Source organism: Tenrec ecaudatus, chromosome 1, assembly GCF_050624435.1.
Source record: "Tenrec ecaudatus isolate mTenEca1 chromosome 1, mTenEca1.hap1, whole genome shotgun sequence".
Lineage (NCBI taxonomy): Eukaryota > Metazoa > Chordata > Mammalia > Afrosoricida > Tenrecidae > Tenrec > Tenrec ecaudatus.
The window spans coordinates 61,894,861-62,176,794 of NC_134530.1; the positions used below are offsets into that span (position 1 = coordinate 61,894,861).

Below are 281,934 nucleotides of genomic sequence, written 5' to 3' on the forward strand. Positions count from 1 at the left end.
AAGCAAACCCTGGTATTTTTAATCACTCATATGCATGTGAAAGTTGGGCATTGAATAAGGGAAAACTGAAAAAGAATCGATCCTTTGAGTTGTGGTGCTGGAGAAGAACACCGAAAGTGCCATAGGCTGCTGCTAAAAGGACAAGCTGATCTGTATTGGAAGAAGTACGGCCAGAGAGCTCCTTTGAGACAAGGATGGCGAGACTTTGTCTTACATATGGTACTTTGGACATATTGATGAGACAGTCCCTGGAGAAGGACGTCGTGTTTGGTAGCGTGGAGGGCCAGCGACAAAGAGGAAGGCCCTCACGAGATGAAGGACACAGTGGCTGCACCCATGGGCTCAGGCACAGGGACCACGGTGAGGGTGCCACAGGACCGGGCAGGGCTTCCTACTGTTGAGCACAGGGTTGCTAAGGGCTCAATGGCTCCTAACAACAACAAGCCTTGAGTGTTGTGCTTTTTAGAAAAGCTCTCTAGGAACTCAAAGTGACCACAGAAACATGAAAGACTAGATGGGACCCTGACGGGGCCATGAGCTCGGCGGTAAGAGGAGCATCTCCGGAGTGGAAGACGAGAAAGGTTGTCCTTCGCCAGGAATGCAGCCCAGCGCTAAACCACACACAAAAAGATGATTTCCTACCTGCATGTTTTGCCGTCAAGTCTCAACAGTGAAACAAACAAACAAAACAATAAAACGTATCCTTTTAAAATGCAGAATTCCAATAAGTAAAATGTAGTAGTCCATGTTTTTAGATATATTCTGAGTTGTGCACACATCCTGCCCCACCACGGAAGCTGTTCTGAGCGGGACTGCAAGAGGTTTGCAGTTCCGGGGCAGAAGGATTGGAGGAAGACTCATTAAAAACCCAGATGACATGGGTTCCTTGCTGAACGTGAGCGCTCCTGCAGCAACTAGAGATAAGGGCCCATGACTGCAGCCCAGGGGAGGGATTACACCTCAATGGAGCGGCATCATGATCAACCGAGAAAAGATGGAAGGCGTCAAGGAGCTCACTTTGCTTGGACCTATGATTAATATCCACGGAAGGCAGTCAAGAAATCATACGTATTTGCAGTGGGCAAACCTGCTGCAAACGACCCCTTTAAAAGTGTCACAGACGAAGGCGTCACTTTGAGAACCCGGCGACCGGCGCCAAGCGGTGATCCTTTCAATCACTCCAGCTGTGTGTGGAAGCTGGCCGGCAAGGCAGACAGAGGGCAGATGGAGGCACTTGAATCTCAGTGTGGAAGAACACTGAATACATCAGGGGCTGCCGGGAGAGAGAAGATTTCTGTCTCGGGAGGAAGTACGGGCAGAATGCTCCTTAGATGCAAGACTGGAGAAACTGTATCACAGACTGCAGACCTATCAAGTGGGAGCAGTCCCTGGAGCCCATGCTTACTAGAGAGCGAGTGAAACAAGAAGACCCTCGACCTTGGGTCGGCACAGGGGCTGTGCCGATGGGCCCAAACATAGCAACAATTGGGAGGATGGCTCTGGACTGGGCAGCATCTGTTGGACCAGGATCACTATGAGCCAGACCTGACATGATGGCACCGGTCACACAGACCATTCTGCCTGCAATTTGCCTGAGCCTCGGTTTCTGCGTTTGTAAAGTGGGGTGAAATGAAGTTACACCACAGAGGTGTTAAAAAGATTTTCTAAAACCCTTTGGCCAACATCCACAGATTTTCCGATACAGCTAGCTGCTAGCAGCCCTTTGCCATCTGGAGCCCTGCCAGGACCGGGGATTAGCTTCTGGCAAATAGTCCCATAAAGATAAAGTTCTAGAAAACCCTGTTGGGCAATCCTGCTCTGCCCTGTGTGTCACTGAGTCAAAATCTGCGGTGAAAACTATCAAATTTTTTACCAAACAAAGAGAGAGGGAGAGAGTGGGGTAGGGTGGGCAAGAAAAAGAAACCATAGAGCACTAATGAGCTTCCTCAACTCCACAGCTAAACTCACCGCCTGCGTCCTGGCCTCTGCAGACTACGACCAGCAAGAGACTGTCTGACAGAATTCCCAGGGAAACAGAGGGAAAGGGGCGACGGTTGAGGCGCCAAGTGGCACGCTCTCAGGCACAGAAAAGCAGCCATCTGCCAGCCGCCCAGGTTTGCCCTCTCTGGGGAGCCAGCGCACCATGGGCCCTTACAGTCTCTCCCAGAGCTGGTCCAGGGCGGTGTCCCCAGCAGCCAGCTGCTTGTCCCTCAGCCGCTCCGCTAAGTCTGGGAAGGCCCGAAGCGCCGGCACTTCGCCCAACCGCACGTTCTGGGCGGCCTGCAGCTGCTCGGCCAGGTTGCCCAGGGACGCCAGGAAGGGCTGGCAGTCCCGCAGGGTGCTCCGCCACAGGCCCTGCTGCGCCGCCACCTCCGGGAAGCACCTCCTCAGCGCCGCCTGCACGGCTTGCAAAAGCCGGTCTGGAGTCATCGTCTGCGGAAAGAAACAGAAACCGACCAACAAAACCTGTCTTGGGACGCCCCAAGTCGGTGGGGGGCTCACTGACTGCCATCGAGTGAATGCCTATTCATAGCGACCCAAAGGACCGGGTGGTACTGCCCCTGTGGGTCTGGGGCTCTTTGCTGGAGTCGGAAACCCTGTCTTGCCCCCAGAGAGCACCAGGTGGTTTCCAAGTGCGACCACTAAGCCACCAGGGCTCCGGAACCCACGATCGTCGCGGGGATTCCGACTCAGCGCAGCCCTACACCAGGGCTTCCGGGGCTGCCAATCTTCCCGGGAGCGGACCACTAATCTTCCTCCGGCTGGTGCGGCTGATGCGCCTGGTGGGTTTGAACCCACGACCTGGAGGTTCAGCAGCGCAACGCACAGCCCACAGCGCCACCGGGGCTCCGGGGACGCGGGCGGGAGTTTGCTGTGTTCGGCGTGAGAGCCAGCTCTCGGGACCCCCTCCCACCCGGGCTACCTTTTGTCAGGCTGTCTTTCCCCAAAAGAGGCTTTCTCAGAGGGCAGGCTCCTGGGCTCTCAGGAGTGTCCTATCGCAGAGTGCGCCTTCCTGGGTCCAAGGCTGTTTCCCCCTCAGACTCCTGTTCCAGGAACCGGAACCTTGCCAACCCTTCTTAAGGATGCCCACAGCTTTCCCTACACCAGGTAGGAAACTCACGGTTCACGGTAGGAAAGGTCGGGGCCACGCAGGTCTCCTTGCGCATGCCCAGAAGGACAACCTCAGCCCCCCGAGGTTTTTGCGCCGCGGAAAGACGTCACTGTCCGCAGTGCCTTCTGGGAGTTGTAGTTCTTCCTGTGGACCGGCGGCTGGATTGCGGTGCTTCCTAGTGATTGGATGTTGCGGGGCTTTTCTAAGACGGCGACTTCTCATTCGTCAGCCGGTAGCGGTTGAGTTTGAATTTGGTGGCGGCGGTCTCCTGTCCGGTTCGCCACCGAGCTGGTTCTTTCTCTGTGGGACGGCGAGCTTTTTCTCAGGCCTTGTCCTTGGGACCCGCGGGTACCAGACCCAGGCCTTCCGTAGCCCAGGCCCCGAGGGAGGAGGGCCCTCCGCTGGCCACGGTAGGTGCCCACTGTGCCCTACCCCTTCCCCTGGCGGTTCCTCCGACGCCGTGTCGTCCGGCCCTCCGGCTCTCCACAGCCTCCGCAGAAGCGCCATGGCTCCGGCTAGGAAAGGCGGCAGTCGCGGCAGTCGAGCGACCAAGAACAATTCGTTGCGGAGCCGGAAGCTCTCCTCCTTTCTGAAAGACTTCGACCGTGAAGGTGCGGGGTGGGGCCGAGCCGAGGTGCCCCCTGGGCGATCGCTGGGGCCGGTGGGTTGGGACGCCTTGGGCACGGATTGTGGGCCCCAGGCATCGCCGGGTGACCCGGGTCCCTTCGGCTCTGCCCTTTCGCAGTGCAGATCCGGTCCAAGCAAATTCAGTCAGACCGGCAGAACCTCCTCAAGGAGATGGACAACCTGTACAACATCGAGATCCTGCGGCTCCCGAAGGCGCTGCGCGAGATGAACTGGCTCGAGTATTTCGGTAAGATCTGCTGAAGAGGCCCCAGGCCCCGGCCCTCCCCGCGGTTACGGAGAGGCCGCCAGAATTCGCTGCTGAGGCCATCAGCGTAATGCGGTCCTTCCTTGGCCACTGTTGGAGGTTGCGCCCCTCCCTGCTTGCTTTTCTTCCCCTGCGCTTCCCCAGGACCGGCTTAGAAAGTAGATCGCTTTAATTCCACGGGTCAGGGACTCTGTTGTCAACACTGAGCTGCTGCGTGGACCCAACACAACTATAACAAACGGTCATGGCCCTACCGTACTCCCTTGAAGTTTGAATTAGAGACACGGAGACTTGAATTTCACACGTTATGAGATCTGCTCCTTCTGCCATTGTCCCCATCCATTTAGGAAATTCTAGAAGCCATTCTGAGCGCACAGGCCGTGAGGCAGGGGGTGGGGTGTTGACCTTTGCATGGGTTTTCTACTCAGAAACTCAAAAGGGCAGTCCTCCCCTCCGCCACAGGGTCTCTGCGAGAGTCAGCATTGAGTGAGATCTAATACCTTTCTTACCTGTTTATTTACCTAGTAACATCTCATTCCATCCTATAAGTGCCACAAGGGCAGGGCTAGAAAAGAACCTGACAGGCAGTAAGGACTCAGTACAACATTGCTAGCTGGATGAATGAACAGCTTGACTTGGTTGCAGAGCTCAGGGAGGAGGGTGGGCCCTAGGGTGCTCTTTTTGCAGCTTCCAGATGTTGCCAATGTAATCATGAGCAAAGCCCAGTGTGAAGTGTAAAGACTCAAAGGTTACCAGAGGACCATTCCAGCCTGTGCTTTCCCTTTCCCCTCCCCATGCTCCACGCCCAGGGAAATGCAGGAAGCTGCTCTTTCTAATGGGGTCGCTCTAGTGTTTCCTCTCTAATAGGGATTGCCCAGGGTCCAGCCTCGAACCCCTGTTCTGTTCACTCGCACCTGCGGCCTTCCAATGGGTTCTGACCCAGGCCAGCCTTATGTGTCAGAGTGGAGCCTTGCTTCCTAGAGTTTTTAATTGGTTGAGTTGTAGGAGATAGCTTTTCTGTCAAGGCACCTTGGGGTGGACTTGAACCGCTAACCATTTAGTTAGCAGGCGAACGCAATAACTGATTGCACCGTCCAGAGATTCCGATGCTCACAGCAGAGATGTTCAGTGAGCCTTCCACTCGCCCCCCTTTTAGTAGTTAATTCATTTCCTTGTGTCTACAAATACTGTCACAATGCTAGGTGCTGAAGATGCTCTGGGGTTAAAACAGACCTTGTGCCCTGGGATGTTACAGGTTATGGGAGAAGGGTGATCTAAAACATCACAAGATTTTTGTAATTAAAATTATAATGCTACAAGAACAGAATGAGCACCTACTATGTGCCAGCTTTTTACCAGAAGCTGGATATTATTGCTGTCCTCCAGGAGTTCACAGTCAAGGCAAAGATGGTCACTTACACAGCTTGCCAGTAGTGGTTGGGTAGCAAGAGAGTGAGCAACTAACTTAGCACTTACCTGCAATTAACTGGCAGAGAAAAATGAAGGTTTGGAAGGGTAGGGTGCCTAGGCCCACCTGAGCTCAAACTTTAGCCCTGTCACACGTCAACTCTGATTTCTGAGTTCCTTATTCTGGGTTTAATTGGTGCAAAGAAATATTCCAGGCGGAAAAGTTGAGTACCAGGACACAGTCATGAGAGATGGGGGCACATTTGGGAGATGGTGAGCCGTTGGGGCAGGTGGGTGGAACATGAATGACTTAGAGATCTAATACTGCCATAACAAGTACCACCAGTGGGTGACTTTCACAAGCAGAAATTTATTTTCTCACCACTTGGGGGGCTACAAGTTTGCATGTGGGGTGTTGGGAGGCTAACTAGGGGAGGCTTTCCGTCTCTGGCAGCGCTGGAGAAAGGCCCTTATCTCTGGGCCTCTGCCCCTTGGAGATCATTATGTGACTGGCCTCTTCCTCCCACTCTGCTTCTGCTTGCTGCTCGAGTCCCTTGTAACTCAGCAGAGTAAGCAGAGACTGGCGCAAGATGCATACCCTCTACCATTCCTTCCTCATTAACAACTAAGACAGCCGGTTCTCAAATGAGATTGACAGCATACATCTAGAGGTGAGGATTTGGAGCAGAATCGGTGGGGGCAGGAGTTCACCGGGCCATGAGGAAGAGTCCAGGGTGGAGAAGGACAAGATGGTGCCAGGTCTGGAATGCTGGGCAGAGGGTCCAGTTGGAGGAAGCCGCCAGGCTGTGTGAGGGAAGATGCGTGCTACCCTGAAAATCAGTGCTAACGAAATACCATGTTCTTTTCAAAGCCCTCGGAGGGAACAAGCAGGCCCTGGAGGAGGCAGCAACAGTGAGTGCCCTGCTCTTTTTTCTAAGTGCTGTTTATTTCCTTAGTCCAGTCAGAGTCCAACCAGTGGGGACTTACTGGGGAAGAGGTTCCTTGGGGGCATAATCTGTTCCTGTCAGCTGGAAAGCTGTCATTGTATCAAATACGAAGTAAGAGAGGCCACATTCTTAAGGTCTAAGGCTGCATGCAGATTCCTGGCCATCCCTTGCCCTGGCTTTGCAAGGGGAAACAGCTATAAGCCTGTGTTCACTCTAAACCAGTGATTCTCAACCTTCCTCATGCCGCGACCCTTTCAGACAGTCCCTCATGTTGTGGTGACCCCCAACCACAACATTATTTTCATCACTGCTTCATAACTGTCATTTTGCTACTGTTATGAATCGGGTTACCCCTGTGAAAGGGTCTTTCAACATCGAAAGGGGTTGCAACCCATAGGTTGAGAACCACTGCTTTAAACTCTTGACCATGTGGGCACACTCTGCCTTCCCATTGAATGCTCTGCCAGTGAGCTGATTCCAACTCAGAATGACCCTCTAGGACCCGCCCCGCAGGGTTTCCAAGACTGCCAAGCCTTTCTCCCACAGAACAGCCAGTGAGTTCCAGCCCTCAGCCTTCCCGTTAGTAGCAGGGAGCCTTACTGTCTGCCTAGTGCGTACCCAAATCTAGACACCCCGAAGGGAAGTAGGTGTTCCTCGTCAGCCATATTTTGCTGTCTAGGCATAACGAGCCATTAATGACCAGGGAATGATGAGGGTCCTCCCCAAATTCCCAAGTAGACCTCCCAGCATGGCAGGCTCAGTGTGCTATCTTAACTTTCACACACGGGGTGATCAGTGACTTGCCGCCAGGGTGACCTTCAGACCCTGCCACGTGTTTATAGAGACAGGAGAAATCACTGCTCTGCCCCAGCACGGTTTCCTCCAAGCTCAGAATCCTCTTCAGCATTCTGTGCTACCCTGACCAATGCAGAGATGAGGTTGTGCCATTCCCGGTCTCACAACTGTGCTTGCTCAGCTGGACTGGGGCAGCAATGAGGGGCAGTGCGCCATGCTTGCTTCTGGTGATGCCAACCAGAGGTGGCTTCACCATGGTCAGCAAATTGAGCAAGAATAACTACAGAACCTGGCCAAACGTGAGGCGTTGACATGGCCCAAGTGTGTTACGGGGTGTGTGGATCATGCAGACACGTATTGGATCCTGGTGAGACGGTAGCAAGCACGGTCACTTTGGGAAACAATTTGAGGTAACATCAAGGCGGCATACATGCCTGCCCTATAGCCCTGTGGTGGTGCCCTCTCCCTAAGGAGACAGCACAGAGAAGGCTTGTGCTTGTGCTTCAGAGACAGGTATAACATGGCCCAAAATAGCAGTGTTTACTGGCAAGAAAGCTGTAGGCAAAGGCATGGAAAAATGAATTGGGGTATAGCCACCCAGTGGAATACTACACAGCAGTGCAAACAAATTACAACCAGAAAGAGCAGTAAAATTATGTATTCTATGTATGCATGCAATAGCATGCATGTATGTATCATAATTTAGATAGCCAAAACTCACTGCTGGTGAGTCAGTCCAACTCTGGCCTTTTATAGGATCTCTGAGACTAAACCTCCGTGCAGACAGCCTCCTCTTTCTCTCACAGAACTACTAGAGGATTTGAGCCGCTGGCATTGTGGTTGAGATGTTTTTCCCAGGATAGTGGGCCCCCTGTAGGGGAGAGACATGGACCAGAGAGCAGGGAGGGATGCATAGCTGGAAGCAAGTGTTGGGACAATGTCCCAGGTCTCGGATTGAGTGGTGGGTTTATGGGAGTCATATTTTGTTAAAACTAACATGTAACAAACACTATGTGTCAAACCCTGTTTTGTGAAAGTAAGGGTTGTTGTTTTCTTTCCCATCTGAAAATACCGTTCCTTTCTTGACGGACCTGGTGTTTTCTGGTGGTCCTTGTCACAGGCTGACCTTGACATCACAGAAATAAACAAGCTCACAGCAGAAGCTATCCAGACACCCCTGAAAGCGGCCAGAAGTGAGTACTCTTCAAAGCCCGTGCCGAGGCCCTGCTCAGACTCGGCCTTGTTGGTGGGCGTCTTCGCTGATGTCCTCCTCAGGCTTGTGAGCCCAGACTTGGCATTTAAGTCATTCCATTCATTTCATTGTGCTCTCTCCAGAGGCTGGTGCGGGAGCCAGACTGCTGTGTAAGCCCATGTGAGACCAGTCTGAGCACTGAGATCATCCGCCTCAGGTGCCAAATGTGCGGTGGGAAGAAATTGCCCTTCACACGCCAACCATGTCCTGGGGAAACCTCAGTTTCCCCTCCTGGGTCAGTCCAGACTCCAGGGGGTACAGCACAGCCCTCTCCCATCTCCCTTTACCTAGGGCTCTGTGCTGGCTCCACTGCTTATTTCTTCGTCCCATAATTCATTGAAATGACTCAGACCCCAGGGAAAGGACTGTCAACCTAGCAGAAAAAGAGATGCAAACAAAAAATGCATGGTACAGAATTTCCATGTCCACCGAGTCCCCTTCTTCTGAGCCTCCGCACAAGGCCGTGACGGGTTACAGCATGCCTTCTTAGGGATCGAGCCCCCAGGTGGGCCTTTTCAGTCCCGTCGGCCTCCACTCATTGGCTTCAGGTGTGCAACAGCTCAGGCATGGCCCGAAGGCCAAGTTAGTGCTGACTCAGCCAGATGGAGCAAAGGGAGTCCACATCTTGCAGCTGGAAACCACTCCTTGTTTGGAGAGAGAATGAGAGGTGTTATAGACTCAGTAATACCCACCGAGCCTCTCCCTGATGAAAGGGGAAGGGAGGGGAAAGGAAAAAGATCCTCTTTCTCAGTATGTCCTTCCATGCCAGCCAGCCCAGGGGTCAACATAAATAAACTGTCCTCCCTCTCAGCTCCCGAGCGCCGAGAACCTCTGTCTTAGGCAAGTTCCGTGGGAAGCCAGGTTTAGTCCGTGAACCTGGACTGGGCCCCACTGAGCTGTGATGTGGAGTTCATGTCTGCTCATGACACTGAATGGAGCTTTTGAGAGGACAGCCCTGACCCAGGACCTGTGTTTCCTGGATGCCCCCCAAACCACCTTCTCGATGCCAGCCCAGAAACACTGCTCCTGTTCTGGCCTGCCTTCTGCATGATGTGTCTGCTCCCTGACTGCCACGCCCCCACCAGCCTCCCCGAGATGGGTGACATCATTGGACCTGGGTGTTCCCAGAGTTCCTCGGCCCTGTATTTATAATCTCTTAGGTCATCTTGGGTCCGTCCTAGACTTTCCCGTACGCTCATCAGTTCTGGAGGGCATACGGGTGTGTTTGGGGTGGAAAGGGGAATGTGCAGGATTGCTCTCAGTTCACCACTGCAAACTGAATGAACCAGAGCCAATATCAGCAGCAGTTAAAATGTTTGTGCCCTTATTGAATGTGTCAGGGTTGCAGCTGATTTTTTTTTAAGATACAAGTAGTTGAGTCTGGTTTCTCTCCCCACGATTCAGTGCATGAATTTCATCTGCCTCTCTGAATCCCTAGGCTCTGCACATCGTTAGCCCTGAGAGGCACTGCTTTTCATTCTGTAGGCAGCTGAGACTGCTGGCAAACTCCCTGTGGTGTCTGCACGTTGACACCAGTCGTGCTCTTTGCTGCCCCGTCGGACTGTCTAGTTCCTTCCACGTCAGGAGTCCTTAACACGGTCTCGTAAACAGCCCTCGCTCCCCGCCCAAGAAGATCGTCGTGCTGCCTGTCTCCACGATCGTGGCACGTGCAGAATATTTCCTCCGAGCTCGGTACCCAAAGGGATTTTACGTTCTTTGACGCCACAAAAATGCCATGCCAGGTCACGTACAGACAGCACCGGCCTCGCGGCGCTCACACTCTCCCTTGACAGTCGCTGCTCCCTTTTTAGAAATGCGGGTGCTTGCAAGTGTCCTCCCGTCAGAACCGTCACACTGCCAACCTGTTTGTTACAGCACGGAAGGCAATCCAAGTGGATGAAATGATCGTGGAAGAAGAAGAGGAAGAAAATAAGAACCCTCAAGCTGCAAGAGTAAGTAGGCGCTCAGGCTGCAGGGGAAGGACTGAGGTCAGAGTCGCTCTCGGCGCTCACAGTGTCGTCAGACGAGCCCTTGACACAGGAATAACCAAGTGTGAGTCAAGGGGAGGAGTAAGTGCTCCAGTTAGGCCGTAGCTCTCCCAGGCAGGGAGGCTTCCCTAGCGGGAGGAGCAAGGAGGGAGCGTGGGTGTGCATCTGAGGGCAGGAAACAAGCTCTGAGTGGTGTGGGCAGAGGAAACTGGCTGCTGGGAGGCCCACCTCGGAAGTGAGTTTTATTAAGCCAGATGAGTATTTCAGAAAACAGGCTGTAAGATAGATGGGAGGGGCGGGGCCAGAAACGAAATTACCTGCGAGGTTCTCGTCCTTTTTGAATTGTGGTCAAGTGCATCATCGCCAAACAGGCTGCAGTTTGAGCACGACTGTACACGTCAGCAACAGTCACTGCACAGTGCCGTGTGACTGTCCCCACTCCGTTTCTTCTCTCCCTCCTTGCCCTCCCACCCATATAGCAGCCAGCTGTTGTGCTTTCTAAGCGGAGGCACTGGCCCTCAGAAAGAAGGGGCTTGAGGGTGGTTTGGAGATACAATCTGAACAGGAGAATGGGCAGGACGACTGCTGGAGGCACCCGAGATGACTGATTGGCTCCTGGCTTGGGCGAGTGCCCTCTAGGGAGCTGCGGGGCTCGGGGAGGAAGGGCATTTGCTACCCTGCTTATAATACTTGTCCGGGACAGCTGGACTTCAGGCAGGTGTCCCATCGCCGCCGCAGATGCACTGCGCAGAGCCTTTGGGGGGCCCAGGAGAGGCTGCACGAAGGAGAGAGTGAGGCATAGGGCAGCCGAGAAGCAGGGAAGGGGCGAGACTCGCTGGGATTTGAGGAGGGTTTGGTGAGCCGAGTCAGGAAGGGTGACATCTGTAGAGGGTCCCTGGGGTTGAGCACCCTGGCTGTCCTCAGTAACTGTCATGGCAGCACTTGGGGGTGGGGTGTGCGGTCAGGAGAGATTCACCTTGAGTCTTGGGCAGCATCCTGTATTCTGAGAACGCAGCCAGCAGCCAGTGGTGTGAAACACCCCGTTTCATGAGGAAGGCCTGCTGATGGGTGTTTGCTGGAGCTGATGGCCCCACCCTGCCTTTCTTCTCGCCTGAGCTTGCTGACCCTGCCATCTCCCCGGTTGTGATTTCAGGTCAAAAGGTGCCCTCCATCCAAGAGAGCCCAGTCTGTGCAAGGGAAAGGCAAACAGCAAAGGTAAGGGTTCTCCCAGTGGGGACGTGGTGCCTCGGTTCACTACTTTGTGGCAGAGCTGGGGTTCAACTAAGTTTGAAGTCATCGACTCCTTCTTCCAGAAGTGCCCTAGCCCCGCCCCTTCTGCACTCTTCCGCCCACGGTCCCCATCTTCCCCCACTTCCTTTTGAAGGCAGGCAGCCAGGGAGAGTTGGGCCCTGAAACCCATGGTAAGCAGTGCTGCCTCCTGGTGGGCAAGTGAAGTGCCTGCCCAGTAGAGCCCCCCCACCCCCCCGTGGGCTGAGCTGGTGGTCCTGGGCTCCACCAGAACACGGGGCAGGGGGAGCGCTGCATCACAGACAGACTTAGAGCAGCAGCCCCTGATTGAGTGACTGGTCTCCCTGAGCCCTGGCTGCCTAGTGTAACTAGCCACCCAGCAGGAGGGAACGTGCAGGTCGTTCCGGGGCGGGCGCTGAGGTTGCCTCCACCTTAATTAGCTTTGTCATCCTGGGCAGATCAAACGGGATCCCTTCATCTCTGAAATGAGGATGATTGGCTGGCCACCGCCTCCCATCCACCCCCACCCCGAGTTGCTAGGAGGGCCACATGGTCACCCACTGCGGTGCTCAGAGTGCTCGCCAGGGGCTAGCTGCCTCTGCCGCCACTGGGCCTAAATTAAAGAGCAGCACAGCAAATGTCTGATTCTCGCCTCCAGGTCAAGCCGCTGTAACCTCGTCACCCCCGCCATGAGCCGACTGGAGATGTCGATGGTAAAACCCACCCCACGCCTGACACCCAGGTTTGATTCCAGGTGAGAGGGGCGCGAATTAACACCTATCAGAGCAGGCCTGGTCCCTCAGCCCGGCAGCCAGAGGCGGCCTTCCCTCGCTTGGCCTCTCCCCTGAGGGTGAGTCTCCGCTTTTTCTCACCAAAACAAGAGCAACGGTTAAGAGCGCTCACCCGGTGGGGGCGTCTGGGTGATTGGCTCTCTTTAGCCTTTTTTGATGCCGTGAGCAGGCATCTGGCGTGCCCTCGGTAACAAGGGCTGAGATGTGGTGGCAGCAACATAAACGTTCACCCCCAAACCAGTTGCCGCCCAGGTGGTCTTGACTCAGCTCAGCTCTAGGGTGTTCAGCAGCGGGGCTGTTGGAACTAGGTCGGGCCTTTCTTCCCGGGCACCTCTGGGTCACTCGGAACCCCCAGCCTCTGGTTCAGCAGCAGAGCCCAAGGGAGGGGAGCTCGCTCTGCAGCCAGTGTAAAGGCCAAAGAAGGCAGCGTGTGAGGAGCGTGCACTTGCTCCTCACTGTAGAGAGTTGCCGAGTGAGAGGGGCAGCCTCGGCCTCGAGTCGGGGGAAAGCTGGTATCTTGGGGGCGGGGGGCAAGGAACCCAGCTTTCTCCCTGCATTCCATTACCGGCTGTTACCCCATTTCCGGGAGAATGGGGCACAGCATCTTAACCACCTTGAAGAAGTGAGTTTGACCCTGGAAAATCCCTCGTGCTGGCAGCACATGCGTCCAAGTTTATTTCTGGCTTTGTGGCTGGCTGCCACCCCTGCGGGGCTGGGATGTACATGGATACAGACTTGTTTCTGCTCGGGGCCTGTTTGGTAATTAGAGCCTCCTTTCTCCAGCTGTGTTTAGTCACTCGTGCTTCAAAACAGCCTCCCCAAATGCAGCACTCGCCTTCCAAGGGGCGACTGGAGGCTAGATGGGGGTGGAAGCCCCTGGCGTCATTCCAGACGCCATCTTCACAGAGATTTCCCCATTTCACAGGGTCTTCAAGACCCCAGGCCTGCGCACCCCCGCAGCCAGAGAGCGGATCTACAACATCTCGGTCAATGGCAGCCCTCTCGCCGACAGCAAGGAGATCTTCCTCACCGTGCCAGTGGGCGATGGAGAGGTGACGTACCCAAGGGAAGCCCGCCTGTAGCGGGCTGCGGGCCTCCAGTTTCTCCCTGGTCTGGAGCCCACCTCTCCCCCTCACACTCCTTTCCGTTGCCAGAGTCCTGATAACCACCCGCCACGGGGCCTAGAACCCAGGGTCCGCTCCCAGACTCAAGGCGCAGACTGGAAATTTCCCGGCCCCACTCAGGGCTCCCTTTGCTCACCTGCCTGGTAGCAGGCCCAAGTTGAACGGGGCAAATTTCCTGCCCACTAGTTAGCAGCAGGCTCCTGTGATGGAGAGACCTTCGGGGGAAAGAACGGGGGGTGTGTGTGTGTGTGCACGTAGTTGCAAATGGGGAGACTGGTGTGCCACCCACTTTGTGTAACTCAAGTGGGTTCTGGAGCGGGCAGAGGGAGCAGGTCGCACTCTCAGCTGCTGAGCGGGAAAGATGGCTTCTCTTCAGTGCAGCCGCCCAGCATTCCTGCAATAATGCACTTGGGTGATACAGCCTCTGACGCGTGTCACTGTCACCTTAAAATCACACCCCCTCCTGCCTGCCCCATTGTTTCTCCATCCCAGCCATTCCCCTCCACCACATGTGGAGTATCAAGGGGCTGCTGGGTGGGGGCCTGCCACAAAGAGCATGCCAGTTGAGCCCACCCTGCCTCCCACACAGAGCATGAGGCTGCTGGCCAGTGACTTACAGAAGATGGACATCACGCAGCTGGCCCCGGAGGCCTTGGGGAACATAAAGAAGCTCTCGGTAAGTTGGTCTCCAACCACGGGTACCCCCGTCGCAGCTCCCTTGAGGCTTACTTAAGGACTAAGGTCCCCTCCCGGGCCGGCTGTTGGCGAGCTTTCATGGCAGCAGTCGAGTCCCAGGTGGCTGGCCATAGAGGCTCCGCAGTGGAAGAAAAGTTCTGCCTCCCACGGGCAGTTAGTGGCAGGGCATCAGGACACGGTTGGCTGGCAGGAGCTGAAACGCCCTCACAATTGACTGTGTGGGGATGGGGGGGCGTTTGACAGCTGTGCTGCCAGGCTCCTGGGAGGTGGGTGGTGGGGATCGCCGTCCCCGCGCAGATAGCTCCAGACTCAGTAGCTAATCTCCAGGAGATGCGTTGTGCTGACCTCCCTTGGTGCTGGCTTGAATGTGGCTCTGGTGCCCACACCTCCAACCCTTAACTGCATTGCTCCATGTAAGGCACTGCCTTCAGGTGGCTCATCTGTGGTCAGACGGCCACCCCTGGGCGAGGACAAGGGCAGAGCTGGCTGTCCAAGCATATCCTCCTGCTAAGATCCATGCAGAACCAGCCACCCAGATCCTGTGCCAGTCATCACCTTGCTGGACAACAGCATGGCTGGTCCCAAATTCTCTGTCTCATGCACAGTACTACTTGTTTGCTTGCTCAGATTGCGGCAGTGATTAGGAAGGTCTGTGGTGTGAATAGGCAGCCATCAGAGGGCCTGCTTTCCCTGGGCAGGCATGCCAGGTGCCATCTTCTCAGTTCCCTCTCTCCCTCCCTCTTCTTCCCAGAGCCGTCTGGCCCAGATCTGCAGCAGTATACATTCCCGCAAGTGAGGATGCTGTTCCTCAAGGCACCTGCAACGGGCACTTCCCGGACTGCCCACCTGGGAGAGGCCGCTTTCCTTCAAGCTTGTTTGTTTGCATGTTGATCCTCTGAGGGACTCCGGGGAGAGGGAGCGAGCGAGCGAGAGAGACAGACGCGGCTTCCCCTCCATTAGAGAAAGCTTTGCTTCTGCTTCTAGCCTCACACCTCCCAACCCAGGGGACCCTTGGCGTGACCTGCTGCCTCCAGGACATCAAGCTCCCTGTCATCCTCCCAGCCCGGCTCTCCTTCCTTGGCAGCAGCACGCCCCAGACAGTGGCTGGAGGAACTCCGCACCCCAGGAAGGCTGCCTGCCTCTCCTCAGTGGAGAGCACTGCCTGTGCCCCCTCTCTGTGCACTTGTGATGGTCTCAGGCGCAGAGAAGTGAGTGCTGGAGGCCACTGGAGGGCACTTCACCCCTCGCACACCTAGCCCTTCCTCCTCGGCCCAGCCGTGCCCAGTGGCTCTGACTCCCTCTGGGACAGTTCGCCTGGATCCCTGTTGACCAAAGACCAAAAGTTGGTTTGTGGGCAGCTTCCTCACCTTGCTCCTCTCCCTCCTGAGTGCTGGGAATTGGGGTGGGGGGATGGGGGGCCTTCAGCTCATCCTGGGCCTTTGTGTGGCCGGCCATCCACAGTGCAGTGAACCCAGCGGGGGTGTAGCCTCGGCAGGGAACACCTTTCCTGCGGGGTCTGCCGGGCAGCAGGGAGAGGTGTGTGTGGCCTTGCTCTGTGTGTCACCTGGGCCCCGGGTGTGAGCTGGCTCTCTGGCACGTGGCAATGCGACCCTGCACTCCAGCCAGCACCTGCCACCAAGAATCACGGGGCTTGTTCAAGAATATGGGGACCGAGTCCTCCACCCGCAGACAGACCTAAGAGTGCACCAGTTTCCTCGTGGCTGCTGGCTCCCCCGTGTATCGTTCTACTTGACCGTCCCCAGTGGGCTCGGCCTGTTCAGCTTGTATCTTTGGAGGTGTCTTCGTCCCTTTCCTGAGAATTGTGTGTAGCGTTTCCTGAACGTCTCAGCGTATCTCTGAATGGATTTGTCATCGGAGCTACTAAAAGTTACCTGTCTTCAATAAATGTGGGGTTGATTTTTAATACTAGCCTGTCTGTCATATGTCTAATCTGTGCTGGGGTGGGGGGTGGGGTCCTCTCCCAGCTGCTTTCCTGACATGAGACTGGAGCTCTGTAGGCGCAGCCTTCCCCATGCACCCTTGTCCCGTGAGCTAGAGATGTACGTCTGGGAAGACAGGTTTTATTATTTAATTGAAAATTGGATTTCACGCCAGCACAAAAATAAGTCCAGATTGCTCACCTCAGACATTTAAGATCTGGCCTCAGCCTCACCAAGAGTGAGCCAAGCAGCCGCCTTCCAGACCCCTACCCACCCCCCAAATGTTACCCACACGACCCCTGTGGGCAGTCCCCACAGTTCTCCACTGCCTGTGGAGCAAGCACAGGCAGGGCTGCTCTGGGTTGAAGGTAGGGTGGGCACTGGCAGCTTCACCCCCACCAAGACCAGGGGAGGCCCTATCATGGACCCCTGAACCAAGCCTGAGGCCATGCCTGAGGCTGGGTGAGCCCAGCCATGTGGGGGGCAGAGGGAGCCCTAGCGGGTAGGCTGGAGCTTTAGTGCGGGAGCGTTCGTGCCCTGTACATGTACAGTCTGCGCTTTCCGAGCCCAGCGGCACTCTGGATTCAAACGCATTGCTTTCGGGAGAGTTCGAATAAAGGGCTCAGTTCTGGGTGGGTGCAAAGGTGCGTGTACATTTGCATGTGCACGAACACCACCTCGCTTAAGCCTCTCCACAGCATATGAGACTGACTCTTCTGCGTGAAGTAACCACACGTGTACCCAGTGCAGGTCTGGAAAGAGCCATCTCTGCACGTCCTTGGATTTGTTCAGAGGGACAATTGTTGACCCCACATGGCTGCGCTCACCCACGATGTTAATGTCCCGTAGCTCATGTGGCTTCAGTTGGAAGGGAGGCGGCTTGATCAGGATGCTCAGGTGGTCTCCCATCTCGCTCCAGGATTCCGAATTTCCCCACCTCCAGAATACCTAAAGGAGCCCTGGCGGCGGCATGGTCACAGGTTAGGCTGCAATCTGCAAGGTCAGCAGGTTAAAACTACCAGCCGCTTCGAGGAAGATGGGCTTTCTACTCCGCAAACAGTGACAGGCTCGGAAACTCACAGGGGCAGTTCTTCCCTGTGCTGTAGGATCCCTATGGGTCGGCGGCAACTTGGTGGCAGAGTTTAGCATCCCTAAGACCCCACGTGGTTCAGAGGTCAAAGCGATCCGCTGCTAGCCAAAGGTGAGTGGTTCAAACCCCAGCCGCCCTGCCGGAGAAAGATGCGGCCGTCTGCTTCTGTCAGGCTGGCCACCTTGAAGCCCCGTGGATCATGACTTCCCTGCAGGGCTGCCGCAAATTGGAAAGCAGTGTGTCTTTATCATCCTTGCCTGCATCCCCCTGTCAGGTGAACCCCCTGCCCCATCGGTGCCCCAGGCCCCCATGTTGGGTGGTATGCATCCATGTGTTGGATGTGGTGAAGATGGCCCGGCCTCCATCTGAGTGCCAGTGCCCACAACCCATTGCCGTGTCACAGTATGCCAGGCGCCGTGGGGATGGAGGCAGATGACCAGCTCCAAGAAGTCAGCTGGCAAATATACTGCACTCCTTTGCGCCCCAGCTGGAACAAGGAGCGTGAGGAGGCACAAAGATGAAGCCCGGGTTTGGAGGGGGCTAACGTGCTTGCAATGGGGAGCAAAGGCGGTGAGGTAAAGATTATTGTGCCAACCTCACCGATAAACACATGTGGAGTTAATTGAAGGGTGGAGAGATAAATGGCTCAGTGAGCCTCGCCTTTCTGGTTCTCGGGTCTCTTGCTTTCTGATGGCCGGACCAGGGTGCAGCTGCCTTAGCCAGTTCCCTGCTTCAGCTGGCAAGGCTCACTTCCTGCAAGCCATTACTGAGGAGAAGCCATATGGACCAACCCGATGCAGCCCTGGGTGCTGGAGCAGCCGTGTGGAGACCCCTGCCAGTGCTGAGATGCTTACACATTCACTGATTCAGCTTTCCTCCTGTAGTCAGCATAATTGTGTATGTTTTGTGAGATGGAGGAGGACTTTGTGGATTGGTGCCGGACATATGGGCTAATGTTGGACTTATATATTGGGCTTGGGCAGCACTAGGTTGGGATGTTTTCTTGATGTGTACTTACCCTCTATATAACACTCTGTATTATACATATAAGTTTCTGTGGATTTGTTTCTTTAATGTACCCACAGTAACACAGGTGGTTACTTTGTAATTCTTTTCAATGTTAACTAAGCAGTCTTGGTCAAAGCATAGTCCCTGGGGTGAAACTCCTGATTGCCCACAGTCTGCCCCAAGATGGGCATCGTGGGCTCTCCACGAACCAGGAGACTTTCTGACACCCCTCCATTGTCCCGGTCCGGGAGGTGCAGCTACTCAAACAGCAGGGGCAGCCCGAGGAGGAGGAGGAGGGGGACAAGCAGTGCATGGTGCTTCAAGGGGAGTGGCCAACCCTTCCGTGTAAATGGCCAACGGGTACGGAGAGACTTAGGGAGATTGCTGGATAGTAGGAGTCCCTGGCCTGGCTTAGCATCCAGCCAGAGGCACTTCGAAAGAAAGGCCTGCCATTCTACTTCCCAGTTTTCAGTCTCTGAAAACTGGGGAGCTTAGTTGACCTGGACACAGCAGAGGTTGCCGTGAAGTGTCAGGAGGCATTCACGTCCCAGCAGCGTGAGGAGGGGCATTAGCTGAGAGTCCTTTTTCTGCTGCTTTGAACTTGGCCTCCAGTAACTGTACCTTCCTGGGCTGGGTTCTTACACCTCCTGGGGAACTGGCCGAGCAGCTCTCCTCAGGATGTTTAAAGGCTTGTGTCCCCATAGCCGGTCTTTACAGGACTCTGCTGTCACCTGGCCAATGAGGTGTGGTCTTACCTGCCTGGTGCTTGGTGAGGTGGACATACTACTGGTCAGGGGGCTGAGTCAGGAATCTGTGTCCATTTCTGTCCACCTGGCTCCTACCTTGCTCAAACCCAGCAAGCACTGACCACGTTCCTGGCTGCACACCTAACCAGTAGGGCAGGCTCTTCCTTCTCCCAGAAACCCCCCTTCCCAGTGGCTGGGGGATCTGGTTGGGTGGAAAGAGCTCAGTCTCATGCTCTGGAAACCCCAGCCCCCTTTCCCCAGGTGGGAGCAGAGGCACAGAAACGCTCCCACACGAGCTGTTCAGCACGCATCCTGCGAGCGGGTTTTATTACTGTGTCCTGCACACAGAACCCAGGAAACAGAAAAACATTTCCAGAATGAGCCACGGGCACCACCTCCCCAGCCAGCCCCCTCCCTCCCTGGGTGGGTTCAGATGGGTGGAGCCAGGGCTGCAGGCACCCCCTCCCCCACTGTCCAATGAACAAGGTCCATAGAAAAATAGATGTGTGGGGTTCCTGGGAGCCATGGCTGCCTGTGCCGGCCTGGCACCTCCGCAGTGTAGGCCTGGCACCATCAGGAATCTGGGACCTCGCTCCTCGGGGAGGGGAGATCTACCCTGGACACCGAAGTCTTGTCTACACAGCAGGGCCCCTCTGCAGGACAGTGCGGGGTGCTGGTGCCACTGAAGATGAGGCTCCCTCACCCCAAATGGGGATATGCAGAAGGCAGAGCCTTAGAGAGCACCTAGGAGACCCCTAACCCTGTCGACGATGGGTGCTCCTCAGTCTCCCCAGCACCCCCAGACTCAAATGAGCTGGAGCAGGGCTCAGGAGATGGGGGTGCAGAGTGGGTGGGAGGGACCCCAAGGAGAGAGAAGCTGCTGCTGGCAGGCTGAGGCCAAGGCACTGCTGTGAGCTCCCCAAGGGCAGACTGCCCTCCCAGACTCCACTCCTCCCGCGCCCCAGGTCCTCCTGGTCTGCTGAAAAGACCACCACCCTCCAAGGGCCTGTTCAACTGACGCCTCAGCCATGAGCCCCTCTAGTACCTCTCCACCCCCACACAGCACCGTCCACCCTGCAGCCAGCTCGCCACAGCCCCTCTCCCCCTTGGGACCGGCGTTCCATCTGAAGACCCCTTCTTACTTTGCGGGGCTTGAGCCCTTCTCTGGCCTAGTCTACACTCTCCGGAGGCAGCCTCTTTCTCACCCCTCCTTCTACCCACCCCTGGTCTCTTGCTCAGCCCAGCCCAACCACACACAGTCAAACCCAGGATGGGCACCTCACGGAGGTGGCCAGGCCCAGGGTCCTGAAAGCCCACTGGCTCCATGCTGGCACTCTGGCAGAAGCCGAAGGGCCACTGCCCTGCGGAAGGAATTAGTAAGAGAGGGGTCCTCGGGGAGCCTTAGGGAAGACCGTCAGTGCACTAGGCGAGGCTGAGCCAGCCTTTTATCCCTGGATTCCGAATGGGGGCGACCCGAGTTCTGAGCCCAGCTCTGGTGCTTGATGCCTCGCTGGGACTCAGGTTGTCCATCTGTGCAATGGGGAGCTGGACCACCCCGTTAGCGAGAGAGGATCCAGTTCTGAAGGTCTCCCCGGCACCATCCCCCAAGGCTGGAAAGCAAGGCTCAGAGGCCCCCAAGGAGGCAGCACCTCTGGTCATGCACCTCCCAGGGTGCCCCTCAGCAAGTCTGTCATAGGAATGTATCGGGAGGCCTGGTGGGGCCCAGGCAAGCACCAGCACCTCCACCCTCACCCTGAGCTGCCAGCCAAGAGAGGAGGAAGCAGAACTCAGCTCCTGTCTCAGGGCCCTCAGGGTCCAGCCCTGAGCGCAGCACCCCTCTGCCAGCCTAGAGGGTCCAGGTAGGCCCCAGCCCAGGCCCAGGCCACCTAGGACCCAATCCCTCAGTCCCGCTTCTCAGACCTGGACCTCCAGGTAGCTACGGCCACTGCCTCAGTGGGTCTGCTGAGAGAGGGGCATCCGTGGGGGCCGGTGCAGTAGGGTTAGAAGACGGAGGCCCGTGAGCAGGCTGATGCACATCTATGTGCCCCTCTCAGCCCTGCCCCATCTCCTCTCAGGGCTTGGGTTTCCTCATGCTGTCTTCTCAGGGGGCCTCCCCAGGAATCAGCTTTTTTCCAGGTGGGAAGAGAAGGTGGGCATGCTGGTACCAAACCAGCTGAGGCATCCAGGTGGGGAAGTGGGGATCAGACAGTAAAATGGGGGGAAACTGTGGCCCCCAACAAGCTCTGGGCCCCAGTGAAGAAGAGAGCCCACACTCTCAAGTGGGCGGGGCCAGGGGTCAGAGGGGTACCCCCTGCCAGGTCCTGGCCACTCACACCTGTACCCCCTGGCCCTGCAGCTGCAGAACTTGTGCCCGCAGGGTGCTGATCCCACTGAGGAGAGCCTCCTGATGGTCAGCCGACGTGATGCCCAGGCTCACCAGGTCCCTGCAAACAAGGGCTGCTCAGCCCAGCCCCAGCCATGGGCAATGCCCACCCCCCCAGGAAGCCCCCTCCTCCTCCAGACCGGGAAGGGCCTCAAATCAGGGCAGACGGGGTTTCCCATGTGGGCTGCAAACACCAGTGGGTCCCTGGTCCTCGACCCCAGACCTGGGGTCCTTAGACTCACTGAGCAGTCATCGCGGCCACCGCCTCCAGGCTCCCGTAGCCAGCTGCAGCAAAGCTGTCCTTGTAGCGGCCAAGGTCCAGGGCCTCCAGCCATGCACCCACGGAGACGAAGGTGGGGAAGGTGGAGAAGGCACGGTCCGCCAGGGGGGTAGGAGGCCTGGGGTCAGAGGAGCTGGGGTGGCAGGAGTATGGCCCTTAGGCCTGGGGCCCCTCCGGAGCTGAAGAACAGGAGGAGGGGAGGGCAAGCAAGGCCCAGGACTATGCCCAGCTTACACGGGGCGGGCAGCCCCAAACAGGTGAGGGTCACGAGGCACTCAGGGCAGTGGTAAGTGGCAGCTGGAGGGAGCACGACTGCTGGGACGAGGCTGGCACATGGCTAGGCTAGGCAGGGAGGTGGCCAATGTTCAAGACGACGGACATGAATTTCACTTATTTTTATTTACTGGCACTGCCGGTTGTCTCAGGGTTCTTACCATACATGGTGACTGAGGCAGTGTGCCCGTGTCCCTGGGGCACGAGGGACAAAAGCTGGTGAAGTGGACGGGGCGGGGAGGGGGCTGTTTCCACCTATGTGGGGGCAGGGAGGCCGGCCGTGGACAGTGAGAGGTTGGCTATCACAGGCAGGTAGCTGGGAAAGTGGGGGGCTAGGCGTACCTGGGACAGGTGGTCGTGGCATACTTGGGGGGCTCGGGGTCCTGCACCATCTTGCTGAGGATGTTGTGGACCTGGGAGAACCTGGGCCGCTCACCCGGGTCCTTCTGCCAGCAGTCCAGCATCAGGCGGTGCAGCGGGGAGGGGCAGCTCCTGGGGGGCGGCAGCCGGAAGCCATCCTCCACCGCCTTGATCACCTGGGACAGGGGCGGGGAGCGGGGAGAGGGTTCAGCTCCCCACACCACACGAACACACACACACACACACACACACACACACACACACACACACACACACGACCCAACCCAAGGAGGCTCTGAGGGGGGCGGGCGGGCAGGAGGGGTGACTAGTGCAGAGACAGGAACGGGGCCGAGAAGAGGGGTCCGGGGTTAGGTGGTCAGCGTGCAGAGATCAGAGGATCAGCAGGCAGAAGGCTGGCAGCACGGGCCACTCACGTCCTGCCCGGACATGTCCCAGTAGGGCCTCTCCCCGAAGGCCATCACCTCCCACATGACCACGCCGAAGCTCCACACGTCGCTGGCGGAGCTGAAGTGGCCGAACTGGAGCGTCTCTGGAGCAGCCCAGAGAGCCGGGCTCCGGCCACTCTGCGGGCAGCAGCAGGTAGGGTGTAGGAGGAAGAAATGGCTTCCCCTTCCGCCGCCACCATCCACCGAGCCCCATATCAGCCCCGGCTGCCCTTCTCCCTGGGCAACCCACCCCCCTTCAAGCTGGCTCCCTGTGTGAGAGGCAGCAGGTGGCGAGGGCAGGGCAGTCTGGAGCGGGCAGCTGGGCCGGGCAGGGTCCTTACCATGGTGGTGTAGACAGCCTCAGCCCGGTCCCGGGGGCCACGGCCAAAGCCCGAGAGCTTGCAGAGCAGGCCGCTGCTGAGCAGCACGCGGCGGGCTGCCAGGCCTCGGTGCACGTAGCCCATCTCCGACAGGTACTTCATGGCCGACGCCAGCCCTGGCAGCAGCCCCATCAGCTGCCCGGCTGCCAGCTGTCCCTCATGCCGCTGTCAAGGGGGACACGGAGGCTGTGGCTGTGCACTCTGCCATCAGCCCTCTCTGGGCTCCAGCTGACCCCCAGGACCCCCCAGACCAGCCTGCCCAGTGGACACCATTTAAGGACTGCTGCTAAGTACCACCATAGAGAAACGCGGGGCAGGATGCGAGGGGGCATACGGGGCAAAACCAGCATAGGCATCAGGAGCCCCACTTGCCAGGACCGAGGGCACTCACCCTGAGGAAGCCGTCCAGGGCCCCGTGGCTCATGTACTCGGTGACAATCATCAAGGTGTTTCCTGTGCTCAGGGAAGGGGGCACATGCATGCTAAGGGGTCTGCTCCACCCTGCCCACCACACACACGCACATGTGCAAGCTCCCTCACCCAGGTCCCAGGCTGGGCCAACACAGCCAGAACCCAGACCAAGCCTCGGTCCTCTGTCCACCCCCACCCCCTGCCCGGTACTGTACACAGCCCAGAAGTGGAACTGTCCACAGGGAGAGAGAGGTTGAGGTCAGCAACTGTAAGAAGTTTGCTAAGAAATGTCACCCCAGGTCCGAGTAACTTTCCTCCCCCATCAGGGTGTTCCCACAAGTCAGACAGGCCGAGGTCAGAGAGGCCAGTCCCCCAGGCCAGTAAAGAGGAACTGATATCCCCACGGGGACCCACACTGGGCAGTTTCCCATGAAGAAAGGGTGCAGATGAGCAGAGGGACTCCTCCCACCCCCTCATGCCCACTCCTTGCACCTGGGGCTGGGCAGCGGGAAAAAAACTTGGGCCCACCTCGAGTGACGACACCCTCCAGCCGCACGATGTGGCTGTGGTCCAACTGGCCCAGGGTGAGGGCCTCGGCCAGGAAGCTGAGCCTCTGCGAGTCCGAGCAGCCGTCTCTCAGCATGTGTACGGCCACAGGCAGCTCCTGGCGGCCAGGCAGCTGCAGGCAGCCGCAGTACAGCTCCCCGAACCGGCCTGTGGGGAGACGGCACCTCAGGACACCCCAGGTCCTGCCCTATGGCCAGGCTAGGCATAATGACCTTGGGCCTCGCTCACCTTGGTCCCCTTCGCTGTGAAGTGGGGGGAGCAGCCCCCCCCCTGTTCCTCCACTACCTGAGTGGTGCCCACGCCTCAGAGAGGACGCTGCTAAGATGGCCATGCCCCTAAATCTGTCCACAGTCCTGGGGCTCAGGCGACTATGGCAGGGGCTGGGGCCGGGCCCCTGGAGAAAGCAGCCAGCCTCTCTGAGCACTGGAGCTGAGGTTTGGGAGCTAGGAAGGCAGCAGGCAAGGACGGGGCCCAAGGGAGCACAGGCCTGACAGAGGGCCTGGATCTATCCATGCAGGGGTCGGCTGCCCTCTGCAGTGTGGCATGAAGCCCATTCCACGGCCCAGAGCTGAGGAGAGATATGCCCCTGTCCCGCAGCTAGTCAGTGGCAGGGTCAGGGCAAGAACCCAGGGGTGCCTGGGGCCCGGTCTGGCAAAGGCCCCTGCTCACTGTCCCCAGAAGGCCTGGGCTGCTGACAGTCAGCACAAACCAACCCCGCAGTGGCCCAAGTAAGGAAGTCTCATAATGACTTGAGACTGGAAGGCTGGCAACGAGGCAGGCCTCCTCCCCTGGAATCTAGGGGGGAGGGGCTTCCGAGGGGAGGTGGGGCTTGGTGTGGAGGTAGGGCCACCTGGGGAGGCGCAGAAGGTGGAGGCTGGAGGCAGGGTAGGGCTGGGATGGAAATCGGTGAGAGCAGGGTGGGAGGAAGGGAGGCTGGGGCAGGGGCAGGGGTCGGGGTGGGGTCGGGCAGCGCAGGGGTGGAACTGGGCGGAGCTTAAGCTTCCTGGCTGGTTCGCTTCCCATCTTGCCTGCTCCCAGGCTCCTCTCCAGCGTGACGCTTTTCGCATCCAGCTCCTTGGCGAACAGATGCACAGCTTGCAGTGGGTCCCCACAGCTCTGCGGGTCCACGAAGGTGCGGCGTGTTGGCACCTTGACTGGGGGCACAAGGAGGGAAAGTGGGGGGGGGCTGAGGGGAGGTACCTGCTGGAGCATGGGGAGCCACGAGGAGGCAGTGGGCTACGGGTGCGTGAGGCAGGCAAGGCGCAGGCACAGCCACGGGCAGACTCACAGTGGAAATAGAGCTCCTCTTCGTCATGGGCGTCCCGGCCTCCTTTGCCGTAGTTGCAGGGCCTGCGGGGAGCAGAGTTGCTCTGAGCCTGGCCGCCCCCCACCTCCCCTCCCCTCCCCGAGGCCCAGCACTGGGCACCTGTCTGCCCCTCGGACAGGGCCTGTGTCCCAGCAGAGGGAGCCTTTTTGTCCTGCCGGTCCCTAGCTTCCCAGTGTTTGACAACCTCCGTCACAAACACGTGGCAGCCTCGCCCAAGACCTGGCCCCAAGGGGACACCAGCAAAGTCTTGCCAACACAGAGGCTTCCGGATCCACAGCCTCAGCTAAGCGTCCCCTGCCTCTGTGTTGGTGAAAGAGGGGGCAAAAGGCAGGCTGACCCTGCACCTGCAGCCTCGGACGATGTGAGAAGACGCACAGCGAGCAGAGACTGCACGCTGACTCTGGGGAGACCAGCAGGGGACCATGGAAACATAAGATGGACATGGTGACCTGGTCCAGGTGTTCAGGGAAGGCTTGGGGCAGAGACAGGGCCAAAGGATTGTTCCAGAACCAACAAAGCCTCAGACGGGCATGCGGAGTGGGGGGGTGGGGGCAGTGTCTCCAGAGGCAGAGCTTTGCTGGCCTGAGATAAAGACTTGGCTTTCATTCTGGGAGCAGAGGCAGGTCCCTGGGGGGCTTTAAGCTGGGGAGTGCTGAGATCCCATTTGCATTTTAGAAAGACCTTCCTCCCTGCAGTGGAGCCTGCTGCTGCTGTCCCCGCAGGGGTTGGCAGCCCAGAGCAGGCTTGGGTGTAGCTTTGGACATGAGAAGGCAGAAGAATCGTGAGATTTAGGGGACAAGAGGCAGAGGACATAGGGACAGCTGGCACGCGGAAAGGAGAGGGGACGTTAGGAATGACCGGCAGACTAGCGGGCATTGCTTAGGGCGGTGCGATCCACCAGCATGGGAGACACCAGCCTAGAGGGAGATGGACGCTCACATTTATGCCGCCCAGCCTGCAGGGCCAGTGGTGGCAGTGGTCCTTAGCTGTAGTGGCATTGGCTAGCCCCCTGGCTCATGCCGACGGAAACGATGCCCGGTCCTGTGCCACCCGGTGATGGTTTGCAGATCAGACCATTGGGATCCAGAGTGTTTTCACTGGCTGATTTTCCACAAGTAGAGCACCAGACCTTTCTTCCTACTCTTAGTCTGCATGCTCTGCCCAACTCTGCTCAGCCTCACAGCAGCAGGCAAGCCTCCACTGAAGGATGAGTGGGGAAAAATCAAACCCAATCGGCCTCTGGCCGCCTCACTGCTGTCGAGTTGATGCCAACCCAGGAACTCGATAGGACGGGGCAGGACTGCTCGTGAGCTTCTGAGACTGTAACTGTGTCTTTCTACAGCGGGGGGTTCAAACTGCTGGCCTTGCAGACTGTAGCCCTACGTGTAACCACTGTGCCACCAGGGCTCCAGCATCTGGTCTTGGTGAGAACTCTACCACTGCCGGCAGGGGGCGAGGGGGCAGGTGAATGAGGGGGGAGATATGTGTGTCTGGCGATTGGGAATCTGTTCTAGAACGACATTCATCTTGGGAGCCCTAAGCATCGTCCCGGGAGAGGGCGGAGCCTGAGAAGAGAGCCTGGGAACACGTCCAAGAGGTTGGGTAACGGAGGAGGAAGCCAGGGAGAAGGTTGGGAAATAATGGCCAAGGAAGCAGAGGGGACACTGGGTGGCAAGGCCCCAGGAACCAAGGAAAGAGAAAGGTGCAGCAGGCAGGAGAGCCTGTGAGCAGTGGAGATGCCAACAGGGCCGGTCGGGCAGCTGCTTGGGGGACACCGTGGCCACGGGAGTGTGGCTCTGGCCTGGACTCATCTCCCTCTGCCTCCACACTGGCCTGGAAGGGCCCCATCTACCCTCCAATAAAACGAGGGGACAGAGAACCCCTGCTGATAGCAGTGTGGCAAATGTGAGCGCTTCTGTGGGAAAAGGAAGGGTTGGGGGCACCAACAGTCAAGTCCAAAAGCCGGCAGTTCAAGCCTTCGCGCTTCCAGAAGGTCACAGCCTTGACACCTGTGGCAGCAGTTCTCAACCTATGGGTCGCGACCCCTTTGGGGGTCAAATGCCCCTTTCACAGGGGTCGCCCGATTCATGACAGTAGCAAAATTACACTGATAAAGTAGCAATGAAACAGTTTTATGGTTGGGGGTCCCCTCCACATGAGGAACTGTATGAAAGGGTCATGGCATTAGGAAGGTGGAGAACCCCTGACCTCTGGAGCAGTGCCCCTCCTCTGCACACAGGGCGACGGCGATCACCACTGGGCGGGAGCAAGGGGGCATGATCACTAATAATGGCTCCCACCATGGTAAGAAGGGGGTTCTGATAGAGAACCCTGGACTTGGTGGAAAGGCTCCGCCTCTAGAGCCAAAGTGGGCGGGCTTGCTGCTGCAGGGGTGAGGGGTTTGGGGCCCAATGGAAGATGAGGGTGTGAAGAGCTATGATGGGCACAGCTGAGATAGTTGGGAGGTCAGGGGGGTTCAGGCCCGGGGTGGATGAGGTGTGTGGGTGAAGGCAGGTCATGTCACCATAAGGGAGAGGGAAGCCCTGATGGAACAGAAAGAAGGTCCCTGAGAATGAGGGCGGCGGAGAGTCTAGGGACACTTGTCCAGTGGCTACGCAGATCAGGTGGAGGTGGGGGGAGGAGCGTGCCAAGGGAGGGTTGGGTAGAAGGAGGAGTGAGAGGAGAGATGGGGTGGGGACAGAAGATGAAATGTTTCAGAGGGACACCCCCTGCTAGTGAGACTGGGGTGAACGAGGGTAGACTGGGGAGAGGGACCAGAGGGGAGCAGGGACTTCAAGGAGCTGGAGGGGCGGCAGCACGTCTGCAAAAGCAGAGCCCAAGGCAGGCAGCATCTGTATTGGCTGATCCACCTCACTTCAGTGCCATTTGGTTTGAAATGGGTTTGGTCATACCCCACTCCCGCCTTGCTCTGCTCTGCCTACCTGCTTCGGAGCCTTCCTGGGCAGCAACTTCTGGCCAGCAGCCTCTGTATTTGCCCACCCCGCAAGAAGGAGCTGCCCCGGGACTCACCGATCTCCCCTCCCAGCCCTGAGCTCAAAGCCCGACAAGTCCTCTCTGACCCTATCTGGTCTTTCCTTTCCGACTGAATCAGCACGGGTTTGGGGTCCTGAAGGGCCAGGAAGAGGAGCTGCTCCTCCCTTCCTGCTTCCCTGGCTCACCTGCAACAGGTAGTGCTGGCTCCAAGCTGGAGGGGGGGTGGTGGACAGTGTCCTCTCTTCTGTCTCTTTCAGGGTATCACTAGGCGGAGCAGCCAGCCATGGGGACTCACTGGCCCTCTATTCCCTGGGTAGTCCCCAGCAGCCCACGGCTTCCTTCTGCTCTCGCTGCGCCCCCCGAACCCTCCCCCGCCCTCCCCGTCAGTTACAGCCCGGAGGGTCAGCCTCCCCACTCTGCTGGTCTCAGCTCCCACTGGGGCTGCCTCCACATGGAGTGGAAGGTGCCCCTAAGAAGAGGGTGGAGGAGACATTCCATGAATTTGCCCCCTGAAGTGCCGCCCCCCCATCACCAGGCCAAGGGGATCCACTTCCCCACCCCTCCTCCCTTCTCAGCCTACATTCCCACAAGCTCTTTCTGCTATTAATTCTCCTCCTTGTCCCCCCCCCCCCGCCCCCACGCACACAGCCAATTCGTGCCTTCCTCCCCTGGTCTGTGTTCAGGGGCCTCCAGGTCCCCTGGGGCAGGGGCTGGGGCCTTTGGGCTCCTGGGAGACCGGTAATCACACCGGAGCAGCAGGCACTTGATTCCATCCTCAGTGATGCCTTCTGACATTTAATGAGTTAAGGAGCTAAATCCTCTTCATCCCTGAGCAGAGCAGCGAGTGAGCGAGCAAGCAAGCGGCTGAGCTAGCAGCAGCAGGGCCGGCTGCCTGCCTGCCGCAGGAGCCTGGGGGAGGGGCCGGCGCCCCGCTTGGGTCAGCACCGCAGTGTGCTTGGGCTGGCATGTGCCAGTCGACACGTGTGCAACCAGCAAACGCATGCCCAGAGCTGGGGCCTGTGAGCACACTCTGTGGTGCACAGGGACACGGCGCACCTACCTCCTCCACACAGCCAGCACGCTCAGCACCGAGCCCAGGACCAGGAGGGCCGAGATGCTCACCACGGTGACGACCACTGCCGGGCTCTGGTCCCTGGACCCCGGGGCAGCTGCAGGAAAAGCAGGGGCTGAGGCAGGCTGGGGAAGGCCCTGGGCACTCTCTTGTCTTCCCTGTGGCAGGATGTCCAGCACCTATGGATGTGGCCCGCCCACCAGACCAGCCCCGCAGTCTCAGGACTGAGTCCTCTGCCACAGCCGGATGGCCAGCCCAAGCAAAGAGGGGCAAGGGTTCAGCATGCAGGGCGCTCCTCCCCTTGTGCCTCTTAGCAGGTCAGCAGGGGACTGGAGGACTCTGCAGGGGGCAGGGTCTCCGGCTGAGCGTCCCCAGGCTGCTTACCAGCAAGAAGAGTAAGGCTCCTCTCAGATGTCCACTAGCTTCCTTCACAGCACGGGCGGTGCTGTGTACCTGAGCTGCGTGGTCTCATTTCAGCTTTATAGCAACCCACTAAGGGACTGCGGTCTCCATTTCACAGGCCAGGAGAGTGAGGTTCAGCAAAGCGACATCACTGTCCACCGTCACATGGCTCATAAACGGTCAGCCTGAGATTTGGACTTGACTCCCAAAGCCCCCACCTGACTCTAGAGTCTGTGTTGGTCGTTAGGGGAGCCTGCGTTCCTGGGCTCACAGCACCTTCACCTCCACTTACAGTCATGGGTGCCCACCTTGTTCTGGCAGGGTGGGGTGCGGGGTGCGGGGGAACGGGAGCTCCTGGCCTGGAGGAGGCAGGGGCGGGCAGAGGGGCTGAGATAGAATCAAAGCTGGGAACTGCTGAGTCGAAGAAGACTCAGGGAGGCGGGCAGAGCTGAGCTGGACCATTGCTCCCTGGCGCTGGACTGGGTGGGGCAGCCGAGCAGCTTTCCAGGCTGCTTCAGTGCACATGCTAGGTCTGGAGAAAGGCAGGCCATGCAGGCTGGCTGGAGCGCAGGCTGCGTGGGAGCTGAGTGTGGAGATGTGGGGCCGCAGGGGAGGAGGGCAAGGGGGCCTGGGGTCAGAGATAGAATCTGGAAGGCCTTGACGGCTGGGCTAAGGAACACACGCTCTGTCCGGAGGACAGCAGGGACCAGGGGTGCAGTGGACAGAGTCCCTGCCGAGGGGGCGGCAAGGAAGCAAGGGGCCCTGCTGGGCTGAGGGTGGGGATGCAGGGAGGTGCTTGAAAGAGGTCGAGATGGAGAACTCCCAGACCAGGACACAGACGTCGCCCGGCACCAGGCGGCCTCAGCACGGGCCAGGAGAAGGCCAGGGGCCCATATCTTGGCATGGGCAGGGGCCCTAACAAGGTCTCCCGGGAATGCGGGCAAGCCGGGAAGAGCTGACGGGTGTTCTTGAAGCAATCGTCTGCAGTGTCCAGGGACAGACGGACGTGGGACTAGGAGGGGGCTTAAACCTGGAAGCTGTAGTAGGACTGTGTGGGATGCCACAGAGCTGGGGGGTGGGTGGGGACTAGAGGCCAACAAGCCTAGGGTCAGAGAGGGGCCTTCAGAGCTCGAGGGGCCAGAGCAGAGAACAGGGGCCAGGGTGCAGTCAGTGGCAGATGGGGAGGGCAGCTTCCAGGACCGTTTGGAAAGGTGGACACAGAAGTAGAGTGGGTGTGGTCAGCAGCCCTCTAGCCCCCTGGCCCTGGTCTTCACCCCCCTTGGCTTCCAGCGGAGAGAACCAGCGACCTCGATGGGGTGTTAGTTCCAAGAGAAGGCTACAAAAGGGCCGTGGCATCTCTTGGGCCCCCTCTTGCACTCTCGCTGGCTCACAGTCTCGCCAAGAACCCAGTCACTGCATTATAAGCATCCCTACGGAGAGGCCCATGGGGGAGGAGCCGTGAGCCTCCAGCGAACAGTCTGTGTAGGCCTGAGCAGGGTAGCAGGCTGTCCCCCGGGTAAGCCTGGGACACTGTCGCCCCCGTGAATGCAGCCTGTCAGAGACCCTGAGCTGGGGCATCGGGCTGAGCAGCCCGGCATGGCATCCTAACCCCAGAAAGGAGGAAGTGAGCAATGCCTTATTGCTGTAAACCACCATGCTTCGGATGAGTGATTCCGCACTCAGAGATGGGGTATTTCCAGTCAGGGTCGGAACACACTGGTGCATCAGGAGCCCCATCTGCCCACAGCCAGGGCCTCAGCGGAGGAGGCTGGGGACCTGGGCAGCCTCGGATGGAGGAGCAGCTCTGAACGAATGGTTTCTACAGCGAGCAGTCCCCCGCTGCTGCCCACTGCACCCTGGCACCTGCCAACCCCAGGCTTCTTCTCAACACGCTTGCCTGGCCCATCTTCACATACTCGAATGCTCCCCAGCCTTCAGGATGGGGCCTCTAATCTCCTCTTTCCAGCACCTGGCCAAGGTCTGGCTGGAGACAGGCATTCGAGCAAGAAGTGCTGTCTTCCTCCCCAGAACTCTAGCCCCCTCGGTATTTATCTTCACTTCCCTTTGGGCTCGGAGTGCTTCCTATCTTGGATTAAAGTCATGTAGCAGGTTGGGAAGAATTATTATCTTGACAGCTGGTGCCAGAATGCCTCTTAGGGGGAACTGCCTTTGTTCAGGAGAAGGCTTGCATGAGCTGTGCAGGGGAGATAGAGGTGGGATCCCGAGGGCTGGGTTAGCAGCAGACAGAACCGCAAGGCAGAGACTGTTCTGCTCACGTCAGGGAAGGGGGTTGGGGGCAGGCAGAGGAGGAGTGGGACCCTGGAAGGCAAGGGAAGGGGACAGTAGGGGATGATGGGGAGGCCAAGGGTGTGTGTGTGTGTGTGTGTGTGTGTGTGTGTGTGTGTGTTTGTGTGTGTGCAGGCTTCAGGTCAGGAGAGGTCAAGTTCAGCTTCTGTTCAGTATGGTTGGATAAGGGGTTTAACTGATAGCATTCACACACTAACCCAGGCCCCTGTTTCAAGCATACAATTCCCATTTTGTTTTGCTTGGTTGTGTTGACTGCTGTGTGCTCCCTGACCTTCAGTGACATCTGCTCCAAATGGACCGTGTCCCATGTTTGGGTCCATATCATGGCAGAGAGAAAGCAGGAGACGGAGCACAAGATCCTGCGCTCAGAGCCAGCGGTGACCTGGAGACCACAGACAGCCCCTACCGGGAGAATAGCGGGACTTCCGGGGGCCCACAGGAGGCTTCCACAAGACACGGAGAGGTCAGAGGAAACAGAGCTGAGCGGCACAGCCAGGTGTCAGCCCCTCACCAGCAAGCTCCTCCACACAGGTCCCCATCTAGTGCATGCTGGTAAACAGTCCTTCATCAGCAAATTCCACGTTAGTTAATTAATTGATGGGATTGCAATTAAAGTGTTCTGCAGCTTCCTTAACTGGAGCAGGCACAGATAACTCCCCGACCTACATGCCGCCCTGCCCTGCCCTGCCAGACAGCTCTGCCCAGACCCCTCTCCACTTACCCTCCCCTGGAGTCTGCACCTCGATACTGGGGTTGAAGCCCTGAGCCTCCCAGGGGGGCCCCAGGGATGCTGCCCGGATCTGAAAGACGTAACGGGTGGCTGGCTTCAGGTTAGTGACGGTGACGGCAGGCGCCCCGGTCTTCACGGTGGAGTAGGTCTGCTCACTCTGGCCCTGGGGAGGGGTGGGGAGATGAAGGCCAGCTCAGGGAAGGCCACCGCTGGCAGGGGGGTGGGGCATGGGGAGGTGGAAGGGGGCCTGCCTGTCTTTAGGTGAACACAGATGGACGCTGAGGTGGCGTTTCCCGCAATGAGGGATACCGGCCCCTCGGGGGCGCTGGATCGACGCAGGGGGGCTGCACAACAGGTGCCTGCTTTTTACACGGGATCATGGGCTATGGTACAAACGTCTTTTCATTGCCAGGAGGGTCCTGAGTAGTTGTTTTGTTTTCTGAAAAGGGAGTGGTAGGCCAAACCGTTTGGGGAGCTTATAATGCAGGGAAAATGCTACCGATCTCTTCTGTGGGACCGCCAAGGCCTCCTCCCACCACAAATGCCACCCCCAGACCCCACCCCCCGAACAGTCACACCTCAACTAAGAGACTCTAAGCAGATGCTAGCTAGTGCTTCTTATTGGGGTGAGAGACTGGCGAGCAGCAGGGCATGGAGCCCTGGGTGAGCTGGCCCAAGGCCCCGGTAGGCCTGATGCCTCAGAAAACATAAGCCTGACAACTGCCCAGCCTACGCTGGCACACAAAGCTTTTCCACCTGATTGTAGTCCGATGTCCACGAATGTCCTGCCAGACATGGAGGACACAGGGTGGTATGGTTCAAGAGCAGAGGAGACGGGGGGGTGTGTGTGTGCTGGTTTAGGTAGAGGAGACTGGGGGGTACTGGTTTAGGGTGGAGGAGACTGGGGGGGTACTGGTTTAGGTAGAGGAGACTGGGGGTGCTGGTTTAGGTAGAGGAGACTGGGGGGTACTGGTTTAGGTAGAGGAGACTGGGGGGTACTGGTTTAGGGTGGAGGAGACTGGGAGGGTACTGGTTTAGGTAGAGGAGACTGGGGGTGCTGGTTTAGGTAGAGGAGACTGGGGGGTACTGGTTTAGGTAGAGGAGACTGGGGGTACTGGTTTAGGTAGAGGAGACTGGGGGTGCTGGTTTAGGTAGAGGAGACTGGGGGGTACTGGTTTAGGTAGAGGAGACTGGGGGGTACTGGTTTAGGTAGAGGAGACTGGGGGGTACTGGTTTAGGTAGAGGAGACTGGGGGTGCTGGTTTAGGTAGAGGAGACTGGGGGGTACTGGTTTAGGTAGAGGAGACTGGGGGGTACTGGTTTAGGTAGAGGAGACTGGGGGTGCTGGTTTAGGTAGAGGAGACTGGGGGGTACTGGTTTAGGTAGAGGAGACTGGGGGGTACTGGTTTAGGTAGAGGAGACTGGGGGGTACTGGTTTAGGTAGAGGAGACTGGGGGGTGCTGGTTTAGGTAGAGGAGACTGGGGGGTGCTGGCGTAGGTAGAGGAGACTGGGGGGTACTGGTTTAGGTAGAGGAGACTGGGGGGGTACTGGTTTAGGGTGGAGGAGACTGGGGGGTACTGGTTTAGGGTGGAGGAGACTGGGGGGTACTGGTTTAGGTAGAGGAGACTGGGGGGTACTGGTTTAGGGTGGAGGAGACTGGGGGTACTGGCTTAGGTAGAGGAGACTGGGGGGGTACTGGTTTAGGGTGGAGGAGACTGGGGGGTACTGGTTTAGGGTGGAGGAGACTGGGGGTACTGGTTTAGGTAGAGGAGACTGGGGGTGCTGGTTTAGGTAGAGGAGACTGGGGGGTACTGGTTTAGGGTGGAGGAGACTAGGGGGTACTGGTTTAGGGTGGAGGAGACTGGGGGTACTGGTTTAGGTAGAGGAGACTGGGGGTGCTGGTTTAGGTAGAGGAGACTGGGGGGTACTGGTTTAGGGTGGAGGAGACTGGGGGGTACTGGTCAGCCTTTCTGAGGAAGGATCTGGTGGTCTAAGCCTGGGAAAGGCGTCCGTATCTGGGTGACAGTGAGCAGGGACTCTGGTACACCACCAGGCTCAGCCTTGAGTGGAGGTCTATTGATGCTCTAAGCCCAAGTATCAGTTCAATAGGCCCATGCTGAGCACGCACTGCTCCAATGTCCCTCGCTGTCCTCAGGGTTCCTCCTCGGTCATCCACCCCACGTCTCCTGGCTCCAGCTGCCTCCGTAGGCCAACAGCCCCCAACTCAACTCACTCTGGGTCTTTCTTTCTCTGGCTGAGCACTCTTCCTTAAGCTTCAGGCCCCAGAGTCCATCCGGATGCCCATGGGCCCCTGCAATACTACACGAACAAGGCTAAGCCCACCGGCTCGCCTCAAGCATGCGCCTCCTCCCTGGTCCTCCATCTCAGCCAGAGGCACCAGCATCTCTAGGGTCCCCAGACCACACTCCAGAGTGTTCCCTCCTCCTGCCTGTCCACCCACCCTCGCCCAGCTCTCAAAGGCTGCCGGGTCGCCAAATCCACGATGCGATCCAGCCAAGAAATGAATGAGGCCTCACCAGGAGCGGCTCCCTTCTTGCCACTGAGGCACGAGTTCAGTGCTGACAAGTGTGAAGCTCACGCTGAGGTTTCACCTTGACGGCTGTAATTAGCACTGAGCGCGAGAGATAGTTTAATAGTAGATTACGTATCAGATGCAATCAGTTCCACAATAAATTTACAGGGAAAAGAGCTCCCAACTGGAACATAGCTCCATTTGTCAAATCGTAGTTGGATGGCATAGATTGACTACGGATCTGAGGGGCTGGCAACAATCAATGAAAAGTGCCTACGAGAATCCATTTGGCTGTGTGGCGTTTACAATCAAGAGCCGGGCATGTTTTAGGGCAATTTGTGGGGCTGTGTGTTACACATCCTTTATATGAGTTCAATTTCTAACAATAATCCAGGCCTCTACCTTTCCAGAGAGAGGGTGATTCGCATTTGCCAGACGCCACGGACCTAGCGATGCCCTCACGTGATCATTCATGTTTGCAAAATTAGAAAATAATCTAGTTATAGGGTTTAATTTGGTTTTCGTAAAAAGGGCCCTGCAAAGCCCACAAAGCTTGGGTCTGCCCCCAGAGAATGTTCTGGATCACCTGCAAACACTAGGCAAACGTGGTCTCAGGAAGAGGGCGTGGGGGTGGGGACAGCGAGGATTTTGCTGAAGGGACCAGAGAAAGGGGAAACTCCACCGAGGAGGAGGGTGTGAAGGAGGGGAGGCGGCCCTGAGAGGAGGGAGCCCACCCAGCAGTACAGCAAGCGGCCCGCCCGCTGTCCAGGGACCCCACTCACCTTCTCGTAGTAGCGGATCTCATACTCCGTGCCGTTGGCCCCCAGGGCTCCTGCGGGGACGGGCTCCCGCCACGACAGGGACACACTCTGGGGCTCCACCCGGTCCCTGCGGATCTCATCCTCCTCCCAGGGCGCTGAAAGTGAGGAACGTAGGGTTCTAATCCCCGGATTGCCAGGGAGTGAAGGCACTGCGGAGCGGGGGTACGGGGCGGAGCTAGGGAAACCTGGGGGTGGGGCCTAATTGAATGTGGGCGGGGCAAGACATCCCCGAGGGGCTGAGAGGAGCATAAGTGGATTGAGTAGCTGCGTCTTTGCGAGGCTCCTAAGGGGTGAGTGCTGGACTTGCTGCTGTTCACTGCCTTCTGAGTCAATTCCAACTCATATAATGACCCTAACCGACAGGGGAGGACCATCTCTGCGCGTTTCTGAGCTGTGAGTCTTCATGGGAGCAGAAAGCCTCATCTTTCTCCCTTGGAGTGACTAGTGGGTTCGAACTGCTGACCTTAGGTTAGCAGCCCCATGCATCGCAATGCACTACACCTCTAGGGCTCATTTCAGGGGGTTGAAGGGAGGTAGAAATCCAATGACTGTACATCAAGGAAGTGGGGACAAAGTGTACATAGCTCACTGAAAAATGCAGGAGTGCATGAGTCCCAGTTTAAATGGTATCCCTCCAGCAGCCCCCACCTCCAGTCCCTTCCAAATTCCAATGGAAAAATGAAGATGCAGAAACAGTTAAAAATGTACAACCTCACCCGAAACCAGTCCTGACAGCTGATAGGCACAATAGGATGCAGGGGGGGGGGGTGCACTGGCCTGCTCTGCTAGTGATCAAGCCGGTTGAACTCGACTAAAAACTTGCAGCGGATGAGCCCCAGAGGCCACGCTGCCCACAGAGTGACCTGGCCTGTCATCCTAGAAATAACTTGAAAGCCCCGTCGTCACTTCCCTCCCGTCTGGCCCTGGAAAAACGGCAGGCTCACTGTCAACTGCCACCTCTCAACGGCCATGCTGGTTCTGAAGGCAAGCTCCTCCTGGTCCCTGGGCGGAGTGTCTCTCAGCCTGCCTCCACGTGCAGCCAGCAGTCCCAAGAAAGACCTGGGCACAAAGGGGAGGTGACATGGTCTCTGCAGACAGAGACGGGACAAAGGGAGGGAGAAGCCTGGAATGGCCCTTTTCATTTTTTGTGAACTTCATTTGTTTCAACACACCCAGTGGCCAGGCTGTAGAGGGAGGAGACCGCTCCATTTAAGCACATTACAAAGGAGCCTAATAGAGGCTGAGAAGAATGGATTCGAAACATTGAGCTCTTTCATACATATATCGAGTCCCCAGAGACACCGCTGGAAGCCTCCTCGACACTCACGGCTCCCTTTCCTGCCTGCTTGCTGCGTCCACTTTGATTCACAGTCCGTCTGCTCTTCCTACACCACCCCCACCCAGAAAAGAATTCAGGGAAACGCCGACTGCTCTGAGGCGTTCCCGTGCACACATTTCCTTTTGCTGCAGATCGGTTTGGGAGTGTGTTTGTAATCATCCAGTTTGGGCCCACAAATGGAGACATTTGCTGAAGGGAGGGCAGGTTGTGGTCAAGGTCCACTGCTCCCAAAAAGACACCTACAGAGAAGAAATTGTTCTTTTCCTGGCCCTGGACAGTAGGAAAAGTGAGGTCCGGAGCTGTGGCAGCCTCCATGCCATCATGAGATCCAGCCTCCCCGGCAGGCTGGAAAGACAGAAAAGATCTGGTGCTTAAGGACACCCTTGAGCTGCCAAACTCACCATGTGCCCCCTCTGGTTCCCTCATGTGGGCTGAAGTCAGCTGGGCTGTGACTTTACCACTACATTCTGACAGCCTCACAGGCAAGCCAAAGAGGGATTTATACAGCTGGGCTTTGTTGTTTTGTTTCGCAACCACCTCTTTGTTCAAGAACAAGTCCACAGAAAATGCCCTTGCACTTGGCAGATGGAAAGGTATTGCTGAAAAAGACAGGAACCGTGTTTGGAAGACTTAGGAAGAGGAGCCCCTTGAGGGCGGTTTAGCATGATAGCTAGTGGAACACTGAGCAGACCTGATCTGGCACCTTCAATAAACGCATGTCACCACCACATAGGAGCAGAAGACCAGGGAGAGGAGCAGGTGGAGAAGAAAGAGCCAGGAGATCCTTAGAAATTGAGAGGATGAGCAAGACCCTGGAGATACTAAAAATGCATGAGGAAAATGGATATCTTTCCAAGGAAATGCATCACAACACCCAGGGATGTTGAACAGCACCATGAATGGAAGGGGTGCTCACACCATGCTCGGTCTTTGGAACACCCAGTGGACAACATGAAACAGAAGCATTGAGTCCGAGACTTTGGGCAGCTAGACAGCTCCACCACAGGAATGGGACACGTGGTTCTAAAGCAGCTGTGGGCCAGCGAAAGGGTCTGTACCTCACTTCGGACCACAAAGAGAGCCTCGGTCTTTACCAAGAATGTACAGATGGCGGTGGGCTCCTGGGCACGAAACCCAAAACTAAAGCAGCCAAAGAAGAACTACACACACTGAGCTTTATCAAAATTAAAACGTTTTGTACTTTTATCAAAAAGGTAGACGACCTGGTAGTGTGGTGCTTACGCATTGTGCTGCCATTTGCCTGGTCGGCAGTTCAAGCCCATCAGCCGTGCTGAGGGAGAAAGGCAGGGCATTCTACTCCCGTCAACAGTTACAGTCTCAGAGACCCAGCACTGACTCCGTGTCAGAGAGTTTGGAGGGTTTTTCTGGGGTCTTTGGGTGATCAAAAAAGTAAAAAGAGAACGTACAGAATGGGAGAACATATTTATAAAACATACATCTGATAAGGGTCTATTATAGAGAAGACATAATGAACACTTACAATTCAATAACAAAAATTCAAATAACTCAATTTTTAAAACCTACATTCCTGCTACGAAAATGTCCGCATCAGACGCACACTATTGAGTCTGCTCCCACTCACAGCGATCCCAGAGGACAGGGAGGCCCCTGGGGATTTCCAAGGGGGAGCAGAAGACCCCCTCCTTCTCCTGCGGAGCAGGTGACGGATTTGAACCGGGTTGGCAGCCCAACTCCTAGGCCACTACACCGCCAGGGCTGCTTGCGAAGATGACATGCAGAGGATCCACACGCCAATGGCCATCAGTCCATAAAGACACTCAACATCGTGAGTCACTAGAGTAATGGACGGAAGACAAATCCACACTGACAAGCCAGGGATTGCTCTCCTGTGAGTGCTTCCTTCTTCCTAGGAGGAAGTGTGTGTGTGTGTGTGTGTGTGTGTGTGTGTGTGTGTGTGTGTGTGTGTGTGTGTGTGTGTGTGGTGTCTCTAGAGGCCAGGCGAAGACAAGTATTGAAAAACGGTAGGGACCAGTATTCCAACGAGCCAAACACAGCCCTCACACTGAAAGAAACATCCTTTGACGGTTTCCAAGGGCGGGAGGGGAGGGCGGGTGGGGGACTAGCTAGAAAGCAGACACATTCTAACCTAGCTAAAGACAGGCTTCGGGATGCTTTCAAGAGCTGCTTGGTGGCAGCCTGGCCAGGTGCAAGCACACAATAAGAGGGAGGAAGTGAGGAGACCGTAGGAGTCGGCGAGCGTTAAAGGAGATGCAGGTGACTGCTACTCTGTCCCCACTCTGGAGTCACGGGGATCCCTGAGTGGATGCGTGGACAGACATGCAGGCTGAAGACCAGGGAGAGGAGGGAGAGTGAAATTATACCCACAAATACACGTAGGCTTGACAGAGGCTATTTCTACCTGCGCTGCAAATATCACGGTGCACGTGGTGGAGCATACATGGAACAGTGATGAAAACTTCTAAGACATAACCAGGCACCCTGGGGGAATGAGTTGCTGGCCCTGGGGGCTCAGGACCCAGGGTCTCCGAGGACACCAAAGTCAATTGGCATAGCCTAGCCCACAAAACGATGTCCTCCGTCCTGCTTAGGTATGTAGTAACTGGGTCTCAAACACTGGTGAGCAGCTAAAATGCAACTATTGGGCCCTCCCTGTTCCGGAGAAAGAAGAGTGAAAAATATAAAAAACACACGGAGACAATCAGTCCAGGGGATTAATGGTCCACCAGCCTCAAGATGACACTGAGACCAGAAGAGCTAGATGGTTCCCAGCTACCACCGCCAACCTCTCTGAAAGATCATATTGGAAGGTCCTGGATAGAGCCGAGGGGCAAGGGGGAATAAAACTCAAAATCACCAGCTAATAAAAATGACACTAATTGTGTGTCAGGGGCCTTGGTGGCTTCGTGGTTATGAGTTAGGCTGCTAACTGCATGGTCAGCAGCTTGACATGATCGGCTGCTCCAATGGAGCGAGATGGGGCTTTCTGCTGTCATAAAGTGACAGTCTCAGAAACCCACAGGGCAGGCCACCCTGTTCGATCGGGGTCTCATAGGTCACCATCGACTCGACGGCAGTGAGTAAGAATTATGTGGCACTGTTTTTTTTTAATCATTTAAAAAAATTAAGGCCAGGCTTTTGGGTTGGATATAGACTGGTGGGTACCCCAAGGCAATGACACTTAGCAACTCTTCATGTCTGGAGCTAAACTGTCCCCCAGGGTTCAAATTTCAGCCAAGCAACAGACAGGTCTATCAGGGAACAGCGACACTAGGCACACATGTGATCCTTATAATTATCAAGCGTTTGGAATCAAAAGGGAACCATATACCCAAGGACAACTTTTAGCAAAGCTGGGAGAGGAAGAGGAATGTGAATGAGAAGCACAGGGAGGAAAGGATGGTGCATCGTGAAGACTGCAGTCAGTGAGAGGAAACAAAATGTGTACGGATTGTTGAATGGAAAACCTATTTGCCCTGTAAACTGTCACTCTACCCACAGTTAAAACGTTGGTTGTTTTTTTTTAAGTGTTCAAAAGCAAAGATGCCATTTTGAGGACTAAGGTGCACTCCATCCAAGCCACGTGACTGCTGGACAATGAATAAGGAAGATCACAGAGGCTCGGTGCTATTGAACAGAGTACGGGCAAAAGAAGGTTCGGTATAGCGCAGGCTTCCAGAAGAATGAACGGATCTGTCTTGGAAGAAGTGCCAACATAATGCTCCTTAGAAGCGAGAGTGGCGAGACTTCCTTTCACAAACTGTGGACTTGTTATCAAGAGAATTGCTTCTTCTCTTTATACCTAGGGGAGGGTATCACGAGGGACAGAGAGTCCGTGGAAAAGAAGATCCTCAACAAGATGGAATGGCATAGCAACCATGGGCCCCTACAAAGCGGCCGCTGTGAGGGTGGGGCAGGGCCAGGCAGTGTTTCCTTCTGTTGCCCAGCACAGGGTCACAATGAGTCGGAACGGATTCTACAGCGTCTACCACCAACAGGAGGCTGTGCTAAAGAAGACAGGCGATACCAAGTGTCGAAAGGATGTGGATCAATTGGCGCCCTCATACACTGCTGGTGAGAATATATAATGTTGCACTAGATTTTTAAAATTAGTTTGGCAGTTCTTCAAAAAACAAAAAAGTGTAAATCCTCACTGAATTCACAAGAAAAAAAATTCAGAAATTTAAAATTGCTACTGCATTACTCAGAAACTTCACTCCCGGGCGCATTCCTCAGGAGGCCTAGTGGTAGCATGCTTATGCATTGGGCTGCTAGCCACACGGTCACGGTTTGAAGCCGCCTGTGCTCCATGGAAGAAAGACAAGGCTTTCTACTCCGGGAAAGAGTTGCAGTCTCTGAAAGCCACAGAGAACCGAAAATAAACTTACACAAGGACTTGTACATGCATGTGCACAGCAGCCTTGTTCACAATTGCCAGGAAGTGGGAACAACACACCCACATACCCATCATTGGATGAGCGAATAAACAAAGTAAAGGGCGGGCATCCCCCACTTGTCGAAAACTTGCTTTACTCCATCTCACTTTTACCAAAGACCTGCATGCAGTAGTGCCCGCTTTCCCTGATGGAAAGGACCCAGAGGGGTTTCATCCTCTTTCTTAAAGGCGAGAAAACTAGCGTTTTGCATTTATTTTGCAGCCACACACTCACGAGGCAGCGCACACCCTGCGCAATGATAGTGACCGGGCCGCCCTGAGCAGTGAGGGTGGCTTCATCGTGCGCTGCCCCAGAAATGACACTCAGCACGCAGCATGAAGCTACGAGAGCTTTGAACTCTGTCTGTGAGCGTCCTGTGCTAGTGCTACCGCAGTGTTGCGTGTTATCCGGAATCTGTTAGGGAATACCCCGAAACATTCCCCCTATCAATTAATGCTAACTGCCTCTTTGCTCTACACCATTTCAACTTGCCAAAAGATTTTTAGGACTGCTCTTTGTTTAGATAGCAGGGGGAAATCTGTACATCTCCCCAGTGTAGTATTCCTCATCCGAAAGAGGAACGCTACCAGTGGACTTACGCAGCGGATGAGTCTGGACTATTCATTAATCAGCTGTGCCATTTGACGCACTGATATCATTCCACATAAGTGCATTAATATAGAAAATCATATTGTGCAGTGCCCAACAAAGAGCAGCACTCAACCGGTGGGAGCTTAGTGCTTTTATTACTGTAATGCCAGTAGAAGGCTATTTCCATAAAATTATTTTTAAATACAGCAATACCAAAAATAGGTTATGATTAATGCAAGATACCAGCTAAGAATCTGAGTTACACATTTTTAAAAGAGATCTTGTAGTAGACATAGATTTGAAAATAGAAACAAGAGCATGTCTAGAAGGATATTTTCCAAAGTGATTAATAGGTGTTATCGGATTATGGGCACTATTTCCTTTATCTCTACTGAATGTTAAAAAATACAAATACAATAACAAATGCAAAACCACAGGATAGTATTGTTGCACCCAAAAAATAGACAAATTGAGAAATCCCTCCCAAAGGCAGAGAATTAAGTGCTAAAAAGTACAAAGGAGGTGACAAAGAGTTTGAATCAGGAAAAAGGTTTATCTAAGGTGCAATTAACCTCTGGCTTAGAGATATTTTTAAGGAGGATAATAGAATAATCAGAAGTTGTCATCAATACCGTAACTAAAGGAAACTTTCATGGAATGAAAATAAAGTTGCTGACACATGGTGATGTGAAATTACTCGGTATGGCTCTTCCCCAGTCTTTGTAACTTCCACCACATGACAAGGTGGGAGCGTGTGAATAGGATTATGAACTAATGTGAGGGCATTGGTCAGTTTTTCCATTCAGCTGGGTATAAAGGGAGCCATCTCAGAAGCAGAGACGGAGAACCCAATGGCGATCAAAAGAACCCCCAGTAAAGCAGGACTGGGTTCCCCTGCACAGAAAAGTGATTGTGGGTGAGGCAGTGGCACCCAGAACTTAGCAGAGTTTTCCCTGCCCACAGAGTGTGTCAACCTGAGTGCCGTTGGTCAGGAGCTGACAAAGAGAGTGAGATGCCCTTTGGCCTTTCATCAGCGCCAAAGGAACTTTGTAATACTTGTCCAAGCAGGGTAGAGGCCACAGGGCTGTGAATGAAGCTGAGCATCACACAGAGAGATGAGCCTGCTGGCATAGGTGAGAAGCGCAGTGGAGAAAAGAGCTGTATCCTTAATGTGTCTGATTCTGACTTGTAATCTACTACCATCCCTAATAATCCCTGCTCCCCATGATTGTGAGTATTGTCAATGGGTAGTCAGAATAGGGTAAACACTGGACCTCTGCCCCATAGAAAGCATCCTTGAGCATAGGTGGACTTGGATTACCCTTCCCCCTACTGAAGCTGGAAGAGATGGGGCATGCTTCCACCATTTCAGCAGTTAAGCACAAAAGACTTACTGTGTTCCAACCAAATTCAATGAAAAGAGGTCCATATTGATGGAAAACTGGACTTTCCTCAGTAGGTTAAGAAATGTTATCCCAGCATTCCTTCATCCTGTAAGGGGGTTAAAATAGCTACAAAGATGGAGACCCAACGCCCATCTGTAGGCCACTGGACATCCCCTTACAGAAGCATCACGGGGAGGAGACGAGCCAGTCAGGGTGCGATGTAGCAACGATGAAACATACAACTTTCCTCTAGTTCCTAAATGCTTCCTCCTCCCCCACTACCATGATCCCAATTCTACTTTACAAATCTGGCTAGATCAGAGGATGGACACTGGTACAGATAGCAACTGGAAACACAGAGAATCCAGGGCAAATGATCCCTTCAGGACCAGTGGTGTAAGTGGCGATACTGGGGGGGTGGGGGTGGAAGGAGGGTGGGTTGGAAAGGGGTAACGGATTACAAGGATCTACATGTTACCTCCTCCCTGGGGGATGGACAACAGAAAAGTGGGTGATGGGAGAGGTCGGGCAAGGCAAGATATGACAAAATAATAATTTATAAATTATCAAGGGTTCATGAGGGAGGGGATGCGGGGAGAGAGGGGAAAAATGAGGAGCTGATGCCAGGGGCTTAAGTGGAGAGCAAATGTTTTGAGAATGATGATGGCAACAAATGTACAAATGTGCTTTACACAATTGATGTATGTATGGATTGCGATAAGAGTTGTATGAGCCCCTAATAAAACGATTCCAAAAATAGCTACAAAGGAATTAAAATTACCCTAACCTCAGACTTCTCCTCGTCAGTACACTTTGTAAGAAGACAAGGGAAGAAGGCCCCGCCGAAACAGTTTATCTTTTGTGTATGTTAGCAAGAGAAAGCTCAGAAACCACACCACTCGCATCCTCTTTTGCAAATAGGATCTGAAGGCGTCTCGGAGCCCACTCAGAGACCAAGGAAAAGGGCTCAACAAGGAGACAGGTACAATAAAAGGATAGTCTTATAAGGTGCCCAGCAGATTCTTACCGGTCCTGTAGCGGGACAGTGTTTGCTTCCTAAGTACACCAAGAAAGATAATAGCAGCCTAAACGGCAGACTCCTGGTGGAGACTGAGGGAAGGAGTCCTCCAGGACAGACAGACAACAAGAGCTCCTTGAGCTAGAAGTGAAGGAGGTATGATTCTGTTTCTCGCGGAAATGTTTGAAAAGGAAGGACAACAGATGAGAGCCCATTCCAACACGTCGTGTTCCCTGGGAAAGCAGCCTGTGGAGTTGGGTGGAGGCACGGGGTTCTGCTAGAGGTCAGGAGAAGGAGTAGCCACTGGCTCCCACGGGTCCTCTCTGCCCTAGGGGCCAGGTGTCACCTCCTCAATCGCTCTCAACCGAGGCTGACTCCCCGCGGGCAACACCTGGCCAGGGATTCTGTGGCCACTGAGTCACGCCGTCCGTTTGCAGTGGCAGGTGTACTGGGGGAGGCTGCTGGCGGGACCGTTCGTGTGGAGGACGGCTGGAGGTGGCCACGGGCTCGCGCGGGGTTGGAGGGAAGCGGGTGTCGCTCTGGGGGGGCGGAGGCGTCCCTGCGCGCCTAGCGGCCTTACCCCCTGGCCCCGTGGAGACGGTGACCTGCGCGTAGGTGGCTCCCGCGGCGGCGGCCGGGCCCGAGACGCCGTTGAGCGCGGCCACGCGCACGGTGTAGCGCGCCCCGGGCCGCAGGTGGAGCAGGGTGGCGGCGCGCTCGCGCAGCCCGGCCTGGCGCGGCACGAAGGCCACGCGCGGTCCGCACGGCTCGCACGCGCCCGCCGGGCCCTCGCGGCCGCAGCGCAGGCACAGCAGCGAGTAGGTGACGTCCGAGCGGCCTCCCGAGTCGGCGGGCGGCAGCCAGCGCAGCCGCAGCGCCAGCGGCGAGCGGCTCAGGCTGTACTGCAGGTCCCGCGGCGCCGACGGCGGCCCTGGGGCGGCCCGGGGGGCGCGGGCGGGGCGGAGAAAGGCAAAGGGGCGGGGCTCCGTCAAGGGTGGCAGGTAGACCGGAGGGCGGGGCGGGGCAGGGGTGTTGGCGCCATCAGTGCGCGGTAGGTGACAAGCGATGCGGGGCGGCAGTGTGGGTCAGTGGGAGGGCGAGATTAAGGGGGCCAGTGGGCGGGGCGTGGGGAGGAGTTCGAAAGGGGACCAGGGTGAGGTGTGGTCAGTAAGGGACTGGTTCAGGGGGCTTCCAGGAGTCTCAAGCCCTCTCCCTGGCTAGGGGATGGGGTGAGGTGAGGGCAGGCGCCCCACTTCCTGATCCATCAACAATCCCAACCTCAACCTTCCTTCTGGACACCGCCTGCTTTTTCTGTACAGGCCCCAGGGTCGCATGCTTGCCCTCATGCTCCCCTGTGCGGCACCCCCCTGCCCTCACCGACCCCACGCCCACCCCCTTGAACTGGGCCTGGCTTGAGACTCACGGGTGCAGGAAGCGGAGGGTGGGTCGCTGGGCGAGCGCGCATAGCTCTCTTGGCACACGCAGAACGTGGAGGCGTTTTCCAATGCGCGACTGTGCTCAGGACAAGGCGAGCAGAGGGGCCGCCTTGGGGACACCTTGTAAAACCCTGGAGGACAGGCTGTGGGAGGGGATCATGTGAGGGGAAGGCGAGCATCCCCAGCTACACGACAATCCCCCCGCCCAACTTTCCTGCCCACTCTCCTTAGGTGAGATTTATCCTCTGGAATTTCCAGCCTGGACAGTTCCAGGGAATGGCAGCCTGCGGCATAAGACCTAACCCTTAAAACCAAAACCAAACACAGAACACCAAACCTATGGCCATGGAGGCCATTGGGATGGCTAGTGACGTGGTAGACAGAGTAGAACTGTCCCCATGGGGTTTCCAGAGCTGTAATCTATATAGAAGCGGACTGCCACATCTTTTTCCAGTGGTCAAGGTGATGGGTTTGGAACCACCAGTTAGCTGTCAGATGCTTAACCTACGGTGCCACCAGGACACTGACCCTGTAAACCAGACACTGTCCAGTCCAACTCACGCCCTGTCGGTTTCTAAGTCCTTACTGGGTATCAGGAACATGGGTGCGTTTGCCGTCATTCATTTACCTTCCCAGCAACCTGTGAAATATGCACTTTATCTGCATTTTTCAAACGAGGACACAAAGGCTCAGGGAGGTCAAGTAACTTGCCCAACACCCCACAGCTAGTACACGATGGGATTTGAACCCAAGCAGACAATGCACATCCCACAGTCTTTACCACACCATACTGCCCTAATGCCCATTGGAACCAAAGGAGCTCAGTTAGCCCTCTTCCCTGAAGCCAACCTTTCTAGTTTCTGGAGACATTTTCTGAGGGAGGTCCTCGCAAGGACAATTCCACAGTTCCACAGAGACACACATTCCCAGGTGCACAAAGATATGCACTCTGAGATGCAGCGTGTGTGTGTGTGCGCGCGCACACACACACACACACTGCTTTCAAAGTTCACCCTCCCACCATCGCCACCATTTGGGGGTAAATGTGCCTAAGCCTCCCACCAGAGGAGGAGGAGGATGAGTGTTCCCGGGCCGTGAGTCAGACCGGGTTGTCGTTCTGCCATCTCTGGGTCCCACCTGGAACAGTTGTGAGAGCACGGGCTTTTTATATCTGAGCGACCTGACTGTAGCTGAGTTGCTTATTTATTTGCTGAGTGGCCTTGGGCAAGTGGACTGACCTCTCTGAATCTCAGCTGCCTCTAGTACAAAGCACCCACCCTTAGCTAAAGGGTTTTGCAGAACGAACTTCGATGAAACATGCCAGTTGCTTAGCCCGGTGCCTACCACATTTACACAATAATGGTAGTAATTATTGTTCCTCCCTCACAGGCCTGAAGTAGAAACTGCCAAACACCCACTTTAAACACCCAGCTGGGCCAGGAACGAAGGCAATGGCTCACGGCCCCTCCCCTCAAAGTTAGGGTTGTTCCCACCTTGCAGGACTTCTCTGTTCCTCCCCTCTAGTTCAGCTGCTGAAGGCAGAGTGGCTGCTCTCCAGCTCTGGGAAGACAGCGCCACATGAGGGATGGAGATCAGGAGGCTGAGGACTTCCTTTTGTCTGGAAGGATTAGGTTTGGCAACTTTGGGAAGGGCCTCCGCAGCCAGGAGCCTTTAGCTGTGTCTGCCTTTGGAACAAAGTAGGAGGCCAGGCTGACAGCATGGTTTTGCGGGGGACTCAGAAGACCTGGGGGCCAGTGGGGGCTCTGACACTCCTATGCCTTCTGGCCTAGGGGACCCCTCCGTCAGATGGGAGAAACAGCAGTTAGAAATCGCTCCTTGTCGCGCCCACATCCACATCCATGTTTGAAGCGCTCCTTCTCCCCCTCCATCGCAGGCTCTCGCTGTGCATTCTGGAGCCTCGGAGAACAGATCAGCTTGGCTCCCTCTGTTCTAGGGCAGCTCAGCAGATTTGTCCTCATCCCCACCCCACCCCCAAAGAAACAGCCTTCATTCTTTCAATAATTCCTCCAGTTTGGGGGAGGGAAGCAATGGGAATCATGTCCACACGCGTGCGCGGGCACACACACGCACACACACACACACACACACACAACCGTCACTGCTACTGGGTCAATTCTAACTCACAGGAATCCTATATTGGGTTGCTGAGGCTATAAATCTCTATGGGAGCAGACAGCCTCATCTTTCTCCTGCAGAGTCACTGGTGGATTTGAACTGTCAACTTTGTGATTAGCAGTCCGACGCTTATGCAACAGCACCACCAAGGCTCTTTATGTTCACGAAAGAGAAGAGCAGACACGGGAAAAGAAGGTCTTAGCTTTATCCTCTCCACCATACCCACCTACCTTGGAAGAGGACGGAGTCTGTATGTCACTGGAGAAAGCACTGGGAAGCCTTCATTTTGTCAGTACAAATGTGGACACCTCACTTTCCTTCTGAAGGCCCTCCCCACTGCTTCCCCTGCCACGCTGAGCAATCCTTTCGGCGCCTCTGGGTCCTGTCCTATACGGCCTTCTATCCTTTCTCTCCTGGCAAATTCCGATGCTTCTTTCAAACCCAAGTTAATCACACTCTTCTGTGACGCACTTCCTGGCATTCGCCTCAGCTCCCAACTCCTCAGGGCAAAGTGGAGGCCCCTCCTCCAAATAGTGTGGTGCGGGTTACCCAACCCCAAGGTCAGACCTGCCCCCTGGGCACCAGACCCACCTGGATGTACCCTGAACACCAGGTTCAGCATGCCCACTCGCCTCTTGTGTTCTCTACCCAAGGCTTTTGTCCCGCCTCAGCCTGGGGAAGGGAGCTCAGCGCAAGTTAGTTAGAAGTGGCACTGGGCTCCTGAGCAACTCCTGGTCACATCACAGACTAAAGACCGAATTCTCCTCCTGCCCCTGATCCAGTCATCCAGCAAATCTAGTTTTAGCATCTACTAAGAGCCTTTGTTCTAGGCTCTAGAGATCCACCATGGACTACAATACAGTCAGACAGACTCTCCAATGGTGTAGATGCCTTCCCTCCTACCTCACAGGAAGAAGAGAGGCCATCTGATGGTAATCTCTTCTGCAGCTGCCCATCGACACCACCTCTATTCCACTCTTACCCATCTTCCCTCTCCTACCCTCTAGCTCTAAAGTAGGGGATGAGCCATCTCTGGGTGAAGGGTATAGCCCTTCCATTTCCACACTAGAGCCTTTTTGCTTCTGGAAAGTGTGCCTTGCATTAACTGTCTCCCCTCTTGTATCTTATACCTCCTCTCCTCTACCGACTGTTCTGTTGATATGCCAAGGGAGTGGAGTAGCGGAAGAGGATCCATTTTAGATGTAAGCTATGAGTTTTTATTATTATTATTATTATTATCATTGGCAACATGTTCCAGCAATGCTAAATGACATCAGTGATGAAATACTCCCCCGTCCCACTGGGGCGGACCTCCCGCCACCCCCACTTGGTATTCATGCCACTGGCTCTTTCCCTTCACCATATAAGCAAGCCTCTCCCATCTGCAGCAGCAATCTTCTCTCAACCCAACATCCTTCTCAGGAGACTATCCTGTCTCCCTTTTCAAACACAGGCTTCTAGAGAGTTGTTTATATTCCCTGATCCTGCACTTCAATTCCCCACATCCCTTAACCCCCGGCAACCAAGCCTCTCTCCCCACCACTCAACTGAAGCTGCTCTTGCCAAAGCCAACAAGTGGACATGTTCTAATCTGAGTCTTAGCTGACAACTCACTGACCTGGTCAGTCGTTCCCTCCTCTCCCTGGGCGGCCATGCTGTCCCACTCTTTGGAGCTCTTCCAACCTCAGACCGCTCATTCCCTGTCTTTCTAACAGACTCTGTGTCTCCTGACTTCCCACGAGGCACTGCTTTTCTGTGAGATTTCATCATTGGCCCTCCCTCTCCACACATTCTCCCCGGGCTGTCCCAACCACACCCACAGTGTCAAGTAGTATCTGTGTTGCTGGCTGCCTGACCACAAGGCCAGACCTCTTCCCAAGTTCCAGGTCCCCTTTCTCGCTCAATCCGCTTGATCATACCCTGAACACCATGTGTTCAGCATGTCCCTCTTGTGTTCCCCACCCTAGGGAATGTCCTCTCTGGTCCACTCCATCCCCTAAAAGCAGAGCAAGCAAAGAGAACTTCGTTCTCCTCCTGCATGTCAGGGTCACCAGGTGCTGTGGATTTCATCTTATTCCAGATTGGGAGGAGCCCTGCTGCTGCCTTAGCTCAGCTCTGGGCTCGCCACTCCGCGCTATAGCACCAGCTTCCTTCCTAGTCTGCTAACTGCTCATTCTTCCCCTACAATTCTTCTTCTTCTTTTTTTTGTTTTTGCAATTTCATATAATGCGATCTTATGAAAACACAAATATTAGTAGGTTGGATCTCTGCTTCGGTTCTTCTCCATCAGGCGGAGGCATAAAGATGAAGCTCTTTATTCCAGCACTCCCGCCCTTCATTATTTGCTCCTGCCTCTCTTCAGCCCGCTTACTCCTCACCCCTGCACTTGCCCCCTGCTCCAGCCAAGTTGGCTCCCTCACCTGCAACCACAGTGTGTTCTCCCCTGCTGCCAGGCTTACACACATCCCTGAGCTCAGGAGGCTCCCAGGTGCCCAGAAGCCGTAGAAGAAGCCTTCTCGCCAACTCTGGAAAGTCCTCTCTGCCCTTAAAATTGGCTTCTCCCTTCTCTATGAGTCCAGTCTGTTCTTACTTGTCACACCCTACGGTGACCTTGTCCGTCTTCATGGAGAGCCTACTAAACATCAGCTCTTGTGATGGGCACTGGGGCTGCAGAAATGAATATGACCCAGTGGGCAAACCACTGCAATGCCACGGGGCACGTGCAATATTAGTGAGAGCAACCAGTGTTGCAGGGCCCCGGGAAGGCTCATGTCTGAGTCCCCAGAGGAAAGATAGGGACATCCATCTCTTTAACTACAATGAATCACCAGGAGGTGCAGATGGTAGGTCTTCCATTCATGTTGAATGAATGATTGAAAAAAGGGGGTGTGTGAGATCCAGTTTTGTCACCTCCTCCTCTGTCTTCCCACCGCTCTGTCATTCTCTCTACCTCAAGCGGATATCACCCTTCTGTGACTGAAACTTTCACATCTCTGCAGCTACTGTGAGCTTCTCAGGAGCTGGAACTGGGGCTGATTCATTTCTGTTGCCCTGGCACCCGGAGAGGGCTCCGGTTTAGGGAACAGATCATTTGATCATCCTACACGAAGTGAACTCATCATAATCCCAGGCTCCAGAGCCATGGGTCCTCAGGCTCCCCACAGCCCCAACAGAACAGTCACCATGAAGGTCTCCCTCCACCCCCCCACCCCGCCCCGCCCCAGGGCACAGAGATTCTAGTTTAAGGGGAGTTGGGTGGGATGTTATCCGTCAAGTATGTGCCACCTCCCCATCTCCCTTGAGCTAAAGAATTCCTTCTTCCGGTGGCAGATGAGGATATTTTTTAATAGTGGGGTGCTCCCTGCCTATGATGCAGCCAATCCCACTAGTCCACCACCTGTGCTGTCGAAGAGTTCTTCCTTGTGGTTAGGGGAGGCAGTATGGTGTAGGGGAGAGACTCGAGACTTGGGCAAACCTGGATTCAAATCCTGATTCCCCACTTCCTAACTTTGTCAGCGAGGGGCTGAGCTCTCTGGTCCTCTGTTTTCTCATCTGTGGAAAGGGGAAAGCGATCACTCACTATATTACTGTGAAAACAAAGAAGTCTTGTAGCAGATGCTTATCTGAAGAACGGGTCGCCATTGCCCCTTATATTAAGCTAAATTCACCTCCTAGTAACCAGATATATTGGTCTTGGCTGAACCTCCTGGAAGCTTCAGGCAAGACCTTTAGAGTCCAAAGGCGTCTCCTTGGCCCCGTCCAGCCTCGTGGCTCTACAGCACACTCTCTCCCAACTGGCACCTGCCCGCTACACACCCAGCCCACGCGCGCCCCAGGGGGCTGGTACCTTCGCAGATGTCGCCACGCTCCTGGAATCCCGCACTGCAGCTGCAGCGGCCCACAGGCACCAGCCACTCACCGTCCGCACCGCAGTGCATACGCGGGGGGCTGCCGGGCTCCCCTTCCGAATGTGCCACGCACGTTCCGGTCACCTCCACCAGAGTGGAGAAGGCGCCCTCGGCTGCGGTGGCTGGAAAGGCGGCCAGGCCTCGCACGGTGGCTCGGCATTGCTTATAGTAGACCCGCACAGAGACCAGCGCTACGCAGGCGCCCACGTCCTGGAAGGCCAGGTGGAAGCCCCGCCGGCTGAGCGGGCCAATCTCGCGCACTTCAGTGTTCAGCTTCATCTTGCGCTCGCCCAGGTCGCCCTGCGTGAAGCTCTCGTCCGCTGCGATTGTGTCGATTTTGCGGGCTCGGCTGCCACCTGGGCGAGGACGCCCACGGCCTAGATCGGTCTCGGTCTCCAGGTAGTAGACGTTGAAGGTTTCCTTGCAGGTGCCCGCGGCGCCAGGGATGCTGCCGCAGTCGCGCAGCGTGAACTGCAGTTCCACGAAGATGCGCTGCCCACGGCCGCGGCTGATCCAACCCGTCTGCAGCCAATTGTCCTGGTTGGGCTCCAGCACGTTGCACACTTGGTACGTGCGGATTGGCCGGTCGTGCTCGTCCACACCGCTAATCTCTTCCCACTAGGACAAGAGCAAACACGGGGCAGCTCACACCCACTGCTCCCCAGGAGATGAGGCTGTGACTCCGGGCCCTAAACCCTCCTGCCACATCACTTCCACGTCTCCTGCGCCAGCGCCCAATTGCAAACACATCCCTCCGCTGATAATACAGAGCAGAGAGAAACGTTGAAAACCACTGGGTCAAGCCTTGGCTTTCACCGATGGGGAGACTAAGACTCCAGAGGAGAGTGATCGAAGAGGTATGCCATCAATTAAAATCAGAACTAGGAGCGGTACCCAGGGTCCCTTGTCTTCACCCAGTGTCATTTGCACCGCACCGACCTACTCTCACCAGCCCATGTTGGCCTATCCTCGCCCCAAGTTCCCAAGCCTCTTGTAGGACTCCAAGCTTTGCTGATGTCCGTCCAATAATCTACAACACGACTTGAAGCATCTACAGGTTACAAGGGCCCGGCCAACACCAGTCCCATTTAGCTGTCATGTTTCTGTTCCTACATACTGGAAGAAGGCTGGCGTGCTCTTTAGAGGCAAGCTTAGTAAGACTTTGTCTTACCTATTTTGGACATATGGTCAGGAGAGACCAGTCCCCGGAGAAGGACATCATGCGTGGTAAAGTGGATGAGGAAGGCCCTTGACAAGAAGGATTAACACAGTGGCTGCACCAATGGGCTCAGGCAGAGGAACAAGTGTGAGGCTGGTGCACAGCTGGGCAGTGTTTTGTTGTGTTGTGCACAGGGTCGCTATGGGTCAGAGCTGACTTGATGCCTCCTAACAACAACAGACACAGCCAGTTCTCACTTTTTAAAAAAAGCTTTATTGGCTGAAGATCTAATATTTTCTAATAGATGACTCTGGCTTGCAGCCAGGCTGCTGGAGAACCACACATTCCATGGAGAGCCCCCACCTCAAGACTGAGGCTTCAACAGCCAAGGGGTTCCTGGGACAGAGAGAGACAGCTTTACACTTACCCCATTACTGGGCAGTGCACTCCAGCCCAGCTCAGCCTGGGATGCTTTAGAATCCAGGAGGATGACTAGAGAGAGAGAAGGGAGAGGTCAGACGAGACAGAGGGTCAGTTTAGCAGGACAGAGAGAAAGACCCTTTGGTGAGCTCCTGGCAAAGCTGCTAACCGAGGAGATGGAGGATATGGTGAAGAACACACTCAAGTTTGACCCACTCCATAAATCCCAGGGTGGAGGTGGGGCAAGAGTGAGTTGCTAAAGTCCAGTGAGAGGTAGTCCCAATAACGAAATCAAGAGCCTACATTTGTTTCCGGTGACACTGTCAGAAACGACTACAAACTTTGTGGCTTAAAACAATACCAAGGGAACCACTGCCCTTGAATCAATTTAGACTTAAGGTGTCCCCATATAGGGTTCCGGGAACTTTGTAAACCATCACGAGAAGTGACAGCAGAGGAGTCAGTGGGTTTGAACCACCAACCTTGCAGTTATCAGTCCAGAGCTTACCCAGCACACCACCAAGGCTCCTTATCAGGAAGTAAAAACCTCTTATCTTACAGTTCTGGATACAGAAAGCCTGAAACCACTTCACAATAGACTAAAAGCCAATGTGTCAGAACACTGGTTCTCTTGGCGGCCTCTGGGGAGGAAATAAATATCCTAGTCTATTTCAGCTTCCGGCCTTCCCTCCATCTTCAGACATCATTCTGATCTCTGCTTCTGTCACCCCATCATCTCCTCCAGTTTACCTCATAGAAACACCATTGTGTTTGCGTTGGGCTCACCCAGATATAGCAGAGAGGCCTTCCCATCACAAGATCCTTAATCACTTCTGCAAAGACCTTTGCCCCACTAAAGGTAAGGTTTACAGGTTCCTGAGGTTAGGGACCTATTTGGGAGAAGGGGTGCATCATTCCGCCAACCATAGAGCACGCTAAGGATGCTTCTAAAATCGGTCAGTGATCTCCTGCCTTCCCAGTTTCCCTAAATGATGCCCGAGGGTCAACAAGAGAAAGCAAAATGCATGAGGGGATTCCTTGCAGACACCCCCAAATGCACTCAGACTCAGAAGATATTCTGGGATCTGGGATCACCAGGCATGGAGGAGGCTTGAACCATTTTTTTTCCATTTCACTCCTGGGGTCTCTGGTAGAAAGCAAAGTGAGAGACCCTTCTAGTAACGGTAGAGACAGAAAATCTCTCATCTCCTCACCCGACACTTTCCCAGGGGCTGTCACCTTAGGCAAATGCCAGCGATCATTTTGTGTGGGCATGAAACCATGGTGCCTCCTATACCAAAACGTCTTCAAGTCACTTCATTTCCTCAGGATGCACTCGATGGGCAATCAACACGCTTCTCTCCGTGCTGGCCACAGAGAAGCACTGGTTGGGGTAGCACAACTGGCAACCCAGGGCCATCCCGTATCAAGGAAGGCTACTCATCTGGAGCCTAAGCAAGGCGATGGGCTGCCAAGCCGAGGGCCCCTCCGAGGCGGCTGGCCCCAGAAACGTCAACCCCAGCAGCCAAGACCGCAGTCCTGTCGGATTTCAACACAACCAAGCGCACATCGAATTGCCTGATGGAAGGCATCAGAGATCTAGCGGCCCGACCAACCCTGTGGTCAACGCCTCCGATTCCAGCGTCTCGGAATTCAGCTCCGAGAAATGCGCCTGTTACGGGATTCATTTGAACGCGTAGATTCCCCCGGATTCGGCATCTGTGGAAAGACGCGGGCTCCGCTGTGGCGGGCAGCCCAGCCCCGGCCGGGCTGCTCCGCGCTCCGGATTCAGCACTGCGGACAGCTCCCTGGGCAGCACCGCGGGCAGCTCCCGGCCCCAGCCCCCTAGACCAGGGCTCCACCTCCTGTTGGCTATACAGTGGTCCTCTCTCGTCCGCTACTCCATCTCCATCTCGTTCCCCCACATTCCAATCTCACCTCCGCATCTCCCCGTCTCTGCTCCCTTCATCTCCCTGCCCCCACACCTCCCACTTGCCATCGCTCAGCCTGTCCGTCTCACCGGCCCCAGAACCGCAGCCTCGGGCTCCCGCAGCCCCTGGTCTCTTTCTTGCCAGCCTGTCTCCAAACCCACGGCTTTCAGAGCTCCTCGCTATCTCCCTGCTTAGCCACCCTCTGTCTCCCTAGTTCTTCGCCTCTCGATGCCCTCTGGTTCCAAATCTCACATATAGACTCCAGTTCTTCCAGCGACTCCTCCCAGCACCCCCGCACCCCGGGGTCCTCCGGCTCCCACTAGATTGGCACCCCAGGCTCCGGGAACAGCCGCCGGTCTTCTCACCTTCCTCGGCGGTCCCGGGCCGCCCAGGCCCTACAAGCAGCGCGAGACAGAGTGGCATCAGGCAGGCGAAGAGGCGCAGCGGGTGGGGGCCGGCGCCGGTCTCCATGGTCCGCAGACGGAGCTGTCAGTGCGGCGGCGGCTCCAGCCGCGCCAGCCCCAGCGCCGCGGAGCTGAGCTCCCAGACCCCAGCTCCTGCTAGGGGCGGGGTCTCCCCGGTCACCATCATCCACGGGGACCAATCACAAGGCACCTCCGCGGGAGGTCCACCAATCCCTGGCAGCAGAGGCTAGGGAGGTGGAGTTTCACACGCCAAAGGCGGAACGGCGACCTAGAGGGCTGGGAGGAAGGGGTCCCACCAAGCTCCAAATGGTGGGGGTGGGGCCGCGCTGGCGGGGTTCCTGCGAATGGGGGGTTGAGCTAGCGCTGATGGCCCAGGGCTCCAGACCTTAGCCCCCCATTTTTGGGAAGTGAGCAATGTGGGCGTGACATGAGGAGGGGCGAACCTCGGGATAGCGACGACCCTTGGAGCCTCCGAGCTAGCTGAGAACTGGCTCCCTGGTCCCCAGGTATGAGTCGCTGGACTTGCAGGGGGGTTCAAAGCCTAAGGCCCGGGCCTCAGGCTCTGGCAAGCTCCTACAGCTTGACTAGCCTTGGCCGCTTGCTGTGTCTGCGTCTTCGGGTGCCTTACGGCTCCATCCCACCTCCCCGCCCTTCACACACACACACACACACACACACACACACACACACGCACACGCACACACACGCACATGCACACGCACACACCGACGGGAGGGCGAGGCCAGCCTGACTCTGGGTGGGCTGCTTGGGAAAGGAGAGAAAAGTGGGAGACTGGGTCCCGCCCTCGGATCTGTTCCCGCGAGGCTGGGAGACCATGTGGCTGGCTGGGTGGAAAGGGTGGTAGATTTCACGTGAATAGGCGGGCGGTTCCTCCGGCTCCTGCTCCTCCTGCCTGGACGCAGGTGGCACTCCCCACGGCCGCACAGGGTCTGGGGTTCCCCTTTGGTGACCCTATTCCACCCATTCCAGAGAGCTGGTGAGGAGAGCAGGAAGGGGAACTCGGGCATCTCCGGGGGGCGGGGCTAGGGTGTGCAGAAGAATTCTCGCAGAGTTCAGCAGGGCAGAGCCAAAAGGAAACACGGAACACGACCTCTATCTAGTGAAGGTCATTTATGTGCAAGCGGAGGGTTTAAGACGTTGGAGGGGGGAGGGGGCTGGGGCCCTCCAGGGCGAGGAGGGGGCTGTTGAGCGCCACCATCTGGGCTGAACTTGAGGGGAGAAAGCTCCACCCACCTTGTGGCATTTCTGGGCTCTTTCCGTTGGGGACTCAGCCCTTCCTAGTCGGACGCTAATCGCAGCAGAAGCCCTGAGAATGGGTGTGAGCCCTGTGTCTACACGGCCCGTGGGGTGGCTGTCTGTGCGCTTTGCATCTGCATATCTCTCCCTCTTCCAACCAACCCTTACTGAGTGTGGTGGCGACACCTGGGTGAATGTGTCCACCGGCACAATCCATTCCTGTTTGAGCACGGCGCATACGGAGAACCCTTAGCTCCTGGTGTTGAAGAGCTGCTTCCACGAGTCGTTTCTGCTGTGTGCGCGCGTGTGTGCCTGCGTGCATGCGCGTGTGTTACGTGTAGATGCACACTTGCTTGCTCACAGACACACTTGCAGGAAAGTAGCAGTGGGGGGTGGAGGGTATCAGTCCCCGCCCCCCTACCCCGTAGGAAAAAAGGTGGTCGGAGCGGTGGGGCTCAGCCACTGCAGGGAAGCGGAGCCCGCTGAGAAAGCAGGAGGGGGTGTGGCGTCTGGCTGCAGGCGGGGCCTCTGAAATCAGACCTACCTGAAGGAAGGCTTTCAAGCCCCCCACCTCTCCTTCCCATCTTCATTCTCCTCACGCTAGATCCACCCCTCCCCCGTCCCCTGCCGCCCTCCCCCCAGCGCTGGGAGATATTTTTAGAAGCTGCTTAGAGACCCAGGACTCTTTCATTCCAGAACGAGTCTTCACTTCCCCACCCCTCTCCCCCTCTTCAACACCGAGTCCCATCCGCTTGGCGATCTCGAAGGCGCCAGCCATAGCTTCTCATCCGGGCACCAGGGACTTCGGTCAAAGATTCTGACCCTAGATGCTAAAGCAAAATGCAGATTCCCTCGGAGGGTCGCCAGGGTCATTCCGGAGCCAGCCAGATGGAGACAATTAACTGGGGAGAGCGGCGAAGATTGCCCAAGACAACCCTGGCTGTCCGCTCTCTGGCTCCAAACCCTCTCTCGCCACACACGCCTGCAGGCACCTCGGGGACTCACCAGACCGGGGCCCTAGAGAGGGGTGGAGAAAAAGGGTAAAATAACCCCGCGGGATAATTCACTTATAATAAGACGAAAACTGGAGAAGCCCCAGCGTATGCAGATGTATGCAAATCAGCCTGATCTTAATAAGAGTTGCTCTAAGGCAGATTGCACTGTACCAGGAGGCTGCAGAACAGACAGCTCAGTGGAGAGCTTGGGAGGGTCTTAGAAGCTAACCAAGCTAGCGTCCATCACAACCTTGAAGAGTTGGGGGGCGTTGGGGCCGGCCGTTTTCAGCCTAGGGCCGCCAGGTTAGGTGTCACCCAGAAGAGCAGTCAGGTCCCTGGCCGTGGTGCTGAACTCTCCACTGGCAAGTCAGCTCGAACTTCTTCCTGTCCGTGGTGCTCCACCTGCAGGGGTCTGGACAAGGCATCTTCAGCACCCGGGACTTCTCTGCTGCCGCGGTCTGATCCTAGGACTAGGGCTTGCTTGTAGCTCAGAGACAGTGATTGGAGTCTATAGGGGCTAAGCAACCTCATTCGCTGGAGTAAGAGTGGAGAGACCTGAACCCCACTTGAAAACTGTTTTCAGCCTCTCCCAGATCTCCACTGAGGAGGGCAGAAGGGGTGTTTTCCTCTACTTCTACCCCACTATCTCCTAGGATGGTGGAGGAAAATCTTTTTTGGTGCCGAGAAGTTTGATTCAACCCCCAAATAATGAGGCAGCGTCTTCCAGAAAGCAGATTCCACGTTGTAGCACAACCTCCATCTCCGACTCATTGCAAATTGCAAATCTAGAGGCTAAAAATCTGACCTCTTGTTGAACAGATGTAGAAAGTAATTTCAGCTTGGCTGAGCAGAGAAGGTCAACTCTTCCAAGGAGAAAACTAAGATTGTGCTACAGAAATCAAAGCCAACCCAAGTTCTTAGGAAAGAGGAATGGGCTGGGGGGCGGGGGGGGGGATGACAAGGAGCAGTTGGGAAGGGGCATTAGTGCTTAAAGGAGCACCAACAATTTGCCTTTTTCTCTTCCATGATACTTCCATTCCCTGACCCCCCAAAAGAAATAAGCAAACCAGAAACGGATTCAGAGCTAGGACAACAGACTCACAGGCAAAAATAAGATGTGTTAGTAACCAAAAATGTTTAGTAATTTTTCTTATAAAGGAAATGTGAAGTATTTTATTTAATACCCCTAAAATTCAGCAGTGAGCGGCTTTACAATCATCAAACAAAACTCCTCAGCTATCACTGTCCTCTCTTTCCTTCCGTGATGAGCCTCCTCTTCCTGTGGATAAAGACACTATTGGGTTATATAATTAGAGCACATGATTTACAAATGTGACCCAGCACTGTGCCTAGTACATCATTTTGGTATGTACTAGGGTGAGTCAAAAGAATGCATGGAAAAATGGAGTGAAAAGATAATGAGATTTTCCATGAACTCGTTGAAGCCCCCTTATATTAATCACTGTTCACTCCCATGGTTAATCAAGGTGAAAATAAGAAGGAAAAACGAAAGAAAGGATAAAGGAAGGTTAAATGGTGAGATAGGAAGAGAGGGAGAGGAAGAATTAGGGAGACAGTCATAGAGGAAAAGACAGAGTGAGGGGTAAAGAAATAGCTGCTGGAGAGGAAGGTGGTTCGGAAGCACATGAGCCTGAGGAAACTGTGCTTCAAGAGACAGGAATGTCATTAGGGCAGGCTGCCTGGCCAGCTGCCAACTGGCCTCAGAGGTGACATTTACCTTGGTGAATTTAGCATGGTCCAGGCCCATAAACTTGACTTTAACAGCTCTAAAGGTGAGCCTACATATTGGGGGTTGGGAGGAGAATCATATTAACTCGGCCTCAATCCTGATATCTCAGTCAAAGACTGCGTGTATTTACCTATGCTATGAAAAGGCCTTGGGGAGCCGACTGCTGACAGTACCTTATCCCAGACAGCCTTCCCCTATGGGAAAATGTGCACAGGACATGAGTGTGCGATGTGAAGGTTGCTTTGAGAATTTGAGGGGAGGGAATTGGGTGACTTTAATATTTTATAGCATCAGACTCTGATAGCCTTCTGCCTGCAAGTCTCCAATAGGGATAAACCGACCACTGGCAGCTCGGTGATTATGCGAGGGCCCAAGGCTATGCATGGGATCTGCCAACAGATGCTCAGTGGCTCTGGTTTACTGTTAGGTCTCTGTGCTTGTTCTTACAGTTCCATTTCTGAGCATCTCATTTTTAGGTTGGAGCACTCCCTGTAAATCTAAACTACCAATGTCATCCACAGGATAAACATTTTATAAGTAAAAAGTGAACCTATCGAATCCTCACCCCGAAAGTTCAAATCCGAGAGTAAACTATTTCTAACAGATTGGCATGAACCCTTGCAGATATCATCTATGCACACACATTTCTTTATAAATATATATTTATTGCTCTCTCTCTCTCTTCTGGCCCTTGGCACTCTGGGAGCTGTAGGTGTCAGTGCAGACATGGCCAAGTCCAAGAACCACACCATGCACAACCAATCTCGGAAATGGCACAGAAATGGCACCAAAACCCCCTGATCACAACGATACGAATCTCTTAAAGGGGTTGACCCCAAGTTCCTGAGGAACACGCACTTTGCCAAGAAGCACAACAAGAAGGGCCAAGCCAACAACGCCAAGGCTGTGGCTGTTCGCTCTGAGGCCATCAAGGATCTTGTGAAGCCCACAGAGGTCAAGGCCAAGATCCCAATGGGCGTCAACTGCAAGTCCAGCCGACTGGCCTACATTGCTCACCCCAAGCAAGCGGGCACGGGCACGTATTGCCAAGGATCCGAGGCTCTACCAGCCCAACGCTAAGGCACAAAGCAAGGCTGACATTCCAGCCAAGGGCTCGACTCCAGCTCAAGCTCCCAAAGGTGCCCAGGCTCCCACAGAGTTCTCCATGTGAGGGCAAGAGGGACTGGTGTGAGCCCTGGGCTGCCGCCTGCATGGCGCTGATGTCTTGTGCTGTTTGTTGTACAAATAAACCCAGGCAGCACTGTTAAAAAAAAGAAAAAGAAAAGAAATATATTTATTAAAGGGTAAAAACTGGAGAATACTAGCTCTCTTCTATTTTTCTTCTAATTTTTTCTTTCTGAAAGAACCCCAATTTGAGTTGAATGCTTACTATCTGTGGTACTTACATAATCTGTGTCAATTTGAGAATTAAGAGTGAAGAGGTGCAGTCTAGTCAATCAGGTCGTAGCCTGATGACCTCATTTGAAGGTGCTACAGACACAAATAGCTCGCTGGAGGTAGGACACACGCTCACTCCCTGCGAGACATTCCTGTTGAGAAGACACATGGAGCTACACTAGAGCCCTGGAGCTGGAGGAGCCATGTGGAGACCCACACCAGCACTGACATGCTTCCAACACCACTGGATCCACAAGACTTTCCACCCACTGGCCTGTGATCTTCCTGCATTCTGCATCATTGCATGTGTTGCATGAGTCTGAAGAGGAATTTATAGACTGGTATTGGACTTACGGGCTAATATCAGACTTAACGACTTGATCTGGGCTGGGCTGTTTTCTCAATCTACAATTACTCTTTGATATAACACTCTTTCTTATGCACATATGAGTATCTATGAGTATCTGGGTTTCTCCAGTCAAAATCTGAAACATGGAAAATTTAACTTAGCACAATATGTGAAGTCATAATTAGCACAGCTAATTCTAAGACTAGTAAGTGGAAAGACAAGCCCCCCCCCAAAAAATAAGGACCAAATCCACTGCCACAGAGTCCACTCCAACTCACAGCAACACTATTACACTGCGTAGAACTGCCCCGTGTGTTTCTGAGGCAGTATGTCTTTACAGAAGCAGAAAGCCTCCTCTTCCTCCCATTGAGCAGCTGGTGGATTTGAACAAACAACTTTGTGGTTAGGCCCCTGTGTTGGACAGGGTTCTCTAGAGAGACAAGACCAGATTGCTAGTAATTATATATAAATATAATATATATAAAATTAAAAAAATTTTAATAAATATTTATAAAGATAGATATATAATACAAGAAATGAACCATTAAATTATATACAGATAGATAATACAAGAAATTAACAGTTAAATTATAAAGCAGTGAGACACTAGCAGTCCTTTAAGGCTTGAGAGCCGCCAATTGCCAGACCCTTTCTGTAGAGAGAGCTGGGCTATATATACCCAGGCAGCAAACAGCAAGGCAGGTCACCAACTGTCATCAACTGTCGGTCCCCACCTCCAGAGATGAACATTCCAATCGTGTGGGCTTAAAGAGACCTCAACTTACAGCGACACAGTCCACAGGCTAGGCATCCCACAGGTAGTGTACCCTTTTAAATTGAGGCACAGAACAAGCAAGGCGAGGCTCACCGAGCCATTTATCCCTCTGCCCTTCAGTTAATCCTACTTGTGTTTATCGACCAGGCTGGCACAATAAACTATCGCACCCCCAATGCAGCATATCCCACTATGCACCTGATTCCTTGCCAGCGAAAATAGATCAATGTAAATATGCAGACAGAGCATGAAGAAAGGGAGAATATGGACACAGTGTCCGAGTCCCAGGGGACCTGGGGAGACAGCCTCCCACACATGGAATTAGAGACCGAGCGAGAAGAGAGCAAATGGAAAGGAGCAATAGCCCAAGCTAGCATGGTAGAGAGCTTCATGAACTGTTGGAACTGCATATACAGAGGAAGATTCAAGAAGCACTATTAATCACACGCAAACTAAATAAAAAGAAAAACACACCTAACCACTTCATAATACACTGCTGAAAAACCAAGACAAAAAATCATTAAAAGCAACTAGAGAGAGAGCGGGACAACGATATATTACACGGAGAGAAATAACATTCTTTGTTGACAATATTCTCTGGACTCCTCAACATAAAATATTAAACCCTGTGGACAATGGAATAGCGTCTTCAAGGTGCTGAAAGAAAATAATGGTCTGGAATACTACACTCAATGAAAATAAATTTTAAAAGTGAGAAATGAAATTTTCTCATCTCTCAAGCAGAATCAAAACAAAGCCAAAAGGAAGCACGGGCACACAGAGAGAAATAAAGAACGCTGGAAAGAGAAACCCGTCCAAAAAGATGGACAGACACTGTTCACCAGTAATATCCTATGGAGCTCAGAACACACGCACAAGCAATGGTACACGATAAAAGCTTGTATGGTGGCTGATGAGGCAAAAGAAATGAACGTGTTTTAAATCTTTGCACTGTCTAGGAACTGGTAAAAGAGCCCATTTATAATGCATTCTCACAAGTTTAGCAAGTAAATGACTATTACCAACATGTAAGAGTGTGTAGAATATGATCAAAGACATTTCAAAGAAGAAAGACATATTGTATGGGGTGGGGCGGGGTGAGGAAGTATGATGTGTCGGAACTCACATGTACAAACATTAAGTTCCTGTTTTAAATATAAATAGACTTAATATTCCAGTGAAAAAGCAAAGACAGTAGTTTAAACTGTTGAATATAACGTTGGTTACCAGAAATGTAAATCTCCACCTAATTTACAATAAAAAAAATTGCGGGAAAACCAAAACACAAAGACTGTCATGTTGATTCCTTAAAGCAACTATTTTTGCTTACAAGAAACAACCCACAAATGGAAGAATGTTGTTGTTGAGTGAATTCTGACACGTGGAAGCCTTGTTTGTGCAGAGCGGAACTTTGCTCCACCAGGTCTGCAAGCCTGAGTCCTTTCGAAAGCATATCACCAGGCCTTACTTCTGAGACGCCTCCCGAGTGGGTTTGAACTGCCATCCTATGATCCAGATATGTTTAACTAAACTGTTGGAGAAAATTCTATACAAACACTAACCAAAATAGATCCAGGGTACCTAAACTTATATCATACAATCTAGACCTCTATGTTCTCTACACAAGCATCGCTCTTGTCATTGCTGTGTTCCTGAGTCCGCTTTGGTTCATCACAATATAGAATTTCCCCACAGAGAATTTTTCAGGTTCTAATTTTGTGTGTGTGTGTGTGTGTGTGTGTGCCCACCTTAAAACCTATTTGTACAAAGAGCACAGGAGGACACCAGCTCCCTGCAGGTGGCAGCCCAGGGCTCACACCAGTCCCTCTCATCTCCAGATGGAGAGCTCTGCTTTGTAGGAGCCTGAACACCTTAGGGAGCTTGAGCAGGAGTTGAGACCTTGTCTGGAACGTCAGTTTTGCCTTGTGCTTTGGCCTTGGCCTTCAGCCAGTAGAGCCTCAGACCTTGGCAATACCTGCCCCAGTCTATTTTCCAAGCTTGGGGTGAGCAATGTAGGTCGGTCAACTGCGCTTGCGGTTGACACCCATTGGAATCTTAGCCTTGACCTCCTTGGGTGTCATAAGAACCTTGATAAACTCGGTATGAGCATCCATGAGCTTGGTGCTGTTGGCCTGCATTGTCTTCAGGCCCTTCCTGTGCTTTTTGGTGAAGCGCATGTGCCTCAGGAACGCAGGGTCCACCCCCTTAAGAGATTCATGTCATTGTGATCGGGGTTTCTGGATGCCATTTCTGTGCTGTTTTTCAAGATTGGTTGTGTGGTGTGGTTCTTGAACTTGGCCATGAGTGCACCGACACCTGATCTAATCTCTACCGGAGCTGATTTTCAGGTCTTTCCCCCGCAGTTCAATGAGTGTCTTTGAACTGCCAACCTTTGGGTTAGTGGTTAGGCACTTAACTGTTGTGACACTACAGTCCCTTAGAAACAGTACTAAAAAAAATTAAAAATCCAACTACAGCCATCGAGTTGATTACTACCTCTAGTCCCCCTACAGGACAGACAAGAACTGCATCTGAGGTTTTCCAAGACTGTAAATCTTTATGAGGACAGCTTCATCTCAGAGCAGCTGGTGGGTTTGAACTGACCCCCTTGAGGTTAGCAGCCAGTGCTTAACTCACTACGCCGCCAGATGCTTCCTAAAGAATAAAGCAGCAACACACCAGGAAGTTACAACAACTTTACATCTGTGTGTACCTAATAGCACAGCCTGAAAGTACATAAAAACATATGCTGTGTCTCTAGTTGTCCTATCCTTGCCCCATTTAAAATTTAATAAATGTTCTCTTTAAATATGATGAATTAATTGAAACACATATGCATACTACACTTCAATGTGTGCAGGGAAAAGCACAATGAACTAAGACTCTTGGCCCGACGGGGAAAGAAAATTTATGCAAAGTAATAAACACAGACTGGATCCTACATCAGTTGATGGCAGTTGTCAGGCGTCATCAGATCGGATCAGACTTGCAGCAGCACCATGGCCACCAGAACAAACGCACCCTCCTCAGTCCTGCCTCCAACTTACAGTTGTTTGCCTTGAGCTCATGGCGACAGCCATTAGGTCAGTCCATCTCATCCAAGGTCTTCCTTTTCCTCACTGACCCTCTACTCTAGCAAACCTGTGTCCTTTTCCAGGACCGGCCACCCTGAAAGCAGGTCCTGGGGAAGTGAGATGAAGTCACGCTGTCCTCACGTCTAAGGAGTGTTCTGGCTGGGCATCTTCCAAGGCAACGCTGTCCTTCTGGCAGCCCGTCTCACCTTCGATGTTCTTGGACAACAGCAGGTTGAAATGCACACGTTCTTTGGTCTTTCAGCTCTCACAGACATGGGAGGCCCTGGAGAACCACAGTTTGGGTCAGGCACGTGTTAGTCTTCGAAGAGACTTCAGCAATTCAAAGAGGTCTTGTTCAGCAGATGTGCCCAATGCAAAACATCATTTGATTTTTTTGGATTGCTAGTTACATGAGCATCGACTGTGGAGCCAAGCAAATTGAAATCTTTGACGACTTCAGTATTTACTCTGTTTATCGTGTTTATTGGTCCAGATGTGAGGCTTTTTTGTTCTATATATTGAGCTGTGGACCATACTGAAGGCTACAGCCTTTGATTTCCTCAGCATGTGCTTCAAGCCCTCTTGTGTTCAGCACGCTAGGCTGCTGCATATTCTAGGTTCTAATGAGCATGCCTCCGATCTTAATGCTCTGTTCTTCTAAATATGCTCCAGCTTCTTCGATTATTTGTTCACCATGCGGATTGAATAAGTATGGTGCAAGGCTACATCACCTTTCCTGATTTTAAACCATGCAGGATCCTCTTGTTCCGCTTGTAAGACTGCCCCTTATGTACAGGTCCCTCTTGAGCACAATAAAGTGTTCTAGAATTCCCATTCTTCTCATCGTTATCCATAATCCATTATGATGCAGTCAGTCTAGCACCTTTGCATGGTCAGTAAACACACGTACATTCTTCCTGATGTTCTCTGCTTTAACTAAGGTCCATCGAATGCCGGCAATGCCATCTCTCGTGCTTCTTCCTCTTCTGAATCCAGCACGAATTTCTGGCTGCTTCCTGTCGCCTACTGCTGCAACTGCTTTATAATGATCCTCAGCATAATCTCACTTGGATACAGTATGTGTTAGACAGGGTCCTCTAGAGAAACGAAACCAGAATGCTAATAATTATATATATATATTTATGCAAATAGATAACATAAGAAATAAACAGTCAATTAAATTATATAAAGCAGGACAAATGGCTCAGTGCACTCACTCCCATGAGAAAGTTGTGAGACACTGGCAGTCCTTCAAGTCTTGAGGGCTGTCACGTAGTCCTCTGTAGAGCAATTCAGGCTATCTGGGCACAGGCAGCAAATCAGGTCACCAACAGTCAGCCAGATGACAGGGTCTGACAGTCCCCAGCTCAAGCCAATGGTGTGGCGAAGCAAGTCTTGAAGGAACCTCAGATTACAGTGACACAGTCCATGGGTTAGGTGTCCCACAGGTAGTGTAGCTTGCAAATTGATGCAAAGAACAAGCAAGGCAGCAGCACACTGGTCCAATGATCAAAGAGCAAGAGACGGAAAAGGCAAGGCTCTCCAAGCCATTTATCTCTCCTCCCTTCAATTAATCCCACTTGTGTTTATCAGCCAGGCTGGCACAATAAACTAACTACCTCACAGTATTAATGATACTTTGAATAATTCCTGCATTCTGTTTGGTCACCTTCCTTTGTAATGGGCACCAGTAGGAGTCTCTTCCAGTTAGTTGACTAGGTAGCTATCTTCCGATTTTCTTGGCATAGACCAGTGCTTCCTTAGCTGTTGAAACATTTCGATTGGTATTCTGTCGACTCCTGAAGCCTTTGTTTCTTTGGCAATCTCTTCAGTGTAGCTTGGACTTCTTCCTTTAAGACCCTTGGTTCTTGATCCTACACTGCCTCTTGAGATGGTTAACACCAACCACTTCTTTTCGGTACTGCGATTCTGTTTCTTTTGACGACTCCTGCATCGTTCAATTTTTTTGCCCAGGGAATTCTTCAACTTTGAGACTCTAGGGTTGGATTTTTTTTCCTTCAGGTTTTTCAGCTTGAAAGATGCTGAGCATGGTCTTCATTTTCAGCTTTTCAACTCCAGGTCTTTGCACAATTCAATATGAAGCCCTGCTCTGACTTCCCAAGCTGCCCTTGGAAATGTCTTGTTCAGCTCTGCTGCTTCACCATCTCTTTCATTTGCTTTCCCTACGTGGCATTCAAGAGCACGTCTCAGGGTTTCTTCTTCCACTTTTTAAAAAATTTCTTTCCTGTCTTTTTTGTTACCTTTCTTTCTTTGTCATTTTCAGATTGGCTAATAAAACTTTATTGTGTTCCATAGTTCAGGGAGCTCACCACACAGACACGGAGACGCACAGCACATGAGGCTAATATTGCTCAAGGCACAGGCTTCTGGGCCCGGAGTGGCACTTTGTTCTGGGCCCTCCTCCCTGCTATGGAGGCAAAGGTGCAGGCTCATACATGTCTCCTCCAGGCAGTGCCTTCACATCTCCAAGCCAGTCCCCAGCCTGTACCAGGTCACTGTGTGATGCTCCTCGATGCATCAAATCTGTTGGGAGACTCTCTAAATTCAGGTGGGACGTGCTCAAGGTTTTATTTTGGCTCTTGCGAACTTGTTGCAATTTTCTTCAGCTTGACCTAACCTTCCATGTGAGCAATTGATGGCCTATTCCATAGCTGGCCCCTGACATTCTTTTGGCTGCTAACACTGAGTTTCTCCCTCATCTTCCCCCCCCCCAGAAGACACCCAAAGTCACTGCAATTGAGTTGATTACAACGCATGGTGACCCTGTGGGCTTCTGGGGCTGTTCCCACAGATGTGGTCATTCTGGTCCGTGTGTATTACATCTAGTGAAATTCATGTTGTTCATGTTGTTGGGAGGCAGGAAAAAGGTACATGCAATGAAGAAGCCATTGGTCTTGCAAAATTCTATTATACAATGGCTAGTTTCATTGCTATCACCAATGCTGTATTTCTGACTACCGTCCCTTTTCTTTGTCTCCAACTTTCACATTTTGATTGCCAATGATGATCAATGCAAACAACAATTAAGAATCAGAACTTGGAATGTGTGCCATATGAATCAAGGAAAATTGAAAGTTGTCAAAAATGAAATTGAACACATCAAGACTGATATTCCAGGTGTTAGTGAGATGAAATGGACTGGCATTGGCTACTTTGAATCAGAAAATCATATGGTTTACTACGCTGGGACAGACACAATAAAGAGGATCGGTATTGTATTCATCACCAGAAATGACATTTCAAGACATAGCTTGAAGTAAAATGCGATCTGTGGTAGGATTGCATCTGTGCACATACAAAGAAATCTAATCAAAGAAACTATTATTCAAGTGTATGCACCAACAACGAAAGCTAGTGATAAGGGAATGGAAGAATTCTACCAATGATTTCAGTCATAAGTTGATCAAACATGCAATCAAGATGCATTGATAGCTTAAAAAAAAGTTGGAAACAAAGAGGCAGGGACAGTAGTTGGAAAATATAATCTTGGTGCTAGAAATGAAGCTGGATATTGTGTGATAAAATTTTATAAGAACGACAACTTCTTCATTGCATATACCTTTTTAAAACAACACAAATAGCAACTATACATGTGGATTTCTCCAGATGAAATACAGAGAAATCAAATTGATTGTCTGTGCGAAGAGACGATGGAGAAGCTCAATATTAGCAGCTAAAAGCAGGCCAAGTGCTGACTGTGGAACAGACCATCAATTGCGCCTAGGTAAGTTCAGGTTGAAGCTGAAGAAAATTAAAAACAAGTCCATTAAAGCTAAAATACAATTTTGAACATATCCCACCAAAAACTGGAGAACACATTTTTAAAATCGTTTTATTAGGGGCACATACAACTCTTACCACAATCCATGCATACATCAACTGTGTAAAGCACATTTGTACATTCATTGCTCTCATCATTGGAGAACACCTTAAGAACCAATTTGACTCATTGAACATAAATGACTGAGTTGTGGAAGGACATCAAGAACATCATACATGTTGAAAAAAGCCAAAGGTCATAAAAAGACAGAGACAAAAGAAAAGGTCAAGGTGGGCATCAGAAGAGACTCTGAAACATACCCTAACCTAACTTGTAGATTAGCTAAGGCAAATGCAAGAAAGGATGAAGTCAAAGAACTGGACAGAAAGGGTGAAGTCAAAGAGCAGCTACGGAAGACAAAGTAAAACATACAATGAAATGTGCAAAGGCTTAGAGTTAGAAAAATAACAACAACAACAACAAGTTTAGCATATCTTAAGTTGAGATAACTGAAAAATAAATCAAGCCTCAAGTCACAACATGGGAAGTTTCTGTGGGCAAACCATTGAATGATGCAGCAAGCTGCAAAAGAGGATGGAGAGAATGGGCAGTACTGTCCCATAGAACTCATTCCACCATTTCAGCCATCTGACACTGTTCTGCTTCCTGGGCCAGGCTTTCAGCATCTGACAATGCTTCGAAGCTCTGCACACGCTTTCCGGAGGCTTCTTCCTCCGACGTGGGGAACCGAGTCCTCCTCCGTTGTCCGTTCTTAGTCTGGAAGCTCCACTGTCTGTCACTTTGTCGCACTGTGTTGGGAACGATGTCACTGTGTTTCCAATGCCGGCAGGTCTCCCAACAGGAAGGTGATTTTGCCCATAGAATCTTCCAGTATTTCAACTTGAGGCTTGAATTTTTTCTTTAGTTCTCTCTGTTTAAGATTCTGAGAGTGCTCTTCATGTCTGGGTTTCTAAGTCCTTGACTATTTCATTATGATACTTTATTTCATCTTCTCTAGCTGCCCTTTGGAATGTTCTGGTCAGCTCTTTGACTTCATCCTTTCTGCCATTTGCCTTACCCGCTGTTTGACTGAGAGCCATTTGCAGTCTTCAGACATCCACTTGGATCTTTTCTTTCTTTCCTGTCTTTTAATGACCTTTGGATTTCTTCATGTAGGATGTGCTTGCTGTCCTCCCACAGCTCATCAGGTCTCTTATTGCCATAGCTGTCCTACGATGACGCTCCCAGGTAGGATAAGTTAATCAGGGACCCAGCAGAAGGCATGTGGGGAGTCTTTCAGCGATGTGCCCTCAACTATATGTCCCTTCATGTCTTTGGTACTGTGCTAAGTCTTAGCCTTTCTACCTGACATATCACCACCATCAGTACCCCTTCCATCACGCACACACACACACACACACACACACACACACACACACACTTCTTTGGGAACCTGCTCTCTCAAGTGATCCCCTGTACCTCTACTTACTCTACAAATATTCTAGAATTTCTCACACAAATCCTTGATCCTATACCCTTCCTCAATTTATAATAATTCTTGATGCTGGTTCTATGTCAAACACTCTGTTAAATGTCTTTTATTGAATCCATACCACAAACATCCAAAACACTTACTGTCTTATATTGTCTTCTTCCTTCCACCGCCAGGATTCTGAAAGGGTAGTTTACAGTCATGTCTCCATTACATTTTTAAAAAACTCACTTCCATTTTTAAAAATCATTCACTCTTACCATAATCCATACATACATCAATTGTGTCAAGCACATTTGTACATTTGTTACCTTCATCATTCTCAAAACATTTGCTCTCCACTTAAGCCCCTGGCATCAGCTCCTTGTTTTTTCCCCTCTCTCCTCATTCCCCCCTCCCTCATGAACCCTTGATAACTTATACATTATTGTTTTGTCATATCTTGCCCTATCTGATGTCTCCTTTTCTGTTGTCTGTCCCCCAGGGAGGAGGTCACATGTAGATCCTTGGAATCGGTTCCCCTTTTCCAAACCACTCTCCCTCTACGTTCCCAGTAATCGCCACTTACACCACTGGTCCTGAAAGGGTCATTCTCCCTGGATTCCCAGTGTTTCCAGTTCCTATCTGTACCAGTGTACATCCTCTGGTCTAGCCAGACTTGCAAGATAGAATTGGGACCATGATAGTGGTTGGGAAGGGGGCGGGGGAGGAAGCATTTAAGAACTAGAGGAAAGTTGTATGTTTCATCATCGCTACATCACACCCTGACTGGCTCATCTCCTCCCCAAGACCCTTCTGTATGGGGGTATCCAGTTGATTACAAATGGGCTTTGGGTCTCCACTCCGCACTCCCCCCTCATTCACTGTGGTAAGGTTTTTGTTCTGATGATGCCTGACACCTGATCCCTTCAACACCTCCGGCTTGGCATTGTTTTAGCTGATGATTTTTGAGCACCTCAATAGTCCCTTCCCACAGATGTCACAGTTTGATTCCTGTGTATTCCATCCAGTGAGTTCTACATGTAGAGTTACTATTTATGTTGTTTAAAAGGGTATTCCCCCTTCCTGACACGATTGCTGAAGACAAATGTGAGCATAAGCAAATGTGGTGAAGAAAGCTGATGGTGCCCAGCTATCAAAAGATATAGCATCTGGGGTCTTAACAGCTTGAAGGTAAACAAGCAGCCATCTAGTTTAGAAGCAATAAAGCCCCCATGGAAGAAGCACACCAACCTATGTGATCACGAGGTGTTGAAGGAACCAGGTATCAGACATCAAAGAACACAAAATCATATTATTGTGTGCTCACCTTCCCCATTTGGTCGCTGAAGACAAATGGGTGCATAAGCAAATGTTGTGAAGAAAGCTGATGGTGCCTGGTTATCGAGAGATATAGCATCTGGTGTCTTAAAGGCTTGAAGGCAAACAAGTAGCCATCTAGTTCAGAAGCAACAAAACTCACATGGAAGAAGCACACCAGCCTGTGTGATCACTAGGTGTCAAAGGGATCAGTTATCAGGCATCAAAGAACAAAAAATTATATCATTGTGAATGAAGGGGAGTGCGGAGTCGGGAATGAAGGCCCATCTGAAGGCAAGTGGACATCCCCTCATGGAGGGGTCATGGGGAGGAGATGAGCCAGTTAGGGTTCAGTGTAGCAATGTAGAAAGGGGGAACCGATTACAAGGATATACATATAACCTCCTCCCTGGGGGATGGACAACAGAAAAGTGGATAAAGGGAGACATTGGACAGTGTAATATATGAGAAAATAATAATAATTTATAAAATATCAATGGTTCATGTAGGAGGGGGGAAGGGGGAAGGAGAGAAAAATGAGGAGCTGATACCAAGGGCTCAAGTAGAAAGCAAATGTTTTGAGACTGGTAAGGGCAACAAATGTACAAATGTGCTTGACACACAATGGATGTATGTATAGATTGTGATAACAGCTGTAAAAGGCCCTAATAAGATGATTCAAATATATAAAATTAAAAGGGTATTCCCAATGAAGAAGTCATTGGTCTTACAAAATTCTACCAAATGACCCCCAGCTTCATTTCTCTCACCAAGGCCATATTTCCCAACTACTGATCCTTACTTTGTTGTTTCCAATGTTCACATTCCAATCATCAATAATTATCAATGCATGCTGATTACATATTTGATCAATTTCATACTGAAGATGCTAGTAGAATTCTTCAATTTCCTCATCACTGGCGTTAGTAGTTAGTGCGTACGTGTGAATAGTAGTTGTATTAACTGGACTTCTTGTAGGTGTGTAGATATTGTTCTATCACAGACAACACTGCACTTTAAGCTCGATCTTGAAATATCCTTTCTGATGTTGAATGTGACCCCATTGTTCTTGAATCTGTGTTCAAGCATAGTCAATAAAGTAATTACCCAGCTCAAAATGGTCAATATCAATTCATCTCAGCTCACTAAGGCCTATGATATTGCTCCATTTCTTGGCTGACAACTTCTAATTTTCCTAGACCAGCAGTTCTCAACCTGGGGATCGCAGCCACTGTGGTGTGTGTGGGGGGGGGGAACGACCCTTTCACAGGGGTCACTCGACTCATAACAGTCGCAAAACAACAGCGATGAAGAAGCAACGAAAATAATTTTGTGGTTGGGGGGTCACCACAACCTGAGGAACTGTATTCAAGGGTCGCGGCATTATTAAGGTTGAGAACCCCTGTCCTGGACTCATGCTTTGTACATGCACTGTTATGATTATTAACGGATGTTTACAGCTATTGTTTTCTTACTTGGGATCATGCCCCATCAGCAAATGAAGGTCCCCAAAGCTTTGCTCCACCCACAGCATTAAGGGTGACTCTGCTTTGAAGAGGCAGCTTGTCCCCAAATTGTGAGCACCTTCCGATCTGAGATGCTCATCTTCTGGTGACGCATGAGACAATGTTCTGCGTCTACTCATTGGGTTCTCTGTGGCTAAATTTTCAGATGTGAACCACATTTTCCTTCTTCCCAGCCTGTGCTGGAAACGTTGATGAGACCTGTTCACCTTCTTCCCAGCCTGTGCTGGAAACGTTGATGAGACCTGTTCACCATGTCTCAGATGCAGAATGCAGACCCAGCAGACAACAAGCGAGCTTTCCCACACCATCCATTTATATTGAATGCAGGCCACATGGATAGTGAACATGACAAAACACGCAAGCAAAATTCCAATAGATGTACAAACTGCCCAGTGTCTCTTGCCTGCAGGTCTTTGAACTTGCAGTTCCTTCTACCTGGAGCTCCCTTCCTCCAAATGTCTTCATGGTTTCCTTCCTCTCTCCCTTCAGGTCACCTTTGAGCTGAGGTCTTCCCTGAGCAACTTGAGCACGTCCCTAAACTTCCTGTGTTAGGTTGGATTTTCTAACGAGGCAAAACCAGTGTCGCTTGTCTGTATTTGTATATTGAGAAGTGGTTTATGCGGTTGTAGAAGTAGGTAAGTGGGGTCCACTTCAAGTCACATTTCTCCTGACTCTTGCTGCAGACACTGACCATCAGGAAGCAGGAGGACAAAGCAGGGGGCCTCCGGCTGGTAGATACAGAGGTAAATGAACGCAAAGTGGGCCAATTGAATTCACTGTTGGCAGTCCGCTAATGGTTCCTGGGATTCACAGGCTCCATGACCAGGGGCTGACAGCAGGTTCAGAGTCTGGTGGCTCCCGCAGGAGGTGAAGGGCCAGAGAGAACTTGGCCCTGCATGGTCTTTCTCCTGTACAAAAGGCCATGCCTCCAAGGAGGTGTCATCAGGCTGTCCACTGACTGATGTGCTGGGCTATACCCTTATCCTCATCCGGAATGTCTAGTGGACAAAACTCTGACCATCACACCTCCCCACCCTGGTCCTTCCTCTCCCCAACTCCTGCTTGGCTTTTGCTGGAGCACACAGTTGTTTATTTATAGACATCCTGATATGAGGAGTGTGTAACAAATGGTATCTATTGTAGGTTTGTAATTATATTAGATAATTTAGGAAGAACAACTGTGGAGACACAGAAGACAAATCCCATGGGGAAAATCATTCTAGAAGGAAGAGTGTACAAGAAAGGAAGTGTAAAGTGTATTTTACTACTTGTTTCAGTGGTAAAAAAATTATGGAGTGTTTCAGGTATCAGCTAGCGATGTAGCCTGAAATGATGATATGTCAGTGTTGTTCGCGGACATTGAGTTGGGCCAGGCTTTGGTGACCTGTGCACTGAAGATCCAACCATGGAGATCCATAGTGCATCCATTGGCTGATTTTTCAGAAGCCGACCCTCAGGTCTTTCTTCCTAGTGCATTTTAGTCTGGAAGCTTTTCTAACACCTGCAATAAATAATACATAATAGCAAAACATGACACTGACAGCAGGGGCTGTCCTTGAGAAGCACTGGTCAGGAAACCTGCGTCCTGGAGGCAGAGGGACTAGAGGGTTCCGCTGCTCATCAAAAATGCTGGCGGTTCAAACTCAGCTGCCGCTCATCCGGAGAAAGAGGCGGCCATCCGACTGCCAGCCCCCACTTTCTCCCTTCTTCTTGACTGTGTTCACTCTGCTCTATACGGTCTTGGATGGCGCGTGGGTATGTGACACAATTCTGTCATAATCTCATGGCACAGAGTCTAAGCTAAGAACTAGTCCTTATGACGTGGCCCTCCTGAGTGTGCACCTTCACGAGGAGATCACTTAAGATACAGGCATGATAGCCAAGTGTGGTCAAGAAGCCAGATGGTGCTCAGCTATCAGAAAGAATAGCATTGGGGTTCTTAATGATCTGTCTTAAGATAAGGAGCCATGTAAGTGAGGCATCAAGTAAGTCCACATGGAGGAAGCACATCGGCCTGTGTGATCCAGGGATGGTAAATAAAAAAAAACCCAGGTCAAAAGGAGGGAACGGAGCTTCAATTGTAACAATCAGTTTTCAGAAGGTGATGGATGACAATAGAAACCCCGAATCTATTTCCAGGGTCCCCGCACGGATTAAACCTCTAGAGAACCCCCTTTGAGCACCATCCAGGGAGTGATTAGTCTTGATCTCAGGCAGAGAACATTGTAAAATGGATTATGGATGATATAGTTAGTCTAAAGCAGGGGTCCTCAAATTTTTTAAAATGCAGACTCTCATGCCCATCCAAGGCTGGGTTCTCCATAGAAGCAAAACCAGTAAAGTTTAAATATATTATCTAGACCAAAACTTACTGCCATTGACTCAATTTCCATTCATAGTGAGCTCAGTGCTCCTCTTCTGTGTACATATACAGAAACTTATATCATGGAAATGGGTCACACGGTTGTAAAAGCAGACAAGTTCAAAACCTGTGGATGAGAAGTCAGGGTGTAGGGTTCTAATGCACTTAGCTGTAGAGGCTGATGAATACAAGATCGGTAGGTCAAGTGACAGGCTTGGGTCAGAGGTCTAGTCCTGGGCGAAACCATTGTGGCTAAGGTGGCAGAAGTCATGTAGTTCAGGCATGAGCCATTGCCCCATTGCATTTCAGGGCATTCTTGGGACTAATGGTATTGTTGAGAGCCGGAGAAACCTTTCCACTAGTTATCCCAAATCGTGGCCACCTACTGAGCTTTAATATCCTCTGTATTAGCTCTTTCTGGTTTTCTTCTGTGGTAGTCACATAATCTGGTGTCATTTTAAGGATTGAGAGTGTAGGGGTGGAGCCTAGCCAATGAGACTTCTGTGGGCATGGCCTTCTCCTGAGACTTCTGGGAAATCTGGTACTTCCTCCTTGGAGGCAGAAGACATCTCTCTCTCTCTGCTACTTCCTGGGAGACATTGCAGCAGACAAAGCCACATGGACGCAACCAGACCTTGGAAGCCGGAGAAGCCACAGAGAGACCCCTGCCAGCACTGAGATGTTTACAACATCACTGGACCCAAAGAATTTCTCCCCACTGGCTTGTGATTGTCCTGAATTTGGCTTCACTGCATGTGTTTCGTGAGTCTGAAGAGGACTTTATAGATTGGTATCAGACAGATGGGCTAATATCAGACTTATGGACCTTATCTGAACTGGGCTGGGTATTTTCTCAATGTTCAATTGCTCTTGTATATAAATCTCTTTCTTGACATGAAAAACTATAAGAACCACATGATAATATTGACAGATGCAGAAAAAGCATTCAACAACATCCAACACCAATTCCTGTTTAAGACACTTGAGAAGATAGGAATGGAAGGAAAATTCCTCAAGACAATACAAGCTATATATGAAAAACCAACAGCCAACACAGTAGTCAATGGAGAAAAGACTAACACAATCCCACTGAAAAAGGGAACCAGGCAAGGATGCCCCTTGTCCCCACTCTTATTTTTTTGACACTATGAAAACGCTTTAATGGAGATGTCTGTACAGAGTGTGATGTGAGACAGAAGGACAGCAAGTGCAGGACAGTGAGACGTGTACACCGACAGGCTGTGAGTGAATAAAGAGTTCACACCGCCGATGCTTCTGCTTCCCTGCCAGCCTCCCTACACCACTTCCTCCTGGGCCTCCTCCTCACACTCGGCCTCCTCCTCTGCCGTGGCGTCCTGGTACTGCTGGTACTCGGACGCCAGGTCATTCATGTTGCTCTCAGCCTCGGTGAACTCCATCTCGTCCATGCCCTCGCCCGGGTACCAGTGCAGGAAGGCCTTGCGTCGGAACACGGCGGTGAACTGCTCGGAGATGCGCTTTAACAGCTCCTGGATGGCAGTGCTGTTACCGATGAAGGTGGCCCACATCTTCAGGCTGCGGGGTGGGATGTCACACAAGGCCGTCTTAACGTTGTTGGGGATCCACTCCCCGAAGTAGCTGCTGTTCTTGTTCTGCACGTTGAGCATCTGCTCATCCACCTCCTTCATGGACATGCGGTCCCGGAGACCGCAGCCACCGTAAGGTAGCGGCCGTGGCGAGGGTCGCAGGCGGCCATCACGTTCTTGGCGTCAAACATCTACTGGGTGAGCTCGGGCACGGTCAGGGCACGGGACTGCTGGCTGCCCCTGCAGGTCAGCGGCGCGAAGCCTGGCATGAAGAAGTGCAGGCGCTGGAAAGGCACCATGTTGACAGCCAGCTTGCGCAGGTCAGCACTGAGTTGCCCGGGGAAGCGCAGGCAGGTGGTGACACCGCTCATGGTGGCCGACACCAGGTGGTTGAGGTCCCCGAAGGTGGGCTTGGTCAGCTTGAGGGTGCGGAAGCAGATGTCGTGGAGGGCCTCGTCTCGTCCGTGTTCTCCACCAGCTGGTGCACGGACAGCGTGGCGTTTAGGCTCCACCACCGTGTTCGAGACCTTGGGCGAGGGCACCACGCGGAAGGTGTTCGTGATGCGGTCGGGGTACTCCTCTCGGATCTTGCTGATGAGCAGCGTGCCCATGCCAGAGCCGGTGCCACCGCCCAGCGAGCAGGTCAGCTGGAAGCCCTGCAGGCAGTCACAGCTCTCCGCCTCCTTCCCACCACATCCAGCACGGAGTCGCCCAGCTCTGCGCCGTCCGTGTAGTGCCCCTTGGCCCAGTGGGTGCCAGCACTGCTCTGACCGAAGACGAAGTTGTCCAGACGGAAGATCTGTCCGAAAGGCCCCGAGCGCACGGAGTCCATGGTGCCGGGCTCCAAGTCCACCAGCACGGCCCGTGGCACGTACTTACCACCGGTGGCCTCATTATAATAGACATTGATCCGCTCCAACTGCAGGTCGCTGTCGCCGTGGTAGGTCCCGGTGGGGTCGGTGCCGTGCTCGTCGCTGATCACCTCCCAGAACTTGGCGCCGATCTGATTTCCGCACTGCCTGGCCTGCAGGTGCACAATTTCTCTCATGGCGATGGCGGTGGTGGCGGCGCGGGCAGCAGGACTAAAACAGGAGCGAGAGAGGAGGCGCAGACTGCCGTCCCCACTCTTATTTAATATTGTGCTGGAGGTTTTAGCTAACAGCATATGGCAAAGAAAAGACATCAAAGGTATTTGTCTGGAGAAGGAAGAGGTGGAACTATGGCTATTTGCAGATGATATGACTTTATATATGGAAAATCCCAAAAGCTCCACAAGGGGAGTACTGGAAGTAATAGAGGAGTTTGGCAAAGTGGCAGGATACAAGATCAACAACAGAAGTCCATCGGACTGCTTATACACATTGCATAAGACCACAGAAGAGATAAAAAGGTGGTACCCTTCACAATAGCCAAGCACAAATTGAAATATCTAGGGCTATACCTGACTAAAAGAACAAAAGATCTATATGGGGAAAACTACAGACCACTATTACAAGAAGTCAAGAGCGACCTCAACAAATGAAAGGATATCCCATGCTCGTGGATTATAAGACTCAATATAGTCAAGATGTCAGTTATGCCAAAGCACTATATAAATTTAATGTAATCCCTATAATTTACCCTCATCTTTCTTCAAAGAAATGGAAAAACTGATTACCAACTTCATATGGAGAGGGAAGAAGCCCAGAATTAGCAGAGAACTCCTCAAGAAGAAGGACACAGTGGGAGGGCTTACTTTACCTGACTTTAGCACCTACTATGCAGCCACAGTTCTCAAAACTGCATGGTATTGGTACAATGACAGGTACTCAAACCAGTGGAAAAGAACTGAAAACCCAGAAATAAAATCATCAGCATACAGACAACTGATCTTTGATAAGGGCCAAAAAATACTTGATGGGAAGCAGATGCCCTCTTTAACAAGTGGTGCTGGAAAAAATGGATATCTACCTGCAGAAAAATGAAGCAAGACCCTTATCTCCATGCACAAGAATAAACTCAAGGTGGATCACAGACCTTGAAGTTAAACCCCAAACTATTAGGGCCATCAATGAGGGAATTGGGACCAACTTGAGAACTTTGGCACAGGGAATACACAGGCTATCAGAAATAGGGAAGGACACACACACACAGAGGAGGCACAAATTGACAAATGGGATATACTGAAGATAAAACACTTGTGTACATCGAAAGAATTCACCAAGAGTGTAATAAGAGAGTCCAGGGACTTGGAAAACATCTTTAGCAATGACACATCAGACAAAGACCTTATTACTAAAATCTACAATATTCTGCGAGCTTCCAAAAAGAGGCAGTGAGCAAAGGACCTGAACAGAAGTTTCACAGGGGCAGAAATCTGAACGGCCAACAAACATATGAGAAAATGTTCCCGATCTTCAGCCATAAGAGAAATGCAAATTAAAACAACAATGAGGTACTACCTAACACCCTCAAAGGTAGCCCAATTCAAAAATCAGAAAGCAACAAGTGCTGGAGGGGCTGTGGGGAGACAAGAACTCTCATCCATTGCTGGTGGGACTGTAAGTATGTACAGCCACTATGGAAATTGATCTGGCGATATCTAAAACAGATGGAAATCAAGTTACCATACGACCCAGCAATCCCCCTACTGGGCATATACCCAGAAGAAGCAAGAAACAAACCAAGGCCAGACATCTGTGCTCCAATGTTCACTGCGGCACAGTTCACAATTGCAAGGAGCTGGAAACAACCCAAATTTCCATCAACTGACAAGTGGATAAAAAGCTGCGGTACATACATACAATGGAGTACTACGCATCGCTAAAAAGCAGTGATGAACGCATGAAGCACATCACTACATGGGAAGAACTGGAGGAAATCATGCTAAGCAAAGTAAGCCAAGCACAAAAGGACAAGTACAACATTAGTCTACTGAGGTAAGCCTTAAAAAAAAATGCAAAAGGGGCATAGGGAAAAAGCTACTGTATACGAACACTCCTGGGATGAGGACCAGGTAATATGGCAGGGACAAGACCAAATGTAGGGATACACATGGTAGACAACTAAAAAGGAGGTGGGGAAAGGAAAAAATAATAATAAAGAAATGGGTAGCGGGGGCACAGGGCACTAACCCACCCAAGGGGAGGTATTGTTTGTGTCTCCACAGGGAAAGAGGGACCAGGCTTCAACCCAGTGCTCCAAGATGTGAACGCAACATGCCGGTGTGGAGTAGGGAACCAATGGAGAGGTCTGAGGAGCCAGCCCAAATCTAAACTACTACGTGGACACCTGCCCCTCCCTGCAGAAGAATTTATTTCAGAGGACAGCACTGAATCTGCAGCTCTGGGAGAGGGACATATCTGATCAGAGCACACGGGAGCAGATAAAGGGGGAGGAGGAGAGACTAGTGGGCACATTCTGGCCCACCAGACCTTGAGGAAAATGTTCCTGATTAGAGAAGCCAGTTGACAGAGAGGACCACATGACCGGCACGATTATGAGACATGGTGTCCCTCACTGACCCATAGCTCTACATGGGACAACACCGGAGACACAGCATGGGAATTGCGCCCCATATGGTCCTGGTACACTGAGGCAAAAACTAAGGGTGTGCAACAGAACAGCAAGGGAACGGAGCAGTGAGGTCCCCAGGTAAAGCTGAATGTGGACTTTAGGGCCAGGGCGTGGTGCCCCAACAGACTGTACTGGAAAACACTTCTAAAGGCCAACAAACAGTCCTTGAAATAACTACAAGCTTTTCTTTCTTGTATTTTGTGGGGGTTTTTGTCATTGGTTTGTTTGTTGTTGTTTTCTTTTCTGTTGTTGCTTGGTTTTGCTCTGTATTGTTTTTGTGCACGTTATTATCTCTGCAGGTCTGTCTAAATAAGATAGGCTGGATGAACAAACTGGAGGAGAAAACAACAGACCAACAGTTCCCAGGGGACATGGGAGAGGGGGAGGTGGGGGGAAAGGAAGTGTTGTTAAAAAACTCAGGAGAAGGGAACAACAAGTGATCCAAATCGGTGGTGAGGAGGGTGTAGGAGGCGTGCTAGGGTGTGATCAAGGGTAATGTAACCAAGAGGAATTACTGTAACCCAAATGAAGGCTGAGCATGATAGTGGGACAAGAGGAAAGTCAAAGGAAATAGAGGAAAGAGCTAGGAGGCAAAGGGCATTTATAGAGGTCTAAATAAAGGCATGTACATATGCAAATATATTTATATTTGAGGATGGGGAAATAGATCTATGTGCATATATTTATAGGTTTAGTATTAAGGTAGCAGAAGGACATTGTGACACTTAAGTACTCCCTCAATGCAAGAAAACTTCCTTCGATTAAATTGTCATTCTGCGATGCTCACCTTCCCAACACAACCGCTGAAGACAAAGCAGATGAATAAGCAAATGTGGTGAAAAAAAAACTGATGGTGCCCGGCTATCAAAAGATATAGCATCTGGGGTCTTAAAGGCTTGAAGGTAAACAAGCGGCCATCTAGTTCAGAAGCAACGAAGTCCACATGGAAGAAGCACATCAGCCTGTGCAATCACGAGGTGTCGAAGGGATCAGGTATTAGGCATCATCAGAACAAAAAATCTTAGCATTGTGAATGAAGCTGGGAGTGCAGAGTGGAGACCCAAAGCCCATTTGTAGGCCACTGGACATCCCCTTACAGAAGGTTCTTGGGGAGCAGAGGAGCCAGTCAGGGTGTGATGTAGCAATGATGAAACAAACAACTTTCCTCTGGTTCCTAAATGCTTCCTCCTCTCCCACTATCATAATCCCAATTCTACCTTAAAAATTTTGCTGGACCAGAGGATGGACACTGGTACATATAGGAACTGGAAATGCAGGGAATCCAGGGTGGATGATCCCTTCAGGACCAGTGGTGTGAGTGGCGATACTGGGAGGGTAGAGGGAGGGTAGGGGGAAAGGTGGAACTGATTACAAGGATCTACATGTGACCTCCTCCCTGGGGGATGGACAACAGAAAAGTGGGTGATGGGAGACATCCGACAGGGCAAGATATGACAAAATAATAATTTACAAATTATCAAGGGTTCATGAAGGAGGTGGGCACGGGGAGGGAGGGGAAAAATGAGTAGCTGATGCCAGGGGCTTAAGTGGAGAGCAAATGTTTTTAGAATGATGAGGGCAATGAATGTACAAATATGTTTTACACAATTGATGTATGTATGGATTGTGATAAGAGTTGTATGAGCCCCTAATAAAATGATAAAAAAATCTCTTTCTTATACACATATGTGTGTGTGTGTGTCCATGAATTTGTTTCTCTAGTCTACCCAGACTAACACACCTTCCTAGGCTTGCCCTCCTCTTCCCAACTCCAAATGCCGGTGCTCCTGAGAATTCTCTTCTCACTCTCATGGACCCCAGAGTCATCTCAGTCCATGGGACTCATTAGGGCATTCTCCCCAACATTTGACCTAAGTTAATCTAATGTCATTTTGGTAATTCCACTTCCCTTGGCAACAAATGATTTGAGATGAATGGGCCTAAGCCCAATTAGGCCAATGAGATTCAAGAGGATACTCGAACTCTGGGAAAGGAAACTCCGCCTTGCTGTTGCTTGTTGAATGAGAAAGAAGGCAGGTTGCTCTGGGTGTGTCATGTGAGGCTGAAGCCAATGATCGCGTGAGCAGAGCAGTGACATGGGACTGTTGACCTAGGGAACCCAGCCCCTCTGCCTGCCATGGGCTGTCGTGCTTTGTGAGACAATGCATTTGCTGCCGCTGAAGTCAGTTTGAATCGTCAGGTGTGTACTACTTGGGACTGAAAGTGTCCTCCTTCATTCATACTTAGTACCACACTCACCGCCATTGATTCTGACTCACAGCACCCCTACAGGACAGGGTAGAATTGCCCCCTGTGGGCTTCTGAGACTGTAACTTTTTAAAGACAACTTCATTTATTTTGATTTATAACAGTATTATTGGCACTTCTTCCACGTATCATAAAATTCAATAGTTCAATCACATCAAGAAGAGTTGTACCATCATTACCACAATCAGTTTTTGAAAATGATCTTCTTCCTTGTACTCATTGCCATTTGTAAATACATTTTTCAATTGTGGGGGAAATAGACGCACGCACAGCGTTCTCTCCTTCAACAACGTGCACAGGTGTAGCTCAGTGCCACTGCTTACGCGCCTCGTGTTGTGCGGCGACCTTAGTGACATCCCCCTCCAAACTTCCACCACCATTAACACGCACTCAACGCCCCCGAGCAACCACTCCTCCTCCTTCACCCCAGAACCGCAGGCCAAGTTGGGATTCTCTTCTTTAAAAAAAAATCCTTTTCTTGATAAAATATTCGCCTATCATACTTCCATTCTAAGTTACTTTTAAAAGAGTTGGATATACATCGTCATAATCAGTTCTAATGTTCCCGCATTCATTGATTGCTTCCCAATTCCCCTCCGCCCCCGTTCCTGATAAACTATTGCATCAGTTATCACCTCAATGTACCCACTCCTTCTGTGCTTCCTAAACTGGGAAACCCAACAGAAACAGTAAAAAACAAAAACAAAAGGAAACATACGGAAGAAAATTAACACTGTAAAGGCTAAGAGAAAAATAACAAGTAAGAAAGGAAAGAAGACCACGATCAATACTTAGAAAGCCAGAGAAGAAACTCCTGCTATGGAACAAGAGAGAAATATTTGAGCCTAGAGCAAATTCAGACCGGGTCCAGAGGGAGGTCAGTTAATCAAGAATCATATTAGACCATGCTTCCATCCACCATCATCAGGTTTACAAACATCTGTCTGGTAGTTGAGCTGTTCGAGTCTCTCACTTGTGGTCAGAGGGGATCTGCCAGAGGCTTCATTTAACTGGGTACTCTGCAGATGGATTTGGGGGCTCCCACTGTCCGCCATAGCCTCCTACAAATCGAATGTTCACAATTTAAGCTCTGATACTTTTTCCTTCATATTTTGATTTTGTTAACATCATCTTTGGATCACACAGGCTGGTGTGTTTCCTGTGTGTGGACTTGTTTGACACCACACTGAGATGGTTCCTTGTTTGAATACAAGCCTTTAAGACCCTAGACCAGTGGTTCTCAACCTTCCTCATGCTGTGACCCTTTAATACAGTTCCTCATGTTCTGGTGACCCCCAACCATAAAATTATTTTCATTGCTACTTCATCACTATAATTTTACTGTTATGAATCATCATATAAATATCTGATAGACATGTATTTTTTATATATTGAACATATGTAAACATAATTAAAGCATAGTGATTAATCACAAAACAATATGTAATTATATATTGTGAAATATTTATGTGTTTTCCGATGGTCTTGGTCATTGGACCCCAAAGGGGTCGCGACCCACAGGTTGAGCCTAGACATAATTCCAATGGATACCTTGGCACATCAGCTTTCTTCATCACATGTTGCTGTAACACCCTTATCTTCAGTGATCTCTTCACGAAGGCAAGTATAGAGCAGGGCCAAGTTATACGAACTAACTGTTTCTGGATTGGGGCTAGAATTAAGTGAGAGCCCAGATTGCTTGAACTTGTTCCTGGGGTTATGAAGGACGCTGGTTTACTTTGGTGGTCATATTATGACCAAAACAATAACCAACAAGAGCAACAACAAAAGCACACACAAACAAAACCCAAGGAAAACAATGTCAATCATCCCCCTAGGGGATAAAGCAATTGCATTGGTGACATCATATTTAAGGTATTGCTAATCAGAGGAGTTTATGTGAGTATAGTCCAACGTCCAGCTGAAATCCGTGAGTTGCTGCTTTGCACAGGTCGATTTCTTAATTGATTGAGCTCAATTTCACAATGAGCATGGGGGTTGGTGCTAAGGGAACATTTTCTTTTTAAAATCATTTTATTAGGGGTTCATAGAACTCTTATCACAATCCATCCATCGTGTCAAGCACATTTGTACATTCGTTGTCCTCATCATTCTCAAAACACTTGCTCTCCACTTAAGCCCCCGGCATCAGCTCCTTTTTTTGGGAATAACTCTTGTATCATTTCTGACAAGTGCAGATCCTCGCCTCTCAGATTAAACCCTGTCATAATCGTGCAAGGGGAGAATTGAGGGACTAACCACCTGGTGATTCTGGGCTCCTTTCATTGGATGCCCACTAAGCCAAGGTTCCCCCCCAAGGCCCAGTGACCGCCATTTCCAGAGACTGAATCTTTGTGGGACTGGATAGCCTTGTCTTTCTCCCGAGGAGCGGCTGGTGGTTACACATTGTTAACCGGGTAGCCACCCAAGTGGTAACCACTACGTCGGGCAACCAATGAACTATGAATTCTCGATTTCCCAACTTTGTTCCTCCCATTTCTGGGTTCCTAGTAATTCATTTATCTTTTTAAAAACCTGGGTGCTTACTCATTTATACAAAGCTCTGCTTTACACACTGCATCTCGTTGAAGAAACAAGGAAACCATCATCACAGACCAGAGAAGACGCAGAAGGCCACACTATGTCCTGAATGAACGAAATCGTGAACAATGCAGAGCTGCCACTCAATACATTTCCGTGGAAAACTGCGCGTGAGGCACCACCCCAGGCAGTGTTCGCACAAGTGCGGATGTCGGAAAAGGCCAGTCCTGGGGCTGCCGCTGGGCTCGCAGTCCAGACAGAACGACGGCGACGACGAGGGGCGCGCAGCCGAGCGCCGGGCGGGCGCTTCACACAACTGGGTCCTTTTCTCCCACGCCGGCCCGGCCCCGGCCCGGCCCGGGAGTTTGTCCACAGAGGGAAGGCCCGCCGGCCACCGGGCGAGAAGAGCCCAGCGTTGTCCAGGTCACGGCCTCGCGACAGTGGCGTCGGACCGCGAGGATTCCCCTTTCCACGGGCTGCGTACGGGCGGGGACGAGCGGGGGCGGCGGGAGCCCGGCCAGGGCCCCGCGGGTGGTCCAGGGATGCGTGGACCGGCGGTTCGAACCGTCAGTCAGGGGGTGGGGCGGAAATCAAAGGGAAGGAGCCCATTGGACGGGGCAAGCAGAGACACGCCCCCTCCTCCCGGCCGGCCTCTGTCCCCTCCCTCTCCCGCACGGCCGCCCGGACCTTCTCATCTGCTCCCTTTGTCCCCACTGGCCCCGCCCCGTGCCCGCGCCCGAAACGGGACATCCCTCGGCGCGCGACGAAATGTGATTTAGGCACAAGCGCCTCTGGCCCCGAGACGTGCAGCCCAGCTTGGCACAGAGTCTCCACTTCTTTCGCGCCCCCCTGCGCTCGCGGCCGCTTGGTCTGCGCCGCCCGCCTCCTCTGTGTGCCGGGCCCGCCCGCACTGCGGGGGAGAGGCCCGCCCCCGCCCCGCCCCCGCCCCGCCGCGCGGCCGCCCCGCCCGCCCCGCCGCGCCGTCTCCCTGGGCCACGCGCGGGCTCCGCGGCGCGCTCGAGCCGGGCGGGCGGGCGACCATGGCGCGGCGCGTGCGGAGGTAGCCGGGCGGGCCGCGGAGACCGCCGGGGTCGCCATGGCCCGGCGGCGGCGCCGCGCCTGCATCGCGCTCTTCCTGGTGCTGCTTTTCGCCTTCGGCACCCTCATGGGCTTGCGCACGCTCAAGGCTCCAGACGGACTCCCGGCGCAGGGCCCCGGCCTGGAGCTGGCGCCCTTTGAGCGGCGCCCGGAGGGGCCTCCCGCGCCCGCCGCCCGCGCCCCGGCCGCCCCCGCCGCGCCGCCGCCCCCGCCGCCCGCGCCCCGCACCGCGGGCCCCGGCAGCCCCCCGGAGCCGGCCCCTGCGGAGGCCGAGCCCGCCCCGGGGCCGAGTCTGCGGGTCTACTCGGACCTGCACGCCTTTTACTACTCGTGGTACGGGAGCCCGGGGCGCGAGGGCCACTACATTCACTGGGACCACGTCATGGTTCCGCACTGGGACCCCAAGATCTCAGCCAGCTACCCGCGGGGCCGCCACATCCCTCCCGACGATTTGGGCTCCAGCTTCTACCCGCAGCTGGGGCCCTACAGCTCCCGGGACCCCGAAGTGCTGCGGGAGCACATGACCCAGCTCAAGGAAGCCGCCATAGGTGAGTTCCCGGTCCCGACGACCCAGCCCCCTCGCCGGTCGACATTCCCACGCCCCAGCTCGCATCAGTCCTTTGACCCGACTCCCTTCGTAACCAGGTGGCTTATGCCTTCCTTTCCACCCTCGTTGTAAGCCACCCACTGGGCACCATCCCCACTCTCCCGCCTTCAGACCCTGCCCACCTCGGTCCTTCTGACGCCCCCACAACTCCAGGTCCTTCCATCGGCAGAGCGGCGCCGGGAGGACCAGTACAGTTTGCCCCAGAGCTGTCTGCGCACTGAAGGCAGCCTTCCTGTAGGGTGGGCTTGTAGGTTTGGAAGGGCCAGTGAGGCCTGGGGCGGTCTCTGCCCTCATGCCAGGTAAGGCCAGGGCAGCAGCCCTTCCTACGTTTGCTGGCCACACGTAGCGCATGACGGGCCCTGCTCTGTTTGCAGTGCATGGGCCCAGGAGCTTTTCAAGTGCCCTGCTGGTAAACGGGGCCCTGGGAACCTCCGTTGCTAGCTTTGGGAGGCTCACTTGTTTCAAAATTTGCCAGATTCCTGCAGCATTTGGTAGTACCTTACTGTTTTCTGGAGGTTTGTAACCAACCAACCAACCAGACTGCAAGAGGCAGGGTTGAAAATGCCTCCGGGCTTTACAGCCTAGAGCGGCAGCCTTCAAACGTGTTAGTCCTAGGAGAGACAGAAAGAATGACTTCTATTCAGCCTCTCTCCCCCACGGAACCTCAGGGGTGCCCACTCTCCTCAGGGCTAGGTCTGTGCCTTCTAGGTGGGTGTGCCAGTCCACCTGCTTCCCTTTGTTCTTCGAACACACTCGAGAGCCGGCTCCTTCGCGGCCTGTGCTGCCCTTGCAGCAGCTGCGCTTCAGCACCTTGGTGTGGACAGCTCCAAGCACGTGGCTCTGCAATCTGCCCCTGGTCTTTCAGAAACATGCGTTTGGGTGTGTGCTAGAGGGGAGAATGATCTGTTAAGGGGCACCTCTGGGGTCTCTGTGTTGTGCACAGGCGTCCTGGTCCTGTCTTGGTACCCACCTGGCATGGCCGATGATAACGGGGAACCCTCAGATGACCTGGTGCCTGCCATTCTGGACTCTGCCCATGAGTACAACATCCAGGTGAGTCTCCAGGCCCCTGCTCTGGATGGCCACCCCTCTGCACACGGTTAGCGCTTCTGCACTAGTTTTTGGCTGGTGCCCAGAAGTGGCAAGTACCTAGCAAGGGTGGCATTGGCAAGGGTCCGAATCAAGGGTACCTGTGGCACTTAGGTTGAGCACCAACAAAACAGGGAAACCAAGTGTAGGCCAATGAGAGAGCAAACATCATCTCTACTAATGAATGACAGATGGCAGGTTGGAGATTGGTGCCGGAGTCAAAGAGGCGTGCAAGCCGAACTCCAGCTTGTACACACAGCTGGGAGGCAGTGCGGCCTCAAGGAATAGGGCATATGTGCTCTTGGCAGGTGAACTCTTTCAAGAGGACGGTGTGAGGTATGTCTCCCGAAAAACCAATCAGGTAAGCCACCATGCTCTCTAGCAAAGAGATGCCCACGCCTTCTCCTGAGCTTGTCACCGGCATGCTTAGTTAGCCCAGCACATGTCCCTCTGGGCACCCTTCTGAGGCTGCTCTAGTGCTCATCTCCTGGAGTTGGCACCCTGTCTGCCATCTTGCAACAGCCCATTGGTGTGATTTCCAGATGTTCTGCTGTGGGAGGTGTGCAAACATCTTAAAGGCCAGGGCTGCTTTCTCCACTGGCTCCCATCTGATTGCCGGTTCTTAACCAAGTCATGGCCAGAGCCTCATAAACTGGTGGTTTCAGCCCATCAAGAATGTGGGCCCCGGGAAAGGTTTAACTCCTGACTGGTAACCCTTCTGTTTGTGACAGGTTGCCTTCCACATCCAGCCCTACAAGGGCCGGGATGACATCACGCTACACGACAACATCAAGTACATCATTGACACGTAAGATGGCTTCAGGGGGCTGGGATCTCGGTAGGAATCAAAGTTGAGGGTGGAGATAGGTTTGGAGGGGTGGGTCAAGAGTCAGGAGAGAGCAGCTGTTTGTTCCTTAGCAGCTGTCTTCCAATGGGAGTGCTGGGCTGGGCACCAAGCAGCTGGGTTTAAATTCCAGTTCTGCAGCTTCCAACCTGTGTCCAGAGGGAAGGCTCTTAACCTTTGAGTCTTGTTACATGAGTTAACCTAGGTGGAAAGTGGTTTGCCCAGTACCTGGCACATATCACCCACTCAAAAACAAACACTTGAGACTCTTCCAGAGACTGACATAAGCTCCAGTTACACAGAAGCTGGTAACAAAGTTTCTGATTAGGCAGAGTTGACATTCTAGTGTGTGTTGAGAGTATAGCAGTGTTCACAGTAACTAAATAGGGAAAATGTAATGTTTGAGATGAAGAGCCATCTCTGCAGAAATGCGGGGGGGGGGGGGGGGGGCGCAGGCAGGAAAGAGGTAGAAAGAGGTTGGTGTGACCATGGAGTAGATAGGCCAACGTAGCTCCAGGGCCAGACCAGGTAGGCCAGACTTTCTAGGTCACAGTAAGGAGCAGTCTGCTTTGATTCACATTCATAAGAGAATTTGGTGTGGGGAGGCAGGAGACCAGTGAAGCAGCCATTGCAGCAACCCAGGTATAAGATGGGGCTAGCTTCGCCTAAGGTAAGTGGCATGTGGATGAAGGACAAGTCTGGGAGATGAGGAGAGGAAACAAGTTCTTGATGAGAGACAGAGAGTCTGACTCCAGAGGCGCATCAGTAGTAGTGAGCTCACTTGCAGCTGGTGCTCTGCTACAGCCAACTCAGGCTCTTCTTCCTCCTGCTCTGCAGGTATGGTTCCCATGGCGCATTTTATCGCTATAAGAACAGCATGGGCAAAAGTCTTCCCCTCTTTTATATCTACGACTCGTATTTGACGTCCCCTGAGGCCTGGGCCCATCTCCTGACACCAAGTGGGTCCCACTCAATACGCAACACCCCCTACGATGGGGTCTTCATAGCGCTGCTGGTGGAGGAGGGGCACACCCACGACATCCTGGCCGCTGGCTTTGATGGCATGTACACCTACTTTGCCTCCAACGGCTTCTCCTTTGGCTCCTCCCATCAGAACTGGAAAGCTGTGAAGAACTTTTGTGATTCCAACAACCTCATGTTCATTCCCAGTGTGGGGCCCGGCTACATCGATACTAGCATCCGGCCCTGGAACAACCACAATACTCGGAACAGGGTCAACGGCAAGTACTATGAGACGGCCCTGCAGGCGGCCCTGACGGTCAGGCCCGAGATTGTGTCCATCACCTCTTTCAACGAGTGGCACGAAGGCACGCAGATCGAGAAGGCTGTTCCCAAGAAGACACCAACTCGCCTCTATCTGGACTACCTGCCGCACCAGCCCAGCCTCTACCTGGAGCTGACCCGCCGCTGGGCAGAGCACTTCATCGAGGAGAAGGAGCAATGGTTGATGTGAAAGGCCTGGTAGGGCTGGAGGCCACAGGGTAGGGCTCAGTGGAGAAGGGACAGGCACTCGCTCGCCTGTCCCTCAGGCAAGTTGCCTGCAGTTCTGCAGTGACAGGAGGGAGAAACAGCAGTGGTCTGGAAGGGCAATGGCAGCAGAGGCTACGAGGTAACTGAACTTATGAGCCCAGGACCCGGCTCTGAGTCAGGGAAGGCCTTTCAACAGAATGCTTCTAGCTCTGAACTCTGCAGAGGCAGGTGCTGTAAAGGGTAACCATGCCACCAGTGGGCCCGCCTGCAAGGCTGTCAGGGCTCTGGGCTAGCAGGCATCCTGTTCTCCTCTGCCACCCTGATCCCTTCAGACCTCCTTCCTAAGTTAGGGAACCATATTAAAGGGGCTTCAAAGAGTTCATGGAAAGATCCCATCATTTTTTCATTGCCCCAAGAATGTTTTGAAGCCCCACAGTACTTGAGAGTTCCTGAGAGGGAAGTTCTAGGTGTAGGACCCTCCCCGTAGGTCCCTGAACCCATTGGTCAGAAAAGGAAAACACAGGGCCTCGCACATTCAACACCTGACCAAGGTCCTTGCTGTGTGCTAGGTGCTGGGGGCAAGCGGGAGTGGGGAGGAATTTGGCCACGGGGCAGTTCCTGGGCTCAAGCTCACAGCAGTCAGCTTTGCCCCATTAGATGTGGTCTTGTAGCCATGCCTGAGTATAGCTGGAGGCTTCTCAGTTTTACCTAGTGCTCTGAGAAAACGCCTCCATGCTCTGGAGGCTCCACTCCCCGGAAGACAGCTGTCCTCTTCCTCTGGCCACCACTCCCTTGAGTCATTTCCTGCTACTGTGGTCTGGTATTAATGTGACGCTGAAGCACCTGTCGTGTCTCCCAGGAACTGAGGTGTAGGATGGGCTATGAAGAATGGGTTTGCTTAATTACTAGTTCAAACAAGACTACTAGAGGGAATATATAACAACCAGTATTTAACTACAAATAAACTAATAGGCTACTGTAATGGAGCCCCTCCGATAGCCTGGCCACATTCTTAGACCTACCTGAATATATATGTGCATTGCACTCAGAAGTCTGTGGACTCAAAATGGAATTCCAATTCTGGTAACTGGGCACAGAGGAATGGGGAGCAGACCCTGGTGGTTGTGGGGCAGCAGGTCCCGCTGGGTCACTCACAATGACCTGGATGGAGGGCAGGCTTGGCTGGGCGGCATGTAGATGAGCTGAAGACATGGAGGAGTGAAAGGGCTGGATGCTGACCCGAGTAAGTTGCTGAGGTCTCCACACTGAGGCTTCATTTTACACACATACACACACACACAAATTTGAAATATAAAAATTATGGAGACAGGGCGGTGGAGCAACAATGTAACCTGACTCAGTAGATCTGAAGTCTGATCTGTATATCCAGAGCCATAAAGCCTTTCATACACCTTGACCCAGTCATTCCACTCTAAGGGGAAAATTTGAAAGAAAAAAATAAATTTACAATGTTTAACAGCAGTGTTGTTTTATATTAAATGCCCAACAATGTTTGACACATAGTATACGTGTGTAGGTAAACAGCTGTTGAGTAAAATGCTGGATTGATAAATTAATAAAGCGTAACAGGTACAAACCCCTATCAAACTTGCTGCCACAAGGGTTGATCCGGACGTGGTGACCCTTGAAAGACTCAAGCCTGGCCAGTGCATTACCAGTGGACCTACATTCTTCCTGACTGCATCTTGGTCAGCACTGCACCACCAGGGCTCCATTTACAAGGCACAATAAACCATGGATAAGAAGGAAAAACAAACAAAAAAATCTTCATTGGCTGAAAATGGCAGAAATTTGATTTTCAATATTCTTTCATTTGAATTCCACTATCCCCGCCCCAACTGAGCAGACCACTGGACTAAAAGTGTGACCCTGTGGTGGGCAACCCGGGAAGTTGGAGTGCTACTTCCTTCCCCCTTTCCAAGGAACCAGGTTTGACCTGGTGCTCCAACTTCATCTTAGCCTGGTTTCCAGTTTCAGGAGCCCAACTCCATGGCTTTGGTCCCTGGGACTTGTAAACAGCACCAACACCTCCTAGCTGGCTTGGTCCTTCAGAAACTACCGCCCACCAAGGAGGCAGCGCTCACTACATTTCAAATTCTATTTAAATCTTTTTTTTTTAAAAGAAAAAACCAGGACAAAAAATGTCTCCCTATATACGTTTTAAATCTTTATTTTCCAGTTTTGACTGAAATATGTGACTGAAGATAATAAATATATTCATCTCTTCTTTCGTAAAGCTAATCCAGTAACTTCCGGAGTCTGGTTGATAGTGTTCAACACAAATCCCGCTTGAAGCGGTGAGGCTAGTGCTGTAGTTCTAGTGGCCTCTGCAAACGAGGCCTTGCCAGCCACCAGTGGACAGACACACAGTGTCCACAGCTACCCTTGGGCCTCCCTCTTCCCAAGTCTCACGAGCAGGGTTCAGCGGAGGGGAGCAGCCCGTACTTCTGTTGGAGGAGAGCCGTGGTACTTTCCAAGGCACTGAAGAGGAAACGGAGAAAAGTTAGGATCTGCCTTCTCAAACTCACTGGTCTTAACAGGCTCTGTTCATCCAACCCTTGGGGAAGGCCTTTTAGATCACGAAAAAGCCAGCAGAACCCAGCAGATTTAGTCCCCTGGCACCCACTTGGTGGCCCCCCGTGACGACCCCCACCGAATCCAGGCTTGTTCTCTACTCACCAGCCTGGACGGATGATACCAAACTTCCCAGGCACAGACAAGTCGACCACCGTGGAGCCGAGGCGGTATTCTGGGCTCTGGCCATCTCCAAGTGGTCCCCCGTCAATGACCAGGGACAACTGCGGCCAAAGATCTTGGAACTCCTGAGGAGAGGAGAAGCCAGAGATAGGACCCCTGAGATCTGTAATGACATTATACTACACGCAGGGTTGCTAAGACGGAGGCCCTGGAGGTATGAGAGGCCACATTGTTCTCTGAACAGAAGACATTCCCTGCTGTCACCCCCCCCCCCCACTACCACCTTCCTAGAGCCTGAAGGAGCTCTGGGGGGGTGCAATGGGGGAGAGGACATTTGCTCCCACAAAGCTGATGACCTAGGGGAAAAAAAGCCTGTGGGAGTCCTTGCTCCACAGTGTCACTGTGAGTCAGACTGCTTCAGTGGGGGAGGACATGGCTGCAATCAGTGAAGGGGAACGCTAGCCCTGAGCTTTCCTCAGATCTGTGTGACCTTGGGAAAGTTACTTCAGCTGCATCTCTCAAACAATGGAGGTGGGCTCCCTATCATGCTGGGTCCTCCTGGCCACAGCCCTCTGACCCTGCACCTCCGTGGAACTCTGGGGCGGCAAGCAAGCCTTGTGGGTGTGGGAAGGACACTTCCAACCAGACTGGATGGTACTGGAGTTCTCAGTTGGCGCGTGCACACCCCCCTGGCGCCTCCCTCCCAAATGAAGATACAGCAGTGCCAGTTCTGGGCCTGACAATTTGGCATGGGAGAATAATAAAAACTAGCTACTGTGCTCTGAAAAGCTGAGAACCCATACCCTTGGGCACAGCCACCGGGGCCAAGGAAAACCTGCTGCATATGAAAGTGGATCACTGAGCGCTCATCTTCCAAGGCCTCTGGGATCACCTCCTAGGTCTGGGCTTGAGAACCCTCATCTTCTTTTTGTGTCCCACCCTTAAGTTAAAAAAAAAAAAAGTAATTCAACTCTCTAGTGTCCTCAATTATTTTGAGCCAGGTACCTGGAAAAAAATCCTTTCTTCAACCTGGCTTGTGGCAGAGATGATAGCAGTCATAAATTCGGAGGGGAAAATCTGGGCTTACTTCTTAGGGGCTACATCACATGGAATAAGTGATTTAAACTCGAGGAGCCCTACCGTACTCAATTGTCACAACTTTCTATTCAGTAACTGTTGACACCTGCCACCCCCACCCCCCAAATGTGGCAAGGAATGAAACAAATTATATGATAATCCCCCCGCCCTTCATGAAGACTTAAATGCAACAGACAGTTGCCATCCAGACTACCTGGAGACCCGAGGTGTGTGAGAGCAGACCTGCGCTCCGCACGTATGTATGTGGGGTTTTCGACAGCTGTTTTTCAAGGGACTGCCAGACCTTTCTTCTGAGGAGCCTGAGTGAATTCACATCTCCACTCTTTTGGTTTACACCACCCAGGAACAGTATAAAAACAGAGAACGTACAGATACAGATCCACTCCCACCCCCCACTCTCAAACTGTACACAACCTTGGTGAGAATCTTTAATTTTGGGTTTCCCTAACCTCTACCCGACTGCCAACTGGGAAGATTTCTACCCTGGGACCAAAATTGCTAACAGTGCGTTGGTTCAGAGGAGATGGGGTTTGGCTAACTCTCACCTCGACATTCAGAGAACTGGGCTGGGAACTGAGGTTGGCACTGGTGAGTGCAAGAGGGCCCCCAAAGACCTGGGCCAAGTCCTTCATGAAGGCGTGGTCAGGGATCCTGATGCCCACAAGCTGTGAGGGAAGAGAGGAAAGGGGCCGTCAGAAAAGCTGGGAAGGGTGGAGGTCCCCATGGGTGTGAAGTGGCCCCGAGTCTGAGCACACCCACAGTAAACTTGACTCACAGGAGTGAAGGGGTTCAGGTCCTTGTTGAGCCCCTCCGAGCGTTCCATCACGAGGGTGACTGGTCCTGGCAAAAGGTCTTTTAGTAGCCCCTCAGGGACCCTCACGTGGCAGTACCTAGACACGAACAAAGGGTAAGCGCCTGAGGAAGGGGCTTTGGCTTGTTTCCCAGTATCACCTGACCAACTGAGCAAAAGCTAGGGACCTCTTGAGGGGCACCCCACAATTTGGAAATCCCCTGCCTCCTATCTCCGGGGCTGCCCCAGTTGCACATCATGTTCCCTGCCTTAATCTCTCCCAAGGCGTTCCCTGTTAAAGTTACCAGGCCAGCGTCTTTTCTTATCATGAGATTCTCCTCCTCGGCCGAGAGCACAGGGCCCCAGCCTCCAGTTCTGGGCCTGGCATACGCTGAAATATTCGATACATATTTCCAGTTCCGGATTCCTGGGTGAGCTTGGACAAGCCCCTCCCGCTCTCTCCGCCTCAGTCTCCCAAGCCTGTCACCGGAAGCCCCTCCCGCGGTGCCGCCCTCAGAGGGGCCGGGGCCGGGCGGCCTCACCTGTAGACGTCGGCCACGCGGCTCAGGCAGACGGCCAGCGGCTTCACCTCGCTGCGGCCCTTGAGGCGGTACACATCTTGCAGGGCCGCCGAGCAACTCGCCGAGCAGGCCAGGCCGTACAGCGTGTCGGTGGGGACGGCCACCACGGCGCCGGCGCGCAGCTCGGCCACGGCGGCCCGCAGCGCCTCGGTCCAGCCGGCGCGCTCGGGGCTCGCAGCCCGCACGGCCCCGCTCCCTGGGAGTCGCAGCAGCCGCGCCCCCGGCGCCACGGGACCGGCGCTCGGGGGACGAAGGAGACGGCCGCTCCGGGCGGAGCCCGCCGGCCCCTCACTCAACCCCAAACTGGCAGCCACAGCGGCCATCAACCCCCTGCACGGACCAGCCAAAGACATCCGCCCAGGCCTGCTTCCGGGAGGAAGTGACGCGTCCAGTGAACTTCCGGCCCTGGAGACTCGGCCCCGCCTCCGCGCCGGGCACCTTAAAGGGACCGCGACCCCCAAGAGGATTGAAGGAGACCGGTGGGGACGGGGCGGGGCGCAGCTTGGCGGAGCACTAGCTCAACGCTGGGGAGGGGGTCGGCCGAAAGGGGGGCGGTGGTCGGGCCGCGCAGGCGGAGATGGAATGGGGTCCCGGCTCGGAGTGGTCAAGGGGGTGAGAGGGGGCCCGACGGGGAAGGGGCGGGGGAGGGGTCGGACCCCGCGCAAGCGCGGGCCCTGACTGTCTTCGTCTCTCCGGGGCAGGGAGGCTGCCGGCGTGGACCGTGGGAAGGCGGGGCTGGGGCTCGGCGGGAGGCCACCCCCGCAGCCGCCCCGGGACGAGCGCGCCCAGCAGCTGCTGGACGCGGTGGAGCAGCGGCAGCGGCAGCTCCTGGACACCATCGCCGCCTGTGAGGAGATGCTGCGGCAGCTGGGCCGCCGGCGCCCGGAGCCGCCTGGTGGCGGGGTCAGTGCCCACTTCGGGCTGGGTGAGGGGTGGGGGTGGGGGTGTCGGCCGACGGGCTGAACTTGCTGAGCTCTGGCCCTCCCTGGAGGGTGGAAGAACGTCTCCGCCGCCCTACCCCCAGCCTTTTACAGGCCAGAGAGGATGTGAAAAAGTTCAGCGCTATCCAAGTGCAAAATGCAGGGCGTTATCCAAGGCTCTAGCTCCCAGCCTTACTCTCTCCCTTTCTTTCCAACCAGAATGCCGCAGCCAAACCGGGAGCACAGCCCCAGCCGGCTTTCTCCGCCAGAGCTGGCTTTCCCAAGGATGCTGGCGATGGAGCTGCGGAGCACTGACCGTGCCCGAGGCGGGCACCCAGACTTCTCTCCCTCTCCGCGGCTGGAGGTGGACTCTGAAAAAGGCCCATCAATAAAAGGGCCCAGCTTCCCTGGCGTGGCTGGTACTTGGCTGGCAGCTTGGGGTGGCAGAGCTCTGCTTGCAGCTCTGTTCACTCCCACTTCATCCTGGCTGAAAGCGGTTTTGTGCTTTGAAAGGTCGCCAACAACACCCAGTGTGATTGCCTGACTTTGGGCAGGCCAGCAGTGCTCGCTGGCATGATCTGGTCTGCTTTGGGGGACTTGGTGGTGTTACATGTCCATTTCATGCTTTGGGGGCACCTAGCCCCACAACACACCTTCAGCAGAGCCTTTATTAAAAGGAATCCTACAGACAGACTCTTGGTGGCCGATTTTTTTCCTTCCTACCCGCTCTTCCAAGACTGATGGCTGGGGCGGGGAAAAGGCTGAAAATTGCCAACCTTGGGCCGGGCTGGGAAGGAATGCCACAGATAACGACCAGATTTAAATAAGCATTTAATTACGATCTCATTAGTATTTAATATTGCTTTTTTTCAATTCCAAAAAGTTAAATTTTCAATTCTTAGCAGATATTTTAAAGTACAATATTAAGTTTTTACAAAAGGAGCAATTAAGCAAACACCATTATTTCACATTCTTCAAAAATACAAATTCATATTGACTTTTTGGGGGTGGGGAGGGTTGAAGGTTTCTTCCTTTGGAAGTACTGAACCTGGAACGTTTTCATATCGCTCAGTGGAAGTCTCTTGTTCCCATGTTTCACACTTAAATTAATTTGATAAGCTATTATTACATAATCCAAATGAACATAGTTGGGATTTAAAAAAACTGTAACCTAGACCATCGCCCAATGGGCTAGTGAGTGTCCCAAAAGAAGGCTCTTGCCTTTCCTGGCCAGAAGACCTCTGCCAATATCTCTTGTCTAGCCAGCTTCCCCAAACGGGCGAGTAAGAGTTCAGAGGGAAAGGGAACAGCCATCTTGGAGCCCCTACATTCTCAAACACAACAAAGGATGAGGACTCTTGAGCCAACCAGAACCTTCCAATGAGGCCTGAGAACACAGAAGGGCAAAAGCAGCCTCCGGCTTGGCACCACTAAAGGATACTGCAAAATACACCCCTGGGTTTTGGTGAAAAAAGGTTTTATGAAAAATTGTTTTCCCATAAGAAAAAGAGTAGAAACTGCATTGAGCTGAGAAAGTGACACAACATTATCACCCGATTTTTGGCCCAGCAGCACACTGCCAAAGGGGCAGTGTGGTTTTTTAAACCACGCTTCCAGTAGAAAATCTTGTACTATGTACACGTTAACACAAAGATCCAGTTTAATTTGCATTTTCAGTGCAAGACTGAGAAGCCCTCAAACAGAAGAAAATGCCCAGACTGATCTATCCACTTCCCCAAAGGGCATGAGAACACAGGACCCCGTCCTTCTTGCCCCCACCCCCTTCCCCTGCAAAAAACACACCAAGAGGAAGCAGGCTACTGGACCAATCAGAAATATGGATGATTCCATTGTGCTGCCTCCCCTGCTCCAATTATTCAAGAATGGAAATTTTCCTGTGTTACAAGACTTATTTGCATAATATTGGCTGAAGTGTATTTTTAAACTTCTCTATTAGCGCGAGAATGTGAGATAAAATCTGGGGAGGCGTGGGAGGGGGTGGGCAAGAAGGGAGAAAGGTGAAAAACGGATTACTAACAGCTTTTGTTTTCTGGATTTAATGAAGGTCGGAGGCTTTTTGCTGAAGGAGCCAACAGGCAGTTTGGGAACAGTCATGGAAATGGCTCATGATGCACCCCCCCAAAAAAAGAACAAACATATTTCTGATTGGTGGTATGGAAAAATTGTAAACTCTTCAGCAATATGGTTGCAGTTGCAGAAATGGATGGTTTCAGACACTCTGGAGCTGTCTCTAAGAATAAGGGCACTGGCCATAACAGGTAGAAAAAAGTCTAGAAGGTGCCAGGCTTCTGCCTAGGAACAAGCTGCTCCTCCCTTTCAGGCGACACTTGGTTATGGTGAAGCAGGGAAAGCTGGCAAGGAACCAGAAGACCTGATGAGAAGGGCCTCTACAGTGGGCAGAAGGAAACAGGCCACAGCAGTTCTTCCGAGAGCCTGAAGGGGCGCCTGTGGGGCCCAGGGGCACGCTTGCATAGATGAGCAGTTTCAGAGAATGCATAATATAATAGTGTTTCCCTATAGACCGCCTCAGAGTACAGGGTAGATCACGAGTTCAAACAGTGGCCAGGCCAGGGCCACCTGGGACAACAACTGGCAAGCTACACATATTGCACCAGGTAAGTGCTTTTCTTTTCACGCCTCAATTTTACTTTTTATTCTGAGCAAAAAATAAAACTTTGTGGAAAGTGTATATATATATACATACATATGTATGTATGTATATATATGTATATATACATAAAAGAAATTGCAGCAATTGGGTTAAAGATAAAATAACCTAAAGTGCTTTTTAATTATTTCTTAATATACCAACATGAGGTTCTGCAAACTTGTCTCTCTGGACACATTCAGCATTACACAAAGTCTCTCAGGAAAACCCACCCAGCCCCTGCCATGTTCCCCCCCTCAATCCATTGCCTAGACTCTCCCATCTACTGAGCCTCTTGTCTTATACCCAGAGAGCTGTTCACACCTTAAGGTCCATCTTGGCCTTTCTATCATCTCCTTCCCAAAGTGGAGTGGGAATGGAATTCTATAAATGACCCCAACTCCTATCACTAAACTAGAGATGCCCCCATGAGATGGGTGGTGAAGAAGCAAGATTCCACCAGGAAAGGTCAGACCACTTTCCCCAACACCCCACTTCCTCACTGCCTGGGGAGGGATGTTCACTAAGGCAGCTGGGCAGTGCCAATCAGTCCGCTACCACCTTCCTAAGCCTGCGAACTCTGAGCCCTGGTGTTGACCACTGCCTTGAAAGAGGCAGTCTATCTGGCCAGAAACAGACACTGGCCAGGTGGAAGTGGTTAAGGTTACTGTGGAAAGAAAAGGTGGCTCCGCCTCTGCGCGCTCAGCTGCATGTGAGGGTCACTGGGATTCGGGAACCCACCTTCTCTTTCTGGCACCAGCTTAGCCAGGGGCGCTCTCTTCTCCTCGGCCCACCCCAAGGTCCAAGGTTGCAGACAAAGGGAAGTTACTGGGTGGGAAAGCCTACCCCTGACAACCACTCATGGATAGTGTAAGCACATTTCCTGATTTTTTCCAAAAGCTAATGGGAGCTGATAGTGCTCCCCCGACTTCTAATCTAGAGCCATCTTCAGAAGGCAGATCCTTCCATTTCTCCAACTAGAATAAACACAGTTTCACCATGTTTCCTTATCACCCTCCATCTTTCAAGAGCCACAAGCCATTGATCTGGGCAGGGCCCAACATAAGCATTAGGCAATAATTGAAACCACTGACCGCTTCAATCGCCTTCTCTGGGCTCCTGCCCACCTCAGCTCCCAGGGAACCAGAACCACACGTGGCCCCAGCTGTTCTGTGGAGAGGTCACTACAGCCCTCCTTACCGCTGTAGCGAAAACAGCAAAGGTCCTGCCTCAAGCCACTGTTGACAAGGTAAGATTCCTCCTGCCTCCCTAGCTTCCCCTGAGGTCACCAGACTCCCCAGCCTTTACGGGAGGGGAGTGCAGAAGACCCAAAGAAAACCACTGCTCCTGACTGGACTGCTGGGAAGAAAAACAGGTGTGAGGGCTCGGCCCATTGCTCCTTGCGGCAGTTAACAGCATTCCCACCCCGGCCCGGCCCTCTGCTCCAGGTCCATCCTTGAACATGCCGGTTAAAGACAGGGCCTATGGCTCCAAGGTCAGCAAGCTGCTCTGAGCACCACCTCGACAGTCCCTGAGTAATGGCTCAGAGGCTAGGAGGGGGGCCAGTCTGATGGCTTCCCAATAGGGAGTGGGAAAGGCCAGCAAAATAAGGCTTGCTCTCTGCAGGAGAGAGAGCAGCTGCCTCTGAAAAGCAATCCTGGTGGCCGCTCTCGGGAGGTGGGTTCTTGTGGAAACTCTCAAGACACTAGCCAAGCCACTTGTGGGAAGCCTTCCGTTTAAGGAGTGCAGTTCATATTTTAAGAGGCAATGACTTGAAGCCAAAGACAGACAGATGGGGAGAATTCTATACAGAAGTCAGGGGAAAAACCCAAACATCCACCCCACCCCCACCCCAACACAACCCAATAAAACATCCCAAATGAGAACTTATTGCAACCCTTCAGGCTTTTTGGTGGATGGGGAATTTTTTTGTTTTACCCTGAGTAGAAGATCATCGTTGTTTTTTTTTTTTGGGGGGGGGAGGTGTAGTTTGCTTGTTTTTGTTTAGAAGCTGTAGGCCTTAGAGGAGCAGACCACATCCAGGTTTGTTCTGTGGCAGGCTGCATGCGAACCCCACACAGGTGAGGGCTGGGGCGGGGAGGGACCTCACAAACCTAGATAGACACGGGATCCCGACACTCGGCCCGCCAGTACCACCTTTCATAAACTCCCTGAAATCAGCACACAGTCCTCAGGAAGCAAATGCACCTCAAGATAGGGCAAGCCACTAACCAGGCCTGGCCCAGCCCCCCACGTCCACACCAAGACAAAATCGGGATGTCCCCCCAAAGGAAACTCACTGGATGTGGGAAGCCCTGGCAGCTGAGAGAGCAAGAACCAAGAAGGCCAAGACTGTAAGCAGGGAGGGCGGGGAGAGCTGCACATACCCCGGGGCAGAGAGCAGTCTCCCCACTGGCCTCCGGGGCCCTGCCAGAGTCTACGGGCTAGACTTCCAGGGCCCAATGTGCTGCAGCTGGCTGTGGGGTGAGCCCTGCACTATCCACCCTGACTCCACAGTGCCAAGCGCAAACTACACAGCCACCTCACCCAGTTCCTGTCCAACTCACAACTGACCGGACTACCCTCTCTGCCAGAGGGAGGGCCTGGCCCCAGATCCAAAGACCCGCAGGGAGGCCCCGCAGGGAGGAGCAACAGTCAGCATACTGATCTCAGCAGCCCACACCACAGGCCGAGTGCAAGCAATGGGCAAGATCACATTGACGGAAGCCACACCCTTTCATTTAGAATTTTTATGCGTACGGGTAACCTTAATTTCCATGTTCACATGACAAGAAGCAAAAGTGACATACAGTGCAGCCAAAGAGTTCATTATAACTTAGCTTGTTTTGTTTTTCCCCATAGATTAGTTCCTTAGATGGATCCTCCTGGGATGTGAATAAAGAAAACACGTCTGAATGTCAAACGGTAGGCTTCTTCATTCTTCAGATCACTGACCCCACGATGGCAGGCGGTGCACCTGTGCCTCCTGCTCGCCCTCTCCCCGGGGTGAGCGCACACAGGCCCTTCACTTGGAGAAGCTGCTGCTCAGACCCCTCTCCTCCTCCCCCTGCAGTAGTGCTTCAATGGGGATCAGGTTGGACGAGGTGTTCAGGCTCTGGAGGGACAGAAACTCTGACATATCCATGGCACTTAGCGGATCCGTTTGCGGGTCTGAACGGGTCTCTGCTTGTCTGTTTTGCTCATGGGAAGAGGGTACAGTGGAGGATGACGGGAGGGAGGCTGGGGGGCCGGGGAAAGTCTGTGGGGGGAGCTGCAGGCTGGGCACCTCAAGAGGCTGGGCGCTGGGCTCGGGCAGGGGGGGCGACGCGCAGCCCTTCCTCCTGCTGGAAGTCCGCTCCTTGGCAGAGTCCCGGCACGCACACTGACACTGACAGGCCTCCTCTTGTTTGATGATGATCACCGGGACACTCAGGCCAATCTGCTGTACTGAGCTCCCTGCGAGAGAGGCGAGAGAGACTGCTCTTCAAGCGGCTGCAGGCCAGGGGCAGGAGGGCAGGGCAAAGAGCAGACACTCGGACGGCTGAGTGCCACAGAACGGTGTCTCTACCTCTTTCCTATCTTCTCCCCTGAAGCAGTCCTCATCCCACTACAAACACCCGGAGCCTGCTGCTGTCTTGGAAAAGACACTCTCAACACTGCCCAGGAGTTGTTCAGGCTTCTCGCCCCAGACACATGGACGGTTGGCTTAGCTTCCTAGCACCGGTGGCTGGCACATTACCAAAAACATAAAAACCCAAATAAACTGAAACCCACCAGCAGGCCTTCCGCTATACTGCTGGTGGGTGTGAGCCGCCAGTGCTTAGGGTAGGACACTCCCAGGGCCCCGTGAGTGCCCGGGGGCTCTTGGACACATGGTGGGTGTCAGCACATCTCCTTTCGCCTAGCCAACCTCCTGTGCGTGCATGTCTGCACGCGCATGTCTGCACGCGCATCCTCTCCTCTTTGTGTGTCTGTGTGTCGTGCAAGGGTGCACTCTGAAACCAGCCAGCTGCCAGGTCTCCCCAGGATTCCAGGGACTGCCAGACAGGGAAGGGGTGAGAGTGAGGAGGTCCCAGAACTGGCACTTGGGCACAGCCACAAGTCGAAACTGGGGGAGCCATTTAATCTCTCCAGGCCTTAGTTTCTTAACAGGCGAAGAGACAGTTTGTCTAGAAGGATCGCCCGGCCCCACGCTCAGTCTTGGGGCCAGCTGGCATTTCTTCAGCACTGCAATTAGAAAGAGGCCAGTGAACTGAACACTGCCCTCTTCGGCGCTAGCTGTGACCCACTCGGGGCTTCTGGCTGCTTTGGACAGGCCTGTCTGTGAAAGGGAAAGACCTGCTAGCCTTCCTGTGAGATACTCTACGGAGTACGCAAAGGGATGTGGCAGATGTAACTGAGGCTTCATGAAGATGGGTTTAAAGACTGGAGAGACGCGATGCTGAACGCAGGCCCTGCGGTCCCCATTACTTACCTGTGCTACTGGCTACTGGTACGGCAGTGGTAAAGAACACCTTCTCAACTTTAGGTGCTTGCTGCTGGGGGAGAGAAACAAAACATGTATGGCCCCTCAACTGTGACAGATCCCCAAGCCCTGAATGAAGCCGAGGGGCCCAGTAGGACAGAAAACCTCCGCGCGGAGGGAGGTTTGCACTGAATGCTGTCTTGTTCGAGCTCTGACATGAGGTCACTGCCCTGTTTGACATTCAGTGCTGACAATGGGGCCAGTTCTGTACTCACTGCTTGGCAGCCTCCCCACTGCCTGTTCCAGTCGTTCTGTGCCCCCTAGAAGCTCGTCCGAAATGGCTTTTCCCCGGCAATGTCTTCTCAGAGAGAGCCCAGGGTCAGCTTCCCTGCCAGGCTTGCCACAACTCCCCACCAATACTCCTAGGGGGTGGGGGCTGAAGCCGTCGAGCTGGCCCTCGGGATCCCCCTGCAGGCTGCACTCAGGCCAGGCCGCAGGGGCCTGTCCGGTGCTGTCCCCCACTGCGAGCCATGCAACCTTGGCTTCCCCACCTGTCCCTTGGGGTGGAACCCCACGAACTTCCAGAGGGCCCTTTGGGGGGAGTTAAGTTAGGCTATGTCTGAGGAGCACTGGGTGCGTGGAACACAGTCTATAAACATTCAGTACACACCTGCCATCATGGAAACCGGGCCTCCCCCATCCTGCCCACAGTCACCGTGAGCAGGGCAGTGCACTGCCCAGTAACATGGCTACTATCTCAGAGGTGCTTTTCCTTTGATCCCTTGGAGGAATGAAAAGCACCCAGGAAGTGGCTCTCGGGTGGATCTGAGAGGGAGAGGGCGGAAGGGCTTGGCCAGGCTGCTCCACACCGAGGAGAGAGGAGTCGGGAGCACTCGACTACAGCAACAGGCGTCATGTGGGTGCCAGGCCGCTCCCCCAGGCACACAAAGAAGTAGCTGATAAGAGGGCCCGAGGCTCTGGCCCTCCGAGAAGGGAAGTCCACTGTCTCCCCAGGATTGCTACTCCACACCTGGAACACAAGCCCTCTCACTCTTTTGCTCTAACCACCTTTCCAGTTTGTCTCCCGCTGCCTACACAGCCTCTTACCTAGCACATCTGTTAGCATCTAATTCCTCTGCGTGCTTCAAGGCGCCCCCTCGGTGGCCACTCTATGGCATGTCCTCCGGATGGGAGTCCGCACAGTGCAGTAGCCCCAGCACCTTTGCCACTGAGGAGCTCTGTGGCCTCGGGCTAGTCACGTTCCCCTCTGGCTCTTGGCTCTCCAGAGGCAACACTGCACCTGCCTCACTTAGTTGTGAATTACAGGAGGTGGTGCAGGCAAAGTGCTGAGCTAGCTCACTGCCCAAGACGTAGGAAGGGCTCATACACACTGCTCCATGCCAAGGAGTCAATTCTGACTCAGAGCCACCTCATTAGGGTGTCAACGCCTATAAATCTTCGCAAGGGCTGGGAGCTTTGTGTTTCTGTGAACAGCCAGCCTTCACTGAGCAGCCCAAGGGCTAAGCCCCAGGGCCAGCAGGGCTCTCCAGTAGATCCGAGCCACAAAAGGAGCCCAGGGCCACCAGATGGGCTCCAGCCTACGGGCCCCTACCTTAAGGTGACCAAATTTTCACATTGGTAAAGCAGGACACCACTGATAAAACTCATATCCTGGTGAAACAGCCACACGGCAGCCAAAAACCGTATACCCTAGCTTGTCGTGCATGCTTTCCAAAAATCGGGACTTTTTAAAAACGCTGCGGGACGCGGGAAAAAGTGTTAAAAATCGGGACTGTCCCGCCAAAAGTGGGCCATCTGGTCGCCTTCCCCACGTGGGTTTCTGACCCGGTCCGTGTTGCCAGGCACAGGCAGCAGCATCTTTCTCCTGTGGCGTGAGTGGCTGGCGGGTCTGAACTGCTGACCCTGACTCCCGGTGCCACTCTTCCTTTGTAATCACAGCTGTGATAGGAAAAGTGTCTGAGGCATTTCAGGACTACAATGCACTTTGCCATGGGAAGAAGTCGAGTTCTTCACCCATATGCAGCCCGGGGGCTTCAGGGAGGCACCTGGCCAACCAGATAACCAAGCCACCTGCTGCGTCATCAACCCTTTCTTAGAGAGCAATTCTACGGCGGCTCTGTGTGCACACGGATTTCCTCCGCCTCTCCGCCACAGTGGTCCCCCCGACGGGGTCAGCCGGCTTTCCTGAGGCGCTTGCAGCCCCTCTCTGTTGTTTTGCACTGGGAATAGGAAAGGGTGCAGCTGGACTATCTGCCGAGGAGCTGCTGCTCGGGGACCGTGATGGGCTTCTCTGGACGCTACTCGGCAACTGGAAACCAGCTACAGAGGGATGACCCTGTTCGGAGCTGACCTGAGAATCAGCTTCCTTTCTAAGTCAAGGCCCCGCTGTCTGTGAGCACCCTTCCTTCACCATGGCAGACCCACGTACACGTAATACTTACATTTTGTTCTTGGTTTTGTGGTGAGCTAGTGGCACCATTCAATATCCATTGTAAGTTCTGGTCTCCCATCACCAGGCTGGACTGCAAAATGGCCGTGCTGGGAGTTGGGGTGATGGTTATTGTGGGATTACTAGTTAGGACCGAGTTGGCACCCAGGGGCAGAGTCTGGACCACAGCTGGAAGGGGCTCAGTAGTACTTTGTGGTGGGGGAGGTGCTGTCACTGCCATGGCTGCCGCCGTGGAAGCCCCAGCAACAACGGAAAGTCCTGGCACGATAGGCTGCGGTGCCTGGGCGTGTGGGAGAAACTCTTGATGATTCGCAGCAAACTGTGTGCAGTGGGGAACAGGCACTTCTGAAGGTTGCAGGAGAGCAGGAGGGTTGCCGAATGCAGCTTGCTGGGCACCAGTTCCTAGGGAGGGGGCAGGCGGAGGGGCAGGCGGAGGAGCAGATGGTGCTGAGGCTGGTAGTACAGATGGGGCTGGCTTGGAGGTGCCAGGCTGCAGTGCAAGTGGAAGAGACAATGATGCTGAATTCCCTGTGGGTGGCGGGACATCACCGACCGACTCTGCTTCACCATTAAAACTTTCGATCAAGGCAGCTGGCGAGAAAAAGAAATAGAAGTACATATATATATCTCAGCCCGACAGGAGCCACCCAAACAGGCCTTACAGGCAAGTCTGATAGGGCCAATTCCTTGTTTCCTGCCAGGCAGGCTCTCTGCTCTCCAATGGATGGCCTCTGGTCAGAGCCCCAGGCTTCATCGTCTACTTTACTTTCTAAACGTGAAAACCTAGCATGGGTCTAGCCATGAAGAAAATAGGTTTTAAGGCTTTCCTGGAAAAGAAACTAGACACCCTTTGGGGACACAGCCAGTGGACAGGTGTGCTGACTGTTGCGAATGAGCTTTCTGAACGAACTATCCAACACGATGACACACACATCTGAAGCCAGGGCACCCACCCAGCAGAGGGAGAGAACCCACAGCTCCTCTGCATGGGGACACGGCGCTTCTCGGAAAGGACACCTGCTTCAGCGAGCGCTGAGCAAAGTCAGGGAAAGATGGGACTGAATGGCAAGGCCCACACTTTGCTTCACCCTGTGCCTGCCACTCCGTGTGTCAACACGTGTGGGCTCCCCGCCCCGTGCTGAGACGTGAGCCACCAGAGAGGCGGTGGAGCAAACCTGTCTGTTGAGGATCTTCCTGAATCGCTGTGTCATCGGAATTCTGGAACATCAACTCGAAGATGATTGCTGGTGAAATTGTGCTGAGGTCCTGGCCCTGTGTCTGACAGAAGAGACCGAGGGTGAGGCCAGCCCTCCGAAAGCACGACCCCACCGCGTGAGAACCTACAAGGATCTCTCGGGAGGCCGCTGGCTTCTAACTCAGCCTATTTTTGTTTGTTGTGTTTTTAAAAAGAGTTTTATTGTGTTTTTAATGACAGTTTATACAACAGAGAAGGTTTCCATTTGACTGATTTTATACACAGTGCTCATGGACGTTACCATTTTACAACATAATGTCAACAGTCTCTTAAATGCCCTTCCTCTTCTTAATTGTTGAATCACATAAGAAGATATGCACAATCAACGCCACAATTTTGGAACATTTTTCTCTCAAGCTCATTGCTAGCTCCGGATTTCCTGCAGCCCCCTTCCCCAGGCAATTATCAATCCAGTGACTATTTCAATGGAGCTACCTATCCTGAAGATCATCTGCAGAACACCAGCAGGAAGCAAGCAGGCAAAACAAAATAACACCATGACTACACAAAATCTAGAACAACCCCACCAAGCAAGCAGAAAACATTAAAAAAACTGGAAAAACTTTTAAATTGGTCGAAAGAAAGATCAAATGATAAGGCATTATATTTGAACTTAACTCTATCTGCCAAAAGTGACTTTCCAAGGTTCTCAGTCTGATAGCAAAGCTGTTCACACCCCTGGACTGGGGTCAGAGGGGAGTCCCCAGAGGCTGGATCCAAGTGGAGACCCTGCAAATGGATTTGGGGCTTCTATTGTCATCCATAGCCTCCTGCAAACCGGGTTTCACAATCTAAGCTCCGACACTGTTCCCTCCTTTGAATCTGGATTTTATTATTTACACTTCTTGGATCACACAGGCTGGTGTGCTTCTTCCATGGGGACTTAGTTGATGTCTCAGCAGGCTGCTTGTTGGAAGGCAAGCCCGTAAGAGCCAAGATGCTATTGTTTCTGAGAGCCGGACACCATCTGCTTTCTTCCCCACCCTTTACTATAACACCCGTACCGTCAGTGTTCTCTTCATGAGGGCGAGCTTGGAGCAGGGCCATGTCACAGAACTAATTGTTCTCAGACTGGGGCTAGACTTGAGCTTGAGCCCAAATTCACTCTTCTCTACTGTTTATCTATCTGTTTCTGGTTCACTTGAGACATCATTATCATTTTATGATAAAGAACGTATCAATCAGCCCCCTGAGGCATAAGGCAATTCTATTGATAGTGTCATTAATTTAGTAAATGGTATAGAATTGAAAACACTCGTAAGAAAAGGAACTCATACCAGTATAGGCAAACTCCAAAGTGCAATACGTGAATTGTTGGCTTATTCAGATTAAACTCTTAAGTGATTGGACACCATTTGCAAACATGGGGGTTGGTGATAGGGCAAAACTTTCAATAACACTCATTCACGAAGCCAGACCCGTGTCTACCCGTAGCATCCTACTTCAAGGTGACATCACTCAAAGACCCTGGGGCCACAGTTGGTGAGTTGCAGGCTAGCTGTACGGCAGGAGCAGGTGCACTCGTTTACACAGGGCCCAGGGCTGCATTCGCACAGCCAGGGCAGAGGGTGAGGAGAGGTCACACAGACTGTATGGGCCACAAGTGTTAGTGTTTGTAGAATCCAACTCGTCACAAAAAAGCAATGAGGTCTGCTGGCGCCTGCTCTAAAGAATCAAATCCTCGATGTAGGAGTTGGTTGGTTTGTTATGAAAATGGCATTATACAATATTCATGAATGCACGACTTGCTTTTCTCCTATAATAGTACATTGTGACTACCTTGCAAAGTCATTCTGTAACATCTATATTCTAATATGTACACCTGGTAAGAAGCCATATAATAAAATTTACAATGACAAATAGTAATAGATTTGCACTTAACAAAAGGCCAGAGTCATTATTGGTTTCAAAAAGTCAAATGTGGAAAATAAAAACCAATACAATGCCCGAGGACCTGCTGGGTTCAAGGGCAGTACGGGGAAAGACCGCCTTCCCTGGGTTCCTCAAGGGCAGTACAGGGAGATCGCCTCGATTCTTCCTGTCAGTGACCACTGAGGAGGCAGGGGCTAAAATTCTTTTATCCCGTCCACCTCTACCAACACACTGTGCAGGGCAAGTCTGACAAAGGCAATCACCTGCTGCAATATAAGTAATGGAAGCAGCTGGGGAGGGGAGGTTAATGAGAGCCTGCACCCCCCCCACCCACCGATAGTATAAAGACTTTCTGCTACATGCTGAATATTTAGGCCTGGTAGTATCAAAGCTCCCAAAAAAAAGTTCACTAAAAAAAAAGTTCATAAATATGAAAATTTTGGAAATATTCTTATAGAAGCAAATCATTAAAAAAATATTGTAAAGCACTGTGCAGACCAAACATCACTTGTCTTCAGGCCAAAATTGGCCTCGGTGCCGCCTTGCCGTTTAAAGGCATTTTGCAACAGGCTGTGCTTCTGGGGGCATGCCCAGGAGGGCGCTAGGGCTGAGCTAAGACTGTCTGTGAGACAGCAGAGGTCCTCTGAGATAGAAGTGCCCATTGAAGCCAAGAGATCCACCATGATCCCATCATTTGGACAAATGAGGGCCAGGCAGTGAGTCTGACTCCCAAGGTCAAAGGAGCTGCAGGTAGAAACCTCTGCAGGATGCTGGCCAGCTTTCTGCCCAGAAGGAGCAGAGACTCATACTCTCACTCAGGTCAATACCAACTGCCATCAGGTCAATACCAACTCACAGGGAGCCTACAGCGTAAGGTAGAGCCACCCCTGCCCAGTGGACAAAACTGGGCTCACTGACACCGAGCAAGAAAGCTGAGCACTTGCAAAAGCTTCCTCTCAGAGACGAGTGCTGGGTGGCACTGATCGGTGGAGCGGCTGGAGCAGGACAAGGCCAGGTTGGGTCAAGAGGCCAAGGGACCCCCCAGCTGGGGGCCCAGAAGAAGCCTGCCTGTAGGCACAGCTAAAAGGGTGCCCTGAGTAGAGAGCTGTGTCCTGAATATTTCCCTCATCAAACCCGAACTGTGAGTTCTGTGGGGCCATCGCCATGAATGATCAAACCCAGCAGAAAGCTGTGGGAGGGACGGCAGGGGTGAGAAGTCTAAGGAGGCTGGCGAGAGGAGGTCTGTCTGGCCTCTGCCTCATGAGGTTCAGTCTGGGGTGTTGACCTTCACTCTCTTCCTTCCCTCGTGAAGTTAGAGGGCGTCAGAAGTCGGGGCTGGGCTATGCCACTTTGACAAAATGTACAGAAACCAAAGTTAATTCGTGGTTATCAAGGGCGAGGGGCAATGATAACGGTAAGTGAGGGTAAGGGGGCAGTGATGGGGAATTGTCATGGATTGAGGACAGGAATGCATAGCCAATTGTTGTCGGAAGTTACACACCTGCAAAAAGTTCAACTGGCAAAAGCTGTGTGCTATTCCGACAGCACGGAGTAGCCGTTGCAGTGCTGCTTGGGCGCACCGCACACCTTCATGGTATTGGGCTCCTGGGGTGAACAGTGAGGGTCATGGCTTCACAGGGCATCCCAGCTCACTAATCTAATAACGACTCAGCGCTTCGCTTCTACCTCCTAGCTCACTGTGGAGTGCCCGGGGTCTTAAAAGCTTGTAATTGGCCATGCACCAAAGGTACAAAAATTGGTCTCTATTCCCTGGGACATCAGAGGAAGGAGAGTCAGGAATACGAGATATGGGAATAAGAATATGGGGTTAAGCTAACCGCCTCCGTGAACAGCTGCCTCCTTAGCCAGGAGATCGGGGGAATTGGATAGGACCTGGCTGCCATTCCTGGACATTTTGATTAAAAAATAATCTATAGAAGAGTTGAAATTCAAAGGGGAAATGCAGGGCAGAATTCCAAATCACTATGGAACCCACACTTTCTGGAGACTTGAGGTGCTATATGAAGCCCAAACACTATCGCCCTGAGATAACCTTTAAACCTTCAACCAAAAATATCTCTTGAAATCTTAAAAAACCAAACAATAGCTTAGCGTAACCAGTCTAAAAAGGTCTGCCCTGTGCATTGTGCTCTTTTGAGAAGCTACTGTATGGGATCCGAGTGACAAAAGTGACTCAGAGATTAGACCAGAACCTCCAGGGACATGACTAGGGAAGAACAGGTCAGAGAGGGAGGCCCGACTTGAAGAGTGACCCAATGTCACGGACTGTCCACATGGGCACAGTTAAATTGGTGTCTGGTTTGGCCGTGCATGTTCTCAGCCTCAAGCCAAAAAATACTCAAATGTCCAACAAGAGCAGAAAGGACTATTCCCTTAGTAGATGACCACCCAACAAACAGAACAAATGATCTCTAACTATATGCGACAATATGGATTCATTTTCTTAAATATGATGCTCTTGGGGGGGGGAAGCTAACACAAATGAGCACATCTTGTATGAGTGCAATGTTACAAAGCATAAAGCCAGAGAAAAATAACCTCATATTGTTAGAACTCAGGATAACAGTGAGCTTCGGGAGAGGTCGGGGCTGGTGATCACATGGATGTGAGGAACTTGGATAGCTCCTGCAGCTGCTCATCTGGGATGACTGAGACGCTCTGTGTACGTTAGACTTCAGTAAAACGGTCTTCACATTTTTGAAAAGGAAAGTGCTATAGGTTCTCTGTCTCAGTCACTGCCAAGATTCAGGGCAAAGCCCCCAGGGGCAGAATAAACATGAGCATCTCCCCAAAGTAACTGAGACAGAGCATGCCGAGCCATGGGGCCCAGTGCAGAAAAGGCAGAGCCCTGGGAGCCGGCGGGCAAAAAGCCAGCGCACCGTTCCCTAGCATCTTCAAACCTCCTTCAACAGAAGATCTGGGTGAACCCAAACTCGTTTCCAGGATATATTAACCCATCTGGCCGCCAGGAACCCCCAAAATGATCATCTCATAAGTATTACCGGATGTAAACAATTCGTAATTTTTTAAAAAGCAAAGCAACATTAATCTTGCAGTACTGTGGTCTTGTTTGAAAGACTAAAAGATGATTATGCAATTTTGTTACAAACGGAGGTGCTAGGAGTACAGTATCTAGTTTGAGGGCACAGAATAGAGCCCCTCTCTTTTGCTGATAGAAACAGTGGTAGAAACGGCTTCACCCCTTTACAGCAGGTTACTATCCCACGGGGTGACTTCAGAGCTCCAGAACTGTGACTACATTCACAGGGGCTAGACCTGAAGCTCCTCAGTGACAGAGCCCACCTACTTTCTTACCACTACGAGTTCAGCACCAGCACAGGACCTGCAGCCGTCAATGCTTACTAAAGGAATAGAGAACTTTCTGGGACCACGAGGTCATCAAGGCATTTGACATCAGAACTACCTCTCCCGGTGGTCAGTGGTCGGACATAACAAAGCCTGGAGGACTTGAGACACTGGCCTCCTTGTTCTTCCCACCAAAACCCAGCAAACAACAGGAAGGGAAGAACCAAACTCATCGCCATCAGGCCCACTCCAAATCACAGCAGCCCTAGCGAACGGGAGAACTGCCTCGGGGGTTCCCGAGACTGCACTCTTGGTGCGAGTAGCAAACCTCATCTTTCTCCTGCACAGTGGCTAGTGGTTTCGAATTGCTGGCCTCGTGGTTAGTGGCCCAAAGGGCCGCCCGCTACACCACCAGGCATCCTTTTGTCCAGCAAAAGGAGACACTCAAGTCTTGCACCTTGCTTTTCAGCACCAGTATCAGTGTACTTACTGTATTGGAGTTTTCTCGTAATTCAGAATCTGTGGACAGAAGACTCAAGTCACTCAAACAGAGTGAGTGATTTGTATCCTGTGAATGAGAGAGAAATTCTAATTGTGTAAAAGAAAATCAGGATTTATAGCAGGTCAGTAATAAGACACCTTAGACAAATTCAGGTTCTACATGTCCACATGTCTTACATGGAGAGGCATTAACCATCCAAAGCAGATGGGCCGTGTGAGTTATTTCATGTTTAAAAGCCCTGATATTCTTAGAAGACTCTTTTACACTTCTGAAGGAGAGATTATAAATTAAGCATTCTTAAATTATCTCCTGAGTCGGGCACCAAGTAACACAAGCTGTAATAATAGGAAAGTAAGAGTATTTGCCTAACTGGTCTGATCATTTCAAAATGCTTCCATGTGATTGCATTTGCCGTTTATAAGCCTGTGAGGTGTACTCTGTATTCCCACTCTAACCATGAAAACACTGAGGCTACTACAGGGGCTCGTCATTAGTGGAAGACAAGCCCAGTGCTTCTGGTGGAGAAGGCTACCTTTCCTGCCGGCAGGCACACTGCCGAGCCTCCACAGGGAGCCGAGGGCGTCTTCCTCCAGGCACTACGGAGGGTTTACTGCTCAAACACCACTGCTCAGGCTAACGCTGAAGGCGAGCTCCTGCAGTGCCCGGCACAATTCATGCACTTCATGTGCAACCTCCGTTTCCCGTGTGGATCAGAGGCTCACAGTCACACATGCGTTCAACAAATCCTTATTGTGCATCTACTATGGATTAGGAACTGTCTCAGGTCCCGGGCTGAAACAGGGACAATGAAACAAAGCCCCTGCCTCCATGGAGCTTACATCCTACTGTGGAGTGGACAAAACTCTGAAACAAAACCAAATCGTGCGGGAGCTGATGACAGAGCCACGGCTGAGGAGGAAGATGGTTACAGAGCGGCTCTCTCACTCGCTCGCTAGGGAAGACCTCTCAGATACGGCAGCATCTCTGCAGAGATGCAAAGACACAGTAAGTGGGTGTGCACACATCTCTGAGGAAGAGGTCCCGCAGATAACAAAGATCTAGGGTGACGGCCGGCAGACTACGGCTTGCGCACCTATGTGGCTCTTTCAGTGTGTACACGTGGCTCTGAAGTAGGTGGAAAAAGTTAGGTATGATTGCTATCATGGTGATTTTATTTGTTTGTAAAAATATATTTATGGCTCTTGTATAATTTTTAACTTGGTGTGAGGGACAGGATTGACTCTTTCATCTCCAAAGTCTGCTAAGCCTTGAGCTGGGGCAGGAGTGGGCTTTCTTCATTCCAGGAGCCATAAGGCAGCAGGATGGCTGGAGTAGGGGAACAGAAGAGATCAGAGAGGGGGGTAGGCCACACTGGGCAGGGCCTTGCTGGCCGCTTGTAGATATATTTTCATCTAACTGGTACAGAAGCTTCTGGAGGGTAATAAGCAGAGGAAAGACCTTCTCTGCCTGATGGTGGACAAAGATGGCTCTGGCTGATGCACAGAAGAGTACAGAGAGGGAAGCAAGTCTTGGTTGACGGCTAAGCAGGTTACCCTCATAATCCAGGCAAGCGGTGAGAGTGGTGTGCGTACAGCCACCATCTGGGGGGGACCAGACTCTACATCTAGTCTTAAGGCTGAGCCATGAGGCTTCAAAGTAGACTGACATGGATCGTGAGGACAGAAGAATTCAGAGTGACTTCAAAATGTCTGGGTTTCCATCACTGGAAAACCATCGACCGAGACAGGGAAGGTGCCAGGAGGAGCAAGATTTGAGATATAAAGTCTGAAATGGCTAGCAGATACTCAAGTGGAAATTCCAAGGGTTAAGGGGGCCTACTAGTATGGAGTCCAGGCTGGAGGGAAAAGTGTGGGAATCAAAAAGCATGACCTGAGGCGTTGCGGATGCAAAGAGCCTCGAGGAGGAGGAGGAGACGCAGACCCCTGAGAAGGCGAGCTCGGAGGACTGAGCAGGATGTGAAGGTTGAGGCCGGCTAAGGAGCCTCTGGATTGCTACACACGGGGAAGCCTGACTATGTTCAATAATGCAGCTCACTAAGCAAAGATGCCAATCTTGAGACAATGCACAGGTGTGGGACTTCAGTTAATCCCTCCTTTCCTCAAGCTTCTTCAGCAGTAACATGGAAGTAATGGCAGTTATCTCTCATCAAGGTCTTGTGAGCGAGATAATCCATATAAAAGCACTTAGCATAGTGCCCAGCACTAATAAGCATTTGATAAATTTGCTATTCATATGATTAATAAAACATGGAGGAGGAGTGTCTTTCTAAAAGGGTTCCTTTATAATTTAAGAGTTGGCCATCATACTACTTCTCACAAAATCCAAGTTACCCGATACGGTATGCTTCAGTGTCCGTATCTGTAAAATGCACACAGCAGAAGTACTCACTAACGAGGGAAGGTTGCCACACCTAATGTATTAGAAGTGGTGTTGTTCAGTGCCCACCAATGGATTCCGACTCAGGCTGCAAAAGGGCCCCTCAGACAGAGCAGAACTGCCCGCTGGGGCTTCCTAGGCTGCGGCTGACTCTCGACAGGAGCAGACTGCCACCTCTTTCCTCATTGGAGCCGCTGCTGGTCCCCAGCCGCTGACCTTTCAGCAAGGGGCCTACTGCTTCTCTGCTGTGCCACCAGAGCTCCTTGTCTTAGCAGTGACCCCAACATCTCTCCAGAAAGGGAAAGCAAGCATGGAGGAGGGCTGGCAGGGAGGACCAAGCACAACTGTCAAAACCTGCAGAAGCTCGTGCCTTGATTGCCCTAATCAAAACAGAGTTCAACCAAGGGCTCTCAAATCCTTTGATCCCTGCAGCCTCCTCAGAAGGGTGAGTGACTCTCCACACTTGGCCTGGTTTTCCAGTGACAAAGGTGTGGAGCAGATCTTTAATTCATGTCTCAGTGCCAATGTGTCATCTTGCAGACAGGAAGAGAAAAACAGTATTCTCTAAAGAGCATGGGGGAAACCTTAGGCAAGCCCTTCTGCACCTCTGTGTTTTTTGTTTGTTTTTCTCACCTCTGGTTTAAAGTCTACCTCCTTCCAACACTCTCACTGCCACCAAGTCAATGCGGGCTCATAGTGACCCTGTAGGGCAGGGTAGAACTGCTTCGGTGGGTTCCAAGGCTGTAACTCTATGGGAGTAGAAAGCCCCATCCTTCCCTCACGGAGCGGCTGGTGGTTTTGAAGTGCATGTTTTGCAGATTGCAGCCCAGCACAGAACCACGAAGCCAGCAGGGCTCATAAGGTCCGATGGAAAAATGAGAGCTGAACCAGAGGCTGTAGCACCTCAGATACATCGAGAATGTTTTAACTTTCCAGCTTAATAAATTGTTACTGTTCTGTATTGCCCAGACCCAAACCAGAGATGGAACACTGCCCACCTCGGATCCGTTGTGACTTGGAAGTGCGTTGTATGCGTGTCCCTTGTTGTCATGACCTTTCATGTGGCTCTTGAGACTGTACTGAGTGCTGAACGTTTTCTCACAGCCATTACTGGGGCAGAAAAAGGGCCTTTCACCTGCAAGGATGACAGGTTAGTTTTATGATAAAGTCGTTTCACCGGATGTAGAAGCCGATCTTTCACTAACCATAACAAAGTGAAACAAAACGCACATTCTCACAACCATACAAAAACACCCACTCACCTAAAGCACAGCAACCCACCCCCACAGAACAGCCAGGCCACTAGTTTCCCAGACGGTGAGTCTACGGGAGCACACCGCCTCGCCATTCTCCCTCGCAGGGGCGGACCCTGCGATGGGCAGCCCAACCTGTAGCCCACGAACTACCCCGCCAGCATGCCATCTTTCCCGTACAGCAGTATCTTTATGAGGGTTCAAGTAGCAATGGGTAAAAGTTGGACCGATTGCATGTTAATCTTCTCAGTCCCAAACTTCATGCAGAGCGGAGCACAGCACCGGGAGTGGCCTGCGCCTGGGGAAGTTTAAAGACAGCGGCCTTTTCTCCCCGATGTTTCTTTAGGGGATTATTAGTCTTGATTTCATTCCCTACCACTGGATTCTTGAGTCCAACCTTTAGATCCTTCCACTACGTAAAGACACACAGACATTACAAGTGGAGGCTAACAGATTAGGCTGCCCGCCCTCCCAGTCTACAGGTCTGGAAAGAAACGTATTCGTGGGCTCAATGAAGCTCCATTAGAAAAAGAAAGCTGTGCCTAGACTCACCAGTATGAGTGCGGACGTGAGTTTTAAGGTGGTGGCTTGCTGCAAAGGCTTTCCCACAGCCATCGTGGTCACACCTAAGCCAAGAGAAGCACAGCCATTAGCTGGGAGCCCTGCAGTCATCAACGTCTGGGAAAATGCTACAACAAGTGTCCGGGACACTGCGCCAGAGGGATGTAAGCTGCCATGATGGCACAGTGGAGGTCTGAGGAAGCCGAGGGTCCTATGCAAGTATTTCTTAGTTTCTAGGTAAGGAATTCAACAACATAGGCCTTTAAAAAACTTTTTTTTTGGTGAGGCCTTTTAAAAAAATTACTTCACAGAACTCCACATGGACGATCTCTTCAAACCAAACTGACTGCCATCGAGTTGGTGCCGACTCACAGCGACTCTATAATAGGGACAGGGAAGAACTGCCTCTGAGTTTCCCAGACAGGAACTCTTTACAAGAGTAGAAAGCCCTGTCTGCCTCCCATGGAGCCCCAGGTGGTTTTGAACTGCTAAGCTTGCAGCTAGCAGCCCAACGTGTAAGCACTCCTCCAGCAGGGCTCCTCGTGGAAGATTTAGTGTCGTGGAACATTATGACTTGCAGTGGTGGGTTTAGGGCTCTCACGTATGCATAGGAGCCTGAAATACAACGCTAGAACAAAGAAAGTTAGAACTTACTGACAGACACGACTTAACTATATTCTTCAGGGTCAAGATTTACGTCTCCCTTACTTGCCTGATAAACACAAAAGACATCTTCCCTGCCTCAGAACGCTTTCAGGAACCTCTCGTTTTCTAATCTTATTTTATCTGTGTGTACTTCTTGTCTTCTGCTCTCCCAGGCTGACAATTCCTTGAGGGCAGGGACCATGTGGTTCTTCACTTTGGCTGTAGTTCTCACACACAGTGGGCATTTGACCTTGCACTTACACTGAATTAGTGCATGTTCTTATAAAGCAAAAGCTTCTTTAGTGGTGTGAATTTTAATTATGCATAATCACTGTGTCTAAAGTTCTGTCTAATATTCTAGCAGAAATTCCACTAGCAGTTTTGATCATCACATAAGCAAATGCACTTGACTGAAGAGAAATCAGAGTGCCCTGAGTGGTGCACGAGGGGAAGGTCAACAACGTTCCCCCCACCCCCCCACAGCACCTGGGGAGTTTGCAGCTGAAATCGACTACTCTCACCTTTAAAGGGACCGTGACCCAGGGATGCACAGGCCACTGCTGGTCTCTAAGAGCTGCCTACCCCTGGGGCTTCCCCTAGTGCCGAGGCGGAGACTTGAAAGGGGGCAGTGGTACACTCAGTTCCACGAAGATAACAGCAATGTCTCCCGCCAACATCCAACCCACCACTTAGGGTGGTTTCTAGTAAAGCACCTATGTGACATGTAGGAGGGTCCTGACAAGTTTATGATCTCGTAATAAATTATATTAACTAGAGTTTATTATAATTATCTCATCACAAATGTCATACAATCATTCCAGCCTTGTTACTGAAATCTACTCAGTGGCCAGGCCCATGCTTGGTGCTATAACCTGAGAAGAACGTGGATGACACAGTTCTTCCTTCAAGCTTGGTGTCTTTATAGGCTTCTCTAATGTATATGTTTATGCACAGTTATACATTCTTTACTTTGAAAAGAAAGGAAGTACACATGTGCATATAGGCACACACGTCCTTTCAAAAAGAAAATGGATGGTACTAAATATGCAGGCATAGACACGCATGATATGATAAAACAACAAGTGAGCAAGTAACAAAACACCCGTGGCACTGAGTCTACGCCTTCCGACCCCTCCTTTGCCCTCTCAGCTCCTCCTCCCTGCCCACCTTGAGTCTTGGCTGCTTCCTTTCCGCGGGCACCAAGCACGTTGGGCATTTCTGTCTCACATACTGTCTGGTCACTTGCCATTTTGTCATTCTTTCCCGCCAGGCTAGAGAGTTCTTAGGTACAGAGCCCTAGTATTTCTCTAGCACCAACGAAAGTTCTGACCACATAAGTTTCAACAAAATTCTTGAACATAAAGGAAAACGAGGAGGTACTGCAACACAGCCATTAAACTAAAAGAACACACTGTCATTGAGTGGATTCTGACTCACAGCAACGCTACGGGACAGCACAGAACTACCCCGTGGGATTCGGAGACCGTGACTCTTCATGGGAGTAGAAGGCCTGTCTTCTCCCTCCGGGAGGCTGGGGGTTTCAAGCTGCTGACCTGTGGTGAGCAGGCCGCCCCCTAACCACCACGCCACCAGGGGTCCTCGACACACCTCTTAAAATGGCTACAATCCCCAAAGCGGATACTACCCAATGCTAGTGAGGGCGGGGAGCAATCCAACTCTGATCCGCTGCTGGTGGGAGTGCCAAACAGAAGGTACCTTGGAAGACAGGCAGTTTTTTCCAAAGCTCAACAGCGCCTTACGATATAACCTAAGGACCGCACTTCTCAGTATTTGCACAGATGAGCTGAAAACTTGTGGTCTCCAAAAAAACCCACTCACAAATGTTCACAGCAGCTTTATTAAAAACTGTCCAAACTTGGAAGCAACCACGATATCCTTCAAGAGGTAAACAAATTGTGGCACATCCACACAGTGGAAACATTATTCAGTAATAAAAAAATCAACTGCTACGCCTAAAAAGGAAACCAAACCATTGGCCATGGAGTCTGCTCTGACTCAGAACGACCCCATGTAAGGTTTGGGTTCGAACCGCTGACTTTGTGGTTAGCAGCCACTGGGGTAGCCCACGCCATGAGGGTTTCTTTCAAAAAGACAGAGAGAACCTAAAGTGCGCATTGCTAAGTGAAAGAAGCCAACCTGAAAGCCAAAGTGCTTTATTCCAACTATATAATATTCTAGAAAAGGCCAAGCTCGGGGACGATGAGACCGGCGGCTGCCACAAGGTCAAGAGGAAGGGCAGAGGGATGCATGGTATGCTGGATGCTCGTTATATGGCATGATGCACTTGTCAAAACCCATAGACCTTACACGGATGCAAAATATTCATGACAGGGAGGCCTGGGGGCGGTACCAGAAGAGGCATATGGAAGCTCTCTGTACATTCAGCTCAATTTTTGGTAAGCTGCACCTGCTTTAAAATTTAAAGTCTACTAAATAATAATAGTAATCATAATAATCAACTTTTAATGAAACATGGGGGGTGGGGGGAGGCAGAAAGACTATCCTCTCCAGACTAAAGGGGTTCTTGGAATCCACTGCCACGCCTCCCATCTCATCTCATGTATTACTACAGCTATAGCTGTCTTGGGGAGTGTTTTATTCAAGGGAATTTACTTTCGGTTGGGAAAAAAAAAGTAAGTCCATTACGATACTGAGATGTAGTCAATACCTTAATATGGCTCCTTTAGCCATAATTCCTTTTGTGATGTGCTGTGAATTCTAAGCTGCAGGCCTGGGATTTAACCATGCAGCCTTAGTGTGTAATCTTGCTGGGGGGTGTGACTTAGCAGAGCGACCACCCGCCCCCGCCGGTTTCCTTGTGTGTGGGGGTGACCCACTCAAAGTCCAGAGCCATAGGTCTAACAAAGCCTTCCCTTCTGTGACCTCCATTCTCCTGACTTCCACCTTCTCTCACTGCCATCAACTCAGTGCCAACGCACAGGGACCCTGCAGGACCGGGCATAGCTGCCCCTGGGGACTGCCGAGGTGGTAACTCTTTCGGGAGGAGAAAGCCCGTCTTTCTTTCTAACTTACTGGCAGCCACAAGAGCTGCTTTCACTTTGAACATACTTGGCTTCTGCTGGGAACCCTGCATTGGGCTGGTCTCTGCCTGACGTTGAGATCTGGTACTCAAACAGCATCCACAACCACACGAGACATCTCCTTACAGTGTGGAACGTTTCTGTGAGACACTGCGGTGAGCGACAGAACCCAGGGATGTTGAGGGATTCTTCTTCATTCAGCAGTTCAGTCATATTAAGAGACAGCATACACTCAGCACTCCAACCGTACTGTAGAACATTTTCTTCTGTCTTGTACTCAGTGACTAGCTCCCCGTTTCCCCCCAACCTCCCTGCTAGTCTACCGCCAGTTCCTCTCTCTGCAGATCCACCGACCCTGGATGTCCTCTACAGAAAAACACACAAGGACAACAAAGGAAGAAGTTGCGGCTGCACAGGCAGACCTACCGGAATGGCTTTTCCCCCGTGTGGGTCCGAACGTGCTTCCTCAGATCGCTGAGTGTGGTGAAGTACTTGCTGCAGCCTTCAGATTCACAGTTAAACGTTTTCCCTGTGTGGAGCCTCTGATGTGCTTTCAGCCTGTGAAAGGTGCCCAGAGAATCCCGTCATCATCCCGTGCTACAGTGCTCCCCGCAATGGCACCCCGGGCCCCAGAATTCTAGACCCACGATAGCTGAGCATCCACCACTCTCACCGGCACTGTGCCGGTGAAGGTGCCAGGCTGCCCTGTGCTCGGGGCGTCAAGCACTTACAGACCCTCTCTGGGCGCCAGCAGCAGGTGTGGGGAGTGGCGCTCCGACAGGGCCTGCCACACAGTGACTGCTTCACAAGTGTTTGTGGTTGTGGTTTTTGTTATTTTATACTCAGTGTCGAACACTAGATCTCCTGACAGAAATGGTGGGAAAGGAAAATGGCCTATGGAATGAGTCCCTTTCTCAGGATAGGAAAGAAAAGAGTTATCTTCAAGGTGAGGTAGCCAAGAAAATGCTAGAAGGCCCAGTGCTGAGCTCCCGAGCCATGAGGACAAAGTGCTCTGTGTCAGACACTGAAATCGCCTGGCCAGAATGTCACTCCAGGCCACACAGTGAAGGCTGGTCTTGAAGGGCCAGGCTCCCCTAGCACACGTTAAGCAGTGCAGACCCGGGGAGGGCTGGAGACTGGTGGAGCAGGAGGGCAGGGGCTGACCTGTACAGTGTGTTGAACGCCTTCTCACAGCCCTGCACGTCACATTCAAATGGCTTCTCCTTCGTGTGCACTCGCACATGGATCCTGAGGCTGTAGGAGGTGAGGAAGGCCTTGCCACAGCCCTCCTGGTTACAGACAAACGTGTACTCTCCTCGGTGAGTCTTCTGGTGGGTGCGCAGGTTGCCTGCTGTGCTGTAGGTGCGAGGACAGCCCTCGAAGGTGCACTGGTACCGCTTGACCTGGAAGACCGACACACTTCATCAATAGGACAAAGGAGCTTCCCTGGGCCTAAATGCCCCCCCGAGCTTGGCTGCCAGGAGACACACATAGTACCATGGGTGTCTATCACGCACACACAAGATGACATCTAACAACAAAGGGCCAGCAGGACATCTTTCTGCTGACTGGGTCACCCCCCAACACAGATGACGTGCGACAGGGAAGAGAGACGCCTGGAAGCAGGTGCGTACTCTAAATAATGTGCGCGCCACCACACTCTAGTGTACGGATCCTACTCTGTAACATCATTTGATCTGACTTTGGTTTGAGAATTGATTAAACACTCTATCCTCTTACACTACTTTTTTTTCAATTGTGATTCAGGGAAGGTTTACGGAGCAGATCATAGTTTCACATTAAAGTCATATGCTCTGATTCCGCTCATCCACTGCAGCCCCTCAAGCTTCCATCACTTCTCCCACTTCCTCTCCGGGTTTCTGGTTTCCCTTCCTCTTCCTTCTGCGATCCTCTGACCTTTGTTCTTAGGTCACACTGCCCTTTTGACCTTAAATGGTTGATCATTCTAACACAGAGGGAAGAAGTTTGGTTCCCGACCTGAAGGGTGGCCAGGAGCTGTAGTCTTGGGGTGTGTGTGGGGGACAGATAACCGTCTATACAACCAGTCAGCTTGGTCTCTTGCCCCATCTGGGGGTCTGTTCCACATTTCCTCCCACACTCTCCAGGGCCTTCTAAGGCGACCCTTTTCAGAGCAGTGGGCAGTGATGGCTGGGAACTGACCAATCTCAAACTGGGTCTGCTAAAACATACTCAACTGTACCAGTGGGCATCAAAAAGTTTGTGGGGAAAGTGCAACTAAAAGGGAATGGGATCTTTCCAGGAACCTTTTGACGCTCCCTCCTATATTGTCAATCACTAAGACATCTTTCCCTTCCCCAGCACAGTTTCCACTGCATCCTTTCAAGTCCACAAAATGATAGCAAGGTGTCTCAAATTTCCTTGGCATCTTTGCGGGCACCAGTCTCTGCTTTCACCACCAAACTTCATGAACGAGTAGTCTATCTGTGTGCCTCTGTTTCCCTCAATGTCTGCTAGTCAGGGAGCTGCCGTCTCTCCACTTGAACCACTCTCTCCTCCCCCATTCTCCCTGGCCAGCTGCCAGATCTGTCACTGATGATGACTTCTTTTGAAAAGCTCCTTTAAGTTGTGCTGTCACCTGCTCCTACTCTCGCTCCGGGGACTTTCTCTCCTGCGCCAAGCCAATCCTTTCCTTTAGCCCTCGAGTGTGGGTGTATTCCAAAACCCTCCTGACCTCCCCAACCACTCCCCTCCTCCATCCTGGGGACAAGACTCGATTGTGACACTTCCACGCCAAGCCCTTGAGCAAGTCATCTCCCTCCTCTAAGCTCGGTGCTTTCTTTCTAAAACGGGAAGCGTAATGCCCGCTCCTTCTGTCTCACAGGGCCTCTGAGTGCGACAAATGGAATCAACACCCGTGGAAGGCTACGCTCATTATTTCATGTTGTGCACAGCACGCAGCTTATGCACCCACAGCTGATTCTACTCTTTAGAGTCAACGGTAGGTTCAGGGGCATCTTCCTGCGTCTAACGTTCTAATTCTAATCTTTCTCCCAGCCTCGGCCCATACCGCCGCCAATCATACTACTGTGACTCATTCAACAATTATTCCAGCCCTGGGCCCCAGACAGCAGGATGGATATCACAGAGGAAAAAAATGAGCGCGACAAACTGCCTTTGTGGAGTTGCAGGTCCTCATCCACAGGGGCCAAGAGAGCAGTCCCTGTCCAAAAGTAAGGCTGAGAAGTGGGAAGGGCAGGGAAGAAGGAAGAATGACAATGGGCAGTGCCAGGCGGACGCGAGAAGGATGCTTCCACATTGAGGGAAATGCAACTGATGTTACGAAACAAACTGTGTATAAACTGCTGAATGGAAAATTAATATGCTCTGTAACATTTGACCAAAACTACAATTAAAAATACTTTTAAAAAGGAGTGACACTTTTAAGGAAGGTGGCAAGCAGCCAAATTATTAAACATTGTTTGAGTCTATAGCAGACATATGCACAACATGCTTTGGGGATGTGGACTAGGGAACACAGCCAGCATGCTCCTTAAAAGCCAGGATGGCGAGACTTCCTCTCGTGGTCTAACATCTTATTGGTGGTAGAGAACGACATCATGAAGCTTGGTAAAGCAGAGGATGGTGAAAACGAGGAAGGCCCTCAGGAGATGGCCTGACCCAGTGGCTGCAACTGGGCGACGACGAGACAGTTAGGAAGGCAGGTGTTGCTCTGTTGCACCCTGGGTCACGTGAGTCAGCACCCAACACCCACCCCCAACCCCTCTCCGGGACAGTGGAAATCACACAAAGATGTTTTTGCAGGTCTGTTTTCTAGGAAGAATTAAAAAGGTGTTCTTCAAACATACCAGGAAAGGGGGCATGGAAGAAATCACAAAACACAGAGGGACATGTTAGAGATGAATGAACATGCTGTGTACAGTGAGCCACAAGCACACTTGCAATAGGTGAGAGATTGCCAGGAGAACAATCTAGAAAAATCAAGCCAGGCTTACTTAGTTAAGCTACGGAGCAGAGGAATAAGGCAATGGAAAGGCATCCTGAGTTTGAACCAAGACAGCAACACAATTAAGTTGCGGGGTTTAGGAGGGCTAGCAGCTGTAGCAGTCTTGAGGGGGGGTAGGAGACGAGAGTAGGGGGAGATGGGAATGAAGAGAAGAGGGGTTACAGTGCAGGGCTAGGGAGGTAACAGTGGAAATGAGGAGAGGGCTGTCTAAGAGAAATGAACATAGGAGAAGTGACTGGCTGTAATGACAACTGAGTCCCGGGGGGCGGCAGGGTTGGAAATCAACCCCCAAGATCATGTCGTGGAAGACTAGCTCGACGGTCCCATTACCAGAGGGCTGTCTGGAGTGAGGTAGAGATGGGGATCTGGGTCTGAGGTGCTATCAAGGCGTCCAAGTGCTGGGGGGCAGGATGGGGAAGTGAGGGGATAGAGGAGAGCTGATATCAAGGAGCTCAAGAGGAAAGAAAATGTTTTGAAACGGATGGTGGTAGCAACTGTACAGCACTGCTTGATGTGATTGGACTGCGCAATGTTATGCTATCTGTAAGAGCTCCCAATAAAATGACTAAACACAAAACAAAAAGGACGTCCAGGCGGACACTACATGTACAAGCTAAAAAGAAAACCCATGGCAGGCATCTTCAGCACACAAACCCTAGCTGCCTCTACTTGTATTCTGCAGGAGGGTCAAGTTTAAGTCTCAGCCCTACCACTGTGTAGCCTTGGGAAAACCACTTCAACTCACAAGACCTCCATTTCCTATTTACAGCACCCAAACCCACTGCTCTCCAGTTGATTCCAACCCATAATGACCCTACAGGGCAGAGCAGGACATGCCCTGGGGGTGGTTCCGAGGCTACAAAGTGTCCAGGCAGCAGAAAGCCTCGGCCTTTTCCTCAGAACCACTGGGGGAGCCACGCTGCTGACCTTGCAGCTAGCAGCCAACACATAACCCACAGGCCACCAGGGCTCCGTAGTCACAGCACAGGAGAAACAAACATCTCTCTTTGCAGGCTTGTTGCAAGGGTTAAAAATATATGTAAATTATTTTATTACAGTGACTGGCATATAGTAAGTACGCAATAAAATAGTCCCCTGCGAGCCACCACCCTTTAGGGCAGTGGTAAAAAAAAGAAGAGGAGGAGAAAAGAAGCAGAAGCAGCAGCAGCAGCCGCCGCCTTTGGTGGATGCGTGGGAGTAAGAGCCTGGGGATGCAGGAAGAGAAGCAAAAGAGGGTGACGTCTTAGAAACCTAACGGGAAAGTTTGAAGTACAATGAAACCATCCAAAATGTCAACTGTCCGAATAAAACAAAGAAGAGGGCAGGGGGCGCTACTGAGCCCAACAGGAATTCACGAGGGGCGGCGTGACAAAACTGGTTTGAAGGGACTGGACTGAAGTGAACAGAGGAAGGTGAGGCGGCGAACACAGGGAAGCAGCAGTACAAGTGGACTCTGGGGATTTTTAAGTAGGCTCTAGCTTGAGCATGCAAGGTCTCAGGGAGCAGGAACACAAAGATAAAGGTCACCGACAGCCTGAGTGGAGGAAAAGTCCTCAGGAAGACGAGGGCCAGGAGTGTGACCCAGGGGCAGCACATTTGCCCGTGAAGGACCAGATAGCGCACAGCCAGAGACAGAAGTGAATGAAGATGGCTGTTTCCAACAGAATTTATTTATGGACAATGACATTTGAATTTCATATCATTTTCATGTATAATAAAATATTCTTTAAAAAATTCATGTGAAAAGGTAAACTCCACTCTTAGCTTGAGCGTTGTAGAAACAGAGAGAGAGAAAGGGAGATCAGGATGAATGTGGGTCTTACTTTGTTGTGGTGGTGGTGCTGGTGGTTAGGACCCACGGACCCATGGAGACGCTATACACACCGCAACTAAACAGCGCACAGGCCTGCGCCAGCCTCCCAACTGTTCCCGTGCCTGAGCCCACTGGTGCAGCCACTGTGTCACTCTAGCTCATCGAGGGCCTTCCTTTATTCCGTCCCTCCACTTTACCAAGCATGCTGTCCCTTCTCCAGGGACTGCTTTCTCCTGCCTAACAATATATCCAAAACATGGAAGACAAAGTCTCGCCATCCTGGCCTCTGAGGAGCGCTGGCCGCACTTCTTCCAGCACAGATTGGTTTGTTCTTTAAGTAGTCCTCGAAACTTTCGCTGTTCTCCAGCACCACAGTTCAAATCCCTAACTTACCGGCCCGAAACCTACAGAAGCGGAAGAGGGCTCCTGACTCTGCCTGCTTCCCTTTCGACTTCCCCTCTCCTCTGTCCAAGCCCCAGGAGGGTCTTGCAAAGTCTGGAGATTCCTTAGGTAAGCAGTCTCTTACCCTTCATGCTTCATCCTTCCGGCACGAGTCTTTTGTCGTCTGGGATCAGGCAGATACTGCTGTCTGTGTCCACAGGCCACAGTGCACGCCTCCCTGGCTGCAACACTAAATTTCCCCTCTGCTCTTCTGAGGCCCTGCTCCTTCAAGTCATGGGACTGTAACACTCGTCTACGCTACATATACTTCCATGGATATACCCTGACTTCCCAGGCAGTCTAAGACCCTCTTTGATGCTGCTGTCAGATGCCTTTGCGTCTGTTAGTCTCACAGTGACCCTGCTCGGCAGAGCGGAACTGCTCTGCAGGGCCCTCACTCTGGGAAATACTCTCATGGAGTAGAGCACCTGGTCCTTCTCCCACAGAGCCACTGTGGGGGAGGGGTGGGCTGGAAGCAATGAGCGTAAGCACGTAACTACAGTGTCAACAAAGCTCCTTTCCTGATAGCAGTTTCAAAGTAATCAGTCACTAAAGTAGTCTGCAGAAGTAGGGCTGTAAATGTGGCCAGAAGGGTCTAGCCTGATCCACTCATGGTGCTGATGACAATGGTGAATGCTAAGAGCAGAATTTTAAGACGCTACCACAGGCAATGACTTTTTAGGTAACAGTGCAAGAAATAATTAACTGCTCCCCCACCCTTCCAACTCCCAGTCTCACCTGGCCAATTCCAACCTCCATTAAATGACCCTTTCTCACAGAAATGTCCCAATGACTCTCTACTCCCACACTCGACTAGAACAGGTGTCCTTTTTAGAAAGTCTCATAACTACCTGTTGAGTGAACTGGGTTTGTCTTGCTCTTTGCCCTTGTGGAGAAGCGGAATCCAATTCACGTTATGTTGAATGCAACAAAAAAAGAAAGCGGAAGAGCCCAACCAAACCAGGGTGCTGATGAAAGTGGTGGCAGGACATGGGAGCTATAGGGTTTCATAGAAGATGGGCAATGAGGTCAAATGTAGCAGAGATAACCGATAACAGCATTCCTTGGATTTAGTTAACTCCAAAGGTCACAAGCATCCCTAGTGGGACTAGCTTCACTGAAGTGGTGGAAGCAGGAGCCAAAGGCCATGGCTAAAGAGTCAGGGAGACGGGAGGAACGGGAGACAATAAATACTGTCTTTCCAGAAAAAGCTGGCCAGGAAAGAGTGAGTGAGGGAGTATTGCGTTCCGAGTAGAACACAGGACTGGGCAAGACATTGAGAGACTGTCCAATGCCTGCTTCCCAACATACGATGGGCAAGAAAGTCACTACTTTCCCCTCATCAAGGGGTGGTAAATGGAAGCTGCTAGTCTGGATCTTTCAGAATCATTTTTTAAAGTTCACTAAAGTTTACAAAAATGGAAAAATCTCAGCCTCCTCAGACTGTATCAGAATAGGTTATTGCAGCATATGTCAGTTTCCTGTCCCGTAGGAAGGCGGGTTGTAACACTGGGTCCACTTAATACAATTACTGCCTGTCAATCACGGATTTAAACGATGATGTTCCAGGCATTCTACTGTTCCAGGTACCAAACCTAAAAGCCATTGGTGCAGACTCACACATCCCTCAAGAGCAAAGAAGAAACACCCTCATAGGGGTTTCAAGGCTAGAAATCTTTATGGAAACAGATTTCCACAGCATTCTTCTGCAGAGCCGCTGGAGGCTTCAAACCACTGATCTTTCACTTACCAATTGAGTGCTGAATCGCTGCGCCACTGGGGCTCCTTGTTCTAGGAACTCGGAACACAGGAAAAAGTCAGAGTCCCTGCTCTCCTGCAGCTCAAAGTCAACAGAAGACTCAAACAAGTAGACAACAAAAAGCCAGTGTGCGTCGTGGATGTTCAGGCTAGTACAGAAACACTATCGAGAAGCACTTAAGTCAGAGTAAGAAAGACTCTCGAAGGGTGATGTCAAAGCGAAACTTAGACTATGAGGGGGAGTGACATATCAAGAATTTGCCCGTCAAAATCAATGAGCGTATTTATGATATAAATACAATACCACCGATGATTCCCTTGGACAATGAGGGTGTTTCCAAAAGCGCTTACGCCCGTCATCACTTTCATCTTTAAAGTGTGGGCGAGCGAAGATGTCATTTGACCCAAGCCAAGGGTCAATGTGAAATTGCTTCATATGCGTGTGAAATCTGGACACTGAAAAAGGAAGCCCGAAGAAGAATCGCTGCATCTGGATTATGGAGCTGGAGAAGAACAGTGACAGCGCCGTAGCCTGTCAAAAGAACCGAGCAGTCTGTCTGGGGAGAAGCAGGGCCGGAGGTTTCCACAGAGGAAAGACGGCTGGCGAGACTTCATCTCACGTCCTTTGGAGGGGATCAGGAGAGACCAGTCCCCGGAAAAGGGCATCATGTTTGATGAAGTGGAGGGGCAGCGAAAAAGAGGAAGGGCCTCATGAGCCGATTGACATGGTGGCTGCAACAATGGGCTCCGGCAGGGCCACCATGGTGAGGAGGGCGCAGGACCGGCGTGGTCTGCTCTGTTCTATCTCAGGTCACTGCGCCAGAACCGATTTGATGGCACCGGAAACCACCACACTCCCTATCGCGTATCCAGAGAGCTCCATGGAGAAAGAGAAGAGCTCTGCACGGACCATTCCTCAACAGGCCCACCCCGCCCCCACCCCCAGAGCTGAAGCCGCCCCGCTGTTCCCACCTCAGCCCTTGACCTTCGCCAAAGCAGTACTCTTCAATGGGAAAGCAGCAGTCATGGCATCCAGAAAGGCCTTGGTTCAAATTTCAGTTCTACCACTGACTACTTGTGTGTTTCTACATCAGTGTTTTTATCTTTACAGGGGAACACTAGTGAGATCTATTTTATAAGGTTATGAAAATTAAACTATTATAAATCCCCTAGCCCAGGAGCTTTACATGAATGATGCAGGAAGCATAAAAAGAGGATGGAAAGAATACAGAGTCACTACCAAAAAGAACTAGTCGACCTTCAACCATTTCAAGAGGTAGCATCTGAGCAAGAACCCATGGTGCTGAAGTAGGATGTATAAGTTGCACTGAAAACATTAGCCAAAAACAAGGCTCTAAGAACTAACTGCTGGGATACCGATTGAAAAGTTTCAACAGGCTGGTGAAGCACTGGAAGCACTCACTTGTCTATGCCACGGCATTTGGAAGACCGCTACCTGGTCAACTGACTGGCAGCGATCCATATTTGAACCCATTCCAAAAAAAAGGTGACCCAACAGAATACTCAAACTATAGAACAATATCATTGATGTCACACACAAGTAAAATGTTGCTGAAGAGCACCCAACAGCAGTTGCCGCAGTATATTGACAAGGAATTAATAAAGGTTCAGGCAGGATTCAGAAGAGGACATGGAACAAAGGATCTCATTGCTGTCAGGAGGATCTTGGCTCAGTGCACAGAACACCAGAAAGATGCTTACTTGTGTTTCACTGACTGTGCAATGGCATTGGACTGTGCAAACTATGCATAGCACGGAGAAGAAGGGAAATCCCAGAATTAACTGTGCTCGTGAGGAACTTGTACATGGATCAAGAGGCAGTTGTGTGGATGGAACAGGGGAATGCTGCATTGTTTAAAATCTGGAAAGGTGTGCATCCGAGTTGTGCCTTTCACCATACTTACTCAATCTGTATGCTGAGCAAATACTCCTAGAAGGTGGATTACATGAAGAATGTGGCATCTGCACTGGAGGAAGGCAACACCTACGATATGTAAACGACACAGTCTTGCTTGTGGAAAGTAAGGAGGACTTGAAGAACTGCCCAGGAAGATCACGGATGGTAGCCTTCGATATGGATTGCAACTCAATGTAAAGAAAACCCAAATCCTCACCACTGGACCAACAGGTAACAACATGACAAATGGAGGAAAGGTTGGAGTGGTGAAGAACTCATCTTTCTTGGGTCACCTTTCAGTGCTCATGAAATAGCAGTCGGGAGAGCACACGACCATTGCACTGGGTACATCTGCTGCGCACGACCTTTTCCAAGTGTTGAACCTCAAGGGTGTTACTTTAAGGAGTAAGGTGTGCGTGATTCAAGCCATGGTATTTTCAATCACCTCGTATGTATGTGGCGGTTGAACACTGAATAAGAACAAAGAAGCACTGATACATTTGAATAATGTGCGGGCAAAGAATACTAGAAGTACAATGGACTGCCAAAAGAGCAAACAAATCTGTCTTGAACGAAGTTCAGCCAGAATGCTCCTTAGAGGCAAGCATGGTGAGGCTTTGTGTCGTGCACTTTGGACATGTTCTCAGGAGAGCTCAGTCCCTGGTAAAGGACATCCAGCTCGGCAGAGGGGCAGCAGAAGAGAGGAAGACCCTCAACAAGATGTCCTGACACAACAAGCTCAAACTTAGGCACAATTATGAGGATGTTACAGGCCTGGGTGCTGTTTCATTCTGTTGCACATCAAGTCACTTTGAGTCAAAACTGACTGCATGGCACGTCAGCAACAGCAGCAGCCCAGGGTCTGGTACCCCACAGACACTCAACAGATGCTGGTGACCTCATCCTCTCTCCATCAGCACCACCAGGATGGAGCTCAGACTGGTACGCCAACTGCCCACCACGGGCCTGGCCTAGGGAAGTTTCCTACAAGAGCAGAAGGCTATCTGTGGCCCGGGCTGGTATGTTCATGGAATCCCTGCAGTTAAACTATAAAGCCTACATTCCCATTTTAAAATGTGGCTATAAATGGTGGCTTCCATCCCATAGTGGGATCAGTACACACTAGGGATTGATGTCTACGGGCTGTCCTAGAGTCCAACCACAATTTACCACTTTGTTTCAAGAAGAAAATGCTTCCTAATAAAGAACACCTTAACACTGTAACCCTTTGCAGGCTGGAAATCACCTCCTGTGGGGCCCAGAATGGGTTTTGCACAGCCTGTAAGATGAGCAGGATCACTGATAATGCAAATAAAGTACCGTATGTACTCGAGTATAACCCAACCCGAATATCAGCCGAGGCACCTAAATTTACCTCCAAAACTGCATTAAAAGTGTGCTGAAAAACTCGGCTTATACACGAGTATATACGGTACCCTCGTGGGGGCTGTTGTTAGGTGGTACACAGACTGCCCGTGTACAACAAAAGGAATCGCCATCTGGTCCTGCAGCACCTCACAATGGCTGTGCTGTGCCCACTGCTGCAGTCACTATGTCCATCCATCTCGAGAGTCTTCCTCTTTTTACTGACCCCCTGCTTTGCCAAGCCAGGCAAATAAGGTAAATGGAATGCTAATGAGGGGGTTGGCTAGTTTTGCTATCTGCTAAGCTTAAAAGAGAGCCAATCCCAGAGCAGAGGGGGAACCTCATTGCCACCAAAAAGAAGAGCCAGAAACGAAGGGCTGAGAACCTCCTAGAACCATGAGAGACACAGAAAGAGCATTGTATCACCAAAACCAGTGTACGATGGAGAGAAGCTGGGGCAGAGGAACAGCCTCAGCAGAGCCAGAAAGCCAGTGTAAGACGCCTCAGTGGGCTTCCCCTGGAGCGACAGAGCTGAGTACCATAGCGCAGGTGACTTGCTGATGGAGAAGGTGTCTCTGGGCACATAATGGTAAAGTTGAAAAAAGAGCTTTTAATACCTGACTGATCAACAATCACGCCAGAGGCCAAGGAGAGGGCCCCAGTGGTCCAGAGGGTAAGAGAGACACCTTCCTGTGGTCAAGGCTGAAAAGCTGTCTTGACCAAAGAAGTGTATCCTTAATTGTTCCTGATCCTCAATTGGAACTGATTACTTCCTTTTAATTGTGAGCATGATCTGTGTGGCCATGCAATGAATCCACAAACTCACGAGAAAAGTAGAGCGCACCGTGGGGAGGGGAGGGCAGGCTAGTGTCTGAACTGGTAACAAAGCTGAAGAGAAAGTACACCTAACCTGGCCTCATAGGAATCGCCCCTGGGCTGAGGTCGATGGAGTAGTCTCTTCTCTCACCAAGTTAGAGAAGTCAGACACCACTGACCCACGCAGGCCAAACCACACCCCACTCCACCCCAAGAACTAGGAAATATGGACTTATTGGACTTGACACCTTGGAAAATGTTGCCTAAAAATCGAACTATTTGAAAATAAAAATGAGAAGTTTCACACCAATAAAAAAACAACCACATAGGCCTATGAGGGCAGGAAAGTAAATGCACACTTACTGAACAGCCCTGGCGCAGCAGACAGTCTGCTAAATGTTTTATATGTGTACTATTAAATATTGATGTATGAGTACATCTCACTTAATTTTCATAAAATACACAGGGATATCTCCATTTCACCAAGGAGGAAACTGAGACATTCAACAGCTTGCCCCAGACGACACGGTGAGCATAGAGTGGGGTCAAGGAACCGAGAAGACACTACTGTGAAGAGGACACTAAGTTCTAATACACGGAGCAGGGTGTCATTAAAAAACTCGTTCTCCAGGGTTCTACAATAGCAAGAAATTTTGCAAACCGAGCATTTATTTCACTGCTACCGAGTCGATTGTGACTGAGCACAACCACAGAGGACAGTGTAGAAGTGCCCTTGGGTTTCCAATACTTTAAAATGTTACAGGAGTTGACAGCTAGATCTTTCTCCCTTGCAGCTGCTGGTGGGCTCGAACTGCTGACCTTGTGGTGAACGGCTCAGTGCGTAGCTCACTATGCCATCAGCGTTTACAGCCTACAGAAAATAGGTTTCCTGCAGCACCATGCTTGAAAACCACTATGCATACAAAGCAACCCCTGGCCCTTTCCCAGGCCAGCAGGCCTGGTGGTGATGGAAAGGCTGTTGGCAGAGGAGGGAGTCCACGCCATACGCACGCTTGGGCTGAGCGTGGACTCACCGGGAGATGCTGCCTGTTCTGGCTCCCGCATATCTCGGACATACGTAGCGTCAGCAGCCTCCCTAATAGACACCAAGCCTCTCAGGGCAGGGGCTGTTCCTTTGTACTTGCTGCGATTTGACAAAAGTGGGTGCCCAGTAAGTCAAAGCTGAGGAAAGAATGAATGGAGCCGTGACGGTCTCCATTTGTCCCAGTTCAGAACGGCAATCCCGGGGGCGGCGAGAAGGGAACCTGCAGAGAAATGTAATCACAGTCGCAAAGACCAAGAAGGGAAGTGGGTGGCTCCCTCTGGGAGAGTCAGCAGCAGCCTGGCTTGTTGGAATGGTTCATTCCGTTGCCTGAGGGATTCAGAATGAGGAATGAGATCGGAAGTAGGTCTCAAAGTAAAAGAGGCACTGCAAAGAGGCTCTGAAACACTGGAATCAAAATTTTCCCGTTACACTTACAGAAAATTTGTCATGCTGAAAGAAACAGGGTTTCCAACTGGGTTGAACAGTTCAGTCATGCCGATGCAACGACATCAGGACAGACCCGCATTTGTCAAATGCAGCTATACCGGAATGGTAAGTGGAGCGGGAAAGAGTAAGTGCTGGAAGTCCTAGAATGGGAGACTGGGAACAGGCACGGGACATTTCAGGAGCCTCGTGTGACAGACTGGATTAATGCCAGCACCTATCCAAAGGAGTGCAGTCAGCAGCTGCCATCTTTGAGCTGGGCACCGCTGCTTCCAACTGTGCTGCTCCAGAGACGGCTGCTGCGCAGCATGGACACTGCCCTTGTTTTCTAAGAGGGAGATTGGGTTTCTAGCAAGGTGCTGGTCCACAGTTTTTCCCCATTCTAGTTATCACTCCACTATACTCGCATTTTACAAATGCGGGCCCATGCTACTGTCACTTTGTCAGCTGTGACTGAGTGGGAAATAAATAGTTTAAGGAGAAGGTGATCTCCTGAAAATGTAACTGAGCACATCATTCATTCACACATACAGTGTTAAGACCCAGCACAGCAGCCTCGTTCAAAAGGCGTTATTGTAGTCTTGCTTCTTGGTGGCAAAGGATAGTCTCACCCAATCAATGTGCTAGAATACTGGGGTGCCCCAGAAAGAACTTCCTTAGTACAGGATCATTCTTAGGTTTCTTCACACTTCTTGGCTACATACTCAGCAGACAATTGCCAAGGTCAAGTAGTCATGGGGGCATATATTGTGCTCATCCAACAGGTTTCAGACAGAGGTGGGTGAATAGATAACTCAGGGTCTCTGGCAGAACACAGGTTCTGGCAGAACGCATGGACTGCATGAACCGGCCCAAGGCAGCACGGTTGTTTAGACACCATCGTGAGCAGAATGACAAGTCTTTGATTGGACATTTCTCTAAGCTAGAAGGTCACTCAGTGGCAACAGTCAAAGAACAAGTGTGAAAACACGATCACAATCACGAGCGCCAGAATGACCAGTGTCTGTGAGGTAGGCGAGGGCAGGCTCTGGAACAAGGTTCTGGTTGGGTGATCTTTTACGCAAGATGAGGGGGTGAGGAGTGAAGTAAACCAGCAATGCACTGTGGGAAACAATGGAACAATCAGGGGTAAACAGGAAAATCAGGCTCAAATCTGACTCAGAAAATAAGCTGCTTAAGAAGCCAAGAAGACTAACGAGTTATCAAATGATTTGATTTCTCAAGAGTAACACCTGGGCATGGAGATGCCGAATAAACCCAGTCTAAAAAAAAAAAAAGTAAGAGATGCCAAAGCATGTTATCAAATAGAAATTATCAACATTGGAATCTTCAGGTCAGTTAAACTGATTTACATGCCCCAAATTCATGGTTTAAAAAAAAGGGGGGGGGAGGGAATGAGCTGATACCAAGGGTTCAAGTAGAAAGAAAATGTTTTGAAAATGATGATGGCAATGTAAGAACACTTTGTTCTAATAACCTGGCATGCCGTGATACTGAGCTTCCCAACACAATCGCTGAAGACAAAATGGGTGCATAAGCAAATGTGGTGAAGAAAGCTGATTGTGCCCAGCTATCAAAAGATACAGCGTCTGGGGTCTTTTAAAGGCTTGAAGATAAACAAGCAGCCATGTAGCTGAGAAGCAACAAAATCCACATGGAAGAAGCACACCAGACCTGTGTGATCATGAGGTGTCAATGGGATCAGGTATCAGGCATCAAAGATCCAGAACAAAATATCATATCAACATGAATGAGGGGGAGTGCAGAGCGAAGACCCAAAGCCCATCTGTAAGCAACTGGACATCCCCTTACAGAGGGTCAGGGGGAGGAGACGGGTCAGTCAGGGTGCAGTATAGCACCGATGAAACATACAACTTTGCTCTAGCTCTCTAATGCTTCCTCCCACCCACTATCATGACCCAATTCTACCTTATAAATCCGGCTAGACTAGAGGATGTACATGGGTACAGAGAAGAGCTGGAAACACAGGGAATCCAGGATAGATAAACCTCTCGGGACCAATAAAAAGAGTGGCAATACCAGGAGGGATAGGGGAAGGTGGGGGGAGAAAGGGAAACCGATCACAATGATCTACATATAATCCTCTCCCAGGGGGATGCACAACAGAAAAGTGGGTAAAGGAAGACATCACTCAGTGTAAGACAGTGGTGTCAAACATGAAAAAAATAATAATTTATAAATTATCAAGGATTCATGAAGGAAAAAGGATGGGGGAGGGGAAAAAATGAACTGATACCAAGGGCTCAAGTAGAAAATGTTTTGAGAATGAGGAAGGCAACAAATGTACAAATGTGCTTTATGTAATGGTTGCATGCATGGATTGTGGTAAGAGCTGTATGAGTCTCCAATAAAATGATCTTTAAAAAAATAAAGTAGAAAATATTAAAAACTAGTACATTGATACAATTGATGTATGAAGTATTATAAGAGTTATAAGAGCCCCAATAAAATGATTTTTTTTCCTCAGAAAAACGGTGATGACAACATATGTACAAATGTGCTTTCCAAAATGATGTATGGATTGTGATCAGAGCTGTAAGAGCCCCCAATAAAATGATTTAAAAAAAAAAAGTTAATGATCCGAATTCTACCTTGCAGGGCTGGATAGGACAGAGGCTGTACACTGGTGCATATGAGGGTTGGAGGTACAGGGAATCCAGGGTGGATGATACCTTCAGGACCAAGGGTGTGAGGGACGATGCTGGGAGAGTGGAGGGTGAGTGGGTTGGAAAGGGGGAACTGATTACAAGGATCCACATGTGACCTCTTCCTTGGGAGAGGGACAGCAGAGAAGGGGGGAAGGGAGACTCCGGATAGGGCAAGATATGACAAAATAACGATGTATAAATTACCAAGGGCATATGAGGGAGGGGGGAATGGGGAGGGAGGGGGGAAAAAAAGAGGACCTGATGCAAGGGGCTTAAGTGGAGAGCAAATGCCTTGAGAATGATTGGGGCAGGGAATGTATGGATGTGCTTTACACAATTGATGTATGTATATGTATGGATTGTGGTAAGAGTTGTATGAGTCCCTAATAAAATGTAAAAGAAGAAAAGAAAAAAAAATGATTAGGGCAAAGACTGTACAGATGTGCTTTATACAATTGATGTATGTATATGTATGAACTGTGAAAAGAATTGTATGAGCCCCAATAAATTGTTAAAATAAAAAAAAATAAATAAAATAAATAAAAAAGTTAATGTAAGATGGGGCTGCCAGTCTCCTGAATGCCTGGTCATTATGCAAGATTTTCAAAGACTGCTGCTTCTCCCTCTATCCCGCCGATCCCCAACCAACTGGTTTTGGGGATAGACTGTAGAATCTTCCAGGGAGACTTCATGGCTACAGTGGGGAAGTGTGGGAAGGAGGGCAGGACAGTGAGCTCAAGCCACAGCAGTGTGAACTCAGAGCACACTTGACTTTGTCCTATTCCACTGATTGCCAGCCCAACTGGAACACGTGAAATAGCAAACCAAGCTTGCAAACATAAATGTGTAGTCCAAACTGTGAAAGTGGCAATTAATATCACGGATTGCATAATTGGTAGCCCTCACCATCTCCTCTTCTGCCCGGATCAGCATCTTCCAGGGGGCAGTTGTACAGAACAGCGATCCTTGGAAATGAGACCTGAAATTCCCCAAATTTCAGCTATTTGGAGCAGTTGGTATTTGCCATCCTCCTAGTCGTTAGCACATCAAAGGCACCAAGAACTCCTGTAATAAACTATCTTAGTCTTGGCTTAGCCAGAGGGTTTCTAAATACTTGCTTATGAAAGACTTCTCAGATAGTGAACAGTACCTGAGCATGGCCTCCAGTGTCGGCTGGCTCTAACCACGTTCAAATGTTCTATGCTAAAAAAGATGATTCAATTCCCCTGAGGCTCATCATTCTTCCTCCAAATACGGAACTTAAAAAAACTTTTTAAAGTTGACACTTCCTGCTGCCTATTTCCTCACCACCCACTTATTTCTCCATCTCTTGCAATCTAACTTCGACCCTTCATCCGCGCCTCAAAGTCTTCCATCATGTGAACAACTGCACAACTCACAGCTAGTGGTTCCTCTACGCCCCAGCCCTTCTCAGGGTCAGATACGAACAGTCACGCTTGTCAGAACGCGCTTCCCTAAGACTAATCGTCCGCTCATCTCCTGAGTACTGTGACCTACTCTGGTTCCTTCTCTTCCCAACCCTGAAGTTCTCAGACCAACTCTTAGGCTCTCTTGAGTAAACTACCCCCACTTTCAACCACTGCCCTTGAGTGGGCCAACAAGTCTAATCCCCAGCCATGTCCTCCACTGCTCAACTGACATCTGTGATGGGCTTTGGGACTCCCTTAATTTCCAGTTTCCCCAGGGACTTGTAAAGTCAATGTGCCCCATACCAAACCCATCATTTTCCCCACCAAACTTTCTCTTCTTTTTGTCTTCTTGATTTGTTACTGGACTCAATGGAGTTGCTGCGTTCTCCTCAGTAAACCCTTAAAATTATGGATGGACCAGTTACAATGTGCTCTATTTAACACTTCCCACTTAAGACTGTTGAAGCCCCTCAGGGCAGAGTTTCCCATCCATCACCTGTGTGGTCCCTGTGTGTTAAGACACAGTAGAAATTCAATGCACTTGGGAAAATGGGTGAATCTTTGCAATCTGCATTTGAATCATGTATAATCCATGGCTCATTCCTCAAAATCCACAGTGATATCCCAATGTTCTCTCCATCTTCTCCAAGAGCCTGGACTCTTTTCACTTATAAGGTCACTCTCCTTCATCAGACTTAAAATGAAAACCCAAACCTACAATGTCACAGTCTCCTAACTTGGCAAACCATCTGCAGTATCCCACCATCTCCAAAAAAAAACACTACAATCGAGCAATCTCTCCAAAACGTTACTCTAACCATGTCACCCACCACCTGTCTGCCAGTGTATTACACTACTCTGCCTTGCATGTTGCTGCAGTACGAGGAGTCTCATATGTATATGGAAGAGTCAATGGCTTGGGATTATGGTGCTAGCAAAGCCTAGGGAAAGTACCACGGACTGCCAAAAAGAACAAACAAACCTGTCTTGAAAGAATGCTCCTTGGAGGTAAAGGTGGAGAGACTTGTCTCACGCACTTTGGACAGGTTATCAGGAGAGACCACTCCTTGGAAAAGGGCATCGCGATTGATAAAGGAGAGGGTCAGAGATCAAGAGGAGCCCCTCCACTCCACGGAGTGCACAGTGGCTGCCACCATGGGCTCAAATATCACTATGGTGAGACTGGCTCAGACCCTGGCAGTCTTTCAGTGTGCTACGCAGAGTGGCTGTGAATGAGAGCCCATTCAATGGCACTTAACAACAACAACAACAATCAAATCACTTCTTGACTCAGAAACCTGCGCTGTTTTCCCAATGCTTCCAGAATTCGGTCCCAGTCCACAGCATGTTATCACCCTGTTCTCTGTTTGGACCGCCTTTCTTACCTCCTCCTAGTCCCTCTAGGGCTGGCCAACAGTCAGCCCACTGCCCGTGTGTGTAAACAGAGTTCTACGGAAACAGAACATCCTCACTGTGCATGTTTACGGACTGCCCATGGCTGTCCTGGCGCTACAGATGGCAGAGCTGAGTGGTTCCCAAAGAGATCATAGGCCCCGCAAAGCCTCCAACACTTACCACCTAATTCTTTACAGGCAAAGTACACCGATTCTGCTTTAACCTAACAGGACCACTTACTATTTCTTGAAAATGCCCTTTCTATTCATGCTCTTCCTGTCACTTGGGTAGCCCCCATCTTTGCTTTGTAAACAAGATTGTACTTACAGGTTTTTATTAGACCCCCTCTGATGCCACTTTTTGTGAAGCCCTCCCTAATTTCTGAGCACTAAAGTGACCCTTCTCTGTGCTTCCAGGGTACTATTCCTCACCCTCAGTTACCACCACACTGTGCCTGATGTTAAGGTTACTGGAACAAACATATCTCTACTTCTACACCAGGGGTCGGCTAACTTTGGAGACAGACGAGTCAATCTTGCCTCTCACCATTTGAAAATGATTCGAGAATCATAAACATAATTTTACAAACAAATGAAATCACCGTGATCTGAATAAGATCCCTTAAAGGAAATTGATAGTTTTATTTTCATTTTCAGTTTTACTTCAGAGTCACATATACATACTGAAAGAGCCACATATGGCTCTCCAGCAGTTTGCTGCCCCCAGGTCTCTACAATCCTAGCGATCTTTGCAGTTCTTACAGCACCTCACTTGATAAATGTTGACTGAGCTGAAGAGAATCCTCACCAACGCAAATACTGGGCTGAAATCAAGATCAAATTTAATAGGGAGATTCTTCTTCTGCTTTAATACAGACCTTCCTTCTCAATTGCTGAAGATATAACTGGGGGAGGGCAGGCCTCAACCCCTACACACGAGAATCATCTACGGGGAGCTTTCCCAAGCTCATCACTAGTGACTTGTTAGGCAAGATCATTGTTTGCTGTAGGGGCTGCCCTGTGCACTGTAGAAAATTTAACAGCATTCCTGGTCTCTACCTAGTAGGCTGCAATAGCCCCTCCCTAGTATGACAACCCAGACTGTTTCTGGACAGTGCTAAATGTCTCCTGTGGAAGCAAAGTTGCTTCTCCACCCCCCATGGAGACCCAGTAATCTGGAAGCTTCCTAGTACACACTCCAGCAGGGTGCTCTTGCTGATAAAATATAAACAGGCTATTAATTGTGTCGTGTCCAGATTAAGAGAGAAGGGCCCCACTCTATTCAGGGCTAGATGATTCACACTGGTGAGATGGGGTTCCGCTCTGGCACTTACACAACCTGGGGAGCGACGCCAACAGTGCCGTAAGCACTGCCGAAGAGAAGATGGAGAGAAACCCCTGATAGCTATCTTTAAATATCGATGGGCTGTCTTGTAGGGGGAAGGGTAACTCACTGTTACTCAGGAAGACAGCGCTAGAACCAGTGGGTGGCATTTGCAGGGAGATAGATTTTGGCTCTATGCAAGTAAAAGCTTTCTAACAATCAGAGCTGGCCAAAAATGTTTGAGACTGAGCTGTGAAATGCTGCGTTCCCGTCGTGCTCGAAGTGTTCACGTGGAAACCTGATCTCAGAGATGCTGTGGAGTGATTCCCAGGTAGGGCGGGAGGCAGTATGAGAGGTCTTGCTCCGGTTCCCCTAGCTCTAGCTTCTCAGGCTGCCAAAGGGGAAGTTGCTACGGCATCCTCCGGCCTCACGGCTTTCTTCCGTTACAAGCAACACACATTTTGCTCGACCCTTTGCCCCCTTCCCAGATGGTAACATCGTAGAGCCATTCCCTGGCACTGCAACGACCAGCAGCCTAGCTTTTCTTCATTAAGCTGCAGGCAGTTCGTTCTTGGAAGCCTTTAAACTGTGTCTTTGATTCCACCCCAGGAGCCAGCACGAGTACAGTCTGTATAATGCTTTATAGTTTCCAAAGCCCTCCGATATGCCTAGCCTTTCCTAAGATAAATATGAGTGGGAAGCCTTTGCAATCTAACCGCTCTCATTTGCCATCTCTCGTCTGACTTTATTGTGAAAGAAAAAAATCAAAACCAAACTCCTCGCCATCAATTTGAATCTGTCTCACAAATTCAAATACCCCGGTGGGCTTCCGAGACTGTAAATCTTTCTGGGAGTAGAAAACCTCATCTTTCTCCCTGTGGAAGAAAGCTAGTCTTGATTATTTACCAAGCATCCTGTACAATCAGAAACCATATGCAGCAGAAACCCGTCTCCAAAACAAGCCATTTATCCATCAGCGCAGAGATGAGCCAAATTGAGTGATTGCACTATCAGAGAAGCCAAGTCTAGTGATGTCAGCATCACAAATAGGGAATTCCCTCTCTGTGCGATTTCTACAACAGCCAGGTCTTGAGGAACAAATGTGGAGGAATTCTGTATTCCACAATTTCCGTGTGGCCATACAGGCCCACCATCCCAGAAAGCCAAAAGCAGATACATCAAAACATGAAGCACTTAGAGTGACCCATCCTTTACTCCGCAGCTAAAACAGCCAAGAGTGACTGAACAAGCAGTGTTGAAGCTTCCCCAACGGCAAACTGGCCCCTCACCCTCTGCCTTTTGACTTACTTCTTTGCGTTTTGTTTCCGGGCATTCCGACTGCAGAGTGAGAGTTGCACCTTCGATATTTCTTGGCATGGGCGTGGAACCAGGGTTTATTGTCAAATGAATCTGATCAGGCGAGATAATGTGTTGCACGTAACCCTGGGACATTGCTTCATGGTCTATTAGGTGAAAGCCCTCTACACCCCCTACCAGATAGGGCAAGTGCTCTCCACACTGCCCATCATCGTCTTCGTCCTCCAAAGTGCCAGGGTCTTGCTCAATAAGAACAGTTGTCCTATCGTACACAGTTCCAGATGAGGAAGGCACCAGTCCGTTCTTGTCCACAAACCTGAGCATCTTGTCGTCGGGAGTCAGCTCATCGTCCTCCGCCTCAAAGTAGATGATGTTGTTGTCTGGACTGTGTTCCCCCATGGTGTGGCGGTGCTCAGCTCAGTTGTGAGAAATGGAAAGGCAATGACCCGTCTGCAATACAAAGCCAGAGTTAGAGGCCAGAATTAGTTTAATTCTGAAATATTTTTTTTAAAATCGTTTAATAGGGGCTCGTACAACTCTTATCACAATCCACACATACATCAATTGTGTAAAGCACATTTGTACAATCATTGCCCTAATTCTGAAATCTTTTTTTTTTTTTTGCGGGAGGGGACTAATGCCTCAAAAAGCTTGTTTGTTTGTTTGTTTGTTTTTAAGTAGTATCAGATCAATTCATAAGACTTTCTGAATGTGCCTTCTGGTCAAATAGTGTGAAGTGTGAAGACTGGTCAAAACACCTAAAGGGGCTGAAGGAGCAAACAGAACAGTAGCTTTTGGAGCTGTTCTAGTACATTTTAGCGTAAAGAACACCCATTCAAATACCTACACCCCAAATCAGACAAGAAGATTATATGATCTATGGCAGAGGGCTTTGGAGCCCTACTTAACCCACTCCACCCCACCCCCACCCCACAGACCCTGTACTATCAGAGTTCCTTTTCTGCGCCTCATTTTCCCTACGCACTCAGTGGGAGGAGCAATTCCTGTTCTCTCAAAGTTGCAACATGGAGTCAGAGAGAACTTGTGTAAAGCAGTGTCTGACAAGTTGTACAGGAACAGTGGAATTCCCTCCTTCAATCCTGGGAGTTTCCGATTCTGGGTGGTGAGGGTGCTTCCTAAACAGGCACACCTAGTGTGGATTATTTTCTGTACTTCTCCCTAAAGCCACCTGGTGTCAACCAGAGGCTGTGCTTGGTTAGGGGCTCTCTGAAATGATGGAATGCTGGGTATTAACTTATTTTTGTTTCTATAGCCCTTAGTTAGCAAAGTACACTGCAACCTTAAGTTCAGAAAACGTAAGCTGAATGAATGAGAAAGCGACAGATACACTCTCCCTGGGAAATGACCAAATTGGAAGCTTTTAAAGTCTGGAATTGTGGTTCTTCCTTTACCACCAAACAAACAGGTTCTATGGATGGGGGTAGGGCCAGCAGAATAGTCCATCTTAAAGCCACCACGACGACACTTTTAGTTTCCGGTCTGGCTTTTACACTTCATAAAAAGATGGAGCTGTCTTCTCCCGTGAAGATTTACAGCATCGGACACCCTATGCAGGAGGATCACCATGAATCAGAATCGACTCGTTGGCATTAGGTTAGTGGGTTTGCACTTTCTCTCTTCTGCTCTAGGCTAGAAAGGGCGCCTTCACGTAGTAGGAGGGTTAGACAGAGATGTAGTTACGAGGGCCAGGCCAAGGGAACAGATCCGGGAGCAGCCGGGCGCGACCCCTGGCTCTGGCTTACGCAACCCCGTAGATGTACATGTCGCTGCATCTGAAAGGAGAGATAAGAGCACCGCGGGGCCCCACTGGGCTGTCCCAAGACCATCAGCAGCAACGCGGAGACCAACTGTCCGGAACAAACAGAACAGGAGCCTTAAGGGTGGCAAACGAGGAGTGCGAACGAAGCACCCCCAGAGGAAGGTGAGGAAAGAAACCTGCCTGAGGCAGCCTCCAGCACAGCGCTACCCGGGCAAATCCGAGACGGAATGGGGGGGCTCCAAGCCTGGCGATGAGGGACAGGGTCCGGGTCTCCATGGAAACAGAAGAGGGGGGCTGGATACCCATCCCCATAGAAACGGAGGAGGGGTGGGGTCTCTATCGTGACTAGATTGGAGTCCATACTAGGAAATGCTTGTGAGAGGAGCTCAAGTCTCGCACCCCCCGGAAAGTCCCGAGCCCAGGCCGAGTCTAGGTTCGCCTTTTACCTCCGCGGCTCCCGGCAACGGCGGCGGCAGCAGCTTCTCCCCTCCCCAGCGGCACCATGATTGCCCCCACCTCCCTCAGGCGTCACTTCCGCTTCCGCTTTCCGGGGGAAGGGGGGCGAACGCGCCTCGGCTTGTCCCTGGTCTCTCTGGTTGGCTTAGGCGGTCTGGAGGCTGAGCTCAAGCCTCCAATAGGCGAGCGGGAGGGGCGGGGCGTTGCACCCAAGGCTCCGCCCCCCGGCCGGAGGGCGCCCCGCGCCCGAGCGCGCTCTGGCACTTTGAGGCGGCAGTCGGGACGCCGCGCCGGGGCCGCGGGGCGCTGGGGCCGAGCGCGAACCCCGCAGCCCTTACTCCGAAGGCGCTTCAGCCCAGTTGAGCAGGCCTTGCTAGCCCCGGCGGCCGCAGCTGCCTCGGGAAGCACCGCGGATAGACACACCCGAATCCCGGCTCGGACTCCAGGGAGAGCCACGAAGCGTTCTCGGATTTCACCCTGGGGCCCACGGACCCCACCCACTTCACGTATTCAAGTTCATGTCCGTGAGGACAGGGACTCGGTGGGGAGATTCTGAAAGGAAGCTCGCGCAGAACTAATACACGAGTCAAGCCAGGCAGGACGCTCTCGCTTCCCTGCCCACCCTCCGGTCCAAGCGGCAAGCCCGTCACCTTCCTGGGGCTCGCCTCACACCAGCCGACTCCACCTACTGGCCATTCCCTTCCTTTCACCGCGGACGTATCCATGAAGACCGCGGTGTCACTGCCTGGCAGGGGCATGCCAGCGTCCGCCCACCCCCCACCAGTCTCTCCGGTGCCCACGTTAAGCTCTTAATGGTTCAGTCAAACCCAGACACCAGGAAGATCTAGTGACAGGCGCTCCCACGGACTGCCCCACGGGCTGCCTCTCAAGGGGGGCAACCCCCAGAGGGAGGGGACCAGGGTCATGGCTGAAAAGCGTAAATAGTGCCTGTTACCCACCAGTCAGCCAGGTAAGGGTCTCTCTGGCCCCTGACCAACAGCCCTGTCCGTCTCGATCAAGAGTCCCTTCAGACAAAACATACACAAACCACCGCTGTTTAAAAATACATTTATCATCCAAAAATATCACACATGGGAGAGAAAGGTTGCATTATATACAAGTCTGGAGGGTTTGTTGGTCGGGAAGAATCCCACCAGTTTCGTCAGAACACTGATTTCCTCAGTGTTTTGATTTCTAAGACCTTTTGTCCTCAGCGGCCAGCCTCGGAGTTATGGAACCACATTTGCGGGTGTCAGGGCACAGGACTGCATATGCATGTGTGCACGTCCTCGGATCGGGCCCTGGAAGCATCTGGGTGACTGTGGTCCTTCCTGCAGCTGTGGTCTGTCCTGCAGCTTCCATTCTTGTTGTCCAACTCACTTTCAGGTCTGTTTAAATAATATCTGAGCGCAGGAAGCTCAGCCCCAGCCCTAGGGAAGGCACTGACTGTGTCCTGGAAGCAGGCTGATTGTACATGGGTTAGTATTTTCATTTACATTTTAAAAATTAGAAAGAAAGAAAACCTATCTGTATTAAATAACTAAAGGTGAACGTTGGTGTCAGTTTTATTGTGGTCGATTTCCCCCTGCTAAGTCTTCACAACTCACAGTCGCTGTGTGTGCTAGCCATGGGGTCCTGGGCTCAGGACACAGGTAGCTGCCCTCCTCGCTCTCAAGGGGGCTCACGCTCTCCTTAGAGCATCTCTGAAGTGGAACGCAGGTGAGGCTGGCAGTGGCTGCCTCCGGCAAAGCAAGGGAGGCTCAGGGGGAACTGCACAGGAACTGGTGGATAAATCCTTGCGCTTTCTTCTTCTCTGCCATTTCAAGTTTTTGGTGACCAGCTGGGTTTCGAAGTAGCAAGCTGCCAAATATGCTGGCTGCGTGAAAAACACAGAAAACAAAATGATTCAGCAGAAGACATACTACTACTCTTGCTGTTAGGAGGGGAGAGGAATGACTGAAAAGCAATGATGTCCAACTGCTTTCGGAAAAACCAGTGATGTGCTATGGCTCTGTCCAGAGCTGGAGATCTTAGTTCTCCGGCAGCGGGCTCGGGGCTGTTCTCAATCACATTTCCCACACTGAGTTTCTCAGGTGGCAGAGAGGCCTCTCACAAGGCACTAGGCTGCTTACCTAGAATATTCTCATCCAAGTGGTTTTTTGCTGAATTTTTCAGCAGTTCTTGCAAAAACGCCATCAAGTAGTTGAAGACATTTCTGTGGAATGTGGGGAGAGTGGCAATGACCTGAAAGAGGAAGAAGTGGGGTTCATGTGAGCGGCCGTGTTGTCAAGCGCCCACTATATTCCAGGAACTGAGGATGTGAGTCAGACGGTGCACAGGAGGTTGTGAGCTTATGGCCTAAGTGCCAGAAAACGAGGCATGACGTGGACGCAGAAGTCAAACTTGAAGCTGCACGTTTTCGGTTGCCTTCAGGGACTAGAAGGCATGTACGTTGTGCCCCGACAACCAGACTTAGAGAACTAAGGAATAGGGTCTTTAGAGCCCAGGAAGGCAGAACACCACCCTGGGAGGAGTTAGTGTTGACGGGAGCACAGCTGTGTACAACCTGATGGATCATGCTAGGATCCATCGAGGACCCCGGCACGGTTTACTGCGGAGTCAGCTGGGGAGGCTTGTACAAAATTCATCCCGGGGCTACACTCAAAGCTTCAGAGTCAGTGGACTTGAGGGTGAGGCTCTGGAACGTCTATTACTAACAAGCGTTCTAGATTATTCTGCTAGGCTCTGTAGTGTGAGCCGCTCAGCAAGATCGCGGGTGGTAAATTGTTAAGAAATTAAAAACCCATATTAACTGGCATTGGAGAGGCAGCTGTGACTTTTAAGAAACACAATCTGAAGACCGTGTTTGAAACATCAGCAGGGGGAGCTGCGGGAGGCTGTGGGGATGGAGGAGAGGGCAGGGGTGCTAGATCAACAGGGCTTGGCACCTGGCAGGTAGGAGGTGAGAGACTGGGAGGAGGCAGACATGACTCAGGTTTCAGAGCTGAGTCACTAAAATTAATGGTGACGGCATTAGCGAAAGGGAGGAGAGGAAGAACAGGTCTGGGAAGGAAGCCGAGTTTCCTTGCAGGACACTACAGATAAGGGACAGTACCCACTCTGTTCCCTCAGGCCCCTGGAGGCCAGGAGCTAGCAACACGTCCCCTGGTGCTCAAGGCTTCCCCTCACCTGTTTACTGGCGCTGTAGTTGCCAGAACACTCCAAGCAGTTGTGGTAGGCGCTGTAACAGATGACGGGCTCTGGCAGGCTCTCAAGGAAAAGCAGCAAGGCCTCGGCTATGGAATGATTGTTGGCAGCTTTGGGCCCAGGTTAAGGATCAGTTGCTGTGGCTGCGCACAGATGGGAAAAGGCCCAGGAGGAGCATGGGCCACCGGGGCTGCCCACCAACCAGTCTCAGCTCAGCACTGAGATCCCAGCCTGGCATCTCAAAAGGGCCACACTGTTTGTCGGCTGAGCCAGGCCCTCCCAAGTCCCTGGTTACTCACGGTCTTCGCCACGTAAACGTTTACATAAGAAAAACGTAACAGTTGAGGACACATCATTAGCTTTGGAGCAGCCTTAAAATAGATTTCTTTACTTTCTCTCATGTACACACACCGCCACCGCACCATTACACCTTCCCCCCCACCCCCACCCCTGAATGTCTGAAGGATACAGAGAGAGTCGATCATCCCAGTGTCCAAACAGTCCCTGATATGCTCAAATTCTGACCTTAGGCCAGGCTGCTGAAACAGATCTTCCTGCAAAAGCGAAGAAAGTCACCGTAACAATTATTTTCTTGGGGAAAAAAAAACACTATTATTTTCTTGAAAAATCAGCAATGATCTCCCGACCCAGAAATCGAATCACTAATCACCAGCAGACTAAGAAAAGGAGCAGGGCGGGGCAGGGCAGGGGCGTGGTGGGGTGGGGTGTGGCCTGGGGCCCCCCTGGCCAATCTGATGGCGAGACTGCTGTGGTCCATTCATCTTGCGGGTCGGCCTGGGAGATTCCTCCAGCCTGTCTTCTGGATGACAAGACCTCTATTATAAACTATAGGTAGTTTTACAGGGCAGGGGATATCGAACACATGACAAATAGATCCGAGGTAAAGGAAAGCTTCCATGTTGCTAGGCATCTTGCAGGGCTATGGGGAGCGGGCAGGGGGAGAGGATTAACCAGAGGAAGAAAAACAAAAGAAAGTGACTCATTTGCAGGGCAGAGAAAGCAGAACAGGCACTTCTGTGCTTTGTGCAAACAGGCTTACGGTAATAAAGGTTCGTGAGAGCATGTAAAGCTATATAACTCTGTTAATATCAATAATACACACTTTGCTCAAGGTTACTGAAAGGTGGGAACCTTTTTGTCTGCAGAGGGCCATTTGGAGATGGACAACATCACTCGGGCCATACCGGCCAGATTACCTCACCCCGAGTGTGATGGCTGTGGAACTGCTTCTGTGGGGAGGTGTGTGACGTTAGCAGTTGCTGACGATGACGATGTAGGCCTTGTGAGGCCATGGGCCTGCCGCTCCACCCTCCTCTGGACAGCTGAGAGCTTATGTTAGAGCTAGGGTGAGAGCTAAATGACACCACACCCTAAAAGACTTAGAAGACGTGACAAAATAATAACGTATCAATTATCAAGGGTTCATGAGGGAGGGGGAACGGAGGGAGGGGAAGGTGAGGAGCTGATGCCGGGGACTTATGTGGAGAGCAAATGTTTTGAGAATGATGAGTGTACTTGGCATACAATTGATGTATGTATGGCTTGAGATAAAGAGTTGTATGATCCCCCAACAAAATGATTTAAAAAAACAAACACCTAGAACAGGCTTGGTAGATTGGAAGTCAGCAACTGTGAGGGGGGTTAGGGAGAGGAGTGTGTTGTTTGATGAACCCTGAAAACCTGCTGAGAAAAATAGTCAATCATAAAAGGGTGAAAACTGTATGATGGCACTTATACGAACAATTTAGAAAAGGCAAATGGATGGAGGCCAAAGATTATTAGTGACTACTGAGTGGGGCGGGAGGGGAACACAGGGCGCACTGCTCAGGGTGCAGAGTCTCTGTCAAAGCTAATGATGATGGTTGAATAATGCTACCACGCTGCACATGTCAAAATCTTGACAAAGTCTTTTTTAAATCTTGACAAATACATACCAATAGATAGCAACTGCTTTGTTGCATATTGGTATATATTTGCCACACAATGGAAGCTGAAATAACAAACATTTATTTTGTGACCTGTATTCATCACAAATATCTTTAAATGCTGAAGTATCAAATGTTTCATTAATTTTGTATGTAACAAACTGCCCCCTGAAATAGCAAATGTTTGGTTACTTTTATATTTACCAAAGAAATTAAAAGTAACTGAAATGGCAAATGTTTTTGTTACATATGTATTTCACACACACACACACACACACACACAGTTTTGTTACATATGTATTAACACACACAGTTGTTACATATGTATTTAACACACAGTTGTTACATATGTATTTAATACACACCGTTGTGTTACATATGTATTTAACACAGTTTTGTTACATGTGTATTTCATACACACAGTTGTTACATATGTATTTCACACACACAGTTTTGTTATATATGTATTTTACACACACTGTTGTGTTACATGTGTATCGATCACCACCACCAAGGGAGCTTGCTCCACAGGGAGGACTGTGAGATGAGAATTTATATAGGTGCATACATAGTTGTTACATATTATATTTCACTCCAGAAATCAGGTCTCAGGTCTCTGGGCTTAGGTTTCTCCATCAGCTCTTCTGGCTCTGCTTAGCTTGTCAACCAGTTAACTCCTCCCACCTCCAGGGTCGAGGGGGACCTTGCTGTTCTGGGAAGAAAATCCTGGGCAAGGCTGCTGCCTGGGAGATTAGTACTGGGTGTGACCACACACTGACAGGGGAGTGACACAGGAAGCCCTCTCGGCCCCATCCCCTTTCCAGAGGAAGAGCAGAGCTCTGCAGAGTCCCTAGCAGGTAACAGCTTTTAAAGACAAGGGTTCTGGAGGTGGATGCTTTTTCCTCCAGGCAGCTTGTACTCAACTTCAACTCTCACCCACCTGCTGAACAGCATTCCGGTACAAGAAATCGACCATCATCCAGAGCTCCTTGGGGACTTCCATGTGGTTGTTCTCCAGCTGGTTCCCATCATCTTGGGTCTGTATGGGCATGAGAGTCTGAAAGGGAAGGAAGCCCATGACAAGAAGGCCCCCGAGTGGAACTTCTACCATGCAGGCGTCAGGAGAATGCATCACACGAGGGCAGCAGGCTCATGGGAAAAGGGGAGCGTTTCAGTACGCCTGACCAATCATTCCGCAGGCAAACATGAGGTCAGGTGGCATGATCTAGGGGCAAAGATGACTTCTGAGACTCGGGAAGGGGTCTGGCAAGCAGTGTCAGAGGAACAAGTAAAATAAACACCATCTTCTTGAGGCAGGAAAAAGAAAGCCCATCATGCCTACAACAATACACTCGAATCAGAGACCTGGTAAGGTCTGGTGCGGAAAGAACACAACAGTCGTGGGAGTCCAACAACCTGAGCTGCAGGTCCAGGTCCACTGCTACCCCGCATTGTGACCTGTGACAAATCTCTCTCCTTGACTGGGCCTCTGTGTTCATCTACACAACGGGGAGGATAGAGGTCAACAGTTCATCAATTTAAAATTTTATATATGAAAATGCACTGGAAAAAAACAAAGAGCACACATATTAGCATACATCGGCTCCAAACTGCTCTTGTGTTTGCATTACCTCCATGCATGCCTTTTATCGAAGACTCTCAGCAAAATTCTTCTAAGAAAATATGCCAAGTGATAATAAGAACAAGAACCCACAAATCATATCAGGGGCTGGAGAACCCACATTATTATCTTAGTAGCCTGGGGCTGAGTTTCTCTGATGCACTGTGCACGCGGATGAAAAATAGGACCAGCGCCCTGGCAGCTCTCCCCATCAGGTGATGGGGTCTGATTCCAGCCTGGAATCGGGGCTGCTTCCTAACTTGGCCGAACCAGTAAAAATGGCCCAAGCGGTACCGAGTTTTGGAGCCTGTGCCACAGGAGGTCTCAAACTCGTGGCATGTCCTTGCCACCACATAGGAATCCTGGACGAGCCTCCGGAACGATCAGAGACCACGTGGAAGGAAGGGCCTGTTGAACAGCCGACACCAAGACACGCAGGAAAGCCATCCTGACCCGGTGCGATGCAGTGAAATTTCTTAATATGGCCCTTCTGAGGACAGTCCTTGGAACTCCAACCAGATGTCTGCGTGGCATGCAAATAAGGCTCATGGTATGCGTGTAGGGGTGGGGCTATGCAAATAAGGTCTGCAGAACACTAGGAGTGGCCAGTTTGGCCATCCTGCTAGGTTTAAAAGAGAGCCAGTCCTAGAGAAGAGAGATCTCGTGATCAAGAAAGAAGAGGTGGGAGTGGAGCCTGTCCATTGGACCCAGAGTCCCTGTGCTGGGAACCTCCTAGACTCTGAAGGCAGAGAGAGGGAGAGAAAGAGAAAGAGCAGGAACATGGAAGACTAGAAGACACATGGCCCAAGAGTCCCACAAGCAGTGGTGGAGCAGGCCGGCAGGAATCAGGAAACCAGTCAGTCAGTGCGAAATGGCCATGGTGGGGAGATCTGACCCAGAGGTAAGACTTGAAACATTTGCCCACACAGGGCCCCATGGCAGAGGGATTGAAGAAGTGTTCCAAATGGAAGAACTGCACCTCCAGTAGTTTGTTACTTCCAAGGCGATCCAAATCCCAAATCCCATGTTGTAACCTGTTACTTCCCCAATCAACCACTTCACTGTAAGTCTGCCATGTGTTCTGTGAGACTGTGCAGCAAATCACCAAACCCAGAGGCAGGAGGGCGTGTACTGAAGGGAGTGGGGTTAGCAAGTGTGGCAGTTATATAATCTGTCAGTTTGTGAAGGGGTGGAGTCTAGCCTGTCAATCAGGATATAGCCAATAATGCCTCTGTGTGGGCATGGCCTTCTCCTGAGGATTCTGGGAACTCCTGTCTTCCTCCCTGGAGGCAGGACACACACACTCTCTCTGCCTTCCCTTTCCTGCTGTTGAGAAACTCAGAGCTAGAGGAGACACAGGGAGACCCACACCAGCACTGAGATGCTTCCACCGCCACTGGATGCACAAGACTTTCCACCCACTGGCCTGTGATCTTCCTGCTTTCGGCATCATTGCATGTGTTTCGTGAGTCTGAAGAGAAATCTATAGACTGGTATTGGACATATGGGCTAATATCGGACTTGTGGACTTGATCTGGACTGGGCTGGGATGTTTTCTCAATATACAATTGCTCTATGATATAAAAGCTTTCTTGTATGCATATGAGTGTCTCTAGATTTGTTTTTCTAGTCAACCCAGCCTAACACAGGCAGGATGGGAGAGTCCAGCAGTTTGGAAAGTTGAGTGTTTGAGACGTCTTTGTCCTCCACCTCATAGGAACCGGTTTGGGCTCATCCTTCTGGAATAAATTCTCTCTCAGCTATCGCAGAGCTGCCACCTGCCTGCAACCACACCAAGGAGCCTGAGGGAGACTAGCGAAGACCCCCACTGGGGACCTACAGAATGACGAGAGGCAACACGTCGTCGCTTTAAGTCGCTAACATCTGGGGGTGGTTTGTTACCCAGCAATATGTAACGGATACACAAAGCAAGAATTCTCAGATCCCTGAGAAGGTAGCCGTAGGAAAATCACGTGGAAGAGCTGGACGACGCTACGCTGGACACTTCCTTGTGGTATGTAACTCACCAGCTCTCTAATCGTTTCCAGTGGGAGGTCCAAGATGGGCTCCTTCATGTAGCATAAGGTATGAATGGGTGACCCGAAACAGCTGGGCAAGTAGTTGCCCGACACAGACAGGAAGTAATCCTTCCCCCTGTCCAGGTGCAGAACCAGAATGTCCTCAATGGTGTCCTCGCCTGAGTTGAGCTTTGTTGCCGTGGTCTTATTCACAAACAGCTCCAATTCGATCTCAATGTGGGAATCTGGAGACAGATGAAAATGACAATGTTGGCTTGGGGGGTGCTTCGGGCAAAGGGAGGCCAACGATCAGGGAGGAAGAGGGTAAGACCTAAGAGGTAAAACCAGCAAGCAAGCTCACTGCCATCGAGTCGATACTGGCTAGCGGCAGCCCTAGCGGTCAGAGTAGCACTGGCCCTGTGCGGTTCTGAGAAGGAAGCTCTTCGCAGGAGTGGAAACCTAACCTTGTCGTTCTCCCGTTGGGGGGGGGGGGGAGGAGGGAAAGGCTATCAAAGGTATTAGCTAGCCAACAGGTATCTCAATGCTCAGCTTTTACAAGACGCAAGAACAGGGAGTTTACAGGACAATAGGAAAACACAAAACTGTGAATAAAGTGCAACACAGTCCCGCTCACGAACTAAGCAGCACAGTTAACCTAGAAACACTGATACCATCAGAAGGTACGGATCAAAGCGCTTCCTCTGAGCCAGGTAGGATCAAGACAGCCATCTGAGTAGATGGTAAAACGCAGTCAGCGTGAACCAGAAGGACCCCCTCTGCCACAGGGCACAACCCAGAGTGAATGGGAGGCGTGAGGGGGAAGCTTCAATTGAAAAATTTACAGCCACCCATAACTTCTCAAGGTCCACCCATGGTGATTCTCCACAAGGAGCCTGGTGGTTCAGCGCTCGGCTGGAAGATTGCTGGTTCGAACCCACCAGCTGCTCCTTAAGAGAATTCCGGGGCATCTGCCTCCTAAAGAGCACGCCTCGGAAACCTCTGTGGGGTGGCTCTCTCCTGTCCTAAGGGGGTCTCTTCACGGGCAGCGACCCACCAGCAGTGGGGTGGGTACCATTCTCACTACAGGGCGGGGAGTTAGGAGCCGACTGCAGAGAGGCCATGACAATGCTCCTTCTGTGGCTGTTTTCTTTTTCTATGAAGTTATGGACCAGGCGAAGCACTGAGCTGACTTTGCAAACGGGCACCGACATGCCTCACTGCCTGCTGTATGACGGGTGGGTTCATCCGGTGCTGTGTGCAGGAGCCGGCTCCTCTGGGCAGAGCGGCACTGCTCCGCGGCGTTTCCTAAACTGCAGTCTCTCCGTGAGCAGATCGCCAGGTCTGGTCTCCTGCACAGCTGCTGCTGCTGAGCTCAAACTGCCCACCTTCGAGAACACAGCCCAACCCCTAACCATTGCGACACGGGGGCTCCGGGGATCATCCCCGGGGCTTGGGAAAGGTTGCCAGAAGAGAACAAACCATACATTAGCAAAGCCGGACACCTAATTTGGGAGAATGAGCAAAGACTGGGTCGGTTACTACCCACACCAGCACCTGGGCAAGCTGGGCACAGAGGCCTTACCTGGCAGGAGGAAGCCTCTGCTGGGACTGGCATTCAACCACTGCTTGCAGTAGGAGTCCTCGCCGGGCTTGTTGATGAATTCAAAATGGCAGGGGATTGGCCCGTTTTGGATCGTGAAGGTCTCAACGTGCAACTGCATGTACTTCACATCCTGGAAGCAGAACTGGAACAAGCCCGGGCCCAGTCAGCACCGGTGGGAGCACCAGCACCGGCACTGTCTCCTTGACAGCCTGCCCACCACCCCACTGAGCTAGTGCGCCCCTGGGAAGAAAGTGTGGAGCCAGCCCTTTGAGACAACGCTGCTGCTTCCTTCAGTACCTGGGAGACCTGGACACTTGGGCTGGTTTGTGAGAGGACGTCCCTGTGTGCAGATGGAAAGCTTCTACACGCAAAGAGGGTTTCGGAAGCACTCTTCACAAATTGTGCCCTCAAACATGGTGACCGAACTCATCGTCCCCAAAGAGTTGGATGCCTGGGGCATTAAAAGCATCCTCTCCCTCAAGCACACTTGAGTGACAGCGTGGTATTGCCAATCCCGAGTGGTCTACGCAGTGGCTCTTTCTGGGGCACCCTAAGCTCCAATCTGGGCCTTGTGACCGGCTGCTCATCACTAGCCTCTACTGCCTTCACTCATGAGACCTCATGTGTCCCCAGGAAATTCCAACTCAATTTAACCTCAGTCGGAGCTTCAATAGGAAAGCAAGTCCTTTGCGAGGATAACATTCCAGTTACTCCAAAATCCAACAACATTTTGGATCCTCTATGCCACCATTTAAGAAGGTCTGGTGGCACGATGGTTAAAGCACTTGCTGCAAAGCAAAAGGTTGGTGGGTTGGACCCACCAGACGAGGTAGTCCACTTCTGTGAAGATCGATAGCCTTGGACAATCGGCAGGGGGGCTCGACTCGGTCCAGTAGGTCGTTCGTTGTCCACCAGAATCTACACCACAGAGCAACCCGCCATCGCCTAACTCATGGGTGGTCCTCGTGTGGATGAGCCCCAACGGGCTAAAGACCCCCCGCGTAGAAGACCAGGAGACACAAATACCCAACCCTACCGCCCGTCTCTTCTCAACTGCTACCGCTGGCCTCTAACACCCAGGAGTGTGAATGGCACCTGCTCTCAGCCCTAGAAACGGTGGGGATGTAAGTTCTGTGGTGAGAAGAGTCTGGCGCTGAGAGGGTTAAGGTGTCCTCCTTACCTCTCGCTTGGAGAGGGACACGGACGGAATGTTGGCATTCTCCATCTTATCCAGGGAGCGCACAATCTCTTCCAGAGTCTTCCGGTACAGCTCTTCATTGACGACTCTCACCTGGAAGAGACCTTCCAGCGGCTCAGTGTTCTGGCTTCCACCCCTTCCCTTTCACTCGGGTGCCGAGGGGGCTCCGGGCCCTGGGGGAGCACAGGGATCTCCACAGAGAGGGACCGCCAAAAGGATTCCACAAAGAACCCAGCTCACAATACAATTAGGAGGGTCCCCTGGAGGCCAAGTTGGAAGTAAAGTCAACCACCTTCCGATTAGCAGAGAGGAGGTGAGAGAGAAGCTGGGTGGGTAGGAGGTAGAGGTTTGGGGCAGAAAAGTGTCCTGAGCCTACTTCTGTTTTGCTCACTGCTGTTCACAAAGCTGCAGTGAGGAGCGATTCGGGGGCTCTGACCAAAGGCATCCAAACTGATTTGGGTACCGCCTCCTTTTCAGGGGGAAAAAGCATTACTTAGTGGCACGCCCGCCCCCATCCCACCCCTGGCAATGGAAAGCTTATACTACAGCCCATAACAGAGGATAAAGTGTAGATATCTGTTCTGGCAGCCTTCTGGATCAGTCCAGTGTGACACACACGCACGCACACACGCACGCACGACACTGCCCAAAGGCGATGTTCCTCAAGTTTCCCTTTATTTTTTTTTAAAACCATGTTCTTGTAACCAAGAAGGTTCTGCCAAACTTTCTCCTCTGTGTGTTCCCATTCCCAATATGCAAATGCTGTTATAGTATCACCAGACTTTTACAAACACATCCAAACTCTCAGAGTCTGATACAAACATACTTTTAAGACTTGGTAGATAGAGTAATACAAGTCAAAGAAGCAGAAATACAAAAAGGTAGAAAACACATGAAAAGTTAGTCAACTTTACCAGTAACCTGTGAAATGGTTCTAGGAGAATAACCTATATGTAATATATATATAAAAGTGTGTGTGTGTGTCCCCAGATATGTAGATACATACACACACACAAGGGGCTTCAACAAAAAGTTTATGGAAAATAGAAAAGGCAATAAAATTTTCCCATCAACTATTTGATGCCCCGTCCTGTGTGTGTCTCTCAGGGTTTATTTTGCTTTGTGTTTTGCTCATTAGGTTGTCAAAAATGAAAAGGATTGATAAAGCCCAATACTGGCAAAGGTGTGAAAAAAATTAGCAGAAAATAGTAAGGACTGTCAAGAGGTTGGATTAGCAAGATCCAATCAAGTCAATGTCGAGCCGTTTGTCTTTCAGCCACTGAGTCTAACTCATTGGCTACCATGCCACAGAGAGACAGACTGAGAATGCCCACTCAGTACCGCGTACGCAGCACCACCTCAGCGATGAACTAGCTGGTTATCAGTACACACAGAATGGAATATTGTGTAACCTTTAAAGATAATGTGGAAGCCCCACCTTTACCGACTGGGACAGCTCCAGGAAGACGTGTGTGTGTGTGTGTGTGCGCGCGTGTGCGTGTCTCCCAGAAGACAGTGTGTGTGTGTGTGTGCGTGTGTCCGTGGAGATGGGTTGGGGTGCGCCTCAGAGTGTCAATATCTATGTCATGTACAGAGTGCGGACACACTTGTAAAAGAGGTCTGGAAAGGGTGACTTGGGGGTGGGGGGAGTAAAAGAGGTCTGGAAAGAGACCGTCGGAAGCAAATGGGAACCGGCGTGGGGGAACGCTAGAGTCCACAATAACGAATGATTCTCACAGACAGTGCCGCAGTGGCTTGAGAAAGAAGGTTCCCCCCCCTCCAGGGGGCAAGGAGAAGAGGGAGAGACAGCGGTGCTTTGGGCTGTGAGAAGAAACTTGCCCACACACAACCCAGGCTGCCCACCTACCCCGATGTCCAGCACGGAGCTGACTGGCTTGTGGTCGCTGGTCTTCAGGGCCATGTGGCTCTGGTAACTCAGCTGAGTGATGTTCTTCCCTTTCCAGAGCACGCGGTCACACCAGGCGGGCACGCGACACTTCTCGCTGAAACGCAAAGGCCGCACTGGGAAGCCGCACAGAGGCTGCAGCTCCGGCTGACTTGCTCAGGGAACCACTGGGCGGGCAGAGCCTCCAAGTCCACGAGCCCAAGGATCTGAGGAGCTGGGGTGGAGGGAGGACGCACGTCCCTGGGCATCGGGCAGAGTGACTCCAGGCTCGCCAAGACCAGATACCATGCGGGCTGAGGCTCTGCTCCTGACCCTCCAGTGGGGGTCAGGAGAGGGTCCAAAGGCAACCTGAGAGTGAGTAGCACTCCACAGCCCTTAAAGGGCAGGCTCTGAATCCTGACTGCCAGGGTTCAAGTCCCGGCTCGCGCATCTGCCTGCTCAGGAGGCCCTGGCTCCTTCATTTATAAGAGGGGGATGAAGCAACCATCACTACTTGGAGCGCCGGTGAGAGCAGTCAATGAGAGAATGCCAGTCAAGTGTGTGGAGCCAGGGGGTGGGGGCACGCCGTAAACACCAACACAAAATCTGAAGGGTCTTGCCGTGAAAATGGTAGCTACTTTGAAATGACTACGCACAAGCTAACTTAGTGGGCATCATTCCGTGGCGCTAAGCAGGGCTGAAGGTGAGTGCCCATCAAGAATGGTGATGGGACAAGGACAAGGCAGGCAGAGCACATGCAGGCAGAGGGCACTAGGCGGGCCGGCCCCTTAAGGAGCCCATGGGAAGGGAAACCTTAGACCGGAGCTCAAGGGGCAGGGACAGGGTCACAGGCAATTCAACTCCCCCTTGCGGTGCCTGAGGTGAGGGGCTCCCAGAACTTCCGGGTGTCGGGGTGTTCAGCTCTCGAAAGCATCGGTCGTACCTGGTGTCCCAGTCATCGGAGCCAGGGTCATACTTATAGGTAGGCTGGAAAGTCAGCTGGCCCTCGGTGAAGCCTTCAAAGACGGCCTTTGCAGACACTTGATTTCTCAACTACACAGAGAGTGGAAGAAAAGGGGTGGGGGTGGGGACACACTCAGACCACAAACACCACACCTTGCATTGGTGGACAAAAGGAGGTAACCTGGAGTCCAAATTCTAACCCAAGGGGGTAAGAGCCCCATGGGAAGCTGCCTGTAGGCTCGGGTGCTCACTCAGTCCTACGAAGATCCACAAGCTCCCCACGGACACAGTGTTAAAGACGCTCCTAAGCGTGCATGAGCATCCCAGGGGCCCAGTACCACCCCACTGGGATGCCTTCGGGGTAGTGGTTCTCAACCTGTGGGTCGAGACCCCTTTGGGAGTCGAACGACCCTTTCACAGGGGCTGCCTGATTCATCACAGTAGCAAAATGACAGTGATGAGGTAGCAACGAAAATCATGTTACGGCTGGGGGGTCCCTACCACATGAGGAGCTGTATGCAAGGGTCACGGGCACGAGGAAGGTGAGAACCGCTGCTCTAGGGATCTGAGGTGCGGCTACACATGCATCTGTTCCCGCCCTGCGACCCCCGACTTCAAGTGTGTGTGTTACAGGAAAACGCTCCCTCCGGGTGGCCAAAGGACAGGTTGTGGGGCCCGGGAGAAACTCTGTGCCTTGGTTTCCCCAGCTGTAAATTCTGGAGTTCCGATGGCATCTACCGCTCTCGGTTTCGGGGAGATTCACTGTGGACTGAGCAGTGGCCGGCAGGTTCTAAGAACAGCCAGCATCCCCCTGTGGCCCTGGTGTGAGAAGCTCCTTCCAGGGCAGGGTCCCAGCAAGTGAGACAGCCACGGAGGCTCCCGCCTCTTCCCTGCAGTGCCAGGCGTGGCTGGGCCAGGAGCTGGGAACTCTAGGTAAGGAAGGGGTGGGGTACAGCTGTCTTGGGGACACTTGTCCCACTGGTGGAATTTCCTGAAAGATGACTTCCGGGAAAAACCATCACGGGAAAAAGTCACAGGAAATACTGAAAGCCTAAGTATTCATGTGAGCAGCTCCTTCGTAGAGGGGTATCTGAAGGCCTTAAACCCAACTGGAACGCAGCGAAGTCCACTCCAAAGGAGAACTACGAAGGAGGGCAAGCAGAGAAAGCAGGAGGGGACACTGCCACACGGTCGGGGAACTGAGGAGGCCTCCCGCCACCAACCACAGGCAAGACGCAGAGTGCTAGGAACCAGCAGGTTCCTGCTGAGAGCCGGACGGAGAAAATACGTGCTCATTCTCCAAAACTGGGGAGAAAAATGGGTCAGCCAAGAGAACTGACCCATGAAGACAGACAGAGCAAAACTGACTTGGCTTCTTTCCCCCTTCGATTGACCAGCAGTGAGAGAAAGGAAAATAAAGAAAAAAGCAATGCAAAGATTTCGACGGAAGACGATGCGTACAATATGAAAGGGAGGCTCCAGGAAAACGAGGGAGGACCACCACGTGAACCACTCAGAGGTCCACTGAGAGGAGACGGTTGGGGGGACAGGGCGAAGCCAAATCCCCTTGTCCGGGTAATGGCTAATGCTCTCAGGGAACATCACTACGTGGATGACAGCAGGTGACTGGACTGATTCCTATGGGAAGGGAAGCAAGTCACTCAGGAATGGAGCTGACCCCATACTGGGGAAGAATGGACAGAAAGGGGGCGCAGTGGGAGGTTCATTCTAAAAAACAGGATGAACTCTGCCTAAAGAGCAAGTATCTTCTTTATGAAAAGCTTTGTGGTAGATATATAATCATTTGTCAGTTTGAGCATTAAGGGTGTAGGGGTGGAGTCTAGCTTGTCAATCAGGTCATAGCCAATGAGACCTCTGTGTGGGCTTGGCCTTCTCCTGAGAATTCTGGGAAATCCGGTACTTCCTCCTTGGAGGCAGGAAACACCTCTCTGTGCCACTCCCTGGGAGACATTGCAGCTGACAAGACAGGTGGACCCACCCTGATGCAGAGACCCCCCGCCAACATTGAGATGTTTCCAATGACACTGGATCCAACGACTTTCTACCCACTGGCCTGTGATCTTCTACATTCGGCATCATTGCATGTGTTTCGTGAGTCTGAAAAGGACTTTATAGATTGGCATCAGACAAATGGGCTAATATCGGACTTATAGACTTGGTCTGGGTTGGGATGTTTTCTCAATGTTCAATTGCTCTTGTATATAAATCTTTTTCTTATACACATATGTGTGTCCCTGGATTTGTTTCTCTAGTCTACCCGGACTGATAGAAGCTTGGTCCCCTGCTAGCCGAGTTTTGGATCTCCTGAGTGAGATCAAGTGAGTGAATGAGGGAGGGGAGGAAGGAGGGAGGGAGGAGAGCATTCCTGTTCTCCAGAAGACAAGCTACCCAAAGGCAAGAGCCACCAGAGTGATAATCTGAGAGAGGGGGATGCAGATGAAACAGGGAGACGCCCTGGACAGCACCAGCTCCTCTGGGACCCCTCCCACACCAAGGACGGCGAGAGAGCGGAGAGAGGGGAGACGGGTGGCTGTGTGCAGAGTGCACAGGGGGCCATCTGTACCTGGTCGTACGCATACAGGGTTTGGAAGGCCTTCTCTTCAATGAGCTTTTTCACTTTCTCCACATCCAGCTCTTCTATCCTGTAGTTGAGGTCCCCCAGCCACAGGATCACGCTAGGAAGACAGAGTACAAGGAGAATAACAGGGTTCAGGAGGGACTTTCCCCATCCTACCCAGGCTGCTTCTCACACCAGGACTCCGGGGCTCAGCTTCTGGGAGCTGGGAGAGGGCAGGGAGGCCATGCGTAGGGAACTGCTTCCTCTTACCATGCCCTTTATAGAAGCCCTGGTTACACTGCATGGTCAGCAGTTCAAAACCATCAGCTACTCCTGGAGAGAACGAGGGGCTTTCTACTCCCATAAACAGTGACAGTCTCGGAAACTGGCAGGGGCAGTTCTACCCTGTCCTACAGAGTCACTTGAGGAGGCACTGGCTCGACAGTGAGTTGTCAGCTTACATCCCTTTAACACCATGTCTACTGTCCTGCTTCTCCCATCATGCTGGCCCAGGTTCATCATACGCAGCCTCACGTGCTCCTTGTTTCATTTTTGCATGGTTGGAAAAATAGACTACAGAGATCTGAAAGCAAGCTGTTAATTTATTTCATTCCTGGCTTCCCAGGACAAAGCAGATCAAGTACTGGGGTCCCGTGCAATTGCCCGGGTCCTCAAACCAGAAGCTGCCACGCTCATCCCTGCCTCCAAAGCCCCCTGTCTGCCTGCCTCTGGACACCGAGTCCCTCCGACTCTGAACCCCGCCTGCACAGCGGGTCATGCACCCTCAGCGCTGCGACCTCTGTTACACTGTATCGCTTTAGGATACCAAGGTGTGCGTGGATTCCCAATGAAGACTGCTTCCAGATGCTGTCAGACCTCCAAAGAAATCCAGTACTGCTCTCTCCACAGCCAGCAACCCCGACATTGGAAAATCTGCACAGCAGTACACGTGCCTCACAAATAACTGCCCTCACCAGCTAAAAGCAGACAAACTGGCCACAAGCTGCAGCCTCCCTCTGGAGAATGGAGGGAGGCACTCAGCGGGAAGATTCGCTCGCTGCTGGGCTCCAGGTGGATGGAAGCCACGCGTCAGTCCCAGGTGCCAGTGAGCTCAAGACACTCCCACCCAGCAGCAGGAGGAGCCCTGGCCCCTGCACAACAGAAGTGACACACGTTTCAAGTGTTATCATTAAGCCTGAAATGCCCAGAGACTCTGGGTTTACAGAAAGTAAGAGCCTGTTGCAGCGATAAGGAAACTAAACCAAAATCAGCACAAGATGCCCAGGCAGCTGCAACGCCAACCTTGGAAAGGTAAATCAGGAGAACAGAGAGAGGGAGCTGGGGGGCACAGGCAAGCAATTGACTGTGGGTTCTGCAAAGGACAGACCGAGGTCGCCTTCCTCACGCCACTGGCCCAAAGCAGACCCGGAGCTCAAGAGAGCCAGGTTGTGTTAGGGACAAATGATGCTTGAGAGAGGCTTGGTCGGATGGCAAGCCGCCCCCGCCCCCCCTTCCCAGGTGGTGGAAATGGGTTTGTGCTTGACCAGGCCTGGTGGTCCCCGTCAGGGAAGCATCTGGCTGCTAACTGCAAGGTCGGTGGTTCAGCCCTACCAGCCACTCCACAGAGGAAGATGAGGAGGCGGTCTACGGGGTTGCTATGAGCCAGAATCTCCTTGGTAGCCGTGGAATGAGAATAGCAACCGAAAGGTTGGCCACTTGAGCCCACTCAGAGGCACCCTGAGGAAAGGCCTGGCGATCTGTTTCCATAAAGACCACGGCCAAGAGAACCCTGGGACCAGTTCTGCTCTGTACACAAGGGGTTGGCAGGAGTCGGAACGGACTCAACCACGGCCAGTTTGCTTTTTTGCCTGTAGTAAGGACAGGAAACGGAAAATGACCGACAGCTACCAGCCACGTGGGACGGACAGCTGGCAGACACTAGCGCCCCTGCAGGGAGAGGCCACCACCCTACACCTCAGACAGGGGTGCGGGTGCCCACACTCACTCGTGCTTGCTGATGGTGAGAGGGGGCAGGCTGGGATCCGCCTGACAGAACTGCATCCGGGAACAAATGTCCTTGTAGTCCTGGTTCCTCCGCTCATACTCTATGGGGTGTGCTGCCAAGTGAGAGTTCACCACGCAGATGCTGGTGTTGTGCAGCCGGAACCGGATGGCCACGCCGCCTTTGTTACCCTGGAAGGAGCACCCCGAGACGGAACGCGCGCTCGCACCCTTCGGTCACGAGTTCGAATGTTTTCCTCTCGATTAGAGGGCCACGTGACCAGTCAGCCGGGGCAAAGCCAGCTCCGCGTGGCAAAGGCTATGTCGCGGAACAGCTGATGTCTCCGCCAACTCCATGCCACCACTCAGTGACGTGCCCATCACGTTGTTCAGCCGTCAGCCTTGTCCAGTCCCGGATGACTCCCTCAACCCTAACAGCAGCTCAGTGTCCCCGAAACTTTGTGTCTTCCTCCTCCTCACCGCCACCCCCACCGCCCACTCCCAGGTAAACACTAAGACACTTGGCTCGCTATACATGTGTCTAGTCTAGAAATGTCCTGGCCGTGGGGTCACAAGTGTTTGCCCCTCTGTGCTGGGCTTATTTCACTGCCCATGAGGGTTCACGGCTTGTCTGTGCTGTGGCAGGTCGCAGGCTGGTCCCGCTCTTTCTATGAAACCATGGGCAATGCCCGTGCTCTCCCTTTGCCGCACGAAGCCAAGCTCCTGCAAGAGAGCCTCTAGGCAGGCCTCGCACAGCCCTGAGAAGAGGAGGCTGTTGCCCACCTGCTCTCAGCATGACCCACCACCCTGGATGCTTTCCCTTGATGACCCACCACAGTCTCTTCACAATCCTCCGGGGATCAAAGGGGAGGACCCAGCGATGCATGGACACAACGTGCACTCCGGCAGGGCAAGTCAGCTGGCGACTGGCCCACACGCTGTTTATTACAACACTCTGTCCAACCTAGCCCTGCCTGAAAGTCCAGTTCATCTTGCAGTACCGGCACCTCAAATGCCCCTGCACCATACGATGTGGGATCAAAGCCTGGGGCCCACGGCCCTCAGGGCACCAAGCCTCCCAGCCACGAACTCACCATCCTCCCCATGATTCCCGTCCCCACCGTCTCCGCTTCCACTTCTGAGATGTGCGCTGCGTGTTCCTGCCTGACGTACAGCAGCAGCATGATCCCAACCAGCCGGATGAGCTTTACCTGGCCAACAGAGCCGAACAGCGTCCAGTCAGGGGGCGGCATGGAGGGAAGTGGCAGAGAGGAAGAAATACCCCAAAGCTGGCAGAGCGTCCTGGGATCTATCTCTTCCTCTACATGAGGACTCGGGGGTCCCGGAGCGTGCGACGTGATCACCTAGCCAGCCCATCGCACCACCGAGAGCCTGAATCTTTGCCACCCAGATCTAGAACTGAGCAGACCAGGACCGACAGGACTGGCCTGTGGTCAGGGCGGAAGGGCAGCGGGGGTTCCACGTGGAACTCTTGTCTTGCATGCAGGAGGTTCCAGTCACAGCCAGTGCACCTCTAACCGTAGCCAACACCAACCTGCCAGCGGATGCTTGTGGGATGTTAATTGGCTGAGCGGGCTTCAGTGGTACTTCCAGAGTAAAAGAGACTAGGAAGAAAGGCCTGGAGGTCCACTTTGGACACACAGATGATAAAAACCCTATGGAGCAGCACAGCACCACCACTGAGGACATGATAAAGGGAAACGTGGGCTCAGAATCCCCCTGCAGGGCCCCATAAAGTTACAAGGCCCCGAACTTGCCTCTTACCTTTGCGTACTTGGCACTTGGATGAAGGCTGTCTGACACAGCTTTAAACCACTCTTCCTCCTTTGGGGTGTCGTGGAAGAAAAAGGCTTCCTTACTCAGATCCAGCTCCTGGAACCTGTTGGAAGCAGCAGCCAGTTAGGGAGTGGAGATCGCGTGGCATGTCTCCAGACTGGTTCGGGGATCTAAGTCCTAACGTTCTAGCTCGGTGGCAGGACCCTCCAAAAGTTCCTCCAGGAGAGAAGTAAAGTATTGAAGGCAAAGGAGCGAGATACAGGTATGCTCACAAACACCAGCTCATCCCCTCGTCAAGGGCAGCTGGGGTCACTGCCCTTGGGTTCACACGAGCACCACGGGGCGCGCTGGGACTCGAGTGTTCGCCGTGAGTGGCTGCTGTTGGGTCGGCACAGACTCAGGATGAGCCTACGTCTGGAACAGAACCACACACTGCCCACTCCGGTGCCATCGCATGCAGGAGCCCTGGTGGCACAGTGGTGATTCAAGCTCACCAGCTGCTCCGAGGGAGACAGACGGGGTAACCAGTGCCAGTGTCGGGAGCCCCCACGGGCAGTTCTACTCTGTGCAGTAGAGTGGCTCTGAGTGGGCATCGATTTGATGGCACAGAATTTGGTTTGGGGGGATTTGTTTTCTGAGAGGGGGACCCTCCTGACAGCTCTTGGCATGCTCGATCCCGAGGCCACTACTGCGTCAACTCGCGTCCCGGAGGCTCCTCGCATTCTCACTGACCACGCATGACGTCCTTTCCTACTGAGACTGGTCTTTCTTCAAGGCAGGTCCAAAGTAAGCAGGAGGGAGTCCCGCCACCCACACGCCTCAGGAGCATGCTGGCCGGACTGCCTCCCAAATGGGTTTCCATTCTTCAAGCAGTCCACGGTCCGTTCGGTATTTTGGACCCACTCCAAAAATCCCACGTGTCTGTGGTTCTTCCGGCGTCCTTGGGCGTCGTCCAGTTTCGGCGTGCGACGGCTTGGGTCAGGCACACCGCGGGCATCAAGGTGGCATCTGTGCTTCTTGGCGCTTCAGAGAGGTCTTGTGGTAGCGCTTCCCAGTGTCGCCTGTCGTCTGGCTTCGTAACTGCATGTCTCTCCGGTAGTTTTCTTGTCTTTTTCCTTTTCCCAGCAACAGTGCGGAGAGAGAGGTGAGGAACCAGGAAGTGTCTGGTGGGGCTTTTTTCTTTTTCTTTCTTTCCCATTAACCTTCCGTCTGTGGCAAAAGATCCGCTTCCTGTGTGACCGCCAGAGGGTTGGCTGAGTCCTGAGGGAGCCGCACTTCGGGAGGCACTGGTTCCGACAAAGAGAGAGACTCAAAATGAAAGCTTAGCACGTGAATGCCATGCACAGCAGGTTTTCAATGCTTCTTTGAAAAGCCAGGACCGTGTTTACCGTGGGCCCGCTCTAAAAATCCCACGTGTTTGCAGTTCTTCCAGCATGAGAGAGGGCAGAGACACAGCTGCTATTGCTAACATGTTGATGCGGCCATACACTCCTAGCCCATCCCGTCCACCACAGCCATGCGTCCAGGAGGCTGTGCCCCATCCCGTCCACCACATCCATGCGTCCAGGAGGCTGTGCCCCATCCCGTCCACCACAGCCAACCACTGACAAGGCCATGTTGGTGGCCCGGAGAGCAGCACTCACCCGACACAGTACACGTCGGGAGCCTGGAGGTCATGGCCCAGCCAGGGCTGGAGGCATTCTTTGGGAGACTGTCCATTCACATTGTATGTTCCCACAAAGAACCTGTCACCAAAGAGAATCAAACAGTGACGTGGGAGAACTTGGCAGATGATGGGAAAAAGAAAAAACGAAACAAAAACACATGATATGCCTATTTGGCCAGGCTCCAGTCTCTCTAAGTAGACTTCTAAGATATGAGCAATGCCCTGTCTAACCTTGACCAATGACTGGCACCAGGAGAGGGCTGGCAGTCGGCCACAGCATTTGCTGCTCCGGTGTTAATAACCACACGCTGCACGGACACCCGCTCTTCCTTGTAACCGTCGTGGGACGGAGGGAGTTAGGATGCATGTAATGAGGCTTGACGCCGGGTATGCCACCAACACAAAGGACTAAAAAGTGTCCTGGTCTTTGGAAAGCCACACGGTGTCCAAAAGGCTGCGTTTCCTAACGTACTGTTTACACCCTAGAAACAGCTAGCTTTGTCTTGGAGTCCCCGGATGCAATGATTTAAAAAGACCAAGGGAACCTACAACTTTGGTCCGTGTGACTGTCAGTAATTCCGCCTGACAAGATGATCAAAGGACCAACTAACTTCATTCTGGGGCTTCTTCTAGGCCCAGAAGGACCAAAGGAAAAAACCGCCTCAGAGGAATAGACAAAAGCAGGTTCCCACGCCTCCTCTGTACCCCCAATATTCCTGTAACTATTCACAAATTGTGCCCCTCCCGCTCTACCATACCCAGCAGTGCTGCTCTGGCTTAATAATAAATAAGTAGATCGATCGATAAAAAGGCATGGCGGGCAAATGAAAAGATGTTACACGTCCTAGGTCAGTAGGGACTTCAGATTAAAACAATAATGAGCTATCACTACACACCCATCGAAACGGCTACACGGCAGAACGCGACAGCACCAGGGACTCTCACTCCCTGCTGACAGACGCAGCACAGAAGGCAGTCTCTGACCAAACTAAACAGAGTCTTACCGGACAACCCACCCAGCAACTGGCTCCTTGGTATTTACCCAATGGAGTTGAAAACGTACGTCTCTATAGAAACCTGTACACAAATGTCACAGCAACTGCATCTGTAAGTGCCGACACATGGACGCAATCAAGATGTTCCTCAATATGTGAATAAATAGACTGTTGGACACTCACCCATATAATAGAATATGACTCAGGGATATAGAGAAATGAGCTATGGACTGGGGGGGTACATAAACACAGGAATTGGAAATGCATATTGCTAAGTGAAGGTCAGTGTGGAGAAGCTACATACTGTCTGATTCCAGCAGGTGGCATTCCAGAAAAGGCGGCAGGATGGCAGCAGCAGGATGGCAGCGGCAGGGATTACGTGGCTGTTTGGGGAAAGGAAGGGCCCACGGGGGCAGGGAGCCCATGGGCGATTCTCTAAGGGGAGACACGTGACATTGCACGTCTGTCAACACTCAGGTATGTACAACACAAAGTGTGAATGTCAATATAAGCTATGGACGTTAGCTATAAATGATCAACGCTTCATCAGTTACAACAAATGTGCCACACTAATTCCAGCAGCCGTCCTTCGGCAATGTGGGTGTGTCGGGGGAAGAGAGTATATGAGAACTCTCTGTACTACCTGCTCAAGTTTTCTGTAGACCTAAAACTGCTCTAATAATAAAAAGCCTTTTTTCCCTAATCTTCCTTAAAGGAAAAGGCCGATTTAGAAAATGAGGTGAGTGAAGTCTCTAGAATGATTTGCTTCCAAATCCCAGGCACCGGGACAAGTGCTTCGATGTCAGAGTGGAAAGGGTCACTTGGCTTTGAAAAAGACCTGAGACCCATGTGGCTACCTGAAGTTCTGGATGTAGGTATAATCCTCTTCCTTCTGCACCAGGTGTGACTTCACCATCGTATCTCGCAGCCCAAACTTCTGCACCGACAGAATGTGAGCTTTGTCTGTTACGGTGATGGTGGAGGAGCGAACCATGTCGGTGATTTCAGACTTCGATTTGTTCTGCCTGGAAACACACACACAAGAGGCTCAGCCGTGCATGAGTCCTCCCTGACAGAACACATGAGTGGGAAGCTGCCATGGCCAAAGGCGTTTCCTAAAACCACAGTCTCCGTGTGGAAGGAAGTGTACTGGCACACTGCTAGTGCGCCCTCTGTGGGTACCGTCTGTCTGGAGGGCTTGTTTGTTTTCTCCTTCCTTCTGCTAATACACTCATAAAGTCTTAGACCAGAAGGGGCTCTGGAAGTTCATCTAACCTCCTTCCTCCATTTGTCACCTGGGAAACGGAGCCCCAGCATTGACAGTAATTCCCAGGGAGGTGCGAACGCACAGCTGTCTGCGTGCTAGTGCCACACATGATCGCTCCCAGCCCCGGGCGCTTTCACGCGGAACCTGGCCTGCCTCGCGCCTATTACGCTAGGATAGTGCAGAACGAACGGCCAACGGTCACAAAAGTGTTGACTCTGAAAATCATTCAAATGCCAACAAGAAAAGCGAAATTTGACAAACGAGGGGCTGCAAAAAGTTCACAGGGAAATTCCATTCTCTTTTCAAGCCACTTCTCTGTAGATTTTTTGAATCCCCACAGTTACCTGAGTGCCACGCAATTGCACAAGAAGCATTTGTTGAAGAATAAAGGGTTAAGATATGTAAAGCATGTACTAGCATCCAGGTACTTAGCAATTAAATCTAGGTAAACACATTATTCACATTTCCCAAGAATGCTCTAAAGTCCACTGAGAACAATAGCTCTAACTAGGCTTAGAGTTCAGGGCTTATTCACTGATGTGTAAGTGCTTAATGAATGTGCACGTGTCAGAAAGCAGTTTGACCTTGGCCAGATGATTCTCATTATGACCTGTAGGGGGCACTTGAGTCCAGACTTCAAAGGGACTCCTTTGAAAAGTGAGAGGGCGGGAGGGAAAAAAAACAAAACCATTGCTGATTCCAACTCGTAGGCTTCGGAGAGGGCACAGTCAAACTGCCCAGTAGGCTTGCCGAAGCTGCCAACCTCCGTGGAAGCAGACGAGTACATCCTTCCTTGCAGAGTGGCTGGTGGGTTCGAACCACAGACCCTCTCGGTTGGCGATTACCAGCTTTCGTGACTGCGCTGCCACTAGGGCTTCTGATCAAACAGGAGGACCTCCCAGAGGAGCGGGACCCCGCGTGTTTCTGAACTGCACGCATTTCTGAAGAGCCATGAGACTGCCAGCTTCCAATCCCCCTCCCCCACTTGGCGGGCGGTTCTGGGGACTTGGCCAAGTTGCGTAACCCCCTCTGCACCTCGGCTGTGAAACAGAGATAAGGGTGGTGTGCCCATGGTGGGTGCAACAAGGTGTGTGGCAGAGCGCCGGCCTGGTGCCGGACAGCACAGCAAGTGTTCAGGGAACGTCAAGGGCATCTCTTAGGCCGGCTCCCAGCAGGGTGCAGGGGTTCACAGTGAAGGGGCAGCGGCATTACCTTGTGGACGTGCCGTCGGGTTTCTCCTGAGCCCAGGAGCCTTGCTCTCCAAGCAGACCTTTCCCATTTGGTCCTGAACTGTCAACGGTAGAACCACCTAGGAGCAAGGGGGGGGGAGTGAAAACGGATTCACATCGACTTCAGCCTCTAGGTCACAGCTAGGAACGACAGCCCAGAAAGGCAGGATCCACTCCTGTGTGTGCGCCCAGCTGCCGCGTCCCCAGGGGCCCCGAGAGGGGAAAGAGATTTCCTCTGGGTGCCTTGACTGCGGGACGCATGGCTGCTCAAGCCAGCCTGCTCCCTTTTATTGAGATGGAGCGCATTCCTGGGGGGAAAAGGCTATGGAAACCTACGTTCTATCACCTGCTCTACTATTTATTGACCGTTGACTCTGAGGACGTCATGGGCCTCTCTTAATTCCAGGAATCTGACTTGTCCTGCCCTCCCCCCAGGCTTACTGTGGGAATCCAGGGTGCTGACACACGAGGAGAGTGTGCTTTGAGAGTCCCACAGCACAGTATGAAATATGAGATAAGAAAATGATCTTATTGTCATCAACTGCCAGGGAGACTTCAGCTCTGCAGAGGAGCCAGGCCAGGGTCAGAGATCTCCAGTTGGAAGGAGCTGAGGGGGTGTTTCCTGAAGGAGGTGACCCCAGCCTCCTGGGGCACTCTGGAATGGCGGTGGGCAGGAGTTGCATTTTATCCTGGATTATCAGCTACAGTAGAAGAGGGGTTTGTTTGTTTGTTTGTTTTTTGAATAGTTTTATTGGGGGCTCATACAACTCTTATCACAATCCATACATCCATCGTGTCAAGCACATTTGTTGCCATCATCATTCTCAAAACACTTGTTTCTACTTGAGCCCTTGCTGTCAGCTCAATAGAGGAGTTTTGAATTGTCAGAGGGAGAATGAGTGATTTTTCCCCCCCTGAAAAGGGGGTGGTTGGACAAATCCAGTTTGGAGCCTATGGTCTAAGGGCTCTAGGGAATGATTGAGAATGTCTGTCGCAACAAACTCATCTTAAAAACCCCAAAACCCAAGGTCGCCCAACCAAGAAAGCATTGAGGGTAAGAAGTTTACACCTTAAACCTGAAAGGGAAGTTCATCTGCTCCTGCATCTCTGCTCCTCCAAATCCAAACCTAGTCCCCAGGGAACAGCAGGAAGAGTCCACACTGAGTTACAGACAGGCTCTGGGGAGGCATGAAGCACCACTCAAGAATTTTGCTCTGAGGAATATTACTAAACATGGATTTTTTTTCAACCGTGCATTAACAAGAACCAGAAAAAACCAACAAGCTTTAAAGATGAAAAGCCGAAAGACAGCTGTTTGAAATATGAACATAATCACAGTTCAGTCCTTCCGCTCAATCGCCAAGGCCCTTCAGCTCTGCTCCTTAATGCCTCTCGAACCATGGCATTCTTAACCCCGGCAAGCCCGGACTAGTCCATGCTACTTACCAACATCTCACTTGGGTGACTGCAAAAATCTCTACTCGTCTCCCTGCCTGGAGCAAATGGTTTGCACTTGACTACGAACCTAACTCCACCAAGGCTGGTGGTTCAAACCCACCAGTCGCTCTGTAGGAGAAAGATGAGGCTGTCTGCTCCTATAGAGATGTATGGTCTGGGAAACCTTAGAAAGGGCTGCTAGGAGTTGGGATGAATTCAACGGCAATGGGTTTGGTTGGGGTATGGGTAAGCAGTAAAGAGTAGCAGTTTGGACACACCCAGGACACTCCAAAAGAAAGGCCTGGTGATTTGCTGCTTCCATAAAGACTACAGACAAGAAAAACCCTAGAGCAGCGGTTCTCAACCTTCCTCATGCCGCGACCCTTTCACACAGCTCCTCGTGTTGGTGACCCCCCAACCATAGCATTATTTTCATTGCTACTTCCTAACTGTCATTTTGTTACTGTTATGAATCGGGCGACCGCTGTGAAAGGGTCGTTCGTCCTCCAAAGGGGTCTCGACCCCCAGGCTGAGAACCGCTGCTCTAGAGCGTAGTGTTCTGTGTACCTGTGTCTAATACGCCATGCTCCCAGCCTGTTCCAGGCTCTGCCGTCACTACAGCCACGCAGCGGTCCCGTCAGAAGCCCTTCCCCCTTGCTGACGCTGCTTGGCCCAGCTAACTCCTACACCGTGTGGAGGAAAATCATTTCCACAGCAGGATGAGTCACATAACGACCCTCTAGTCCTTTAACATTTCCTCCCTTGACTCTGATGGTCTTAGTTCGGCCTCATTCATCTTGTTAGACCTGTGTGTGTTCATTTGTACAAGGAAGTTGGTTTTATGCAGGGCATTCAAATTAGATAACCTCTTCACAAAGAAGAGTGGGAGGAAGGATTCTCTGAGGGTTCAGGAAGAGAGGTGGGGGAGGGGGGGGGACAGGTAGCCATGTGGACTGAATAACCCCACTTGAGGAGAACGAGTGGCAGAACAGTAGGTGAACAGGGACACTGGACGGGAGAGCACCTGGATAGCAAGGTGGGGAAGGGAGGGCTGAAGGGGAGCTGATAGCAAGGAGTTCAAGAAGAAAGAAAAGGTTTGGGGTGGTTTTTTTTAACGTTTTCTAAAAGATGGTGGGAGCAATTATACAATCATGCATGATCTCATTGAAATATGGATTGCTATGATATTTGTAAGAGCCCCCAATAAAATGATTTAAAAGTTAAAATTGAAAAAAGGACGAGAGTCAATGCTTTAGGCTTTGGGGGCTAGAAGGTCATGTCATTAACGACTCTGAAAGTTCTAGGAGTGGCTTAGAAGGCAAATGCAAAGGCAGTGTGCCTCAGTGCTGTACTGTAGAGGCACCCGGTAATCATTCTGAAACCAGTCTGGGGCTCATGGGGGTAACCATCAAGTGAAGGATGGTGGATCGTGGGAGCCAGGTTTCTCATTGTTGAAGGTTAGACGCAAACAGAGGGCGGGGGTTAGAATGAGCCATCTGAGAACGGATTAGAGCTGGAGACACACATGTGAAACTCATTGTGGTCTCCCATGGCTGATTGTTCTCAGAAGCACCTGTCTCATGGGTATCAGGGTTTCCTTTACAGACGTGTCTATTTTTTGGCCGAAAGGTGATCACGGGGGTGGGAGTGGCGTGTTGAGATCCAGGCTGGAAGGGCGTCTAAGGGCCATAATCTGGGGGCTATGAACTCATTTTAGATTAATGTCAATAGCTGCATCTAAGAATCTTTACAGATGCCCATAAACACATGGCATAGCAAACGCATGGCTGGCCCTTGTGCCACCGTGGGTTACACATTGGCCTGCAAACCACAGGTTCAAGCCTACCAGTTGCTTCATGGGGAGAGATGAGGCTGTGTGCTCCTGTAAAGACTGACAGCTGGAGGTAATGAGTGTGCAACTCTTCTTGATGTGACTGAACAACTGAATTGTCTGACATGTGGATTAAGTGCCAATACAACTGTTAACAAAAAAAGCCTATAGCCTTGGTCAACCTAGAGAGAGGGTCGCTATGAGCCCACGCGGACTTGCTGGCAGTGAATACTATGGACGACGGCTACTAGTGCATGCGTACTACCAGTCGGACATGCACTTCCTTGCCCTGGATGCTGAGAGGGCCTAGCGGCAACTACACATCATGAGCACAGTAAGGGACACATCTGGAGTCCAGAGCCTGGTTTCTCCTCACCATCTTCCAATGAAAGAAACCAGAGCTCCTCAGGGAAACGACAGCCGGGGCAGGAAGCAGGTAGGACGAGCCTCAGGCCCCACATCGTGGCAGAAGATAAAGACTTCCTGAAATACACCTGAACAAAACCCACGAGTCCCCCGAAAGCATACCCGGTGGCCAATGCTGGGGGGATGTGAGTGACCAAGTAAATGGCGAAAGGCCGGATTATCACCGAAGATTCCAACAAATAACCACGAATCCATGATGACATAAATAAATGATCCAAGGCAGCCACAGGGAAGCAGGAAAAATGTGTCAGGATGCCAGGTAATTGAGTGATGCTCCACCCTCGAGGAGCAGCAGGGTGTGGACTAGTAAGGGATTGCCTGCCTCCGAGCAGTGTGGCAAGAGGGCAAGGAGTAACTTTCCGGGCAGAAGCTGACAAACATGACTTAGCCAGGGGATGAGCATTTTCACATCTACAGCAGCAAGTCATGGATGGGGGAGGGGGGGCAATTTCCCTTCCATGGCCTTCCTCACAGAAGATCATATCTCAAGTCCAGTCAGAAGAGCACCAGCCACTCGCAAGTGGAAAGGTCGCTCTGCAAACCGGCAGACCAGCCCTCCGCTACGCTGGTCACGGGGAGTCTGGGCCACTGACACAGCCAAGAGGAACCAGGCTCAGAACCAAAACCTAGACCTCCTTCCTAACTCCTCTCTGATCCCCTCATGCCCCGACTCGGTCTAATTCATCAGTGATGCAAGCAAGTTCTACCTTTAAAAACGGGCCTCGACCATACGACAGCTAGCAGAGCCTCGTCTCTGGCCCCAAGTGGTCTGCCAGCCCAGGCGAGGTCCTCTCGGCCAAAGCAGCAGCGCAGAGAGCAGCAGCAACGTCATCAACCACCCCAGGGTGGCCAGGACCTGCCAGGAGGTGACTATTGTGGGCTTTAAAGGACTCTTCCTCTGTCTGGGCTGCTGTCCCCGGAACCACCTCCTCACCTCACACCAGCGGAGGCTGGAGTTCTTTCCGGTTAGCAAAGATCAGTTAAGTTTGAGGTTGGTTTTTTTTTGGCAAATGGACTGACACTTGGGGGCCATAACGTTCTGTGCCGTGGCACTGGCTGCTGCTGGACACAGACTATATCGTGGACCTAGAAACAAAGGGGCTGGCCCTCGGAGCCCCACCTGTCACCATGACTGCCAAGCCACTCGAGCTGCTTTGGGCAAGGACGGCTCCCGCCTGCGGAGGCCTGGCCCACAGGGTGTGCTAGGTCTGCATTGGCTTCCCCAGGATGCACCCTCCTAGCCCTTCCCCCACCCCACCTTCTCACACACACACACACACACACACACACACACACACACACCCCGCTTCTACACATGCCCCGCTTCTATGTTCTATGGGGGCCTGTACCCCACCCCCGTTCTTCCTGCCCAAACCAGACAGGGCTGGGCCTGGGGCTGGAGGGACCTCCATGCTCCATGTGTGTGGCTGGAAAACTTTCTCAGAATAAAAGGTTCTCCTAAAATATCCCCAGAGGGACAACAGAAACATGGGCAAAGGGAGACAGCGATCGATGTAAGATATGAAAATAGTAACAATTTCTCATTTATCAAGGGGTCACAGTAGGGGGAGAAAAGAGGAACTGATACCAAGGGCTCAAGCATAAAGTAAATGTTTAGAAAATGATGATGGCAATATCTGTACAATTGATATATGGATTGTTATAAGAGCTGGAAGAGCCTCCAATAAAATGATCTTTAAAAAATAAAATAAACTGCCCCGAGACCCAGAATCTGGCCACTTTTCACCGTATCCACACCCAGCCCTGGGAGACACGACCTTCAGGTCTCACCAGGACTGTAACAGCAGCGTGCGAACCGCTTTGTGCTTTGTGCGTTCCCCACCTACCTTGCTCGTCTAACGCTGCCATGCCTGCTTTTTGTGCTGTTCCTGGAACATGTCAAGCTTATTCCCAAACACCGGGCCTTTGCTGTTGGTCCCACTGCCTGGAATGGTCTTCCCCCAGATCGCCACATCCCACAAAGACCCAGCTCGACTGTCACCTCCTCAGTCACCCCCTCTAAAACGGGCCCCACCATTCCGCCTCGCTTTGGCTGCCCCCCTACCCAAGAAGTTCCTAAACTCTGGGTTCACAGCGCCCTTACTGCCTCGATCGTCTTCTAGCGGTGCCTACGGACCAAGAGAACCAGCTCTATTTAAGACGAGAGGGTCAAACAACTAGCAAGCGTTTATGTCCTACCAACCTAAGCGGTCGTCAAAAAAACAAGACGCGTTAAGTAGACAGAAAAGGATTGCTTGATTTTTACCAAGGTTATCGCGGCATTCCTTAGCAAGGGGATGTGTGTGTCTACCAGGCACCACACAAGCCCCGGAACCAGGCGGGGTCCCCGCACACGCATGTCCTGTTCCACACTGACTTTGGGGCTGTACTCTTTCCAGTCGCCAGAAAGCACACCCACCCTGAGTCCTTTCTTACACAACGGTGGCCCCGGGGGTTACCAAGCACAGCCGCTCCTGGAATTTCCTTGGATGTAGTTGGTATGGCCCTGTTGCCCACAGTCTGCTGGGTGAGTTCAAAATGCCAAGCATCAGGTTATTCACACTCCCAAAACTCACTGCCGTTCAGTGAATTCCAACTCTTGGTGACCCTACAAGACAGGGTAGACCTGCCCCTGTGGGTTTCCCAGTCCACATCCCTTCCTGGGAGTAAAAAGCCCCATCTGTCTCCCGCTGAGTGACAGGTGGATTCAAAGAGCTGACCTTGCGGTGAGCAGCCCGACGCACCACCACCACGCCACCAGGGCTCCGTGAGGTTACTCGTCTGGTGCAAACAAGCTGCACCAGCCAGGAAGCCACCGCCACAAAGACGTGGTGCCACCGAAAGGAATGCCGCGCCACCTCACGTTGAAACCGTGAATGGCTCCGAACTAGAAGTTCCTCTGGGGCACACCTTACACCTTGGGTTGGTAACCACATGGTCAGCAGTTCACAACCACCAGCTGCTCCAAAAGTGAAAGGTGAGGCTGTCGGTTCCCGTAGACATTACAGCCTTGGAAACCCAAATGCGCAGCTCCACTCTGCCCTACAGGGTGACGAGGAGTTGGAATGGGCGCCATGTCGGTGCGTTGGTGAGGGCCCTGTCCCTCTGAGCTCACTACGCAGCCTGCTCGCCCTGTGGGTGGGGGCCACAGTCTTACTTCTCCTTTCTTCCTGTTCGTTCCGCTCCATCCCCACCACCACCACGGCATCAAGTTGGTTCCGACGCTACATGGCAGTGTTCTCAACCTTCCTGATGCTGCGACCCTTTCATACAGTCCCTCCTGTTGTGGTGACCCCTCCCCCCACCATAACAGTATGTTCGCTGTTACCTCTTCACTGTAAGTTTGCTACTGTTATGAATCATCAGGTAAGTATCTGATATGCAGGATGTATTAGTGAGCCCTGTGAAAGGGTCGTTCAACCCCCAGAGGGGTCGCGACCCACAGGTTGAGAACCACTGCTATAGAGGGTTTTTGGGGGGGTGCGTAGCTTAGTCATGCACTGGGCTGCAATCCGCATGCTAGGCAGTTCAAAACCACCAGCTGCTTGTCGGGAGAAGGAGGGGGCTTTCTCTTCCTGTGAAGAGCTACAGTCAGGGAAACTCACAGGACCCTGCCCTGTAGGGTGGCTCTGAGCGGTACTGACTCAGTGGCAGAGTTCGAGTACTGATAAACTCAAACCAACAACTCACTGCCACCAAGTCGATGCAGCTGCGGAACGATCCCACAAGGCAGGGCAGAACTCCCTCTGTGATTGCCCAAGGCTGTAACTCTTTATGGAAGTAGAAAGCCCCGAGCTTAGCCCAGCAGGTTAACCCCTACACCTCCAGGGCTCCTTCAGTACTGATAGGACATTAAATGCTATCCACCTACTGGAAGCCATTCCCACTGGAATCACGTGCTCAGCAACAGAGACCTGGCTCTGCGCCCTCCCCGGTGCACAGGCCGGTGTCTGGTGCACAGTAAGCACTCCGTCAATGCGGGAAGAATCCGGAAACTGAAGTCGCGGCTGGCTCTGAATTACTTTCCGATGTGACTTGACAAGGGACTTCCTCTCCCTGGGCTTCAGTTTCTTCGGCTATAAAGCAGTGACTTCATGATAAATAGCCCACGTGTTTTGTAATATGCAAAGGCGCTTGCCCTTTTCAAAGGAAGGGAGAGGACCCTGGGCTCCGTTTCTGCTTCCTGGGGTGCCTCCTGGGCGCTCTCGCTCTCTGGGTTTTGTTCCTTCCATCACTTCCTTCTCACAGACGTAACAGACACCACCTAGGGACAAGCAGGCCGTGCCTGTGGACTCAGCTCATCTCTAAAGGTGGGGAGTCAACAAGTATTGTCACAAAGTCGAGGAACCCTTTGTAAAAAAACATTCCAACGTGAGGCTATTGTTTCTAGAAGGATCCTCACCTAGCCCGCAGCACTTTGGAAAGTGATGTTAACCACCTCGGGAACCCTCCCCTGAAGGGAGCCCTGGTGGTGTAGTGGGTTACAAGCTGAGCTGCCAACCTCAAGGGGGGCGGTTTGAAACCACCAGCTCCTCTGCAGGGCACGGATGAAGCTTTCTACTACCCCCAAACCCATGGGGGCAGTGCTACCCGGGCCTATAGTCGGAATGGACTCCTGGTGGCGCAGTGGCTTAAGCACTAGCCTGCCAGCCCCACAGTTCCCCGGCCATTTCAAGGGAGAATGGTGAGCTGGTCTGCCTCCATGGAGAGTCACTGTGAGCCTGCCCTTGCACACCGGCATTGCTGGGATAGGGGGGAAATTCCCTCAGCAAAACTTTTTTTTTTTAAATCATTTTATTGGGGGCTCATACAACTCTTATCACAACCCATCCATCCATCCACCCATTGTGTAAAGCACACTTGTACATTCGTTACCCGCATCATTCTCAACAGCGAAACTTTCTCAATCTTTTGCTTAACACGGTTCCTAGTGAGCGCCTAGGATCGTCCTGTAAACGTCTATCAAGATGAAGCCTCTGGAACCAGAAAACAGTCACCGGAGCCTGGGAGCCGGCGTCTCGCTTCAATTCTCATTGGCACAGTCGGTCCCCCCTCAGAAGGCACTGTTTTGAATGGACTTCCTTTTTTCTTAAGAGACTAAAACAAGACTATCTCCAAGAGACGGTGTCTGTAGCCACCCACTGCTCGCTTCAACACATCTGGCTTGCAACAAGGCCCCCCACCCGCATCCCCCCAGCAGCAATACTTTCCGAGAGGCCGGGCACTGCAGGAAAGCTGCCCTGTGCTCTCACACGCGTCTCTCTCGCGTCCAGCCAACAGCACTGAACAGCAGCAGTGGTGACTGTGTGGAAACTTGAGGGCATGCTGTGGGGGGATTCCCAGCTACCCCACAATCTTCTCGGAATCTCTTCTCTCCACAGTCTGACCCGGAAGCTGGCTATTAGCAGTTCTGTCCCAAATAAACCTTCATGTCTTCTGGTTCCTCTCTGCTCACAGCTTCCAGCTCTCTCTCTTCAGCCCCCCACCCCCACCCCCGCTCTCCTAGCCACTCTGGCTCCCTCCCCCGCAAACACATCCCCAGTGTCACCCAGCAGAAGAAGGGACACCGGAGGCTTTCCTTTGCAGCCTATGTGCGTCCAGTCATCAAGCCCTTTCGAGCCTCTCCCGTACACAGGTTATACGTGGCCCTCTTCTCTAAGCCCACTCGTAATTTGCCCGCCTTCGTCTCACTGGCCCTTCCCATCCGTTCAACCCGTAGCTTGAAAGAAAACACGCCCCTGCGAAGGGCAGCCCTGGCATAAGATCCCCTGGTAACTGGTCTTTAGAAGGAGGCCCAGACCTCCACTGCAGACAAGCATCAACACAAGCAAACAAGCTCACTGACACTCAGCTGATTCCAACTCACGGTGGTCCTATCGAGGGTGTCTGTGTTATGGGTGCAGACAGCCTCATCTTTCTCCAGAGGAGAGGCTGGTGGGTTTGAACCACTGATCTCATGCTTAGCAGCCCAAGGCTTACCTCCCAGCACCACCAGGGCCCCTGAGTGCAGACAAACTCAAAACCCACTGTCATCAAACCATGAACAACTCCTTCCAACGTCTGTGTAGGGTTCTGAGGCTGTAAATCGTTATGGGGATGGTAAGCTTCATCTTGCTCCCCATGAGCAGCTGGTGGGCTCGAACTGGGGCCCTCAAAGTTAATCACACACTGAATAACCAACTACACTACCGGGGCTCCTTCATGGCAGAGGAAGACCTTATCATTAGCCCCCAAACGACCTCTCCAGCCCATTTCCAACTTCTCTCCTCCCCTCCTTCCGTCACATCAAAACAGTTCCTATTTTCGGCTGCCACCCTCTCACCCCACCCTCTGGTGTCCTGGTATAGGCTTGGGCACCTCCCAGCCCCACTTGAGTGCAGTAACTTTGACTCATCCTTCAAGACTCAGCTCAGCACCGCCTCTATCGCAAGACCTGCCTGGGTCCTGCCCTCGGGGTCTCAAACCCCCAGTGCTTACCTCTGCCAAGGCGTTTCTCATACCAGACGCATAACTGTGCTTGCACTTGGCTAGACCACGGGCTTCACGGGAGCCCCCAGCTCACCCCAGACTTACACATCAGCCAGCCAGCAAACACAAATGGACAAACAGCCCTGCTGCAGCCCACGGTGGATTCTGGGTGGGTTCTTGTGTGCCAGAGTTAAACATGAAAGCATTTCCAGGAGAAGCCCGCTAGGTCAGCTGTAGTAACAACCGTGACAACACAGCAAGCTCCTGTTTTTCTTGGAGATCCTGTGCACTGACTTCTCAGAGAGCCACCGCCTCTCCTCCCAGGCTCGCCCTAAGCAGACCCTCAGGCTCCCCCCTTGGCCTAGCCTAGCACAGCAGACACACTAATACAGCCCTGCAGACCCGGATCTGACACCCCGGGGTCAGGGAGCGGGGTGAGGGGCAGGAGTTGGGATTCAAAATTTGGGGGGCAGGGAGTCCAGAAAGATTATGTATTACCTATGCCACGTATTACCTAATGCCACCAGCAGGGTCTAAGGCGACTGCCGGAGATCAGACACTTCACTGGTGCCACAGTGCGATTTATGAAGCCTAACGCTTAGTTGGATAAATTGAACTTATATATAGCCTCATGCTAGTACACACAAGTCTTACTGCCAAGTGAACTGGGGCCAAACATCAAAAGTCCGTACCCCTCCCCCACTCCCACCCCCCACTCACCATCTTCAACGCTATTACGACTTTAGAGCTACCAATACAGGACGAGGAGGGCAGCTCAGAGCCTGGTCTGACCCAGGCATAGGCACTAAAATGGACCGGAGGACACGGCGGTGTGCATCGGCACCACGTGCTTATAAAGGCCCATGCGCTCATACGAATACATATGGCCAGGGAAAAGTAGAGAGGTATACATCACATTTGTTCTCACAAGCGAGGGTTGCGTTTCCTCGTTGGCTTTGATGTCCTTTCAAAGCGAGCCCCAATAGCATGAGTCTTGGACGGTCACAAAAGGATTTATGGGGGAAGCAGACTTTGGAGTCAGACACTCGGCTTCCACTTCAGGCCCTGCCACCTCCTGGCTATGTGCCTAAGGCAAGTGATCTAGCCCCCTGCACAGCCTAGGTCACATGACTGATGCCGTCTTCTTCCCACTGTGAATGTGAGGCTCTCCCCCTCACTGCGTGGCCAAAAGATGCTCTGAAGGCCGACAGGACCGTCAAAGGCCCAGCTCGGCCAACCGAACTCAATCTCTGGAGCCCGACGATGAGGGGTTGGTGAAAAAGAGGAAGACCTTCCACGAAATGGGCTGGCCTCGTGGCTCCAACAAAGGGCTCGGCCATAGCAACGGCAGTGCGGATGACGCGGGACGAGGACGTATTTCCTGCAGCTGGGCGCAGGCCACTACCAGAACAAGCACCAGCAGCAGTACCTCACAAGCCTGACATCAACTTGAAATCTGGACTTTCCATAAAACCGGGCATCGCGGGGGAAACAGACACTCCACTCGAAACAAAGCACAGGTACCTCATGTCTTTAGAGAACTGTCCCAGCAGCAGCAGCAGAGTTTCTTAATCCAAATGTTCCTTCTGTCCCCTTCTCATGATCCTTTCCCTCCTCTCAGCCCCCTAGTTATTTACAGGTTCTCCCAGATCTCGACCAGAGCTACCCAAAAGAGCTTTCTGTGATGATGGAAATATTGACACTGAAGCCACTCCCACAACACAACACTTGAAATGGGGCTCGAGCAAAAGGAGAACCTGTGGACGCTAGCAAATTCAAACTTAAACAACCGCATGTGGCTAGTGGCGATGACCACGGACCATGTAGAACTTGACTCTGTTCTTCCTCTATTGTAAGGAGGACCATTAGACATCTTGCTTAATTCTGCTGAGCTGCAGAATTGAGCCCCGCTCTGCTTGAGTTCAAGCCCTGCACTGCTCACTGGACATTTCCCCCAGATGTCCTGGATGTAGGAAGCTCCCAGGAAAAACTGTGGCTTCACCTCTGGATCCCTGTCACCCTTCTCCCTTCTGTCAGCAACCAGGTTTGCAATCCTGCTATCTGCTCACCCTTTTTCTTGGGTCCCAAAGACCAGTTCATCAGCCTCTTCTTCCTCACGGCTGCCTTCCTCCGTGGCATCATCTCCTCATTCGTAAACCTCACAGCTCTTCCAGCTAAGAGATCTTCCCATTTCTCCCTTCCCAACCAGACCTTCTGGACTTGTCCAAAGTCAACCAGTGTCATCTCTCCTTGCTGTAAAACCTCCCATGTGCCAGGTCCAAACTGGTTAAACAGCATACAAGCCCTCTCTCTCACCAATCCACCACCCAAAGAGCCTAATCTAAACAGACAGGTTCCCCCTGCTTAACACCATCACTGTTGTCTCCATCTCGAAGCCTATCCTCCTTTCTGGACACCTGTCCTTCAAAGCCCAGCGACAGCTCCATCATGAAGCCCTTTTCAACCATATCAATCTTCGGGAACAGTCCCTTCTCTGAGTTCTGGAAAGAACCTAGACTACGGAGTAAAATGTTCAGCGTTAGAGGCCGCGCACTCAGTTCTGACTTAGGGCAACCCAACGTACAGCAGATAGAAACCGCCCTGTTCTCCTCCACCCCCACCAGTGCTGCTACACTTGAACTCATGGTTTCAGACACACTGTCCATCCATCTTGTTGAGGAGGGTCTTGCTCCGTTTTCCTGGCTCTCAAATTTTACATATCACGATGTCCTTTTCCAGGGACTGGTATCTCCTGACTACACATAAGCAGTGATCGTGGGATCCAAGCAAAGTGAAATCCTTGACCACTTTAATCTCTTCTCCCTTTATCATGATGCTGTCTACTAGCCCGGTTGTGAGGATGTTGGTTTTCTTTACATGGAGCTGTGGTCCACACTGAACGCTGCAGTGCTTGCTGTTCATCACCAGGTGCTTCAAGTCCTCGGGTCTTTCAGTAAACAGTTGTGCCATCTGCATACGGAGCCGGTCTTCCTCCAATGCTGGTGCTGTACTGCGCTTCAGAGGCCAGCTTCTCAGATTATCGACTCAGCGTACACCTCGATACACACCGTTCCGCATCTGAAAGCCTGCTGCCTTCCCTGCTTCTGTTCCAATAGCTGCCTCTTGTGCTGGGTATAGAGGTTCCATAGCAGCAAATTAAGTGTCCTGGAATCCTGCTCTTTACAACGTTATCCATAGTTTGGTATGATCCACACAGTCAAATGCCTTTGCACAGTCAACAAAGCACAAGCCAGTATCGTTCTTGTGCTCTCTGCTTCCATCTGACACCAGCCATGGCCTCTCCTGAATCCAGTTTGGATTTCTGGCAGCTCCCTGCCGATATACGACTGCAACCGTTGATTGTATTCTGCATGCGTTTCATGTGATATTGATATTGATACTTTCATGTGATATTGACACTGTTCAATAACTTCCATACTCTCTTGGGTCATCTTTCTTTGGAATGAGCATAAATATGGATCTCAACCAATCAGTTGGCCAGTCTTCCCGACTTCTTGGCATAGATGAGTGAGTGCTTCCGCAACTGCATCAGTTTGTTAAAACCTTTCACTGGCACTCTGTCAGCTCCTGGAGCCTTGGAGTTTGTTGCTAATGTCTTCAGTACAGCTTGGACTTCTGCCCTCAACACCATCGGTTCTTTTTTTCTTTTTAACACCATCGGTTCTCGATCGCATGCTCGATCGCATGCCTCTTGAAATGGCTGAATGCTGTGTTAGTCCGGGTAGACTAGAGAAATAAATTCGTAGACATGCATATATGTATAAGGAAGAGGTTTACATATAAGAGCAGTTGAATATTGAGAAAACGTCCCAGCCCAGTCCAGATCAGGTCCATAAGTCCAATACCAATTTATAGAGTCCTCTTCAGACTCACAAAACACATGCAATGATACCGAATGCAGGAGGATCACAGGCCACTGGGTTGGAAGTCTTGTGGATCCAGTGGCCGTGTAAGCATCTCAGAGCTGGCAGGGGTCTCTGTGGCTTCTCCGGCTCCAGAGGTCTGGCTGCATCAGGGTAGGGCCATGTGGCTTCTCCAGCTCCCAGGGCGTAGCGCCGTGTGTCTTGTCAGTAGCGTGTCTCTCAGGGAAAGAGCTGAGAGAGAAAGAGGTGTCTTCTGCCTCCAAGGAGGAAAATACAGAAGTTCCCAGCATTCTCAGGAGAAGGCCATGCCCACACAGAGGCTTCATTGGTTATATCTTACAGGCCAGACTCCACCCTTTCACTCTTAATCCTCTCAAGTCCCAAACTGACACCAGATTACGTAACTACCACAAAAAGTCTACCACTGCCTTTTTGTAATGTGACTCTGGCTGTTTTGCTGGCTCTATCCATTCACTCCCTGATATGAAACCACAAACAAATTCCTTAATATGGTCCCTGTTTGGAAACTGGGAGTGTCACCACCACGCTTTCAGAGACATGCAAAGGTCAAACAAAGGAAAGCTATAGATGGGTTACAAGCCTAACACAATGCCTGGCATACACGGCAACCGTTCGTTCTTTTCCATCACTCCTAACTCCCTACTGCTCTGACAATAGTAATTCCCCCTTAGCAACCTAGGTGTGAGGTGTTTTATGTACTATTTCTGATCACTTTTTGCCCTCATTTTACAATGACGACGGTGGAGGTCCACCTCAGACAGCATATGTGGTCAAGGAGACCAAGTCACTAAACGGCACCACTGCAGGACACCAGCGCCACCCTGCCACCTCTTTTGCAAATGTAAGCACAACTTCCGTGGAGCTCCAAACCCTGCGGGGTGAGCACTAGAGGAATGCAAGGGTTAAGTCGGTTTGGATTACCAAGCAAAAGCACTGCCATGGTTGCCACAGGATGAGTGGGCATGCGGCTGTTGGCAGCTGGGTGGAGACCATGTTCCACCCTTCCTGAGCATCTACTAGCTGACTGTAGGAAGGGGCATCCCTCCTATCTTCTCAGTCGCTGGCCTTTGCATTCCATTTCAGCACACCGGGAGACCCGCAAGACCATGTGAACAGAAGCCTTGTGAGCCAGGAGCTCTGAAAGACCTGAATACTCTAACTGGCGGGATGAAGATGGTTGGCCCAAAGCTTGCCAGTGGTGCCAGGCTGTGCACACACAGGCAGCCCTGCCCCCTGGGCTCTCGCAATCCAAGCCAGAGGAACACACACCGGACATGGATACATTCAAATCACAGGGAAATAAACAGACCCAGAGCTAACTACCCAGACTGTCTTCAAGATCATGACAGTGATATTATCCTCAGTAATGTTAATACTAAGCATGATCCTTAGTGATGTTAATACACTTCTGCCACAGTGTGAAGCAAATGTGTAAAGCTTTCTACGTGCCAGACGCTATTTTAAATACAGATAGTTAATCCCTAAAACTATTCTATGAAGCATGGACTATTATGATCTCCACCTTACAGACCAGGAAACAAATGCAGAGAGGTTAAGCAGCTTGCCCAAATGCACGCATATCCTAAGTAGCACAGAGCATATTCAGACCCCTGAGTCTGGGACAAAGATATGTCTTGTTTGTTTAATTGTGGTACAAATATACATACCCAGTCATTTGCCATCTCAACATTCTTCACTGAGGATGTTTTTAATCAATAAGCTATGGCACCTATCTGAAAACTGAAGGGTTCAGAAAGTGATTCTGGAAGGAGAAATAACTTCTACAGAAGCAGAGACAGAGCATTGTGGCTCAAGAATACGTTTTAGCAAGTAGTCTGAATGAGTAGAAATGCGCAGCCTACTTTGAAAAGCACTGACGGGTACAAAAAAGAGGCAAGCATTAGCTACACAGAAACCCTGATTTCCAGCCTAGCTCTGTCACTGGCCAGCTGTGCCATCCCAGACCTGTTACCTACCCTCTCTGGGCCTCAACTGCTCCATCGGAAAAATGGAGACCCACTTGTACAACTCGTGACAGTGGGAGGTCTGCAGACTCAGCAAGTTGTTAATAACAAATGGGAAGCCCAAGACAACAGAAAAGTGGGTGAAGGGAGACGTCGGACAGTGTAAGATATGACAAAATAAGATTTATAATAATAATTATAAATGAGGAGCTGATACCAAGGGCTGAAGTAGGGGGGAAATGAGGAGCTGATACCAAGGGCTTACGTAAAAAGTAAATGTTTTGAGAATGATGATGGCAACGTATGTACAAATGTGCTTGACACAATGGATGGATGGATGGATTGTGATGAGTTGTACAAGCCCCCAATAAAATGACTAAAAACAATAAATGGGAAGTCTAATCATAATGACAGTCACACATTTAGGCCCAAACTGTAGGACTCTGAAAGCCACGTGGCATTTGGACTTTACGCGGATGCAAAGGACAGGTGTGGCTATGCGGAGGACATAGTACACCAGCCTGGGCGTTCTTGAGAGACCCCTGTAACCCCGGCTAGCCAGCACTTGACTTTAAAAATGGAAAGAAGGATTTCTGTTTTAGCCAGGGCACCATCTCAGATGCTTGCTCTTCTCCTAAAACTCAAGTAACCATGCTTAAGCTTATTTTCTGTTCCTTAAAAAAAAAAAGATAATTCTCACTATCTCATTGTTAGAAGATAAAAGGAACCTCGATTTCCTTGTCATTTAGACTGGACGGAAACATCTCCGAAAACACACCCTGAGAACCTGCGAACCCTGGAGTGAAAATCATTCCCGTGAGAACCCATTTCGGTTAACAAGATGGAAACACAGAGTTCGGCTTTCAAAAGGACGGTCACGGTGTGGTTCTTTTCAGGCTGCAGGCCCGTGGTGAGAGGCGTCGGCAGAGACTGCATCTGTCCCCCAGCACTCTCCCCTCATGGGGCCTTTGGTGAACGTCTGTGGTCTGGTGATAAAGCCGAAAGAGAAGTGGGCCAGGGCAAAGCCGGAAGAAGCGGGGGAGGGCTGAGCAAGTGCGCCCAAAGAGGAAGGGGCTGGGATTCTTCAGGGCTACAAAGATTCTTCAGGGCTATGAACGGAATAGGGTCTCTCCACATAGGGCCTGCCTCTGTGGACTGGAGTCAACTGACAGCACGTAGTAACGACTACAAATCCACCAGAGGCTGATACAAGAGTCGTGGTGGGGCACCAATTAAACACTTGGATGATAAGCAAAAGTTTTGTGTTAGTCCAGGTAGACTAGAGAAACAAATCCATGGACACTCACATGTGTATAAGAGAGAGTTTTGTATAAAGGGTAATCTAATTGTACGTTAAGAAAACATCCCAACCCAGTCCAGTCCAAGTCCATAAGTCCGATATTAGTTCATCTGTCCCATACCACTCTGTAAAGTCCTCTTCAGACTCACAAAACACATGCAATGATGCTGAATGCCAGCCGATCACAAGCCAGTGGGTAGAAAGTCTTCGGATCCAGTGGCATGGTAAGCATCTCAGTGCTGGCAGGGGTCTCCACGTGACTTCTCCAGTTCCCACGGCACAGGGTCTTATCAGCGTAGCGCCATGTGTCTTGTCAGTAGAGCGTCTCTAAGGGAGTGAGCAGTGAGACAGTCTCTCACACCTCCAAGGAGCAACCCACACAGAGGCCTCATTGGTCCCAAATTGACACCAGATTGTGTGACTAGACAAGATTGATGGTTTGAACACACCCGTCTAGAAAACCCCAATCGCAAGCAGTTCTACTCCTTCATACAAGGACACAGGAATTAGAACTGGATTTGGAAGCACAAGCAACACCTGATGAACTCGGCACTAGGCTGGCCTTCGGGGAGGGGAGAGGATGCGAAAGCACCAAGAGCAGCAGCAGGTCGCGCTGCTGGAGCCATCGTGGAAGAGGTGGGAAAGGACAGGGCTTCCTCCAACTCTGAGCAGCAAAGAGGTTTATAAGAGGAAATGAAGGTGAGAGGTGGCAGATAAGACTGAGAAAGGGGGTTGGAGCTGGGCTCTGCAGGACGTAAATGCCACACGAAGGCGTCTGAACTGTTATTTCATTTTGTAGGCAACAAGGTGTGGCACAATATCCAGGTTCCTACTGAGATAGTTCAGGTAGTCAGATAACACCCAGACAGGGTAAGTGTCAAGGTGGGCACACAGAAGAAGCGCTGCAGAAAATGCACGGGCAGAATCTGGTTATCTTGGGCAAGAAGAGAGGGTGACCCTGTGACTATAGTAAGCGAAAGAAACCTAGACTCACAGCCGTCGAGTCAATTCCAACTCATAGAGACCCTATAGGACAGTGTAGAACTGCCCCTGTAACTCTTTCTCCCTCGCAGTGGCTGGTGGTTTCAAACTGCCGACCTTGCAGTTAGCAGCCCACTACTCCACCAAGAAAGAGAAACTAGAGAGGGGGAATGAGTAAGAAGGATAGTGAAAGTAGGTCTTATTTGGAAGTAACTTGTGGCAGTTACATAACCTCCATCAACTTGCAAAGGGCTGGAGTCTAGCCTGTCAATCAGGCCACAGCCAATGAGGCCTCTGTGTGGGCATGGCCTTCTCGTGAGGATTCTGGGAACTCCTGTATTCCTCCCTGGAGGCGAGAAACTCTCTCTGCTTGGTCTTCCTGCTTACAAGCCACATGGCAACCCTGATGGAAGCAGAACTCTGGAGCTGAAGGAGCCACATGGAGACCCATGCCAGCGCTGAGATGCATCCACAAGACTTTCCATCCACTGGCCTATGATCTTCCTGCATTCGGCGTCATTGCATGTTTTGTGTGAGTCTGAAGAAGAATGTATAGACTGGTAGTGGACATATGGGCTGATATCGGACTTATGGAGTTCATCTGGACTAGGCTGGTATGTTTTCTTAATATATAATTACTCTCTGATATAAAGCTCTTTCTTGTATACATGAGTGTATCCCTGGATTCGTTTCTCTAATCCACCCGGACTAACATATAACTAACCCATCTAGGGCAGAACTTGAAGAGGGCAGCCAATTCTCAACTCTTAGAGTGGACATTTGCAATTTGGAAATATACAGGGGGTACACTCTCCCAAAATGGATTTCCACCCCCAAAACTATGTATTTGGTTTTTTTGGTTTTTTTACAAAACAACCTCATCACCTTTAAAGTATTCTCCATTACACTTAATATATTTGCTATTCCATTCTTGAAAACAGTTTTCAAACTCATCTGTTTAGATGGCTAACAGCACCTCTCTCATTTTATTTCTTCGCCTCACCTACCTTTTCAAATCACTGTCCTTTCATGTGCCTCTTTATTCTCAGAAACAAAAAGAAGTCACATGGAGCGAGGTCAGGTGAGTAAGGTGCGTGGGGCAAGAGAGGCATGCTGTGTTTTGCCTAAAATTGGTACACTGAGATGGCTGCGTGAGCAGGTGCATTGTCATGGTGGCAAAACCAGTCCCCCATCGGCCACAAATCAGGCCCTTTTTGTCACACACTATTAAACGATCTTTTCAGAACCTCTAAATAGAAAGCTTGATTAACAGTCTGACTTAGTGGAATGAACTCCAAATGCACTGAGTTGACATTTTTGTCTGTTCGGGAAGTTGATGGACATCCAGAATGGTTTATCATCAATCGACACTTCACCTTTTTTTGAAATGAGTAAACCACATAGCGCTGTCCTCGTAAGCTGTGCTCAACATCACAACAGTTTCTCCAGTTTCTCTGGCATTTTTCCCAAGCAGGAAACAAAATCTCACGGCCACACACTGTTCTCTTAAATTGGTCATCACAAAAAAACAAGGTTTGAGCAAAACTGCTTTTATGGAAAAATTCACTGTGACCAAAGAGAACCTTCCCAGGTGACGCCACTGGGTGCACTAACTCAGAGCGAGTTGTTTGATGCCCGCCTAGTGGGAAAAATGTGTACTAGGAAAGCTCGGCTCTGCTCAGTGCAATTCGGGTTTGGTGGGGGTACCCCCTCATATTCCCCAAACTTAAAAAAGAAAGTCATTGTCACATCGACTCCAACTCAAGGCAACTGTGTGTGTAGCAGAGTAGAATCACCCACCATAAAGTGTTCAACAGCTGATTTTTCACAAGTGGGCCCCAAGCCTCTGGGTAGATCTGAACGTCAAGCCTTTGGGTGAGCAGCCTCCTGAATTAACTGTTTGCACTGTCCAGGGTACCCAAAGGAATGTGCCCTAAACAAATGATGTAGCCATCCTCAGGTCCGGTGTGAACTTCCAGGAGGCCAATCCTCTCAGAGATGCCAAATCCTGCACCAAGGAGTAACATACTTGTTCAAGTCCTCGCCATCTGCTTCTCAACCGAGCGGAGCCTCTCTCTCTCCTGATCGCCAGCGTTAGCTGCATCCGCGTCCGTCACTCAAGCCCACAGAACTGCTTTAGTGGATTTTCAGCAGCCCAGACAAACATGCACGCCCCCCTCTGATAACTACTGATGTCCTGCTCTTCCTGAACTGTCCCCCCTGAGGGCTTTTCTGTGCAAAGCTCCACGGAGAGCTGGGGGTCAGAGTCACCGCTCTTGCTCTTGACTCCCACAGCAGAATTCCAAAACAAACTGTTTACGGAAGGAGGGGGTTGGGAGTCTCCCAGGAATTCTCTGGTAGAGAACAAACACCGGGCTAAATGGGATGCAGAAAGAAAGTGGAGACAGAAAAGACAAAAGGAAGAAACAGACACAGACATGGCTCTCTTTTAAGGAAACAAAGTGACACCCCCCACTCCCCAAGATCATTTGTTTAGCAGCCTGCAGAGCTTCCCACCCAGGTCTACCTCCAGCCTTACCAGAAGCCAACTCATTTTCTCTGTGCTAAAAGGATATGCTGGCCACTCAGGTGTGACTTATCCATGCTGGTCAAGCAAAATCCCCAAACAGAGAGAGAGCGGGGGTGGGGAGGGAGGGAAAGAGAGGGGGGGGAAGAGAGAAGGGAAGGAGGGGGGGAAATCCAAAGACCATTTTCCAACTACTCTCTGGCCTTCTACGCTCCCTGCTGGTAATCCAGGTTCCTCTTTAGGCTTATGGGAAATATAAATAGCTCTCATTTCCTTTCTCAGGCCAGGGCGACTCTTAATTCTTTGTTTCCTGGGTCTAGGGAAAACACACAGAACACATTTCATTCTAAATTTGAGTTACTACAAGCTGGCTCGCCTTGAATCAGCCATGAATCAACTACGGAATGAGAAAACCACCTCTAAAGACTACCATTTGCTTGCTACGACCACTTTGTGAAATCAGTCCAGCCGGAATAGCCCGACGGGACTTCTGCGACCGGTTCCCTTTCCAGTGCTGGGCTCGGAACTCTCCAGCACACCTCCCGTTTGCAGGTGCCTGCCGGTGAACAATTTGCTTAAGGGGTTGTTCTCTGGCATTTCTCCTAAGTCAGACCCAATTCTTTTTTTAAAAAAGAAAAAGCGGCACAAAGAAGAATCATGAAGGAAACAGAAGAGGCCCTGTGTACAATTGCTACCTGTCTAAGGCCAGTGCAGGGTTCTAGGTAACTAGAGAAGGCCAGATGATCAGGTGAGCATTCTGCCACGCAACCGGAGCATGCAGCTCCACAATGCAGCTAAGACTGTCAAGTTCGCCCTCTTGTTGTTCTTGTTCTTGATGGAGGCTATTCTGACTCACAATGACACTGTGCTTACAGAGCTGAACTGCTCCATATGGTTTTCAAGGCTACGAACTTTTAGAAGTAGGCCTGTCTTCCAAGGTGCACCTTTGGGTGGGTTGGAACCACCAAGCTTTTGACTGCTCGTCAAGAATTTTACAACCTGCACCCTGTTATTGTTGCTATGAGGTCTAATTGGTTCCGACTCAGAGTAACCCGGTGTGAAACAGGCTGAAACGCCGCCTCTTCTGCACCATCCTCACATTCTTCCTGTGAGAGCTCACTGGTGCCGCCACTGTGTCAATCTATCTCCTTGAGGATCTCTCTTCTGCTCTTTGAACAACTGCCCCCTGGTCCACGTATAGGTACTGCATGAGGACTATTGAATGTTCTGGAATTCCCATTTTTCTCAATGTTATCCAAAGTTTGTTGTGTGTGATTCACACATTCAAAGGCCTTTGCATAGTCAATAAAACACAAGTAAGCATCTTTCTGGTAGCCTTTGCTTCCAGCCAAGATCCATCTGACATCAGCAATATCCCTTGTTCCATGTCCTCTTGTGAGTCCAGCTTGAATTTCTGGAAGCCCCTTGTCAATGTACTGCTACAACCATTGTAAGATGCTCTTCAGCCAAAACATTACTTGCGTGTAATATTCATGGTATTGTTCAATAGTTCCTGCATCCTGCTGGGTCACCTTCCTTTGGAATTGGGCATAAATATGGATCTCTTCCAGTCACCTGGCCAGGTAGCTGGCTTCCAAATTTCTTGGCGTAGATAAGTGAGTGCTTCTAGTACTTCGCCAGCTTATTGAAATACTTCGGTTGGTATTCCGCCAATTCCTGGAGCCCTGTTTTTGGCTAATGCCGTCAGTGCAGCCTGGGCTTCTTCAGCACCACTGGTTCCTGATCATATGCTACCTCTTGAAACAGTTGAATGTTATCCAGCTCTTTTCCGTACAAAGTCTCTGCATATTCCTTCCAGGATCTCCCAATGCTCCCCTATCATTGAATAGTTTGATCACGGATTCCTTCTCTATTGATACTTGAGTTTCTTTCTTCAGTTCTTTTCACTTGAGGTTTGCAGGATTTGCTGAAGGTATTCTACCTTATCAGCTTTTTAAGCTCCAGATGTTTGCACATGTCACTATAATACTCTGTCACCCCAACACCCCTGAATTCAGCAGACACAAGCGAAAGGAAGGCATGGGCATTTGGGGGAGAAGCAGCAAAAGGGAAGCACTTTTCTCCATCAACCCGCAAAGACCCAATTTACCACGACTCCACAGGCCAGCGGTTCTCAACCTGTGGGTCATGACCCCCTTGGGGGGTCAAATGACCCTTTCACCGAGGTCACCCGATTCATAACAGTAGTAAAATGACAGTGATGAAGCAGCAAGGAAAATACAGTTGGGGTCACCACAACATGAGGAACTCTATTAAAGGGTCACGCCATTAGGAAGGTTGGGAACCACTGCCATAGGCTCACTTCACAGGGAACATCGTCATCCTGGACCAACTCGACACTCTGACCTCGACAGACGGACTGTGGGACTCTCCCTGTTAGACTGTCAGCCACTGGGGGCATCTAGCTTCCCACCAACTGCGTTCTAAGTCAACTTGAATCGGTTCCCTCTATGGGGAAGTGGACATTTTGATCATATGCATAGAGAAAGAGCCAAATCCACTACCAGTTTCACTTGGGGCCTGGATCATTCTACCAGAAGCAGGCCAGAGGGCTAGTCCTACCTACCCTGGAAGACGAAGCGCTTCTCTGCGGTCTGAACAACTTGAAGCAGTTTGGTCCGGACAGGCCGGGAGCCTCAGTGTCACACGTCTTGCCAATTTTAGCAGAAGCCACTTAGCAGTTTATACTGTTTACTGTCGAGAGTCTGATCGGGACAAAGTCTTTTCAACGAGAGCCCCAAATCTTGACATTAATTCCTCACCAGACGTTGTTTCTGTTCCCCCGGGGGAGGAGCTGGTGAGTTTAAATGGTTACTGCTCAGTTATGGACTGAGCGCTTAGCCATGTGACATCAGCCTCTTGTTACGGTCTTATTGCTTCCTTCTACAGATGGGGAAGCTGAGGCCCAGAGGGATGGAGGGACTGACTTAACTGTGACCGAGCAAGCTGGCCTATATGCTACCCCCATGTGCCCCGCATCCTTTTAAGCCCGCTTTGGGGACCTTCCCCAACAAAGGAGCTTCAAAACTGATTTTCAGCATTCTCTTCCTCCTGGCTAGGTAGGTTTGAACCTAGTGACCAGCTTTTTTGTTTTTAAAAGGAAATGAGCAATTATGAGATTCCTGCATGTAATTATGAGATCCCCGCCAGGTGCTGTTCCTGCCTGCTTTTTCTAGTCCGTTCTCGATGTATGGTGGCCCAAGTGACAAAGCAGGACTATCCCACAAGGTCCTCCAGGCTAGAGTCTAGATGGGGGCCGACCACCAGGTCTTTCTTTCTCCCACAGAGACAACCTGTCCATTAGCAACTGAGGGTTTAACCATGGAGTGACCAGGGTGGGGGAGGGGGACTGGCTCCAATGCTGGCCTAACCTCTCAAGAGAGACTGCTCTTGGACCTGATAACAGGGCTCAAATAGAAAGTACCGTAAATGTTTACAAAATAATGATGGCAACATATGTAGAAATAGTCTTGACACAACTGATGCCTGGATTGTTAGAATTATTAAGAGGCTCCAATAAAATGCTCTTTGAGAAAAATAAAATTAAAATACCTTCTAGCAGAAAAAAAGAAAGAGACCTCTCTTTACTGACCAACTAAAAAGACCTCTCTCTACTGGCCAACTTTTTCTGCTTCCAGCAGCCTCTCCTCCACCAATATCCGAATTCTGGAAGGTTCTTGTGAAGGGGCAAGTGGAAAAATGCGTGCTTCATCTGAAAGCTCTCACCGACCCCACCGTGGCCCAGAATGTCATGGAAACTGAAGCTGTCTCGAGCTCAGCCCCACGTGAACCAAACTATTGGCACCAGGAGAAGCTTCCATCGCATCTTGTGGTGGCTGCACAGCAGGCAAGGCCTCTGAGATCACTAAGGAAGCCTGCTGTGCTCTCCTTTGGGACCCCTTGTGCTCTATGGCTCCCCAGCGCCTTCACAGTTCCCCAGCTGTGTTAGAGCAAGTGGAATGCTGGCACCACTGCCCACAACACCTTATCACACTCTCCACCTCCAGCAAGTGGCTGAGACGGGGCAGGCTTGCGATGAGTGGTCATACCAAAACCCAGAGGAAACCAGAGCTGCCCGGGCACACCCTGGGGAAACTCACACCTGGGAGCCCATGCAGGAAACCTGCGAGCGAGCGACAGAAAAAGATAGATCCCCTGCATGTCCTCCCAGCGCACCGGTTGACCCAAATTTCGGCCTTCCAAAAGACAAATTCCTGGCCCAACAATTAACCTTTTGTGCTGCACCACAGTATCCACCAAGGACTGAGTGGAAAAAACCTGGCACTGTTCACCTGTGACCTCGGCCTGGACTCTAGGGTGGGCATGACCCTCCGAATCGAGCCAGCCACAGCACAATGGACTCCAGGGACTGAGGACGGGCCGGGGTCTGGCAGGTCAGCAGACCCTATACCTCACCCAACGGCGCGGGCACCCACCCCGACGAACGCCAATCTCAGGCGGGCCAAGCTCAGCAGGGGAAACTGAGGCGCAGGAAGGGGCAGTCACTGGCCCCAGCTCACATTGCGAATCAGGGCTTCCCAGCCGCTGATCCCCCAGTGCGCCGATCCCCACCTGCCTGCTCCACCACGCCCAGCAGAGAACTAACATCACTGAACTTCAGCCCCCGTCTCCCCAGGGCCAGGACCTTGGTCTTCACCCCGGCGGCCACTGGTCAAACCGCAAACCCTGCCCTCCCGTGGACTCGGCCCGTCGCCGGTCCCGGCCTAAGTCCTCAGCCCAAGCCCCCCACCGCCCGGCGGACCTGCAGAGTCGCGCTCCCGAGGGCCGGCGGCGGCAGACATTTCCTTGACTGGTTCCTCCGGCTCTTCATCTCGCCGCCCGCGCCGGCCGCTCCGCCCCTCTCCCTGGGGCCCGCCCCCTCCGCGCCGTATCAGCCAATCGAAGGCTCCGCGGGCTCGCAGCCCCGCCCCGAGTGGGACGGAGCCCGCCCCCTGCAGCTGGACCTTCACCAATCCCCAGCGCCGCTTCCGGGACGGATACCTGCCTCCGCCAATTCTCGCTCACCCGGGCGAGGTAGCTACCTGGGGCGGCGTTCCAAGTCTGCGGGGTCGGCAACTTCGGCCATTCTGACTCCAGCTGGGCGCTTCGGTATCGAGACAGCCACAGGAACTCAGGGTGTGGGGTCGCCGGATCGAAGCCTGTGGCGGGAAAATGAAGAGGGACAGTGAGTCCTGAGCTTCAGGAGCTGGGTCCGCTTCGGAATGATTGCCAGTGCGCAAAGCAGCCAGCCTCCTCTGGGAGTCTCAAAGGGCAGGGCCATCCTGCCAAAGCAGAAACTATACCAAGAAGGACATAGACTGTGTGGCTAACTGCTTCTTTGCCATGAGACCAGGAGAACTAGATGGTGCCCGGCTACCAGTTCTGAGCATGCTGATCACGGCCTCCATAGAAGAATGCTAATTAAAATGGAAAACATACAAAACAGAATTTCAGATTCTTATGAGTGCCAGACTTTCTGGTACTAAAGGGACCGGATGAAGTGATCGCCCTGATATAATCGTTCGACTTTAAACCAGAAGCATCCCTCCAAGCCTTCTTCAAACCAAACAAAGGTTTGGCATAACTGGTTTAAAGAATGTCCACCTCGAGCGTGGTGTCCTTTTTAAAACTAGATGGGATGAAGATGACAACAGCAGTGGAAAGACTGGAGGGGAACCGTGGGGGGCAGTGAGTGTATGTGAGTGAGAGGAACAACTCCCAGAGGAATGTCTGTGTAGATCAAAACGCACCGTCGATGTTACCGAGAAATGGTGGTGCTGTGTATGTTCTCAGGAACAATAACGAAACAACATTTCAAGGGCTTTTTAAAAAGTCTTGTTCCTAGACAGTTAGGAGCCCTTGTGGCATAGTGGACTACGTGCTGGGCTGCTAAGGAAAAGTCAGCAGTTCGAACCCGCCTGTGGGAGAAATGTGAGGTTTTCCGCTCCTGTAAAGATTGACAGCCTTGGAAACCCACAGGGGTACTTCTATTCTGCCCTAGATGTTCGCTGAGTCAGAACTTACTCAGTGGGTTTGTTTGTTAGTTATCTCAAGGCAGATACACTCCCTCCACCCTCTGAGATGCGCAAGCAGGCGTACACACACACAGAGACACACACTTTCACTGTCATGTCACATTGGTGCATGTCACTATGCACTAGGGTCTGTGTTTTATTCATTTTATCTCTTAATTTTCATACCAAGCTTTATGGGATAGGGAACTATTACTCAATTTTATATATGAAGCAATGAGCTTAGGGAGGCCCACTATTGAAGGTCATGGAGCAAATGGCAGAGTGTACGCTCCACCTAAGGGAGGTTATAGGTGGTGCAAACAGTGAAGTGCTAGGCTGCTAACTGAAAGGCTGGAGGTTCAAGTCCACCCAGAGACTCTTCAGAGGAAAGGCCTGGTGATCTCCTTCCAGCCCATCCGCTGACGTCAAAGTGGACTGTACAGTTCTCTTCTGAAGCACATGGAGTCTCCGTGAGACAGAGTCAACTCTTCATCCTCCATCAGCAATGCACACACCATCCCAAATAAACAGACACTTCAAAATAAAAAGCAGTGGGCTCACTGTGAAGTACGAATACAAGAAAAATCCTCTGCTTTCCACTTCCAACCAGATTGCCGCGTCTAAGCCTCTTCTTGAGCCACCACTGCCTTGGACTTAAACCCAAAGATATGAGACTCCAAAACATCAGGCAGCAACAATGATTCTCTTCTGCCTGTGGCAGTTGTAGAACTGCATGGGTTGTATAACACGGAACTGGACTTACAGGGGAATCAGACATTAGGGAATTGGGGTTCCAGTCTGGACTATGGCACTGGCAGATACAGCTTTAATTTTTCCCCATTACTTACATACGACTAACTTATCCCCCTTTTTTGGTGGGTGGGGGAAGGCATTAAAAAGACAGGAAAGGAAAAGAAGATCAAAGTATTTTTCAGAAGAGACTCAAACTTGCTCTGATTGTAGAGTAGCTAAGACAAACGGAAGAAATATTAAAGTGGAAAAGCTGAACAGAAATTTTCAAAGGGATTGGGAAGCCATTCTAATAAACCCATTTTAGATTAAAAAAAAAAGAAATTTTCAAAGGGCAGCTTGAGAAGTCAAAGCCAAACATTATAATGAAAGGTGCGAAGACCTAGAGGAAGAACACACTCAGCAAATCTTAAACTGAAAGAACTCAAGAAAACATTCAAGCTTCGAGTTGCAATATTTAAAGATTCTCTAGGCAAAATAGTGAATGATGCAGGAAGCATCCAAAGAGGATGGAGAGAAGACACAGTCACTGTACCAAAAAGACCTAGTCAATATTCAACCATTTTCAGAGGCAGCATATAAGCAAAAGCCAATGGTGCTGAGGAAGAAGTCTAGGCTGCCCTGAAAGCATTAGCCAAAAACAAGGCTCCAGGAACTGATGGAGCACAAATATTTCAACAAACTGATGAAGCACTGGAATTATTCGCTCATCTATGCCAGGAAATTTGCAAAACAAGTACTTGGCCAACTGACCGAAAGCGATCTATTAGTTGTGCCCATTCTAAAGAAAGATGACCCAACAGAACGCTCAAATTATAGGACATTAACATTAATATCACATGCAAGCAAAATTTTGCTGAATCCATCCGTGGTTACAGCAATATGTTGACAAGGAGGTGCCAGAGGTTCAGGTCTCACTCAGAAGGGGACCGTGAACATGGGATCTCATTGCTGGTGTCAGATGGAGCTTGGCTGAAAGCAGAGAACCCCAGAAAGATGTTGACTTGTGTTTTATTGGTTATGCAAATGCATTCGACTGTGTGGACCATAACAAACTGTGGATGTCCTTGAAAAGAACACTTAATTGTATTCATGTAGAACCTACATATGGATCCAGAGGCAGCTCTGTGACCAGAACAAGGGAATACGACATGATGTCGAATCAGGAAAGGTGTGTGTCAGGGTTGGATCCTCTCACCATATTTGTTCAATCTGTGTGCTGAGCAAATCATCAGAGAAGCTGGACTAGTGTGGGAAACTAACCCTGTGGGAAATATGAGGAGGACTCTGTTCCCTAACTTATTACAGAGGGAATCTGAAAAGCTGGTATTCCATGGTAGGAAAGCCTCCACTTTGGTAAGTTAGAGGTAAAGTCCAGGTACATGACCCTGCTTTAAAAATCATTCCCGGGCGAGTGGGTTGGAAAGGGGGAACTGATTACAGGGGTCCACGTGTGACCTCTTCACTGGGAGAGGGACGGCAGAGAAGGGTGGGGAGGGAGACTCTGGATAGGGCAAGATATGACAAAATAACGATGTATAAATTACCAAGGGCACATTGGGAGGGGGTGCGGGGAGGGAGGGAAAAAAAAATGAGGACCTGATGCGAGTGGCTTAAGTGGAGAGCGAATGCTTTGAGAATGATTGGGGCGGGGAATGTATGGATGTGCTTTATACAATTGATGTATGTATATGTATGGATTGTGATAAGAGTTGTGTGAGTCCCTAATAAAATGTAAAAAAAGAATATACAAATGTGCTTTACACAATTGATCTATGAATGGATTGTGATAAGTTGTATGAGCCCTAATAAAACAATAAAAATTAAAAAAATTAAAAACTTTTATGAAACAAAAATGTCAACAACAAAAAATCATTCCCACAGATTCTCCCCTTAACAGCTATGCTGCCAATAATTATTGTGAGCAGATGGTTGACTGTATGTCCCTATAGAAGCAAACATTGCCGTTTTCTCTCGGCCTGCCGTGACACTCCCTCCCACCCCCTTGTACTTCCCCTAATACAGGTGATAGGTTTCCTCACCTGTGAGCTCAGTGACCTTTACTGTAGATACCACCCACCTTGTGATGTATGTACCATACAGGCAAGTCTTAAGCTTACCTATAAAGATCCCGAGACAGTAAAGTCTCTTTCTCACTTCTCCCGCTCTCCTACGTGCTCAGTTCCAAGTGGTCCATCAAGAGGAGCTGAGGTGAACATGCTACCATAAGACGTGTCTGACTCTTTATTGTATTCTCTCTCCTATCTTTCTTATCCTCTATGGCTGTGGGAAACAGAACGATTTCTCCCAAGGCCTCTCCCCCAAATATATGTTAGACTTAGGATACTGCTTACAACTAATGGTAAATGATTGTCAAGTCACCTCTCTGAAGGCAGTCAGTTGCCAGACTACTGTCTGGTCCCACCAAAGGTAGGGCTCACTCCCTGTGACAATGGGCTACTTCTCCCTAAAGGCTTGTGGCCATCAGTTTGGTTTCTGTAGGTGGGGTTCATACCCTACTGATAATGGTTTCTATAGTGGGCCAGAGAACAGGTCAAACCAGCTCAGTGACATCCAAAGTTAGGCTGCCATCCTGAATCTAGGATCCGCTCATCTCGTCACATGTATACCCCCAATCCCTCCTCTTCCTATTGTGTGGATACCCCTAGATCACTCCCCTCCCATAACTGTATTACTGATAGCACAACCCTTTCCTGTGACGTATGTCTTCACCTATAATTAGGGGGCTTGTATGTCCCCGGAGAATATAAAAGCCTTGATTAGCACTAAATATCTCTCTCTCTCCACGTGGACCACCAAATGAGGCTGAGGTGAGCATGCTACCATGAAATGTGCCTGACTCCATTATTTCTATCTCTCATGCTCTCTATGACTTTACTATAGTCTTTACTTATTATCACTGTGCAATTGTGCTTACCGGACCTGTGATGATGTGTTAGGGACGGGTACCCTGACATATGGCTTTCCTATAATTTTATATATCATCGCTGTACGTTTGCGCCTTCTGGCCCTTCAGGTGTTGGAGGCTGGTTCCTCTGACGAACTATATGAAGATGAATGTGGCATCAAGATTGGAGGAAGGTTGACTAACAACCTATGAGATGCAGCTGACACAGCCTTACTTCCCGAAAGTGAGGGGAACTTGAAGCCCTCCCTTGCTGATGAAGATCAAGGACTGCAGCCTTCAGTCTGGATCTCAATGTAAAGGAAGACCCAAATCCTCACAACTGGACTAATAGGTAGCATCACGATAAATACAGAAAAGATTGAGGTTGACAAGGATCATCACATTTTGCTTGGATCCACGATCAATGTTCCTAGAAGCAGCAATCAAGAGATCAAATGATGCATTGCCTTGGGAAAATCTGCTGCACAAGACCTCTAGAAAGTGTTGAAAAGCAAAGAAGTGAGTTTGAGGACTAAGGTGCACCTGGCCCAAACCACGGTATGTTCAATCACCTCATAAGCATGTGAAAGTTGGACACTGAATAAGGAAGACCAAAGGAGAATCGATACACTTTAATTATGGCACTGGCGAAGAATACTGAAAGCACCATGGGCCGCCAAAGAGTAAGTCTGTATCGGAAGAAATACAGCCAGAGTGCCCCCTAAAGGCAATGACTGCAAGAGTTTATCTCACGGACTTCGGACACGCTGTCAGGAGAGACCAGTCCCTGGAGAAGGACATCCTGCCCGAGGTCGAGGAAGGCCCTCGACAAGATGGACTGACATGATGGCTGCAACAAGAAGTGGCTGAAACATAAGAACAATTGTGGGGACAGTACAGGACCGAGCAGCGTTCCTCTCTGTTGTACGTGGGGTTACTGAGTCGCAACAGACTGGACAGCACCCATCAACAACAACGACTGACGCGACTTGGGAAGGCAGTGACCATTTAGCGGTAGAAACCGAGTCTTCCATGAATGAGACTGGTGTTCAGTTACCAGCCATTGCGCCTCATCCAGCACCTCTCTGTCAGTGGAGGCTTGCAGGTTACTATGAAACTGAACAGGTTGCAGCAGAACTTCCAGTGCCCAAACAAACATGGGGATGGTGCAGGACCGGGGAGTGCTTTATTCTGTTGAGCACGGGGTCACGATGCAGAGTCAGAAGCAGATCTGATAGCTAACAACAAGCAGTGAGCACAACCCCTGCTTGCCCTCACCCAATCCTCATAAAGTCCTGGGAGCGGCAAGTAGGGCAAGGTCATATTTCCACTGTACGAAATAAGAAGTCAAATACATGTCGGAAGTGGTAGAGCTTGGCGGCGACTGAAATCTCTCAACTCGTGGGCTTCGAAACCAGACAACTGGCGGTCACATTAGCTTTCTTTCAATCGCCGGGTACCCTTGGCTAGATTGCTGCTGTCAGTTTACTCGTCTAGCAAATAAATAGTAGACCTGCTCCTTACTATCCCTCCAAAGACATGATTGTTGTGGGAGGGCTAGGAAAATATCTGGCACATGACTACCTTCACTAATGTTAGGTAATTCCTTTCTCTGGGCCTAGGCCCTTGGACTCTGGACCTTGGTCTCTTTATCTGTGAAATACAAGGGCTGGGCTGGTGTATAACCAGGGGACTGTCAGCTCTGGGAACCTCCTCTTAGCGAGATCCTGCCCTGGGGACGCCGCCACCATGCCAACCGCTCAGAGCAGGTGAGTTAGAATAGAGTTTCCCTCCTGCGACCTCCAGTGTGGGGAATTCCAGGAAGTGACTCAACAACATAAATGAGAGACACCACCCTCTCTGCTCCACTGTCACAGCCAGGTGCCCAAGCTCTGCTCATCCGCTCAACAGACCTTTATCAAGGGCCTATGAGTCTGAATCGATTTGATGGCAGGTTTGTTTGTTTGTTTGTTTAGTTTGAAACACCTGGCACTGTCCTAACACAACTCACTTAACAGTTTGCCCTCCTTGGTGTTTATCTTTATCTGCTTCGATTCCCAGCAAGCCTGTTCTTTTCTGCCTACATAGTAACACATTCCTGTAGATTCCCTACCCTAGACTCTGCTTCCACACCAGTGGAGAGAAGACTTTGGCCCCGTCATTCATAGTTTAAAAGCTTCACTGGGTTCCCAGTAGGTATAAAGCAAAGACCAACATTTTTGTTGGTCATTCAAGAACCTTTATGAGCTGCCCTCTGCTGGCCTCAGTTGTCCCAACACCTTCCCGCCACCCCAAGCTCAGTCTCACTCAATGGAACTCCCTCTACGGGCGATGCCCTTGTCTTCCTCGTGATCTCCCTTGTGCATCCTTCAAGTCTCATCCAAACATCACCTCTTACATGAGGCTCCCCCAAAGCCAAAACCTCACTGTTAGGTTCCATCTAGTCTAGTGGTTGTCACCCTCCCTCATGCCGCGACCCTTTCAGACAGTGCCTCCTTTGGTGGTGACCCCCCAACCATAAAATTATTTTTGTTGCTATTTCATCACTGTCATTTTGCTACTGTGATGAATCGGACGGCCCCTGTGAAAGGGTCATTCAACGCCCCCCTGAGGGGCCGTGGCCCACAGGTTGAGAACTGCTGATCTAGTCTTTTCGAGCTCATAGCAACCGTCTGTACCACAGAGAGAAACGCTGCCCGGCCCTGCGCCGTCCTGACACTGGGTATGCTTGAGCCCACTTTCACGTGCTTTCTCGTTGATTCTTGCAGCCTCACGAGGAAGTGAGCCTTTACTTAGAGAAGTCTACAAAAACTAAGGTTCACAGAGGTGAAGCGGCTTGCCCAGGCACACAGTTAGAGGGCAACTGAGATGGATTTCAACCTCAGGGGTTTATGCAGCTTCAAAGTCCAGACTCGTTGCTATCATTACGACTCCCACCCCTCTGAAACGTTGCTCATCATCATCCTAAAATGAGTTGTCAGTATTTCTTTAAATATGAGGCCAGCATTCGCCCTTCCTAGAGACGCAGTTTTATGGTCCTTAACCACAAGGCCTCGTGGGTTCTGCGTTGGGCAGCTAAGGGCCTGGGCCGCAGGGTGAGTCCAGCAGTGGCTCCATTGGATAGAGGGGAGGCTGTCTGCTCCCATGAAGCTTTACCGCCTCGGAAACCCACAGGGCTGATTCAGCTCTGTCCTAGAGGGTTGCTATGGATCGGAATCAACACCTCAACAGCAGCGAGGGCTTTATGAGTTTTTTGTAACCATTCAGGCACTATAATTTTCTTTTAATTCCCTTTTCTCATCCTAAGTATTCTGTATCTAAAGTCCTGGGAGACTCTAAGACAGCGGTTCTCAACCTGTGGGTCATGATCCCTTTGGGGGCTGAATGACGCTTTCATAGGGGTCACCCAAGTCATAACAGTAGCAAAATTACAGTGATGAAGTAGCAACGAAAATAATTTTATGGTTGGGGGGGGTCACCACAACAGGAGGAACTGTATGAAAGGGTCGCAGTGTCAGGAAGGTTGACAACCACTGCTCTAAGGTAAGATCATCAGCTAGTCCCCAGGAAGCTCAACAATGAGACCCTGATGATGGGCCACCTCCACCCTGCAATCCTGCAGACACAAGATGCTAGTTTGAAAGGAAAGAGTGGATCGCCAACTCACTGCCATGGGTCACTTCTGACTCAGTGGATAAACGCTAAGCTTCCGTGCCTGGTGGCTGGAATTTGCATACTCGGGGGCAGCTGTTATCTGCTGGCCCATTTCCAGATCGCAACAAATTCTGCCCTAGAGACCACTGCTTTCTCACTAACTTTCTCAGTGGCAGTGAACGCAGGAAGCCTCCCCTTGGCTGTGGGGCCAGGAGATGAAGTGAAGAACTCCATCATGCTCTTCCAGCCCTCCTCTTCGCCACTCCCACCAAATGACGGCCCCAAAACCCTGCAAATGTGAGGTGCTTGTGGGATTGGACAGTTACTCATATTGCAAATAAAGACCATGGCACCTTAGGGGTGGGATCATGCAAATAAGAGATATAGAACCATAATGAGGGAGTGATCTGGTTTGCTGACCGGCTAAGCTGAAAATGAGCCATCCCAGAAGCAGGGAGATCTTACTAGCAGCAGGAAAGAAGAGTCCAGGGCCTTGATCCAAGAGGCAGAGAGATCTGCGCCACTGGAAACAGCAAGTGATGGGAGAGGAGCAGAGGCAGTAGAACCAGGAGACCAGCAGGAAGCAGCACAGTGGAGATTGAGAGCTGAGGGGCTGCAAGCAGGAGGCCTGATGATGGTGTAGGTTTTGCCTCTGGCACTTATTAGGGTGGGGTGGAGCTAGGGCCACCAACTAGAGGGAGGCGCCTTGGGGTTTAGGCTTATTGTCAGGCAGGATGCCTGGACATTTATCAGCAGACCTGAAAGAGCTTTGTACCACTTGCCTGAGCAGGAGGGGAGGGCTGAGAGGCTGAGCCAGAGAGAGGCACATCAGCAAAAGCAGCTGAGAGAAGGCTGTCCTCATCAAAGAACTGTATCCTGCGCATTCCTGATCCTGAATTGTAACCAGTTATTTTTCTAAGAAGCCTCATAACTATGCGTGTGGTCTGTGAGGTCTGGGTGGCCATGGCACCTGGTGATTGAACTTAGTGGAGAAGTCGAATGTGCCAAGGGAAGGGTGGTTGGTGTAGACATTGGTTTTCACCAATTAGAGACGGGAGAGGTTAGAGAAGAGGCATGTCTGACCTCTGCCTCACAGACATCCTTCTTGGGCTGTGGTTCTTGCTTCTCTCTCCCCTTGTGAACTTAGAAGAAGTCAGACACCATCCTCATGCCATTTTTATAGTTGCCGACCCTGCTAACATGGAAGAGTTGTACAACAGGGGCGCAAAGAGGCCCTACTGGGAGCAAAATCAGGTCTCGAGACGAGCCAAGAGAAAAGCCAACACTAGTGGGCTGGTGGGCTGGGAGCCTGTGCCAGCACCTCTGAGAGGGCTCAGGAAGTAGGGATTTGAATCAAAAGAATAGAAAGTCAACTCGAGTGGGAAGTTTGGCACCCAACCATGTCCCTGTGGGATCCTGTGGTCTTACGCACCTGGACAGGCCCTGGCCACTTCCTGGAGGAACATCCTCGTATGGGAGCCAAAGGGTAGCTTGAATAGGAGGCTGAGCACTGCAGTATCCAGCTGGACAGTCACATCGGAGCCTGCACGAAGGAGGAAGACGATGAGCCCTTCTTAGCTGCCAGGAGCCCGGACCTTGCATTCATCTTAAAGGTACAGCAACAAAAACAAAAACACCTCCTTGCTATCCGGTCAATTCTGACCAATAGCGACCCACAGAGCAGAGCAGAGCTGCCCTTGTGGGTTTCTGAGACAGGATATTTTTACAGGAGAAAGTCTCGCTCTTCTCCCCAGGATCAGGCTGATGGTTTGCAACCGCTGACCCCAGGGTGGACAGCTCAGCCCATAAGCCGTTCCAGCACCAAGGCTCCTTATCTTAAGACTAGAGTTTCTAAGCTGGAGAATCACCAGCCCAGGCTCCTAAAACCCCTTTGACTTTTAAGCAACTCACTCAAGGCTGCTTATGGGGAATCCAGGGGCATCTGTAGCTCCAGCTCGACTCTCAAATGACACCACCAGCCCATGAGCCTCACCCCCCAACAGTTCGAGATGAAGCTAGAAAAGAACCCCTTTTCTGGATGTGTAGACTTCCCACATGGAGGAGCAGAGGGCAGATAGAGACAGATAAGAGAGCTGCCCATCAGTCAGTCTACCTGACCATGCCAAGCTCAGTCCTGGGCACTGGGGAGCCCGTGGTGGTGAGAACAGGTTCCTAGTAACATTAAAGTCTAGCAAAGAAGATGGATAAGTTATTACAAGTGATTCCGTGAGTGTGGCAGAGAGATGCCGAGGCTAAGAAAAAGGAACGTGTATCTGTGAGAGCCAACTAACTTTCCATGTTCAATCAAGGCTTCCTGGGAAAAACAGTGGGCGAGCCAAAGTCCTGAAGGACGAGCAGTAGGGATTGGCTGAGTGGAAGGAGACAGGAAGAGAGAAACAATGTGTGTGGCCTCCCTGGTGAGACTGTGCCATGTGTGGGGATAAGGGAACATAGGCAGCAATCCAGAGGGTCTTGACCCTGTGTCTTACCTGACACAGTAACAATATTGGGAGGCTCTTACTTTACATCACCCATTCTTCTCTGCAGATCCCACCCCCCCCTGCCCCCACTGGGACCCAGACTGAGCAGACCACTCACCAAGGATGTAGAGTTCACCATCTGGGGACACTGTGGGGAGGGAAACAAGAACTGAGCATGGCGGGCCTGTCCCTGTTTGTTCCCCACGCACCAGCCCAACCAGGTAGAGATGCCTTGGGGGCCCAGGGAGGGGAGTCACGGCCATGCTGCGGTACCTTCTTCCAGCGAAAAATCTCGAGAGAGGGGCACCATCTGGTCCAAAGAGACATCGTCCCCGGTGATAGCCATCCTCCGGTGCGTGTAGAGGAAGAGGCTAAGGGCAGGAAGCAGAGGGGCGTGCACGGGCTGCTGGTTGTCCCAGGGGCCCATTCCTCGGGGTCGAGGCGGTCACGCTCCCCCCTTGAGCCCCTGGATTGTGCTGACCGTCCCAGGTGATGCGCACCTCCTCCTGCCTCTGGGCCCCAGCCACCCCAGTCTTACAGAGGGCAGCAAAGCCAAACTTCTCGCTGGGGTGGTGTTGGGGCTGTTTTGTTAGCGAAACGTGTGCTCATTCTGTCTACTGGACATTCTAGAACCATGTGTGAGACAACCATGCAACCTCAGCCACCTCTTCCCTTCCCTGAGCCTCAGTTTCTCCATCTGTAAAATGAAGGTAGTCGATTTGAAAATATCTAAGGCCCCCTTCTTCCAGCTCTGCGACCCTGGGGCTCACTTACTGCCTATGAAACATCAGACTAGTGGTGTGCTCTCCCTCCCCCTCTCCTGCTCACTCGCTCCCACTCTGCTTCCTGGTGAATTGTGGGCATCTCTGGCATTGTGCATTTGTTCCATTAAGCAGTTTGTCCTCAACAACTCACCTAAAGGCCGGAATTGAACCGACAACACAGTGATACCAGGAAAGAAAGACATGGCGAGCTGCTTCTTCGGGAAAAATTAAACCAAAAGACGCAAACGCACTGCCATCAAGCCCATTCTGACTCGTGGGGACCCTGCAGAACAGAGCAGAACTGCCCCTTTGCGTTGCTGGGACTTTTACATCTTTACGGGAGCAGACAGCCTCATCTTTCTCCCGAGAAGGACCTTGCAGTTAGCAGCTCAATGTGAAGGCCACCAGGGACAAGAGCATCCGATGGCGCTGTTCTACCCGGTAGCACGCAGGAGGAGGCAGGTCGCCGGGGAGGCAGATCGATTCATCAGCAGTAGGGTTGGTTTGGTTTTGCATGCGGGGAGCACCTTCTGGTACTTTAAACATTTTACAGGTGCTAACTCATATGGATCGTTATCCTGGAAAACTTGAGGTGCAGAGGAGTATGTGCCTTGGAAGTAACACTGCCTGGATTTGAACCCAGGCAGTGGAGTAGACTCCAGCTCTGGCCTGGCCTGTTAAGCTGCCCTTTCTCCAGAAGCTCCCTCGTGGTCTTGTCAGGAGGAAATGAGCGAATGCTCAGAAAGCGGGTAGATAGCGTTGGGACAGAATTTATTCTAGACTACTCAGGAGTTGCCATAGAAGGATGGCTGAAGCCCCCGCTGGAAGGAACAGGGCAGCACAGTAAACCTGTGCCCAGGCAGGCAGGACTGGTAGCCCTCACTCACGCGTGTTCCTCGCCACCCTGCTCCAGGCGGTGGCGGACAAGTCCCAGGAGGCGACTCTGCCGACTGTCTCCCTCACACAGCACACCTTGCACTGCCTGCAGCTCAGGGTCAAGGGAAAATAGAGGCTAGGGCTTTCCCAACCCTGCCTGCCCCCACTCCTGCCCCTGCTTTCTCCTTGCCCCCCACTGATTGATGTGTGAGCTTGGGCAAGTCACGTCACCTCTCTGAGCCTTCTCCATCAGGGGGCAGAAGTGGGTAGGAAGATTGCCCAGTGAGTCTAGCACTGGGTAGGTGCTTAAGAAATGCCCAGTGCCTACTCCCCATGAGTGTGGGCCTACGAGCCCACGGAGACAAGACAGTCGATCGATCCCATTTTCAAGGCTAGGGGAGGCCCCAGGCTGGGCTTCCGGTACTGGGAAGGATATGAGGGTGCAGTAGTCCCCAGCAGCCAGGGTCTCCTGGATTGCCACAGACTGGTCCATGCTGGCCTCTTCTGAGCAGCCACATGCAGCCTGTGGAAGGTAGATGGGCACCCCTTGGGTCAACAAGTTACGCAGGCGATGAGCTGCCTCAAAGGGCTATGGGCCGGGGCTGTGGAGGGTGAAGGTAGAGTGGAGACCCAGCCCTTCTCATGTTCCCTCAAGTGGGGACTTTGAAAGTCCCTTTGCCCCTGGTCTAACTTATGGCCATCAAGATCCTGACTCACGGTGGCCCTGCAGGACAGGGTAGAGCTGCCCCGGTGGGCTTCTGAGACTGTTACTCTCTACAGAGTAGAAAGCCTCCTCTTTCTCCCACAGAGCAGCTGGTGGTTTCAAACTGCTGATCTGGCGGTTAGCAACCCAATGGAGATGTGCCGCGTAGGGTACGGCCCTTTCTCAGGGAGGGCATCCAGTTGTTCGTGAGTAGGCCCCAGTCTTCCTGCGGGATATGGGGGCGTTGATCCTGGGATGGAATTCTGCTCTCTTTTAGGGTGTCTGGTATCCGTTCTGCTGGTACCTTTCTGCAGGGTGGTCTCCATGGGGTTCGGGGAGGATACACTTACTTTTGGGAAGGGAGGGTCCTAGCTTGTTCCTTCTCCCTTGGCGATGTGACGGGCATCTGGAGGCCCTTCACCCCCATGCAGGCCACATTGCATCAGCTGCCAGACAGGAAAGCAGGGGTGGGGTGGGAGGGGTGTTCGGTCCTGACCTGAGTTCCTCCCTCCAACCCAGTCCTGCCGCGACTCCCCTGCTCCCAACCTGCTCCCAGCCACTTGCCATTGCCCCTACCTCCAGAGCTGTCACCGCTGGGCGCGGGGCACCAAGGCCCACACTGGGCCAGAGACTACGATTCCCAGAGCTCCCTCTCCCCTTTACAATGGTCAGCCAGCCTACAAGTCCCAGCATGCCCATGTCAATCCTGGGAGGCGGGCTTCCTGCACCCATTAACCACTTAAATCCTGGGGTGGAGGGTGGAGGGGGTCCGATACAGTGGGGTCCCTATACGGAAATGTAACTGTAACTGCTGGATCTCCTAGTTCTGGGGCTATGATCTCCTGCCTAATGCCCCAAAGGAAGGTAAAATGCATTTTAATTTCCTCCTCAATTCTATCTTTCACTTCTGGCGGGCCAGGCCTGGCCTGGACTGAACCGGAAACTGGCCTCCAGGAAATAACTGTTGGGTTACATCTTAAAGGAAAAGAACACGATGAAGAACCAGTACCCCCAAATGTCAGATGGGGAAAGGGAGGCTCAGATGGCACTGGAGCCAGCAAGTGGCAACGTCAGAACTCCCTTGAAAGTCAGCCTCCAACGCTTGTGTCAAGTACACTGCCACCGAGTCCAGGCCCACTCAGAGCCACCCTGTAGGGCAGGGTGGAAGTGCCCGGACACTGGAAGTCTTTCTGGAAGTAAAAAGCCTCATGTGGCCCCCTCACCCCCCCCCCCCCCCGCAGAGCAGCTAGTGGTTTGGAACACCTGACCTTGAAGGTCACAGCCTAATGAGTACCCACCACGCCCCGTGTGTTCTTCCACTCGCTGGCTGGTGTGTGCTTCCTTCTTTAGCCTCAGCTTTGCCGCCTCCTGGAGCTGTTGAGAGGGTGATGGAGACACACTTGGTAAAGCATGGGCCAAAAGGGCCAGCTCAGATCAGCGATTTGGGAATAGGTCTCTCTCACCTATTGACTTTTCAGTAAGCTACAAGCACTTTGATGACAGGGCTGGATGTCTTTTCCTCAGCTCCCGAGCACATTTCCTGGCACACCGCTGATCCTCCAAACATAATGAATTAATTAAATGAATATGCTTACTCCCAAACTTTGCCTTAAACTGAAAGAAGAGTCAGTGGGCCAGCCTGGGCATGGGGTGGCCAGAACAGCTTCTATCAGCACCCACTGCCCTTTCCCTAAGCTAGAGTTCCCCGCTAAGGAGCAGTCTGATTTGATGTTGCACATACAAACTCTTTCCAGAAACCTTTTCCTAGAAAAATACGAAGCGCCAATCGATCTTTTTTTTTTTTTTGCCTAACAATTTTCTATTTGTTGAGAGATCAGCAAAGATTATTTACAGGTTAACATTCAGTTGGGATTCAATAAGAAGTTAATAAATCTACAAGGCAACCTCTTCTCTCAATGGAACTTCTCTATATTCAAAATTTCCCTAAATTCTTACTCTTGGGATTGAGAAATTAATAATGTGAGATTACCAAAATTTTCTAACTTTAAACTTACTCTAGGGCATCAATAAGAGGTTTCAACAGAACAGAGAGCAGAGTTTTCAACAATTAAGCAGTTTTAATTTTCTGTTAAATCTTTAAGAGTTAGCAGTCTTGCCCATTTTCTGTCATTGCCTGAACGAACACAGAAGACCTTTAATCATAACGTGCTGATAGTAACACACTGAATCCTCACTTAGAGACTATCCAATTAAAAGGCAAGGGCTCATATATTCCTTTTGTCATACTGTGGGTCTGGGGAGTAGTTAAGAGTTAGTTCCTGTATCATCTCACCAGAAAATGGAACTCGGTCTACTTCATGAATACAATTCTTCTCACACTTTTTCCTAGTCATATGGTTCTCTGCAGGTTTAATCTTTGGACATATCTGTTATTTCCTCCTTATAGATAGGCGAGTGGCATAACACAGCAGAGGCAAAGAGGTGTACAATCAATTTTTAGGGTGTGAAGTAAAAAAAAGTCAGAGTTTCCATAGCATGGCCACAGCTTTGCAGATGCCGACGTCGTGGTAGGTGAAGTAACAAAGGCCAACAGAGGTCACGGCTGAGAGTGCCAACAGGCCTGCCTTGGCAGCTTTCTGGGTAGCTTCCCTGTGGACATAGTAACAACCTGTCCAGTGCCCCAGTGACTATGAAGCGTGGGGGCTGCTGCCAGGGAGTCGTCCATCGCCGAGCAGGGATTCAAATAAGCAGCTGGGAGCAGGCCCAGGAGCAAAACACTGACCACCCTCTCACCAGTCCAGTGGATTGATGCAGCCTTGGAGCCAGCGTGATGACTGGGGGACAGGTGGATGTGCTGCACTCCCGGAGTAGAGCGGTCCTGGAGAAATGCTGAGGCAAGTGCAGGTCTGACCACTGGGGCTCGGTGGAACAGAGCTCGGGCTCCCGGGGCACCGTGGAAGATGCTCAGTCTCAAAACCACCGCCATCACTGCCAATCAATCTTAAGTTCATTTAGATACTGTTTCAAACTCATGGAGGTGATGATGGGGGAAGACGATGTTGGGAGTCACTGAGGAAAGCAGGAGCCACCAACTCACACCTCACACTTAGTATCTGTTACAGATCAAATTATGTGCTTCAAAGATAGGTGCTATAAATGACCACCTAACCCTATGTGGTCATTGTTAGGTGCCGTCAGGTTGGTTCCTACTCTTTTAGGGTACAAAAAAGACCGAAATCCAAAATATTATTGAAGGAGAACAGTTATTAAGTCTTCAAGGGACAAAGACAGTACAGACACAGACATAGCATCCCGATGAGGGGGGCCATCAGCATGTAGGTAAAATGGCATCCCAGGATTCATGGTCAGGGTGCCAGTGAAATAAGGCATGGAACAAAGGAAATCACAAATCCATGATTGGTGGCAGATTGATACATTACAGTCACTGGTGGGACTACAGAGGCAGGAAAGGGACCACGATTGGGACATGGGCATTAGATAGAAGGGCTTACAAGTTTTGTCCAGGGCCTTTTGACCTTGGCACTCAGGTCATGACCCAGGACGATGGACAGTGCCTTCCATCAAGGCAAGCCCCTAAGGGAGAGTGCCCCTTCCTGGACTGGCTGGAGAGGCAAGCTACTCTCGTGGGCACTACCTAAGGGCAAGATTCTCTACGTCCTTGGTTAGAGGATAAGAAAGAATTGACTGCTTGATTGAAGGGCTTAATTAAGATGCTTGATTAAAGGCTCAATCTGTTTGGGGCCCTGCAAATGGATTTGGGGTTGTCGATGGCATCCATAGCCTTTTGCAAATCAGCGTTCTCAGAACTTAAGCTCGAATACACTACTCAAGGTGACCCTCCGTACAACAGAACAGAACACTGCCCAGTCCTGTGCCACCCTCCCAGTCTTGCTATATTCAACCCATTGTTGCACTGTGTTGATCCATCTCATTAAGGGGCTCTTTTTTTTTTCCCGCTAACCCACTACCAAGCATGATACCTTTCTCTAGAACCAGTCCCTCCTAATAACATGTCTAAAATACAAGAGATGTAGTATTGCCATCCGCACTTCTAAGGAACATTCTGGCGAGCCTCCAGCAACTTGCTTTGAGCCAGTGCACCCAATGGCATCACCTGGGAAGATACTCTCTTGTCACAGTGAATTTTTTTCATAAAAGCAGTTTCACTTGAACCTGATTTTCGTGATGGCTGAATTACGAGAATAGTATGCAGCTGGGAAATTTTGTCTCCTGCTGCAGAAAAATGCTGCAGAAACTGTTGTGACATTGAAAACAGCGTACAAGGACAGCACGATGGGAAAAACTCAAGTGTACCTATATCAACAAAGGTGAAATGTCAATTGATGACAAGCCTCATTCAGGAGTTAGTTCCACCAGGTCAGTCTGTTATTTAGAGGTTCTGAAAAGGTACTATAACAGTGTGCAACACAACAGGCCTGGTTTGTAGCAGATAGGTGAATGGTTTTGCCACCATGACAATGCACCTGCTCATGGAGCCACCTCAGTGTGCCAGTTTTTGGCAAAAAAAATCAGCATGCCTCTCTTTCCCCACACACCTTACTTGCCTGGTTTCTGAGAATAAAGAGGGACATGAAAGGACAGCAATTTGATGACATAGAAGTGAAGAAAAAAAAACGAGGGAGGTGCTGTCAGCCATTCAAACAGGTGAGTTTGAAAAATGGTTCCAAGAATGGAATCCCAAATTTGACAAACATATTAAATGTAATGGAGAATACTTTGAAGGTGATAAGGTTGTTTTGTGGAAAGAAATTTAAATACATAACTTAAAAAACATCTGGGTCTTTTTGCTGTGTGGGAGTACCCCCTCGTATTTTCTCACAAAGCTAAAAGGTCGACTTTAGGTGCCGGTTCTAGGAGAGGGCTCTCTCTCGTAGGCTCTCAGGGAAGGCCGGTCTTTCAGCGGTCTTTCAGCTTCTTATATACGGTGCCTGGGAGCTCTCCATGTGTCTCGGCATCTATTTCACCCAGCTAGAAGTTGAAAAAATTGGATGGTATTGGGGTTTTTTTGGCGGCGGGGGGGGGGGGGGAGGCTCCTCTGCCGGCATGTTTAATTTCTGTTATCTCTCAAAAGAGATAAACTTAAGACATATGTCACACAAACTTAGCATTTTTTGACTCTCCACGTTGCTATCTTGCCATATAAGTTCATAAAGATTTTCAACAGCTTTATTGAGGTATAATTTACATGATGAAATTCACTTGCTTTTTAGTATATGGTTTAATTATTTCGAGTAAGTTAAGAGTTATACAATCATCATCATCCAATTTTAAAACATTTCCATCACCCCCCAAAAGATGTTTTGTGCCAATTTGCAGTCACTTCCAATCTCCCCTCCAACCCCAGGCGATGACTCATCTACTGTCCAGCTCCATAGATTTGCCCTTGTGGGCATTTCATGTAAGTGGATTCATGTACACTGTCGTGTTTTAGTGTCTGGCTTTTTGCTGCTAGTTAGCATGATGTTTTCAAGGTTCCTCCATGTGGTAGTCCTGAATAGATACAACCCGTTGCCATCAGATCAATCCAACTCACAGCAACCCTACAGGACAGGGTCGAACTGCCCCTGGGTTTCTAAGACGGCATCTCTTTATAGGAGTAGAAAACCTTGTCTTTTCCCCACAGAGTAGCTTTTGGTTTTGAACTACTGACCTTGCAGTTAGCAGCCTAATGTGTAATTACTATGCCCCCAGGGATCCTCCTGCTGCTGTATATGCAGATGTAAGTTTTAATTTCTCCACTTAGAAGGGAACATGGAAGGTTTAACAAGATATTGTCGGTTTCATCTCTTGGGTTGTGTTTTTAAAAAAAATAATCGTATTGGGGGCTCTGACATCTCTTATCACAATCCATACATTCATCCAGTGCACATTTGCACGTATGCTGCCATCATCATTTCAAAGCATTCTCTTCCCACTTGAGCTCCTGATATCAGCCACCCATTTCTTCCTCCTCCCTCCCCCCCCCCACCCTCTCTTGCAAACCCTTGATAAGTTATAAATATTTTCCTATCTTATTATTGTCTTCCATTGCCCTTCACTCACTTTTCTGTTGTTCTTCCCCCTGGGAGGGGGTTATAGATTGATCCTGTGATTGATTTCCCCTTCCTCTCCCCACCCTCCCCTAATCTTGCTGGTATCTCTACTCTCATTGTTGGCCCTGAGGGGTTCATCTATCCTGGATTCCCTGTGTTTCCAGCTCTAATCTGTAGCAGTGTGCATGTTCTGGTCTAATCCGATTTGTAAGGTAGAACTGTCATGGTAGTGGGGAGGGGGGTAAGGAAGCACCAAAGAACTAGAGGAAAGTTGTGTGTTTCATCAGTGCTCTACTGGATCTTGACTGGCTCATCTCTGCCCTGTGACCCCTCTGTGAGGGGATGTCCAATTGTCTACAGATGGCCATTCCATGCCCCAACCCTATTGTGTTTTATATACATACAAAATCCCTCCAGATTCCTTCTCCCTCAAACCTAAAAAGTGGTTTGGGTGGTTTAAAAAAATGTAATAGGAGATGTAAGAGCCCCCAATAGAAGTATTAAAAAAAAGAGGAAAAGTAAAATTGAAATGGATTTGCTCTTTAGTGACAAGCAAGTTCATCTTAAAAAAAAAGAAAAAGGAAGTGAACAGACAGATTTCCTCCCTTTCCTGTCCCTGAAGGAGCCCTGTTAGCTTAATGGTTAAGCTTTGGGTTGGTAGCTGCAACCCATCAGCAGCTCTGTGGGGGGAAAAGACTTGGCTTTCTACTCCTGCAAAAAGTTAGTCTTGTAAGCTCACAGGGACCATTCTACTCTGTGCTACAGGGTCGCTCTGAATTGCAATCGATGGCAGTGAGTTCTCTCCCTGAACCTCCTACCCTTGTTTCCAGACCCATGGTCTTAAAGCATTTCAATGAGTTAGGTCATAAAGGGGGAACCAATTACAAGGATCTACATATAACCTCCTCCCTGGGGGATGGACAACAGAAAAGTGGGTGAAGGGAGACGTCAGACAGGGCAAGATATGACAAAATAATAATTTATAAATTATCAAGGGCTCATGAGGGAAGGGAAAAATGAGGAGCTGATGCCAGGGGCTTAAGTGAAGAGCAAATGTTTTGAGAATGATGAGGGCAATGGATGTACAAATGTGCTTTACATAATTGATGTATGGATTGTGATAAGAGTTGTATGAGCCCCTAATAAGATGATTTAAAAAAACAACAACAAAGAGTAGTTTCAGAAATCCGCAGGGGCAGTTCTACTCTGCCCTACAGGGTCGCCGAGTTGGAACTGACTAGATGACCGTGAGCTCTTATTGAGTCGATAGATAGGCAATTGGGTTTTCCCACATATGAACTTCTTGGGGGTACAGGGAGGGATAAACGTCAGCCACCCTGAAAGCTAGGTACTCGCGTCCCCCCCGCCCAGTTCCTATCCCGCGCTCCTCAACTGCTCCTCAGTCCTAAAGTATCCCCGTGGGCCAAGATGCCCAGGAAACTCCAGGGAGCCCTACGGCGCCGGCAGTTTAATTCAGGTTCCTGATTCCTGACGCGTTCCCGCGGTTCTGTGATGAAGGTTTGGTTGTTAAGTAGAAGGGTGAGAGGCTCAAACCTATCAGCTGCTCCGGAGGGGAGGGGAAGGCGGGGGGTGCGGCCGTCGACTTCAGTATATATTTACAGCCTTGGAAACTGGGGCGCGTCTCTCTCTGTCTTTAGCGTCCCTAAGAGCCCGAATGCACCGGCTGGCAGTGCGTTTGGTTTTCCGATTTCCTTCCGCCCCCTAGGCATCCGCACGCCGTACGGCCGCAGCGCACCGCGACCAATAGCAACCATCGCGATAGTACACGATCTTCTCGCGGTGCCACGTTTCCGAGAGTCCCCGGGCTACTTCCGGAACCCACGGAACTCCCACGCCGCCGGAGGTGCGGGGTGGGGACGCGCGCGCGTCGGGCGGCAGGAGTTGCTTCCGGCCGCGTCTGTGCTCTGAATTGAGTTGCCGCGGCCGAGGGAACATGGAGACGATTCTGGAGCAGCAGAGGCGCTATCATGAGGAAAGGGAACGGCTCATGGACGTCATGGCCAAAGAGATGCTCACGAAGAAGTCCACAGTGAGTAGGGCTGGCCCGGAGCTGCTGGCCCGCGTGCAACCACCGAGGGCTTTCTCCGGCCTTCAGGCCCGCCTTGCCCTCGGCCCCCAGCGCCCGTTTCCATCCTCGGGCTCCGGCCTTGGAAACCTCCCCCGACCCGCCTCGTAAGCTCCCGCTCCCGGGGCACTCCCTCTCCGAGCTCCGGCCTCGGCGGCCGCCTCCTTCCCAGCGCCCTGGAGGCCTTGGCTTGTACCGGGGCAAACTCCGCCCTCGGGCCGCTTCTCCGACTCCTGCGCTCTCGCTAACGGTGTCTCTGTCACCGTTTGTTTTTCTCCAGCTCCGGGACCAGATCAATTCTGACCACCGCACGCGGGCCATGGAAGATGTGAGTCCTCTACTGCCCTTTGAGTCTGGAGGGCGGGAAAAGAGGGGAGGAGGACAGGGCCCAGCTTTGGGCACAGCTACCTTGGTTCCCGGGCTCGTCTGCCCACTGGAGTCGGAGCTGAGGGCACTGGGCGAGCGGCTCGCTCCCTTAGTGTTGCTCCGTGGGAAGACGGCCGCGTCTTCCCGCATCCTGTAGCGCTGTGAGGAGTCAGCGCTGGGGGTCTTATCTCGCCCCCCCCAACACTAGAATGCGCCTCGCTTTGAAGTATTGTCTACCAGGCTGCCTGTGTGCATTTTCTTATTTTAAAAGAAAGAGAACCGTTCCTAGTAAAATGTTGGTAATAAAGTTGGTGGGGGGTAAAATAGAGTTTTAATAGACAGCGTTCTACGTTTGAAACCTGCTTAGCAAGGATTAAAGGTCAAATCAGCACAAGCGGTCTAATCTGTTTTCAGGAGAGTATTACCAGTCCTGGCCCCTTGTCTAAATTCGCAGCTCCGAAAAACTTTGTAAACCAGTGGATTTTATTGGTAATTATTTTGGGGCAGCACTTAATTGATCTCATTTGTCGGCAAAACCTGGCTTGAGCAGAGGACAAGCTTTATGTGGTGTGTATTATCTCACTTGTTTTTCACCAAGGTCTTCCGTGCAGCTTGGACTTTTCCCTCCCATACCTTAATTGATTCATGATCTTATGCTACTACCCGAAGTGGTTAAATGTCAAGCGTTGTTTTTGATAGAGCGACTTGATATATTCTTTCAATCCTCTTTTGAGTCTTCCTGCATTGTTCCCTATTTTGCCCATAAAAGTCCAAACTCAGTGAGTGGATTTAGACTCATAGCGACCCTACAGGACAGTTAGAACTGCCTCCCCAGGTTCTGCGGACCTTAGGGTTAGCAGCTCAATGTGTAATCCACTCATTTCTTCTTTTTTTAAAAATCCACTCTTTTCACACTACAACTCAAGTCTTGAATTTTTGCATCCATTTATCCAGATTGAAAAATGGTAAATGTGTTACTCCCTTTTGGTTTTCTAACTCCAAGACTTGGCACATCTCATTATAATACATTACTTTGGCTTCCTGAGCCAACCTTTAAAATCTTCTGTTAAGTTTTACATCATTTCTTCCATGCTTTAGCTACTTTATGCTTGAGCAAGTTTCAGAGTCGCTTCTGACATTCATTTTGGACTTTTCTTTCCTTGCTGTCTTTAATTAACTCTTGCTTTGTAAATGATGAGGTTATGTCATCCCATAACAACTCTGCTGGTCTTCCATCGTTAGGGTTCAGTGTAAGGAATATGTTCTTGAGATCTCTAAATTAAGGACTTGGTTTTATTTTCTTTAATACGAACGCTTGATAGTCTGTTCCACAGTTGGTCTTTGGACTTGTGTGGTATTTCTGATGGTCTTAAGCTTCTTCTTTATTATCTCTTTGCACAGATGTAGTCAGTGTAATCCTGTGCATCCATGTGGGGAGGTCAGCTTGTTGCTGTTGATGCTATGGGGGGGAAATCTTGTCACAAGTCGTTGGCCTTCCAAAATGCTACCATAAGTTGTGTCTGTCACCAAGGGCATATTTTCGAACTGCCCATCCTTCTTTGTTTTCACTTCTCGAATGCCAAACACTAGTCACTCTCAGTGCATTTATATTGCATGCTTGATCAATTTCAGACTGCAGAAAATTTTTTTTCAGAAGTATTTTTAAATTTTCGATTTATTCATCTATGGCATCAATAGTTGGTGATTGAATGTGGATGATAGTTGTATTGACTGGTCTTGTAGGTGTGTGGATAGCTGCCTGATAATGTACTTGAAATGTTCTTTTTGACAATGACTGTATCAATGTTCCTCTTTAATTTTCATTCCTGTCTGTCTCACTGCCACTGAGTCAATTCCAGTTCGTAACAACCCCGTAGGCCACAGTAGAACTGTCCTTGTGTAGCTTTCCGAGGCTGTAGCTCTTTAGTGGAGGAAAAAGCCGTGTATTATTCCTGTGGAGTGACTGGTGGGTTTAAACTATTGACCTTGTACTTAGCAGCTCAGTACTTGCTCACTATGCCACCAGGGCACCTTTTCATTCCTGGTATGGTAGATTAAAATGCCCAGTGCCACTCTGTTTCAGTTCACTAATGCCTGAGCTACCAATCTTCAGTTCCATTTCATTTTTCACAACGTTTTCTAGATGTGTACTTGTGACATTCCACAGCTGTTGCTTCTCTTTTTGAATGGTGCTACATCATGATGCAAAACTTTTATTCTGTTCAGGTCATTAAGGTTGGCTATGAGGCAGCATTCCCTCGATGGCAGTGAGTTGGGTGTGATTTTGAGGAAGTGCCTGCCCCTGTGGTGGCATACTGGGTTACACCTTGGCAGTTCAAAACCACTAGCTGCTCCACGGGAGAAAGACAAGACTTTCTGTTCGAGGAAGGAGTTACAACCCACAGGGCAGCTTTGCCGTGTTCTGTAAGGTTTCTAGGAAGCGGCAGTGAGTTGGGTCTTGTGGTCCAACCTGAAGGGTTCCTCTTCCAGCACTATCCGACGTTGTTTAGCTGCTGTTCCTAAGGTGTTCACTGGCTAATGCTTGTAGAAATAGATTGCCAGGTTGATATTCGATCATCTAAAGAGGTAGCACATGATCAAGAAACAATAGTATTTATGGAAGAAGCATAAGCTATACTGGAGGCAGTGGGGGAAAAACCAGGCTCTAAGAATTGCCAAAATACCGATGGAGATGTTACAACAAATGGATGTGATGATGGAAACACTTCCTTGCCTCTGCCGAGAAATTTGGATGACAGCTACCTGGCCAGGAGCCTGGAGATCATCATCTTCGTGCCCCTTCTGAAAAAGGTGACCCAACAAAATGTGGAAATTACTGAACAAGATCACATGCGATTAAAATTCTGCTGAAGAGAATTAAATAGTTGCAGCAGGACATTGACGGGTTTGCCGCAAATTCAAGCAAGATTCAGAAGAGAGTGTGGAGCAAGAGATACAGTTTGATGTCAGATCGATTTTGGCTGGAAGCATATAATACCACATATACAAAGGTATTTGTGTGAATTACAAGCAATTACGGAATGTAATGCAAAAATAGCAATTCCAGACACTTGGTTGTACTCATGTGGAATCTGACAGTCCAAGAGGCATTAATTCAAACTGAACAAGAAACGCTATTTTGACATCAAGAAAGGTGTGCATCAGAATTGTAACCTTTTGCCACCTTTATTCAGTCTGCTTAGCAAATAGTTCAAGTGAACTATGTAAAGAAGTCCAAATGCTCCTTAGACGTGAGGATGGCAAGCTTTCGTGCCATGTCACATGGCGGCTACGTTAGCAGGAGGGTCCGTTGCCTGGAGAAAGACACCATGCTTGGTGAAGGAAAGAGGGTCAGCGAAAGAGAAAGGCTGTCAGCCAAGGAGATGGCTGCAGCAGTGGACTCGGCACAGCTGTGAGGACGGTGCAAGACAGGCAGGAGTTCTTGGTTCTGTTGTGCATAAACTGCCTCCGCATCAGGTGATTTGATGGCGTGAGTGACATCCGCTTAATTAAGGAAGTTGGCGGGACAGTGGTTAAGAGCTGGGCTGCTAACAGAAAGGTCAGCGGTGTGGACACACCAGTACCTCCCGCACGGGGCAAAGATGTGTCCATGTCTACAAAGATTCCAGCCTTGGGAACCTGTAGCACTCCTCTGTTCGTCCTCTAGAGCAGTGCTCTCAGCCTTCCTCAGGCCACGACCATCTCATACAACAGTTCTCATGTGGTGGTGACCCCAACCATAACATCATTTTCGTCGCTACTTCGTCACTGTCATTTTGCTACTGTTATGAATCACGCGACCCCTGTGAAAGGGTCGGTCCATCGCCCAAAGGGGTCGCGACCCACAGGTTGAGAACCACTGCTCTAGGGTTTCTATCAGATACAACATGTTATATATGGCATTTAACCCAATTTAGTATTCATCAAAGTTTTATATTTTTTCCAAACCCTGGACATTATTTTCAAGCCTGTAAACCACAAATCAATAACTAAGTTTAAATAGTCTCAACTTTTGGTCAGACTTTCACCAGTTCCTATATTTTTTCAATTTAACCTTACCTCTTCCAAGATTTTGCCAACTGAAAGAAAGAAAAAAAAAAGATTTTGCCAGTTGCTTTGAACTCAAATTTTCTGTTCGTGTCAGGCACCTTAGGGATAGGAACATTTTCTAAGCCATTTGGGGGCAGCTTTTTATTTATCTTTTAAAACTTTCTCTACATTAGAGAACTTGTTCATGATGATCATGTGGGGTCTGCCCAATTTCTATTGAGGTAATGTTTGTCTTACTTTAAATTTGTCGGTGCCCGTCTGATCTTTATTTTTATGTCTTTTTAAAGGATATCAACCCTGTCTGCAGGAGTCCCTCAATACTTGTGTCTTTATGAATCTCTTGGTAATCCAGTTAACCTTATTTTCTATTTAAAAACCTTTCCTTAATTCTTTTTTTTTCTTAATTCTATAAGAAAAACTCTTCAAATCTTAGCTAGCCTTTCTAACTTTTTTTAAAAGCTTCTAGGTTTCCATCTCAGTTTTCCTATACTTCTCTCTCTCTTTCCTTTTTTCTGCCCATTCTAGAACAACCAGTCTTCATTTTAGGACAAAATTACCCTCTTTTCCCTAAACAAAACATGTCTCATATATTCAGCCTATCCTAAATTACTTTGATCTTGGAAACATTTGTTGTTTTTTAAAATTAATTTCTCAGGATATCAGGAATATATATTTCTGTGAACACTTATTTATCTTTAAGCCAGAGTAAACAGAAGTAGGAATCTCATTTTCATAAGCCTATCTTCATGTCTTAAGGACTCTAAGTAATTTAGAATACTTTTTGTCTTAGGAAGCCTGGTTAAACAATTCAACATAAGCAACTTTTTTCCTTCAGTATACTTCAAATGAATTTATATCAAAGTCTTTCAGAGTAGCTATTGAAGATCAAATTATTCTTGGTAAATTGTGTCATTTAAAGACAGTCTCACATAGGAAGTCGTTATTTTGTAATAGGAAAGAATTAAGAATGAATGACCTTGTGAAAACTGGCAAAGCCAGCCTTGACCTTGCAACTTAATAGTAGGTGAGAAAACCCAAACAAAACAATTAGCTCATAGCCAAACTCTCATGCTAAAACAAGACAGAAAAGAGAACTATCAACTCAACTGCTCTTGTGAGGCTAACTGAAAGAGCCGGGCCTTTACGATGATTCTCCTTTTTATGACAATAAGCCCAGACCGCATCATTAAAAAAATAATAATAAACAAGGAGGTCAGTTTCCTAAAATGCCTACCTTTTTAAATAGGATAAAGGAAAATAAGTGTCTAAGTCCGTAATATTTCAACTTAAGTGAACTTGTCAGTATTTTATGTAACAGCGCTCTACCTTCAAGCAGCTTCAGTCCGACCTTGGAGTGTGTTTCTGGAAACTTGGCTGTGGCACAAGATGATTTTCCCAAAGAACACAAGGCCTCAGAAGTGACTTAGGAGACCTGTTTGATGGAGGCTCAGGTTTAAGGATCATCTCAAGGCAGGTTGCTCGGCTTAGGAGGTACAGATGGAAGCTCCAGAAATCTGGATTCCGTGAGAATTAAAATTCCTTCTCACGATGAAAGGTAGAGAGAGACACCACCGCCTTTGCCGAGGGTTACTTGGCCGTGACTAGAGAGCCCTTGCTGGCGCCTTGCCTTTGTAGTTGGGCAGATGGCTTTCTTCTAATGAGCTGTGTTTGCCTTTCAGAGGTACATGGAGGTCAGTGGGAGCCTGAGGGACTTGTATGACGATAAGGATGGGTAAGTGACGTCTCCCACAGTCCAGGAACTAGTGCCTCTGAGGAGCCACGGTTAAAGGGACTGACTTTATGTTCTTTGCTCTTTGGGGTTTTTTCCTGAAACACAGGTTACGGAAGGAGGAGCTCAGTGCCATTTCAGGACCCAATGAGTTTGCTGAGTTCTATAACAGACTCAAGCAAATAAAGGAGTTCCACCGCAAGCATCCCAATGAGGTAAGGGTCATCTCAGCGCCCTCCCCCAGTCTCCCCAAAGAGCGCACGACAGAAAGATGTGTAAAGAAATGGAGCTGCCCCTTCAAAAACAAAGACTTGTCATTGAGCTAAAACTGAGAGGGAGGGAGAGAGAGAGGTGTGGAGTGTGTTTGTCGGAGCACACATGTAATCAGGGATGTAAAGCATAAAGAACCCGGAAAGACTGCCAGAACAGATCAAGTGCATCTGAAAGGCTAGCAGAGAAAGGGAGAAGAGAAGCGGGAGTGATAAGAAATGTAAAGAAGATAGAGGCTAGATAGAAGAAGAGACAGAAAAAGGAAGCGTCTGGAACGATCAGGGAGAACACCTTGTGCCAGCCCTGGTAGAAAGGAAATGAGGTAAAAATGGGTAAGGAAATGATGGGATGGCATGCAGGATAAGTAAACTGAAGGAAAGCAAGTCTATTTATGTGAAAAACAAAATCCAAACCTTTTTACTTTGTGCATATGAGGGGTGTACATGTATATTAAATAAGTAGAGTTGTGGTGTTCAGATTTGTTGTGCATCGGACTCACCTGGGGATATAAAAGTACTACCACTCTGCTTTGATTGATGGACGATGTGGTATGACTGACGGGCAGGGTTTTTTTAAATTGCCCTGGCGATCTCATGTGCAACAAAGCTTGGGCACCTGGACACAGACACAGGTCTGGGTATGTGGAGTCTAGGCTGTTACTAGTAGTTCTTCCTTTCAGAGAGAATAAGCTAGATTTTCTGTTTACATTATCTTTTTTATATTAAGTTTTATGAGTATGTGTTTCTTTAGCAATTTTCAGTTTATCCCCAAAGGGGAAAGAATTGGAGCAAAGTGATTGGGCAAGAGTAGTGTGTCCCTATTGAGAACTCCCTGCTAAATCATGCACCAGAAGTCCCTCTTCCTGCGGCCCATTCTGCTGACGTTGCAGCTGTGGTGCTTCAGGACCCTCCTGGACTCTTGTTTCAGATCTGCGTGCCGATGTCCGTGGAGTTTGAGGAGCTCCTGAAGGCTCGCGAGAACCCCAGTGAAGAGGCACAGAGTAAGGAGTTCACTAGCACCCCACGGCACAGACAGAGCACAGGCTTTTCTGCCCTTTGACTGCTGGAAGGCAGGGCTCCAGAGGTTGGAGGGGACACATTATTTTATAATTGTGATGCAAATGTATACAACAAAACATTCACCAATTGTAGCAGTTTCCCCAGGGAACTTTTTGCCAGTTTCCTGTTTGTTTTCTCTTTGCTGATTCTGGGTTCAACTGACATCCATAATTGTTCTTGGGTAAAATGTTCATTTTGTGCTAGCCTAGTTCAGACTCCCTGACCCAGAGAGCTCAGGCCAGTTCACTGCAGGAGGACTGGGGAGTGGAGGGTGTATTTTGGTGAAGGACCTGTTTTATGGAACACGGAGTCCATTTGAAAAGGCCAGTCCAAGAAAGTGGTCTTTAGCATCTGAGTCATGGATGTCTCTGGTCCCCTCAGACCTGGTGGAGTTCACAGACGAGGAGGGATATGGTCGTTACCTCGATCTCCATGACTGTTACCTGAAGTACATTAACCTGAAGGCGTCTGAGGTAAGTCTGAAGCAGGCTGCTGGGCCTGAGGCGGTTCCAGATCACCGTGTGTTCTAAAGAGGCGGTATGCTATGGAGCGAAACCGCATTCAAAGTGAAGATCACATTTCTGTAATGAAGACAGGGCGCGTTAATGCTTTTGTAAAACTGAGGGGAAAAAAGCCACAAGTACATCGCTTGCCCTTTGTGTGTACTCACAGTGCTGCATACACGGGACTGACTGAAAAGTATAACTAAGATGTTAGGAAAAATAACTCCCAGAAAGGGCACAATGAAGTATATGATTAAGTTTCTCATGGATCAGCAGGTGCTTGGGCTGTGTTGTTTTCTGCTATAGCCCAGTACTGCTCTCCGGTGCACAGATGCTCAGTGAGTGGCTGTGTGCGCGGATAATGGCACCTTTCACACCTTCAGGATGTAACGGATGCCCGTCCTTAAACAAGAGCCGGCATTCAGTACGTTTCAGTACACGTTGGTTTTCCTTTACTGGCCATGAACCTAACTTACACTTTGCATAGTTAACTGTGGGTGTTAGTCTTCTCAGTGCATTGGGATTCAAACCACAATTAATACAGCATTCGAATGATGGGAAATAAAAAGTGGCTGGGCCTTGTTGGTTTATTAAGGAGCACTCCATTTGATCTCATTGATTAAAGATGCTCTTGTAATTGAGTTTTGTGTCATCTCTTTGTAGAAGCTGGATTACATCACATACCTGTCGGTCTTTGACCAGTTGTTTGACATTCCAAAAGAAAGGAAGAATGCGGAGTATAAGAGGTGGGCGTTGATAGTTCTGAAGCCTCTGCTGGATTGTGAGAAGCTTAGTTTGTATGAAGGGGTGGGGGCAAAGTTTTGAATTTGGTTAGCTGAAGGACGTAGACAGCCTCCCAGTTCATTAGCGTAGAGGGAGTTAGGATCTATTTGGAAGGGTGTGCAGTTGCGGGCACCTCTGTGATCTTACGCCCACGCTGTTCGTAATGTGTCTGAGTCTGATGTATAACCGGGAAGTTAAGTTTGTGTTCGTGTCGCAGGGCGATGCTCTGCACCCCTGCCTGCTTCTCCGTTGCAGGTTTTCTTTTTACTTGAAATCTTGTATGTATGGAGCTGATGAAAAGTTTAGACTTTGGAATTGTGTCATGAGGGTGGAAAAAGGCAAGAAAATGAAAAGTTCAAATTACAATGACGTTTTTTGGGGGTGGGGGAGACCAATTGTGAGTTCCTTTAAAAACTAGTACTACTGGAATTAAAAATAGGGTGTCACCGTCTGTAACAATGTAGCAACTTTGGGAAACTCATTGCATGCTTCCGCACAGATACCTGGAGATGCTGCTTGAGTACCTTCAAGATTACACAGACCGGGTAAAGCCCCTCCAGGACCAGAATGAGCTGTTTGGGAAGATTCAGAATGAATTTGAGAAGAAGTGGGACAACGGCACGTTTCCGGGGTGGCCGGTGAGCTTCAGCGGAGGTGCGGGTGGGACTGAACTGACTTGATGGTGAGCCTCACTCTCCCTGTCAGGAGCGTTAGATGTTGAGCCCCTCAGTATCGCTTGTGGCCACGAGGTGTTCTCTGCCAGGTATGCAAGGTTTTCTCTTTGTACTTTGGAAAAAGATTTGCCAGGACCCACTTGCTATAGACCGGACCCAGGATTTTTGCCAGCCATGTTATTGCTGCTGTATGGTTCCTGTGGGCCCAAACCTGATCACATGACATGTTAGCAATCTCTACTATGTATCTTGACTCTTGGGGATGCGCTTGGGTTTTTACCGAGCCCTCGGAGAGATCATGGGCCACCTGGATTGTATTTTTTTCTCCCACACCTGTAAGCATTTGATCCTTATTCAACAATGGGTCTATGAAAGGGGCCATCCAGCTGGCAGTTTAATTGATTGCCCTACCTTCATCCTGGATCTCAATAACTGTTACATTATTCTTTCTGCCAGAAAGAGACAAGCAGTGCCCTGACCCACGCTGGAGCCCACCTTGACCTCTCTGCTTTCTCCTCCTGGGAGGTAGGTGTCCTCTAGCCACTGCACGGAGCTCGCCTGCCCAACCTTTCGAGCGACTGCTCGCTCTCTTGATGGTAACGCCATGCTTACATTACGACGAAGACACCAGTGCCTGGGGCCAGATACCTGCAAAGAGGTTGTCCACCAGGCCAGTTCTTTGGCGAGGTTGAACGGACAGCTAGGAGATTGGCTGTGGGATGTATACCTCTGCCATCGCCTCTGGAACACCTACATGCACTCAGCAGCTTGAGGAGACCTGGGTGTGAGTGCTTGCATATGTGATGTGTCCCCTCTTTTCGCAGGAGTTGGCCTCCCTGGGTCTGGACAGATTGAAATCCGCGCTCTTGGCGTTAGGCCTGAAATGCGGCGGGTAAGTGCTGCTGCCCTGCCGTAGGTCCCGTGAGAGTCTGTCACCGCCCTTGTGAGAAGGAGCATGGCTTTGTGTGCACTCAACTGGAGACCCTCTGCTCTCCTGTCTCTAGGACCCTAGAGGAGCGAGCCCAGCGACTGTTCAGCACCAAAGGAAAGTCCCTGGAGTCGCTCGACACCTCCCTGTTCGCCAAAAACCCCAAGTCCAAGGGCACCAAGCGGTGAGTGGCTGAGGTGGCACCTCTGTGGATGTCTTTTTATGTTATACTTACGCAGAATTATCTTTTTACCACCACAAAGATTGTAAAGCCGATTTGATGATGATCCTTTTGGATCACTATAGAGCTAGACCCAGTCTGCTCTTTATCTCTGCTCATGACAGAGCCCTGGCACTGTTCATCCAAATCAGGAGCACACTGTCTTCGGGGGATCTCGAGTCTGGGGTCGTGGGTGTTGAAACCATGTTTAGGGCACTTCTTGTCACCTCAGTAGACTTTGGAAACTGAAAATCTAAATTGTTAAGAAGCATACTTTTTAAAAAGTTTAATTTGCTAATGACCGTTGAATGTATTCATGTGCCACATACTCCTATAGGACTTTTCTTTTTAAAATTATTTTCCCTGATTCTCACAGCCCTGATTGTTCCACAGATAGAGACACAGCAAGTTTATAAAGTGCATTCCTTGTATCACAATTGCTTAGCAGCAGGGCTCAGATATGGGCCCAACGCAGCCTGGTTCCACGGCTCCTCTCTGTTGGTAGACTGATGATGGGCATTTAGTGTTGCTCACAGGCCTCGAGCTCCTCGAGGGTGGTCAGAGGATGCTGCCATGCATTCTGAGAAAGAGCCTCCGTACTTGTCAGCAGGTCTTGACGGAGCAGAGCATTTGCTGTCAGGCTGCTTTTCTTTTGAACGTGACTGGAGCAGTGGGCCCAGATGCGAGGCCAGGTATTGGGTGAAAGAGCCTTGGAGTGATAAAGCTCGTTTCTCGTTCCTCAGAGACACTGAGAGGAACAAGGACATCGCTTTCCTTGAAGCCCAGATCTACGAGTATGTGGAGATTCTCGGGGTGAGTGAGTACTCGACTCTGCTCAGAGCAGTAAAAGCTAGAAGGTGTGGGAGTGGGACTGATAGGATCCCAAGTGGGATGTGTAGGGCCTTGAAGGGGAAAGGACTACGCATTAAACGAGTGGGGCAGACAGTGGGGCTCCTCCCTCATCTCTCAGGGTCCACATCCCTCAGTAAGTCATTGTTCTCTTAGCTAGATTCCCAAGCTTGCTGCCTTTCTGTGAGGCCAGAGGTTTCTCCAGGGGCCTGGCATAAAGAATGGGCTCCCATCCCAAAGTAATCTCCAGAATTGTGCCTGAGCTCCAGATACTGAGATAGCCAGGAGCAGACACTCAACAGGCAAATGGGAGAGGTTACTCGTGGCCTTTTGGGTCTGCCCCGTTTGAGAAGCTGTTACTTGCATGTGTAGAAAGTTGTAGGACACTCAAGAAGGCTGTGTGCTAGTGGTGCAAAGCTGGCTGTGAGCTAGCTGCTCTTTGAATGATCTCATCAAGGAGCTGAGGCTGGGCGGGAAAAGACCTCCCCTGACTAAGTTGTCTTAGGAAGAAGGTAGGGAGAGAGCGCTCCTCATTGGAGGAGCTGGCTAGTGGCGCAGGGAGCCCTGGAGTGACCAGTCGTCCGGTGGCGTCTGCTTTGACGTGCCCTGAGCCGGTCCCCTTGCAAGTGCTCAGGTGGTATTGAGTGGGTGGCTCAGTCACCAGCTCCTCAGACGTTCGCCTGTCTGTCCATTGCCATGGATGTGGTCCTTCTGCCCGTGGCTGAGGGACAGCCCCTCTAAGGCAGTGGTCCTCAATCTTCCTAACGCTGCCACCCTTTCATACAGTTCCTTATGTGGTGCTGACCCCCCAACCATAACATTTTCCTTGCTGCTTCATCACTGTCATTCCCTGCTCTTAGGAATCATGTACATATCTGAAATGCAGGATGTATTAGGTGACCTCTGAAAGGGCCGTTCGACCCCCAAAGAGATCATGACCCACAGGTTGAGAACTGCTGCTCTAATGACTACAGGTGGTTGCTCCTGCTGGGACTGCTTTCAGTGGAAGGAGACTAGGCAGGTGTTGTCATTTTTAGCACTCGATTCTCTGAGTCACCCACCCCGCAGAGTCCCCTGAGAGAAAACCCAGCTCCTCCTACACCTTACAGCGTGCCCTCAGGGGCAGCTCTGCTCGGGCCTCTGAAGTCATTCCAACCAACCGCACGGAACACCACAGTCTGTTGTCCACAGGGAACCTGAGCTGTGCCAGGGCGGTGCCAGGGCTGGCAGTCTGAGTCGCCAGTCCTTGAAGATGGCAGGGAGGGTAATTCATGCCCTTGACATAAGATGTTCCCACTGTTGCTGCTGCTTGTTTAGTCTTGAGCTTGCGAGCCTTTGCTATCCCTGCCACACGGTGGCGCTATTCTCTTAACATTGGAGCCCCGTCCAACCCAAACGGCTTGCATTCTATACTGATAGGAGTTTGCCACGATGTCAGCAGCTACTGCTAACTGTTGGCATGTAAACTAGATGTTGGAGTACAGCAGTGTGAATGACAGTCTGCTGCCCTGGCAAAGGCCACAGACAAGATCCTTGCAGTAACGGTGGCACAGGCTGCAGTGCCCCGAGATTGACTTCCCAGCTAGGGGAACCAGCAAGTGCAAAGAGGCAGTCTGCTCGTGTCCTCAGGAACTAGTGAGAAGTGTGGTGTGGCTGAAAGTTTGGGAGAGTTAGGATCAAAATTGTGTGAGCAGCAGGAAAGGAAGTCACTGTGAGGGGGTCTTCAAGTCCAAGGGCAAATGGAGTTCAAAGGCTGGAGGTTTTCCATTGCTTTTGAAGCCCCACGGGAGCAGTTCTGCAGACCATTGAGTGCGCCATTCAAGGAGCCTCTTTAAGCAGAGGCCCTGGAGTAGTCTGGGAGCTGCCGGCATGGGAGAGCTGAGGACGAGTCTGCGGTGGTCATCGTGGTGAGGGCATGACAATAGAAAGGAGAAGCAAGGCCTGGTTTGGGAAACGATTTCCAAACAAGACAGATGAGACTTGATCCTGGTGGGCTGTAGGAATCTGGGGGCTCTGGGCAGGCCAGCACGTTGACGGGGCTTCTGATAGGAAGCAAGACTTTGCTTTTGTGCACTAAGAAGGGAAACCTTACGCTTGGCCTGGGGGCTCTGGAAGGGTGAGGAGAAAACAGTGGAAAGGCCCCCTTCTGGCTCCGCAGTGCTTGTCCTCTGACTGCGTGCTCTTCGTGCGTGTCCGTCCCTGCCTGCCTCAGGAACAACGCCATCTCACTCACGAAAACGTGCAGCGCAAGCAGGCCCGCACGGGGGAGGAGCGCGAGGAGGAGGAGGAGGAGCAGATCAGTGAGAGTGAGAGTGAAGACGAAGAGAACGAGATCATTTACAACCCCAAAAACCTGCCGCTGGGCTGGGATGGCAAAGTAGGTCCAGGCACTGCCACCACTTGCCCCGCCCCCCCCCCCTTCCCTCCTTTGAGACTGGAAGCTGTGCAATCCTCAGCAGGCAGTACTCTAATACCTTTTTTAATTTGCTTTCTTTCAGCCCATTCCTTATTGGCTATATAAGCTTCATGGCCTAAATATCAACTACAACTGTGAGATCTGTGGAAACTACACCTACCGAGGGCCCAAGGCCTTCCAGCGGCACTTTGCTGTAAGAAATTCAGAACTGTTTTTCCTGGGGTTTGACGTAGGAGACGTCGACTTTTAGGGGCGGCGATAGAGTGGATTGCAGCATTCAGAGCCTAAGGGAGTCACAGAGGGAGCAGGTCTAAAGTCGGGCATCTGCCATTTGGCTGGAGGCACAGGGCTGGTGTTGAAGAATTCCTTCTGCTGTTACTTGAACCTTATTTCCATTTCCTCTTACTTGCTCTTAGGCTTCTTTTTACCAAACTGGGCGATACCTCTCCTGTGGGGTGCCAGAGTGATCTAGGGGTATAACAAAAGCAGATTCCTATACTTTATCCCACACTATGGGTTGTAGTACAGAAGTTTTCAATATTCTCAGCAGGCGGTTTGGGGGTGAGAGGTAGGTGCTGAATTTAAGGGGACTGTAGGCCCAATAAGCTTGGGGACCTATGTCATAAACGAGTCTGGCTCCTTGGTTATTTCTCTGTGATGCCCCTACTGGTTGGAATGGACGAGGTTGCTAACTGCTTTCCTCTAAGGCTTAGGTGGTGAGTCTTGCCTCTTTGATACAGAGAAACAATGGGATGGCATTTATCAAGCCATTCTTGAGACAGTTGTCCAGGTGGGACTCCAGGATGTGAGCGTACCGCTTTGTTTCTGCCTTTAATTCTTAGTACTGGGAGGAAATTCTTATCGATGGGAGAAGATTTACTAGTCCTAGAATTGCAAGTTTCTATGAACTGTCCTCTGTCCCTCACAACAAATGGCTCTTCCCCTCAGTCCTTGAGTGGCCTCTGAAGCGTTTTCCCGCTGTCACTACGCCAGTGTCTCCCTGCTCTCCCCTCATTCTGTAACTGAGTGTCTTCTTTCCTTACAAAGATGATACTGACCGGCCAGTAGTACACGTTCATCAGGTTACTTGTGCAGGTTGGGGATTGTGTATCTGCCGCAGGCCTTCTGTCAGCATAGAGGTGACTGGTCACAGTTGAGTTTTCTGTGATCCTGACCTAAAGTTTTTTTCTGGGAGGGAAAAAAAGACCGGATCTGGGTCCTATAAACTAGCTGGGGGAGGTCAACAGTGCAGTGTTTCTTGGAAATACGAAGTGTTTGCCAGCAGTGTACAGACCCCCATCTGGTCCAGGAATGCTGCCTTGCAGTCAGGGAGGGGAAGGGAGGGAAGGCATGTGATTACAGTTTAATGCGCAACGATTCCCTTGTCACCTTTCCTATTGGTGTCTCTTTTCCCAGGAATGGCGTCATGCTCATGGCATGAGATGTTTGGGCATCCCAAACACGGCGCACTTTGCTAACGTGACACAGATCGAAGATGCCGTCTCCTGTAAGTCAGCTGTATTGCTCCCTAGGCCAGACTAAGTGCCCACTCCTGAAAGCCCCTGGGGAGTCAGCCCAAGAGCAGTAGGTTTTGGGCATGTCAAAACTAGAGCAGCGTGCTGTTGTTGGGTGGCGGCACGTCGGCCACGCTCAAAGCAATGCTGTGTACAGAGGACGAAGCAGCACCTGGCGCTGCGCCGTCCTCGGCGCTGTTCCGTAGAGCCCGTGGTCGTAACCGCCGTGTCAGTCCATCTTGTCCAGTGCGGGGATTTCGGCCCCTTACCAGGCATGGTGTCATCCTCCTGGGACGTGTCTGAAATACGACGCCCCCTGAGGAGCATTCTGGCTAAACTTCCGAGACAGGTCCGTTCTTTTGGCGCCATATCAAATACACCGATTCATTCTTCTTCGGTCTTCCCGATTGTGTCCAACTTTCACGTGCGAGAATACCGCGGCTCGAGCCAGGCGCGCCGTGGTCCTTAGCGTGCCCTCGCTGTGCAGCGCTGCAGGGATGAAGGGGTTGTGCTGAAGGCCTTCTCAGTGCGATGCATCGTTTGATCACGTGAGAGTTGTCCTGTGAGCATTGATAGGGATCCAAGCAAGATGAGATCTCTGCCACCTTCCATCTTTTCTCTTGATCATGCATGTTACCCATATGGTGGTCCACTGGTAAGGATTTCTGTCGTTTTCGCATTGAGCTGTAATCTATACTGAAGGTTGCAATTCTCGGTCTTGATCTACATCAGCAAGTGCTTCAAGTCACCCTCACTCTCAGCAAGCAAGGATGTGTCCTGTGCACATCCCATTGTTGATAAGTCTTCTTCTTGGACTTCATCATCTCTTCCATTTGCCTAAAGTACTCTGTAATAAGGGCAACTTGTGGAGTCTCTTCTGACATCCACTTACATCTTTTCTTTCTCTCCTGTGTTTTTTATGGCCTTTTGCTTTCTTCGTGTATTGTGTTCTGATGTCATTTTACAGCTCATCGCGTCTTCTGTCATTAGAGTTCAGTGCATCAAATCAGAGATGATCTTGAAATCCAGATGAGGTAAATTCAAGGTCGTGTTTTGGCTGTCATGGACTTGACGTTTTCATTTTCTTTCGCTTCAGTCTGAACCTCACATGAGCAGTGATGCTCTGTTCCGGTCAGCCCCTGGTCAGGTTTTAGTTACTGATATGGCCCTTCTCCATTGTGTCTTTCTACAAATGTAGTCCATTTGATTTCTGTCAGAAGAGATGATGGAGAAGGTTGGCCAGGGGCCACCTGTGGAGCATACCATCACTTGATGGTATGCAAGTTCCGGTTAAAACTGAAAACCATTAAGACATGTCCAGAAGAGGTAAAATATGAACATGAGCATATCCTACTTGACTTTAGAGGACATCTCAAGAACAGGCCTGACACTTTGCACACCAAGAAGAGAAGACCAGACGGGTTGAATTGTGAGGGGCCATCCAAAACATCCGACATGAAAAAGCAGAAGGTCTCTAGGCTAGGAGAAAACATCTGCCTGGCAGGACCGTACTGTGTCAGTGTTAGAGAAAGGTGACCCAGCAAAGTGCAGAACAGTGTCATGTAGGTAAATGTTGCTGAAGATAATCCAGGCGGTTGAAGCAGTACATTGACGATAGAGAGCGGCCAGAACAGAATGGGGAGTGAGGAATAATCATTGTTGTTGAGAGATGGACCTGGCGTGGACGCAGAGAATACCAGAGAGGTACTTGTGTGTTACTGGACACAAAGACATTTGACACCGCAGATCATTACTAACTGAATGATGTGCTTGCTCCTGCTCATACGGAACCTGATCGTCTGAGAGATAGTCCTTTGAAGAGAACAAAGGACACGTAACGCCAGTACGCGGAGAAAATCGGCAGAAAGCGATCTCTCGGAAGAACAGTGCGGTAGGGTTGGAGGAAGGCTGATGGAGAGGCAGCATGTGACATGAAGGTGACACAACCTTGTGTACTGAAAGCCAAAAGGACTTGACCCACGCCCTGACAGAAAACAAAGATCAAAGCCATCAGCCTTCGGTATGGATTACAACTCAATGTCAAGAAGTCAGAAATCCTCACACCTGGAACTTCATGAACAACATTGTAAGAAATAGCAAAGATTCAAGTTGTGGACTTCATTGTCCTGGATTCCTGCACGCAGTGCTCCTCGAAGCGGCGGTCGAGAAATCACACAGTGTATTGCATTGGACAGATGTGCACGAGACTTCTTGAACGCCTCAAAGCCCCAGGTGTCACTCTGAGGACTGACGTGTGTGTCATCTTAAATATGTGTTCCGAAGCTGGACCTTGAGTAGAGAAGATGAGAATGACTGGTGCGTTTAGATGGTGGCTCTGATAAAGAATCCTGAAAGTGTCGGAAGAAACTTGTTTCCAAGAGGAAGTACAGCTGGAAAGGTCCTTAGAGTGGGCCGTTGTGCAATTCCACGTCGTGTGTGTTAGACGCAGCCCGTGAGAAAGGCTTGTTGCTGGGGTACGGTCGGAGGAGCCTGCACCAGCTGGAACGGTGGGCCCGAACATAACTGCAGATGGTGCGGGCCCGGCAGTGTTGCTAACAACATCAAGCTCAACGACTTACACATCACCTCCGAGCAGAATCTTTGGAAACAATCCGTTGGCTTAATACTGCCCATTCTTTTAAAACATTTCATGGTCCCATTCTGGTTTTTTAATTGCTCTCAGAGTTCTTTTAGTACGCTACAATACACCCCATTTTTCTTTTTTTTTATGCAGCAGTTTACAGGCTCAACTAGCTTCTCTTCATCTGGTCGAGTTCTGGTCACTCCCTTGTGGGCTGCCTCACGTAGCCTCGCCAGTGTGCCCATTGACTGCCTTGTTTCAAACTTTGGTCCCCATCACAAATTCTCAACAACCCTAATCCCTTTGGACTAGCTCATGGACTTCAGACCAGTCCACCCACTTTCATTTTCTCCTCTAGTTCCTGTAGACAGGCCATGGGTCTCAGTGGCCACACTCAACCCATTTCTTTATTGCTGCATTGCTTTCACTTCCACTCAACAGGTGGATCCACACAATCCCTTTAACAGTTCAGTCCTAGAGCAGAGAGTTTCTTCAGAGCTCCAGATTTTTTCCGGCTTTTGACAAAAACCACTAGTTCAAGATTCAAAAAGCTAAAAAGTTCCTTTTTCTTCAATCTGTCAACAGCTTCCTAGGCACGTCTCTTGGAATTCACACCCCATTTTTCTTTGAAGAAAATATCATGTCTGCTTTCCAGTCCTCCCATTTTAAAATACTTGTTTAACTCAGCAGACTGAAATGACCAAGCCAGCAACTCTGTCAGGGTCTTACCCTGGCACCTAGCAAGCCCTAAAATTCTATTCCTTCTGGGTCTGAGGACTTTGGCTAACTCTAAATAAATTAGTAAGGAAGGGGGGCACACAAACCAACAACAACAAGCACATTTGCTGGGCTTCTACGTACCAGATCTAAGCACGTTGACCTCCGCTACCTCTGTTTCTGAGTTCCCGTTACGCTACTTCTACCACAGCCTCACCAAGTGTACAGGTGGTCGTCCCTGAGGAGAAGCATGAAAGCACGTAGGTGGCACACAGTGATACTTGTCAGTCGGGGCCAAGACTGTCGTCATCTGCTTCCCCAGCACAGGCCTGAATTTCCCCACCATTCCTGTGGCCAGTGTTCCTCCTCAGCCGCATTCTCAGGGATTCCAGCCATTCCTCCCTGGTTTTGTGTGTGTCTTCTCTCAGGGCGTCCTTCCTCCCTGGTTTTGTGTGTGTCTTGTCTCAGGGCGTCCTTCCTCCCTGGTTTTGTGTGTGTCTTGTCTCAGGGCGTCCTTCCTCCCTGGTTTTGTGTGTGTCTTGTCTCAGGGCATCCTTCCTCCCTGGTTTTGTGTGTGTCTTGTCTCAGGGCGTCCTTCCTCCCTGGTTTTGTAGCACTCTTCCCCTTTTTGTCTCCAGTGGAAAATTTCGAAAGGAATAGTCGGAGAGTGTTTGCAGTCCCTCAAGTGACTGCTGAGTCATATTCTGTCTTAGGCTCTCTGGCCTTGGCTTTGTGTCCGTCTGTCTGTCTCTGACGTCTTGAAATGGCTGCCGCAGACTTGAAGTAGGTATGTTTGCAATCACTCGCTCTCCCCTGCCTTCTCTGTTAATTCCACTTTCTCACCAGCGTTTTGAAGTTCCTATAGCCTTTAAGACAAGTCCCTCTGTCCCGATACCGACAGGTGCTTCACATGAACCACGCTCTCTCTTCAAGAGCATCATTTTCCAGTCCTGTGACTGAAAAGGGCTTCTTGTATACTTGATCTGCGTTTCTTTGACAGCAAAGCAAAGATGCTGGTAGATGTTGCCATCAAGGCGTCTTGCCTACAGGTGACCCAGAACCAAAATCTCATTTCCTGGCAAGCAGTGCTCCTACAGGCAGCGTCCGCTACGGGGAGGCTGGTGGAGGGCAGGGGTAGGGCAGGGGGTGGGCAGTGCCCAGTGGGCGCTCATCAATCCTGATGGCTGCTTGTTTCTCGCCCTGCAGTGTGGGCCAAGCTGAAGCTGCAGAAGGCCTCGGAGCGGTGGCAGCCCGACACTGAGGTGGGTGCCAATTGGGGGTGAGGGTGCTGGGACACAGGCCGAGATAGCTCCGAGTGATGGAGCGCGTTCACCATGTCGAAGGGGAGAAAAGATGGGGCCTTGGTCATAGTGGAAGCAGGTGCAGCCTGACAGCACCAGTAGCCTGGCTGCTGACATGTGAGCCGCATTGCCCCAATATTCAGTGGGTCGGGTTTGATGACGTGTCATAAGATGGCGGGTTGTCTTATCCTACTGCAATGTCTCTGAAGTGGGGAGCAGGAGTGCCGGCTAGAGGCCTTCTCATGCCTGAGGGAGGGGCCATCTGCTGTGAGAAGTCGCTCTGCGGGAGGCTGGATGGCTTCCTTGGCATCCTGGACAGCAGGTTTCGAGACAGACTGGTGTGCCCCGGTTGGTGCCCACAGCTCACCCCGGCATGGGCACCGGGTTCCCTTAGGTTCCCTTCCCTGCCGCGTAGCCAACACTGAGGTGGACAGGAATTCAACAGGGAAGGGAGGCAGAAGCAGAGCCGGTCTGTGGGAAAGCCCAGTCTCTCGGCTTCCCCGTCCACCTCTTGAGCAGAAACGTGGAAATTGTTGTAAACAGTGTCTAGATCGGCCTTTCTCAACTGCGGTTCCTCATCTGACACACAGGCTATTGGGATATAGGCTATAGGTCCCTGGGAGAGAACCCCCTGCACCTGCACGGTGGCTGCCTCAGCGCGGCAGGGCTTGGCTCTCCTGCAGCGGGCACCCCAGTGGAAAAGGGCTGTCTTCGATGTACCCAGGTCTCGCAGAGCTGCAATGAGCTCAGGTGGCCAGGTGTCGCTTCCCAGCATTTCCCCCGGTGTGACTGACGACGTGTCCCGTCCTTTGTAGGAAGAGTACGAAGACTCCAGTGGGAATGTGGTGAATAAGAAGACGTACGAGGATCTGAAGAGACAAGGGCTGCTCTGACGGGCTTTCTCTGGGTTTTTATTACAAACGATTCTGTCAAAAATACAACCAGCATTTGTTCTGAAGGAGTCTTGTCTGAAGCTCAGTCACTGCGCTGATTCCACGCTCCAGTGCCCTTTAGCCCGGACCCCACCAACTGCCCATCTCTCCAACTTCCGGGCGCCTCAGGGCTGAGGAGCACCTTTCTGTTCCATGTCAGGTCCGCTTGACTGAGCTTAGCCTCCTCCCTCCCCATGTGCTTCCATTTCCCAGGGGAACAGGGGCTGGTTAAGCCTGCTAACTTGGAGCAGCTTTACCTGCTGGCTGCTTGCAGATGAGCATTTGTGTCTGCCTGTTCCCTCTACACAGTCCTCTGTGACTTCCTGGGTCTGGTCAGGTCAGCTCTTGCCCATAGCAACCCCATGGGGAGCAGAACGCACCCCACCATAGGTTTCCAAGGCTGTACCCTGCGTGGTTGATGATGCCCCTTCCTGTCCAGTGGAGTGGCTGGTGGGCGTCCTCACCAGCAGGAACCCCTGCACCAACAGGGCTGTGTTTGACTGAAGAAGCGGCTGCTGCTCTTGGGTTCTCCAAGACCTGGGTGAGGTTGAGCAGCTGCCCCAGAACCTGAATGCAGTAGCCCAAATGGGAACTGGAGAAGGAGCCCAGGGGTCCCAGACTGGCCCACAGGCACCATGGCCAGAACTTTACTCCAGAGTAACATTTCCCAGAGGCTGCTGGTCCCAGTCAGCATTCACACCTTCAGCATCTTTGTTGTTTTCGTTAGGTGCACCAGTATCTATTTGTATCGATGGGTAGATATCTCTTCGTAAACCGCTCACTCCATCAGACACATCTACTGCCACAGGCGCCTTGGCCAAAGTCTGTTTTCCAGAACAGGTTTTCCCAGAGGTCACTGGTCCGACAGCATTCCCACCTCAGCCTTTTTGTTGTTAGGTGCAGTTATATCTACTCCTGTATATGGGTGTAGCTCCATAACTGTCCAGCTCCCGAAAGACATCTAGTACCATTGTCAGCTCTAGGGCAGTAGGGTTGACTGTCCCTGTGACTTTGATAGCTTGTTCTTGGTTCCCTGGGAACATCTCTTTCCCGAGGGCAACTCTGAAATGTGTGTGGCTTGTGCTCTCGTTTACAACCTCAGTTGAGCAATCTCTCCCCACCAGATTTTCTGAACAGTGAGTTGAAAATTTAACCGGGTGGGACATGGTTCTGAGGAATCATGTCAGCAATTTGCCCGCAGCCTGACAGGCAACTTATTTCCCAGCACAGCCCTGGGAGAACATGTGGCATCACTTGTCCCAGCGAAGACTTCTCTTGTTCATTTGTTATATCCACTCATTCTATTAACACTTGCTGTGTTCAAGACTCAGCTAGGTTTGCGACCCACAGTTGGGTGGAGGTGAGAAAGCAGGGCCAGAAGGAAGGAGGCACATCAGCGACCTCGGGGAACAGGCAGCAAGAAGCATTTAAGCAGCTCGAGGCAACCTTGAGGGAGAGCTGTTGGCTGAGATGCAGGCAGATGCAGATCAGAGGTGGGGCTCCTCAAAGGGGTTCCTTCAGCACTTGACCTTGTTGGGTTCAAGGTTCCTTTTGGACATACCAAGGTAACTGCTGGCTTTCTCTCTAGGAAAATGTACATACATAACGTTTTGCAGATAATTCCAGAGGGCCATGAATGTTACAAGTCCATGCTGGTTCTGGGTTAGGCATGTCTTTAGACTAGACTAGGGCTTCCAATTGATTCCGTTGTGGACAATGGAGTGAAACTGCAAGAGACCAATGTTTGCAGTGGGGCTGGTCTGGAGTGGTAATTGGAAGAGGAGGAACTATGGGTCAAAGCCCTGGAATGAGAGCCTAGGGAGACATGTGGTGAGTCCTGTCAGGAGCTGATTCGGGAGGTTAGATTCCTGCCAGGACCGTGGAGCACTACACACACAAAGTGGCGTAGGTGGCTGCCATCTTTGAGCTTGACCCTGGTTTCACATGGCTGATCCCGAGATTGGATCGCTGAGACGCAGCGGGCACATGGTTATGTTCCTAGCAGGGCCCTGGCATGTATCTTTTCTACTTCATGTCATCGCTCCGAAGCACCCCAATTTTTAAGATTCGAGTGTGTACCGGTGTCATGTCCTCAGCCGCGACTGAACCAGGAAGAGCTGGCTTGAACCTGATCTAGACAAGGAGTCAACGCTGCTCATCCGGGAGCACAGCTTGGCCATCGGGGAGGAAGCCACAGGCCCCCCCCCCCCCCCCCACTCACCCTGCCCAGCCAGGCAGCATTGGGGTGGTTCCTGGGACTGAAACCAGGGTGGGTGATCTTGGATGGATTTCCCGGGGGCAGAGTCTCAACTATCCACCTCAAAGGAATAAATCTATGACCAGCCTGGGCCAGTCAACCCTTCTGCTTCACTTTCTCCTCCACTTTCCTTCTCCCCTCCCTGAGATGAACTTGCACGACACTCTGGGAAGGTACCCAGTGTGTCAGCCAGACAGTTCTCAGGAATGTCTCCTTCCTGTGCAGATTTTTTTTTTTTTTTGCATCCTTGGCATTAGGGATTTACTTTTATCCTGCAAAATCTGTGTTGTCAATCCTGTAATAGTGATCCTCGCATAAACGTACAGGATGCACGGTGGATGGAAAAGTGGGTTTATACTCAGAAACCTACATAGGTTTGAGAAAAGATACTTGTACATGTGTTTTTACCTTTGCTGCAAATACATCATTAATGTAGAAGCACTGGAAGAGGACAAAGGAAAACTTTTTAGATGACACCTTGAGGGAACCCATTTCTGGGCCTAAGGGCTCAGGACCTTAGTCTCCAGACACCAAGTTCAATCAGCCTAACAGTAACAAGACAGTGCTCCGCATCATATTGGTGAGTAGTGACTGGGATCTTTAAAAGCTGGTGAGCAGGCATGTAAGATGCAATTACGGTCTCCGAATCCAGAGGGCAGCAGCGTGATGACTATTGAAAAAGGAACTGTTGGTGCAGTGCACTGGTGGGCCATCAAACATCAATTTCCACAGCCCTGAGCTCAGAAGAACTAGATAGTGCCTGGCTACCATTACCAACAGTCTGAAAAGGATCTCATTAGAAGGATCTCATCAAATGGATAGTAGAAAATTGTGGAAAGGAACACAAAATCATGAGAGAGGCAAAACTTATGAGTCAAAAAAAACAAACAAACTTATGAGTCAGTTAAAGACTGGTGGGACTCCCAGTACTACAGCCCTTAATTCACTTTCAAGCTTGGAACTGAACTCACCACCCTGTTAGAATAATCGACCACTGAAGATGAGAGGGCAGCATTTATCCAAGGACAAAGTTCAGAGGGTCAGAAAGGAAGGAGGAATGGAAACAGGAAACACTGGAAGGAGTTGGAATAAGGGATGGTAGGTTTAGGGGGTTGCAATGGATGACTAAATTATTGAATGTAAAATTAATCTCTAAATCTTCATCTAAATCACAAAGTTTTTTTAATCAAATATACATGTTGATCATACTAACCCCCCTTATTTGTGGATGTAAAGCATATCCCCAGGTTAGGATATTCGATTTAAGGACAATCCCCTACTTGCCCATTTGCTCTCACTTTGAAATGATTGAACCAACCCCTACTGGCAACCAACCCTTTATCGCAATCACCTTTACTTAAGCATGTAACTTAAGACTTCAAGCCTTTTGCTTGAAGTAAGTGAGGCTTGCACTGAGTGGAGTAAAGAACACATGCATTGTGCTACTTAGCTACAAGGTGAACACAGCAACCGGCTATTGAAAATACAATTATTGGAGCAAAGAAGAGTGAACCTAAAACACCAAACTTAACTGCCATCAAATCGATTCTCACAGTGACCTATAGGAGGGTTTTCAAGGTTGTACATCTATATGGGGCAGGTACCCAACTGCACCCCCAGGGTTTCTAAAGAGTGAAGAAAAGCATTTGAAAGGAACCAAAGGAATGATGGACCACGTGAACTGTAATCCCCACTAGCCGGAAATCAGAACTAGATGATGCCTAAATCCCACCACTGACTGCTCTGATCAAGATGACAATATAAGGTCCTGGACAGGGTGGGAGCAAAATAGAGAACAAAATTCAGTCTTAAGAAAGACCAGACATGCCAGTGTGATAGACATGAGTAGAACCCCGAGATTATGGCCTTTAGAAACCTCAACTTGAACTGCACTTATGCCTATGGAGCACCTTTCAGCCAAACAATATCCAACCAAATGCCAGACACACTGCCCTCGAGTCTGTTCCGACTCACAGTGACCCTAACGGACAGAGGACTGCTTCTTGTGGCTTCTGAGACGGTAAAGCTTCATGGGAGCAAACAGCCTCCTCTTCTCCCAAGGGACTGCTGGTGCATTTGCAGTTAGCAGTCCAGTGCTTAACCCACTGCACTACCAAAGCTATGTCAAACACAGGCCTTGCAGGTAAGGGCCGGACTCAGAACCATCAACCCTATGAGGCCAAAAAGGCAGCATTTACCGCAAACAACCTAGCCTGCGAGGAGGCAGCAGGACGGAAGGACCCTGGCAGAAAGTGGGAAGAGTACTTTTACGTTGAGGGGTCATAACGAACGTCACCAAACAAAATGTGTGTGATGCTTGAGTGGGAAACTAACCAGCTCTGAGAACTTTCTCCCCAAACACTAGAAAATGTTTTTTTTTTTTTTTTAAAAACTGAAAGATCACTTTATTGGGGGTAGAGGCGTGTCTTACAGCTCTTAGAATAATCCATACATCAATCGTATCAAGAATATTTGTACATATATTGCCATCACTTTCTAAACATTTACTTTCTACTTGAGTCCTTGGTATCAGCTCCTCTTTTCTCTCCCTACTATGACCCCTTGATAAATGATAAATTGTCATTTTCATATCTTATACCAACTGCTGGCTCCCCTCCCCCACATGTTTTGTTTTTAACAAAAAAACACAGACTGGATCTAGTTAGTGATCCTAGGACTGCTCGTAAGCCCGTTGGGAATAGGACTTCTTTAGTTAAACTCACGGAGCCCTGGTGCCATAGTGGTTACACATTGGGCTGCTAACCATAAGGTCGACAAGGTCAGCTGTTCCAAACCACCAACTGGTCCTTGGGAGAAACATGAGACTTCCTACTCCTGTAAATAGTTACGGTCTAGAAGCCCACAGGGGCAGGTCTACCCTATCCTATAGGATCGCTATATGTCAGAATTGACTTGATGGCCTTGAGTTGGTCTAAGTTATACCAGTGAGGTTAGTGACTACATTTGTGGGAAGACACAAAGGAGAAGCTCAACATCAGCAGCTAAAACCAGACCAGGGGCAAACTGGAACAAACCATCAATTGCTCACATGTAAGTTCAAGACAAAGCGGAAGAAAATTAGAACAAGTCCTCGGGAGCCAAATTAAGACCTTGAGTCTATCCCACCTGAATTTTGAGAACATCTCAAGGACACATGTCAATGCCTTGAACACTAATGACAGACCTGATGAGCTGCGGGAGGACGTCAGGACCATCATTCGTGACGAAAGCAAGTCATTAAAAAGGAAAGCAAGAAATCAAAGTGGGCATTAGAAGAGACCAGACCGAAACTAGTTCTTAATCTGAGTAGCTAAAACAAATGGAAGAAAGGATGAAGGCAAATAGCTGAATAGAAAATTTCAAAGCTATGACAAACTAATCATGATGGGTTCATGAGGGTGGGGGAGTGGGGAGGGAGGAGGGGAAATGAGGCGCCGATATTAAGGGCTCAATAGAAGGCAAATGTTTTGAGAATGATGATGGCGACAAATGTATAAATGTGCCTGACACAATGGATGGATGGATGGATGGATTGTGATAAGAATTGTATGAGCCCCCAATAAAATGATTTAAAAGAAAATCTCAAAGGGCAGCTCGAGAAGACAAAGCCAAACATTGTAACAAAAGGTGCAAGGACCCAGAATCAGAAAGTCAAAAGGGAAGAACACGCTCCTCATATCTGACACGGAAGGAACTCAAGAAAAAAATCAAGCCTTGAGGTGCAGTCTTGAATGATTCTCTGGGCAAGATATTGAATGATGCGTGGAGCATCTGTAAGAGCCCCCTATAAATGGTGGGAGGAGAAATGAGCTGATACCAAGGGCTCAAGTAGAAAATGTTTTTTAAATGATGACAACTTACGTACAAATGTGCTTGACACAATGGATGGCTGGATTGTGAGAGCTGTAAGAGCCCCCAATAAAATGATTAAACAAACAAGATGGAAGGAATACACGAGTCACTGTACCAAAAGAACTAGTCGAGGTTATTTTAGGAGCAAGAACCAATGGTGCTGAAGGAAGAATTCAAACTGCACTGATTGCATGAGCCAAAAGCAAGGCTCCAGGAGTTGATGGGGTCCCCACTGGAATGTTTCAGCAAGCTGAAGCAGCACTGGAAGCACTCATCTATGCCAGGAAATTTGGAAAAGACCAACTGACTGGAAGAGATCCATACTTGTGCCCATTCCAAAGAAAGGTGATTCAGTAGAATGCTCAAACTATAGAACAGTATCTTTGATATCACACCCAAATAAAATCTTGCTTAAGATCACTCAACAATTGCAACAGCACATTGGCAAGGAACTACCAGAGTTCAGGCTGGACTCAGAAGAAGACGTAGAACAAGGGATGGATGTCATTGCTGATGTCAGATGGAGCTTGGCTCAAAGCCGAGAACACCAGAAAGATGTTGACTTGTGTTTCATTGGCGGCAAAGGCCTTCGACTGAGTGGACCATAGTAAACTGGGGATGGCCTTGAGAAGAATGGGGATTCTAGTACGCTTCCTTGTGCTCACCCGGAACTTGCACACGATCCAGAGGCAGTTATACGAACAGAACGAGGGCAGACTGCATGGTTCACAATCAGGAAAGGTGTGCATCAGGGTTGTATCCTCTCCCCATACTTGTTCAATCTGTGTGCTGAGCAAATGAGAGAAGCTGGATTCGATGAAGAAGTGTGTGGTATCAGGATTGGAGAAGGTTTATAACCACCCTGGTAAGCAAATGACACAACCTTGCTTCCTGAAAGGGGGAGGAATTGAAGCCCTTGCTGAGGAAGATCAAACATGATAACCCTCAGTATGTGTGGGAAACAGAATGATTTCTTCCAAGTCGTCTCCCCCAAACGTATGTTAGACTTAGGACACTGCTTGCAGCTAATGGTAAATGATTGTCAAGTCACCTCCCTGAAGGCAGTCAGCTACCAGACTACTGTCTGGTCCCAGCACAAGTAGGGTCCACTCTGTGCTGTTAGGGGCAATGGGCTACTTCTCCCTAAAGGCTTGCAGTCATCAGTTTGGTCCCTGCAGGGTGGGTGTACACCCTACTGATAATGGTTTCTATAGTGAGCCAGAGAACAGGTCAAACCAGATCAGTGACATCCAGTTAGGCTGCCATTCTGAATCTTGTCACATGTGTACCCCAATTACCTCCCCTTCCTATTAGGTGCATACCCCTAGATCACCCCTCTCCCATTATTATATTACCTATAGCACAACCCTTTCCTGTGACGTATGTCTTCACCTGTAATTAGGGGGCTTGCATGCCCCAGAGAATATAAAAGCCGTGGTTAGCAATAAATATCTCTCTCCACGTGGAGCATCTTGTGAGGCTGAGGTGAGCATGCTACCATGAAATGTGTCTGACGCCATTATTTAAAGTTCTTCTCTCATGTTCTCTGTGACTTTACTATAATCTTTACTTATTATTGCTGTACAACTAATTGTACCTACCGGACCTGCGATGATGTGCTAGGGGCTGGTTTTCCCTGACGCTTCAGTATGGATTACAACTCAATGTAAAGACGACCAGAATCCTCATGACTGGATCAATAGGCAATACCAGATAAATGGAGAAAAGCTTGAAGTTGTCAAGGATTTTATCTTTCTTGGATCCATAATCAATGCTCATGGAAGCAGCCGTCAAGAGATCCGAGATGGACTGCATTTGGTAAATCTGCTGCGCAAGACCTCTGTAGAGTATTGAAGGGGGAGGATGTTACTCTGAGGACCAAGGTATCCCAGACCCAAGCCATGGCATTCTATGCCTGTGAAAGTTGGATATTGAATAAGGAAGACTGTAGAAGAATCGACACATTTGAATTGTAGTGCTGGAGAACATTGAAAGTACCATGGACTGCTAAAAGGACAAACTGATCTGTCTTGGAAGAAGTAAGGCCAGAGTGCTCCTTAGAGGCCAGGATGGCAAGAATTGATCTGACATACTTAGAGGCCATGATGGCAAGACTTGATCTTACATACTTTGGACAAAGTGTCAGGAGAGACCAGTCTCTGGAGAAGGACATCACATTTGGCCCAGTGGAAGGACAGCACAAAAGAGGAAGGCCGCAACAGACGGATCAATACAGTGGCTGCATCAATGGGCTCGGGCATAAGAACCACCGTGAGGATGGCACCGGGCCGTGCCGTGTTTGGTTCTGTCCTGCATAGCGTCACTATGGGTTAGAGCGACTAGCTGACATCTAACAACAACAGCACCATCAGCAATGATGTTTTATCAATATCTTGCCAATATTAAGCCAATCACCATTGAGATACAAAAAGAGCAGAGGAGGCATCGAGAAGGAACAGAAAACTGGATGGCATGGCCCAGGCAGCTGTCCCCTGCAGACCGAGCCACAGCCATGGGAGCAGGAAGCCAGTGCCGGGTTGCCCTGGGAACCGTGGGGCTGTCTGCTGCTCAGGCTCCCAGGGTCGGGGGGCTAGGGAAGACTGCAGTTATCAGTCTGCTTGGAGACAGCGGTTTGAGAGGGCGGCTTGCTTAGCAGATCCCTCCGTGGGGCTAGGCAGGGCCTAGGGTCCGGACACCCATGTCTCCTTCCTCCCTCCTGCCCTGGGCTCAGCACTGTCAGGGCCAGAGCAGGGGCCCTAGACTGAAGAACTCTCACCGCTCTGTGACTCAAGGAGGGTTGTCTTGCTGGGCATTCTTAGAAAGCCTACTGCCCCCTGGATCCTCCCCGAGGGTGGGGCTCCTTCTGGGGAAGGCAAACAAGACCAGAACAGAGGGGCCAGATGTCTAGTTCTTGTCACTGCGCTGACTCCAGCTCTGACTTCCCTCAAGCTTGGGATGCTGCTGTTGGTTGCCATGCCAACGACACCAGTCGCACTCAGAGGCGCTATTGCTAGGCAGCAGGTCCTTCCTGCCCACCTCAGGGTCACTCTGACCGTGTGACTTACAGGAAGCAAGGCCAGAGTCCCTGCAGGCTGCCCTCGCCTGCTCCCCGCAGCTGCTACTCACCAACAGCCCGTGGATGGGAGCTCTGTTTGCATCCCTCACTGAGCTGCCAGGTCTGATCCTGGGCTCTCTCCAGGCCTGCGGCGCCTCCTTTGAGGAAGGTATGTGCCCGATGGTGGCCAGAGTGCTGCTTAGCTCCGAGGTAGCTGTCCCCAGGCAGGAGCCCTAGCCTTTCAGGGACCCTGGGACCAATCAATCCTAACCCAGGACCCCTGCTGGCCCTGGGGACTGCCTTTACTCTCCCCTGACCTCATCTAGTTTCCTTGACTTGTCACCTGCAGTTCCCTCTTTCCTTTTCCACCTGCCAGTCCTCTTGCTGGTCTAACTGGTGGGAAGTCACCTGCCCCCGCCCCTGTCCAGATACACAGCGTGTGACGGGAAGAAGAACCTCCCCAAGGCTGTCCCCATGGGAATGGGCCATGCTGCAGACACACCAGAGTGCTCACTGCATCCATCTGTCTGTCTCTGAGAGAAGTTCTATCGGAGGCAGACAGAAGTCTCCAGCCAGATGGCACAGGGACCATTCAGGGAGCGGGACCACTGCTTCCAAGGGATTGGGTGGGGGTTGCCCTGGGGTTCCAGGCAGGATGCTAGTCTGTGCTGAATGGGTCTGGAAGGGGACTACCTTTCAGATTCAGTTAAGATGCTGGAGGGGAAGCGACCCTGCCCCATGGGGCTGCAACACGTAACTCCTCCCCAAGCTCTGCCTGCTGCCCCCACTAGACAAAAGCTTTGGGCCTTGCCAATGTACAGGGCCCCAGTACTGACTCTTGGCCTTGGACTGGCCCCCAGACCAGAGCGTCGCTCTTATCAGCCCCCCCCACCCTGCCCCCAGTTCTGAGCTTTCCTTCTCCACCTCTCTGGTCCATCCTTGTCTTTGAGGGGCACCCTACCTACCCTGCCAAGTCCTCCCTCTCTATCTTCAGTGCTCCACCCCTCCAACTCCTTCCTCCCCCCTCCACCCCCCCCCCTTAACTCCCTCACCTCCTGGGCCCAGCTTGCCCAGTGCTTCCCTCCTACCCACTCACCAGAGGTGCCTAGAGCCCAGCTCCTGCCCACGTCCCGGTGGCGGCAGGCAGAGGTGGGAGCCTCAGGCGGGGCCACCCAAGCTGCCTTCTCTTGGGAGTTTGCACTTTGTAGAGGAACTGCCCCCAGCAGAGGTCCCAGACCGAGGAGACTGGATCGGCCCAGAGGACAAGCTGCAGCCCACTCCACCCTGGGGACAACTACCTCACCAGCCCCCAAGAGGAACATGAGTGACTCGCTCACACTAGTGTACTGGGAGTGGTGGCCAGGTCAGGGGGCACAGGTTCAGAGCGGGTCCACCATTCACGCCCTGTGCCGAACACACGTCCCAGGTCACCAAACCTTCCTAGTCTTTCCAGGGAAAACCCAACGCCAGGGAATACTTCTTCTGCCAAAGAAGGGCTGTTTCGAGGACAGAAAGCTGTGGCTCAGTGCCCCAAGGACCCCCATGCCTGTGAGGCGGACCCTGGAGTGCTCCATGGCCTGCAGTCCTGTCCTCCTTCAGAACGGCCAGCAGCTGCATCTGGCAGGAGCAAGACCTGCTGGGCGTCAGCCTACTTGGAGTGAGCACACCTGTTACCCAGCTGGAATCTTCCAGGTCTCCATGATGTGTCCCTTGTTTCCAGTCCCCCTGGTTGTGCTGTGCTTTAACCCCCATGAGGAGGGAGCTGGGGTCCGGGAGAGGCTCACCTCAGTCCAGGACCTCAGCTGACACCTCCTGACTAGCAGAGGGTGAATGTAAATCCTGGTGCCTTCCTCAGATGGGCCCATCTCTGGCAGCTCTAACCTGTGCAGAGCGCAGCCAGGCCTGTGTGGTGGCAGGGACTCCCAGGTATCAGGGGGCTGCGGCTCAGCCCTGCTCTCAGGAGGGCTGCCAGGTCTCAGCTCCAGGCAGCTGTTACTATTGACTATCACATTGGCCAGGCAGCCCCAGGTGCAAACAGGAGCTGCTTGCCCTGAGCCCTGGGTGTGCTCCTCCCTGCTGCCCTGCTCCTGGACCTGCCCTTGCAGCAGGATCAGGGAGCAGCAGCTTCCCTAGGCCCTATAAGGCCCTCGACTCACCCCCAACCCCAACTTCCAAAACTGTGTCTTCAGTGAAAGAGATGAAGCAAGTCCACCACTTGGGGTCCAAGGCATCTCCCTCTTCTCCCAGGGCCTGGGCCTGTATGTGGTTCCTTCCCCCCAAGGGTCTGACACCCATGTCAAGGGGAAGCTGTGGCTTCTCTGGAAAGAGAGGCATCTCCCACCGGACACCCTCTCAGTGGGAGGATCCCAACGTCCTCCACTTTTCCTAGACCCACCTCCCCAGCCTTCGACCCGGTCTAATTAGCTGGAGCTGCAAGCACAGAAATACCACACAACGGCGGCCTTAGCAGAAATGTATTCTCTCACAGTTTGGGAGGCTAGAAGTTCAAATTCAGTGTGGTGCATCCCAGGGAAGGCATTGTCTCTGCTGTTGCTCTTTGGTTCTTGGCCTCTTCACATAGGTATCGCTTTTTCAAAAAGAAGGGAAGGTTTGGGGCCACCCTGCCTTGAGCAAGTCTTCCATTGCCGTGCTTCCGAGCGGATGTGCTCACATGTTGCTAATCCTCACATTTCAGACTCTTTCATCATGCTCTTCTTGCACACTGCGGTACTTACATAATCTGGTGTCAACTTGAGGAGGGACGGAATCCAGGAATCCAGCTTGTCAATCAGGCTGCTGCTTGATGACCTCATTTGAAGGTGCTAAGGAGATAAATAGCTTGCTGGAGGCGGGACATTCACTCACTCCTGCCAGACATTCCTGCTAACAAGACATATGGAGCTATGCTAGAGCCCTGGAGCTGGAGAAGCCACGTGGAGAGTCACGCCAGTGCTGAGATGCTTATGCCACCACTGGATCCACAAGACTTTCCACCTACTCACCTGTGATCTTCCTGCATTTGGCATTATTGCATGTGTTTTGTGAGTCTGAAGAAGAATTTATAGATTGGTATCGGACATATGGGACTTGACCTGGACTGAGCTGGAATGTTTTCTCAATACTCAATTGCTCTTGTATATAAAGCTCTTTCTTATAACATGAGTGTCTATGAATTTGTTTCTCTAGTCCACCCAGACTCAGACTGACACAAACACTCCACAGACAACTGCATGTGTCAGCATCATTCTCTTTGCACTGGGAGATCAAACAAAGGTGTATGACCTGCTTTATTTGGACAGTGACTGTATGGCCATGGTTTGACCCCAAGCCTACAGCATCTCTGAGGTCTGGCTGATTGAGTAATTGAGGGTCCATTCAGCAGTCGGCCTCTGGCCTCATTCTGGCTTGATATTGAGCTTCTCCATTGTCTCGTTCCACAGATGGTGTCCAATTGATTTCTCTGTATCCCATCTGGTGAGGTCCGTGTGTAGATATATCATCATGCACTGAGTTATGTCCCCGCCCCAAACATATGTAAAGCTTAACCCTTGTACCTGTGGTTCTAGCACATTTGGAAATGGGTCGTCTTTGGTATGGTGGCAGAGTGGTTACACGCTGGGCTGCTAACCAACAGGTCAGCGGTTTGAAACCACAAGCCACTCTCAGAGCTCCTGTAGGGCCCTCAAAATAGACTTCAGGCTAGAAGGGGCGGGCAGTTCCCAGAATTCCCCCAGCACCAGGGTGGAGAGAGTCATGAAGGCCAGCGGACGGACCTGGAATGAGGTATGTTTTTTTCCCTCTTTTCTTCCTTTTTTTCAATATTTTGTTTCTTTTTGTTTGGTCTATGTCATTGTTGGTTTGCCTACTTACATAAGACACGCATGGGAAGCAAGCTCAAGGAGAAAGCAATGGGACAGATAGTCCCGGAGAGTCTTGGGGGGAGAAGGTGGCAGGGGAAGGGTGCAGTGAGCAAACAATGCCATAGACGGGGGAACAACTAGGGAACTGAAATCAACAACAAGGAGGACGTAGAGATCCTGTGGGTGTGGGAGCAACAGCAATCTCGCTGAGAGGAAGTACGAAGAGGCAGAAGTAGGGGGAACCTGATGGTGGGGCCGGAGGACGGCAAAAGGAAACAGAGGAAGGACCTAGAAGCAAAGCTATGGCTAGAGGTCTAACCATGGGTGTGTCCACGTCGATACATCAGTTCATAACAATAGAGGTGTTGGTCCACGTACATATACTTATATGGCAATGCGCTGAGGTAGTGGACTTTCTTTGGGCCTCTGCTCATACCCTTCCTCAATGCAAGAACACTTTGTTCTAACAAACTGGCATTCTGTGATGCTCACTCTCCTGGCACAATTGCTGGAGACAAAATGATGCATAAGCGAATGTGGTGAAGAAAATTGATGGTGCCTGGCTAGCAAAAGATATAGTGTCTGGGGTCTTAAAGGCTTGAAGATAAACAAGCAGCCATCTAGCAAAGAAGCAACAAAGCCCACATGGAAGCAGCACACTAGCCTGTGCAATCATGAGGTGCCATCAGGATTGGGCAACAGGCATTACAAGACCCATAACAAACAAACAAACAAACAAAAACATATTGAGAATGTGGGGCGTTGGAGCAGAGACCCAAAGCCATCTGTAGACAATGGAACATCTCCCCACAGAGAAGTCACAGAGAAGAGAAGAGTCAACCAGGGCACAGTAAAACACTGATGAAGCACACAATCTTCCTCTGGTTCCTTGAGATTTCTCACCCCCCACTACCATGACCCCAGCGCTGCTTCTCAATTCAGACTAGACCGGAGCATGTACACAGGTATAGATATGAGACAAGAGCTCACAAAACATGGAATCCAGGAACAGGAATGGGACTAGCAATACCAGAAGGATAGAGGGAAGGGAGGAAGAGGAGGGGGGCTGGGGAGAACCGATCCTAATGATGGACACATAACCTCACACTCCCCTCCAGGGGAAGAACAACAGAAACCATGGGGGAAGGGAGACAGCAGTCAGTGTGAGATGTAAAAATAATCATCTATAATCTATCAAGGGGCCACAAGGGTGGGGGGAGGGGAAAAAGAGCAGATACCAAGGGCTCAATAAAAAGTAAATGTCTAGAAAAGAATGATGGCAACATATGTACAAACACGCCTGATACTATTGATGTATGGGTTGTAATAAGAGTTGTAAAGACCCCCAATAAAATGATCTTTTAATTAAAAAGAAAGAAACAATGTGTCACGAGCAGGCGCTGGTGCAATCATTTCAAAAGACGAGGAAAGTGACACAAATGTAAGGATACGTAGGAGCTGTCTGTGAGCTACTTTACACAGGTCTTGAGGGTTAGGATTTGTAACCTGAGGTTTAAACAGTTTTAATGGACATATAATTCACGTACTATACGATTCAATGGTTTGGCTATATTAAAAAAGAGTTGTACAATCATTACCTTACTCAATTTTAGAGTAATATGTACTTTAGAGGACAAAATTCAATCCATTACATGAAGGATGAAAAAATAAAATTTTATCACTGGGAGGAGAAAAACTTGACACACTGACTACCTTTTAAGATAGTCCTTTCCCAACCAATAGAGAGGTCTGAGGGGCCAGCCCAATACCAACTATGTGGACAGCCCCCCTGCCCCACCAGAAGAATTCACTTCAGAGGACAACATTGAAGCAACATCTCAGGGAGAGGGAGATGTCTGATCAGAGCACACAGGAGCGAATGAAGAGGGAAGAAGAGAGAGTGGAGCACATCCTGGCCCACCAGGCCTCCTTGAGGACGATATCCCTGTTCAGAGCAGCCAAAGCACAGAGAGGACCATATGGCTGCCCCCACTATGAGACACGACATCCCTCACTGACCCGTAGCCCTACAGGGGACAACACTGGAGACACAGTGCAAGAAAGGCACCTGATCTGACCTCACCACACTGAGACAAAACACTAAGGGCATGCAGCAGAACAGAAAGGGCATCAGAGCAAGGGAGTCCAGACAGAATAACAAAAATAGACTTTGGGGCCAGGGTGTGGCACCCCATCAGATTCGACCAGGAAAACACTCCTACAGGTCAAAAACAGACCTTGAACTATATACAAGCTTTTCTTTTGATGTCATTTTGTTGTTGTTGTTTTCTTTTCTTTTGTTGCTTTGTTTTGCTCTGTCTTGTTTTTGTTCATATTATTATTGTTTGGGCCAAGTCTGGACCAAAGCAGCTCTTTGTACCAGCTTCTCTAGAAGACAAATGACCTGGCTGAACTTCAAAGCACCTGAACTTCAGCATTTCACAGGGCTTACCTCCCCGGACAGAACACAACCCCCCTCTCCCTAGCATTGTTTCCCAGGGACAACACGATTTACTGACCGGCGTCACCTAGCCCGAGACTTGCAACTGCAGCACAAAGCACCTCCCTTCCCCTTACCGGCTCTTCTGCCTTTAAGCTCATACCCTATGTAAGTTCCACTGCCTGACTGCCAGGTGCAACTTCCCTGACCTAACTCCTTGGGTCTCGGAACCCAAGATGCGCCCGTCCCTTTCCCTGAACTCCCTTCCCTCTCAGGAGTTCTTTCTCTGCCTCAATAAAATCTCTCTCAACTTCACATTCCTGGCTAAATTCTATCTCTGTTCTGCGCCTCCATCTCTAACCTTTCCATTATCTCTGCAGGTCTAGCTAGATAAGATAGGCGGGATAAACCATCTGGGGGAGAAAACAAGAGGATTGACAGTTCTGGGGGACATGGAAGAGGTGAGGTGGGGGAAAGGAAGTGGTGTTAACAAACCCAGGGACAAGGGAACAATAAGTGATGCAAAATTGATGGCGAGGAGAGTGTAGGAGATCTGGTAGTACTTGATCAAGGACAACGTAACCGAGAGGAATTAATGAAACCCAGATGAAGGCTGAACATGATAGTGGGACAAGAGAAAAGTAAAAGGAAATAGAGGAAAGAACCAGGAGGCAGAGGACATTTATAGAGGCCTAAATATAGGAATGCATATATGTAAATATATATGATGATTGGGTAATAGATCTATGTGCATATATTTATAGGTTTAGTATTAGGGTAGCAGATGGACACTGGGCCTCAATGCAAGAACAGTTTGTTCTAGTAAACTGGCATTCCATGATGCTCACCTTCCTGACAGGATCACTGAAGACAAAGTGGGTGCATAAGCAAATGTGGTGAAGAAAGCTAATGGTGCCCGGCTATCAAAAGATATAATGTCTGGGGTCTTAAAGGTTTGAAGGTAGACAAGTGGCCATCTAGATCAGAAGCAACAAAACCCACATGGAAGAAGCACACTAGCCTGTGTGATCACGAGGTGTCGAAAGGATCAGGTATCAGGCATCAAAGAACAAAAAATCATATCATTGATAATGAGGGGCAGTGCTGAGTGGGGACCCAAAACCCATCTGTAGACAACTGGAAATCCCCTTACAGAAGGGTCATGGGGAAGAGACCAGCCAGTCAGGGTACAGTGTAGCAACGATGAAACATACAACTTTCCTCTAGTTCTTAAATGCTTCCTCCTCCCCTCCCCACTATCATGATCGCACTTCTACCTTAAAAATCTGGCTAGACCAGAGGAAGTACACTGGTACAAATAGCAACTGGAAACACAGGGAAGCCAGAACAGATGATCCCTTCAGGACCAGTGTTGAGATTTAAGATACCTGGAGGGTGGAGAGAAGGTGGGGTAGAAAAGGGGAACTGATCGCAAGGATCTACATATAACCTCCTCTCTGGGAGATGGACAACAGAAAAGTGGGTGAAGGGAGACATCAGACAGTGTAATACATGACAAAATAATAATAAGTTATAAATTATGAAGGGTTCATAAGGGAGGGGGCAGGGAGGGAGGGGGAAAATGAGGAGCTGATACCAAGGACTCAAGTAGAAAGCAAATGTTTTGAGAATGATGATGGCAACAAATGTACAAATGTGCTTGACACAGTGGATGGATGTATGGATAGTGATAAGAGTAGTAAGAGCCCCCAATAAAATGATTTAAAAAAAAAAGTTAGTCCCTTCCCATAGCCTCAGTAGTTGAGCCCAGGGAGGGGAGCAGAAGGGGACGGAGCAGAAATGGCTGGCTGAGGCTGCACACAGAGTTACCTACATTTCTATTTGAGGCGGGGATTTAGCAACCTCTGCTCCTGAGACCCTCATCCAGTATCACCTAGAGCTCAGCAGCACCAACCTGGGGCTCAGTCCCAGGAACCACCCCAATGCTGCCTGGCTGGGCAGGGTGAGTGGGGGGTCCTGTGGCTTCCCCCCCCCCCCCGATGGCCAAGCTTTGCTTCCGGAAGAGCAGCATCGACTCCTTGTCTAGATCAGGTTCAAGCCAGCTCTTCCTGGTTCAGTCGCGGCTGAGTACATGACACCGGTACACACTCGAATCTTAAAAATTGGGGTGCTTCAGAGCGATGACACGAAGTAGAAACGATACGTGCAGGAGCCCTGCTAGGAACATAACCACATGCACACTGCATCTCAGCGATCCAATCTCGGGATCAGCCGTGTGAAACCAGGGTCAAGCTCAAAGATGGCAGTCACCTATGCCACTTTGTGTGTGTAGTGCTCCACGGTCCTGGCAGGAATCTAACCTCCCGAATCAGCTCCTGATAGGACTCACTACATGTCTCCCTAGGCTCTCATTCCAGGGCTTTGACCCATAGTTCCTCCTCTTCCAATTACCACTCCAGACCAGCCCCACTGCAAACATTTGGAATCTTGCAGTTTCACTTCATTGTCCACAACAGAATCAATTGGAAGCCCTAGTCTAGTCTAAAGACATTCCTAACCCAGAACCAGCATGGACTTGTAACATTCATGGCCCTCTGGAATTATCTGCAAAACGTATGTATGTACATTTTCCTAGAGAGAAAGCCAGCAGTTACCTTGGTATGTCCAAAAGGATCCTTGAACCCAACAAGGTCAAGTGCTGAAGGAACCCCTTTGAGGAGCCCCACCTCTGATCTGCATCTGCCTGCATCTCAGCCAACAGCTCTCCCTCAAGGTTGCCTCAAGCTGCTTAAATGCTTCTTGCTGCCTGTTCCCCGAGGTCGCTGATGTGTCTCCTTCCTCTGGCCCTGCTTTCTCACCTCCACCCAACTGTGGGTTGCAAGCCTAGCTGAGTCTTGAACATCACTCATGCATGGTCATCCCGTCGATTCTGATTCATGGCGACCCCCTAGAAGGGGGAACTGCCCCTGTGAGTTTCTGAGATTGTGACTCTTTACAGGGGTAGGGACCCTCACCTTTCTCCCATGGAGCCGCTGGTGGTTTCCAGCTGCTGACCTTGCACTTAGCTGCTCAGTGTGTCAGCAGGGCTCCCGTGTCTTGTACATAGAAAGTATAAAGGGAATGTGAGAATGAGTGACTGTAGAAATGAACGGGAGAAGCCTTCACTGGGGCGGGCCAAGCTCCAAGTTCTCCCAAGGCTGGTCAGGGGCACAGCTCTCAGGAATGATGGCAGTTCCTCGTCAGGCTTCTGGGCAGGACTGTGATCCCTCAGCCCCTCGTCCCACCTCTCCACGACTTACAGACTAGGTTTTTGCCCCATAAAGTGATCACTCAAGATATGGGTACTGAGTTAGTTAGTTTATTGTGCCAACTTGGCCAGTAAACACATGTGTGGTTAATTGAAGGGCTGAGAGATAAATGGCTCAGTGAGCCTCGCCTTTCTAGTTCTCGGGTCTCTTGCTTTGTGATGGTTGGACCAGGGTGCAGCTGCCTTAGCCAGTTCCCTGCTTCAGCTTGCAAGGCTCACTTCCTGCAAGACATCTCCAAGTGCAGCCCTGGGTGCTGGAATAGCCATGTGGAGACCCCTGCTAGCACTCATTCGGCTTTCCTCCTGCAGTCGGCGTCATTGGGTGTGTTTTGTGAGATGGAGGAGGACTTTGTGGATTGGTGTTGGACATATGGGTTAATATTGGACTTGTAGCCTTGGGCAGCACTGGTTTGGGATGTTTTCTTAAAACTCTCTCTTATATATGAGTTTCTGTGAATTTGTTTCTCTAAAGTACCCTAACACAGGTACTGTAGCAACATGTGAAAAAATGTTATGGTGCCAGGCTATCAGAAAGAATAGCTCCTGAGGTCTTAAAGGCTTGTCTTAAAACAAGCAGCCCTCTAAATAAGGTGTTAGCTAAGTCCACAGGGAAGAAGCACACCAGCATGTATGATCCAAGAGGGCTACATAATAAAATGTAAACCTGGAGGCGGGAAGTGTATTGGAGCTTAAATTCGGAACACCTGGTTTGCAGAAGGCTCTGGATGACAGTGGAGGCCAAAAACCCACTGGCAGGTTCCCATGTGGATTAAGCCTGTGGTGAATCACCCGAGTGTGGACCAGAGATGGGAAAGCCCTCATTTTCAGACCGAGGGCATTGTAGGGCGGTGACTGCCTTGCACTTAGGCCATATGGGACACCTTGGCATCGACCCGCTCTTCATAATTGTCTGCTTTGTTATCTACTGAGGTTTTTGTTTGCTTCATTGTCATTGTTTGCATTGTCTTGATTTTTTAGGATTTTCTGTATATGAAACCCAGGAGAGGTAAACCTAGTGAGACAACAACTGGATTAATAGACTCAAAGGGCCTGGCAGGAAATGGGGGGTTACTACCAATTGAGTATGAGATCACAGAAACATCCTGGCATTGATTGTAGGGATGGTTGCCCGGTGCTTCTGAATGGACTTGATCTGGACTGGGCTGGGGTGTTTTCTCAATATACAATTGTTCTTGTGTATCAACTCTTTCTTAGACACACATGAGTGTCTCTGACTTTATTTCTCTAGTCCACCCGGACTAGCACACTTGGATGAAGGGAAAGCAATATACAGTAAGATTAGGCCAGCAACCATTTAGGGGGCAAAGCCATGGGGAAGAACGCAGTGCCCCATACTGCCCCATACCTACACTGTGCTCCCCGAAGTAGACAGACCTGACAAACCAAACACCCCGACATGGCATCAGAGCTGACTAAGAGTGCCCCCTGTGGGTTTCCAAGACTGTCACTGTTCACGGTCGTCTTTCTCTGTGGGGCTGCCCACCTGCCCACCACATGGGTCGGAGCCCAGCTCGTCACCGCTGCACGCGGGAACATAGAGAGTGCATGTCCTATTTGTACATGTGCAGTCACTTCTGAATGCAAATAAGTCCTTGAACGTGATGGAATTAAAACAAGAACACCTTAAATCTCAAACCAAAAAGCGCCCCACTACCATCCAAGTCAAATCTGATTCATAAGACAGTGAAGTGCCCCTTTGGTTTTCCAAGGCTGCAATTTTTATTTATTTCTTTTTTGGTTAGGGCAGTAGACAGCCTCATTTTCTCCCTTGTTGCGGCTGGTGGCTTCAGAATTAGCAGTTCAATGTGTAACCCACTAGGCCACCAGGGCAATCCTTGTAAAGGAGTCTACAGGGGGCAACATTTGGAAAACTTCTTAGATAGAACCAGCTCCTTCAGGGAAGGAGTCCATGATCTCGGGGCTCAGGATCATGGTCTCTTGGGAAATCAAAGTCAATGGACATAACATAGTCCAGAGGGCCAATGTCTTTATCGACGTCCTACTTCGGGAAGTAGGGTCCGGGATTCTAAAAGCTTGTGATCGGCATCACAGATGCCAGCTGTTGGTTTCTCCCGATGAGCGGAAAGCAGAGTGAAGAGAATTCAACACACGGAGACAATCGTTCCAGCCGCCTCACGGACCACACCGGCATCAGCCCCACCAGTCTGAGACCAGAACTTGAAGGTGCCCAGCCACCACTACCAACTGTTCTTCAAGGGACCACATTCACAGGTTCTGAATGGAGCGGGGGGACAATGTGTAACAAGACTCAAAGTTGTAAAAGAGGCCAGGCTCGCTGAATAAGCATGGGGCTGCCAACCAGGACTGCTCACGAGGACAAAGAAGAGACTGTCTACTCTATCCAGTGTTAGTCCCAGAAACCTTACAGAAGGTCATCATGAGCCAGACTGATGGACGATGGCCCTTAAGCTGGAAATGAACTCACATCCACGGCTTAACTTTCAGCCAAATCCCAGGCAGATCTTATAAAGTGTCGCTAACACACTAGGGAGGTACATATACCTTAGAATTGTCCATCATTTGAGATCAAATGGGCTACACTGACTCAAGCACAAAGATCATGAAAAAACACAAAAACCATGCACACCAACATTCTCAAAGCTTAGCAAAGGAGGAATGGAAACCGGAAAGACAAGGAGGAAGTGATGGATGGCATTGTAGGGCTGGCAGTCAGGGCGAGGCACCAAACTGTGCAGGAATTGAATGGAAAACTCATCTATCTACTCTGTAAACTCCCCGATTCACCACTAAAAAAGTGTCCAGAGGCTCGTTTTGGGTTTAATGTTTCCACTCACTCTGTTTCAGAAGCTCAAGCCCTGGAGAGGTTGTCCTACTGCGGTTTTAATAATCGAGAGATCCATCCACTGACACACCCTGGAGGTGTTGCCCCGGGGATAGGCAGAGCCAGGAAGACAAGGAAGTGCCACAGAGACCAGGCGGTCAACTCCACTGCCCTGGAGATGACAAGGGCAGTAGATGCGTCTGATGGGCACTTGGTGGGGTCCGGCTTGAAGGGCACTGGAGCGTGGAATCAGCGCAGTGACTGAGCTTCAGACAAGACTCCTTCAGAACAAATGCTGGTTGTATTTTTGACAGAATCGTTTACCCAGAGAAAGCTCGTCAGAGCAACCCTTGTCTCTTCAGATCCTCGTACGTCTTCTTATTCACCACATTCCCACTGGAGTCTTCGTACTCTTCCGACAAAGGATGGGACACGTCGTCAGTCACACCGTGGGAAATGCTGGGAAGCGACACCTGGCCACCTGAGCTCATCGCGGCGGCTCTGCGAGACCTGGGTGCATCGAAGACAGCCCTTCTCCACTGGGGTGCCCGCTGCAGGAGAGCCAAGCTCTGCCGCGCTGAGGCAGCCACCGTGCAGGTGCAGGGGTTCTCTCCCAGGGACCTAGACCCCAGCAGGGATAAGTTTTCACCCCATCCTTGGAGGACTTGGGGAAAAACAGTCTATTCCAATAGCCTGTGTGTCAGATGAGGAACCGCAGTTGAGAAAGGCCGATCTAGACACTGTTTTCAACAATTTCCACGTTTCTGCTCAAGAGGTGGACGGGGAAGCCGAGAGACTGGGCTTTCCCACAGACCGGCTCTGCTTCTGCCTCCCTTCCCTGTTGAATTCCTCTCCACATCAGTGTTGGCTACGCCTCAGGGAAGGGAACCTAAGGGAACCCGGTGCCCATGCCGGGGTGAGCTGCGGGCACCGACCGGGGCACACCAGTCTCTGTCTCGAAACCTGCTGTCCAGGATGCCAAGGAAGCCATCCAGCCTCCCGCAGAGCGACTTCTCACAGCAGATGGCCCCTCCCTCAGACATGAGAAGGCCTCTAGCCGGCACTCCTGCTCCCCACTTCAGAGACATTGCAGTAGGATAAGACAACCCGCCGTCTTATGACACGTCATCAAACCCGACCCACTAAATATTGGGGCAATGTGGCTCACATGTCAGCAGTCAGGCTACTGGTGCTGTCAGGCTGCACCTGCTTCCACTATGACCAAGGCCCCATCTTCTCTCCCCTTGGACGTGGTGAACGCGCTCCATCACTCAGAGCCATATCGGCCTGAGTCCCAGCACCCTCACCCCCAATTGGCACCCACCTCAGTGTCGGGCTGCCACCGCTCCGAGGCCTTCTGCAGCTTCAGCTTGGCCCACACTGCAGGGCGAGAAACAAGCAGCCATCAGGATTGATGAGCGCCCACTGGGCACTGCCCACCCCCTGCCCCACCCCTGCCCTCCACCAGCCTCCCCGTAGCGGACGCTGCCTGTAGGAGCACTGCTTGCCAGGAAATGAGATTTTGGTTCTGGGTCACCTGGAGGCAAGACGCCTTGATGGCAACATCTACCAGCATCTTTGCTTTGCTGTCAAAGAAACGCAGATCAAGTATACAAGAAGCCCTTTTCAGTCACAGGACTGGAAAATGATGCTTTTGAAGAGAGAGCGTGGTTCATGTGAAGCACTTGTTGGTATCGGGACAGAGGGACTTGTCTTAAAGGCTATAGGAACTTCAAAACATTGGTGGGAAAGTGGAATTAACAGAGAAGGCAGGGGAGAGCGAGTGATTGCAAACATACCTACTTCAAGTCTGCGGCACCCATTTCAAGACGTCAGAGACAGACACACGGACACAAAGCCAAGGCCAAAGAGCCTAAGACAGAATATGACTCAGCAGTCACTTGAGGGATTGCAAACACTCTCCGACTATTCCTTTCAAAATTTTCCACTGGAGACAAAAAGGGGAAGAGCGCTACAAAACCAGGGAGGAAGGACGCCCTGAGACAAGACACACAAAACCAGGGAGGAAGGACGCCCCGAGACAAGACACACAAAACCAGGGAGCTCATCACGGGGTCTTGGGAGAGAGTACCTTCCCTGGGAGGGTGGCTGGACGCAGGGCAGGCGAGGATCCAGAAAGAGCGCAGCAGTTAAAGCAGGAGCCAGGCCCCAAAGTGTCCCTTGCCCCTCCCTACACACTGTGGGTCCCTTCGTGAGCGTCCCTTTCACGGTGGCCAGGAGCCGCTCCTTCTCTGTTAACGCCACGGCTGCTGCAGAAGGGTCTCCATCGTTGTACAGTGCATTCAGCCCACCAGTGCGCCTGGCCGCAACTTCTGCTGTGTCCTCCGAATCTGAGTCTCTCTGCCAGCCACACTGACGTCCGGAGAGGCCGGCCAGAAGTAGGGGTGGCCCACACTGCAGATTGGTACCTAGGGAGCAGGTTTAGTCCACATTATCCTGGAAGGCAGCACTGCGCCCTGCTGGTTGAGCTGGGTGGCACGACAGCAGGTGATTTGCACATGCCTCCAGGGGGCGCAGAGACCCTGGTACTGTAGTGGGTTGCGCATACTCACTGCCAGGTCAGTAGGTTTGAAAGCTGCAGCCACGCCATCAGAAAAAGATGAGGCTTTCTACTCCTGGAACTCAGAGGGGCTTCTGTCTTTCTATGACTTAACATCGACTCAATGGCGGTGAGTTTGGGGCCCTTCTAAAGGGGGCGTGCGGAAATCCAGGAACCCCAGACACGCTGCTGAATTGTTAGGGTTTCTGGGGTGCTCAGGGCCGGGAGGAGACTTTCTAAACTGTGCGGCAGCTGAAGGGTAAGGGATTGGGCTTGGGGAACCAGAAGCCAAGTGCCTAGCTTCCAGGGCGCCTTCTAACAATGCTTTCCTTTCTCTAGACCTCGAGGTCTTTGCCGGTAAAACAGGGATAGACTTTTTTTTTCCTTCTTAAAAGAGCTCCTCAGGATAAAACAAGCTAATTTCCAGTCTGCAGGGGCCTAATAAATAAAATATGTTACTACCAAGCCTTGAAATGCCATGTAGTTTTCTAAAAAGGGGGGTGGGAGTGGATTGGAGGTAATGGAGAGGGAGGAAATCTGTATATTCACTTGTAGGTAAAGAAATTAAAGCCCTTATCTCTAGTTTATATGAACATCCATCCTTAGTAGCATTATTCATAATTGACCAACAAGGAAAACAGTAATGGGAAAAAACCAAAACGGTGAACATATGGGGCAGATACAAGAACCACCACCTGGATGAGCCTTGAGAGCATCGTCACTGGAAAGGGGCCGGCACCACAGTAGCATCCTGTCTGGCTTCGTTGCTGTGAAACGCCCAGAAGGCAGATGGATGGAAGAGAAGGGGATGAGGGCTGCCTGGGTGGAGGTGAGATCAGAAGAGGCTGGTAACGGGCGCCACATATCTTTACTGGAAGGGATGGAGACGCAGTGAGAGTCACACCCGTAAAAATAATTGAATTGTACACTTACTGTGAGTGTTACAGTATGTAAATTATACTCCAATAAAGCTGTCAAAAAAAACCCCACCAAAACCCTGTGTGAACTTATGTGAAGGGATAGCAAGGAGAGGTTAAAATAACCAAACCAAACCAGATGCACAATAAAAAAATTTTTTTATCACCACCACGAAGTTGATGGCGACTCATAGTGACTCACCAGTTGCTCCATGGCAGAAATATGAGACTGTCTGCTACCATCAAGATTTACAATCTCAGAAAGTGCATGACTTGGAGGCCAAGTCTGACCTCCTCTGGCTTCCCTATGGCCCCGAGGCAACGGTCAGACACGCCTCTACCCGCTCTCGTCCATTCCCTCCATCAGCCATTCCTCCCACAGCGTCCACTTCTCTGCTCAATGACTCATTGCCATGGCCACACAGAACTCACAGGCCGTACTCACAAGGAGGGGGGCTTACTAGGGGAGTTCACCAATCAGGATGAGCAAATGGTGAGGATGCAGCCTTCGGCCCACAGCAACACCTCCCTCAGCAGCAGCAGTCAAGTCGCTCTCTGATCCTCAGCCTCAGAGGGGTGCTCCCCTGACCTGGGCTGCTGTGTGCCAGGAAGCCAGTCTACCGCTCTGCCTCACAGTCCGAGTCTCTGCACCGCGCCTCATTCTCAGAACATTTGCTTTCTATTTGAGCCCTTGGTATTTGCTCCCCCCTCCCTTATGAACCCTTGATAATTTAGAAATTATTATTTTGTCATATCTTACACTGTCCGACATCTCCCTTCACCCACTTTTCTGTTGTCCGTCCCCCAGGGAGGAGGTTATATGTGGATCCTTGTAATCAGTTCCCCCTTCCACCCCACCTTCCAAATATCGTCACTCTCACCACTGGTCCTGGAGGGATCATCTGTCCTGGATTCCCTGTGTTTCCAGTTCCTATCTGTACCAGTGTACATCCTCTGGTCTAACCAGATTTGTAAGGTAGAATTGGGATCATGATGGGTGGGGTGAGGGGAGGAAGCATTTAGGAACTAGAGGAAAGTTGTGTTTCATCGTTGCTACACTGCACCCTGACTAGCTCATTTCCATCCCACGACCCTTCTGTAAGGGGATGTCCAGTTGTCTACAGATGAGTCTTGGGTCCCCACTCCGCACTCCCCCTCATTCACAATGATATGATCTTTTGTTCTTTGATGCCTGATACCGGATCCCTTCGGCACCTCATGATCACACAGGCTGATGTGCTTCTTCCATGTGGGCTTTGTTGCTTCTCAGCTAGATGGCCGCTTGTTTACCTTCAATCCTTTAAGACCCCAGACGCTACATTTTTGAAGAGATTTTCTTTTCTTTTTAAAATCATTTTATCGGGGGCTTGTACAACTCTGATCACAATCCATACATCCATCCATTGTGTCAAGCGCATTTGTACAGTCATTGCCATCATCATCCTTTGAGAGTTCATTTCTATTTCTGAAACATGACATTCTGTTGACCGCCTTGGGTTCACGATCTTTGGAGAAAGATAATTCCGGACCTGAATAAAGGATCTGATAATTCAGGGTTGAATGAAGCAGTGGTTCTCAAAGTGTGGTCCCCAGACCAACCGCACTTGGGGGCTTGTTAGAAATTCAGATTCTCGGGTCCTGTCTCAGGACTGAAGCAGAACCTCTGGGCGTGGGGCCCAGAAATCTATGGTTTCATAAATAAGCCTTCCAGGTGATTCTGATACAGGCTAGACTTTAATAGCCACTGAAATCAAATGACCATCAACAGGAAGAAACTGAAATCTCAAAATCCATGGCCACGAAGCCCATCTGACTCATGGCAACTGTAAAGGACACAGGGGAACTGCTCCTGGGAGTGTCTGCGGCTGTAACAGTTTCTGGGAAGAGAAGCCTCCTCCCTCAGAGCGCCTGCTGGTTTCACACTGCTGATCCTGAGGGTGAGCCCCACGCCTAACTGCCACAGCACCAGGGCCCATGCGTGCACAACGGTGTGGATGAAAGTAGATGTACACAGGTTTCTTTTATAGGCGTCCCCGAGGAACGCTAAACAACGCTTGTTTTTGAGGAGCTAGCCTGGCAGGTATGATTGACAAGGAAGTTTTTACTGCATGGCAAGTTCTGTTTCACATAGCCTCGGATTATTTTTCCCCCTTGGAGAATGTCCTCATGTTTAAAAATGATGACGCATGAATATACGTATATTCTCAACACACTTGCTAGAAAACATTCACCTTTTGCTTTCCTTATTATTTGGTCCTCTTTAATATTTCTACAGGCTGCCCTGGGGGTGCAAGGGTTAAGGTCCAGCTACTGAAACCACGAAACACCTCATGGTGGGGCTGGGCCGGGAGGGCATTATGTCAAGTGAAATTAGCCAATCGCCAAAGAATGAGACCAGAGTTATACGGTGGGAGGAGGGGAGGGAGGCAAGAGAATACTTTCTTATCAAAGGGCACAGACTTCGGAGATTGCCAAGGGATGGAAGATAAAGTCGTGGGTCGGGCTGTGAGAACAGGTGTTCACTTGAAGTCAAGCTTGTAATCCACAGGGGGAGAAATAAAGAGCAAGTGAAGGGTAAACTATTGGGCGAGGGGACGAGGGTTAGAGTTGAATAATTTAAACTGTTGGATACAAAGAAGCTGATGATCTAGTCATCACCTCCACCTCCACCTAAGTCACCGTAAAAATTCTTATTTTAAAAAACAAACAAACAAAAGGGCTTGGCTACTAATTAAAAGGCCAACGGTTTGGTTCTACTGGTGGCTTGTGGGAGAAAAGCCCTGTTAATTGGCTCTGGACAGAATACTCACTGCTGGTGAGTCCATTTCAACTCATAGCAACGGGAGCGGCCAAAGAACTGTCCCAGAGGGAGTCCAAGGCTGCACAGCTTTGAGGAATCAGACGGCCAAATCTTTCTCATGGACTAGCAGGTGGGTTTGAACCCCGGACCTTTCAGTTCTGACCAATCGGGAGCGGTCAGAGAACTGTCCCAGAGGGAGTCCAAGGCTGCACAGCTTTGAGGAATCAGAGGGCCAAATCTTTCTCATGGACTAGCAGGTGGGTTTGAACCCCGGACCTTTCAGTTCTGACCAATTGCTTCGCCACCAAGGCCCGTTCTGTAGATGACCGCCGAGGCGATCCCACGGGGGCGGTTCCTCTCTGTCACACAGGGTCACTATGAGTTGGAATGAGGAGCCCTGGTTGCGTGCTCGGCTGCTAATGGAAACGTTGGTGGTTCTCAGTGGGAGAAAGACGTGGCAGTGTGAATTGGAATCAGCAAGACACGCCAGCCTGGTTTCTACAGTGAACACATAGCTTTTTGTTAAAAAAAGAAAAAGATAGTTATCTTTTATTGTTTGTAAAAGTTTGGAAAATAAAGATCACTGTGCTGCTGCCCCTGGGGGGTCTGAAAAGTTAATGCCGGTGTTAGGCAACCAAAGGGAGCGGGTGGACCTCCCTAGGGGGCGGGGGCTCTACCTGGGCCACCCCGAAACTCAAAACTCCCTGCCTTGGTCCAGGCAGACTCATAGGCGCCCCTGGGGGGGTAGGGCAGAACCGCCCCTGTGAGCCTCCGAGACTGGCTCTTGAAGCCCAGTCCTACTCCCACCAGGAAAGTGGGCAGGAGTTTACTCAGGGAGACTCGGGACCTGCTGTATTTTGTTGACTATGAGATACCATCCAATGTACATTGTATTATTTTAAGCTCCATTGAGAAAGGTGGGGGGGGACTTGTCGAATTAGGACACATCTTGGATGAGAAAATGCATCTCAGGCTTCTGAGATGTGACATCTGGACAATGATTGTCTCGAAATCTGTGAAATGTGGGTTTGCAGCAGTTGCCTGTTAGCTCTCCTGGGGGTGGAACGCCACCACTCACCCCTTCCTATGCCTCAAAGTGATACTCACGTGCTCTTACGCCCCTGTCAGACCCCCCCCCGCCCCCTCCCCCCACACCATCAAATCACCTGCCTCGAGGTCTCTCACCCGGACCACTGACTTGCACTAGTCGCCGAACCAGCGTGTTCACCATCTTACCCTGAGACCCATTCATTATTCATGCCACAGCCCAAGTGATCGCTCCAAGCCTGCGATCAAATCTCGCCCCTGCTACACCGTGCCCACCGGCAGCGTGACCCGCAGGGTGAGGTCTGTTTACCTTGGCACGGGCTTTCGGTGACCTGAGCTCTGCCTGCCATAAATGTCTCCTGGCACTTTCTCCAAACGAAATGACTTGCCGCTTCACCAAAGCACCATGCACTTGACCTACAGGCTTTGCACCAGCTGTTCTCTAGCTCGGGCTGATCTTCAATTAGCTCGACGGGAACTCGCAGTCAGTGCAGGGAGCGGGGCGGGAAGGAGTCCGGGGCAGGTGTGAGCCCAATTCCGACGGTCAGGTGGGAGAGAGAAATAAACCAGCCAACAGGGGTGCACTTCTTGGAAGTGGGTCACGGGCACTTGGGTGGAGTAAAGCCTGGTGGAAAGCGCCCCCCCCCCCACTTCGCCCCTACTTCGGGGACTCCAGGGCTGGCTCCCGGAGGCAATGTGGTGTGTGCCGGACTCCTGCAGAGTCTCACCTCTGAGACTTTGGGCTTCTGACTCTGGCTGCGTCTTGGCACCCACCGCTGCGAAATGGAAATGCCTCGCCCCCACCCCCCACCCTGGGAGGGCTTAGGAGGAGCGGCAAAGGATCCCGCGGTTTCCGGGAGACCAGGAGCGGCCCCGCCCCCAGGGCGGCGAGCCCCCCGGCCCGCGGGCACCCCGAGGGGAGGCTGCGGGCGGCTCTGCGTGTGCAACGCGCCTCCACCCGCCGCCCGGCGACGGCCCGGGACCGCAGCTTCCGAGCGAGCTGGGCAGCTCCCCGCCCCATCGTCCCACCGCGGGGGGCAGCTCTCCACGCTCATTCCCGCCCCCGCCCGTGAATCACAGGGGAGTGGGGCCGTGACCCGTTCATGCCGGGAATTGGATCCAGATGTTCCCGCGGCGCGTGCAGCTGCATCTTTGCCTTTTTTGGCAAAAAAACGTGCGGCGGCGGCGAGAGCGGATCCCGGGCCGCCCCCGCTAATCCCTGGGAAGGGGGGGGGCAAGCGGGCGGAGGGTCTGGGCCTAGACTGGGGACTAGGCCAAGATGGCCTGCGGGATTGGAGGACTACTCATGGAGGAGGGGGCGATCTGTATCAGGGAGGACCCCGCCTCCTCCATTATCCCCTTCCTATCAGGAACCCTCTTCCCACCCCTCCCTTCTCTACGTGGTGGAAAAAACCTCCCGCTGGCAGCAGGGAGGGCTGGTGGCTGCGAGGGGATCCCTCCTTCGGGAACCTTCCCACCCCAAGTCCTGGCCCCTCCCCCTCGGCCCTGCCCGGAAGAGGACTGACTGCCCTGCCCTCCTTGGCTGATGGATAACGTGACCATGACGATAGAAGCTCCCTTTCCGCTCCCCGACGTCCCCCAACCCCACAAACACCCGGAAGCTGTGCCCCCTCAAACTGCTTTATTGCAGATTCTGGAGCAGGGAGTAGGGGGGCCACCCCTCTGCCCATCTCTGGGCAAGACAATGAAATGCAAAGACACTTGATGGACGCGGAACACCTGCATCCCAGGACTCACACCCAGTCAGCAATCTCCTGTCCTGCTACCTGGACAGGCCCAGCACTGGGCATGGGGTGCGGAGGTCAGATCTGGGTACTGGAGGGAACTTCAAAAGTTTGTAGAAAAATGGAAAAGATGATGGGTGGGGTTTTCTTCCACGAACTTTTTGAAGCCCCCTTGTAGTGCACTTTTGAGGACTTCTCAGGCACCTCCTGGAGAATTTGTCTTTGGAGTTTAGGCTAGGGTTGGGGGAGGGGTTTGGGTTCCAGGGTCCAGGTTTGGAAAGCTGGGGTCTAGAGCCCTGATCTGAGAAGGGGACTTGGTAATAAGACCATGCATCGCGGGGACTGGGCTGAGTCGAGATCTGGAGTCCGGCTGGGTGTAGGGGACCCCTGGGTCAGGGGGTGCAGTTTGGAGATGTGGGGATGAGGCAGAGAATCCTGGAGCCCAGGGGCAGTCCCATTGGGAGGAAGGGCCCCACAGGTGGTCTGGGCGGGAGCCACAGTCCTGGAACCCCACTGTGGGAGGGGCTGGGCCCAGGAGCCCTGCCTCAGGGTCCTGCCTGGCTGCAGCCCTGGCACAGCACGTGGTCTCCGTCGGGCACGAAGCCTTGGCCCACCAGGGAGGTGGAGCAGCGGGCGCAGGAGAAGCAGCTGTGGTGCCAGCGGCGCTCTTCGAAGGACACGTACTTGCCCCCACCAAGTCCTAGAGGGAGGCCCGAGGTTAGTTCTGCAGACCCCAGTTCGGCCTGGCCCTCAGCCTCACCCAGGTGCAAGCCCTGAGCCCTGCCCACCCTGTTTTGGACCCCGGTCCCACCTGTGATGGGGCGCTTGCAGCTGCTGCACTTGGGTGCAAAGAGTTCTCCAAAACAGGCCACGCAGTAGGGATCTTCATCCTTGGAGGTGAACTGCTGTCCTGCCAGGGGTGTCTGGCACCCCGTGCAGACCAGGCATTCTCGATGCCAGGGCTGGTCACGGTATGTCACGCCTCCCTGCGTCAGCGTCTGTGGGGGCAGCACCCATCAGCTGGGAGAAGGGGGACAGCCAGCCCACAAGGGAGTTCTGCTCACCCCCAACCCGTGGGTGTAGTAGAGGTTAGCACCCCCCGGTCCCACCTTATTGCAGCGGGCACAGCGAGGCGCAAACTTGTTCTCATAACAGGGCACGCAGTAGTGACCACCCTTGTCGGGCACGAAAGAGCGGGCGCCCAGGGGCTCCTCACAGCCGCTGCACAGGAAGCAGTGCTCATGCCACGTCTGGCCTCCATACTCCAGCTTCCGGGATCCTGTAGGAAACGGGAGTCCCACTCAGAGCATCCTCTGCCACTAGCCTCCCAGAAGAGGCTCTCCTGCTCCCTTAGCAGAGCAGAGCGGTGTCCAGGCAAATGCAGCAGGACTCCACCATATACCTATTGCCGTCATGGGAACCTCCCACAAGGAAGCCCTAGTGGTTACTCGTTGGGCTGCTAACTGCTAAGGTGAGCAGTTCAAAACCACTAGGCACTCCTGGGGAGAAAGATAAGGCTTTCTACTCCCGTACAGAGTTACTGTGCTCGACGGCAGTGAGTTCAGTTCTTGGAAACTTCCACACATCTTCACCCCCTCCCCCCCCCGTGACATGAGTGCTTGGCCTGTTGTAGGCCCCCCAGAACCTAGACATGAGGGCCTGGGGGTACGTGTAAGCCTCCAGATGCACGAGCCATGGTTACCTCAGTACCTATCACGTCTCCATGGAACAGGCAGGAATCTAGGTATAGGCTGCGTTCTCAGGTACCGGACAGGATCACACACGCACATTCAAACCCAAACCAAATTCACTGCCCTCGAGTTGGTTTCCCAACGTGATCTTTGTAGGACAGGGTAGACCAGCCCCTGTGGGTTTCCGAGACTGTACTCCATGGGACCAGAGAGCCTCTTCTTTCTCCCGTCTCAAACTGCTGACTTTGTGGTTAGCAGCCCAACTCGTAACCACACCTCCAGGGTTCCTGTACACACACGCACAACCAAACCAAACGCCATTGCCATGGATTTGATGTCAATTCGTGCAGCCCTGCATTTAACAGAGCAGACCTCATCTTCACAGGCAGGCAGGGGCCTGTTGAGAGCTATCGCCAGTCCTTCCACAGCACCGCTGGATCACTACCCTTGTTCTGGTACAAATCATGCATGCCATCCAGGGCCTTATACACAAAGACCCCCCCCCACCCCCCAATAAGCCAGCCAAGCAAATCTGCCCACAAGAAGTTCTAATGCCTAGTGCATGCTAGCTTCAGTACATGCTACACCTTTACCTATTCCAGGCATGCCATTCTCCACCCCGGCTAAGCCCTCAGTCTACGACGTACCCACCCATGCTAAGCCCTCTGGTTATCTGTCTCACCAGGCATGAGTCTTAGCACACCTTTATCTCCCACAGGTACCAAAACACATTCATTTTTATGTATGCTAAGGGCCCACATGTGTATCAGGCCTGCTGGACCAGTACACCCCAAACCCTCAGGAACATAGCAAGCGTGTCAGTTCCTCCACATGCTAAGCTGTCATGTGTCTCCCTGGGCCTGTTAGACCCCTGCATATGAAGCGCCGAGAGCAGACAAGTATGGCACACACTGAATTTCCCAGACCCTCCTGTGAGGGTGCGGGTCTGAACGCATCCAAGCCTCCATGTGTCTTAGCTCACAGAGGCAGAGTCTGACAGAGATGCCAGTGCCTGCTTCCGGGGACCCCGGGCACGTACCGGGCATGACGGTCTCCCCACAGGCAGAGCACTGCGAGGAGAAGGCACTGCAGTAGCAGTCATTGCAGAGCAGCTCACTGTCCTGACAGGTGAAGGGCTCGTCGGCCAGGGAGCGCTGGCAGCGGCAGCATCGGAAGCAGCCCTCATGGAAGTGGCGGTCTTCATAGAACAGCTCCTGCAGGGAGCACAGCAGGGGCACGGACACCCCAGGGCCTGGTGCAGCCACCTTTGACCCCCGCCCTCCCACCAGCCTCCACCCCCGCTCCACTCCCTGCCTGCTGGTCTGGCCCTTACCCTGGAGTCATGCCCGATCAGCTCCTGGCACTCAGCACAGGTGTTGGCAAAGGTGTTGTCATAGCAGGGCACGCAGTGGGGACCGCCGTCCGTCTGGATGTACTTGCGGCCATACAGGGACTCCCCGCATTTCGCGCAGTCAAAGGCCTCGCTCATGGCAGTGCAGTGGGGGGGCCCTGGTAGGAGCACGAGATGGGCAGGGGTCACCCAGAGGAACTATGCCGCAGTCCTTTGCCTCCCAGAAAGGAAGCAGGCACTGGAAATGACAGCTCAGAGCGGGGGTGGGGTGGGGGGGGGGGAACGATGAGCCTGGGGTGCCTCTGGGACTGTAGGCGTCCAGTAGGGCTAGTTCTGTATTTAAAGGTGGGGGCCGGCCAGGGCCAGGAAAGAACCAGGAAGCAGAAGTTGTTTTCTTATCTAGGCCCGGTCACATCAGGAGAGGGGAGGGGAGGGGAGGGGGCTTTTCCTGGGTCAATGATTCATTTCCTGCCCCAGCCTAAGTTTAGCAACCACTGCCCCAACTGTAAGGAGCACTGGTGGTGCAGCAGTTAAAGCACCTGGCCACGAACCCAAAAGTCAGTGGTTCAAATCCACCTGCCTCAAAAACGCTACCTGGAGCAGCAGGTGTCAACCTGTGCATTGTGACCCCTTTGGGAGTCGAATGACCCTTTCACAGGGGTTGCATGATTTGTAGCAAAATTAGAAGGAGGAAGTAGCAATGAAAATTTTATTAAAAAAAAAAAAGAATTTTATGGTTGGGGTCACCACAACATAAGGAACTGTATTAAAGGGCCGCGGCATTAGGAAGGTTGAGAACCACTGACTTAGAGTCTTCATGTTGAGTAGGAGTCAATTCAATGGCATTGGATTTGATTTTACCTGAAGGTTAAGGAGCTCTGGCGGCACACAGTGGGTTAAGTGTGGGGCTACTCCCTGCATGGTTGTAGGTTCAAACCCACCAGCCACTCTATAGGCAAAAGGCGAGGCTGTCTGCTCTCGAAAGATGTCGTGGAAACATCCTGTAGGGTCGCTGAGTCAGAATGGACTCACTGGCTGTGGGCTTGCATTTGGGACAGGAGTCAGGGCAAGAAGCTACCCCACTCTACCCTATCTGACCAGTGGACCCACCCTCGGTTGACTCCCAGAAAGAATCCGAGGGATGTGGATACATGAACTTCTATTGGATCTCTTGGGTGAGGGTCGGGGGTCTAAGGATGGGGCTGGTTTCCTCTCCTCTCCTGGTCCAGGAAGTGGTGACCTGCTGGCCGGCTGCTTGACAAGGGAGCGTGGGCACGCCTGAGGGTATGGAGTACTGGCCTGCCCTCCCAGGAGAATCAGCCAAGAAGCAGGCGCTTCAGAGGCACAGCCTGGGCTTCAGCAGGAAGGAAATCCTGCAAGCTGAATGTGGGCTTCCCCAGCTGGGCCCTCTGCCCTCGGCTCCTCCACCCTTGCTGTGTTGTGTCTTTGGTCACACCAGCCTGGGCAGCCTTGGCCAGCAACATCTGCAGCAGCTGTGAGAGCCCAGAAGGCCAGATGTCAAGGATAGCCAGCAAACAGGAGAGCAAAATGGGAAATGAGGTGCCTGGGGAGGAAATGAAGGCAGAAAGAGGGGTGTGCCCATCCCTACCCCCATCTGGTACAGCCCCAGGGTCACTGTGTCCCTCATGTCTCCTCTGACCGTCTCTTCCCAGCTCTGCTCACTTCTAAGGGCTTGGGCCAGGAGTAAAGGGGAAGGGAGGGGGAGCCACTGAAGACATTTCCCCCTAATTCAGGCCCCCCTTAGGTGGGGGAGTGAGGCGAGGGGAGCCCTGAGCTACAGACACCCAGCCCCCCACCAAACCTCAGACACTTTCCATTTCTCAGGAACAAAGCATGTTTGCGGGATGAGGTCATACACAGCTGCCTCTGGAACAGGAGCATGGGGGATGGTGCAGGGGGATGTAGGGAAGTGGGGTTCCCAGCCCCTTCTACCGCCTCTGACTGCACTGGACCCCCAAAGTCAGTGCTCCCCAGCTCTGGCCGCCTGCTCCTCTGCCATGAAGCGGGCTCTCTAAGGGCCAGGATCCAGGCGGGCAGGCCAGCAGGACACACTGGGAGGAAGCCCTGAAAGGCAGCCACAGATGAGTCTGAGAAGGGGAAGTGAGAGAGACACACACAAAGGAGCCCTCCTAGACGCCAGCCCAGCGAGTGCTGGCGTCCCAGAAGAGTAGGTCCTGGATCAAGTTGAAGGAAAAGCCCTCTTCTTTTCAGCCACCACAAGTGGGCGAGCCTTGTTCTGGCTTGGAGTCCAGACTCCAGGCGCCAGCAGACACCCCAAGCCTGGGAGGCAGCGGGGAGCTGGCTCCTCTCAAGGGCTGGCTCTTGGGACTGCTCACCTTCCCTTCTGTGCAATGGGTGCTCCAGCACCTAGTGTCGGCTCTGTGCCAGGCTTCAAAGCCTCCAGGGATTTCAGGGATGCTGGACCAGGTGCCTTTCCGTTCAGTGGCCTACCCCCACGCCCGCCCGTTTCCTCTGGCCTCACATCTGAGGCAAGGTTGGGCTGGGCTGTCACCAACCTGGCAGGAGGGGGCCATGGAGGTGGAGTGTGGGGCCCTGTGTCCGGGAGGGCCTGGGGTTCTTTCCTTCCTTCCTGGCTTGGCCACCAGGGCAGCCTCCACCACCTTCCCAGGCCCAGGCTAGCCCTGGACCCCCGGCCCCCACCCCGCCCTCTGGGAAGCAGCTATCAGTCACTAAGAGAGAGAGGCACCCCAAATAGGTCATGGGCGTGGCTTCTTTCCTTCCCAGAATCCCCTAGTCTGTTCAGCTGGGCTCTGGTGAGGACAGAATGAAGGGCACTATCAAGGCCCACCTGTCTCTGCCCATCCCCCTGCACCCCCCACCCCTTCCCTGGCAGGGCTTGGTAGGGGGAGGGGGGATTGTAGGGACCATGTCCTTTCCAGACTGGAGGGCAGGTGTGGATGAGGAGCAGGGCGGGCAGGGAGGCTGTTCAGTCTGTCAGATGGCTCTCAGTCCCCTCCAACCACTATCAGTATAACACACACACACACACACCACCTGGACCTAGACCCACACACCTGGCACTGGAGCTCCGAATGGCTGGCTAGTGGACTTGTGTGGAGAAACGTCACAGCCCTGGGCCTCAGTCCTAGCTCCTTCACTGGCTAGCAGGGTGACCTTGGGCAAGTCCCCGCTGAAGACAATGCGCCACGAAGGCTTCCTACCTCTTAAGGCTGTTGTTGGTATTAAATGGGGGCTTCTTGTCCAGCACCTGGCAGGTAGCAAGCACTCAGGGAAGATTTGCTGAGTCTTTTCATGATTAGTCCCACCTTCATTTTGAGAGTCAATGGCAAGAGCCCTAGTGGCATAGTGGTTACACATTGGGCTGTGATCCACAAGGTCAACAGTTTGAAACCATCAGCCACTCCAAGGGAGAAACCCAGGCCTTTCTGCTGTGCACAGCTGCAGTCTCAGAAACTCACAGGGGCATCCGACCCTGTCCTGTAAGGGTCGCTGTGAATCGGCATTGACTTGATGACTGTGCGTTTGGTTTGGGTTTCTCAGGCAGGCCTGGATGTAGAAATGGAGATGGCTCCCTCTGAAAGACATGCTATACATGCTAATCTTTCTGCCTGGCTGCATGGCACAGAGGTTAGGTGCTTGGCTGCTAACTGAAAGGGCAGTGGTGCCAACCTACCAGATGCTCTGGGGGAGAAAGACGGAGCCATCTGCTTCTGGCAAGATTTACAGCCTTGGAAACCCGATGGGGGCAGTTCTAGTCTGCCTGCACATACAGTCAAGAGCCTCTATCAACTCACTGCCAGGGAAGAACCACTATCCCATTTGGGCTCCTTCACACCAGGAATTTACTCAGTAGGAACTGGTTTGGTTTAGTTTCTGCCTGTGCTTAGAACCCCCTGGGGAAGGGGCTCCCTTTGTTGTGTGAATGCGGCAGGATTAGTCTGGAGCGTTTCTGAGTCCATCTCTTTTGAGAGATAGAAGAGAATAAAGCTAGAAGCCAAGAAGGGAGAAGGCGGGGTGGGGGGCGGTCAATCACAAGAGCTTGCGCCAAGAGTAGCGGCTCAAAAGAGACAAGGACCTTCCTCCAGGGCTGGCAGAGAGAGAACACCTTCCCCAAGAGCTGGTACCCCGACTTTGAACTTCTGTTCTGACAGCACTAGATCCTTAAGACACCCGGAAAAGGGAGCTGGCTTGGCTTTGGCCCTTTCGTTCTGTGTAAGGCCAGGACTGGGGAGCAAGGAGAGAACCTCCATTTCTACAAGGGGAGCAGAGGAGGCCTCAGGCCCGTGGAGCTCACTGTGAAGACCAGGAGGGCTGGTAGTGGCTCTGGCCCTGCCACCCTGCTCCAGTGAGCCCAGCCTGCCTGCAAGTTCTCCCAAAGACACCATACCCCCCACTGGATCCCTCCCAAGCACATTCCCACCCACCATCGCACCAGGCCTCACAGAAGGCAGGCCCCACTCTCCAGCTGAGCACCAGGAGGTGTACCCAAGGTTGCTCAGGCAGTCAGAGCGCCCAGGGCTCAAGCCACTCAGACGGGAACCCTTACTCCGTCTCTGCCTGGGAACGCTGGTGGGCAGCCATCTAGGGCCAGGGCGCAGGAGGCCTGGGTTAGTGTCACTGTGACTCCGGCTTGGCTCTTCTCTCCTCTTACCCCCCTGCTGCCAGCTCTGCCACTAGAGGACACCCAGCAGCCTTTCCAACCACCCATGCCAACCACTCTGCTCCCCTCCTCCACTGCCCAGGAGGGCCCCACAGCTGTGAGCCAGGATCACCAGAGACCCCGCCCCCAGCCCCCAGGAGTTGACAGGAGACTTAAGGGGTGAAATCAACCCCATCCCCACCCCCCATCTCCTGCTACCAGGCACCAACCACGAACTCCTCTCTCCCCTTCCCTCCCCGATAGAGCCTGGAAGTCAGGGCAGTTTAGGCGAAGGGGGATGGGACACAGGATCTGGCGGTGGCGGCTCTCAGGGACAGAAGAGGGACAGTTCATTCACCCCGGGTCCCCCAGGGCTGAAGCGGCACGTCCGAGATCTGAGTTTAAAAATAAGCTGGGGCCGGCTTGGTGGCCCGTGATCTCAATCTGATTGTCTTGGGGCCATTCTGGCGTCCCCCTCTTTCCCGGCCCGGGTCTACGGTTGGTCTGGGATGCTGCCAGCCAGCTAGCCTGCCAACCTCTCCGCCGCCACGAAACCTCAGCCTCTGAGGTTCCGGCTCCGCTCAGCATCTCGCTGCCTCCCCCTGCCCGTTTGGCCTTCCCCCAACGGGGGCCATCGCCTCTCTGGGTGTCTGCCTCGGCCGAGACCCGGGTCTTGGTCTCCAGGTGTCTCCCAACGCCACCCTGGGAACTGGAGACGGAACTCCACCAGGAAGCGAAGGAAACAAAAGTCTCCGAGCACCTAGCAATGTGCTTACTAAGGGGTCCCCTGAAGTCTTTTCTTTCGTTTTTTTTTTTAGGTCTTTTCTTAAAAAGCGCCACCAACCCCTATCCGTCCCAGTGCCCGGATTCCGTCTCTCGGTGCCTCTGGACACCCAAGTCTCTGTCGGGATTTTCAGTCTCTCCGCCGAAGGCGCCTTAGTCAGCCGCGCGCGTCCCAGTCCGGCTCCACCCAGGGCCTGGCCAGCCTCAGTTTCTCCCACTCTCGGGGTCGCTGCAGGCCGCACCGTCCGTCTCTCCCTCCGGTTTCAACGTGGCCCCCTCTCCCGCCCCTCCGGAGACAGCCCCGGCCTGCGCTCCGAGCCCAGCGCCCGGCTCCCCGCGTGCCCGGGGCCGGACCTGGGCAGGGGCGGGGGCCGCAGCCGCCCGGAACCCTTGGGGGCCAGTCCCTGCGAGCCGGGTCTGGGCTGGGATTCGGACCGGCGCGGCGGGGAGCGCACCTCCAAGCGGGCGGCAGCAGCGGGGTGCAGCGCTCGTGCGGGGGGGCGGGCAGCGACGCGGGAGAGGGGCACGGTTCCTACCTGCGGGCCGGGCTGAGCGGCCGCCGAGCGAGCTGCCGGACAGACGGCCGGCTGCCGATGGACGGTGTGGGCGAGTGAGAGCGTGGCCCCAACCCCACCCCGAGGAAGTGAGCTGGGAGCCCGCCCCGCCGCGACCCCGCCCCCCGGCCCCCCAAGCCGTCTGCTGGGGGCCAGGCCCGGGCCCCGCCCCCCGCCCCCCCCCCGACACCGCCCGTTGGGTCTGGTCGCCCCAACCCCCTCCCCGGCCCAGCCTAACCTGGCTCTCCCAACCTTCCTGGCGGTCAGGACCCCGCCCCTGCCGCCTCCCTGCAGCCGCCGCTGTCCTCTCGTCCCGCCCCCGCTGCGGGCGGGAGACGGCCGTCTTCGACCCCAGCCAGGCGACACAGACCCCCACGCAGCCCAGGGTCGGTTTGAGCACCGAAGCGTCCCCGTCCTCGTGCTCTCTGTTTGCCCCCTGCCCCGGCGTTTCCCCAGCGGCCACGCTCAGCTCGTGTTTGGGGAAGGCCTTGACCCAGCCGGGGGGAGGAGGTGGGCTCCATGCGGCCGGTCAGTGGGAACCCAGGTGTGCTCTGGCGCCCCTATAGGGCACTGACCTTCAAAGAATCTCATCTCTCAACTCCGAGTGAGCACCTGCCCGCCCCAGCTGCACCCTGGCACTTCAAAACCCTGCCTAGGCTTCCACGGTGGCCAGGAATAGTCTTGACCTTTGAGGCCCAGGGGGGACCCTAATCCTTGGCCCTTGGATCCCTGGGCGTTTCAGGGAGGGCTGGGAGGCTTGTGAGTGGATGGGGTGGGGCAGAGATCATGTTGGAGAAGGGATAGTTTCTGCCTCTCTGCCCCCCTATTCCCCCACCCCCACCCCCGCCCCCTCTGAACTTGAGAGGGTGGTTGCTGCCAGCCAGGAACCAAGGCCTCTCTCTAGGTGCTGGCGGCCACCCCGCTGGGGTCCCAAAGCTCTTCACTGGGAATAAATAGCTTTAGGAGGGGGAGGGAGGAGGCCGTGTGGTCAGCGTGCAAAACAAGAAACGACAAGCCGTCCCTGGCAATAACCTCTGACTTGGAGAGCAGATCCGGTTGCTCTGTGGGTGCCAGGGCAGTGCGTTTGCTGTGTCTTCGTTTCCGGAGTAGAGACTCACATCCCCACAGAGGATCCCCTCCCGAGGCTGGATCCCCCCAAGTTCTCAGGTTAGGGACCCACTCCCTCCCTCCCTCCCTTCTGAGGGCCCTACCCTGAACTGCCTGCCTGGCCTCCTACTCCAAATTGCCCTCCAGGGCAGGTTTCCTTTCACCATGAAATCATGGCTTGTTCCTCAGCATGGGTTGTTGCTGCCTAAGTTCCCTGAGGGCCGACACCGGGCCTATCTTGTTGGCCGCTGCATTCTCAGTACTTCCCCCTATGTCCGACTCATCATAAATGTCATCATCAATACCCGACTTCGATCTGCACTCCAAACTCCCAGCTAGTTTTCTGGAGTCCAGCCTGTGGGTGGGCCTTTCCTCTGGCCCTAAGATCAACAGGCATTGAGGAATTGGTCTGGGTTGGCCTTGTGGGTGCAGGGGTCTGCCAGCCCTGATAAGTCACCAGGGTGATGTAGAGGGTAAGGATGAGGTCTGCTCTGGGCTCAGGGAAGGTGAAGGTAAGACCCTTTTTAAAAAATGGAGGGCTGATGGCATAGGGGTTATCATTGGGCCAGTAACTACAAGTTCAGCAGTTCAAAACCACCAGCTACTCTGAGGGAGGAAAACGGGGCTTTCTACTCCCATCAAGAGTTACAGTCTCCGAAACCCAAAGGGGCAGTCCTGCCCTGTTCTGTAGGCTCTCTGTGAGTCAGCCCCGCCGGGTGATAGTGGGATGAGTGAGGGGGAAAAGTGGTACATGGAAGGCAGAGGATTAGGTCTCTGCTCTGTTCTCAGGCTTGGGACTCGCCTGAACGGCCTGCATTGCAATAAGCCAATGTTTCCTGAGTGCTTCCTTTGCCTCAGTTCCTACATAAGTTGTTTACATGGAAGAGCTCACTCACTCATCCAGCAATTTCATGCGATAATTATGTTTATCCTCATTCTAAAGATGAGAAAAGGGAGGCAGAGTGAGACAACAAATAATGGCAGAGCTTCAAATTGTAATTCTT

General features: G+C 51.3%; 10 protein-coding genes and 2 pseudogenes across 14 annotated transcripts in view; 4 read left to right on the top strand and 8 right to left on the bottom strand.

Moving 5' to 3' along the window:
- Positions 1-3,115, bottom strand: part of AIRIM (AFG2 interacting ribosome maturation factor) — a 7,156-nt gene extending 4,041 nt beyond the window's left edge. Inside the window, exons 1-2 of the mRNA XM_075554059.1 lie at positions 2,924-3,115; positions 2,156-2,433 (exon numbers count right to left, since the gene is read on the bottom strand). Coding sequence (XP_075410174.1) covers positions 2,156-2,430 — 275 coding nt within the window. The 5' untranslated portion in view covers positions 2,431-2,433; positions 2,924-3,115. The remainder of the gene's footprint in view (positions 1-2,155; positions 2,434-2,923) is intronic.
- Positions 3,116-3,334: 219 nt separating this feature from the next.
- CDCA8 (cell division cycle associated 8) lies at positions 3,335-16,159 on the top strand. Its single transcript, XM_075554068.1, has 10 exons — positions 3,335-3,723; positions 3,858-3,986; positions 6,283-6,323; positions 8,274-8,346; positions 10,281-10,357; positions 11,547-11,608; positions 12,300-12,395; positions 13,358-13,484; positions 14,146-14,232; positions 15,004-16,159. Exons 1-10 carry the CDS (start codon positions 3,618-3,620, stop codon positions 15,046-15,048), a joined length of 843 nt encoding a protein of 280 aa, XP_075410183.1. The 5' UTR covers positions 3,335-3,617; the 3' UTR covers positions 15,049-16,159.
- A 5,206-nt stretch (positions 16,160-21,365) lies between these two features.
- On the bottom strand, positions 21,366-56,552 carry EPHA10 (EPH receptor A10). Its single transcript, XM_075539231.1, has 17 exons — positions 56,447-56,552; positions 54,158-54,222; positions 52,511-53,189; positions 46,515-46,670; positions 45,672-46,022; positions 36,284-36,417; positions 32,960-33,131; positions 29,518-29,626; positions 25,425-25,486; positions 25,165-25,290; positions 24,098-24,283; positions 23,550-23,611; positions 23,120-23,323; positions 22,767-22,916; positions 22,315-22,508; positions 21,662-21,817; positions 21,366-21,480 (listed from the first exon to the last, which is right to left on the bottom strand). The coding sequence occupies exons 1-17, from the start codon at positions 56,550-56,552 to the stop codon at positions 21,366-21,368; spliced, it is 3,027 nt and encodes a 1,008-aa protein (XP_075395346.1).
- Positions 56,553-77,859: 21,307 nt separating this feature from the next.
- Positions 77,860-79,204, bottom strand: LOC142424139 (tubulin beta-4B chain pseudogene; annotated as a pseudogene).
- Positions 79,205-87,575: 8,371 nt separating this feature from the next.
- Positions 87,576-93,099, top strand: MANEAL (mannosidase endo-alpha like). Of its 2 annotated transcripts, none has more exons than XM_075554091.1 (4): positions 87,576-88,139; positions 89,142-89,251; positions 90,019-90,095; positions 90,969-93,099. In XM_075554091.1, the coding sequence occupies exons 1-4, from the start codon at positions 87,590-87,592 to the stop codon at positions 91,603-91,605; spliced, it is 1,374 nt and encodes a 457-aa protein (XP_075410206.1). In that variant the 5' UTR covers positions 87,576-87,589; the 3' UTR covers positions 91,606-93,099. The 2 variants fall into 2 exon arrangements, with proteins under 2 accessions (XP_075410206.1, XP_075410212.1); XM_075554097.1 differs by having other exon boundaries at positions 91,246-91,407.
- On the bottom strand, positions 93,082-97,249 carry YRDC (yrdC N6-threonylcarbamoyltransferase domain containing). The gene is made up of 5 exons (XM_075554105.1): positions 96,771-97,249; positions 96,214-96,328; positions 95,984-96,103; positions 94,323-94,465; positions 93,082-94,124 (listed from the first exon to the last, which is right to left on the bottom strand). The coding sequence occupies exons 1-5, from the start codon at positions 97,160-97,162 to the stop codon at positions 94,052-94,054; spliced, it is 843 nt and encodes a 280-aa protein (XP_075410220.1). The 5' UTR covers positions 97,163-97,249; the 3' UTR covers positions 93,082-94,051.
- Positions 96,784-98,422, top strand: C1H1orf122 (chromosome 1 C1orf122 homolog). Of its 2 annotated transcripts, none has more exons than XM_075554117.1 (3): positions 96,784-97,288; positions 97,511-97,712; positions 97,949-98,422. In XM_075554117.1, exons 2-3 carry the CDS (start codon positions 97,665-97,667, stop codon positions 98,042-98,044), a joined length of 144 nt encoding a protein of 47 aa, XP_075410232.1. In that variant the 5' UTR covers positions 96,784-97,288; positions 97,511-97,664; the 3' UTR covers positions 98,045-98,422. The 2 variants fall into 2 exon arrangements, with proteins under 2 accessions (XP_075410232.1, XP_075410229.1); XM_075554114.1 differs by lacking the exon at positions 96,784-97,288 and adding an exon at positions 97,299-97,421.
- Positions 98,423-98,565: 143 nt separating this feature from the next.
- Positions 98,566-146,257, bottom strand: MTF1 (metal regulatory transcription factor 1). 2 transcript variants are annotated; one of them, XM_075554080.1, is made up of 11 exons: positions 146,173-146,257; positions 143,938-144,396; positions 123,371-123,609; positions 122,633-122,764; positions 118,491-118,564; positions 117,684-117,820; positions 114,277-114,354; positions 108,508-108,610; positions 107,325-107,923; positions 104,872-104,932; positions 98,566-103,853 (listed from the first exon to the last, which is right to left on the bottom strand). In XM_075554080.1, exons 2-11 carry the CDS (start codon positions 144,343-144,345, stop codon positions 103,423-103,425), a joined length of 2,262 nt encoding a protein of 753 aa, XP_075410195.1. In that variant the 5' UTR covers positions 144,346-144,396; positions 146,173-146,257; the 3' UTR covers positions 98,566-103,422. The 2 variants fall into 2 exon arrangements, with proteins under 2 accessions (XP_075410195.1, XP_075410190.1); XM_075554075.1 differs by having other exon boundaries at positions 104,872-104,935.
- Positions 146,258-147,236: 979 nt separating this feature from the next.
- On the bottom strand, positions 147,237-211,794 carry INPP5B (inositol polyphosphate-5-phosphatase B). The gene is made up of 25 exons (XM_075554126.1): positions 211,742-211,794; positions 211,516-211,611; positions 210,899-210,985; positions 210,474-210,568; positions 209,096-209,193; positions 208,941-208,970; positions 207,775-207,885; positions 198,059-198,175; positions 172,140-172,236; positions 170,518-170,685; positions 168,643-168,744; positions 166,988-167,102; positions 166,297-166,413; positions 165,207-165,394; positions 163,208-163,319; positions 160,604-160,713; positions 159,643-159,778; positions 157,758-157,868; positions 156,557-156,719; positions 154,984-155,219; positions 152,276-152,392; positions 149,859-149,943; positions 149,372-149,499; positions 148,315-148,426; positions 147,237-148,058 (listed from the first exon to the last, which is right to left on the bottom strand). Exons 3-25 carry the CDS (start codon positions 210,953-210,955, stop codon positions 147,943-147,945), a joined length of 2,721 nt encoding a protein of 906 aa, XP_075410241.1. The 5' UTR covers positions 210,956-210,985; positions 211,516-211,611; positions 211,742-211,794; the 3' UTR covers positions 147,237-147,942.
- A 1,851-nt stretch (positions 211,795-213,645) lies between these two features.
- LOC142452985 (succinate dehydrogenase [ubiquinone] cytochrome b small subunit, mitochondrial pseudogene) lies at positions 213,646-214,112 on the bottom strand (annotated as a pseudogene).
- Positions 214,113-219,055: 4,943 nt separating this feature from the next.
- On the top strand, positions 219,056-240,206 carry SF3A3 (splicing factor 3a subunit 3). The gene is made up of 17 exons (XM_075554135.1): positions 219,056-219,250; positions 219,567-219,614; positions 225,382-225,434; positions 225,541-225,646; positions 226,629-226,701; positions 227,141-227,232; positions 227,926-228,008; positions 228,545-228,683; positions 229,176-229,244; positions 229,544-229,611; positions 229,724-229,831; positions 230,611-230,680; positions 232,929-233,093; positions 233,215-233,325; positions 234,549-234,639; positions 239,151-239,206; positions 240,061-240,206. The coding sequence occupies exons 1-17, from the start codon at positions 219,155-219,157 to the stop codon at positions 240,136-240,138; spliced, it is 1,506 nt and encodes a 501-aa protein (XP_075410250.1). The 5' UTR covers positions 219,056-219,154; the 3' UTR covers positions 240,139-240,206.
- Positions 240,207-270,680: 30,474 nt separating this feature from the next.
- Positions 270,681-280,085, bottom strand: FHL3 (four and a half LIM domains 3). 2 transcript variants are annotated; one of them, XM_075554143.1, is made up of 6 exons: positions 280,062-280,085; positions 273,827-274,002; positions 273,533-273,707; positions 271,912-272,081; positions 271,614-271,800; positions 270,681-271,502 (listed from the first exon to the last, which is right to left on the bottom strand). In XM_075554143.1, exons 2-6 carry the CDS (start codon positions 273,980-273,982, stop codon positions 271,348-271,350), a joined length of 843 nt encoding a protein of 280 aa, XP_075410258.1. In that variant the 5' UTR covers positions 273,983-274,002; positions 280,062-280,085; the 3' UTR covers positions 270,681-271,347. The 2 variants fall into 2 exon arrangements, with proteins under 2 accessions (XP_075410258.1, XP_075410255.1); XM_075554140.1 differs by lacking the exon at positions 280,062-280,085 and adding an exon at positions 279,806-279,920.
- Between the last annotated feature and the right edge of the window lie 1,849 nt (positions 280,086-281,934).

Bases quoted from the DNA above. Each gene is read 5' to 3' on its own strand.
- INPP5B (XM_075554126.1), bottom strand. From the start codon at position 210,955: ATGGACCAGTCTGTGGCAATCCAGGAGACCCTGGCTGCTGGGGACTAC. The intron at 166,414-166,987 runs GTAAGAGGCAAG...TCTGTTGGCCAG, and splicing joins CAAGTGCCAAGTACGCAAAG to GTAAAGCTCATCCGGCTGGT. The intron at 155,220-156,556 runs GTAAGGCCTCTG...ATCTGTCTCCAG, and splicing joins CAGAGGCTTCCTCCTGCCAG to ATTCCCACATTGAGATCGAA.
- YRDC (XM_075554105.1), bottom strand. From the start codon at position 97,162: ATGTCTTTGGCTGGTCCGTGCAGGGGGTTGATGGCCGCTGTGGCTGCC. The intron at 96,329-96,770 runs GTGAGGCCGCCC...GTTCGTGTCTAG, and splicing joins CGCGTGGCCGACGTCTACAG to GTACTGCCACGTGAGGGTCC. The intron at 96,104-96,213 runs GTGAGTCAAGTT...CTTCCCTCACAG, and splicing joins ACCTGAACCCCTTCACTCCT to CTTGTGGGCATCAGGATCCC.
- SF3A3 (XM_075554135.1), top strand. From the start codon at position 219,155: ATGGAGACGATTCTGGAGCAGCAGAGGCGCTATCATGAGGAAAGGGAA. The intron at 219,615-225,381 runs GTGAGTCCTCTA...TTTGCCTTTCAG, and splicing joins GCACGCGGGCCATGGAAGAT to AGGTACATGGAGGTCAGTGG. The intron at 226,702-227,140 runs GTAAGGAGTTCA...TGGTCCCCTCAG, and splicing joins CCCCAGTGAAGAGGCACAGA to ACCTGGTGGAGTTCACAGAC.
- EPHA10 (XM_075539231.1), bottom strand. From the start codon at position 56,552: ATGGAGACCGGCGCCGGCCCCCACCCGCTGCGCCTCTTCGCCTGCCTG. The intron at 53,190-54,157 runs GTAAGTGTAAAG...CTCTTGTCCTAG, and splicing joins GTGCACTGCCCAGTAATGGG to TGGGAAGAGATTAGCGGTGT. The intron at 23,324-23,549 runs GTGAGTGCCCTC...CCCCCTTGACAG, and splicing joins CCCTGGACGGCTTCCTCAGG to CGGCATGAGGGACAGCTGGC.
- MTF1 (XM_075554075.1), bottom strand. From the start codon at position 144,345: ATGGGGGAACACAGTCCAGACAACAACATCATCTACTTTGAGGCGGAG. The intron at 123,610-143,937 runs GTAAGTCAAAAG...TCGGTCTTCCAG, and splicing joins CGGAAACAAAACGCAAAGAA to GTCAAGCGGTACCAGTGCAC. The intron at 117,821-118,490 runs GTGAGTCTAGGC...TCATCCTTGCAG, and splicing joins TCACGTCCGCACTCATACTG to GTGAAAGGCCCTTTTTCTGC.
- MANEAL (XM_075554091.1), top strand. From the start codon at position 87,590: ATGGCCCGGCGGCGGCGCCGCGCCTGCATCGCGCTCTTCCTGGTGCTG. The intron at 89,252-90,018 runs GTGAGTCTCCAG...TGTTTGTGACAG, and splicing joins CCCATGAGTACAACATCCAG to GTTGCCTTCCACATCCAGCC. The intron at 90,096-90,968 runs GTAAGATGGCTT...CCTGCTCTGCAG, and splicing joins ATCAAGTACATCATTGACAC to GTATGGTTCCCATGGCGCAT.
- FHL3 (XM_075554143.1), bottom strand. From the start codon at position 273,982: ATGAGCGAGGCCTTTGACTGCGCGAAATGCGGGGAGTCCCTGTATGGC. The intron at 273,708-273,826 runs GTAAGGGCCAGA...TGCTCCCTGCAG, and splicing joins TGATCGGGCATGACTCCAGG to GAGCTGTTCTATGAAGACCG. The intron at 272,082-273,532 runs GTACGTGCCCGG...CGTTTCCTACAG, and splicing joins TGGGGAGACCGTCATGCCCG to GATCCCGGAAGCTGGAGTAT.
- CDCA8 (XM_075554068.1), top strand. From the start codon at position 3,618: ATGGCTCCGGCTAGGAAAGGCGGCAGTCGCGGCAGTCGAGCGACCAAG. The intron at 11,609-12,299 runs GTAAGGGTTCTC...TCTCGCCTCCAG, and splicing joins GGGAAAGGCAAACAGCAAAG to GTCAAGCCGCTGTAACCTCG. The intron at 13,485-14,145 runs GTGACGTACCCA...CCTCCCACACAG, and splicing joins TGCCAGTGGGCGATGGAGAG to AGCATGAGGCTGCTGGCCAG.
- C1H1orf122 (XM_075554114.1), top strand. From the start codon at position 97,387: ATGGAATGGGGTCCCGGCTCGGAGTGGTCAAGGGG. The intron at 97,422-97,510 runs GTGAGAGGGGGC...TCTCCGGGGCAG, and splicing joins GGCTCGGAGTGGTCAAGGGG to GGAGGCTGCCGGCGTGGACC. The intron at 97,713-97,948 runs GTCAGTGCCCAC...CTTTCCAACCAG, and splicing joins CGGAGCCGCCTGGTGGCGGG to AATGCCGCAGCCAAACCGGG.